Raw genomic sequence first — 288,358 nt, 5'->3', positions numbered from 1 at the left:
CTCACTGATTTGAAGGATCAGTTACAAGGCCTGCATGGTTCATCTATCTTGAACCTTATTGGTGCGTTTGCCGTCATCGTAGGTCAACAGTAAAACCGGTTGGTGCCCTATACTGCGTCTATCACCTTCGCCAACTATGGGCGTGGACGAAATTTAAGCTCACTTAAATGGAGATTTAATCGAAAAGTTTTTATTTCAAATACAGCTCTATTTTTTACAGTCTAATCAGTCGTGGCTTCTAATCCATATTCTAAATTATCTTGCAAACGTCTCATTTGTGGATAAATGTTAACTTCAAAGTTTTTGCTTCCATCATCACGTACTTTCTACCTATGCTGAGTTCTGCGGTTAATTACATTATTTTATAGCCACATCTAGGGTTTCACAGGGAACGCTACAAATATCTATCATCAGATCAGTAACAAATAGTAGCCGTAGATGCCACATATTATCTCTCACACACATATTTTCAATTTAGTCCAAAACACCTCTCTCTAGTACCAGTTGTATGAAACTAAGCTGTGTGAGAATAATTACTGATACATCACGATCATTTCAATAATATCTGCATTTCAGTAACACATGCTATGATCTTCGGAGATCAAAGGCAATGAAGCAGCTAATGATAAGTAAAGATAACATCCAAACAATAATATCTGTATGTAAGATAACAACGTTCAGCATCCCTGCAAAAATACAGGTTTTAGAAGTGTTGAGCTAACGAATGACAGAGGAAACTTGTCTTTGGAGTGACTAGACGCCCTTATTGTGCTGAAAGAAGAAACGCAAGGTAGATAAAATCCGAAGCTACAACCACCACAATTACAAAGAGGTCGGCGGGGCAAATCTGTCTGCAGAAGAGGGAGGAAAGGTACCGATCTTGGCTTTGTGAAATAAACCAGAGAAAAGAATATTAGCGTCGAATAAAAGGTCCAGGATATGGAAATTAATTGGCCATTTCCTTTTCAAAGAGGCAATTCAAGTCTTTGGATTAGGCGATTTAAAGATAAGATGTCTAGTGTCTTAACCAACTGACAGGCTCGTTAGTAGGAACCTATTTGGTATTCGTGGTATATGACACTGCAGAGCCATAGGAAATCAAAAGGCGGGTTATCGGATAAGTATTTGGTCTCAACATCTCCTGGGTGTACCTATACCACAGTGGGAATATGTTTTACGTAATGGAGAATTTTTTTTCAGTATCAGTTTCCACACATTATAACTGAAGTCTTATTCGATACTACATACATTCTTTTCTCTCGTCCGTCGTCTTACCTCATCACTAAATATTTGTAACTGGGATGATTTTTAATCTGTAATACGCCACACACACTATATAAGTTCCATCCGTGCATGGCATTTCAAATGTTTTAGAATTTTTATTGTTTTATTATTAAAGCTAGCTGAGTACCCAAGTTTGCCCAGGTATGTATTTATTATAATTTTCTATTAGTCCATATCCTCTTCCCCCTATCCCTGTCCATCTCCTGTTTCACCCATTTTATGTCCGTCTCCTCCATCCTATCTTGCCTTCCACATCCTGCACCCTCCGCTAGCTTCCTCCTGTCCCCCTCTCTCTGTTCATCATCTCCTACCACATTTCTCTGTCAATCTGCATCTCCCCCTCTGTCGACCAGCTTCTTCCTCCTCTGTCCCTCTCATCCTCCGCCCACTAATTCCACCTCCGCCGCCCCCTCTCTTCATCCATCTCGTTATTCCGCCCTCTGTCCATTTTCTCCTCTCGTTTTCTCTTTCAATCTTCTTCTCTCCCCTCTTCCTGTTGAAGTCCTCCTCTTTCCTTTCTCTGTCCATTTCCTTCTCCCGTCCCCTATCAGGGTGCATATCCCCTTTCTCCTTACCGTCTGTGCATCTCCTCCTCCTCCCACCGTCCATTTCCCTACACATCATCATGCTCACACCAATAGGAGGCTGGTGGTTCTTACCTCCACAGATTCGTTTCCATATTGTGATTAATATATGTACCAAATTTGACTGAAATTTTTCCTGATGTCTATTATGAGCTTCTTATGTTAGGATCTGTTGGCGCTCGCGTGTGTCAAATAAGGTTTCACACACGTTTAACACATTTCACACGCATTTGTACACAAAATTCACCTGCATCTCCATCGAATTTCGCACAGCAGTTTCATTTTTATGCAGCTCTATTTTAAGACGTCGTATCTCGTGATTTATGCCCCATAGAATGATATAATTCTGCCAGAACATCCAGTGGTATGTGTGGCTACAGCCTGCGAAACGTGTTGTGAATAGAGCTAGCAGTAAAGAAGCAATAAAGTAAAACGTCACCCACAGTGTGGCAGGTTTCCTACGTATCTCAGTGTTTGTGGTGTCATATCTTCTGAACTATAGTCGTACAATGATATATTTTTCTATGTACATTAAGCATCATTTGTGGATACTGTCTGCGAAATGTTTTAGAACAGAGTAATTAATAAATAGCTTAAAACTTAAAAGGTCGACGATAATGTGGCGGTTTTTCATGCATCGAAATATTTGACGTCATATCTCGTCAACTACGTCTCGTACAATGATATAACTTTGCCGGTACATTCACAGGTGTACGTGAACATGGTCTGCAAAATGTTTCCTTAGTACAGTTAGTAATAAAGAAGTAATAAATTAAAACGTCATGCTTCATGTGGCAGATTTATTGCATAAACATCGAAAATTAGTACGCAATAACCTCTTTTTCCTTCTTTCGTATTGTTGCGATTGTCAGCGAAAAACAGTTTAATAAAGGCTAAAAATTAGTTGTAAACTTCATTACAAACGTCTAAGTGTTTTCATTCTCAAATATTAGATGACGCAAATACGGACGTTTGTGCGTCGTAGGTTAGAGTGGCTTTTGACCTCCATCCCCATCTCTTCGATAAGTAGATTGCTTTTATCCCCATAGCGATGATTTCCAGACACTAAATGTGTACAAGTTTGGTTGAAATCACTTCAGTAGTTTAGGAGGAGATGTGAAACATATATACATATACATACATACATACGTATATAAGTACATTAATTTTATAATATTTGTGTATTTAACGTTAAACTGTGATTTTCTGTTGTATAGTTTATTATTTCTTCCCTTCTGGCCTACTGATATTTGGATAACGCGACATACTCACGTATACATATATTCTCAGGCTAGTTTGTACGTAAAGCATTTCAACAACGTAGACACATCCTTTTGCTCATCGGAGGACACAAAACATATCTAACGCACGAAATCAGTCTGAATAATCATGCAGCCAGACGCTTGACTGACAACAAAGGGCTGGTACGGTAGCGATATCAGACCATTCTCGCTTACGTTGTCAGAGATGCTTGTATGCAAATGACAAGACCGAACCTTCTCTTCATTCTTGTAGCATGGTATCTTCATAATTTCCCTGTGTTTGAATTCTGACAATAAAAATTAGCAACATGTAACAGGAAATATCGTACGCTTAACAAAGTAGAAACGAAAATTATCCATACTTAAGTCTTCTTTTTGTCCTGGCGTTTATCGTACCTTGACGGTTCGGCATGTCTATCTGGATTTGGGAATGTTAGTGGTAGAGGCTGGCCGTATTCCCTTCGTGTTATCACGAGAACACACTCTCCGCTCTCCCCCAGGTGGTGGAATTGGTATACCTCATCTGTCTGCGTGTAATTTTATCCCATGTGGAAGTGTGTGAGCCTTTTACGAAGTGATTGCGAATAGTGTAACAGGTGGGACGTTGGTACTAACCCGATATCCACGAATTCGTTTGCGGGAAACCGATCGGAAACCACATTCAGGCTGCGTCGTTAATGCGCAGAGGGATTTCGATCCGGGCCCTTGTAACCGCTCCCCTCCCCCCCTTCCCGCCACCGAAACACACACACACGCATACACGCACATTCGGGAAGCGGCGTGGTAGCGCGCGCGGCTGTTTGTGTAGTTACTTCATATCTAATGTCTATACAAAAATGGTTATCTGTTAACTGCTTTAGTGAACGTTTGAATAATGACAATAGAAACTGAAAAAGCTCTCCTGTCGCGACTTTGCAGTTCCTAAGACTGCGCGAAGCAAACCTTTCCTTCCTATAAGAATCCCAACATTTGATTACATATTCAACTCCAAGCACATGGCACGTGCGCTGAAATGGTGAACCTTTCTGTTATCGGATGGATTATTATCATCTTTCGACGATCGTAAGAAAGTACAGAATTCTTTCTCTAATTTTCCACGTCGTTTAACGATTGGTAACTCTCTTTAAATGTGAATAAACGCATAAAGATTCCAACAACAAAGAGATACGAGACAGTAGTACAAGATTACAAGATTAGTGGTGCACATATTGAGCACGTATAAATATTTAGGGGCACTAAGAAGCTGTAGGAAATGGCAGGAACAGGCAAATCATTAAAACGGAAATGTATGATACACTTCAATTTTTTGATAAGGTTCTGCATTAGTGCATAGTGACCGTAAAGGAAATCGAATACAAGACGTTAGTGTTGTTCCAGGGGGCGTAGCCCTTATCAAGTGGACATGATAACAGACGTCGAATGAATTCAGAGATGCTTAACAGATCGAAGTAACCTGTTGGGAAGCATAACGGAGATTGCCCAATGTGTGTCCTTGGAAGAAAAGCTATGTATCTCTCACGGAATCCTCTTCCATAAGTCTACAGAACGGATATTCGAAAAAGACTTTGATTTCATTCTTCTACCACACTGTACATGGGGCATGGTGATCATAAGAGTAATATAAAGGGTATTAGAGAATGTGCACAGACACATATAGAACCATTTTCACCTCGCTCAATACACAACAGGAATAGAACCACATATCAACAATACTGGTACGGAGTACCTTTCTTCGAGGAATATAAAGTGTCTTAGTAGTATATTTGTCGGTGTACCGATTTAGAAGACAACAGCAGTTATGTTTGTTGTGTTGGCAAAAGAGCCAACACCGTGTTACTAGAGGAGGCCGAAATGCACGCGTTTTAGCTCACGCAGGCTGGCGTGAGGAGGGAAGAACTACACTGACGTGAGGTCTGGAACATGACAAGGAATTAGAATTCAGAAAGTGGACGTAATTAGTTTGATACTTAACTTTAATCTATTAATAATGAACGTCGCTCTTGACGGTATATGATTCACAATATTATCTGTTCAGAATACATGCGTAGTTACTTAATATGGCGCCTTGCTAGGTCGTAGCAAATGACGTAGCTGAAGGCTATGCTAAACCGCCGTCTCTGAAAATGAGAGCGTATCTAGACAGTGAACCATCGCTAACAAAATCGGCTGTACAACTGGGGCGAGTGGTAGGGAGTCTCTCTAGACTAGACTTGCCGTGTGGCGGCGCTCGGTCTGCAATCACTGATAGTGGCGACACGCGGGTCTGACGTATACTAACGGACCGCGGCCGATTTAAAGGCTACCACCTAGCAAGTGTGGTGTCTGGCGGTGACGCCACAATGTTACTTCATTTTTAAAGTTTACAAGTATTTTGTTCCGTTTTTTGAAAGTGATAAAGTGAAGCCAAAGGGATATTTCAGGTGCAGTGCTCACATTTGCCATTCATGAAGTTCAAATCATCATCATAATTCTTCATGTACTAGAAGTGAACCAAAGATATTCCTTTAAGAAATAATTGGCAAAGACTGTCAGACAAAACGCATATAATAAGACGACCAACTTCCGTTGTATTCTTACCGGGTGGATTAATGTAGGAAATCACAAAAGACATTATCTTTAAGTGCAATAGATTTCAGTCCTGAAAGGTTTAAAATAAATAATGCACACTAAGAAAAGTTCTCGAGAAAAGTTAGACACTTTCTTCCTTTTTGAACTGCATCGCATTACGAAGCAGAAATAAATGAATTTTTTGTAGCTTTTTATGTAATTGCTGACAGTCTTTGCCAATTATTTCATTTCTGTGGACATTTTAATTCACTGTTGGCACCTGCCTTCGCATAGGCGGAAACTAATTACAGCAGTGCGTTGTGCTAGTTATTGTGCTTCTATTTTCATTATTTATTCTTTACCGATAAATTGAAGTAAATATTTATAGTTTTTTCGGCACCACATTTGAGTCAGTCTCTGAGGAGTCCTGGGGAGTTATAGTTAGGATGAGCGTAGCCTACGAAGAACAATGATATTGGTTCAGATACAGATTCGGCACGCAGTTCATGACACAATGCTAACCACCACGGAAGAAAATCTGATTCATAACTGGAAGAAACAATTGCATACGACAGCTAAATACGATGTGAGGTGTTATTATATGCTATTTTCGAAGTGAGAAAAGTGAACTTTTGCATTGTAGCAACCTTGTATGAAAATAGGAACTATGACGTCATATTCTCGTACTTATGTTTCAAAGATTTTGTTCTTTTAACATATTCGTTAGTACTTCTTTATCTCTCTGCCTTTTTCTATCTTCAGTTCATGCTTTTCCTGAGATGTAGATATTAGTTCTAGATGAGTTGCTATCTGCTGTTTCTGATTTTTTAATACTGTTTCTTTAAAGTTTTCTTAGTTCTGCGGTCCACGAAATCACTAACGTCTTGTTTCAGAAACAAAGGAGTATTTGTTACGTTAGCCCGTCCTCACTGACTCGGTACAATTACCCAAAAAGGATAATTTTTTATTCACAGTTAGCTTCGATATTCATCTACATTTTGGTCACTTATTCATTATTTCTCATTTTACCGCCCTCGTTTGCTTAAGCTGCATCCGTTACTGTTCTAATGATTCATATTTCAAGTACTTCTAATTGATTCAGCTTGTTGTTCAGTTTTACAATTTCGATGGATATCTTTGCTTTACTTCTGTAGTACAGTGTTTTACTCGTAAATTTTTATGCATTTAATGCTTTTCGGTCTGAGATTCTGGAACGTCCCAACATTTGCAGTGAAGGATAAAATTTTAACCTGGAATTTTTTCTCTTTTATGTTTTGATATTTACTTTTGTTTAGGTGTTGAGGCCTAATACTTGGGAACAACGAAAGACGAAACTGTTACATATGGAGCTCAAACTAAAGAGATCTTTAACTTTTTTACTAAAGATTCTTCTTTTGACAGTATTTAATTAATTTGTGCTGCACACGTTATATAGTATACGTAAACTCTTGAACTATCAACTGTACACTGTTGCTGCCAACATATTTCTTGTGCTATGACGTACTTCAAAAAATAAACTGTACATTTATATATACTCCATTAAATGTTATAGATATACATTATCAACTAGTATTGCACCAACTAACAAAAGGTAGCGAAAAGTGCATATGCCCGAAGAATTGAAACATCTATTGTGGTAGAAAATAAATGTTTGCCTCTGGCCTCACTTACAAAGTAGTCTCACTTTTTTTTATCTAAAGTGCTATCAGTGCACAGTGTAAATCGCCTCTGGCAGCTAACTCCAGCAAGGCAGTGAATAAATTAGTTACGGTGTGTACGTCATGGTGCTGATTGATGTATTCATACGGCAAGCACGCTCTGAACCACAAGTGGAGTCATAACTTGTTACCCTGGGGATCTGTTCAGTTGATATGATTATTAATTACCAGGTACCATGGTACTGGTTGTACTAGCAGTACCCAGAATCAGTACAAACAACAACACCGTCGTAAAACGTAACGTCATCCACTTGCGAAACTGATGAGATGATTTACGGCACTGGGAATAAAATACCAGCACCTAGGCATGCGCTTCTTATGCACTCTAAAGAAACATTCACAATGAAATTCATCAGAACCCGTCGAGACATAATTCGTTTTATACAGGACATTATCGTCATGCACGTCACCTACATAGAAACAGACCGCGAAAGATAAACGACTTTTAAAGCGAGGAATAGGTCATTCCAAAACAGACACTGATACGCGACTGGGTAGGGTACTGAATTTCTCTTCAAATTAGACATATTAAAGCATAAAACTCCCGTCCAATTTTGTTAAAAAATAGTCCACATGCGATTATTGTCCCTTGACTAAAAGATATCAGACTGACTAGGCCTCGTACAGAGGCATATAGGCAGTAATTTTTCCCTCGTTCTGTTTGGAAGTGGAACAGGGAGAGAAGATACTCCATTATTTTAGTTTGCGCAGATGATATTGAAATTTTCATCCATATGGGAGTTCATTTTACGTTTTTTGAGCTAAGAATACTCCCAATCCTACAAATAAAGAAGGGTGCGAGTACATGGGCATGGGATGAATCGTTGGGTGTATCGTCTGGAGATCACAACACAGTATGCCCGGAGCATGTGCACATGCGGCGTATCACCATCCTTCGAACTTCGAGAAAGGTCGGACCATCGAAACGTTGAGCATGGGAGCGTTAAATAGACGGATAGCTTAAACAGTTTGCTGTACGCGAAGGAAGAGTAATGGCGAGATTGATGCAGAAACAGATTATTGGAAGATGCATTGAGTTCTTGAGTTTCTATAAGCCGTTTTCCTGACACTTTTACCGCACATACTAATCATTTAATGGTATAATAGTGTAACAGTCGGAGTAAACTGGGACACTGAACGGCAACGATGATTTGCGCTTCACTCTATGACAGCCAGATCGAGTCCAGCGTTTCTGTAGACGACCTTGTCAGAGGAAGCAGTGATTCTCGTGTCTCATACCTCACCAGATCCTTGAATCATAGTATGGAGAGCTATTGGATGTGACAACAGCATTGATTTGGCAATTGTTGAAGGCAGGTAAATGGTCGCCAATATGTGATAACCATGGTAAAGCCTGTTATCACAATCATCGTGACTTAGGTACTAAATACTCTGTTCAAGAAATATAACTCAAAACCCTACGCTGCAGTTCACAGCACAAAAGCCGTGAAGGGATGTCCGGTTTAAACATAGAATAATATAAAACGTAATAATTTTCGAGATAATTGATATAGTTATTGATGATATGTGTCTTCAAATATGGTAACTCAAAATGTTTTTCATACACCTAACACACCTAGATATGCGCACCATTAGTGGCGCGACAGACATGTGATCTGTATTGCACTTCTCTCCAACTTTTATGCAGCATTGCAGGCGCAACATTTGCTACAGCTTCACGAATGCAATGGCGCAGTTCTGGCAGGTCACGAGCCGAAAACTGTTACACCTGTTTCGTGATAAGTCCCCACATTAAAAAATTCGACTAGCGTAGCGTCTGGGCTTCTGGAGGACCAAGCAGTCGATGGACTACCTCTCCCAGTCCCGCGATCTGGGAACTTATGATCCAAAAAATTCCTCACAACGTTCGCAGAAGGCATTATGTGGCGTGCAGTATCTTGTTCAAAGATCTCGTCAAGAGGTAGTTGTGGCGCAGCAAACATCTCCAACATGTCTATGTGCGTTGTCGTGTTAACTAAATGCTCTGCAAAGACGAGTGGGCCTATAACTCTACCCTTCAATAATCCACGCCACACAACTTCCGGAGATCCACGTTCGCACTCGAGCACTACGTGTAGAAATTTAGTGCCCCGTATGAGCCAACTGTGTGCATTTACCGTACCGGAAGCGTGGAATGTTGCCTCGTCCGGGAACATACGAATTCTAGGAATGGGAAATTTTCATCCATTTTTGCCACAACTGTCTCCGCGAATCCCTTCCATCGCGGCCTGTACTCAGGCTTCATTTTGTAACGAAACTGCAGTTTTGCGCCTTTTTAAGAACGACATCGTGTAGTGTCGGAGGTAATTGCAACAGCCTGCTTGCTTGTCGGATTAACTTAAGAGGGATCCGCTGGAAGGACGTACGGATTAATTCAATACAACCTCTGGAATTGCTCGCTTTGCGTGGTGACGCAGTATTGAAAGTAAACTTCTAATCTCCCGAGGCTACTTGTCCCTTTTCTTGATTGTTACGTACGTCAGAACATCATCAGTTGGTTGCAATCCATACTCAGGCAGGAAACGCTGTTGTATCAGAGTACCAGACTTAAGCTGCGCGAGGGAAAGCTCACGGAGCATCATCTGCTGAGGACACCACACGCCTACAAACGCGCGTTTACATGAGCATAGCAATTAAGAGCATATGCACGTGCTATCAACTGCTGCACGCAAACGCAGAAAACTTTCTAGGACACCTTACTTGTAGAAGCAATCATGGCACATGATTCCTTCAAGTAAGATTCGGGGGCTGTGTGCTTCTGTGTCACGATGAACATGATGAGACTGTACTCGCGCATTCGGGGTCAGACCTGATACCGACGGACATCAGATGAAAATTGAATACAGGTTTAATTATTAATAGCTGCTACAGCATGACTATTTGTACAACTTTAAAAAAAATTACTCTAGGCACTATGGGACTTACATCTGAGGTCATCTGTCCCCTGGACTTAGAACTACTTAAACCTAACTAACCTAAGGAAATCACGCACATACATGCCCGAGGCAGGTTTCGAACTTGCGACCGTAGCAGCAGCTTGGTTCCGGACTAAAGCGCCTAGTACCGCTCGGCCATAGCAGCCGGCTACAAAATTTTATAAGACGCAGACTGTTGCTTTGTGGCGCGTTACTCTTCATTTCGATCAGTGTAGCTTAATAAATACTTACATTTTGTAATGCTAGTATAAACATTTAACAAGTTGACTGTTACTTGTGTATGTGGATACACTATACAACATTTGCTAGACACAGATCTTAGATCACACTTGAATGTATGTAGCAGAAGAGGTTTCAGAAAAATTAATGTAGGGAAGGTAAGAACTAGCAGCTAGTAGAAGATTCAGTCTTATTCTAGCAGTCCTTTCCCTCTGTAAGAAACAATGTAATGAGTATCTATAATATCTGAGCAAACAAGTCACTCATATTCGGAATGGCATGCACAAAATTAGTACACTACATAAGCAACTAGGTACTGTTACGCAACAGTTTTCCTCAAAACTATCCTGTAACTCTAATAATTAATTCCCACTGATAATTGACATTGTGTATCAGCGCCAGTGATTGCTAGTACTTCATTAATGTAGACTACATTTTCATAGAGAACTGCACGGTTCTCCTAAATAAGAGGTCACTATGAAGACTTACTGAGCTGGGCTGTAAGCACACGCACGCACAGGTCACGTTAGCTGGACAGGGGTGGTTGCCCCTATTACGATCACAGGATGGTACTTGTTTGTACTCATTGCCTCTCGGTTAGGCTGACCTTTGCTTTGAAGAGCTCCCTTGTGTGCTGCTCACCAGAAGTAACAATACAGGTACGGTCTCCAGTAGTGCAGGGCTACAAGTAGAGTCTGTTTTAACCACCTGAATGTGGAAGGAGGAGCTGTGTCGTTTTTTTGCGAGGCCTAGAAGAATGCTTTTGTGAACTGGATTTAGAAAGAAGACCTTCTTTGAAACACACTAACAGCAGTAGATAAAATCGGAAAGTGAAGAGAGAACTTAGTTGTGAGAACACCTTTGTACGTTTGCGGTATTGTAGAGCTAAGGCGCAGCAAATATCAAACGTATAACACAATCTAAGAAAAGCCACGACTGGCTAAAATGAATAATTTCGAAGAAAAAGAAAACCCCAACAGTGCTGCAGAGGTGTAACCCTCTTGGCCGTAGACAGAGACAGAACGAGAGCAGGGCGCATTTTTTCTGTGCCACGTATTAGTGAGCGTGCTACAGGTCGATCGCAGAAACAAGAGTCAGGAAAGCTAATGTTTCTTTTAAGGCACCTTTCTACTGGGTGGCGTTTTTAATATCCATGGTTCATCCATCCGAAACGATGTGTCAAAGGAACACGCGAAAAGCTGAGTTTTCAGTTTATAAAGCAATCAGTAGAAAATCACTTCTCTGCCAGGGTCCGTCTGCACCAGACTTCTTCTCCGAACCTCATCAGCCCAGCGTCTCTGCAGCCAGTCGCCTCTTCAAGCCGATGAGGAGATCACTTATAAAATTTTCAGGCTCAATTGAACTTATCCACAGACACAAGTAGGTGGTACGAAAATGGATGCCATTTCAGCTTGCACCTTCAGATTAACATGGTGAGACCTAGTCGCGACAGTGAAAAGGTTGGAACGGCTCTGAGCACTATGGGACTTAACATCTGAGGTCATCAGTCCCCTAGAACTTAGAACTACTTAAACCTAACTAACCTAAGAACAACACACACAACCACGTCCGAGGCAGAATTCGAACCTGCGACCGTAGTAGTCGGGCGGTTCCGGACTGAAGCGCCTAGAACCGCTCGGCCACCGCGGCCGGCTCGCGACAGTGAGACGAGGTTTCCTGAGAGCCTACTCAATTTTCCAAATTATGCAATAAATGGCAAAAAACCGTAAAAGTTGCAATATTAATTTTGCTTAGTGATGACTAAGCTCATTATCAGATTATCCACTAAGCTATGCAATACCAATTATTACCACAGCCATATGCTTGTTCGTTTTGGTTAAACACTCGTAAAGTAGTGCAGGACTGGACGTCACACACCTAACAGTTAGCTGAATGAGGTTCACTCCTGCACTACTTTACGTGTGTTTAACTAAAACCGACAAGCATATAACTGTCGTAATGGATGGTGCTGCATAGCGCTGTGGATAATTTGATACCGAGGTTAGGGCTCGAAATCAGTTAGCAGTAAAGAAAATCAGTAGTGCAAGATCGACGGTTTTTTGTAAATTTATTTATTGCATAATTTGTTAAACCATACGGTTGTTTACGTGTTGCCTTCCAGAAGCCTGGAAATTGATAAATCAATTTTCACTTAGTTCCAGCCACTTCAAACTTCACTTTGAAGATTTGGCCACAGATTTTATGATCATTATGGTGTCATTTCGGTCTACATCCGCGTTTTAAAACAACTATTTCGACAATTATGGGAGGACTTAATGAGTATAATTGTTTTGTACTGATATGCATTTATCAGTATGAGATTTGATATGCCTCAAGCAGACTTGCTGAAATATTAGTCTAACTTTCTTAATGTGTGTCGTTTGATTTATCATCCACTTTTAATGTAAGAAATTGAATTAACTGTGAATCTTATTTGATTTTGTAGATAACAACTTCATTATTCTTTGGCTGTGGACAACAACGACGAATTATAACAGATCGACTAGGTCAGTTTGAATACCTGTAGTCAACACACGACGTGTGCACTTACAGTATGTAACACTTGACCACGCTGTTCACTACCGCAGGTAACCGAAGAGCAAAACATAGGTCTAACAGGTGGCTTTCTGTTTTGTGATCTCTAAGATTTCTTTCTTTCTTCGCGCAATAAAAACAGCAATTTAAGTACTACTCAAACTAATACACGAAATGGATAACGTACATGAAACAATCATTTTCCAATTATTCTTCAGAAATGTATAAAAATCATTTTGTTTTTCATTTCACTCAGGGATAATTTCACTCAGTGGGAATACCAATAGGCGTCTATTGTATACTTCAGTATAAACAATAAAGAAAGTTTACTTGCCTCCAGATCGCTCCAATACGTTTTTCAGTACGCAAATTTTTATGTACTGCTTTGATGCTGCCGGAATGTTCTAGTTTTACACTAATAGTAACTAAGGTATGGCCACTATTCAGCTTTACTTTGAGACAAAGGAATTCCATGGGGAGGGGCGGGGGTGGTGTAATAATTCTGCTACTGAACTTTGTTTGCAACCGCTCAGTGGTGTAAATGAAGTTTGCTGTAGCTCTGTTCCAACAGTTAGCAGAAACTGGCGATGCCGCTTGTGACCGCTTAGCGAAGTAATCAGAACTTGTGGCTCCCAGAATTAGCGTTAACGTCCAGCGTTTGGCTTCCACCGGCCGTCAGTCAATTTGGTCGTGCTGGTGGATGCCTTTGGTGGGTTGTTGTATTTCTATGCGGCACTTTGTTTACATGTGCAGTGTGCGGGGGTAGCAGAACTTCGTATTTGGAAAAAAGAAAATCTTCCTTTTGTTGATTAGAATGTGCAGTCTATTTAAGTCTCTAATAAATAATTTTAGTAAAATATATTCGCCTTCAAATTTAGATGTTAGAGAGGATACTGTTCTTTTATTACATACTCGTCCGCCCCCGGTAGCTTAGTGGTCAGCGTGACAGACTATCAATCCTAAGGGGCCGGGTTCGATTCCAAGCCGTGTCGGAGGGATTGGATTTTGTGTTGTCCTAATAATCATCATTTCATCCCCATCGACGCGCAGGTCGCCGAAGTGGCGTCAACTCGAAAGACCTGCACCAGACGAACGGTCTACCCCACGGGAGGCCCTAGCCACACGACATTTATTTTTTGTATTACATACTTGTGACTCACATGTTTCGTATGGTTTTACAACGTAAGATTCTAATATAATTAATACTTCCAACCCAATCTTTACCTTTCACTATCTCAATCCTACTCAAAGCTAGAAGGTACACTTGCCATTTTTCTGGTTCAAATGGTTGAAATGGCTCTGAGCAGTATGGGACTTAACTTCTGAGGTTATCAGTCCCCTAGACTCAGAACTACTTAAACCCAACTAACCTAACGATATCACACACATCCATGCCCGAGGTAGGATTCGAACCTGCGACCGGAGCGGTCACGCGGTTCCATACTGAAGCGCTTGGAACCGCACGGCCACACCGGACGGCCCATTTTTCTGGTTTAAGAGCATGACATAGTTTGGACTTTGATACACCCAGAAGTACCGAATTACATCCTTTTTTTTCCAATTTGTCTATTTGGATTTATGTCGTTAGTAAATTGCAATGTAGCTGCACTCGTGAAGTGATAAAGCGTTTTAACATTATATGTTTCTGTTTCCCATTTTTCTAATGTTTCTGTTCCGCATGTCATCTGGGTTCAAATGGCTCTGAGCACTATGGGACTCAACTTCTGAGGTCATTAGTCCCCTAGAACTTAGAACTAGTTAAACCTAACTAACCTAAGGACATCACAAACATCCATGCCCGAGGCAGGATTCGAACCTGCGACCGTAGCGGTCTTGCGGTTCCAGACTGCAGCGCCTTTAACCGCACGGCCACTTCGGCCGGCTGTCATCTGGGAAACAACTGATTAAACTATAGGCACTGTACATTTCAGAAGAATTTTACTGACACTCGCAGCATGTCAGTATTTAAAGCAGTTACCAGTTTAGGAAATACATGGCCATCTTCAGATATGCGAGACTAAGATACAATACAACTAATTAAAAGTTTTTAGCAATTAATCAAATATCTTTGATATGCTAATGATGAAGCGGTTTGTTAAGCTACCAAATGACAGTTCAGGTTCTAACTTACTGTATCATGCCTCTGATGCTGATAGTGAAGTGATGAAACTAATCACTTGTGCATAAGTACTGTAATTTTCGTGACATCTGATAATCGAGCCATTTTCGTGTATGTCGCGATTTTCGCGGCATATCCAAAGTCCCTCCCTTTTCCGATGGTGGCGCCAAAGCTGCAGCATTTTTCTTGTTGTGGGAGAGAGCATCTACAACTACATCTACATCTACATGGATACTCTGCAAATCACATTTAAGTTTTTAAAAATTTTTTGCAGCGACAGCAACTGAAATTGTATATTTAAGAATATACAGCCTACAGTTGCAGGTTAACTTTATCGTTTACCTAGTTTTCAACGTTATTAATAACGTCTTCTTCAGAACCTGCAACAAGTTAATATTATAATGCGCTAGCAAATAATATTAGATACTTACATATTAGTACTTACATAAATTATTATTGACTTAGGACATGGCCTGTTTTAGGCAAACAATTAAATAATAATTTATGTAAGTACTATACGTTGCATCCTGTAGGATGACCATATCTAATATAATTTGCTAGCGCATTATAATATTAACTTGTTGCAGGTTCTGAAGAAGACGTTATTAATAACGTTGAAACCTAGGTAAACGATAAAGTTAACCTGCAACTGTAGGCTGTATATTCTTATATCACATTTAAGTGTCAGGCAGGGGGCTCATCGAACCACCTTCACAAAAATGGTTCAAATGGCTCTGAGCACTATGGGACTTAACACCTATGGTCATGTCCCCTAGAACTTAGAACTACTTAAACCTAACTATCCTAAGGACATCACACAACACCCAGTCATCACGAGGCAGAGAAAATCGCTGACCCCGCCGGTAATCGAACCCGGGAACCCGGGCGCGGGAAGCGAGAACGCTACCGCACGACCACGAGCTGCGGACTCCAGCTTCACAGTTCTCTATTATTCCAATCTCGTATAGCACGCGGAAAGAATAAACACCTATATCTTTCCGTACGAGCTCTGATTTCCCTTATTTTATCGTGGTAATCGCTCCTCCCTACGTAGGTCGGTGTCAACAAAATATTTTCGCATTCGGAGGAGAAAGTTGGTGATTGGAATTAATGAGAAGATTCCATCTTTTAATGATGTCCACCCCAAATCCTGTATCATTTGTGTCACACTCTCTCCCATATTTCGATATAATACAAAACGTGCTGTCTTTCTTTGTACTTTTTCGATGTACTCCGTCAGTCCTACCGGGTAAGGATCCCACATCGCGCAGCAGTATTCTAAAAGAGGACAGACAAGCGTTGTGTAGGCAGTCTCCTTAGTAGGTCTGTTACTGTTTCTAAGTGTCCTACCAATAAAACGCAGTCTTTGGTTAGTCTTCCCCACATCATTTTCTGTGTGTTCCTTCCAGTTTAAAGTGTTCGTAATTGTAATACCTAGGTATTTAGTGGAATTTACTTGGGGGATCACCTTAGGAGCCCATTGTAAACACTGCTGGTGTCGACGAGTTGGCGACCAGAGCGACTGTGTTCTGTGTTGTACGTTATGGTGATTGCATATTACAGGCTTTGTCTCTGTTATGAAGATATTTCTATAGAAATAGAGATATTTAATATAAGCTAAGTCTGTTTTCTTATTCAGGCCAGATGCATATTTTTAAATATATTAGATGTTTCGATCACTTAGGATCATCTTGAAATCTAAGTAGTTGCGTCAGTAAACGGGTTGATGACGCAGTTACTTACATCTGATGATGATTCTGAGTGATCGAAACTTGTCATGTAAATAAAAAGCAATGCAACTGAGACTGAACTATAAATGATAATTACCTTGAATAATAATATAGTTGATGATTCTCACGAAACAAATATGTCAACTATAGTAGGAAGAGAGCTAATGGTGAATACAAACGGTCATTTAAAATGAAACTACTACCCTGTAACAATCCACCAAGGATTGTGGGTGCATTTTAAGAAAATATCCGAAGAAATATTGCCCAAAAACCTCTGAGTTTTGTTTGTGGAGGTGTTAGATTGGTTATAGTGTCGCAGGTGGGAATTACAATAACAATTTTCAGGTAATTTTTTTGAAGGCTTACTTGCCTACAGAGCTTCGCAGACGAAATTTATTGCCCGCATCTCGTGGTCGTGCGGTAGCGTTCTCGCTTCCCACGCCCGGGTTCCCGGGTTCGATTCCCGGCGGGGTCAGGGATTTTCTCTGCCTCGTGATGGCTGGGTGTTGTGTGATGTCCTTAGGTTAGTTAGGTTTAAGTAGTTCTACGTTCTAGGGGACTGATGACCATAGATGTTAAGTCCCATAGTGCTCAGAGCCATTTGAACCATTTTTTTGAACGAAATTTGTTATTGACCGAGCGAGGTGGCGCAGTGGTTAGACACTGGACTCGCATTTGGAAGGACGACGGTTCAATTCCGCGTCCGGCCATCCTGATTTAGGTTTTCCGTGATTTCCCTAAATCATTCCAGGCAAATGCCGGGATGGTTCCTCTGAAAGGGCACGGCCGACTTCCTTCCCCATCCTTCCCTAATCCGATGAGACCGATGACCACGCTGTCTGGTCTCCTTCCCCAAACAACCAACCAACCAACCAACCAACGAAATTTATTTCAGTAAGATCCTTCTGAGTGTATGATCGCGACTTCATGTGACGACAGCACCGATATTTCTGCTGCTATTGTAGGCAGCCTATATTAGGTCCACCCTGATGAATGCTGCCTGTGAAAGTAGCCGTAGCGTTGGTACCTTTATTACTTCACGGGGTAGTCATGAACCCAGAAGAATTTTTTTGTTCTGAAGCTGTCATGAAGGCAGCGTTTCAGTTGTCATTAATCTTCTGATCTCTTGCAGCCGCAGTTATAAGGGACCAGAAGAAGCCCAACTGGAGGGACCGGAGTGAATTAATCAGTTAATGGTTATCTCGAATGCCTGGCCGAGGCAAGTTTGGTGGATAAATAAATTAGCCGCCTTTGCGAGCTCTTCATTTCACCGCGAAGATGGGGCAAAGTCGGCTAAGTTTCCGCAGATCGGCCCGGAACGTCGTTACGGTGTGGTGAAGTGATTTCGGCGGTGGCGAACATCTGCTCTAAAGACCGTAGCACGCGGGGAGATCCCGGCCGTCGCGGATCCCGCCCAGTAGCCCAGTCGGGCGCGCTTATTAAATTTGCATGCCTCGCTCGCAGTCCCGATTCCATTAAGGCGGACATCCGTTCGTTTCCGTGACACAGAGAAAACTCCTTCAATAATGAAACCTTCCGGCAGAGTTATAAATGATTCTCTCGCCGTTTCCATGTCTATTTTTCGAGCCAAATGAGTTTTGAAGCTTACTTCCAGACTTCGGCTGGCCACTTCTCAACATCCGACACTAGAGTCTCAACATCTGCGGCAAATGAAGACAGAGAATCCAATTTGATACCATCTTCTTGCTATTACGTCTTGACCTAAGGCACCGTTAAAGGACATTAAAACTCTTCTGCTTTCGAGCGAAGAGCTGCGGGAATTCACAATAGTAGTGAAAATATGGAAGAAATTTGTCCAAAGTTCTGCAGACCTAGTAGCAGTGTTGAGTGAAGTAGTAGAATAAAAGTAAATGTTGTTCGAACACTGACCGTAATTCCCTTATCTCATGTGAATTCTCTTATCTCATGTGTCTCTCCTGATGAATTAACAGACACTTGGGTCAGGGTTACTCAAAGCCAACCTTGTTTCCTTTCCGTACCATTTATAATCCGCGCGTCTGTTACGTGGTCTGTCTGTGAGGTTCAGTATTAAGAACCCATAAGCGTTATAAAAATGGGTATGTAAGAGGGGCCTCATGGCCCAAGTCAAATCAAGTTAAATAAAGAAATAAAATCAATATACATCTATGTATGTAAGCCCCACATCTCCTACTCCACTAAACCAATCTCAACCAAACGTGTTACATACATCACCCAGTGCCTCAAAAGGATTGCTGTGGGGTTAAGAACCACCTACCTAACAAATAAGTGAGGTTGGGGTTGAAAAAGCACTGTAGCCCACGAAGCGCGTATATCTGTTCTTCAGTCAATCATTATTTGAGAGTGAGAGCACTTAGTGACTTGTAAAAAACTTTACAAATAATTTCAAACGCTTAAAAAAATTTTCATCGCTGTCAAACCCCACAAAATTATCAAAAGAAAAAGTTTCTCTCTTACTACATTTTCGATGATGATGGTGATGTTTGGTTTGTGGGGTGCTCAACTGCTCGGTCACCAGCGCCCGACATTTCCGTTGTTCACGCATTAAAGCTGCCACATGAAGCGTGACTTTTTAATTTATTACTACTAATTGTACTCTCGACAAATTTTGCACGCAGTATTCCCATACATCACTTCCAGACTTCGGCTGGCCACTTCTCAACATCCGACACTAGAGTCTCAACATCTGCGGCAAATGAAGACAGAGAATCCAATTTGATACCATCTTCTTGCTATTACGTCTTGACCTAAGGCACCGTTAAAGGACATTAAAACTCTTCTGCTTTCGAGCGAAGAGCTGCGGGAATTCACAATAGTAGTGCAAATATAGAAGAAATTTGTCCAAAGTTCTGCAGACCTAGCAGCAAAATTATATCATTGCACGACACATAGTGTAAGAGATAGGGCGTCATAAGCACTGAAACGCGAGAAAAACTGCCGCATCATGACTGTCGTTCTTCTGTATTACTTCTTTACCTCTAACTCTATTGAAAACATATCACCCAGGCAGTAGTCACATATATCACTGGATGTACCGCTAAAAATATATCATTGTACAGCGTGTTCCTCAGTAGATGTCATTCATTTTGGGCTGCGTGAAAATTACATTCGATAACGATACAGATGAAATAATATGTGTACAAAAACGTGTGAGGCACCAATGAGTTATAGGTGTCTGAAAGGTATTTGTCACCTCAGCGTACAGTTACGGCCGCGAGTAAAATGAAAACCCCAAATCTGTTTATCATAATAGCTATGACGTATAGCAATCAAAGTTTACTTCTCTATCGGCGAATTTCCTATCACACAGTTTCATCGGTTCAATTCCGTTCCAGTGGTCTGGGAGGGAACAAATGAGAGCAGACTCAATACAACAGTAACATACTTACACTATGTGTCGTGCAATGATATAATTTTGCTGCTAGGTCTGCAGAACTTTGGAAAAATTTCTTCTATATTTGCACTACTATTGCGAATTCCCGCAGCTCTTCGCTCGAAAGCAGAAGAGTTTTAATGTCCTTTAACAGTGCCTTAGATCAACACGTAATAGCAAGAAGATGGTATCAACAGTAACATGTCCCTATTTAATGTAATATGCTTCTAATATTCCGGCTGCGAGTACCAGCAATGATGCGCTACCGTAAATTGAGACGACAACGCTCTTTGCTGGTACGCAACGCTGATTGTGCTAGTAAAAAGAATCTATGTTTTTTTTGTAATTGTTGAACATAAGAAATACTGATTGGACATCGAGCCTTTTTCAGGTCGGATAAGTTTGCATGTAAAAGTAATTTGAAGTGCAGAAGTCAACTTGTAATCGCAATTATCAAGGACAAAGAATGTAATTTGTGAAAAAGAAGGTAAATATCACTTACGAACTTTTATTCGATGCTGCATCCCCGGAACTTCATAAAAACTATAAATGTGTTTAGCAGTACAGTGCATAGTGATTTTTTGGCGAATTATGGTAACAGTACTGGACGAATCTGCTACTATCACGGTCCCAACGACGCGCAATATTTCGTCGTCAGCTTGTGTGTTCAAGACGTTCCCTAAGCGACCAGTTTGCTAGTCAAAAGATACCACACTGCCACTGTTGTTCAAACTTCTCATTCTGAAAGTGTTTCCAGAAAATCTTACGGCGACGGAGAGTACTTTTGTAGCCCAGAGAGAGACGGAGTCTTCTTCATCGCGAATTTTAGCAGTTTTCTCCGACCTTGCCTGGCGTTCTCAGAACCAGGGGAGCGGAAACCTCCGACCGCCGACTCGTCCTGTACCTAACCTGTTCTCTCCTTACAGCAGCCACAAAGAAAACATATTCATCTATAGTCAAATTTTTTGTCTTCGACAGGTAAATATTTTTAGAATGTATGCATCTAGGGAAAAGAATCAAAAGAGAGTTTAAATCCAGTACCGGACTTATCTGTGTCAAAGTAAAAGGTCAAGTTACTAGGCTAATTATTTTTTGTTTTAGGTCGTAGAAGTGGTCATTTAAACAGAGAGGAGGAGGAGGAGGCCATGGACAGACAAAAGCAAGAGAAGGTGATGTACAAAGTGAGGGGAAAGGAGAGATGGACAGAGAAAGGAAAGAGAAAAAGTGAACATGAAGAGACGGGAGGAGGAGATAGAGGAAGAGTGGTGAAGGAAGAGATGGAATTAGAGAAGGAGCAGATTGCCAGAAGTGTCAGGAGTATAAGGAAAGAGAGAGAATAGAGGAGGAGATGGACAAAGAGGGATAGGAAGAGATGAACCGAGTGTGGAGGGGTATAGAGGAGGCGTTGAAGTAGGAGACACACAGAGATAAGCGGTAAGTCTAGATGGACTAATAGAACGCCAAGCACTCAGCTCAGCTAGTTAATTAAAGTACCGTTACATTCAGAAGAATCGCAGGAGAGCTTCTGTAAAGTTTAGAAGGTAGGAGGCGAGGTACTGGCGGAAGTAAAGCTGTGAGGACGGGGCGTGAGTCGTGCTTGGGTAGCTCAGTTGGTAGAGCACTTGCCCGCGAAACGCAAAGGTCCCGAGTTCGAATCTCGGTCCGGCACACAGTTTTAATCTGCAAGGAAGTTTCATACCGTTACATTGTTTTGCAGATTATAGTAGTACACTACAACTCATCCAGAGATGACCTCAGATTCAGCCTTGGTATCATTTGTGCAATCGCGACCATGACGTTCACACTATTTGACTCCAAGGCAAAGACACTACCTGACAACAGAAAAAGGAAAAAAAAATCAAGGTGAAGACGAAATGAAACGTCAACGATCGAGAGGGTATGTGATGTCATTTCGGTTCAAATGGTTCAAATGGCTCTGAGAACTTAGAACTACTTAAACGTAACTAACCTAAGGACATCACACACACCCATGCCCGAGGCAGGATTCGAACCTGCGACCATAGCAGCCCCGCGGTTCCGGACTGCAGCGCCAGAACCGCACGGCCACCGCGGCCGGCTGTGTCATTTCGGAAAGCACTTGGTCATATGAGTTCACTTACCAGTACATCGTATAATCCCCCCCCCGGTCTGGATGTATGCACTGTATCGCTTGGGAAAGACGTCAAAAGTAGTAACACTATCCTCTGAGGCAAACTGCCCCTCAGTTGTAACTGGTACTGGCACAGAGAGCTGATCCGACACACGTGCTATCGGGAATTCATATAGGCATTTTTCTGGGCAAAACAGTTGCTGAACGTCGGGAAGGTAGTTCATAGCGCCAGTTGAAGCAGTGAATGAGCATTTCCCCGTTGAAAAATTGCCCCATGACACTGCTGCGTGACAGGTAACAAATCAGGAGGCAAGATGACCGTGACTAGTGGTGCTGTAACCTGAAGTCATATCCGACGTCTCCCCAAATCGTGACGGCAGGAAGTATCACTGTTGGGCCTCTCCAAAACACTGTAAGGCGGTACAAGGACCGAACTCTCCGCAGGTCACCCCCATATCCGCCAACGATGGTCATCCGGGGTGGTGCTGAACCGCGATTCATCGCAGGAAGCAGTTCAACGCCTTTCGTTGGCAGTCCATGCGTTCCGGTCATGCACTTAAAATGCAGTCGTTTTTTCTGTGTTGTTAGCACGCATGGGACGATATTTCCCTACTCTTTCTCTTCTTATACACTTCCCTGCTACTACTCTCCAACCACGGTGTGGTACGACACAGAGTTTTGCAGCGAGTCTATTACTTGTTCTCGAACGTCAGGCGCAGATATGAAGGGGTTACGATGTGCTTGGTGCACAATACGGCGATCCCCCACTTTGCTGGACGACCAGAACTTGGACGACGAGTGTGGCTGCCCCGACATTCCTATCCAGTCCGACGTCGGGCGACTGTAAGGTCAGAATGTCCCCCTAAATCTGGATGTTACACAACTCGACCGGCCGGCCACATGGAGACCCACAACGAGGCCACTTTGTAACTCGGTCAGGTGTTGATGACACTGTCTCACGCGGAGACGTGGCATGTCCCTCTCCTGCAGTTTGACCACGTTAAAATCTGACACTGTTCACACCTACTGCATACACTACCTGACCTGATACGTAGCAACACCAAACGCGCACAGCTCTCATACAATATGAGCGACGTTCTACCTGTGACAGAGAACTGCAACGTCACTCATTGCATACTAGCCGGTGGTGTGTACCTGTAGGAAGTTGCACTGACATTTGGTCATATCCTATGAATGCTTAATTTTTTTTCGGGCAGTTACACTTAAGATGGGTTTTTTGATTATGTATGTCATACTTCTGACAGGATAATATATAAGGTGAAGATTACTAACATTTGCTACCAGGTTTCGTGTAGCAATCCAGCTTTACGAGGTTGTTGTTGTTGTGGTCTTCAGTCCAGAAACTGGTTTGATGGAGCTCTCCATGCCACTCTATCCTGTGCAAGCTTCTCCATCTCCCGGTACCTGCTGCAACGTACATCCTTCTGAATCTGCTTAGTGTATTCATCTCTTCGCCTCCCTCTACTATTTTTAACCTCCACACTGTCCTCCAACACTAAATTTGTGATCATTTGATTACTCAGAACATGTCCTATCAACTGATCCCTTCTTCTAGTCAAGTTATGCCACAAATTTCTCTTCTCCCCAATCATTTTCAGTACCTCCTCATTAAATATGTGATCTACAATCTAATCTTCAGCATTATTCTGTAGCACCACATTTCGAAAGCTTCTATTCTCTTCTTCTGTAAACTATTTACCGTCCATGTTTAACTTCCATACATGGCTACAGTCCAGACAAATACTTTCAGAACGACTTCCAGACACTTAAATCTATACTCGATGGTAACAAATTTCTCTTCTTCAGAAATGCTTTCCTTGCCATTACCAGTCTGTATTTTATATCCTCTGTACTTCGACCATCATCAGTTAGTTTGCGCCACAAATTGCAAAACTCATTTACTACTGTAAGTGTCTCATTTTCTTATGTAATTCCCTCAGCATCATACGATTTAATTGGACTACATTCCATTATCCTCGTTTTGCTTTTGTTGATGTTCATCTTATATCCCGTCCATTCCGTTCAAGTGCTGCTCCAGGTCCTTTGGTGTCTGACAGAATTACAACGTCATCGGCGAACCTCGAAGTTTTCATTTCTTCTCCATGAAATTTAATTCCTTATCCGAATTTTTCTTTTGTTTCCTTTACTGCTTGCTCAATATACAGATTGAATAATGTCGGGGCTGGGCTATAACCCTGTCTCACTCCCTTCCCAACCACTGCTTCCCTTTCATGCCCCTCGACTCTTATAACAGCCATCTGATTTCTGTACAAATTGTAAATAGCCTTTCGCTCCCTGTATTTTACCCCTGCCACCTTCAGAATTTGAATGAGAGTATTCCAGTCAACATTGCCAAAAGCTTACTCTAAGTCTACAAATGTTATAAGCGTAGGTTTGCTTTTCCGTAATCTGCCTTCTAAGATAAGTCGTAGAGTCGGTATTGCCTCACGTGTTCCAACATTTCTACGGAATGGAAACTGATCTTCCCAAAGGTAGGCTTCTACCAGTTTTTCTATTCGTCTTTAAGGAATTCGTGTTATTATTTTACAGCCGTGACTTATTAAACTGATAGTTCGGTAATTTTCACGTTTGTCAACAGCTGCTTTCTTTGGAATTGGAATTATTATATTCTTCTTGAAGTCTGAGGGTATTTCGCCTGTCTCATACATCTTCTCACCAGAAGGTAGAGTTTTGTCAGGGCTGGCTCCCCCAAGGCTATCAGTAGTTCTAATGGAATGTTGTCTACTCCCGGAGCCTTGTTTCAGCTTAGGTCTTTCAGTGCTCTGTCAAACTCTTCACGCAGTATCATATCTCCCATTTCATCTTCATCTACATCCTCTTCCATTTCCATAATATTGTCCTCAAGTACATCGTCTTGTGTAGACCCTCTATATACACCTAACTCTAGTTATATATGTCTCTACATCCTTACATTTGTCCTCTAACCGTCCCTGACTGGCCATTTTGCACTTCCTGTCGATCTTATTTTTTAGACGTTTGTATTCCTTTTTGTCTGCTTCATTTACAGCATTTTTATATTTTCTCCTTTCATCAAGTAAGCTCAATGTATCTTCTGTTACACAAGGATTTCTACTAGCCCTCGTATTTTTACCTACTCGTTCCTCTGCTGCCTTAACTATTTCATCTCTCAAAGTTACCCATTCCTCTTCTACTGTATTTCTTTCCCCCATTCTTGTCAATCGTTCCCTAATGCTTTCTCTGAAATTCTCTACAACCTCTGGTTCTGCCAGTTTATCCAGGTCCCATCTCCTTAAATTCCCGCCTTTCCGAGGAGTAATGTTATTTCAGCAACTGAAAATTTAATGTGACAGAGGGTGTTAGTAAAATGTGTTACAAAATTCTATGACCTGTTGAGGAAACTGAGACAAAATATGTTGATTAATAACAACCTTTCAAGCCAGACGTTTAAAATACCCACCTATCCTTGGAGAAAGAACTTTGTGTCAGGTTAAGCGCCAATGTAGTCAAGGTGAAAAGTAACCTACAAGGTAATATGATGTTTCCCTCCGCACTATATCTCTGTTGCAGAGATAAGATTACAGCACGTTTAAGAATTCACGGAGAACCTTGAGTTTTCTGCTGGATTAGATACTTCTTTTTGTCTTCATCTCGGGGTAGCACTTGCAACCTATGTCCTCAATTGTCAGCTGAATGTATTCCAATCTCTGTGTTCCTCTACAGTTTTTGCCGTCTACAGCTCCCTCTAGTAGCATGGAAGCCATTCCCTGATGTCTTAACAGATGTCCTGTCATCCTGTCCCTTCTCCTAGTCACAGCTTTCCACATAATCCTTTCCTATCCGATACTGCGCAGAGCTTCCTCATTCCTTACCTTATCAGTCCATCTAATTTTCAACATTCATCTGTAGCACCACATGTCAAATGTTTTCGATTCTCTTCTGTTTCGATTTTCCCACAGTCCGTGTTTCACTACCATACAATGCTGTACTCCAGTCGTATATTCTCAGAAATTCCTTTGTCAATTAAGGCCTATGTTTGATACTAGTAGACTTCTCTTGGTCAGGAATGCCCTTTTGACCAGTGCTAGTCGCTTTCAATGTCCTCCTAGCCCCGTCCATCATTAGTTATTTTGCTACCTAGGTAGCAGAATTCCTTAACTTCATTGACTTCATGACCGTAAGTCCTAATGTTAAGTTTCTCGCAGTTCTCATTTCTACTACTTCTCATTAGTTTCGTCTTTCTTCAATTTACTCTCAATCCAAATTCTGAACTCAAAAAACAAGTGAAACTAAAAAAGTCGTTAAGGGGAAGTTATTAGATAATCTTTCATCTTGTGACGAAAGAAATGAAAATTTATAGAAAGGAAGTACAAGCGTCCAGGCATAGGCTACACGATCATTTATCAGTTCAGGCTCTTTAATGTATGAAAAGTAGCCGTTATTCAGCAGCAACTAAAGTTGGTGTTAGGTCATTCAATTGGCGATATAAAGAAACTGAGCTGACAATGTATTTAAAATGAACAAAAATGTAATGTTTACTCCAACATGGTGAAAGTATTGCTGACATTGGAAATAAAATTTTAATTCTCGTAATTTTGCAAGTTTGGTCTCTGGGCTATACTTTAGTTTCAGTTTTCATGGTTCCATCTAGTTCAGACGTGCTGGATACTCACATGAGATTTGGAGACCAAGTGTGTCGTGTGCCCAGAGGGTAACAGTATATTTTCGAACTACTGATACGTGCTTGTGCTTCGTGTCTAATGACTCAAACCGAAATAAGCAGGTTGGTAACGGCAGTGATAACACGATACTAGCTATACAGGTTTCGAAAATTCCGGACCCAAACAACTACAAAATTAGAGAAGACTGAGAACACAATATTCTGAAAAGGAAGTGTACGAGTATGACACGGAATGTATCGCTTCCGTTCGACAACCTTTTCAAATTAGGCGTTTAACACATACACTTTTGTTTAAGCAATTTAATTAGGCATTACTTAGTACATCACGTTTCTAACTGCCGAAATTCCTTTCCGTTATTTATGGGGTGAAATAAGAAACAAATAAATATGTCACGGCTAGATTACCGTTCTGGGATATTAAACCAGTGACGTGGCGACCACGATCATCATTATAATCATTGTGCCTACGAACCATACTTCCGAAACCCCTCTCCATCATTCCTGGTGTGTCTTCAATCCCCTCTGCAGCGACTAGAACGCGTGCTAGTGGAATTTCCTCTGCTTCTAAAGAAGTCTTGTAAATTAAATTCTAGATAAGACCCCAGAAAATAAAGTCCGTTGGAGGTTAACCGAGCGATCTTGGCGGACACACACAAACCACCTTATTTAGACAACAGGGATGTAGTGCAGATGGAAACATTAATTTACCTGACAGGATACTTCAATGTTGTCCACCCTGTTGCATAACATAACTTCAATTGCTGAAATAAAATAACCTTGCATGTTCGGACCTTTAATAACTAATAGTTAAATACTAATATTGCTACAGAAATATCAGTGTGGAAATACGGATTATAGACACATCACCTCCTCAGAAGGTAGGATTGATACACAAAACCTAGTAACAAACACAAGAAATCTTCACCTTGAATTTTTTTTATTATCGTGTCAGAGGTAGATCACTGACATCAGTTTACACATTGGTTGACCAAAAATGGCCACGTCGAATGCATTCGGTGTCACCCTCATCAAGTCCCTCGTGGAGAAAGTGGCTGGAGATGAAGAACACTCTAATAGATGGTTGCTGCTCTGCGCAACACTATGGCTGGAAAAAAAAAGAAAACACCTGACTCCACAGAAAGACCGCCACCTCTTCAGGTTGGTTATGCATCTCGTGGTACTAGAATGCTAGAATGTAGTCTGTTGAGAGCCCTCCGTGTTGTCCACTTCTCTGAATGACCAGGAGCATGTTCTTCCCTCAGAACCACCCATTTCTCCCATTGTCGACATTTTCCCAGCCTCTTTGCTCCTTCTCATGTTCTTGTTAGATCTTCAGTAATTGCCAAGAAACACTGTCTTGATATTATCCAAGGATGTGTTGACCGGCGGTCATGTAAAGAATTGGTTTCCGTAGTCATAGACCTGCTTCTCTCCCCTCTAGCAGCTATGTCGCGTCTAATTTCAGGAGGGACTCTTCCTGCAATGTAGTGGTCTACGGATGTGGGTCTTAAGAAAACCTTGATAATGCGAAAGGTCTCATTAAGCGCCATATCTATGTGTCTGACATGACTGAACTTGTATCCTTACGAACTTGCACATTCAGTACTGGAGTAACACAGCGCTGGCACGCTAGTCCTCGCGGTGCGTGGGTGAGCTCCTTGTGTATTATTGTCAACTTCCGCACTGTGTTGTTTCTTCCACACACTTTGTGTTTCATGTTTAGGCAGTGTTTCTTATACGTACGCGTACGGTCCAAAGTCACTCCATGATGCTTCGGGCTTTGAGAGTGTTAAGGAGCAGTATCTTCCCTAATGATTCATTCGACCTTTAAATGATTGTTTGTTCGTTAGGTGGGATACACAGATCTGAGTTTTGGCAGGATTCTGTTTCAGGTGAGTTTCACTGTAGTAGGTGGTAAAGTTTTCCAGGACTTTAGAGAAGATATATCCAACCTTTCGAAAATAGTTCTCTGAACACTGATCGCTCAGTAATTATCATAGACTAAACTCTGGATTCCTTAAGGCAGTGGCTCAGCAGCATAGATGAAACTTTGGGTTACTTCAGTCAGTGGCTGATCGTTAGTTCAGGTAAAATAAACTAAGCAATTAATAACAAGTGGTTGACACTATAACGATGGTGAGAATAATTTTATTTTTCATCGTCAGAAGTCACATCTTGATGAGATCCGAGTCTTTCTGCCAGAGTTCTGACAAAAATTGTTTGTATGCAATCGAAAATACCCACTTTTAGTTTGTTTGAAAAAGCACCTGATCGAAGATTTCTACCACGGGCGTTAAGTACAATTTGTTCTCTTTCCATATATTATGCTGTAAAGGGCACGCAAGTCGTCAGGGAATACGAAACTTCTATCATTACGATTTTATAGAAAACTAACTTCCTCGCGTAAAAATGTGTTCGTAGAAGAGTAACAGGAACACGTTCCAAGTTTGCCTGAGCGACGTGCGCTCTGAAGACGAATGCCACAGCAGCGCAGGGCGCAGCTGATTACCTAGTCGGAGACGGAGCCCTAAAAGGTATAACTTGCCAAACTTGTGCTCGGGGAGAGCAAGCTCGCCCTTGATTTTATGTCGAACATTTCACTCACGTTCCCGCTACACGGAGTCTCCGTACCCGAAGTGCAGGAGAATTTACGATCAGTTGTGTGCGAATCCTAAACCCTGGTCCATAAGAAAACGAGATAACTGCCGGCACAAAGGCGTCGCATATTCGACGGCTGAGCGCAGATTGGTGCAAACTCCCATTAATATGTCCCGTAATGATAGTAGCAATATTAAATAATGAGTATTACAGTAAATGTATCTAGATAACTAGTTGATATAATTTTCGATTAATTAAGGCGGAAGGCGTAGATAACATTCTTCCCGAATTTCTAACTCCATTTGTGGCAGTGGCAAGAAAACGTCTATTCAAGTTGGTTTGTAGAAACTAGAGCATTGCTCAAAAGTATTTATTTGTTGAACTAGTAGGTTGGTAGGAGTGTTTGGCTAAACGCGGGTTCAAGACCAACCGGATGTTCAGACAGAAGACTGCTTCTCGTGATCGCGGTTACATGCATTCATTGGTGAGTGTAGGTAAGCATGAACTTCAGTCGTAAAGATGTTCCCAAGGGGTTCGCGTGTATTTTGTAGAATAGGAAGGCTGCAACACACTTAATTACATAAAGCAATTTAATTCTGCTTTTTTCTTACAGCAACGTGTAAACTGAAGAATATTCAGTAGATTTCACACTAGCTGTCTTAACAGCACTGAATCGAGGCTAAATTTAGCCCTTTGGCGTGAAGATGTTTGGCGTCTGATAACAGCTTGAGAGTGACTGCACCCAGCTTCAGATGAAAAGAGGATCGATACAGAACAATACAAAAAGTGGTCGGTCCCGGAAAACCACGCAAAATGACGATGTGATATCCGAAGGCTCTCTGTGACTCATCCCAAGAAATCAACCCGGGCAATACGTGGCAATATGTTGGTAAAACACGAGCTGAATGTTCATGTTTCGACAGTTAAACGTCACTAATCAGCTCTATATGTGACTGACAGGCGGTCTTCTTCAAAACCTGTGATAAGTGCGAAAAATTGGAAAGCCAGACTAAAGTTTGCTATGAAGTACACGTCGTATACCACTAAAGACAGGTCAAAATTCGATGAAGTGATGGAAACAAATTCAATCTCTTCTCCTCAGACGACATTTTAGACGGCCGAAAAAGAAAAGGAATGACAGAAAGTACCAAGGATCCACCACGAAGCACGGAGGAGGAAGTACCTTGGTGTCGGGCAGTTCCTCGTGAAGTGGTGTAGCTCCTATAGACGAAAATCATGGGGTAATAGGTAGTCCGGACTATGGTGAAATACTAACAGACCATATGACACTTTATGGAAGAATAAATATTACTCATAATTAGATAGCAGTTTCAGCATTACAACGATCCGAAACAACCTTCGGGCCACAGGAAACCGTTATAAATCAGTATAAAGTAAAGGTATTCTAATGGTCAAGCCGAAGTCCAGACTTAAACCCCACAGAACATCTTTGGGGCCAGCTGAATACACGTGTTCGCCAACAAAACTGCACCAACAAGGAGGGTTTCTACAAACAACCTTGTGAGAAATCCTCAGGTGCGATTGGCCAATCAGTTATAAAACACAAATGAATAAATTACATCAGCTCAAATGTACTTTGTTTAAGCTAAACAGAAGAAACGCAATAATGAAGTCTTGATCCATGATGTTCTTGGCTTAATACTTGGCTGTATAGCTCTTCCTTTGTTCTCATATTACTGCAGCTCACCTGAATGGCACAATCCAGGTGTGCTGCAGTAATACACGGTAAGAGCTATACAACCAAATATTAAGCCAGGAACATCATGGATCAAGACTTCATAATTGCTTTTCTTCTGGTAAGTTTGAGCAAAATACGAGGGCTATCCACAAAGTACATTACGTTTTCGTTTGTGTCCGTTAGGGGCGGTGCTAGCGCAGCCATCTTGGTGTCATGGCATTCCGCCGCTCAGTCGGCATCCTGCCGTGCTAGTGAGAGGCTCGAGCTGTACTCCGTTGAGTTACTGTGACAGTTAGAAATGTCAGCGTTAATTGAAAATGCCGCGAAGTGTGAAGTGCGCGCTGTAAAAAGGTTTCTGACTGCAAAAAACTGTACACCGATAGAAATCTATCGGCAGCTTTGTGAAGTGTATGAGGACAACATAATCACTGAAGGTGGAGTGCGTCAATGGGTCATAAAATTTAAAAATGGCCGAACTAACGTTCACGGCGAAGAGCGAAGTGGAAGACCCAGCATAGTGATTGATGAACTTGTCGAAAAAGTCGATGCCGCGATCCGTGAAAACCGTAATTTCACAATAACGGAACTCTCTATGAGTTTTTCACAAATTTCACGAAGTTTGTTGCACGAAATCATTACCGAAAAGTTTGGCTACCACAAGTTTTGTGCAAGATGGATACCAAAAATCTTGACAGAGATTCACAAAAATCAGCGAATGGCTGCAGCGTTAACGTTTTTGGACGCTTACGAGAAAGATGGCGACTCAATACTCGATCGCATCGTTACTGGTGACGAAACATGGGTTAAGCATGTGAACTGCGTCTTCTTTTGTAATACTCCAGGACCGATTTCAAATTGTCTATTTGTTCTGGGCAGCTTCTCCAGGCTCTAAATCCTTCTTGGGATTCCCTAATTCCAGTTCAATTTGACTTTACAAATACTGTGTAGAATGCTTGACATCACTATATGTGGTATTCCAAAAAGGGCAATTCCCTGCAGTTGTCTGTATTGTATTTGTCCACTTTTTTGTATAGTGGGGGTCTTATAACTGTTGTCCTACGTTCTGGTAGTTATTTTTCGTTCCAGATTATACTATGAGTTGGTGTAATCATATCTTCACTGGTTCTGCTGCATAATTCCGAAGTTCCTCTCACGTTTCGTCTTCTCCATTTGATTGGCAGTTTTTTAGGTGTTTCAACGCTTTGTAGATTTCATGGAGTCGGGATGGGTTTAAAATTTTGGTAGTGATACCTGTGAATATCTGAAGTACTTCTCGGGAATCATCACAATCTAGCGATTTGTTAAGTGTTTCTGCCAAAATTTGGGTATTTTTTCTAGTGATATGGGAAACTGATGTTATCCTTTAACTTTTATGTTGGAGGGTCATAAATTTGCAGTTGTCTGGAAAATATTTTGCAGTAATCGCTTGAGTTTGTTTTCCCGCTATTCGTTTCTGTAACCGAAAGTATATCTTTTTGATACTGATGATTAACACTTCTTATTAATTTTTGTGTGATCTCTCTTGGTTCTGCAAGTCGAAATGTGATTCCTGTTTTGTTGCTTTGATACCTTAATGAGGCTTGTTGTCTGTCTACCACTGTTTTATCACACTCATTGTTCCACCAATGATGTTGTTCCGTGGATTTATTGGGGCTACCAGTTCAGGTATCAGCCTTCATTATATAGCCTTCCCCAATATTATTTACGGCCGCAACCGGCATTCCCTTGATAACGGAGCGCTTTGTATATGCACAAGCGCAGAGCGTATAATTTTAATGTAACGATGGATAATGTCTTTCACAGTTAACGATCTCTAATTCGACGTAAAGTTCTATACACGTCATAATATTTTGAGAGCGTATGTTATGTGGATGAGATGTACAGGTGGTGGCTTTAAGCAGTGACACATGATGAGAATTATTTCTAGAAACTTGCGACATATCTGTAGAGCACCCCACCAATGGCTCAAATAGAGTGTGTGTGTGTGGTTTGAGGTTTTCGGGCGCTAAACAGCATGGTCATCAGCGCCCAGGCTCAAATAGATGCAAAACCTGCTGCACTTTTATGTGACATAGCTATTTAAGAATCGTGTGTGACCGTACGTAAGGAGTTACAATACAGACTAATTTACAGAACTTCTTGTAATGAATAGCTGTTATAGAGCCACATTTTCTTGTACTTGTGATATGTTTATGTATTTTGAACCTGAAGAATATGCTTTTGGACTTGTGGAGATAACAAGTTGACTATTCCAAACTGCGAAAAATTTTAAAAATACAGTTAATTCATCAAGGAGAAGACAGTTTAGTCATAACTTACAATAGTCAGTCAAGTCACTGTGACCACGCATGTAAAGTGAATATGTGCACGCTTAAGTAAATGAGAAGCCACGCAATGAGGCAGGGTTGGTGTATTGAAAGCGTCAGGGATATATGGGAATCACGATTGAGCCAGTTGGTCAGAAAACGAATTAGATAAAATGCAGTTTATTTATTATTTGGTAAGTGAAGGTCGCCTTGTAGCAGGCCATCTCTCGACAGAAGCTCTTCCGTTCACTTGGATGTCGCTAGGATATGTGTATATAAAGAAGGTCATAATCTCCATTAGGCTGGTGTTTTAGAAAAGCTACTTTCGAACTTGCACATTAGCACGCGCATATTAGATATAGATACATCACCCCAGTGAGTAGAATACTACAAATTTCAAATGCTATTAATAGTTAAGCTTAGGTGGTTGGTAATGTACCCACCCCAGCATACGTATCGCCTTCATCGCAAATCTGTGATAACTGTGTACCGTTTCGTTGGGGAGTGAGAGAGAGGTGATTTTTGGCGGGAGGGGAGGGGGGGGGGGGGAAGAGGTCATCTCCTTTTCGCTCTTGCAGCAACGTCTTCATCTCAGAAGATTTGTTGAATATGTTCCAGTCTTTGTCTTCCACTACAGTTTTTGTCAACTACAACCCTCACCAGCGCCATGGATGTTATTTCCCGAGATCGTAACACGTGTCACGTTATCTGGCCACATCTTACATAAGGATGTTATTTCCCGAGATCGTGACACGTGTCACGTCATGCGGCCACATCTTACATAACACCAATACAGTCCTGCAAAGTGACTGCCTTCTCAGGTGAGATGGGAATTCGCGGAAAGTCAATTATAAGACAGTTTATGGCTATGATTAACCAGCAATCACTGATGGTTGCTAAGAGTCTCTTATCTCGTTACCAGAGTTGTACGTGTCTGTTATAATCAAGGTAACAGAATTAAGCGGCCTTGGGGGTTGTGGGTGGGGACCTGGAAGGGTGGCAAGGGGGGGTGGGGGGAGGCAGCCCGGCCGCCTAAGCAAAGAATTTTCTTCCTGAGTGCATATTAGACATCTCGTTGAAGTTAGTGGGAGTTACGCCTTAGAAGTATCTTGAGTGTAGGTGAGTGTAATGGATGGGTGTGTGTGTAGTTTTGTGCTGTGTTAAGTGTTGTGTAATGATGAGACAAAAGGGAGAGGATGAAACACTATGCCATGGCATACCCTGTTCGTCTCAATAGATGCAACACGGCCGCCGAGCTTAATGTGCCCGTCAGACAGACTGATCACCATCAACAATGCCACGTATGCTCATATTTTGAGACATTGTAAAGAGGTTTGGAATTTAATTCAGGACACTGGTGTAAAGTCAGGTGAACATGTCGAACATAAACTTTATGCCATCACCTCCCATCCTCTTCCTGGCCAAGTACTGGTGGCCAAAATTTCTTCTAGCTGTAGGATTCCAACCACCTATCTGTGAGTCAAGCACTACCGCCCTTTTGTTCGTTAACGACCAAGAGTACGGAAACAGGTAAGTTCCCGTATTTTTACTTGAGGAACAAGATTTGGGGTTCTTCCTACCTGCACGTGGGAACGAGTAAGCTGTTAACCAGGCTTCAAAGCGTTATGTAACCTTCATCATCATTATAAATTATTTTCCGTTTTATTGGAAAGCTGTCTTTTCCCTCTGTGTCTCTAGTGCGTGTGTGTGTTTTGATCCCCCATTAGCTGGTGACTGACTTTCTCCAAACATTGCTTCTCTTCCGACATACTGAACTGGAAAGACTGTTTCTTCATTTTGGGTCATCATTCATCTGATTTGTTCGGCCCGCCAGTAATTGCTATCCTACGCTAGCTTTTTTATCTTAGAGTAGCACTTGCAACCTTCGTCCCCAATTAGTTTTTGCATATATTCTAATGTTCAGATCTCTGTGCTCCACTACAGCTTTACCCTCTATGACTGCCTCCTTTACAACTGATGTTAAGCCCTGATGTCTTAATACATATCCTATCATCTTGTCCCTTCTTCTAGTCAATGTTTACCACGTGTTCCTCTCCTCTCTGTATTTCTCTAGTCTGGTCTTTACGCCATTACTTTGTTCGTCATGTGTTCTTTTGCCTCCGAGGTAGCAAATTTCCTTCAACCACTTTGGTCCCTTAATATGGTTTTAAGGATATTATCTACATCTACATCTTCGTTCTCTATTATTCCAATCTCGTATTTCTACTGCTTCCCATTACTGTAAATTTCTTTCAGTTTTCTCTCAATCCATTTTCTATACTCATAGCCTGTTCATCTGTTCAACAAATTCTTCTCTTGTTCCTAACTTCCTCTGGAAATATCAACGTCTTCTGTGAACCTTATAGATTCTCTTTCACACTGAATTTTTATCCTACTTTTTAGAGTTTTTTGTACATATGTCAGTACATGTCCGATGTACAGACTGAACAGCGGCGAGAGTACATACGTCTGCCTTATACTCTTCCTATTTCTAGCACTTCCTTCTTGATGTTCCATTCTTAGTTTTCCTTCTTGGTTCCTGTACACATTTTAGGGGACCGTGTTGTATCTTTGTATGCTTCAAAAAAAGTTATTACTGTACCCACTGATCTTCAGTGACGAATCTACTAAGGAATTTCGGCCTCCACCCAAATTAATAAAAGTGATAAACTTAACCCTAAGAAACAGCAAATCTAAAGGAAATTTCAGACGAGAAATATCTGAGCGATTTAGGATTATAACAGGGTTAAGAAAGGGAGATGGTTTACCGCCATTCCTTTTCAGCTACGGTCTGTAGTACGTGATGAGGCAATGGAACAAGGAAAATCCTTGCCTTACTGGCACCAAAAAAGAACAAATAAACTTAAATTCCTCGCGATTCGCTGACAACTTAATGTTACTGGGTAATAGAATTCAATAAGCCAGAAATCAAGTAACGAGCCTGCAGAGTATAACACAAGAAACAGGACTCCACATATCATTCGAAAAGACTCAGACTATGGCAGCAGATCCACTAGTAATCAACCACATAACATTAAATTAAATAAAAGTAAAACAGTGAAAAAATTCAAATACCTGGGAGGAATTATAACATACAACTTGGACGAGAAACTTGCATAGCAAGAAAGAACTAATAAAATGGTAAAAATTCAAAAACGGACTTGGTCTACATACAAATAAGTCTTTCAGTCAAAACTAAACCAAAATATTAAAAGACAGCGGCTCAACCAAAGGTAACATACTGACGGGAAAATTATTAAAGTCACCCAGAAAAACTAAATCGACATAATTACAACTGTTGAGAGAAAAATAACTAGAACATGCATAAATAAGAAATATTAGATAGTGCCTAATGATGTCGTGCGCAGCGAACTGGAGCCAGTTACAGATACAATATATATAAAAAAAGATATCTACTTTTCGTCACATTATGCAGAAAGTTTGGAACACGAAACAACAAGTAAGATGAATAAAGGAAATCGGGGAGGATGTGAAAGAGATAAAATTAACTCTGGACGATTCGCAAAACAAAACAGGAAATTTAAAGAAACTGGAAAAGATAAAAATAAGATTTAAACCAAAAATATACAAACGACAAACACTGAAGAAACATTTAAAGATGAGGAACGACAGAAAAGATCACAACGAATGAAAAGACGTTGGGAACCTAGGAAATAAGACATATTAAAGAAGATAACCAGCATATGATTGACTGAAGTAGTCCAACGATACGGTAAAAACAGTAAAAGACGAAGAAGGTGACGCCAAGTCATTCAGACCAAACTGGCAAGGCAATGTGGGACAGAGATGGGACTAGAACCGACTGCGATTCATATACTCAGTTACAGTACTCCACACACATCAATGAAGCTCAAAGATGAAAACTGTTCAGATAAACATACTTCCGTTCAAGTAGGTACGTTTGTCTATTTAGGAGGTCTGTAGCCTGGCATTTCAGTATTGCTGCGACTGGAATCTGTGAGACTGTAATTCTATGGGACTATCGTTCAGCAGGACCATGATTCTATGGGATTGTCTTTCTTTGTGGTTGTAATTCTAAGAGACCGTAATTCTACGAGAACCTGATTCTACGTCACAATGATTCTGCAAGACGGTGACATTATGACTAGGTAATTTTGCGAGGAATGTGATTCTACGCGACGTGATTCTACATTACTGTGATGCTTCCAGACTGCACTTCGACGAGGCTGTGATTCTAAACCTGAAACTATGACTCTAAGAGACCACGAAACTATGAGACTTTGATCCTAAAACCCTATGATTCAACAGGTCTCTGATCCTATGAGACATTGGTTCTACAAGACTTTGAATCTGTGAGATTAATTGTACGAAGACGAGATTCTACAAGAATGCAGTTCAAAGAGACTGTTCAAGTTTTGGGCTGTGATTTTTCTATGCTGTTACTGGAAAGGACGAGCTTGTGAATTAATGAAGTTATGATCCAACGACACTTTCATTCCGGGAGCGTGTTTGTACAAGACTGTGATTCTGCAAGACCCTGATTCCAGGGGATTGTATAAATGTTAGAGCTGGTACTGCGAGGCCGTGATTCTGTAATACTGTGTTACTATGAGACTTTGTCCGTAGGGAACAGTGTTCATATATAACTTTGCTGATAGAAAACTGGGTCTCTTTGAGACAGTGTCCCTAAGAGAGAGTGATTTTGTGCCACTGTATTACTGACATACTGTGTTCTCATGAAACTGAGTCACCACCTGTTTCTATGAGATGGTTTTTCTGTGCTGTTACATTTCACTTCGGACAGCAGTAAACCTTACATTTTTGTACGGTTCAGTTTACTGTCATCAAGAGCATAAGTTATGTTACTATCTTTCGCTACTCGCACCTATGATAAATCGATGCTTCCAAGTCTTTTTAAGAATCAACGTTGCCGTAATTTAATAGAACCATGCAACTCCCAGACTCGTGGGTCGAAAATGTTAAAAATACAATTATGAAAAGAAGTTCAAAATTAAGATAATATTATTTAGTTTTAACTGGTAACTGTGTAGTTTTTTTAAAACTCAAATTTGATGCAATTTTTATTTTGTTTGGTTTTTTTTAAAATACATAATATTAAATCCAATAAAAAGCATTCCATATTGTTTAACATTTGATTTAGAAACAACATTGTAAACTTTTTACGGTATATTCAATGGAGAATTGTGTAACAAATAAGAAGTTAAAATAGCAACAGCCATGAATCACTTTCAATTTTCAGACGAGGGGCTCCATAAAACTTAAAAGTGAAACTAACGTGTCATAAAAAAAAAGGTTCAACCGTCTGTAAGTTGAATCCTTATGAAAAGTATGATGGTGTTTAATACACGAATAAAATATTTTTAAAAAGTATATTAATTATTTTTACGTTATTGTTAGATACCTCCACCAGCAGCAGACATTCAGCTTCAAAATTAATCTTAGTTCACTCAAATCCGATACAAGTTTCTTCAGATGCACGGCAAACAGATTGGTTCAGATGGTTCAAATGACTCTAAGCGCTATGGGACTTAAAATCCGAGTTCATCAGTCCCCTAGACTAAGAACTACTTAAACCTAGCTAACCTAAGGACATCACACACATCCATGCCCGAGGCAGGATTCGAGCCTGCGACCGCACCAGCACCGCGGTTCCGGACTGAAGCGCCTAGAACCGCTCGGCCACAGTGGCCGGCCGAACAAATTGTTACATTTGGAAAATACCGAACACTTTACCGGATTTTAACTAAAAAAACAGTAAACATCAATTATATGAAAGTTGTCTGAATTCACAGTAACTGACACACATAAAATTTACTAAAGATTTCAAAGAAATGTCATGTCAGTTTCCTCGCTGTTATACGATTTGAAATGGAATAACGCTTTCGTGGGACTTTGTGTATCTGAGGTTACGATTCTACGAAACTGTGATTCTACGAGACTGTTTTGCTATCAGTCTGTGTTACTTTGAAAGAACGGTTGCTTAAGACCATGATTCTACGAGGCTGTAATTCTGCGAGCGGGTGTTTCCCAGGGCCTGTGTTTACATGTGGCTGTGTTTCTACGAGGCTGCCCGTCTAAGAGACCGCGTTTCTGCAAGACCGTAGTTGCATGATGCTGTGGTTATACAATACTGTGTTTCCACTGGCCAGTGTCTCCACGAGAGTGAATCTCTAAAGAGTCGTTACATCCATGATACTGTGCTCTGTATTGTCTTTGTACAAGACTGTGTTCCTATTAGGCTGCTTCTCAGCAAGACCGATTCTCCAGAACTTTGATTCTAACAGAATATATCTCTAAATGCCTGTAACTATTTGGGACATATTTTGACTCTACGAGATATTATGACTACGTGATGTGACTTTGCGTGGTAATAGGTGGTTAATCGTCTGCTTCTGTATAGGTCTTTATCTCTGAAAGTCTGTGAAGCTTCATAACTGCACTACGGTCGCAGGTTCGAATCCTGCCTCGGGCATGGATGTGTGTGATGTCCTTAGGTTAGTTAGGTTCGAGTAGTTTTAAGTTCTAAGGGACTGATGACCTCAGACGTTAAGTCCCATAGTTCTCAGAGCTATTTGAACTTCATATCTGTCGCTCTGTTTGTCTCTGTAAATATCTTCTACAGGTCTGCGGTTATAGACTACTTCTGACTAAGCCTCCGACCACAGTTTTGAGGAGTTTTTTGTCTTTTGCAAGGTAGATGACAGAATTAAGATTAAAAAACAGCCGACCAGTTGCAAAGGATAAAGTAATCTTTACCTAGGTTTCGATAGATTTAAATCTATCTTCTTCAGAAGGCGGCAGTATTACATTAACATGGAGTGATATGTCATTGTCGTTTTTACAAACATCTGCATAGCTCCATTAGTCCAAATAAAATATAGCCCTGAGAGTAGGGTTTGTCAGACAAATAAAAATAAGTACATGGAAGTTGGAGAGCGCACAAGCTTATGCATGGCATTTGCGGTGCACAGAAATATATTAGGCTCAATTAGAGAGGTCTCTTCCATAAATAATCGCCTCATGACCATGCGTATCCAGTGCGCCAACAAGAAAAACACATTTATAAATGTTCATGCACCCACAAACATAGACAACAAAAAACGCCAACTACAAACTGAAAAATTCTGGACTAAACTTGAAGATGTCATGGCCAAAATTCCCCGGGATGATATCAAAATCTTAATGGGAGATTTCAATGCACAAATTGGCAGAGAGAAAGAACACCAAAAAACTGTAGGAAAATATCCAGCACACAGATTCACCAACAGAAACGGACTGAGATTTATTGAACTATGCCAACAAAATAATCTAAAAATAATGTCTACATCTTTGAGAAAAAAACCTAGAAAACAAAAGACCTGGAGGTCCCCCATACAAGAGATCGGCGAATATCAGATTGACCACATTGCCATCTCCTATTTCGTACAGAAAGAGATCCATGATGTCCAAGTCCGCAGAGGGGCGAACATTGACTCAGACCACTACTTAACACGCATTAAAGTGAAATTCACCCCAAAAAAATTCTATCCGAAGAAAACACACATGATGAAATTTGACACACGAACAATCAAAGAAACCAATCTGAAGGAGGAGTGGGAAAAGGAACCAGCTGACTCTTGGGAAAAATTTCGAACAAAAATTACAAAGAAGGCAAAATAACTGATCCCATTGAAAAAGAACACAAAACACCCCTGGTGGGACTCTGGATGTGAAAAAGCGCTGGAAGAAAGAAAGAAAGCCTTTCTGAAGTATAACAGTAAAAAATCCCCAGAAAATCTAGATCACTTCCACAACACCAGAAGACAAGTGGCAAAAACAATCAGACAAGTCAAGAGGAAGTACCTCAAGGAACAGTGTGAGTCTATTGAAGAAAATTTCCGTAACTATAATGTACGAGACTTCTATAAGACCTTTGCTGGGAGAATCAATGGATACGGCTCACGAAATCTATGTTTCAGAAAACCAGATGGAAAACTAGCGCTCACAAATCGGGAAAATTGTGAGGAGCTGGCAAGATACTTTTCCGGACTCCTCAATTGCCCTGAACCTTCTTCAAGATTCCCTCCAGAAACTGCTGTCTACACAAATCCAGAATCCCCACCACCTACACTAGAGGAGATCCAAAGACATATTCATAGACTGAAAAACAACAAGGCATCCGGAGAAGATAATGTCACTGCAGAACTACTTAAAAATCTTGGACCAAATTCCCTCAAAGAACTCACTCAAATCATCACAGACATTTGGCAGACAGAAAAACTACCAGAAGATTGGAAATGCGCCCTAATTCATCCACTGCATAAAAAGGGAGACATGGCAGATATAAACAACTATCGAGGAATCTCCCTTCTCCAAGTCACTTATAAAATCCTCTCAGCCTGTCTTCTTCAACGAACACAAGAACAACTCGAACACAGTATTGGTGAATACCAAGATGGCTTTCGCCCTCACCGATCCTGTGCAGAACAAATTTTCAATTTGAAGACAACACTAAAATACAAAGCAGTCAGAAACAGTCCGATCATTTGTTCCTTTGTTGATTTCTCAAAGACTTATGATTCAATCGATAGGCAATCTCTCTTTATTATCCTTGAGGAGCTAGGACTCGATCCGAAAACCCTAAACCTTATCAAAGAAACGCTCACAAACACAACTTCTAAGATAAAATTCCTGGGTGAAATATCAGAGCCCTTCCTGATCAAAACCGGCGTCAGACAAGGTGACGGCTTGTCTCCACTCCTCTTCAACCTTGTCTTAGACAAAGTCATCCGAGAATGGGAAAAAGAACTGAAGAATCAAAATTACTGGAAGCCTATACAACTAGGAAGATCTAAAGATGGTATTAAAATTTCATGCTTGGCATTTGCAGATGACGTGGCCATTCTAGCAGAAAACGAGACCACAGCAATTAAACAGATAGACATTCTCAAAGAATGCGCCGAAAAAGTTGGGCTACAAATTTCCTTCCAAAAAACCAAATTCATCTGCTCAAAATTTGAAACTCAAAAACTGACTACAAAATATGGACAAATTGAGAGAGTTCCATTCTTTAAATACTTAGGCGAGGTCCTAGAACCCACAGGGGGAGAGAAAACTGCACAAAAAGTTCGACTTCAAAAACTGAAAAGAGCATACTGGAAAACCCACAACATCTACACTAAAAAGTGTCTCTCCATTCACTCAAAAATACGACACTACAATACAGTAATCAAGCCCGAAGCACTATATGCCAGCGAAACACTCACACTCCATAGAAAAGGCGACCTGGAAGGCATCCTGAAAGAGGAACGCAAAATTATCAGAAAGATTCTTGGCCCAAAAGAACTGAAGATGGATACAGGTTACAGTCTCGGAAAACAACAGAAAAATTATCTAACCTCGCCGCAGACATCCGGAAAAGAAGACTAAAATTTTACGGTCATATCCACAGACTCCCAACACCCAGACTCTCCCACAAAATTTTAATATACATTGAAAAATTGAAAACCATACCCTGGATACAAGAAACCAAAACAGATCTAGCAAATGCACAAATAAATTCTTCAGAAGTTATAAACAGAAATGTATACAGGCAAAAAATCAATAGTTGGAAAGTACAACCCGAGAATGAAGTTTGCAAGAGACAGGGGACAAAATGGACAGAGGAAAGAAAGACAATTCATGGGGAAAGAATGAGAGAAGTTTGGAGAATTAAAAAATTGAATCGGAAAAGCTTTGCGTGATCCGTATGGGTCCAATCGCACATAATAATAATAATTTATCTGTTCACCACTGAAAATTAGAAAACGAATTTCAGTACATAAAGAAACAGTTAGAAGAGAATGCTAATGCAGTCACAAACGTGATGGAATACTTTCTAGTATATTACTAAACAAGCAAGCGAAGACAAGGTAGTTTAGTAACTTCTGAAACAGCTCATTGTCAATATGAAAATAAATATATAATTTCTTCTCTGATGGTGCTCAATTTGGTGTTACCAATCCAAACCTATTATCAGATCAACAGTTATAGATGGTAACATAGCTTGGAGATTATCAGCGGTCTGTTACAGATTACCAGTAAAACAGTAAAGATCGCAATAATCATTTATTTAAAAATTTCGGTCTTTGTGATGGCCATCTTCATATCTAACCCGCATGGCTGCAGCCAGCAATGCACTGGAACGGTTGTGGGAAGTCAGTAAACGACTGTGACTTCACTGAGCTATTCAGTGCATCGCTTTGAAGATGGCCAGCGTAAGGGCCGAAACGAGTTATCATTTTATCATTTTTAAATTAATGCTTATTGTAAATGACTGTTTTATTAACTGCTAAGACATAGATGGACCCCAAAAAATAACTATACTCTATTGGAAAATCCTGTAATTAATTGTACATTCTGCTTGGTAAGAAAGTCTTGCGTGTTAACAATACGACAAAGTACTCTCCTCTTTATATGCATCCTGATGTTCTAGAGGCATAATAATTGATCTTTAAATTTTGTAAGTTCAGTTACATAAATCTTTTTTCTTCGTTAACTGTTCATGAGATGTAATCGATATTACTCATTCTCACTGCACTGTTTGCGGATGCCAGCAGGAATTAATGTGCTATACAGAATCCAGTTTCTCTAGAAAACAGATAGACACAGATCTCCAGACAAGCTTCAAGAGAAATTCCATATTTTAGGTAGATTTCGTACCAGAAATGTATACTCTGACATGTACCAGACGTAAACTCATAGCGAAACTTAGAATTTCTTGTGGCGGGTAACCTTTTTCCTAAATACCATTGTAACTATTGAAATGTCTTGGGTATGTGAAGCAAACTCAGAAACACTGTGAAACTATATTTTAATATATTTGACTATTCATATCTGATTAATAGAAGTCGCATGTATTTTTGGCATTACACGAGCATATGGAGCTCTCCATGAATCGTGATTAGTCATTCTGGCCGGCGTGCTATTTAGGCACTCTATGTTTACTGTTTTCAGTAAGACAATTGACTGTTGCATTGGACAAATCTGTGACCAGTGGTCAGGTGAGGTACCTTAGGCTCACGTAAAGGACCCGGAAGAATCGCATGGACGAACGGTCACGGACACATAGTCTCATGGAAACACGGGCTACGCTATTTTTTTTATGGATGCTGCCTGTTATAGACGTCACCGCCGCTGCTGTCTGTGTATCCAGGTTAATACGCATCTTGCGCGAGACAGAGGGAGAATTAATGTTATCTCTTTGGTGATTACATGTCTCCTCTCAGTTTCATTACTGGAGTGAGCCCCACAACGAATTCATGACACTGATGATCAAATTTTTTTGAGTGAGCAATAGACATGAAAATCACCGATTGAGTTTAAGGGTTTAATATTTAAGTCACGACTGGTTTCGGACTAACAACTGTCCGTCCTCAGGGGCTATTAGTCGGCTGATGCGACCCCGTGTATAGCAAGACTCGGTATAGCGAAGGCGACCACGCCACAAGCGACGCAGTATTCTGAACTTGGGAAAGTTTTTTTTATTTAGTCATTGTGGCAGTGGGCTCGAAATCTGGGTTGAATTATTGAAGTTATTCAAAATTATCATATAATACTCTTGTCGCTCACAAGCGCAAACAGTCACTTAAAATCTATGCATCAAAACCATTCATCAAGTTTCAGAGGGTTATATCTTCTACCATAAGTAAGTTAGAAACTTGGGATTAATTTTTAATTACGCTCAGAACAAGTGAGCTTTTTTTAAGAAAAACAAAATATCCAAATTTATAACGGTAATTTTTCTTTTACTTTTACATGCATGCATGCACAACTCTGAAGCACTTTTTACAGTTTTGCTTGTAGAATCAAAATTTCATTCAAGTTCCGTTATTCATCACGCTCACTATCAGTTGCGGCCTTCCGACTTTAAACCCTCTACTGTGCCGCTCCTTCAGTGATGCGGCACCTGTGAGCTGGAACAGGGCGCTGCCTGTCTCTTGAAGAGTAAACAGTGGTATGTCGGCGGGTGGAGCGGCGTGTTTCTTGCCTGTGCAACAACAACCTAGAAGCGGCAAGTTCTCTCTTGCTCCGGGCTGAGTAAGCACCATGACGTAACTGACGACAGCAGTGTGCTATGGTCTGTAGGTGGACGGGCCTGCAGAGAGCGTTCGAGTGGCTCCTTGTCCGCACAGTGCAATCGGCTCGTCGCTTTCGAATTGCCCCAGTGGTTGATTAGAATAACAAAGGCTAGTCGTCATTCGCACAGTGCTGCTACAAGTCATTTTGACCTTTTCTTTTTACCTTGGTTTAATGTGTTACTTTAAGATAATTTCTGGTACCAGTTAATTTTACAGCGGTGTTTTGTTGCTAATCTTACTATTTTGCAGACATTATTGAGTACCATCTGTCAAGTTCGACTGAAAATTTTTTATGGGATCAGTATTAAATGTTTTGTGTTTGTACATAATGTTAAAGTTCTGTTTGGGACATTTGTCGTATAAATAAAGTTGTCTAATGAATGTGCTTCTTTTCGATCGTACTCTGTCTTCCACTCTTAGTCAGTTGGTCTGAATAATGCAGGTAAATATTTTTGTAACCCTGAAGGACTGGTATAATTTATCTTTCACAAATGTTCAATGTGTCTACATCGGACGCACAACACAAAACCCCAACAGTAGTCAGACTCGTCGCATGGGTTTATGGGTCCGTCGTGCGTTACTGCAAATACTACTATTGTCATCCGGCGTAATGGTCACCCTAGTTTATTGAAACGTATGCACATACATGTAGTGTTACACAAACACCCACTACGAAAACCGTATACACACATCAAAAAAAGTTTTACTTCACCCCGGTTCCCTGAACTAATGAAGATAGACGTTCACTGTGGATATTGTATCACAGACACTGTCCCTTTGACTGTTCAGGGATGTCTCTAAACCTGCGCAAAGATGAAAACAACAATGCATGAGCAGCGCCTATTAGACGGAGGGAGTCCGACAGCTGAACAGTTCTAGTCGTTTCACCAGAAAGGAGGTACACGGCTCGTGTTGTCTGTAGTTCAACCATGCCATGACTGTCAATACCGCGGTTTTATCGCATCTGCATTGTTACTTTGTGCTAGGAAGAGCTCTCAACAAGGGAAGTGTCCAGGCGTCTCGGAGTGAACGAAAGCGATGTTGTTCGGACAGGGAGGGGATACAGAGAGACAGGAAATGTTGATGACATGCCTCGCTCAACTGCGCCCAAGGGCTACTATTGAAGTGGTTGACCGCCACCTACGGATTATGGCTCGGAGGATCCCTGACAGCAACGCCACCATGTTGAATAATGCTTTTCGTGCAGCCACAGGTCTTTGTGCTACGACTCAAACTGAGCGCAATATGCTGCATGATGCGTACCTTCACTCCCAACGTCCATGGCGAGGTCCATCTTTGCAACCACGACACCATGAAGCGCGGTACAGGTCGACCCAACAACATGCCGAATGGACCGCTCAGGATTGGCATCACGTTTGCTTTACCGATGAGTGTCACATATGCATGCAGCCAGACAATCGTTGGAGACGTGTTTGGAGGCAACCCGCTCATGCTGATCGCCTTGGACACACCGTCCAGCGAGTGCAGCAAGCATACATTTTCAGTATCACTTTATACGTTTGGTCATTTACTAATCGATAGTTATGAATATTACATTATTTGTGGTAATAAAAATTAGTAGACTGACAAATAACATTGTAAATTTAATAAAAGTTCATCCGATTACACGTACTTTTCCTATTATATCAACTGCAATATAAATAGTAAAGAAAATGACTGTATTGAGATTTAAAAAAAACTGACGAACCGAAATCGATCCAGCGATCCAGCGGCTTGAACACCAAACAATTTTTTTTTTTTTTACATTTTGTTTTGTATTGTTCGCCGAATATGTTCAGGGCGGACGTCCGATGACACCCGTTCAGTTTGATCCTTCATCCGTTCGCCTAGTTTTTTTATTATAAAAGGTAGCTAACGCTCTGACCGAACACGCTGTGCTACCGTGCCGGCACCACTCTGTCGCAGCCGCTTCATGGTTAAAATTGCCACGCACAGATATATATTCGACGACTGAAATTATCCTGCGATTTTCTCAATAACGCTTGAGAAGTACGCGCTACTGCTTACACATTTTGTTGTCCTCATGGAGTGTTACGAGTGTACGAAGTTTGCAGTAAATTCGCGTTCCAAACGTCGTGGCCTCCCCTTGCTAGTGAATTGTTGTGATCTATTAATGTCAGTACATGATTAGTTGAGCACCAGCGTTACAATAGACGTAAATTGACAAAATACACCGTATTAATAGTTTTTTATCTAATATAGCTACTTATTTTTCAATGAATTTAAGTTTTCCTGATGATGGGCTGCAGGTGAGGTATTAACAAGAAGTGGAGTGGACTGTTGTTACGACGGCAAAAGTGCGGCAATAAGGATGTTCTCTGCAGTCAAGTGGATTTTTGCTATCACAAAGGAAAACAGAGCACGAAGTGATGCGCGGCGGACAGCCAGTGCAGCGCCGGCTCACCACGCGGTGTTGCAGAGGTGCGTCAGCGTGAGGTAGCGGACGCCGAGCGCGTAGAGCATGCGCAGCACGGCCAGAGAGTTGCCCAGCGCGTGGCCGCCCTCCACACCCACCAGCGAAGCCACCAGGCCCTCGCGGTGCGCCGCCACCAACCCTGCAGCACAAGAGGGCACCAGCAGCGTCAGTTACGCCGGGCTGTAAGAATAATGACAAAATTTTGATCCGTATATAATTTAGAGACACTCAGGGGAAGATGATGATGATGTTTGGTTTATGGGGCGCTCAACTGCACGGTCATCAGCGCCCGTACAAAGTCCCAATTCTTTACACAGTCCAGTATTTTACACAGTCCAATCTAGTCACTGTCACGGATGATGCTGACGATTAAATGATGAGGACAATACAAACACCCAGTCTCAGTTCAGAGAAAATCCCCAACCCGACCGACAATAGCACCCCGGGCCCTGTGATCCTCCAGGGGTACAGTGGAGAGTATCTCACAGTGGAGTGTAATGCAAAAGAGCTCTTCCTAAAACTCTAGTGATACAGCATCTATCGCAACACTACAGTGAAGACGCCCATTCAAAAAAAAAGAGGCGCAGTTCTTAAAATTGACGTAAAATATCAATTTTCCATTTTGTTTTTAAGTAGCTGCACCGGCCACATTTTCTGTGACTCAATCTATATAAATGGAAAAGAAATAAAAGGAAAAGGACACGTTTGTAACATGTATGAAAACTGGCTATCAGTCATCTTGCCCCCCCCCCCCCCCCCCTGTCTCTGTCCAGCTCCACCACCCCTTTCTTTGTCCGTCTCCTCCTCCAATCCCCTCTCACTGTTCGTCACCTTCTTCTCGTTTGCTATATTCATTTCCTCCCACCCCTCTATCCATCTTCTCTTCTCCCTATCTCTCAAATTGAGCCTTTCCTATTTTTACTGCAAATAAGGGTTTTTTCCTATTTGCGAACTGTATATATATACAGGGTGGTCCATTAATAGTGACCAGACCAAATATCTCACGAAATAAACATCAAACGAAAAAACTACAAAGAACGAAACTCGTCTAGCTTAAAGGGGGAAACTAGATGGTGCTATGGTTGGCCCGCTAGATGGCGCTGCCATAGGTCAAACGGATATCAACTGGGTTTTTTAGTGCGTAAAGAAATATGAATCTTTTACTTGGACCAATTGTGATAGATGGCATTGGTATCACGTAATATTTCGCCAGTGCAGACGGTATTTGCTTCGTGATACATTACCCGTGTTAAAATGGACCATATACCAATTACGGAAAAGGTCGATATCTAGTTGATGTGTGGCTATTGTGATCAAAATGCCCAACAGGCGTGTGCTGTGTTTGCTGCTCGGTATCCTGGACGACATCATCGAAGTGTCCGCACCGTTCGCCGGATAGTTACGTTATTTAAGGTAACAGGAAGTGTTCAGCTACATGTGAAACGTCAGCCAAGACCTGCAACAAATGATGATGCACAAGTAGGTGTTCTAGCTGCTGACGCGGCTAATCCGCACATCAGTAGCAGACAAGTTGCGCGAGAATTGGGAATCTCAAAAACGTCGGTGTTAAGAATACTACATCAACATCTATTGCACCCGTACCATATTTCCATGCACAAGGAAGTGCATGGCGACGACTTTGAACGTCGTGTACAGTTCTGCCAGTGAGCACAAGACAAATTACGGGACTATGACAGATTTTTTGCACGCTTTCTATTTAGCGATGAAGCGTCATTCACCAACAGCGGTAACGTATACCGGCATAATATGCACTATTGGGCAACGGAAATCCCACGATGGCTGCGACAAGTGGAACATCAGCGACCTTGGCGGGTTAATGTATGGTGCGGCATTATGAGAGGAAGGATAATTGGCCCCCATTTTATCGGTGGCAATCTAAATGGTGCAATGTATGCTGATTTCCTATGTAACATTCTACTCAAGTTACTACAAGATGTTTCATTGCATGACAGGATTGGGATGTACTTCCAACATGATGGACGTCCGGCACATAGCTCTCGTGCGGTTGAAGCGGTATTGAATACCATATTTCATGATAGGTGGATCGGTCGTCGAAACACCACACCATGGCCCACACGTTCACCGGATCTGACGTCCCCGGATTTCTTTCTATGGGGAAAGTTGAAGAATATTTGCTATCGTGATCCACCAACAACGCCTGACAATACGCGTCAGTGCATTGTCAGTCCACGTGCGAAAATTACGGAGGGTGAACTACTCGCTGTTGAGAGGAATGTCGTTGCACATATTGCCAAATGCATTGAGGTTGACGGACATCATTTTCAGTATTTATTGCATTAATGTGGTATTTCCAGATAATCACGCTGTAACAGCATGCGTTCTCAGAAATGATAAGTTCACAACGGTACATGTATCACATTGGAACGATCGATATAAAATGTTCAAATGTACCTACGTGCTGTATTTTAATTTAAAAAACCTACCTGTTACTAACTGTTCGTCTAAACTTGTGAGCCACATGTTTGTGACCATTACAACGCCATCTATCACAAAGCCAAAATAGTGGTCAAACTAAAACGTTCATATTTTTTTACGTGCTACACGAATGTTGTTGTTGTGGTCTTCACTCCTGAGACTGGTTTGATACAGCTCTCCATGCTATTTTACCCTGTGCAAGGTTCTTCATCTCACAGTACCTACTGCAACCTTCATCCTTCTGAATCTATCTAGTGTATTCATCTCTCGGTCTCCCTCTGCGATTTTTGTCCTCCACGCTGCCCTCCAATACTAACTTGGTGATTCCTTGATGCCTTAGAATATGCCCTACCAACCGATTCCTCCTTCTAGTCAAGTTGTGCCACAAATTTCTCTTCTCTCCAGTTCTATTCAATACCTCCTCATTAGTTATGTGATCTACCCATCTAATCTTTAGCATTCTTCTGTAGCACCACATTTAAAAAGCTTCTATACTCTTCTTGTCTGACTATATATCGGCCACTTTTCACTTCCAAACATGGCTACAATCCATACAAACACTTTCAGAAACGACTTCCTAAAACTCAAATCTATAGTCGATGTTAACAAACTTCTCTTCTTCAGAAACGCTTTCCTTGCCATTGCCAGTCTACATTTTATATCCTCTCTACTTCGACCATCATCAGTTATTTTGCTCCCCAAATAGCAAAAGACCTTTACTACTTTAAGTGCCTCATTTCCTAATCTAATTCCATCAGCATCAACCGACTTAATTCGACTACATTCCTTTATCCTCGTTTTGCTTTTGTTGATGTTCATCTTACATCCTCCCTTCAAGACACCGCCCATTCCGTTCAACTGCTCTTCCAAGTCCTTTGCTGTCTATGACAGAATTACAATGTCATCGGCAAACCTCAAAGTTTTTATTTCTTCTCCATGGATTTTAATACCTACTCCGAATTTTTCTTTTGTTTCCTTTACTGGTTGCTCAATATACAGATTGAATAACAACGGGAGAGGCTACAACCCTGTCCCACTCCCTTCCCAACCACTGCTTCCCTTTCATGTCCCTCGACTCTTACAACTGCCATCTGGTTTCTGTGCAAACTGTAAATAGCCTTTCGTTCCCTGTATTTTACCCCTGCCACCTTTAGAATTTGAAAGAGAGTATTACAGTCAACATTGTCAAAAGCTTTCTCTAAGTCTACTAATGCTATAAACGTAGGTTTGACTTTCCTTAATCTATTTTCTAAGGTCAGTCGTAGGTTCAGTATTGCCTCACGTGTTCCAACATTTCTACGGAATCCAAACTGATTTTGTTCCGTATATAATTATAGACACCCAGGGGAAGATGATGATGACGTTTGGTTTGTGGGGCGCTAAACTGAGCGGTCATCAGCACCCGTATAATGTCCCAATTCTTTACTCACTCCAGTATTTAACACAGTCCAATCTAGTCACTGTCAGGAATGATACTGATGATGAAATGATGAGGTCAACACAAACACCCAGTCTCCGACAGAGAAAATCCCCAACCCGGCTGACAATAGAACCCGGGACCCTGCGATCCCCCAGGGGTAGAGCGGGGAGTATCTCACAGTAGAGTGTATTGGACAATACCTCTTCCTAAAACTTTAGTTATAATGACAGCATCTGTCGCATTACTACAGTGACGAAGCCCATTTAAATTATTAAGTTTTTAACTAGCTGCACCGGTCACATTTTCTGTGACTCAGTCTACTTAAATGGAAAAGATATGAAAGAAACAGGACATGTTTCTAATATGTATGAGAACCTGGCTATCAGTCATCTTCGACCGCCTGTCTCTGTCCAGCTTCCCCTCCCCTTTCTTTGTCCGCCTCCTCCTCCATCCCCCTCTCACTGTTCGTCACCTTCTTCTCGTTTGCTATGTTCATTTCCTCACACCCATCAATCCATCTTCCCTTCTCCCTCTCTCTTAGCTTGAGCCTTTTCTTTTTTTACTGCAAATAAGGATTTTTTCCTATTTGCTAACTGTATATACAGGGTGATCCATTGATAGTGACCGAGCCATATATCTCACGAAATAAGCATCAAACGAAAAAACTACAAAGAACGAAACTCGTCTAGCTTAAAGGGGGAAACCTGGTGGCGCTATGGTTGGCCCGCTAGATGGCGCTGCCATAGGTCAAACGGATATCACCTGCGTTTTTTTTAATAGACACCACCATTTTTTATTAATATTCGTGTAGTACGTAAAGGAATATAAACGTTTTAGTTGGACCTCTTTTTCGCTTTTTGATAGATGGCACTGTAATAGTCACAAACGTATAATTAGGTGGTATCACGTAACATTCCGCCAGTGCGGATGGTATTTCCTTCGTGATACATTACCCGTGTTAAAATGGACCGTTTACCAATTACGGAAAGGTCGATATCGTGTTGGTGTATGGATATTGTGATCAAAATGCCCAACAGGCGTGTACTATGTATGCTGCTCGGTATCCCGGACGACATCATCCAAGTGTCCGGACCGTCCGCCGGATAGTTTCGTTATTTAAGGAAACAGGAAGTGTTCAGCCACATGTGAAACGTCAGCCACGACCTGCAACAAATGATGATGCCCAAGTAGGTGTTTTACCTGCTGTCGCGCTAATCCGCACACCAGTAGCAGACAAATTGCACGAGAATCGGGAATCTCAAAAACGTCGGTGTTGAGAATGCTACATCAACATCGACTGCACCCGTACCATATTTATATGCACCAGGAATTGCATGGCAATGACTTTGAACGTCGTACACAGTTCTGCCACTGGGCACAAGGGAAATTACGGGACGATGACACATTTTTTGCATGCTTTCTATTTAGCGTCTAAGTGTCATTCACCAACAGCGGCAACGGTTTTTTTTATGGTCATCAGTCTACTGACTGTTTTGATGCGGCCCGCCACGAATTCCTTTCCTGTGCTAACCTCTTCATCTCAGAGTAGCACTTGCAACCTACGTCCTCAATTATTTGCTTGACGTATTCCGATCTCTGTCTTCCTCTACGGTTTTTGCCCTCTACAGCTCCATTTAGTACCAAGGAAGTCATTCCCTCATGTCTTAGCAGATGTCCTATCATCCTGTTCCTTCTCCTTATCAGTGCTTTCCACATATTCCTTTCCTCTCCGATTCTGCGTAGAACCTCCTCATTCCTTACCTCATCAGTCCACCTAATTCTCAACATTCGTCTATAGCACCACATCTCAAATGCTTCGATTCTCTTCTGTTCCGGTTTTCCCACAGTCCATGTTTGACTACCATACAATGCTGTACTCCAGACGTACATCCTCAGAAATTTCTTCCTCAAATTAAGGCCGATATTTGATACTAGTAGACTTCTCTTGGCCAGAATGCCTTTTTTGCCATAGCGAGTCTGCTTTTGATGTCCTCCTTGCTCCTTCCATCATTGGTTATTTTTCTGCTTAGGTAGCAGAATTCCTTAACTTCATTGACTTTGTGACCATCAGTCCTGATGTTAAGTTTCTCGCTGTTCTCATTTCTACTACTTCTCATTACCTTCGTATTTCTCCGATTTACTTTCAAACTATACTCTTTACTCATTAGACTGTTCATTCCGTTCTGCAGCTCATTTTATTCTTCTTCACTTTCACTCAGAATAGCAATGTCATCAGCGAATCGTATCACTGATATCCTTTCAGCTTGTATTTTAATTCCACGCCAGAACCTTTCTTTTATTTCCATCATTGCTTCCTCGATGTACAGATTGAAGATTAGGGGTGAAAGGCTACAAGGCCTTGTCTTACACCCTTCTTAATACGAGCACTTCGTTCTTGATCGTCCACTCTTATTATTCCCTCTTGGTTGTTGTACATATTGCATATGACCCGTCTGTCCCTATAGCTTACCCCTACTTTTTTCAGAATCTCGAACAGCTTGCACCATTTTATATTGTCGAACGCTTTTTCCAGGTCGACAAATTCTATGAACGTGTCTTGATTTTTCTTTAGCCTTGCTTCCATTATTAGCCGTAACGTCAGAATTGCCTCTGTCGTCCCTTTACTTTTCCTAAAGCCAAACTGATCGTCACCTAGCGCATTCTCAATTTTCTTTTCCATTCTTCTGTATATTATTCTTGTAAGCAGCTTCGATACATGAGCTGTTAAGCTGATTGTGCGATAATTCTCGCACTTGTCAGCTCTTGCCGTCTTCGGAATTGTGTGGATGATGCTTTTCCGAAAGTCAGATGGTATATCGACAGACTCATATATTCTACACACCAACGTGAATAGTCGTTTTGTTGCCACTTCCCCCAATGATTTTAGAAATTCTGGTGGAATGTTATCTATCCCTTCTGCCTTATTTGACCGTAAGTCCTCCAAAGCTCTTTTAAATTCCTATTCTAATACTGGATCCCCTATCTCTTCTAAATCGACTCCTGTTTCTTCTTCTATCACATCAGACAAATCTTCCCCCTCATAGAGGCTTTCAATGTCTTCTTTCCACCTATCTGCTGTCTCCTCTGCATTTAACAGTGGAATTCCCGTTGCACTCTTAATGTTACCACCGTTGCTTTTAATGTCACCAAAGATTCTTTTGACTTTCCTGGATGCTGAGTCTGTCCTTCCGACAGTAATATCTTTTTCGATGTCTTCACATTTTTCCTGCTGCCATTTCGTCTTAGCTTCCCTGCACTTCCTATTTATTTCATTCCTCAGCGACTTGTATTTCTGTATTCCTGATTTTCCCGGAACATGTTTGTACTTCCTTCTTTCATCAATCAACTGAAGTATTTCTTCTGTTACCCATGGTTTCTCCGCAGTTACCTTCTTTGTACCTATGTTTTCCTTCCCAACTTCTGTGATGGTCCTTTTTAGAGATGTCCATTCCTCTTCAACTGTACTGCCTACTGCGCTATTCCTTATTGCTGTATCTATAGCTTTAGAGAACTTCAAACGTATCTCGTCATTTCCTAGTACTTCCGTATCCCACTTCTTTGTGTATTGATTCTTCCTGACTAATGTCTTGAACTTCAGCCTACTCTTCATCACTACTATATTGTGATCTGAGTCCATATCTGCTCCTGGGTACGCCTTACAATCCAGTATCTGATTTCGGAATCTCTGTCTGATCATGATGTAATCTAATTGAAATCTTCCCGTATCTCCCGGCCTTTTCCAAGTACACCTCCTCCTCTTGTGATTCTTGAACAGGGTATTCGCTATTACTAGCTGAAACTTGTTACAGAACTCAATTAGTCTTTCTCCTCTTTCATTCCTTGTTCCAAGCCCATATTCTCCTGTAACCTTTTCTTCTACTCCTTCCCCTACAACTGCATTCCAGTCGCCCATGACTATTAGATTTTCGTACCCCTTTACATACTGCATTACCCTTTCAATATCCTCATACACTTTCTCTATCTGTTCATCTTCAGCTTGCGACGTCGGCATGTATACCTGAACTATCGTTGTCGGTGTTGGTCTGCTGTCGATTCTGATTAGAACAACCCGGTCACTGAACTGTTCACAGTAACACACCCTCTGCCCTACCTTCCTATTCATAACGAATCCTACACCTGTTATACCATTTTCTGCTGCTGTTGATATTACCCGATACTCATCTGACCAGAAGTCCTCGTCTTCCTTCCACTTCACTTCACTGACCCCTACTATATCTAGACTGAGCCTTTGCATTTCCCTTTTCAGATTTTTTAGTTTCCCTACCACGTTCAAGCTTCTGACATTGCACGCCCCGACTCGTAGAACGTTATCCTTTCGTTGATTATTCAATCTTTTTCTCATGGTAACCTCCCCCTTGGCAGTCTCCTCCTGGAGATCCGAATGGAGGACTATTCCGGAATCTTTTGCCAATGGAGAGATCATCATGACACTTCTTCAATTACAGGCCACATGTCCTGTGGATACACGTTACGTGTCTTTAATGCAGTGGTTTCCATTGCCTTCTGCATCCTCATGTCGTTGATCATTGCTGATTCTTCCGCCTTTAGGGGCAATTTCCCACCTCTAGGACAAGAGAGTGCCCTGAACCTCTATCCGCTCCTCCGCCCTCTTTGACAAGGCCGTTGGCAGAATGAGGCTGACTTCTTATGCCGGAAGTCTTCGGCCGCCAATGCTGATTATTTATCAAAATTTAGGCAGTGGCGGGGATCGAACCCGGGAGCGAAGACGTTTTGTCAAAGACGCTACCCCTAGACCACGGGTACAGGCATAATATGTACTGTTGGGCAATGGAAAATCCACGATGGCTGCGACAAGTGGAACATCAGCGACCTTGCCGGATTAATGTTTGGTGCGACATTATGGGAGGATGGATAATTGGCCCCCATTTGATCGATGGGAATCTAAATGGTGCATTGCATGCTGATTTCCCTTGTAATGTTCTACCGATGTTACTGCAAGATGTTTCACTGCATGACAGAATGGCTATGTACTACCAACATGATGGATGTCCGGCACATAGCTCGCCATTTGGTTTCCTCCTTCAAGCTAGACAAGTTACATTCTTTGTAGTTTTTTCGTTTGACACTTATGTCGTGAGATATTTGGGCCGCTCACGATCAATGGAACACCCTGTGTGTGTGTGTGTGTGTGTGTGTGTGTGTGTAAGTGTGTGTGCAAACGTTTATTACAATAACGTGTAAAAATCAGCCGGCCGGGGTGGCCGTGAGGTTAAAGGCGCTTCAGTCTGGAACCGCGTGACCGCTACCGTCGCAGGTTTGAATCCTGCTTCGGGCATGGATGTGTGTGATGTCCTTAGGTTAGTTAGGTTTAAGTAGTTCTAAGTTCTAGCGGACTGATGACGACAGAAGTTAAGTCCCATAGTGCTCAGAGCCATTTGAACCTTTTTTTTTTTTTAAAAAAAAAGCCCGCCCGGTTGGCCGTGTGATCTAACGGACGGCTTTCCGGGCGGGAAAGAGCGCCTGGTCCCTGGCACGAATCCGCCCGGCGGATTTGTGTCGAGGACCGGTGACCCGGCCAGTCTGTGGATGGTTTTTAGGCTGTTTCCCATCTGCCTCGGCGAATGCGGGCTGGTTCCCCTTATTCCGCCTCAGTTACACTATGTCGGCGATTGCTACGCGAACTAGTTCTCTACGTACGCATACACCACTCTACCACGCAAACGTAGAGGTTACAGTCGTCTGGTGTGAGACGTTCCCTGGGGGGTCCGTCGGGGGCCGAACCCCAGAATAACCCTGTGTTCGGTGTGGGGCGGCGGAGGGGTAAAGTGGACTGCGGTAGTTGTCGTGGGGCTGTGGACCGCTGCGGTTGCGGCGGGGACGGAGCCTCTCCGTCGTTTCTAGGCCCACGGTTAACATACAATACAATACAACGTGTAAAAATCTGAACTGAATCGGAAAGGTTCTTTTTGAGATCTTTGGTTACAATGTTTTCCCTTCGTATATTACATACAAATATCTATACATTAATTGTGTTAAGATATACATATATTACAGATTTAAGTACATCTACATCTACATCCATACTCCGCAAGCCACCTGACGGTGTGTGGCGGAGGGTACCCTGAGTACCTCTATCGGTTCTCCCTTCTATTCCAGTCTCGTATTGTTCGTGGACAGGAGGATTGTCGGTATGCTTCTGTGTGGGCTCTAATCTCTCTGATTTTATCCTCATGGTCTCTTCGCGAGATATACTTAGGAGGGAGCAATATACTGCTTGACTCTTCGGTGAAGGTATGTTCTCGAAACTTTAACAAAAGCCCGTACCGAGCTACTCAGCGTCTCTCCTGCAGAGTCCTCCACTGGAGTTTATCTATCATCTCCGTAAGTACCCAAAAACACGCCCGTAATAGAAGTCAACGTTATCTCAGACATTCAAAGCAATCGGTCAAGAACTTTAGAAGATTAACGATTTTGAACAAATCAACATTTATATTTGTATAACGTTTCCTTTTTTATTACAAATAATTGGACACATGTCAAATGACGTTCCAATAGGAACTAAAACCAATTGAGTATTCGAATGCGACGTTGCGTCAAAATTTCAAACCCATCCATGGAAAACTTTCGGAGATTAGAGATTTTGAGAAACGAACATCCACGTTTGTACTTATATAGAAAATTTTGATGTTCCTGATCGTAAATCTCCAAAAGTTTTTGACCGGTTGCTTTGAAATTTTAACACGTCGTTCCAGTTCTATATGCGCACGTGTTTATAAATCGATTTCTTAAATACATGTAACACATAAATTTATAATTATCACTATAGGAATATGAGGGTAATGTTGTTACAAAAATCCCAAGAAGATATACATATATTATATATCACACACTAAAGAATTAGGTGTATCAAAACGGGCCTCTATTAGAGTTCAACATTGCGTCAGAAGTTCAAAGCAGTCGGTCAAGACCTATCGCAGATTAACGATTTTGAACGAACAACATTTACATTTTTATAACGTTTCGCTTTTTATTGCAAATACACCAGATGGCATTACAGTACTTGTTTAAAAACACGCGATTATTCGAATGTAATGGTGTGTCAAAATTTCGATGCGATTCATGAAAAACTTTCTGAGAAATTCAAGAAACGGATATCGACGTTTGTACTTACACAGGAACAGTGAATATTCCTAATCGTAAATCTCCGAAATTTTTTGACTGAATGCTTTGAAATTCTAACATATCGTTGTACTGAAATATGCGTGTTTTTTTAAAATAAATGTGACATACAACGTTTATAAATTTAATGAGAGTGAAAAATCTCAGAAAGTTACAAACTCTTAATTTATATTATACATCATGTATCAAAGAAATAGGTACTTAAAACACGCCTGCATTATAATTCAACATTGTGTTAAAAGTTGAAAGTATTCGGCCATGGACTTTCGGAGATGCACCAAGCGAGGTGGACCCGCATTCGGGAGAATACCGCTTCAAACTCGAGTCCGGCCCTCCAGATTTAGGTGTTTTGGGATTTACCTAAATCGCTCCAAGCAAATGCCAGGATGGTTCCTTTGGAAGGCCACAGCCGATTCCCTTCCTCATCTTCGATACAATTCGAGCTCTTGCTCCGTCTCTGATGTTCTCGATGTCGACGGGACGCTAAGCCCGAACGTTCTTCCTGCCTTCCTTCGGAGATACATGATTTTGACCAAAATATCTTTTACTTGTTTATTTGTATGGATATTCATTGACAATGCGTTCTCAAAGCTTCAGTGATGAAATCGCATCTGAAGTGCCTGAAAAGTAATAAAATGTGTGACGCGACCTTCCTACCGCACCCACTTTTTGAAGCAACACTTCAACAACTACAGCTTCACAGTGATAACAACTCATTCACAAGGAGAGGCTTCCAAACTGTATCCTGGAAGTTGTAAAGCCCACCTACTAGTTTGTGGCCGATCCTGGACCTATAAAAAAAGTGTCTTAATGGCAAAACCCAGAATCGAAATGAGTCTCTGAATTCACTCAAATGGAAACGATTCCCTAAAATCATATTTTGATCTGATACAGTTGCCATAACTGCAACTTAGGATGCAGTTGTCGTATTTGGTAAAGGGAACATAGGGACGATGAAGATATTAGGGAAAAGGGGCTTTAAGATAGGAAATTTCACTCAAGACGTCTTGAGAAAAGCAGATTTACAGCGCCTCTCTGCAGCTGCATAGATAGTTGAAGACGTGGTAAAGGAAAGAAGGCAGAAAACAAGAAACCACAACCTTAAAATGAAAGAGAATCGTAAATATAAATCTGGGGCTTTCTGAATAGGTGACAGAAATACAAACATTAGGTTGAACTTTAAAGCATTTCCTGAAAATTATGTTTTTTTAAAGTTCATGGATCTTTCTCTCAGAACCTATGAAGGATAGAATAATGAATTCTCTACACTTATTTCTAAATGCCCAGTAAATTTTGCCTCATGAGTAAATTTGCAAATTCTCTGTGTAAGCTGAGATATGAAATAAGTGCTCGGAATTTTGCATGAATTTTATATTGCCTTACAGAATTATAGTTAAGAAATTATTAAAATCTCCTATTCAATATATTCAAAAACCTCATTAAAGAAGTTTGCTACATGCAAGGAGATTAAGCAAAGAAAAATGGTTCAAATGGCTCTGAGCACTATGGGACTTAACATCTGTGGTCATCAGTCCCCTAGAACTTAGAACTACTTAAACCTAACTAACCTAAGGACATCACAAACATCCACGCCCGAGGCAGGATTCGAACCTGCGACCGTAGCAGTAAGCAGAGAAAATTTTGCAGAAACCTCTTGAGTAGTTTCTGATAAAAGAGTACTTATTGTATTTTTCTAATTTTTTTAATTCCATAAAAAGTTAAATATATAAAATCCAAGGAACATAACAGTAAATATGTTAATTTCATGTAAAGCATTGTACAAAATTTCACTGCCATATCTTCAAAATTGTGGCTTTGATACATTTTTGTAATGTGTGTGTTATTCATGAACGTCCCCGCTTAAACCGTCCCTCCAGAAATTTCCGAGGTCGATTTTATTCGTGGCGTGTAAGCAACTCCAGCGCAATACCTGCGGTGGCAACCTGAAGTAACAAATTTAAGCAACAGATGAGCGCTCGACCAGTCTTTGTGAGCAGGCAGTGTCAAACAGGAGACGTGCGGCCGTGTTGTATCAACGTCAATATAGCACAAATTCGGATAGAACAACATCTCTAAATCAAGCGTTCAAGACATTATGGAGAATGTTTTGAAGAAGAGAAAAATGAGCAATGTTTATACCACACACCATGACCTCCAAACAAAAGTAAAAGTGTGTAAAGGCCTGTTGCGTCTTGACAGAAAATCACAACGTACTGGGGGATCAAAAATTCAGTATACATTTGAAAACTGAATAAATCACGGAATAATGTAGGTAGAGAGGTAAAACTTGACACACATGCTTCGATGACATGGGGTTTTATTAGAACCGAAAAATTCAAAAGTCCAAAAAATGTCCGACAGATGGCGCTTCATCTAATCAGAATAGCAATAATTATCATAACAAAGTAAGACAAAGCAAATGCTCAGTATGTCCACCATCATTCCTCAACAATAGCTGTAGTCGAGGAATAATATTGTGAACAGCACTGTAAAGCATGTCCGGAGTTATGGTGAGGCATTGGCGTCGGATGTTGTCTTTCAACATCCCTAGAGATGTCGGTCGATCACGATACACTTGCGACTTCAGGTAACCAACCCCAAGGCCAATAATCGCACGGACTGAGGTCTGGGGACCTAGGAGGCCAAGCATGACGAGAGTGGCGGCTGAGCACACGATCATCACCAAACGACGCGCGCAAGAGATCTTTCACGCTTCTGGCAACATGGGGTGGAGCACCATCCTGCATAAACATCGTACGTTCCAGCAGGTGTTTATCAGTCAGGCTGGGGATGATGCGATTCTGTAACAGATCGGCGTACCTCTCACCCGTCACGGTAGCGGTTTTGCTGTCCAGCGCCATCCGTCGGACATTTTGTGACCTTTTTTTTGTTCTAATAAAACCCCATGTCATTCCAAGAATGTGTGTCAATTTTTACCTCTCTATCTACATTATTCCGTGGTTTATAACGTTTTCAAATTTATACTGACTTTTTGATCACCCGGTATTTTAAATTTTATCAGGAGAAAATAATCACAGGTGAAGACACTTTGTGTTTTCAATATGCACCTACCACAAAACGACAATGTGCAGAAATTCACATACAGGGTCAACGCTGCGACATGCAGGCCAATGCGACGAGCGAGTTGAAGGACTTTTCTGACACTTTTACACGACTGTACAAATGTCCTGTGTTTTGTACTCACATGGGAGAGACTATCTAGAACATCCGAAGCATTAAAACTACCATCTTAACGTTTCTCTATTTTTTATTACTGCAGTCTCGAAATTTTTCGGACTGAAGGATTATGTGATATTGTTTTAAAACAACTGTGCGTTTTGGAGCGACTACAACTTACCTGATCCTAGCACGAGTGCATGCCGAGAAGCAATGCCGCCGAATTTTTTTATGTGAAAAACTTTTTAAATGAAACAAAAAGTTACTATCATTCTTCATCTTCATTCTTTGTGTTTATATATTTGCAGCCTTCTGTCGCTAGAGGGCTCCGAATCGTAGATTGTAATGTGGCGGTGTCTAGCGTATCGATATCGCTACGTGAGAAACCGTCCATTGTAATCATGTTTCGAATTCGAAGAGTTCGTCCACACATGGAGCAAACTCTCATTCAGTATGACAATGCCACACCTCACACGAGCTCTGCGACATCTGTAATAATCCGACGCCTTGGGATCACTGTCATCGATCGTCCTCCATGGTGTCCTGACTTGCCCCAAACAATTTAAATCGGTCTCCGAAACACCTTCGAGGACTTCCCTTTGACAGCGATGATGTGATGCAAGTAGAGGTGAGGTTGTGGCTCCGTCAAATGGCTCTGAGCTCTATGGGACTTAACATTTCAGGTCATGAGTCCCCTAGAACTTAGAAGTACTTGAAACTAACTAACCTAAGGACATCACACACATCCATGCCCGAGGCAGGATTCGAACCTGCGACCGTAGTAGTCGCGCAGTTCCGGACTGAAGCGCCTAGAACCGCTCGGCCACCGCGGCCGGCAGGCTCCGTCAACAAAGTCAAACATTCTACACTGAAGGTAATAAGAAACTGGTCTCTCGTTGGGAGAAATGTGTTCGTCGCCAGGGTGACTAGGTTGACAAATAGATATGCAGACATGAAGAATAAATGTGTAGAATGTTAATAACATTTGCTTTGTTTAAAAAGCTCTAAGAATTATCACATAAATATTCGGTGGCATTACGTTTCAGCGCGCCTTCGTAAGTTTTCCAGTGGAGGAACTTAACTATGGAGTAAGTGTCTTCTTCGCAAGTACCGTAAGAAATATTTCATGTTTATTATACATTTAGATATATCAGATATTGTTCTCTGTATTGGAGACTATGAAAACAACTATCCCAAATATTAACGATAGGAATGTTAAATTAACACAGCAGTATGACCGGATCATATCGGTCAAAAGAATTTTCCATTGTACCGGGCCAACATGTGGCACAGTCGCACGGAGTGGCCGCGCGGTTTGCGGCGCTGTCACGTACTGCGCGTCCCATCCCGCCGGTGGTTCGAGTGCTCCCTCGGGCATGGGTGTGTGTGTTGTTCTTAGCGTAAGTTCGCTTAAGTTAGTTTAAGTAGTCAGTAAGTCTAGGGACGTAGGGACCGATGACCACAGCAGTTTCGTCCATTAGGAATTCACACACACACACACGCACACACGCACACACACACACACACACACACACACACACACACACACACACACACACACACACACACACAGCCACACACAAGTGGCTTAACAACTTATATTTTAACGATTTTGCTCTTTAACTGATGGAAAAGTCAGCACGCAGATAGAATGAAAACAACATGAAAGAAGCCATGGAAAAATTCAGACTTCTTGAAATTTACAATCAGAGAAGGAAGTGACCCTTGCCGCAGTGGATACAACGGTTCCCGTGAGACCACCGAAGTTAAGCGCTGTCGGGCGTGGTCATCACTTGGATGGGTGACCATCCAGGCCGCCACACACTGTTACCATTTTTCCGGGTGCCTCAGCCTCTTGATGCCAATTGAGGAGCTACTCGCCCGAATAGTAGCGGCTTCGGTCAAGAATACCATCATAACGACCGGGAGAGCGGTGTGTTGACCACACGCCCCTCCCATCCGCATCCTCCACTCAGTATGACACGGCTTTCGGATGGTCCCGGTAGGCCATTCGTGGCCTGAAGACGGAGTGAAGGAAGTGACAAATGTGGGTAATCATAAATTTGAAAGAATCGGTACAGATAAATACCCAATACCAACGAAACAAATGATACAGTGTGTGGATGAAAAATTCTCAACATTTTTGTACAATATTTATAAGTGTGCTGAGTGTCCACCCTTCGTCTCACGACACAGGTTTAGACCGTTAGTCCCATTCCACTGAGACCCGTCGTTGTATGTCACTCGTGACGGTAAGAACAGTTATTGCGATACGGTGTCACAAAGCTTCGAGTTTCTGTTCTGCTAGATGTGGAACATAAAAGCTGTCCTTCATACGCGACACAGCCTATCGAACGAAGTGGCAACGTTTCATTCTCATAGTCTCGTTGGCTGAGGGAAGATGAGGTGTGCACTAGCTCGACAGGTAAGCTTTATGGAACTTCGCAGTATCACGTCCCTCACACGGTCCACTGTCTGTTATTACTAGCCTGGTCAGCCCGAACATTTTATATCACACAACTTAGAATTTCATGTGTCACTTGACAGTGCCCTAGTTAATTGGTGGTATCCTGTAAAACTTGTGAATGGATAGGTCTTTTTGCTTACACTTACGACTGGCAAGTGCCAAATTCTAGAACACAAAATGCTTTCTCTACCTCGATCGGCACCATTTTCTAAAACTACGGTCGGTGGTGCTCCTCTCGACGGCTATTAAAACTAAATTACTGTCACCGCTTTCCTAGAATGTTGTTCATGTACTATACCATCTATTATGTTATGTTTATCCATTTATCTATGATGATTTTTTAAACGTTTCATAGACTTCATAATTTCCTTGTATTCAGTTCCAAGAAATCATTATGTGAAGGACTTAAACCTTTATGGGAAAATAAAGTGATGGACAAGCTACCTGTTTTATTACGTAACACTGGGCTGTCTCACAGTATATTAACATTAGGTTTCGATCACTAATCATCTCCACAGTGGAAATATATTGGGACAACTTCACATGTCATAACGCTATTTCATCAGAAAAGATGCTATAGCTGACTTGCAAACACCAGAGAAAGACACTTCACGCCATAATAGCGGCCCAGTCACAAAGAAAGCATTGAAAATACGAAATCATGTAACGTGCTCAGCTGCTCGACGTGGTTTGGTCTCAACAAGTCGTTGGCGGTCTCTTGCAGACATACTGAGCCATGCTGCCTCTACAGCCGCCCATAACAGCGAAAGTGCTGCAGGCGCAGTACTCTCTGCACAAAGTGACCTCTCGATTACTCCCCATAAATATTCGATGGGTGCCCAAATCATTCGTTCAAATTGTCCAGAATGTTCTCCAAACCAATCACGAACAGCTGCGGCCCGGTGAAATGGCACATTGTCATGCATAAAAATCCCATCATTTGGGAACATGAAGTCTATGAATCACTCCAAATGGTCTCCAAGTAGTCGAACGAAACCAATTCCCTGCATGTCAATCTTTATATACATGCTTGCGGGTCCTCGGCGATTCAGTATAGAATCTCGAATAAAAACATCTTTCAGCGGTCTAAATTTCCAGTTGATATTTTATTTGAGCAACCAGTTTCGGTGATACGTTACGCCATCTTCAGGCCCCTGACCGACGTGTAGGAAGGTTCCCACCTCTGGTCCAGTCAAAATAGAAACCAGCATCCAGTGACTGATATCCATACATTTTTGACACAGCGATTCTTTCGATTATTATTTTATGGCAAGTGATGAGGGATGTCTGTGTCAACAATCTACATACACCAGACCTTAAGTGCTGGCCCCTTCTTCACTGAACCAGAGGTGGCAAACCACCAACAGAAGCAAACATTGACTGGAAAGGATTATAGAATGTCCAATCAAGAAAACCTTTCATACATTCAAAATTCCAATTGTTGTTTTATCTGCACAAACGTTACTCCATCTTCAGGCCCCTTACTGACGTAGGTCAAAGTAGGGGCCAGCTTTCAAAGACTTGTATCTGTAGATTTATGCTTGATACAGCGATCACTTCAACCAGATGATACGACAGTGCAGAATCGATCAGTGGGTCGTACAGATGAGTTTCTACACGTCAAAGGGTAAAACAAAGAAGATTCTGACGAGATCCATTAGACCTTACCAGGTCATCGAAATAACATCTCCAAGTAATCTGAAAATTCAGCTACCAGCAAGGAATTAAACTGTACATGTAGAACCTGTTACGCCACTTAAAGAGTGCTGCAGATACTCTGCCGGAAGTGCTGGCATGATTCAGTTATTTTATTACCCCTCGAACACATGTATCGTAATGGGCTTCACACTGATATATAAGAGCAATCACTATATTAATTACTGTTCACAATGCATGTGCAAATAATTTATCCTATATTAACCTATTGTACAGAATTGTAATCCTTATCGTGAAACCCAATTCTTAGACTACTAGTATCCAAGAATTCTCTTGAACTTCAGAATGAATTGCTTTTTAACCATTTATACAACTTATTTTTAAAGTTATTGGAAGGTGTATTCATTGCAGAATGTGATAGTTTATTAAAAAATTTCAAACAGTTCACTTTGTGAGAGTTGCCGTTTCTGTCAGCCTATGTCTAGAAATGTCAATACGCGTGTTATTTCTAGTGTCATGATAGTGTATGTTCACTCTGGTGTCGAAATCTGCTATGTTGCTGTTTGCATCTGCCAGTGAAGCATAGATATAAGGATTTTATTACTGTTCTTATTTTGTTCTTATCGAATAAAGGGCGGCACTGTTCCCTTCGACGAGTCTTAATCATTATTCATAGAACCTTTTTTTGAATCAATGATACATCATTGACTTGATATTAGTAACCGCATAACAACAGCCCATAGGATATGTGAGATTGAAAAAGTCCAAAGTAAGCAATTCTGAAATATTCCTTTCTTACTATATTGGATAATTTCCATATGAGATAGGACACCCTTGATATCTTTCTGCAGACATAATTAATATGGAGTTGACCCATTATTTTGGATTTCACAAGCTGGGACATTGTCGCGAAAAAACACAGTGACCCGTATATGCAATCAGTTTCCTTTAATTTACGTCTATGGTAACAATCTTTTCTGTTTAACACATTACCGGTTGCGGTCTTTAATGACCACCATCAGATCTGTCTAATAAAATCAAAGTGCAGTGCATTAGGACTTTGATTTTATTAGACAGATCTGATGATGGTCATTAAAGACCGAAACCGGTAATCTGTTAAACAGAAAAGATTGTGACCATAGATGTAAGTTAAAGGAAACTCATTAGTTTGGAATTAATATATATTGCAAGCAGTTTTACAAATTTGGCCTCTATGTCTTTATATAATGCTGCGTTTTATTGCACAGTAATGTATTAGATGTGAAACAGTTTAGTGTTGAGGAAAGGGTGTCCTGTGACTTTTGGCATAACCTTAACCTATCTCGATGTGTGGTGATTAACATTGTGGCGCCCGCGTAGCACAATATAATGTGGAAGATCACTAATTGCAACAATGAAAAAGAACAGTCCAAGGACAGATCCTGACGTACACCAGAAGTGATTTTCTTCACGTAAGAATGCCAACTTCGAGTTGACATAAATTTCCTCGTGTTATTTAGATAATAATTAAGTATTTCTAGTGCTGTATTGTTTTTCCATAATACTGTAGTTTGAAACTTCCTAGCACATTAAAACTGTGTGCCGGACCGAGACTCGAACTCGGGACCTTTGCCTTCCGCGGGCAAGTGCTCTACCATCTGAGCTACCCAAGCACGACTTACGTCCCGTCCTCACAGCTTCACTTCTGCCAGTTCCTCGTCTCCTACCTTCCAAACTTAAAAGAAGCTCTTCTGCGAACCGTGCAGAACTAGCACTCCTGAAAGAAAGGACATTGCGGAGACATGGCTTAGCTACAGCCTGGGGGATGTTCTGAAGGCAGCTACTGTAAAGTTTGGAAGGTAGGAGACGAAGTACTGGCAGAGTGAAGCTGTGAGGATGGCGCGTGAGTCGTGCGTGGGTAGCTCAGATGGCAGAGCACTTGCCCGCAAAAGGCAAATATCCCGAGTTCGAGTCTCGGTCCGGCACACAGTTTTAATCTGCTGTATGCGTAAAATTGCTTCAAAGAATTTGGAAAAAATTGTAACAGTAGCCACTGGCCTGTGGTTCTCAGGGAGATACATTTCCCGCTTTTTGTTTGTAGGTAAAACTTCTGAAATTTTGAGCTGGTCAGGGAAAACTCCAAATTAAAGACATTTATTCATAACAAAAGCTATGGTTTGCAAATAATATGTACCGTTCTTGTTATTGTGTAGTAACATAGCCAGTAGCAGCCCATGTTTCTCGACTGGTTTATTTTAGATTTTAATTCATTTACTATGGTAGTAAAGTATTAATTCAGCTCTTTTGGCTCAAGGTGAACTTCTTTAATTTGGGTGTAAGTGAATTTTACTGTTATAATACCCCAGGAAATGGAAGAGGATGTAGATGAAGATGAAATGGGAGATACGAAACTGCGTGAAGAGTTTGACAGCACTGAAAGACCTGAGTCGAAACAAGGCCCCCGGAGTAGACAACATTCCATTGGAACTACTGACAGCCTTGGGAGAGCCAGTCCTGACAAAACTCTACCATCTGGTGAGCAAGATGTATGAAACAGGCGAAATACCCTCAGACTTCAAGAAGAATATAATAATTCCAACCCCAAAGAAAGCAGGTGTTGACAGATGTGAACATTACCGAACAATCAGTTTAATAAGGCACAGCTGCAAAATACTAACACGAATTCTTTACAGACGAATGGAAAAACTAGTAGGAGCCGACCTCGGGGAAGATTAGTTTGGATTCCGTAGAAATATTGGAACACGTAAGGCAATACTGACCTTACGACTTATCTTAGAAGAAAGATTAAGGAAAGGCAAACCTACGTTTCTAGCATTTGCAGACTTAGAGAAAGCTTTTGACAATGTTGACTGAAACACTCTCTTTCAAATTCTAAAGGTAGCAAGCGTAAAATACAGGGAGCGAAAGGCTATTTACAATTTGTACAGAAACCAGATGGCAGTTATAAGAGTCGAGGGACATGAAAGGGAAGCAGTGGTTGGGAATGGAGTAAAACAGGGTTGTAGCCTCTCCCCGATGTTATTCAATCTACATATTGAGCAAGCAGTAAAGGAAACAAAAGAAAAATTCGGCGTAGGTATTAAAATCCATGGAGAAGAAATAAAAATGTTGAGGTTCGCCGATGACATTGTAATTCTGTCAGAGACAGCAAAGGACTTGGAAGAGCAGTTGAAGGGAGGATATAAGATGAACATCAACAAAAGCAAAACGAGGATAATGGAATGTAGTCGAATTAAGTCGGGTGATGCTGAGGGAATTAGATTAGGAAATGGGACACTTAAAGTAGTAAAGGAGTTTTGCTATTTGGGGAGCAAAATAACTGATGATGTTCGACGTAGAGAGGATATAAAATGTAGACTTGCAATGGCAAGGAAATCGTTTCTGAAGAAGAGAAATTTGTTAACATCGAGTATAGATTTAAGTGTCAGGAAGTCATTTCTGAAAGTATTTGTATGGAGTGTAGCCATGTATGGAAGTGAAACATGGACGATAAATAGTTTGGACAAGAAAAGAATAGAAGCTTTTAAAATGTGATGCTACAGAAGAATGCTGAAGATTAGATGGGTAGATCACATAACTAATGATGAAGTATTGAATAGGATTGGGGAGAAGAGAAGTTTGTGGCACAACTTGACCAGAAGAAGGGATCGGTTGGTAGGACATGTTCTGAGGCATCAAGGGATCACCAATTTAGTATTGGAGGGCAGCGTGGAGGGTAAAAATTGTAGAGGGAGACCAAGAGATGAATACACTAAGCAGATTCAGAAGGATGTAGGTTTTAGTAGGTACTGGGATATGAAGAAGCTTTCACAGGATAGAGTAGCATGGAGAGCTGCATCAAACCAGTCTCAGGACTGAAGACCACAACAACAACAACAACAACAACGCAAGGCAGCTGTATATATGTTTGGAGATCCTGCTATGTTATTTTCATAGGCAACTTGTTTGACAAGCATAAGTTCTGCCTTATAATATTTTTTTACATTTCAGGTAAACTTTATGAAGTATGTCATACTGCTCCATACAATCTTTGCAATTAATTTTACACATCTTGTATAGTGAAAGAATTTTCTCCCTAATACTAGCAACGTCATCAGTGACTATTTAAGCTTTTGACATTTTCGTTTGGTTTAGAACTGTTTCTTTTCGGTGGTGAGCAAGAGTACCATAAATCAATATACATCTTCAAGATTTTATTGAAGAGAGTTTCAACAGACGATTTATCTACATCATCTTCATAAACAAAGTCCCAGTTTGTGTTTCTAAGGCAGTCTGTGAATTACTTAATACATTCCTCTTCCTGACCTCTAACACATGTCATGCTTGGCTTCTTATTTGTAGTCATGTAATCACTATCTGGTTGTTCATAGTGGTATGTGAGGAGTAGTGGAAATGATCTGCAAAATATTCATCTGCTATGTTAACAATGTATAGGTTTCTTGACAAATTAACTACAATATTGTCCAAACATGCATTCCATCATGTTGGGCTGCTGTTAGTCCAACATTGCCTTAATGATCTGAGTAAGTTTAATAATATTTTTGAGTTGGGCTGGTTTGAGCTGAACAACTTCATGTTGAAATCAGCACATACTGCAATATTAGTTTTGAGTTTTTCTCATAATTTGTTCAGATTTCTCAAAAAAGAAACTAACATCACCGTTTGGAGATCTATACAAACTGACAATTGTGATATTCTGTTCTATCACTCTTATTCAACTAAATTCTCAATTTAATTCAGAGTATGAGCTTACAACCATTTTAGAAACTTTTATGTATCGTATGATAATTATTGCAACCCTATTTTCTTTCCCATTCCTGCTCATTATATCTGCCAGAACGTACTCATTAGGTCTGAAAAAATTTCCTTAAGCCACTGTTCTGAGACACAAAATAATCCTATTTTTTATCTTACAAAAACAGTCTATTAATTTATCTATAATACTGCAAATGTTGACTTGCATGAAGGTAAGTAATTTGCATTTGTTTTACTTTCTCTGTAAGCGATTAGGAACCTGCTTCTTACTTGAAATGTTTGTACTCTGTGATGACTGTGGAACTAAACATTTACAGTTTTCTTTAGAAAAGCGGCTGGATCCTCCTCGACTGTATACTTCGTCTAACCCATCTTTTTATTTGTTTCGTGTCTTTTCTCAATTATTCTGTTAACTTGCTCGCACAAAAAGTTTCCCTTTGTAATGCAAATGTAACACATATTTCGCATGCAAATATAGATCAGTATCGCCTATATCTATAACGTCACAATTATCATACTGTGAACAATGTTGTATGATCCCAGGCGTTTGTTTTGTGTACTTCTCTGTTGAAACAATAACTTGAAGCTACATAGTGTCGATGGGGTATTGTAATAACAATTGAATTTTTTGATTTGTTATGTTTCAAGGACCTCTTTATACCCGCAATACAAGCGTCTGCTTATTAGAAGCCACAACGTTGGACCCACTTAAACACACAACATGATTGTTTTCTTGCAGCATTATTTCCTTTTAGCTGACATATTCTAGGACAGCGCTTGTTTCTGTTCCCGGTTTCGCGATTCCAGCAGCTGCGATGACGCTATTTACGTCCTTCAATATACTATACTTCGTTATTAATACTGCAGTCAGTATCTATACTGCTTTTGTGACAACCCATTTGCCGTGACTTTTCGTCGCATGTGGTACATACATCACTCTTGTAGGAGTTCTTGTTTGAAGCACTAGAATCCTTGTTCAGAATAACAAGCTTGTTATTAGTCACTCTAGAGTCATATGAACATGGTACACCAGTTGTTAGTTTACTTCTTCAAATTTATTCATGCAATCTTCATTGCCAGTAGAGTGCATTAAATCTACGGAAGGAAATAAGAAAAGATGAATAAAGTATACGTCAAGTGCTGTATGCACTTACATCGTATCGATGAGTAACAGTGTAAAATGGGCTACACCATAGTTTATGACTAATGGGTGAAGTAGGTCTGACTGTTGGAAAATACTTGGCTTATATTGTTAATTTATTCTGTTGGTGTTAAGAGTTGTTCTGTTTTCTGGGTTTACTATATGACTGCGTGAGATGCGAGGCACTGTTACGAAATATAGATGTACAACCGTAAATAGTGTACGCATGTCTTTTATAAAGGCGAAGGAGAATGAGACAGCGCTTCTGTCTCAAAGAGAGCGATAGTTATATTTAGATTAAAGTTCAGTCTTGATCACGTTATGTCTGTTTTAATGAGTAACCGGTTTCGGTTTTTTCTATAAAACCATCATCAGACCCATTGGCTCCCTTGGGTTGGTAGGTGGAGCTCTCCTTGCTGCTGCTGATCAGTTGACTGCACAGCAGCAAGGAGAGCTCCACCTACCAACCCAAGGGAGCCAATGGGTCTGATGATGGTTTTGTAGAAAAAACCGAAACCGGTTACTCATTAAAACAGACATAACGAGATCAAGACTGAACTTTAATCTAAATATAACAATTAATTGATCACTGTATAGAGCGATAGTTGTTTTTTGCAGGTAGTAGTTCCATCAAGAACGTCCAGAATTGGTGCGATAATTATGGTAATTCTACTTCACTTCACTGGAGAAGTTACGCTTGTGCGAAAAGAGAACGTTATGGAATGTCCAACTAAGATGGTTCAGACTAGTTCACCCATTTTTAGGAGGTGCCGGAACAACCTCGATGTCAGAGGGAAGTTCTGGTGCCTAATTCATGATATCAGAAAGTAGGCATGCACTTCATCTACTCTGTATTTTCTCCAGAGGTGTAAATAGTTGTCATACTGCATGAAGGTCGCCAACGCGAATCGATACCACGTACATTAGCAACGGCTCACGCAGAAATCTGCAACAACCAATTGGAGGCTCTCCAGAAGACTAAGACTCCGTTTCAGCACAGTAGTGTCCTCATGCTGAGGTAAATTTGGTGTCGAGAATGGAAGAGCTCAGCATGGTTCGCGACTCCATCTGAAGGAGTCAACATCATAACGAAGAATCAACGAGTTCCTATCTGGTGAACTACTTTAATGCAGTTGAAGATTGTGCCTGAAGAGGTTTTTTAATTAGTGCATCGGGTAATGCTTTCCTAGGCTATAATAGTTGTAAATTATTCAGTATTCTAGTGACAAAAAAGTGAGTCAAAGGTAAATAAATTTTTCATTCATTAAATTAGTAAATTGAACTAATACTCATGAGTTATAGTTCCCATGTACCTCCTCTCCGAGGAATCAAACAATCCTCTGTTATGGCTGCACGAAAGTTGTTTCGTGTGGTTACAGCAATAGTGACTAACTACGAGCAGGGGAGACCAAACGGAATGTCAAGGCTAGAACCATGAGACAGGAGATTGTTAGTCAATGGTACAGCATGTGACATAGCGTGGGCGACATTTCGCCTTCCTGCTGCTGTCACTGTAGCAACTACTACGAATCTGATGCAGCTTTTGCTGTGTTGGCCAGAGAAACAGGTAGACGTGCCCCCTGCCCAAGCCTAAAGCTTTTTGAACGATGCACTTACCTCGGGCCTCCTTCTTGCATAAGATGAGTTATACTATCACGATAGGGACGGATAACCACTGATAAATGTTCCAGTACATCGGCAGTGTCACGATGAGCAATGTAGCAAATTGTATTACTACAGGTATATAGGTTTCTAGTGCTGTACTGCTTCTGGTTGCGTTTTATGCAACCTACATCTTCCTTATAGAGAAATGTAGACAACGTCATGAACTGCCAGTTCATCTATACCGCTGGACTTGATAACAAATAGTAGGTTGACAGAAGTAGAAGTTACCGGGTAACTGAAGAGTCAGGCACAAAGTACTAATTAATCTTGAGTCATATACGTTAGTAGGAGCCCATGAAAAGCTGTCAAGGTGAAAAGTTTCAGTGGACAGTATAGTAACAACGTAGTTATTTGAAGAAGAAGGGAACGAATACATGCAAGAACTGTTACATTAGCGAACTAATACCTCTAGAAATTACTGATGAATGTAACAAAGATGCGAATCAAAACGAAAACGTAGGTAGTGGATCGAGATGCTTTCATAAACCGCAAGGGGGAAACAATTCTATTGTAGTGCTCAGGAATGGTAACTGGATTACGCTTTCATAATATATGTTAATGGAAAAGAAAACAATCGAGAATAAATGGTGGTATGGCTTGTTGGAGTAAGACAGGGTGTTATATTATCCTGCCTTCTGTTCAATATAGGCTTGGAAAAGGTTGTAACAGATGCAGGTATCGGTACAAGAGTGACTGTCCCATACAAATCACTACGTGCTGGCATATGAATATGATACTAATACAACTGCAAGAAGGCAAAAAGCAATGATAGAAGCATTTACAAGCAGCTAGGAAGACGAATCAACACAAAAATGTAGTGAAAACTAAGTACATGCGCGCAAATAAGAATTAATATCCGATTCTGCGTCTGTATCTACGTATATATTCCGAAAACCACTGTACGGTGGGTGGCGGAGGGTATTTTGTACCAATAGTAGTCATTTTCTCTCCTGTTCCACCTGCAAATAGAGCAATGGAGAAACGAATGGTACGTCTCATTTCGGACATCGTTAAGGAATTTAACATTGCGAGATTAACAGTGTCAAGAGTGTGCCGAGAGTTCCAAATTTCAGACATTACCTTTCACCAAGAACAACGCAGTGGCCGACGGCCTTCACTTAACGACCAACAGTAGGGGCATTTGTTTAGAATTGTTACTGCTAACAGACAACGACATTGCGTAAAATAACTGCATGAATCAACACGACATCAGTCAGCACGACATCAACTGCAGCGTCTCTCCTGGGCTCGTGACCATGTCGGTTGGACCCTAGACGACTGGAAAACCGAGGCTTGGTCGCATGAGCCCCGATTTCTGTTGATAAGAGCTGATGATAGACTGTGGTGTGACCCCATGAAGCTACGGACCCAAGTTGACAACAAGGCACTGGGCAAGCTGGTGGTGGCTCCATAATGGTGTGGGCGTTGTTTACATGGAATTAACTGGGCCTTCTGGTGCAACTGAATCGATCATTGGGTGACTTGGAGACAATCTGCAGCTATTCATAGACTTCATGTTCACAACCAACGATGGAGTCTTTATGGATGACAATGTGCCATGGCACAGGGCCATAATTGTTTGCCTTTGGTCTGAAGTACATTCTGGATAATTAGAGCGAATGATCTGGGTACGTAGATCTCCCGACGTGAATCCCATCGAACATTTATGAACATAAACCAGAGGTCAGTTCGTGCACAGAGTCCTGCACTGGCAACACTTTAGCAAACATGGACGACTTTAGAGGCAACATGGCTCAGTATTTCCTTAGGGATTTCCAAAGACTTGTTGAGTCCGTGACACATCTTGTTTCTGCAATTCGCCGGGCAGAAAAAGGTCCGACACGATGTTAGGAAGTATCCCATGACGTTAGACACATCAGTAAAAAGGTTAATTACGAGAAAATTTTTAAAATGATATTTCTTTTCATAGTGTGACACTCAATGAAATATTATCACCATAATTTTCATCCTCTGTTTCACCCTCTTAGGGGTTGAATTTCGAAAAACACTGAAAGACATATTTTCTTATTTCCAACTCAAGAGTTAAGCTCCACTTTTCGTAGATATAGTTCTAAAAGTGGTTTAGTAGTTCTTTAACAACGATCTGTTTTTAATACACTTTCTCCCACTATTTCATCCACATACGTGCTAAAATTTGAAAAATTCTGAAATATGTATTTTTTCAGTACTGACCGACAAACCAAGTACCAATTTTCGTTGTACTAGTTTAAACATTTCCTTAATAGCGTCACATTTCGTCTTCTATTTCACCCCCTTAAGAGTGGAATTGCGAAAAATTCGTTCTTAAGCTATACCTACAGTACAAGACCAACACCCTTTCTAATTTTCAATGGTCTAGACGATGGTGAGTCAGTCATTGAGGACATTTCATTTTATATATACATACAATGAACCAGGCAATACAAACTGCCTTAAGATTGAAAGGATGAATGGGCAGGACTTGTACTGAGACCTATTGACAGAATGATTAAGAAGATCTTCAGCGATGGGCCTGAGAAAGCAGGATTGTTGGAAGAAAAAAAACTAAGCTGGGAGAAAGGTGTCAGGGAGATCATAAGGACAATTAGAGTTCAGAATTAGCCGACGTCGACCTATATAGGAAAGAATGGAATACTCTTCTACACAAGGCGAAAGCTCACAAATACCTGTCGTACCACTAAAAAAAAAATTGCGTGTTACTATTCCACAGAAGAATAGAAGAATGACAGCACCCAGCCAACACGGTTTGGGTACGTGAACTGCGTTCTGTAGTTTGGCCTTCAAGCATTATCCAGCCTACAGTGCGGAAGCGCACGGATTCTGCCTCATTAGGCACAGGAGTATACAAAAGACCGCAGGCGAGCGTTGCACTTTGCTGTCTCTGCCAGGCTCTTTGAGGGCAAAGTTCAACACCAGTGTACGAGCTTGCACCTTATTTGCCGATACCAGTGAACATGAGCTAAAGTAAAATAAACTACTGTCAATAGGTGGTGTTGGGCGACGCATTTTCACTCTTGCCATCCAATCAAAAATAAAGTGGAAGACGTTCTTGATGAATATACTGCACAAGCCAGAAAAAATTACGTCACATAAGATCTGAAGCCATCACTCGTCAGATATGAAACATACCAGCTTGAACGAACCCGCTAAATTACACATCAGTATCCTTAAATCGGCCTGTTGCAAAACTCTTGTGCATTTTAAATGTTCGAGTATAATAAACGCAGTTCAAACAAAAACATTCAGTACACAAATTGGCACGGATTTCAAAAGCATTCCTCGTGCGAAACACAGCTTGCTCTTTTCCCACACGCGAACAATGGATAAAGTGCCCCACTGTAGACCGGTAACGGAAGTCTGAGCATACGAAATAAATTCTCAGCTGTGAAGATGTCGGCTTCAAACAGGGATTAGGGGGAGAATGGATGAGAAACATATTTTTTGCATGTATTTATTTACTTTACATTCTTATTCAGCTAATTCAAACCTTACAATGTATAGCCTCTTAAAACTTAAACTAACAAACACAATTTCAATATCTGTTCCCATGCAGGAGACGGAGAGGCACTCAAACAGTTTCTGACATTGTATTATTTAGTTTAAGATTACAGAGGCTGCTCCTTGTAAAGTCTGAATTAGCTGAAAAATAAAATAAAAATACTTAAATAGAGGCAGTACTTCTGTTCCTTACATCTTTTTACAATCAACAACTTCATAGCTAAGAACCTATTACGTATGATCGGACCTCCATTAACAGTCTGTAATAAAGCACTGCGTCAAATGTTTACCGGAAATCATGCAAAATTGAATCTGCCCGTAGAACTTGGTCCATGGTTCGCAGAATATTCTATGAAAAAAGTAAAATGATGTCGGTCATGCATGTTAGGATGATAGTTCCACGATAAACCGAGATATGGCAGTTCTATCTCGGATTTCAAATTCTCGCTAATGGGAGCTTTGTCAGGATTTGTGCTAAGGAAATACTTTTCAGGAATGATTTTTACGAATCTGTGGATGATGTGAATAACTACGACTCGGAAAAAGATCGTCAATATATTTCTGAACACAAACGCTCTTCAAAAGTTGTCGCTAATCAGGTAAATGTGAATATCTGTTTAAGGAAGTAAACAATGTTGTGTCTCACCCCACATTTTACGTGAATGTACGTGACAATGTGATGGAAAAAATGTTAAGTGCCATCCTTAACACTGCTTAGTGTTACACTAATGTGTAGCTAAAACTTATCTAATATCTTGTTGAATCATAGATTAGTCGCTGAGATTGTTATGCTTTATTATTGCATAAATTGTTAAAGCCAACTTTAGTACCAAAATTGAAGCTATTCCGACGTTTTAAATTTTTATTTTTAAGATGCTTTGTAGTAAATCTTCGTTAATTTACCCAGCACATAGTGGTAAGTCAATTCCAGCTAATGTTAAATGTACTCATTTTGAAAATGCTCAATCTTAAGTAATTCCTGTGAATTTACCATTTAAAAAATATTTGAGAACAATGAACTATGTGAATAAAAACCACGTTGCATTTAATTGAAAAACGTTATTTATGAGATTTTATTGACACTATACTGTTCAATTTTTCAAGACAACCAAATTGTCCCTTGCCATTACTTACAGTCGGGGTCTTCATGTGGAAGTGGCTCGAAGACTTCTTAAGTAATACAACCCACCACCTATCCATGGAGTGCCCCAGGGAAGTGTGATGGGATCGCTCTTGGTCTCTATGTACGTGAACCATCTGACGGGCTGGGTGTGCAGCAGTTTGCGAATTTTGCTGATGATGTTGTAGTGTTCGGGACTGTCGTCGTTGAGTGATGCAGAATGGCTTAGACGAATTACTATTTGGTGTGATCAATGGTAGCTTACTCTAAATATAGATAACTGTTAGTTAATGCAGATGAGTGTGAAAAACTATCATGTAATGGTCGAATACATTCATGGCGGTGTATTTCTTGATAAAGTCACATTCATTAAACATCGAGGGGTACCGTTGCAAAGTGATATGAAGTGGAATGAACACGTAAAGTTGATAAGCGAAAAGTTGAATGCCCCACATCGGTTTATTGGGAGAATCGCTGCAAAGTGTAGACTTACAAAGGAAAGCCCGTATAGAACACTAGTATGGGCCATTCTTCAGTACTGCTCAAGAATCTGTGATCCTTACCGGGGCTGATTAAATGGAGAAATCAAATGCAATCAGAGCCGGCTTGTTAGATTTGCTACAGGTAGATTTGATCAACACTCGAGTATTACGGAAATGTACGGTGACCTCAAATAGATATGATTGTAGGGAAGACGAAGTTCTGTTGGAGAAACGCTGACAAGAAAATTTAGAGAATAGGCATTAGAAGCAGATTGTAGCACGATTCTAACGACACTAAAGTACATTTCCCATCAGGACGGGGAAGACGAGACAAATTATGGCATGCCCGGAAGCGTATAGACAATCGCTTTATCTCGCTCCATTAGCGAATTGAACAGCAAAGGGGAAGACTGGTAGTGATACAAGGTACCCTCCGCCATGAACCGTATGGTGACTTGCTGAGTATGTATGTAGATGTAGATGTGCATATAGATAAAGATGAAATTGGCCATTTGCAACAGCGGCTGAAACTCTGACCTTTCAAAGAACACAGTGACAGAGTCACTTAAGTGGAAAAGTTTTAATTTATTATTGTAAGATGCACAGAGGTCACTCCTTGGCTTTCTCAGTCTATCTCATCGCTAACCAGTTCATACAATCTTAATTCCCACTCACATTTCACCTTATTTCACAATGTATGCTGAGTAATAATCTGGTGATTGTGGAAATACATTTAGGTATTTGTGTGCAGTACAACCTTCAAAGATACATCCAACAGCAGGTACGTAACGGAGAATTTTTTTTGTTCGTAACCACAGGCTGAATTCATAAACATTCGTTATTAACACCGATAAATTATTCTTTCTCCGGTCACTGCACTCAAATTGTATTTCTCCAGCCCATTTCTCTCCTCCTATACCATCAGCTTGGCTCAGGTTCCACTGCTCCATCATTTCTACCTCACTTTATTTGACATTTTCCAGGGAAATCATTTCATTCCAAAAATCAACAAATTGCACTTTTCAGCCACCCCTACTGCCCAACAGTCGCAAAACAATGCACCACCAGCATCTGCAACCATGCCACAATTGAAGATATATACTGCATGACAAAACAAGTGAAACACCAAGGAGAGGCGGACGAAACGAGACGAAACTGTAATGTTACCTCATGTATTAGGGAATCGAGGCAAATCTAAAGAGGGAAGTATCACGTGGCAAGCATGTGGCCTGAAGGCATCCACTGCTTCTGTTGGAAAAAGTGCCATAGAGTCTCGTACCCTCTCTTGAGACACGCTGACCAACAACACTTTTGTAACTGGTTCTTAGTATCCTACATGTAATAACACTAAGAACTGAGTTGGCGTCTGAACTGGTCCACTCATGTTTTATAGAGAAAACATCAGGACATCCTCCTGGCCCCGTAACTAAGTCAGCTTGAAGTAGGCAGTTCATAAAGACACATGATTTTTGTGTGGACCAGCATTATCCTGTTGAAAAATGGCCCCATAACAGTTTCCCAAGTGAGTTAATACATAAGAAAGCAGGATGTCCGTAGCGTGCCATGTTGCATATCCGAAGGCCAGAAAGTAACATCGCTGTGGCTCTCCAAAACATTGGAAGAATGCGACCTCTCCCTACCTACCCGCCATAGTCTCCGGAGGGGTCATCCAGAACAGTGCAGAGCTCCAATTCATTGTAGAACAAAACGCAGCTCCATTCATCAGTAGTCCATGTTTCCCAGTCACAGTAGCACTGGAAACGGAGACGTTTATGTTGTGGTGTTAACGGCAGTCTATGTTTGGGTCGGTAATTCCCTCGCCTACGTACGCGACTCTCCGACCAATTGTATAGCATCACACATAATGTCGCAGGGAATCCATTACTTGTTATCCGATGGTAGTGGCAGATTTGAGGGGATTTCTACGTGCTCTTGTGGTGGTCAGATATCGACTGGAGCCGGCCCTCGCGTTTCCATGCAGTCCAGTCGACCAGTTGGCCACAAGAGGGCCAACAATGAGACCACTTTCAAACTCTGACAGGTGCAAGTAACGCTGTGACACACGAGTATGCCACATCTCCTTATCGTTCACGTTGTTCACTCAACATCTGACGCTGCTCACGGCTCATACGTACTATACCAGGTCTGGTTAAAACGCTAAGCCGGAACAACACTTATATACTTCAGTGGCTGTTCTGCCTGTCACAGAAAATTCCAAATTTAATCGTTTACGTAATCAGTGATGATGCGTACATGTATGAAGCTACATCGACATCGGACTATGTTTTCTGGGTGCTTCACTGTTTTTCTCAGGAAGTGTATCTTTTTTTTTATACATCTAACAACAAAACATGACTTTCACCTTTGACACAGTTTTTTCTGTTTTTGAATCATCGTTTTTCATATTTTAAAGAGTGGTTGTGTTCTCACAGACAGCTCACTGCCCGCTAATGTGAGGTGAAGAGGATGAAATTGCAGTAAAAACACTCTTTTCCACCACTCTCAGCAGGTAGTTGCCCACCCTGCTGGAACTGTCATTTACACAGAACAACCCTGATAGCCACTGTAGGATCATGCTAGAGCACTGCAGGCGCATGGTCAGTCTGCAAAGTATTCACTTGGTTGCGTCGTGATAAAGGACAATATCCAGCATTTTCACGTGGATGCAGTGCGTAAATGAAATAGTCATAAACTGGGCATAGATTGGTAGAGGTTCCAGAAGATGAGCACTAACACCTCACCAACTTACACACGTGACCCTCACACACAGATGTCCTGGACTGCGTATAGATTGCGAAGTTGCAGAATGCACGTACGTGATACAGTTTTTTTACTCGCCACAACATTTATTTATTTACGTATTTTATATTTTATGTTAGTCTGATATCTGAATGTAAGTACAGGTCCTATGTTGCCTATCCCATAACACACAATATTACAATATTAAATTTCAAACATGTTTCTATCCCACAGTACTATGCTCTTTAAGGAAAAACTTATACAGTATACATAAAATGATTAAAAATAGAAATATTACATATCATTTTTAGTTTAAGAAACCTACATACTACCTTTTGATCATGTAGCGCACAGCATATGCTCATCCGGAACCAAGATACACATGCTACTGCTCCTATTGCTACATCATAATTTTGCAGTTTCTAGTTCTAGCTAACTCTACACTATATAGCACTACAGTACACAACGCTACACTACACTGCAGTACTTGGCGTCAGAACCAAAATAAATATCTTCATTTTGTCGGGACTATTAGTCCGGGGCGCGCCGAGGCACAACTCAGGGTTCACAATGGCTGTGCTGTCAAGCCACCAAAGGTATAGAGATTGGGAAATGGCTGTCAAGGTCTCAGGGAACCGTTCCTGGTCTTCCACGAGGCTCATCTCCTCACTGGACCCAGAAAGTCGTTGTAGTTGCATGTAGTTGCGCGTTTTAGTCATGGTGTAGGTACGCTGAGGTGATATAAGTCATGCAATACCTCTTAATATCGCGTTGGCCCTCCGTTTCCAGGTTTAGTGCAGCAACTGGAAATAACATGGACTCAACAAGGTGTTAAAGGTGCCTTGCAGAAATATTGAGACATGCTGCCTCTGATTGCGATAGTATTGCCAGCGTACGATTTTGTGAACGAACATCCCATAACTGTCCGACGGGATTCATATCGGGTGATTTGGGTGGGCAGAGCATTCGTTCGAATTGTCCAGAATGTTCTCCAAACCATTTGCGAACAATTACGGCCCGGTGAGATGGCGCATGTCCTGCATAAGAATCCCATCGTTGTTTGGGAACATGAAGTACATGAATGGCTGCAGATGGTCTCGAAGTAGCCGATGATAACAATTTACAGTCGATGATCGGTTTAGTTAGACCAGAGAACACAGAACATTCCATTTAAATAACCCCCACACCGTTAAGGAGCCACCACCAGCTTCCGCCGTGCCTTGTTGAACAGTTAGGTCCGTGGCTACGTGGGCTCTGCACCATACTCGAATCTTATCATTAGCTCTTACCGACTGAAATCGGGACTCATCTGACTAGGTCACGGTCTCCCAGTCGTCTGGGGTCCAACCGATATGGTCACGAGCCCAGGACAGGCCCTGCAGGCGATGTACTATTAGCGAAGGCACTCGATTCGATTGTCTGCTACCGTAGCCTACTAACGCCAAATTTCGCAGCACTTTCGCAACGGATACGTATGTCGTGCGTGCCTCGTTGATTTCGTTGGTTATTTCACTCAGTGTTGTTTGCCTGTTCGCGCTGGTAACTCTATGCAAACGCCGCTGTTCTCGGTCGTTAACTGAAGGCCGTTGGGCACTGTGTTATCCGTGGTGAGACGAAATGCCTGAAATTTTGCATTCTCGGCACACTCTTGACAGCATGGAGTCCCGAATATTGAATTACGTAACGATTTCGGAAATGGAATGTCCCATGCGTGTAGCTCGAACTAGTATTCCGCATTGAAATTCTGTTAATTCCCGTCGAGCAGCCATAATCACGTCGGAAACCTGTTCACATGAACCACCTGAGTACAAATGACAGCTCCGCCAATGCATTGCTCTTTTATACGTAGTGAAGTAATACTATACATCTGCATATGAGCATATCGCTATCTTATGACTTTTCTCACATCACTGCATGCCCTCTTCTTGGTTGTCTCTCGGCTTTAGGCTTACGGTTGGTAAGGTGAGTCTTTGGCTGTCAGTAAATTCAGCTAGTGCCACAGTTACTCGTTCCTTATTATGATACGGACTGGTCTATTGTCAAGACTTTTTGTCCACCTTGACAAATGGCCAATCCCAGAGGATTTGGTGCCTGGTGCCGAGTGTTCCACATTCACAAGTGTCTATGATGCGTTGGGGCATTTTGAGTAAGTAAGTAGGATTAAGACCAAGTCCCGACAAGAAGCGCATTGCACTCTTGTTACGAGAGAAGTACGACATTCGTGATTTTTCCTTGATGTTGGGAAACAACTGGTATGTTCGCCTGCCCGTTCGATGTGAATCTTCCGTCCCGTATCTCCTGTGCACTGACATATTCGCTCTTTTTGAACCTATATTGAGCACGTCACTTTCTTACAACTAGGCCCATCAGGAGCGCCTCAGTCGGTGTCGTTCTATATGTGCCTGTCTTCCGCAGATCTGTCTGGATCGCCGAATAACCTGGGCTCTCTTCATCTTTCTCCTCTATAAACCGCAGAGTAGAATAGCAAGTAAGATAGTATTACGTACTTTGGCATTGCGGTTAGACGCAGGGGAAAACTTCTTTGGCCAACTGAGCTTTTTCTTCAGGATTTTAATCTCTGACAATCTCCATGCGTGCATGAAAGTGTTGACTAGCATCGATATTTATTCCATGACACTTACTGTATTTCAGTTACAAAGGCGACTACGTGGGTGGACAAAGTAATGGTTTATTTGAAATGCCAGGCGAAAATTACTTTGGTCGCAATGACGCTGGTATTGTATATATACATATAACTTACGAATCTGACACAGAAGAAACTAATTATTTCTGTGTATAAAACCTACTGTTTGTTTCAGTATATCGTCAAAATTTATGGGTAAATAATGTATCATTTGCATGTTGACGTAAAAATAATTTTTAAAGTTTGGTTATTGCATTTAAACAACGTCATCCTTATTTTTTTCTGGATTTCCCAATTATCCGAAGTTTCGTTAATCCGTCCCACCAAGACCGGGTAACAAATGTTCCAACGTAGCTGAGACAGACTACTGTCAGTGTGGCCACTAAAAAGTGCACTAACGGGCTAAAATCCTCCTTCAACCTTCCTCCAGATTGCGCATTTATAAAAATGATGATGGGTGACAAACGGAGCACCATCGACGGTAGTGAATCGTTTTGAAGGCAGACGAATTAGCCCAGAAATGCTTTCAACCGAATGGAGGCTCATGAAACATAACCTGTGGGATTTAATGCCTCTTCTGCCGTTGGTGGGGAAGCTTGCGTGCCTCAGTGGTACAGATAGCCGTACCGTAGGTGCAACCACAACGGAGGGGTATTTGTTGAGAGGCCAGACAAACGTGTGGTTCCTGAAGAGGGGCAGCAGCCTTTTCAGTAGTTGCAAGGGCATCAGTCTGGATGATTGACTGATCTGGCCTTGTAACACTAACCAAAACGGCCTTCCTGTGCTGGTACTGCGAACGGCTGAAAGCAAGGGGAAACTACAGACGTAATTTTTCCCGAAGAAATGCAGCTTTATTTGAAAATTACCAAACTATCAGTTTAATAAGTCACGGCTGCAAAATACTTACGCGAATTCCTTACAGACGAATGTAAAACCTGGTAGAAGCCGACCTCGGGGAAGATCATTTTGGCTTCCGTAGAAATATTGGAACACGTGAGGCAATACTGACCCTACGACTTATCTTAGAAGCTAGATTAAGAAAAGGCAAACTTACGTTTCTAGCATTTACAGACTTAGAGAAAGCTTTCGACAATGTTGACTGGAATACTCTATTTCAAATTCGGAAGGTGGCAGGAGTAAAATACAGGGAGCGAAAGGCTATTTACTACTTGTACAGAAACCAGATGGCAGTTGTAAGACTAGAGGGACATGAAAGGGAAGCAGCAGTTGGGAAGGGAGAGAGACAGGGTTGTAGCCTCTCCCCGATGTTATTCAATCTGTTTATTGAGCAAGCAGTAAAGGAAACAAAAGAAAAATTCGGAGTAGGTATTAAAATCCATGGAGAAGAAATAAAAACTGTAAGGTTCGCCGATAACGTTGTAATTCTGTCCGAGACAGCAAAGGACTAGGAGGAGCAGTTGAACAGAATGGACAGTGTCTTGAAAGGAGGATATAAGATGAACATCAACAAAAGTGAAACGAAGATAATGGAATGTAGTCGAATTAAGTCGGGTGATGCTGAGGGAATTAGATTAGGAAATGAGACACTTAAAGTAATAAAGGAGTTTTGATATTTGGGGAGCAAAATAACTGATGATGGTCGAAGTAGAGAAGATATAAAATGTAGACCGGCAATGGCAAGGAAAGCGTTTCTGAAGAAGAGAAATTTGTTAACATCGAATATAGATTTAAGTGTTAGGAAGTCGTTTCTGTAAGTATTTGTATGGGTGTAGCCATGTATGGAAGTGAAACATGGACGATAAATAGTTTGGACAAGAAGAGAATAGAAGCTTTCGAAATGTGGTGCTACAGTAGAATGCTGAAGATTAGATGGGTAGATCACATAACTAATGAGGTGGTATTGACTAGAATTGGGGGGAGAGGAGTTTATGGCACAACTTGACTAGAAGAAGGGATCGGTTGGTAGGACATATTCTGAGGTATCAAGGGATCACCAGTTTAGCATTGGAGGGCACCGTGGAGGGTAAAAATCGTAGAGGGAGACCAAGAGATGAATACACTAAGCAGATTCAGAAGGATGTAGGCTACTGTACGTACTGGGAGATGAAGCAACTTGCACAGGATAAAGTAGCATGGAGAGCTGCATGAAACCAGTCTCAGGAGTGAAGACCACATCAACACTAACTGCAAATAGGTGGTGGTTGACTGAATAACCAGAGAAACGATAACAGTGTCGCTGCTGAAACCTGATGTCTCCTGATAGGTCCCAGTGGACATTAATGATCCTCTTGGGCGTCAGGATAGTCATATTGCCGCAGGAGTGTCAAATTTAGTTTTCCGAAACTCTGTGTTGGCAGCCGCTCAGTTATGATGAAAGGAAGAAAGATTGTGGTTCAATGTAACTTAAGTAAGGAGCTCACCAGAAACGGAGCGACGGCTGGGGTACGGAAAACATGAGGAACTAAAATGGTTGTGTCCTCTCTCAAATACTCATCTCGTCATTCGCCTCAAGCAACTTACGCAATTCGAAACTTTGGCAGCGCAGTTTTCATATGTCAGATTTTTGTGTATGGATTTAGCCCCCATACAAAAAATATGGCGTACATAACAGAGCAGCCAAAGTTGCCCTTCCTACTATATTGGACAAACTAGGAGAAGCATTGAGACTCGATTCAAAGAGCATATAGATGCTATGCGTTTGAACAACGCATCAAATCCACAGCTGCCATGCACACAACCACTTACAGTCACGGAATAAAGAGCACTGAAGACCACGTACACGTATTGCACCATGCTGTGAAATATAGCTTCATGGATTTGCTTGAATAGATTGAAATCTACGTACATAAAAGGAAATCTCCACAAAATCTCCTCAATGAACTGACCGAGTTGGTCAATGCAGCCTTCCTTAAAATTGCATTCACCTGCCCTCCCGTGTAAACACTTCTCCCTTTCTCTTTAACAAAAACAAAATGCAGACACTAACCGAACATGAAACAGTGAATAATATATAAAAGCTTGCTCTGTCATACATTAAATTCAATTAGCAATATCTAAAAAACACACAACTGTATCACTATGTAACACGCTGGCTGCTTTATTTGTTTATCTTAAGTCAGTTTGTTTTAATATAAATAGTAAGTAATGGAACATAATTTGAAAATTCCTACTGTCACATATATGTCTGTTTCTAAATATCGCTGAGAGTGGAAGTTATGGTTGCGATATCGCCATCTTCCATGTGGTGAAACTTTTTGGCGTGTGAGTGGTGCTTCAGGTAATGTGTATAGATATACATTAAAAAAGTGCATCACACAGTCTTCGTGGCTGCATGACCACAAGCAGTCAGTACTGGAACGTAATGGGGCGGTTTTTTGAACGAAAGTAACCAAAACAGTTCCGTCAGAATAATTCTTTTACATAATTTAAAATGGCAGTGAGGCACAATTACATTTAAAAAGACATTGTATCACATCTTTTTTTGGTTGTGGGACATCACCACTCCAAGGTAGTTTCACCGTTTGCGAAAAACAGCGAAAGCTAATATGAAATCTATCTTAACGCGAACTAGCCGCCTGAAGATGAGCCTTTTGGTTCGAAACCGGTTACGGCGCTATTTAAATACATAAATAGCCTCGTAAGAAGTGACTTGTTGCTGTTGTCTTCTCTGTAAGAGTCAACTTACATGATCTTCATTTCCTCGCCTGCAAGACTGAAATTGTCCTTTACCTATAGGAGTAGGACTATGGGACCAAATCTCAATATTTTGCCAGACACTTCTAGAACAGATACCATCGGTGACCATGCAGCTCGTTAGAATGAAATTACAATGAAATGAATACCCCTAGCTGCATACAAGCGTTGATATTAGTCAACGGGGAAGGTGAAAATGTGTGCCCCGACCGGGACTCAACCCACGATCTTCTGCTTACATGGCAGACGCTCTACCCATCTTTTTTGTTGTTGTTGTTGTGTTTGGAACTTGCGGACGTCACATGACATCCGTTCAAGTTCGTTTGTTGATTCTTCCACTCAATTTTTTCTATTACAGAGGCCCACCAGCTCTCTGACCGAACACGCTGACCTACCGTGCCGGCTATCCATCTGAGCCACCACGGACACAGAGGATAGTGCGACTGCAGGGAATTCTCTGTGGTAAGCCTCCCGTGAGACCCACATTCCCAACTTATTGTCCCGCACTATATTCATAGTGCCCCTGCCCATTATACTCATTACTCGCGGCTTTTTGCCGATTCCCGCAAGAGTTCGGGCACTGTTTGTGCATCCGCACAGAAGAAGATGGTCAAAATATGAAGAGCTTCATCAAACCAGTCTCTGGACTGAAGAACACAACAACAACAACAACATCACAGCACTAGCCTACACTGGTGTTTTAAGCACCTTCTGGCTTCCCACTGTTAAAGAGCAATTCGGCGATGGCGATTGCAGCTTTCAACACGATCGAGCACCTGTTCATAACGCACGGCCTACGACGGAGTGGTTAGACGACAGTAAAATCCCTGTAATAGACTGGCCTGCACAGAGTCCTAACATGAATCCTATAGAACACCTTTGGGACGTTTTCGAACGTCGACTTCGTGCCAGGCCTCACCGACCGACATCGATAGCTCTCTACAATGCAGCACTACGTGGAGAAGGGGCTGCCATTCCCCAAGAAACCTTCCAGCACCTGATTGAACGTATGCCTGCGATAGTGGAAGCTGTCATCAAGGCTAAGGGTGTGCCAAAGCCATATTGAATTCCAGCATTACCGATGGATGGCGTCACGAACTTGTAAGTAATTTTCGGCCAGGTATCGGGATGCTTTTGATCACGTAGTGTAACCTTTCAACGGCTATATTCTATGAGACCGCAGGAGATAAGAAGCGTTGATACAGCTAGGGACGGAATTAACAATAAAAATGAGTTCCTAACGAAGAAAGTAACTAGTCGAAGGAATGACGTGAGACTTCGCAGATAGCTATAGTTGAATAGATGGTGAAATGAAAAATCGCCGAGGGGGGAAGGAGCAGGTAGTAGGTTTCAATGTAGCTAACACTTCATTTGGCTTTAAAAGTTTTAAGTTCTGATATGATGGTGTCAGGAGCCAGGACCCCTTAATAAATAAATATTTGTTTCGTATGTGTGACAATGTCCAGCACTGCCAGTTTCTCAGCAAATAAATAAATGGCTTCCATAAAGTTACGAGGTTCTGGAGTTAAAGTTTCCCATGTGTCGGTAATAAGTTGACGCAACACTGCTGGAATTGTTCTCTTCTTAGTATTGAGGTTCCAGTGGCCACATAAAGTGGGATGCAATGACTGCTGTGTCTCTAGGACCGCTGTTATTTCTCATCGAAACGCTGGCTGTGTGTTTGCAGAAAATTCTGAAACTCGTTATTTGATGTTCGTTGCGTTACGCTGTAGTGCTGTCACATCAGCTGACAGATTTGCATCATCTGCCTTAGACAACAGGGAGCGAGCTGTCAAGAGCAGCGGAACCCTTTGCTCGCTGCAGCCTGCGGCAGATAAGTTGGCTCGATATTGGATTGACCGTACACATTAGGGCTGTAGCACATCGAGTTTTATTTACTGGGTAATAGGTATTCCACGGGAGTCGAAGTACCATTTCCTTACTGCCTCAAACGTCTAATTACTCACATGTTTTCTTCCCCATATGCAGATTGTGCCCAGAGTGGACGTAGTTGGTAGCTTTCGTAGATATTTACATGTAGGGTGCTATTCAGACATGTCCGAAATACCAGACACCAGTCGTCTGATTCAGCTGCCGTGTGTATAAATGGAAGACAAATTTTCAGAGCTCAGCTGCATATGGGCATTGCATTAAACGCGACACTGACATGTCATAATTTAGTGCTGGGACTCGAACTCAGACTGTCCGCTTCTCTAGATTGGTGTCCTTAGTCAACTCAGCCATCCGTGCACGCACCTCGTCCAGCCTAAATTCCTACCTACCGCATAATACAGATGAAGTGTCCTCCATCCAGTATACTCTATTTGACAGCAAAATTATATATGTAGGATGATTGATCCGCTCCGATAGCTGCGTTTTATGCAACCTGTAATGCCTTCAAATAGATACCCCGAGCAAGATTTGGATATTCTCTCATTCGCTATGAGCAAAATGTTAGTCCTACAGAAAAAATAAACAGGATCTTTTTGTAGAAATTTAATTTTTTTGTTGGACTAATAGTTACCGCTTAGCGAGCGATGGAATACGAAAAATTTTAACCTGTTATTTGAAGGTTTTGTGGGCTGCACAAAATCTAGCGGTAGGGGCATATATATATATATGTCTTTTTGTGCGTGTGTCACTGTGCCCAGCGCTACCAGCAAGTAAATGAGTGACTTGCAAATCTAATGAGCCAGAATTTCATGACTACAAGATTTCGAAGGTACATTTCCCCACGTGTCGGGGAGAAGAAGACGAGTCAGCACTGGAATGGTTCTCCTCCAAGCAAATGCATTCGAGGGGCCGCTAAATGGCGAAAGACGTCCTCCAATACAATGGCTCTTGCGTACTTAGGATCACAGCCATTTCTTATACAAAGGCTCATTAGTGCGAAACTCATTATTTGACATCTGCCATGTTACGCTACAGCGTTGTCACACCGGCTGTCAGATTTGCGTCAGCTGGCTCGGACAACTGGGAGCGGGCTGTCAACAGCGACAGAATACTTCGCTCGCTGCAGCTACCAACAGAGCGGTACGGCCTCTGATAGCGGATATCCTGTGTACACTATGGCTGTTGCTTATCATGTATACTCGCTATTTTTTATTGTTTTTTATTTATTTGGCCGCCATGTTGTAATCGTTTCTGAGTAACGAATATTCCAGAAGACTCGAAGTAATTACTGCCTGAAACGTTTCAGTACTTGCACATTTTCTTCCCCGTAGGCAGTTCGTACACGACTCCGGCGTAATAGGCAGTTTTCATGTTTCTCAAACTCGTTCTTCTCAGCGGTCTCGGTGTAACGGAAGCGTTTCATTTCTCGTCCGTCTTCTTACCTGCGTGATCGTGTTGACTCTGCAGTTTTCATATTATTCCAGTTTCTCATTCCGAGTTGAGTAAACAGTTATTAACACGAAGTATCTAATAAATTGTGTCCCTAGCCACACCTTCTTTCTCCTCGCGCAATTCATTTCCGACTCGGGAAGAATCTGTAGTACGGAAACATACTTTTTTCATACACTAAGGCTACTGCTGTACGGCAGATAGCTGGTTTTTCGATAGTCCACGCCGATCGAAAAGGATGTTTCGCATAGTACTGTCGGTGCGCCAGATAGGATTTGTCCCTCATCCACTCAGTGACGGCAGGGGTATTAACTAGAGCTTTAAAAATACCATATGCTACCGTACATTATCACATGTAAGCGTAGACTGGTAGTTTTCGTAGTAGCCTTGGTCAGTTAACATCGTACCTGCATTACCTGTACGTTAAGTGTGTTGCATTTCTAGTAGGCATTATCTCAGATCGATCGCTTGATTTTCGTTTGCGTTCAGTGTCTTACTAGATTTCCCTGGACCCCGGAAGTGATGATCCTTCCAAAAACTGAGTGAGGATGTGCCTAATGCAGCATAACCGACGGAACATATTTGTTCAGTATAATTACCTTCGGTTTGTTACTTAAAAATAAACAGTATTTCTGGAAAAACTGAAATTGTCAATGATTAATTCAACGTCTTATTTGAGAATTGTTGATTTGTAACGTGAAACACAGGGATGTTGCAGTGAAAATTAAAAAAAAGAATAAATGTTTTATCATATAGCAATAGAAAACACTTTTTCCTCAAAGGTAAGGTACAATAAAATGGCACGGAACAAAAATATATCAAAAACCTCTTCAGTACTTCGTCGAGCTCTTATAAAAATGTTTCTGTTATTTATAAACAACTTTCGCATTTATGAATAACAACAGGAAACACGGACAACGTTCTATCGATTGCAAAATAACTATAATTATATAGATTTTTATGTTATGGATGTAAACTGTACTTCGGTTATATAAAATCGCCGAAGTTACGCGATCCACTAACATTTATCCCTTATAAAATGCAATTTGTGTTCTGTAAGGATATAAGACACAAGATGGACCAACAGTGAATGATGTGCATTTATAGCTTTGTGAAAAACGGACAACGAAACAAACAAGGAGAAGCTGTCCGGTCCCAGTTTCTCTCTTACACACTCATTTATGTTTATTTCCCTACCATCACTACCAGTACTACCGGTAATTCTGTCATTTATGTGCTGTACCAAAACTACCAAACTGCAGTTTTGAGCCGGCCGCGGTGGTCTCGCGGTTCTAGGCGCGCAGTCCGGAACCGTGCGACTGCTACGGTCGCAGGTTCGAATCCTGCCTCGGGCATGGATGTTTGTGATGTCCTTAGGTTAGTTAGGTTTAAGTAGTTCTAAGTTCTAGGGGACTAATGACCACAGCAGTTGAGTCCCATAGTGCTCAGAGCCATTTGAACCATTTTGCAGTTTTGATAAAGCGCAACTATAGTACTTGTTAATTTGATTGGTGGCAAAACGATCTTCCTGTCGCCAACCCGTTAACACCCTTCCCCTTAAACCTGTGCTGAATGGGTTCACCACGTCTGCCTTTGTGTAGTGTGACTGATGTGAAAGTGTGCAAAACTTTTGCAAATATTTAAAATCGCGTAACTGAGGCGATACTTGGCTATTAGCCCAGTATTCACTTAGTTTGATGTGGGAAACCGTCTGAAAACCACACCCAGGCTTGGCTCCACGCCAGCCCTTGTCACCAATCCGCTGTGCAGATTCGTACCGAGGCTGGAGCACATCCCAGTCTGTGAAGAGGCTATTTAACACGCACGGCTACCTGGACGTAATCAAGCATGCGTGTGTGGAACAGCCACAGCAAACAACCTACAGGGCAGTGGAGATAGTTTAACGTACAACAGCTAAGTTACAGTGAACTGTACGAAGAGAATTCAATATTCAGGGTGTAACGGTTATAAGCGTGTTGGTTGTTTCTTCTCTGCTTCGAACAGTCCCCCCATAAACACGTCATTATCTTTACATCCAATGTTCTCTGCATGGTGTTAATTGCACCACTAAGTTGACTATGCCTACCAGTACAAGCTAACAGTTTTGAAATCATTTCTGCGCACTTCAGCACCTGAACTGTTGCCCAGGTGAAAGTAAGCATCATTGGACTGCCGTTGCCACGCACAGTAGGAGGTACATACTAAACTAAAAAAAATGGGTTCAAGTGGCTCTGAGCACTATGGGACTTAACATCTGTGGTCATCAGTCCCCTAGAACTTAGAACTACTTCAACCTAACTAACCTAAGGACATCACACACATCCATGCCCGAGGCAGGATTCGAACCTGCGACCGTAGCAGTCATACTAACCTAAAAACGTACAACTTGTAATAGCTATAATATTGTTAGTCTGCAAATGATGTATACACTGATTTAATGTCATTCAGTATACCATTCTCAGCTACCAATAGAAATATCTGCACTTATACCTGTTACACCCTGGACTGCTTCTTGCTACACGTACTGCACGAAAAGACTGTTGTTGTTGTTGTGGTCTTCAGTCCTGAGACTGGTTTGATGCAGCTCTCCACGCTACTCTATCCTGTGCAAACTTCTTCATCTCCCAGTGCGTACTGCAGCCTACAACCTTCTGAATCTGCTTAGTGTATTCATCTCTTGGTCTCCCTCTACGATTTTTACCCTCCACGCTGCCCTCCAGTAGTAAATTGGTGATCCCTTGATGCCTCAGAACATGTCCTACCAAACAATCCCTTCTTCTAGTCAAGTTGTGCCACAAACTCCTCTTCTCCCCAATCCTATTTTGTACCTCCTCATTAGTTACGTGATCTACGCATTTAAATTTCAGCATTCTTCTGTAGCACCACATTTCTAAAGCTTCTATTCTCATCTTGTCCAAACTAGTTATCGTCCATGCCTCACTTCCATACATGGCTACACTTCATACATATACTTTCAGAAACGGCTTCCTGACACTTAAATCTATACTCGATGTTAACAAATTTCTCTTCTTCAGAAACGCTTTCCTTGCCATTGCCAGTCTACATTTTATATCCTCTGTACTTCGACCATCATCAGTTACTTTGCTCCCCAAATAGCAAAACTCCTTTACTACTTTAAGTTTCTCATTTCCTAATCTAATTCCCTCAGCATCACCCGACTTAATTCGACTACATTCCATTATCCTCGTTTTGCTTTTGTTGATGTTCATCTTATATCCTCCTTTCAAGACACTGTCCATTCCGTTCAACTGCTCTTCCAAGTCCTTTGCTTTCTCTGACAGAATTACAATGTCAGCGGCGAACCTCAAAGTTATTATTTCCTCTCCATGGATTTTAATACCTACTCCGAATTTTTCTTTTGTTTCCTTTACTGCTTGCTCAATATACGGATTGAACAACATCGGGGAGAGGCTACAACCACTGTTTCCCTTGCATGTCCCTCGTCTCTTATAACTGCCATCAGGTTTCTGTACAAACTGTAAATAGCCTTTCGCTCCCTGTATTTTACCCCTGTCATCTTCATAATTTGAAAGAAAGTATTCCAGTCAACATTGTCAAAAGCTTTCTCTAAATCTACAAATTCTAAAAAAGACTATCGAGTTAAAATGAGAGAGTTTGAGCTGAGGTGGAAGCTTACCAGCAATCGTTCTTTGCCAGAATCATACACGATTGGAACAGGAAAAGAGGGTGTGAGTTCGGCACATAAGGCACCATCCGCCAAATACCGTAAGGCGACTTGCGGAGAACATATGTAGATGTAGATGTGGATTTGCGCAGGACACAGCTACAGCCGTACGGTGACATTGGTACTGCAGAGAGAAACCACTGTATGAGAGAACTGCGGTGTCTGACTTAAGAAGCCTGTATGGAGTCATCAAGTTTGGAAATACTTTGGCATGACCAGGAGTCCACCTGCAGCAACTACAGGTGTGGTGACAGTAAATCAGTATGCAGAAGAGAAAAACCTGTTCAGCGTAGGATCATACCCAAACTGCGCCTTCAAGTGTACAGTTATGCCCCGAAACTTTACAGTCTGGCAAAAAAGTATAACTGTGTAATGGCTACATCAGCAATTTGACGTTCAGTAACCGAAGTAACGAGCAAGAAATATGTTAATTGAAGCTGGAAGGGGAGAAAGGAAAGGAAAGCAAAGGGACTATTGATGTTAGCTGCGTTGGGACTTAAAGCAGATTGAGCGGCGACGAGTAAAAATTTGTGCCGGACTTGATTTTGAACTCAGCTTCTCCTGCTTACTACGCAGTTGCGTTAACCACTGCTCCACCCGGACACAGTTCTCATTGCAACTACCCGGACATTTTCGGCACGCTTCCCGGCGGGCCCACATTCCCACTCAGCGCCACCTATGCGCCGTCGCTGTCCATATCCTCCAGGATCGCTACTTTTCAGATCCCCACAGGACGTCAGACAGAATTGTCCATTCTCATTCTAATTTAAGAAGGTGGACTCACTGCCCATCGGGGCGAATCAGTTATATGAGTACCTAGTCTCCCTTCTTTTGGACATTTCTGTAAGAATAGACACCACACACTCATATAATGAGTAACAAATACTTTTTAGTGGCGATGTTCCTCGACAGATTTTGTAACGGCTATGTTTCATGGGAATTCCACACATACACTGTACAAAAATGTACTTGTTCCTTCACAGCGCTAACGTGCAGCAGAATTCTACAAATTCGCAGACTGAGTGGTACGTATTCGTGCTACATTGGCTGCAGTGGACAGTTCACATGTGACATAGAGAGCAAGGCGCTTCTTAGCTCCTAACACCCAATTTTAATCGGATTGCGGGCATCCAGTTACAGGTGTAAGACAAATTAAGCGACGCATGATGTGTTGATGAGTGCGAAGCCCACTCACCGTCGGCAGAGGTGACGAAGGTGAGGTGGCCCGGGTAGAGCGCTGTCATGCGGCGCACCAGGTCCACCTGCTCGAGCGCCAGCTGCACCGCGTCCAGGTGCTGCGCGCCGCACGGCACGTACGCCGACCAGAACTGCAACAGCGGCAGCCACCAAGCAAGCGTCAGTCGTCCAGTGGCGGTACGAGAGCGCTTTCCTGCGTCTTACTGCCTTAATCACTGCGTCAGGTGTCATAATACTAGGTGAAATTGTAATTGTTAAATTTGCACCAGTGTGCTGAATACACGGTAAAATGATACACCTGACAATGAAAAAAGGTGCAACGATATTAAGACCACATAGTAACTTATACTAGACGACAAAAGTACATCGCAGGAACTGAAAGCATGTACAGGTTGTAACGGGTACAAGTGCAGGTGTTTCTGCTGGTGGCTCAGGACGGCCTACTGAACAATATTACGTAAGTATTTTCGTCCTCTGCAAGCTAGTGATTATATCTACTATGAGTCGTTTGTATTTAGGATGGGTAGTAACTCCAAGTACATGTGGCAAGAGCAAATCATTAATGCTTATTTTATCCTGGGCAGCATGTCAGATGATGAAGTGGGAATGCATGGACGCAAAATAGTGGTCTACCCTGACAGGGGTAGTCTATACTTAGCGGCGCAGTTACGACTGTTCAGAAAACTGCAGGTAGTAAAATATCTGAAGTGTTTGCAGCGCCAAAGAAAAAAAAAACAGTCTTTGCGCTGATGTGTGTACATGTTAAGGTACCAAATACAAAAAGAACAGCATTTATACCAGTTATATGCTGCGCAGCACAATTAAAAGGCCACTTTTTGGAAACCCCGCAATTATTTCCCATTGCGACGTATAAGTTTGAAATTCGGCTCAAAGGTACCTACAATCACCGTCTGTATTGGTGCAAAAGCCTGGTGCTGTGCGACGTCACTCTCGGGCTCGCAGACGTTTCAAACAGGAAGGTGTCGACATACGCGAAAAATAGGCCAGGGCTCAGAGTTTCATGTGAGGTGTAAGGCGGGTTAATGTCGTCACATTGGCGCCACATTTTACCAAAACTGCGCCCAACGACACCTCGAACGTGTCACACCACTGAAAGGGCGTTACAGCCCCTCTTACCAATATTTCACCCCTCCTTTTGCCGCCTCCGCTATGGAGATTAGGGTCGAGAAGCCCAGCATTGAACTCACACGGTTTTCTCACGTGTGGCTGAGATAAACATTTCAGACACACAGACGCTCAGAATCGACGCAAAAACGCATCACGGGTTGGCATAAATGGCGTTAATGTAGCCATCCCATCCCCTGAGGCTCTGATTTCCACACATCTTGAAAAATGACATTTCGCACTGCGATGAGCAACAGGGTGACTTTGTTGACACTGCTGACATCCTATGGACGCTTCAAAACTTCTCTAGAGACGTCGTGGGCCAGCAACCACACTGTAAATGATCACACCCCTATGAACTATAGTGTTGTGGTGTATAGTGTGGAACCACTAGCGACCATCCAAAACGTTTCGACGGAATTCTAATGCGATCGGAAACAGCAAAGGGCGCACATGCGTTTACAGCGCTCCTTCCACGTGATCAACGAGTAGTGCGACATTGACACACGCGTGAATAAAACTGAAAGTGTCCCTCGCCAAAACTGTCAGTGCCACCCGCCGACATTTGTTGAGCACATTAAAAATATACCTGCTCACAGAAAGCGTGTGACATAGTCTTCAGCACCTACTAGTAAGAATGCACGACCGGAGAAGTGTACAGGGATTGCCTACCCGCATGTGTCCAGGATTCGCGTCACGAATTTTCTATGAATGTATCACCCACATCCTGTTGTTTGAAGCATCAAAGAGCCCAGGAGTTATGTCGCAGACCACCAAGCTTTTGCACTCTTACAAAAGAAGGTCGTAATCACCTTTGAGAGCAATTTCAAGCTTATATGTAATAATGGGAAATAATTACGGGGTTTCGAAAAAGTGATACTTTAATTGTGTTGCACAGAGTATCTCTCTTACAATTCTCAGGCTTTGTGATGAGACTTTCCTGGTGAGTTTATTAATTTTTTTCTTTCTTTTCCTTCGATTAACATGATATGTTACCTGAAACATCTGAGCTTCTATATATGGAGCTGTTGTACATATAAACACACTGTTCACAAAGTTGACAAACAAGCTAGGTAACTTAAAAACTACAGCGTCGAGATCAATGAAATTGCGGAAAAATGTCGCTAGAGCTCTCTCAGTCATGTAAAGATATTTGGAAGTCACGTGGCGTGAGGTTAGCAACACCATAGTTCCTTGTGGGATTGGCCCAACTTCACGAAATAAGTGAAGGAACTGGAAAAGTCAGTACGCTTCAATCAGCGAGCAGTTAATATGCATTTTGGTGGTGTTTTTTTATTAAAACATGGCCCGGTGGCAATGTTTGATGACCTCATAACGGGAAGGCCCGACGGGAAACTGGAATAAGGACGATGTGTGACCAGTGTCTATCATGCTCATAGTATAGTTGACAGTGAGGGAGAAAGGGGGTTTTTCCGCTTCTCAGAATAATCACGTTTCTCGTTGCAACATGTCAATGGTTGTGACTGGATGTTGCGTCATCTAGGCGAACGGTAGCACCAAGTCGATGGTGGTGGCCAGAGAGTCTGTCATCCAGGTGAATGGCTTTCCAAAGCATGGAATGTGTCAAGGACAGAGGCCAGTGGGAGCAGTACAATAGTGTAGGGACTATAACTTGGGCTTCCAATGGACCTGTGTTAGTAATCGAAGGCACTATGACAGTTGTGGACTACATGAACGCTACAGCAGACCATTTGCAGACCTTCGTTTTTGCTGTGTTGCCCAACGGTGACGGCGTTTACCAGCAGGATAACAGTCTGTGAGGTATGGCCATTATCATGCTACGATGGTTTGAAAAGCATGAAAGTAAACTTATATTCATGTCTTGGCCACCGAATTCAACCGATGATTTACGGAAATTGTGCTGCCTGTGGGTAGACATCCGATCTACTATCTCTAGATACTTTCCAAGGGCTTGCTGAATCCACGCCACACAAATAAACTGATGTATAGCGTTCCAAAGGTGGACCAACGCTGTATTAGGCAGTCGGTCATAGTGTTTCAGCTCATCAACGTATCTGCCAAAGAAATCAGAGTTCTCCAGGTGCATACCGTGCTCACACAGTAAGAAAAACACACTCCACACGATTTGTGGGTTGGGTTGTTCTGGGGGAGGAGACCAGACAACGGGGTCATCGGGCTTAAAGGATTAGGGAAGGATGGGGAAGGAAGTCGGCCGTGCCCTTTCAAAGAAACCTTATCGGCATGTGGCTGAAGCGATTTAGGGAGATCACGGAAAGCCGAATTCAGGATGGCCGGACGCGGGATTGAGCCGTCGTCCTCCCGAATGCGAGTCCAGTGTGCTAATCACTGCGCCACCTCGCTCGGTCACAGTTTTTGTTCCTGCTTTCGTGACCCAGCTACAAAGTGAATAGTGTGCCGTGCTATGTAATTCGTGGCTAGTCTAGCTTCCTAACCAGACCAGCTGGTTGTGTTAGCACTGCTTTATCGGTAGCGTGTCGATAGGAGGCATGGTCGACAGCATATGCGGGAGCGCTGGCATTGCTCCAGGCCTTGGTGAGACAATGCACAACCAGAGTGTGGCAGTCCCTTGCTCCGCTTCGAACGTGATACATCTCCTGGACGCTATTGAAGTCGCCTTGGCTGGGTACCCAGCGGTTGGCCAGCTAGTGAAGATCGGCAGTGAAGTTGGTCTTTTGGGGTAAGCCGGCCGCTGTGACCGAGCGGTTCTAGGCGCTTCAGTGTGGAACCGCGTGACCGCTACGGTTGCAGGATCGAATCCTGCCTCGGGCATGGATGTGTCTTAGGTTAGTTATGTTTACGTAGTTCTAAGTTCTAGGGAACTGATGACCTCAGATGTTAAGTCCCATGGTGCTCAGAGCCATTTGCACCATTTTCTTGGGGTAACCAGCACGAGAGCTGCAAAGGAGTAGGTATGGTGCAGTAGGTCTTTGCTGCATGAGGAGGAATGAGCGAGTTCGGAGCAGAGTCAAGAGATAGAGCATTGACAAGCTTGTGTACTATGGTTCGGTCAAGGGGACGTCACGAACAGTCAGCATAGTTTGTGGCCGCTGCGTGGAAACAGCAGCCTGGAAGAGTAGTTGGTGTCTTTTGCCAGCCGAAAGGACAGCAATTCCAGTGGAGTTGGTGGAAGGGGCTCCTCATATCAAGAGGAGCACTATGTAAGTGCTTTAGCAGCTGATGATTGGACCCTGTTGGTTTAATGTTTGATATAGTGCACTCTGTTGTGCACTCTGTGGTGCAATGTGTGTGTTGGCTAGCAACCAAACTTCACATGCAAGTTAGTAGTCGTTGTGTGACAAACTGTGGTTGCTGATTGAAAACAAATCGGAATTATTTATTTGTTGGCACAGCTTGTACTAAGAATTCCCAAGTTATTACCCTTGTGCACCAGCAATCTATTTGAACATGTGAATGTATGAGCATTATTGAGACATATGGGCAGGCAGTTTTGTAGAGTGTTGTGGGCAGCTTGTTGTGATAAGTGTCTACTGAAAGCAGCAGTAGTAATAGAACAATATATAGTTATGTACTATTTTAATGAGCCAAGCTAATTCTAAAACTTGTTGTGGCATCCTATGGCTAGTTGCAGAAGTTTTGCCCACTGTAATTACTCTTTACGGCCGAGGGCCATACATCGTGATTAATAATGTTGCCGCTCATACAATATGTACCCTAGGGCAAAGGTTGAATTTTAATTTTGATTATTGTATGAAAGATATTTCTCTTGTATTTAATGCTTGCACACTGATTAACGATCCTTACGAGCTATAAAAAGATATATTATTTTACAGTGATTGTATGATTATTCTAAGTTTGTAGCTGCAAACTGCTGAGATGAACCGTGTGAGTCCATGTATTGTGACAAATTCATTTTAACCGGGAAACTTTTTTCATTATCTGACACCCTCTGCATCTCGGCTTTAGATATTTGTCTGGGAGCGGCTGTTCTTCAGCACAGGAGTGACTTAAGGACTGTTAGGGAAGCGAGAAATCATTGTCACCCCTCTTTTGTGTATATATATATATATATATATATATATATATATATATATATATATATATATATATATATATATATGACATTTCTGTAACACAGTTTACGGCATTCGGCTATGCGGATGACTGGGCAGTAGCTAGCCAACACAAAACCTACGAAAGAACTCAAGAAATCCTAATGTTTGATCTAGACATTTTAAGCCAATATTTCCATGAACAGAGGCTACGAGCTACCTCAGATAAACCAGGAAATGATAATTTTCATCTCCACAATAGAATGACTCACAGAGTTCTTGATACCTATTTCGAGCGAAACAAACTTCAAATAACATGCATCCAAAATACCTTGGGATCCCTTTAGAAAGAACACATTCGTTTAAGAAGCGCTTGACACTCACATCTGCTGAGATCAAAGGCAGATATAACATTCTCCACAAAATCTATGGCACTAGCTGGGTATCGCCGGTAGACACTCTTACAAACATAGGTCACCATACTTTCAGGAGGGAAATGCACACTTGCGAGGTACCAGCCCCAGAAATGGATCACTCGAAAATCTGAGCTGTAATTCTGATAGTACATATATATGACTTCCTGAAAGTACAGATTTTAAACATGGGCGCCTACCGGTTGTCAGTCGCTCTGCTGCAGTGCCACCACTTGAAGACTGAGCTCGAAGTACTGTTTAGGAGAGTAAAAAGTTTATCAAACACTGTTTTTAGTTCACTACATCAAAGTGCGCGATTTCCAACCTGTTACTGATCCCGGAAATATTTTATTTTGAGCACTTTGATGTTACAGTCCTCAAATTCAGTGTAAATGAATGAAACGAATGGGTGTGTTTATTAAAGAAATAGCGTCGCGCTACATATTATCAACAATGCTGTAGTGCGCTATTTTCTTTGAATTTTAAAGCTGGTTCTGGTAAAGGAAAGTACATTTCCAGGAGATCCGCTATTCTTCAACGTGAATGGCACGATAATAGGTGTTCAGTTGCATAGATTTATTTATTTTGATTTTGAGGCGTATATATAGCTGCAGAATAAGAGTATCAGAATATTGTCAAAACTAATAATGTACATATATAAGCGTGAGGTTGACATCTTACTTATTCATAGTATTCACTATTTTTCGGTTGGCATAACATGAGTTCTGGAACAAGATGTCAAAACGAGTTGGTGAATATATCCACATCCCTCCTCCTCTTCCGTCGCCTTCAACATTCAGGGAATAGGACAGCTCCGGTTGTCGCCTCGCTGTACAGTAGTTCGAGCTCGGGCATTAGGCTTCCTCAGTGGGAAGGAGAGAGTGACAACCTGCCGGTGCTCGCCAAAGTTTTGAGACTGTATTATCAGAATGTCATAACTGTGTACTATCAGAATTATGTCCCAGATTTTCGAGCGAAATCGATTGCTGGCGCTCATATCTAGCGCGCGTGCTGTATTCTCATTAAAACAAGATGTCAAGTTGGTAATGTTTCCTTGTTAGAGTATCAGCACTCTCATTGGTGTTCTCAGCAGCAGAGTACTGTGGGTTTGTCTCGCTTAATAGCTCATGTGTGAAAAAAAAGTTTGTACAACTTAACGAAGCAATGCACATTGTTAGTAGGTCAATGCGATATACTCCTACATACTGGTTATCTGCCTTGACTCACATTCCACCTCCTGCTATCATATGGAAGAGTGCGCCACTCTGTGAATACCAGAAGACTGTTCATGATGCAAATTCCAATACTGAATGATAAACTCCCTGTGGAGGGAAAAAGAAAACATCAAGATGTCTCACTCTTATCGTAGCCATGATTCTTACGGGAAGTCCGCATGCTTAGCTGAATGCCGGCACGGTAGCTCAGCGTGTTCGATAAGAGACATGGCTAGTATCTGTAACAAGAAACTGACTGAAAGGACCAACAACTAACATCAACGGATGCCTTGTGACGTCCGCTACGACCAAATACGACGAAGAATGACGAACAAGGTGTAAAACAAAGGAAACGGTAACGTGTTTGCGGCGGCCCCGTGCGCGATGGAGATTTTCTCCACTCTTGGACTGGGTGTTCTGTTGCCCTCATAATCCTTTCATCATCAGCGACGAGCAAGTCGCCCAGTGTGGCGTCACCTGAAATAAGACTTGCAACTCGGTGGCCGAAGTTCTCCGGATGGGGCCTTCCGGCCATCAATACCACACGATCATTCTACTTTTTTTCTTTACTGGAAATGAATTTAGTGCCACCAATGAATGGATAGGCTGTTGGCACCAAAACTTTCTTCCAAAATGACTGCAGCTGCCATATATCCAGGAGAGAGACCTCGGATTTGAGCAGCCTCGGGCAATTTGGACTACCCTGAACCGCATCCGAACGGCCCACGGAATATGTGCAGACACTGTCCACGAGTGGGGAAAAATCTTGTGATGTGGGGCGGTATGACAGACGGTTGTACATGTTGTAAGATCATGTCCCGAAAGTATCTACATGGGTCTTTTCGAAGATTGCTTGTCTGTAACGAGTAGTGAAACGCACTGGTATTCGCCTGTAGATGTTGCCATTTGTGTTACATTATGCTTCAGATCTGTGTTGAAATCGTGATATGTAGTATCTGCATAGTTGTTCTTGTGATTTAAAAGCTCATAATGCATGTCATGTGATAATTAAAATATTTATTATTCTGTAGTCCAGATGTATTTTCGTTCTCGTTCTTTCTCATTCTTCGTTATGCCTACTTAGAGAGCGTGTGTGAGCTTGTTAGCTGGGTCTGAAAGCTTTATTTTCTTGTTCTCTCCCCAGACTCTCTTTATGGATTCGTTGTGTTTCTTCTTGCGTTCCTCTGTCCACTTTTTCCAGTGTGTGTTTCAGCTTACTCTGCGAATATTTGCAACTAGGAATCCGAAGACTTTGGATTAACTGATGGTATCTCCTGTGGCTTTTATTTCTCGTAAGTCCTGATGAACTTCTTCTAACCAAGTAAGTTGTAACTTTCTTGAATTTATTATATTAAGTAGATTTTTTCTGTTAAGCTAGTACTCATTCTGTAGATGTTACCATCGATTTTCAAGCGTCTTCTATGTACTGTATCAGTGAACTTGTCTAATGCAGTGTATAGGTCCGTAGCTTTTCTTGAAATCCATATGATAATTGTAATAATGGGACCATACATTTTTCTTATAGTTATTCGGCCTCTTCATGCAATTTGAATGGCCCCCTGAGGATGTTTATGATGCATATAGTGCTCCAGGTAAGGCAACTGTCTTGTAATGCCAAATTTTCGCGTTACGAGATATCACTCGCTACGAGACATCACTCGTATATTGTAGTAATTTCGTGTTATTCTCTACGCTTTCTGGAGTTTGGTGGCTATTTCTAAATGTAGTCGATATGGTACTGTGATTTCTCCGACATATTCAAAAGAAGACACATGTAAATTTCTCCCATATTTCTTTTATAGTGGAGATCTTCTAATTCTTTTCACGTAAATTTTCAATCAAGTGAGTCTTCTCATTTGATATGAAAATACGCGCACTATCTCGACATGCTCCCCGACCGACCCACATTCCCGCCTAGCGCCACATATACACTTACTGTCCATGTCCTCCAGGCCCACTAATTTTAGATTCCCGCCGGAGGTCGAAAGTAAATGTGCTTCCGTAATGAAGATTGTGAATTCATAGTCCATCGAGATGAATCAATTGTATGAATGCTTGGTGTCTCTTCTTTCGGAGATGTCATATAAGTGCTACGCACTTGTCTTTCAAAAATGGTTCAAATTGCTCTGAGCGCTATGGGACTCAACGGCTGAGGTCATCAGTCCCCTAGAACTTAGAACTACGTGAACCTAACTAACCTAAGTACATCACACACATCCATGCCCGAGGCCGAATTCGAGCCTGAGACCGTAGCGGTCGCGCGGTTTCAGACTGTAGTGCCTAGAACCGCTCGGCTACACAGGCCGGCACTTGTCTTTTAGTTTCTGTCCAGAGGTCCCGATGTTTTAGCCTCGACTTCTTTCCCTCATTGTCTGATGAATTACTCTAATACAGTGTTAAACAGAAGCCGGGAGAGGTCATCCCCTTATCGAACGCATGTACATACTGCAAAAGCATCAGACATATCACCGAGAAACTTAACCTGTGACGCTGTGTCTGTGAGTTACTGGCATATTAGTTCTTTAAACTTCCTGTTTACCGTGAGCTATTATAAAGTGTTTAAAACGGTTCGCCTGTCGACAGAGTTGTACGTCTTCTTGAGATCCACAAGGGTGATGTATGTGTTGGTACTTTGACGTCTCCTTAATATGGATTTCAAACAGCAAATCTGCTCAGCACTCGATCTGTTTTTCCTAATTCTGCTTATTGCTAACCATTATTTTGGGTTTAATAAATTAATTGTTAAATTGGACCCCGCGCCTGCCCAGCCCCTGGCCAGAGCCCCAATCCACCTGCCCTGCGCCACATCAGAGACGAAGACGTCTTGTCTGAATGCCGTCCCGAGTGGTACTTTTAACGAAACTCGCATCTTGCTGCAGAAGCCGGTATTAGTGGACTTAGTGACGCGCGACCCGCGGCCGTTGTTTCAGCACACTGGCAGAGACGTGCGGCGGTGAGCGGTAGGCAGCCCGCGGTACAGACCTGTGCGCCGACGAGCCCGCGCCGCAGCCGGGACAGGTCGGTGTGCGACCAGGCGCTGCTGGCCCACGGCTCGACGCGGCGCAGGTCCTCCGTCAGGTTGACGGCCGACAGCAGGCCGCGGCAGTAGAGGCGCACGTTCCACGCCAGGTCGTTGTGCCTGCACACGCGAGGAAGTGGGTACTCAGATGGGCTGAGCTGCAGCATGCGTTAATACGCTACACAAAACAGCAGGCAGCGGCAGCAGGCGGCGCTGCTGTTACAGCAACAACCGAGAATCCCACAAACGAAATATGAAAAAAAAAACCATTGCCTCAATCGTATTAATGGATAACATATAACTGAATATTAATTTCTAAATCCGCAGGAATTTCCGGTTAATACGCAATATGGATCTGAGCGTAAAGCTCCATCGTCAGTTGACATCAAATACACTCCTGGATATTGAAATAAGAACACCGTGAATTCATTGTCCCAGGAAGGGTAAACTTTATTGACACATTCCTGGGGTCAGATACATCACATGATCACACTGACAGAACCACAGACACATAGACACAGACAACAGAGCATGCACAATGTCAGCACTAGTACAGTGTATATCCACCTTTCGCAGCAATGCAGGCTGCTATTCTCCCATGGAGACGATCGTAGAGATGCTGGATGTAGTCCTGTGGAACGGCTTGCCATGCCATTTCCACCTGGCGCCTCAGTCGGACCAGCGTTCGTGCTGGACGTGCAGACCGCGTGAGACGACGCTTCATCCAGTCCCAAACATGCTCAATGGGGGACAGATCAGGAGATCTTGCTGGCCAGGGTAGTTGACTTACACCTTCTAGAGCACGTTGGGTGGCACGGGATACATGCGGACGTGCATTGTCCTGTTGGAACAGCAAGTTCCCTTGCCGGTCTAGGAATGATAGAATGATGGGTTCGATGACGGTTTGGATGTACCGTGCACTATTCAGTGTCCCCTCGACGATCACCAGTGGTGTACGGCCAGTGTAGGAGATCGCTCCCCACACCATGATGCCGGGTGTTGGCCCTGTGTGCCTCGGTCGTATGCAGTCCTGATTGTGGCGCTCACCTGCACGGAGCCAAACACGCATACGACCATCATTGGCACCAAGGCAGAAGCGACTCTCATCGCTAAAGACGACACGTCTCCATTCGTCCCTCCATTCACGCCTGTCGCGACACCACTGGAGGCGGGCTGCACGATGTTGGGGCGTGAGCGGAAGACGGCCTAACGGTGTGCGGGACCGTAGCCCAGCTTCATGGAGACGGTTGCGAATGGTCCTCGCCGATACCCCAGGAGCAACAGTGTCCCTAATTTGCTGGGAAGTGGCGGTGCGGTCCCCTACGGCACTGCGTAGGATCCTACGGTCTTGGCGTGCATCCGTGCGTCGCTGCGGTCCGGTCCCAGGTCGACGGGCACGTGCACCTTCCGCCGACCACTGGCGACAACATCGATGTACTGTGGAGACCTCACGCCCCACGTGTTGAGCAATTCGGCGGTACGTCCACCCGGCCTCCCGCATGCCCACTATACGCCCTCGCTCAAAGTCCGTCAACTGCACATACGGTTCACGTCCACGCTGTCGCGGCATGCTACCAGTGTTAAAGACTGCGATGGAGCTCCGTATGCCACGGTAAACTGGTTGACACTGACGGCGGCGGTGCACAAATGCTGCGCACCTAGCGCCATTCGACGGCCAACACGCGGTTCCTGGTGTGTCCGCTGTGCCGTGCGTGTGATCATTGCTTGTACAGCCCTCTCGCAGTGTCCGGAGCAAGTATGGTGGGTCTGACACACCGGTGTCAATGTGTTCTTTTTTCCATTTCCAGGATTGTAGTTATGGAAACTAACAATAAGGAGACAAAAGTCGCAACTCGTCATGGCATGGACTCAAGTAGTTCAAATGGCTCTAAGTACTATAGGACTTCTGAGATCATCAGTCCCCTAGACTTAGAACCACTTAAACCTGACTAACCTAAGGACACCACACACATCCATGCCCGACGCAGGATTCGAACCTGCGACCGCAGCGGTCGCTCGGGTTCCAGACTGTAGCGCCTATTATCGCACGTCCACTCCGGCCGGTTAAGTCCACGAATGGCTACGTATGGCTTCCAAGTAGCCGAACATAATAATTTCCAGTCAATGACCGGTTCTGTGGTACCAGAGGACGCAGTCCATCCCTTGTAAACGCAGTCCATACTATTGTGGAGGCACCACCTGCTTGCACAGTGCCCTGTTCACAACTTTAGTTTGTTGGTCTGCGCCACACTCGAGCCCTACCATCAGCTCTTACCAACAGAAATTGACACTCATATAACCACTGTTTGCCAGTCATGTAGGGTCCAGCAGATATGGTCACGATCCGAGGACCGGTGCTGCAGACGATGTCACTCTGTTAGCAGACTCTCGCGTCGGTTGTCTGCTGCCATAGCCCATTACGCCAAATTTTACCGCAATATCTCGACGGATACGTTCGTCCTACGTCCCTCGTTGATTTCAGCGGTTATTTCGCGCAGTGTTGCCTGTCTCTTAGGACTGACACTTTTAAGCAAACGCCACTGCTTTCAGTCGTTAAGGCCGCCAGCCACTGCGATGCCAGTGGTGAGAGGTAATCACTGAAATTTGGTTTTCTCGGCACACCCTTCACACTGTTGATATAGGAATACTGAATGCCCTAACGATTTACAAAATGAGTCTTCCCATTCGTCTAGCTCCAAGTGCCATTACGCCTTCAAAAACCATTTCACGTGAATCATCTGAGTACAAACGACAGCTCCGCAAATACACTACCCTTTTAGACGTCGTGTACGCGATACCACCGAAACCTTTATATGTGTGTACCAATATCCCATTACTTGTCACCTCGCTGTAAACGTCTGATGCTCCTGCCAGTCAGTCATGGCGTTCACACCCACGTAAAACAAACGCATAGAAGCACACGACCAGCAAACACGTCTCCTGCCTGCCCGACCATCACACATTTACGTTTCCATAATGATTTAGTGGCAACTGAAGATGAAGTTATGTTCTTCAAAACCAGTCGTATAACAAACAAAAGTTAGTGGCAACTGAAGCGTATTTTTTAAAATTCCGGATGTTCGCCTGATTAAAAATGTTTGTCTGTATAAGTGTCTTATTCTATTGTGATCTCATTTTATCGCATGGCATATTGTCTATGTCGACGTAAAAGTGGGAACAAACTATAATAATGTGTTTAATTTATGGTCTCTATTCGTGTAAATTTCTGTTCTGAATGAGTGCAACGTATGATGAAAAAACTTAATTCTAACTTCGTTTGAAGAAAAAGAGATGATGTAGCTAGAAGGATAACGTGTAAGTGAAGCGGAATGCGCTAATTTTGTAAACTTTCATCCGTTTTATACGAAATAGTGAAATGGCATGGAAAGGGAAAGGTCTGGTAGGAAACTGGTGACTTGTAGCGCCACGGGGCACCGTGGAAATGCAGTGGTGAAGGTTGAAAACACGTATTTACCGCTTCCCACGAATGATTTCCTTAACCGTTTCTTCTTCTTCTCCTTTTTGTTCACATTGTTCGTCATTCTTTGTCGACTTTGGTTTGGGCGTACATCAGATGACACGCCTTGAAGTTCATCGTTGAATACTTCCCTCGATTTCTTTTATTACAGAAGTCAGCGGGCCCTCTGACCTTACACACAGAGCTAGCGCGCCTGCGTTTCGACCATGCGGACAAGGTCCCCGACCGATGCTAATTTCCAGCTTATCGCCCGGTGCAGTGCAACGTCCCTCGTCCATTAACGGCCTAGTCGCAAATTATTCATTCCTGTGGGAGTTCGGAGAATATTAGTTCATCAACAGTGTGGCAAACATCATGGATCTGTCACGGTAACACAGAAAAGTAGACATATACGAGTGATGTCTGTTCTGTAAACAAACACACAAACACACAAACACACACACACACACACACACACACACACACACACATATACATACACATTTCATGTGGTTGTGCAAGAGTTAGGAGTGAAGAGTTAATTTTAACCTTGGATTATCGTGAGAGAAATTTCAGGGTGTCGACCATTAGAATCTGCAATTGCAGTCTTGGACTTTAGGAGACGAAGAGGATTAACGAGCAGAAGAACGATTACAGGGAAAGTGTGAACGGCGTTATAACAATACCGCAAGATGTTCTACGGCAAAAGAGCTTTTTTCAAATCTGGGCGAAAAGCACTTACAGTGTCAGCTGCTCTTCTGCTGCGTGCTGCTGTCGGCAGTTCGTTTCCGTTGATGGTAGTCAGCCGGGTGGAAATATACACCAGTCGCTCAGAACCACCGAATCTAATGACTTGTTTCGGCGTAATATTCGAATTGACTGTTTTTGTTTTCTTCATAGAAAGCGCAGCACTGGCGATTACTGATCTGGCTGTTATTGATTACAAAGTTGCTCACTGGCTGTCGTATGTTGTTTTCTTTGTATTGTTTGCTTCTCGGAATCAACAAAGTAAGAGCATATGGACTATCAGACCAATTGTGTGATTGGATTGAAGAGTTCCTAGATAACAGAACGCAGCATGTCATTCTGAATGGAGAGAAGTCATCCGAAGTAAGAGTGATTTCAGGTGTGCCGCAGGGGGGTGTCGTAGGACCGTTGCTATTCACAATATACATAAGTGACCTTGTGGTTGACATCGGAAGTTCACTGAGGCTTTTTGCGGATGATGCTGTGGTATATCGAGGGGTTGTAACAATGGAAAATTGTACTTAAATGCAGGAGGATCTGCAGCGGATTGACGCATGGTGCAGGGAATGGCAATGGGATCTCAATGTAGACAAGTGTAATGTGCTGCGAGTACATAGAAAGAATGATTCCATATCATTTAGCTACAATATAGCAGGTCAGCAACTGGAAGCAGTTAATTCCATAAATTATCTGGGAGTACGCATTAGGAGTGATTTAAAACGGAATGATCATATAAAGTTGATCGTCGGTAAAGCAGATGCCAGACTGAGATTCATTGGAAGAATCCTAAGGAAATGCAATCCGAAAACAAAGGAAGTAGGTTACAGTACGCTTGTTCGCCCACTACTTGAATACTGCTCAGCAGTGTGGGATCCGTACCAGATAGGGTGGATAGAGGAGATTTGAGAAGATCCAACTGAGAGCAGCGCGCTTCGCTACAGGATCACTTAGTAATCGCGAAAGGGTTACGGAGATGACAGATAAACTCCATTGGAAGACTCTGCAGGAGATACGCTCAGTAGCTCGGTACGGGCTTTTGTTGAAGTTTCGAGAACATACCTTCATCCAAGTGTCAAGCAGTGTAATGCTCCCTCCTACGTATATCTGTAACCTCATCCTCACTTATGGACCTTAATGAAAGTGAAAAATTAAACCGCGTGTACCTAACGGAAATTTGGGAAAAGCAATCGTCACCGAAGTTAATCTGTCGGTAAACAGGGAGGAAAGGGTTACATCTAAATGAAAGGAAAAATGCAGATGAAACTGGTGGAAATTAATTTTGAAAACGGGTAAAGTTAATAAAGAAAGTAAATGTGCGGCTGTTACGTTAACAATTAACTAGCGGTAATTAGATATTTGAGATTTGGGGAAATTTACAGTCGCCAGTCCTATGGACAATTACTATAGTTACTGAAAAAGAAAGGTTATTACACATATAACTAGCACTAGAAGCGTGACAACTGAAGGTTGACACGTGTAGTGCGAAAACTGAAACTTAGTCAGATGTAATAAATTTCGCTACACTCTGACTTAATTTAGCAAAGGAATGAATAAAACCGGAAAATTGAAAGTTAATTTAGTGACTGAAATTAATAGTGAGCTTTGTTTCTGAAGCACATCGAAATTCAGTAAAATACGGTTAGCCTTGGGCTACCTCAACAATCATTTCAAAAGCTACTTGAATCTACGCATTTTAGAAATAAGATATTTAACTATGAACTAAGATATTTAACTATGAACTTAAATGATTCTGAACAATTAACAATAGTAAAATTTAGTGCATACCAAGCTGGGCTGCAGTCACAGGTAAGCTAAAATACGGTAACAAAACTCGCACTCTTAATTTGTGCTTGTGTAAACTAAATATTGTAGCCAGCTATGAATACCTTAACTGAACTTTGAAATTAAAGCAGTGAAATCGAATGATATTACTTTAATGCTGACGTTTGAATTTCAACCACACTCGGGTTCATTCCGGAAAAGGAAGGGACCCTGCTAGGTTATGCAATTGGGACAATGAGCAACGAAGGTTCATGCTACGTTGCTGTAATTTAGTGAGAAAAATTTAACAGTTTGAAAAGCTGAGGTCTGCCATACAGTTCTAAAACTTTACGTGCTACCAGTCTTCCTTGTTGGTTGATTGAAGGTTTGAAGTCATCGATCGAGGAGGTGGCGACAGTCACTCATTGTCGGCCGTCGCTGTTGCAGAAGCTGGATTTTGGCGCACATTCTTCTCGACACGGTCTCCAGCCGAAACGCGGCAACTCGCTGGAGCGTCACACAACACACCTGCTCCACTGCCCTCCTCCAGCCAGACTCTGCTCTGCCCGCGCTCCACGCGGAAGAGTTAACACTACCAAAGATCCTATACACTTTGATTCTCCACACGACCTATCGATGTATTCGTTCGGTAGCACAGTTTTCCCTAGGCAACACCCAGCGTAAAAATAAAAATAATATTTACAAAACAAACCAATTGTACATCGACATATATATATATATATATATATATATATATATATATATATATATATATATATATATATATAGTAAAACAATTACAATATATAAAGACACAGAAACGTCATATCTTCAGGTAACAAAATAAGGAAAAAAATTTATAGTACAATAGATGGGAATAGGAGGATATGCATTTCCGGCGTTACATGTGCCCCACATTGTCTGAGGACGTTCGTGTAACGTAAACAGACTCAGAAAATGTCCCCAAAAAAAAAAAAGAAAACAGCGGAAATGCTAATGCTCAAAACATCAAGAAATTTTAGAATTAGGCTGATTAACCATAAACCAATTTTTAGACCATATAATTTTGTGGAGACACTCCTAATCTTATTCCACTCTGTCATCTTACACAAAAGAAAACAGGTCGACAGCATATTAAATTTAATAGAAAACATAGAAAACAGTTTAGCTATTCTAAAATCATCAAAATTCCTAACAGTATCAAGAAATGGAATTCTATTTACAAAATTCACCAGAGTACATGGTCATAAAAAAGCAGGGATATCAAAATACGCAAATTAATAATTAATTACATAGAATACACATTTTATATAACCTTTTCATAATTAATATTCTCGTCATGAGAGTCCACTTAACGCTAAACAAGAAAATAATATACAGCAGATCGACAAGAACATAAATATTGACAACTGCATTCTTTCACATACGCTGTCCGGGAAGAAAAACAACTCCGTCCTCCGTACCCGCAAGTAAAAAGAATGCCGACAGCGGCACAAGACGCGACAGCGGCACAAGAGCCGACAGCGGCTCCACCTCGCCAGTGTTGTTGCGCCCGCCTGTGCGGCACGCTTGATCTCACTCGCCCTTGTAACGGCATTTCCAGAACGTCCGTTTCACTGAATTCTTTCGGAAAAACTCACTCCAGAGTAATCTCAAGAAGTCCATTAATACTATCACAGTGGATAACACAACACTGTCCATCATCACACGCATGCACTAGCCTGAAACTTAAAACAGCGTCTAAGTACATCGGCAATGACTAGTAAATCACAGATTTATGAAATCTTACAGTTAGTTCCAAAACATATTTACATTCCTTAATCTACTGTGACTCAGCTGAAAACTTAAACTAGTAGCTTGGATTTTTCAATTGGTTACTAATCAGTTACTCTTAAATCATTTAATCAAAATTAATTACTTATTAATGACAACTTCTTTAACGGCCTCTAGGTCAGGCAAAAGCATGGCAACATGGCACATCCTTAAATCATACACTCTATATTTACATACTGTACTAATTACCCTTTCTGTGGTATTAATCAATCCTTGGTTGGTACAATTTCAGGTCTACAATGTTCCGTATACCTAATAGCTTTCCAGAGCTTGGATACTCTAAGCAATAAGCATTTGTGTGAGGTATACCAACGACTTTATATGGTTCATTATAAACAAACTTAAATTTAGAGATTTCACTGTCTATCTCGCTCGATTTCTCATGAGCTTTTACAAGTACTAAGTCTCCGATTGCAAACTTAGCAAAACGCGCTTTAGCGTCATGACGACGTATGGGAGCATCGGCTTTTAGCTACATTATTTCTCGCAAACGATCTTTTTTCACATCAATACTAATGTCAATCCGTGGAGGGATTTGATTATCTCTTCCACTAAACTTTTACTTCTGTCATCTAACAGGATTTCCTCTGGAGGAAATCCCGTAGACTCATGTCTCAAGGTATTCACAATTCTCTCAAATTCTGCTACATATTTGCCCCCTGCTCTATGGTTGTGGTGGCAATAGGTACGGCAAAGTCGGCCTAGCTCGCGCATATACCTCTCAGCGGGATTTACAGCCGGACAGTAAGCTGAAATATGGATCACTTCGACCCCATTACTTGCCATGCCTTCATTCCACAACTTAGAAGTAAATTGTTCCCCATTGTCTCATAGAATCGCCATGGGTTTACCAATATGAACAAAATAATCGTTCACAAGCTTGCTATAAACCGCTTTGGCTGTATCTTTCCTAATCGGGCACAGTTTGATGAACTTGGAAAAAGCTTCTAGCACTACTAAAATGTAGGCAAAGTTTCCTGATGATTTGGGCAGAGGTCCGTACAAGTCCACACACAGTAATTCAAAGGTGTCGTTAGGCCTTATACTTTGCATAGGACCACGACTCGTACAGTTGGTAACCTTCACCTTCTGACATAAATCGCAAGTTTTCACTCTGTCAGTAACGCGTTTTAACATGTTAAAATGCACTACTTCACTAAGCTTTTCCGTACATTTCTTTGGTCCACAGTGACCATACGCCAAATGGTAGTAGTCTATTATTTCCGTGACGTATTTGGTGGGCCAGCATACCCACCAAATATTACTAACTACACCCTTACGTATGTACAAGATATGATCGTATATCTTGTAATACTTTCTTAATTTCTCTCCTTCTGGACTCCTTTCGTAATATCGGGTTTTCACCATATTGAAACAACCGTCCTCGTTCTGATGACGACGTAGATTCTTACAGATGTTCACTACTAATTTACGTCCCTGAACTTCTTTAAAATAGTATAATTTGACCACTCCATCTGACTCATCTTTCAATACATCTTGATTAGACTCGTGCAACCGCGACAGTGCATCCGCTACGCAATTGTCGGTCCCTTTTACGTAACAGATGTCACAGTTGAATTGCTGTAAATACAGCGACCACCTAGTCAGTCTTTCGTGAAGTAGTTTACAATCCTTCAGATAAGTGAGCGCCTTATGGTCCGTATGAATAATCACCTTACGGTCCCATAGGTAACCCTTGAACTTCCTGAATCCCCACACGATAGCGAGACACTCCTTCTCATAAATCGTGTAGTTTCGCTCACTTTTTGATAAAGTTCGACTCGCGAACGCTATCGTCCGGTGTTCTTTATCCTCTCCTTTACCAACTTCTTGGAACAGTTCTACCCCCACCCCGTAATTCGACGAATCCGTTCCCAGATGGAAGGGTAGCGATAAATCAGGATGAAATGGTATGTTAGATCTTAAAAACTCGTCTTTTAATCTCTCGAAAGCGGCCTGACATCCGTCAGTCCACACAAACGGAAAACTTTTGCGTAAGAGGTTATTCAAATATTCATCATTAAACACTTGTCCTTTTACAAATTTACGGTAAAATCCTGTGAGCCCTAGAAAACTTTTTAACTGTGTATGGCCTAGATTCTTCTTCGAGTTCTATTTGCCAGTAACTAGCCGTCAGATCGAGGCTAGTCATGAACTTAACGTCATGAAAACGTTGCAAAATCTCCTCCATACTCTCTGATCTGTCTGTTTCGCGTTGAACGACCCTATTCAGCGTGCGTGTGTCAATCACAATACGCACACTACCATCCCGTTTTGCTACAATGACCAAACCGTTATTGTATGGACTCGTACTTCTTTCAATCACTCCCCATTCGATCATCTTATCTATCTCCCGTTGCACTGCTTCCTTTTTGGACAGCGGTATAGCATACGGTCTCACGAAGAATGGTTCGTGCGGAATTACATGCAACTTGCATTTATATCCTTCCACAAGTCCCGGTTTGTCTGAAAACACACTCTTATTCCTCATTATTGCTTCATACAGGCCTCTTCTTTGTTCGTGTGTTACGTTTGACACACCGTCTACAATACTTTCCAATTCACTTTCTACACTATTACCAATGCCGAGATTCCTCACGTTACAGTAGTTCAAATTCATACCTACGTCAATGGCATCCGGCCAATTAACAACGTGTATAAGCTGCTACTGCCTATGCACACCATCTCCTGCCTCGTCAAAACTAGCTACTATTGTTTTATCTTGTGACGTACATATCAAAGTTTTGCTTTCGCAATTAATCACTGCACGGTACTTTAATAGGCAATCTAACCCGATAATTACTTCCGTAGTTAAGTCTGGCACGACGACAAACTCTTGTTCAAATCGTGCCCCACATATCTCGAAGTTGACAAAAATCTGTTGTGTGACCAGTTTACTGGCCTTCCCAGTAGCACCGATAATTTTCACTCCTATTATTAGCTTAACTACGATACCAGGTCTGTCTTTCAGTAACTCAAATATTTTCCCTGATACAGCACTCAATTCTGCACCGGTGTCAATCAACACGTTTAGTTGTAGGCCGTGCATATTAACAGACACTGCTATCTGTCTACACTTATCCTCGACTGTTTCTTTATTTTCCCACAGTAAATCCTCGTCTATATTCAGGTAATTCCAGAAAAAAACATCCGGCTTTGATCCTAAATCCGGTTTATCTGGCGGCTTTTTCAGCCTCTGTTCACATACAGTCTTAATTTCAACACATTTGTCCTGAGGCTTAGTCTGTAGCTTCGCCTCCAATACCGAAACCTTTTCCTGTAACTCGTCAACTAGTGAGTGTTGCTTTGCTATCAATTCACTAATTGTCACCTTCGTTGATTCCTCTTTGGTCAGATTGATCTCATCTGCCAATCTAGCTGGAGGAATGTGCCTAGTAGTATCTGCAGTTACTTCCTCTGGATCTGCGCAACCCAAACTGCTATCGTCCGACCGTATAACGTCAGCTCTAACCTCATACACGCTGTAATCTGCGTGGTTTTCTACCAATCGTGTCCGGCTATCACTAAAATTCTCACAATCTTTCTCCATAATACTTTCGCAATGTTTAAACTGGAGTTTTGCGTCGGATGGGTCGGCTACATCTAGCACTATAATTTTCGGTAAGGTGTGCCGGTTAGGGCCAGAACTTTCCGTTACTACTTCAACATCCAACTCCTGCGGGACGAAACACGGCGAATCTTGCTCGTGCTCCCCATTAACATCAATTATTTCTGGTAAAGTCTGCCGGTTAGGGCCAGAACTTTCTCTCACTTCACAAACACTATCTTCCTGCGGGACGAAACGTGGCAAATCCTGCCCGCGCACCCCATAAACACTTCTCCCATACAGGTCCCTAGAATCTCTTAGTTCGTCGTATAAGCGACCGAACTGCCTTAACCAGACCTCATCCCTCTCTGCATCCCCTCGCTCGATGACGGACGTTTTATCCGACATCTGATCTTCTCTCAACACTTGCGAATCATTCTTAAACTCAATCTCCAGTTCCGCTGTTGGTGTTACAGCTGCCACTTTATAATCGATTTCCGGAAGACTGCTTAAATTGTTCTCACTGACAGTGAATATATTTTCTGCTGCCGTGTCTACAGCTGATCTACTGCTTGTGGGCGCACTCCTTTCTCCTGACACTGGCACACTCTCCCGCCGTTGATTGTTCCATACGGAATTTTCATAACGACGACACCTGGGTTTTCTCCTGTTATTGGGCCGCCAAAATTTCTCCACGCCCGGTCGGCCCCTCACCGGCGCTGCTAATGGTTTCCTTGTCTCGTCCCAGCAGATACGTTCCCCGGATGCTGCTGAGGCGGCTGATCACACCCTCTGGCGTTATTACTATTCTGAGAAGCCCATATCTCGCTAGTATGATACTGGTTTCCGTCATTCCTGTTATTATTTGCATTGTACCGATTGTCATTACGGCCCGAACCACTATTGTTATTGCTGCCAAGATTGCGGTATCCCTTATTCCCATAGTTATCATTGTTGTGGTTGCTGTGGTACCCGCTGTTATTACCACGGCCTCTACAACTGTCGCGATAATTGCGCCAATTGTCCTCGTCCTCAACTCTTTCCAGGAAATCATTGATTGTCCTGTAATTGCTTCCCACATAGCGTTTTGTATCATCTGGAAGCTTCTTGTAGAGTTCCCAGACTATTTCGGATTCTGTGCGGCGATCGCGCAAATATTCCAACTTGCGGACCAAGCCCTCACAAAACTCCTTCATAGAGCAGCTCGAATTCGCATCGAAAGGCCTCGCTACTACAAATTCGCGCCAGACTCTTTGTTGTTTTTGCTCTGACCAGTATCCAGCCAGAAACAAATTTTTAAACTCGTCAAAATTCAGATTCGTGATGTTGAGGTTTAAGGCCCAAAGCTTGGCATCACCAGCCAACACGTCAATAACGGCATTAATTTTTCTCTCATTAGTCCATGACCTGGGTAAAACTCTTTCACAATTTTTAATGAAATCCGTCGCGTGTATACCGCCTTTTTTCAAGGGTCGAACCGCTCCTCTTTCATCAACAATTCAGAACTATGTGCACAGATTGGCACATAGCTCTGTTGTTCGTCAAGTTTCTTTTCTAATTCCGACACTCTCGTAATTACTTGGCAAGTGGTTGTCGCAAGCGTTTCCACTTCCCTCTTTTTCTCTTCGCAGGTACTAGCCTGCTTCCTCACTTTGGTATCTACTTCGGATACTAAAGCCTTTAAAGTTTTCCCCTTCTGTTGATCCTCTTTCTTCACTAATTGAATTTGTTCCGTCACCTTATCCTCGATGATCGGAGCAACTGCTTCTCCTACACTTTCCTCGCTTCTGCTAATTTCGGAATCAAAACGAGTATTTATGCTTGCAATTTTTGCCTGAACCCATACCATTTCCTATTTAAGATTACAGATTTCGGTATTAATCATAACAATATGTTCATTGATTTTATCAAATTTTGTGTTAACAACGCCAACATTGTTGCTAACAACATTAATAGCTTTGTTCTGGTTGTCTAGCTTCCTGTCAATTTTTTTCAGATTGACTCTTGATTTCGTTAATCAAAACATTCAATGTTGTTGTTGTTGTCTTCAGTCCTGAGACTTGTTTGATGCAGCTCTCCATGCTACTCTATCCTGTGCAAGCCTCTTCATCCCCCAGTACCTACCGCAACCTACATCCTTCTGAATCTGCTTAGTGTATTCATCTCTTGGTCTCCCTCTACGATTTTTACCCTCCACGCTGCCTAAATTGGTGATCCCTTGACGCCTCAGAACATGTCCTACCAACCGGTCCCTTCTTCTAGTCAAGTTGTGCAACAAACTCCTCTTCTCCCCAATCCTATTCAATACTTCCTCATTACTTACGTGATCTACCCATCTAATCTTCAGCATTCTTCTGTAGCACCACATTTCGAAAGCTTCTATTCTCTTGTTGTCCAAACTATTTATCGTCCATGTTTCACTTCCATACATGGCTACACTCCATGCAAATACTTTCAGAAACGACTTCCTGACACTTAAATCTATACTCGATGTTAACAAATTTCTCTTCTTCAGAAACGCTTTCCTTGCCATTGCCAGTCTACATTTTATATCCTCTCTACTTCGACCATGATCAGTTATTTTTCTCCCCAAATAGCAAAACTCCTTGACTACTTTAAGTGTCTCATTTCCTAATCTAATTCCCTCAGTATCACCCGACTAAATTCGACTACATTCCATTATCCTCGTTTTGCTTTTGTTGATGTTCATCTTATATCCTCCTTTGAAGACAATGTCTATTCCGTTCAACTGCTCTTCCAAGTCCTTTGCTGTCTCTGACAGACTTACAATGTCATCGGCGACCCTCAAAGTTTTTATTTCTTCTCGATGGATTTGAATACCTACTCCGAATTTTTCTTTTGTTTCCTTTACTACTTGCTCAATATACAGATTGAATAACATTTTGGAGAGGCTACAACCCTGTCTCACTCCCTTCCCAACCACTGCTTCCCTTTCATGTCCCTCGACTCTTATAACTGCCATCTGGTTTCTGTACAAATTGTAAATTGTAATAAATCAGTTAAATTCCCGGAAACTACCGGTTTTACTTTCGTAGCGGCTTCCTCTTTAATTGTTCCCTCGTATTCGTCATCAAGGGGTAGAGATTGGATTTTCGCTTCTGATTCCGAAACATTTTCTAAAGTTTGGAATTCAATTTCTGCTCTTTGTTGCGTTTCGACGGTCGCGTCTTTCATGCTAGCCGCCTGCCCCTGAACAATGGGTTGCGCGGTGCGTGTTTCCCACTGTTCGATCTACTGTTCCGTAACCAAGTCTACCAAATTTTGCTAATTGTTGCCTTCACTCATTTTAATAATTTTCAATATTAATGCCAAATCTCTAATATAATTAGGATTACTCCCACTACTTATTCTCGCTGACGTAACGGCCTCTTCGTAACCAGTACTCTGTTACGAGATTTTCATAATGCAAAATTCGTGTGCAGAACAACCTCAGATTTGAAGATTGTCCTGTCACCAGGTCGCCACGTGTAACCTCCTCCTCACTTATCGACCTTAATGACTGAAAAATTAAATCGCATGTACCTAATGGGAATTTGGGAAAAGCAATCGTCACCGAAGTTAATCTGTCGGTAAACAGGGAGGAAAGGGTTACATCTAAATGAAAGGAAAAATGCAAATGAAACTGGTGGAAATTAATTTTGAAAACGGGTAAAGTTAACAAAGAAAGTAAATGTGCGGCTGTTACGTTAACAATTAACTAGCGGTAATTAGATATTTGAGATTTGGGGGAAATTACGGTCGCCAGTCCTATGGACAATTGCTATAGTTACTGAAAAAGAAAGGTTATTACACACATAACTCGCACTAAAAGCGTGGCAACTGAAGGTTGACACGTGTAGTGTGAAAACTGAAACTTTGTCAGAAGTAATAAATTTCGCTACACTCTGACTTAATTTAGCAAAAGAATTAATAAAACCGGAAAATTGAAAGTTAATTTAGTGACTGAAATTAATAGTGAGCTTTGTTTCTGAAGCACATCGAAATTCAGTAAAATACGGTTAGTCTTGGGCTGCCTCAACAATCATTTCAAAAGCTACTTGAATCTACGCAATTTAGAAATAAGAGATTTAACTTTGAACTTGAATTAAATGATTCTGAACAACTAACAATAGTAAAATTTGGTACGTACCAAGCTGAGCTGCACTCACAGGTAAGCTAAAATACGGTAACAAAACTCGCACTCTTAATTTGTGCTTGTGTAATCTAAATATTGTAGCCAGCTATGAATACCTTAACTGAACTTTGAAATTAAAGCAGTGAAATCGAATGATATTACTTCAATGCTGACGTTTGAATTTCAACCACACTCGGGTTCATTCCGGAAAAGGAAGGGACCTCGCTTGGTAATGCAATTCGGACAATGAGCAACGAAGGTTCATGCTACGTTGCTGTAATTTTGTGAGAAAAATTTAACAGTTTGAAAATCTGAGGTCTGCCATACAGTTCTAAAACCTTACGTGCTACCAGTCTTCCTTGTTGGTTGATTGAAGGTTTGAAGACGTCGATCGAGGAGGTGACGACAGTCACTCATTGTCGGCCGTCGCTGTTGCAGAAACTGGATGTTGGCGCATCTTCTTATCGACACGGTCTCCAGCCGAAACGGGCTCTTGATGTGTGCCAGCTAACGCTTCCCGTCCGCGACACCATGTAAGAAACTAACATAGCAAGTCGAACGCAATTACATGATGCCAAACCCCGAAAGCGCGGCAACTCGTGGGAGCAACACACAACACACCTGCTCCACTGCCCTCCTCCAGCCAGACTCCGCTCTACCCGCGCTCCACGCGGCAGAGTTAACACTACCAAAGATCATAAACACTTTGGTTCTCCACACGACCTATCGATGTATTCGTTCGGTAGCATAGTTTTCCCTAGGCAAGACACAGCGTAAAAATACAAATAATGTTTACAAAACAAACCAATTATACATCGACATAAATGCATATGTATATACACACACCCACACACACACAGACACACACACACACACACACAGACACACACACACACACACACACACACACACACACACACACACACACACACACACACACACACATATATATATATATATATATATATATATATATATATATATATATATATAGCAAAACAATTACAATATATGAAGACACAGAAACGTCATATCTTCAGGTAACAAAATAAGGAAAAAAAATTATAGTACAATAGATGGAAATAGGAGGATATGCATTTCCGGCGTTACAATTCTCGCGAAGAGACCATGAGGATAAAATCACAGAGAGATTAGAGACCACACCGAGGCATACCGGCAATCCACCTTTCCACGAACAGTACGAGACTGGAATAGAAGTGAGAACCGATAGAGGTACTCAAGGTACCCTCCACCACACACCGTCAGGTGGCTGCGGAGTATGGATGTAGATGTAGATTTCTTGGCACATTTTTATGGTTTGGTTATGAGTTGACGAAGACAACGAATGCGACTGGAAAAAAAGGTGTGCCAACGCACTGCTCTGTAGCGTAGCCCTTGCCCTAGTTCCTCCTAAAATGTTAATTAGGTTGTGAAAAAATTAAAGTGACTGGAAGAAAAATATCTGCAATAATGGACTGATCTGTAGGGTAACCCAATTATCGTTTCGCAGACTTTGTGGGGTATTTTCGAAATGTCATTTTCGAGCCTGATGTTACGCAGGAATCTAAGGGTTCGGTTTAAATTTTACGACATAAACTGTTTTAAATGATATTACTCTGCACAGTACATTCAATTATATCGTCACTTAACTTCGTACACTCCGTATCATAAAGACGGTTATCGAACACTATTTTCTCAATGTGTCCGCCATCTTTGCTATCATCTGTCTTATCATTCGTCGTATCCAACATAAATCATTCAGCGCGCTTACAGTTATCAACAACTAATGCACTTTCAGCGAAGACTGAACGTTAGAACGAAAACTTAACTAGATTATTCATTACGTGCGCAGCAGCGGGGGATTAGCATTACGGTATCAGTAAATTGAAAGGGCCATTCGCTAGTCTTACATACTGATGATTTAAAACTGGAATAAACGGGCACGCTCCGAAATTATAAACTTGAAGTTGAGGTATACAATGTGCTCAGATATGCAGTGTTTCTCCTGACCTTCAAAACTAAGAATCCCTTTCTGGTAATTTCCGTGGCTACAGCAATCTTGAATATATTGGAAGGAGAATCAGTATCACCTTTACAACACTGATCTATATAAAATTGATTTTTTGAAAAATGTTCGAATGTAGGTGAATTCCTAAGGAACCAAACTGCTTAGGTCATCGGACCCTGAACTTATACACCACTTAAACTAACTTAAATTAACCTATGCTAAGAACAACACACATACCTATGCCCGAGCGAGGACTCGAACCTTCGGCGGGAGGGATTTTTTTAAGTAATGTAATTTGAAGTAATATTATACAGCAAGATTGAGTACACCTTTGGTCGACCTTAGTTTTTCTCGGTCCTGCACAAGACGCAAATATTGTTATGGAGCGTTAGCGAGCAGTTATTGGGCACAGTGTGAAGGTATGTGCCTGGAGCTTCGTCACTTCCGTGGAAACAGTGGTGACAAAAAAACTAACATTGCAGGATTAGCCAGTTCTACGAACTTTATCAGCTTTCAAACTGAGGCTAACAGCTAGTGAACTTAATACAATTCAAGAATTAATAAAAATATCCTCATTCGCTCAAATTGCTGCTATCTTTAGTTAATTAGAAGAATTTTTTTAAGCTAAGCACCGTAAATTAATTTAACTTCACTGTACCACGTCTTGCAACCACAATAAGCACATTGCTTCAATCCTTCAATACTATTTGAGAGTGTTCAATGAAACATTCCTTCATGTAACTAAATAACTGATTCCTTTAGTCTTATTAGGTGATATACTAGGGTTGGAACTTTTATAGTAGCAATTATTTATATAGAGCTCGTACAAAATAGATACGTGTTTCAAAGTTTTACTGACCTTCAAAGCAGCCAGCAGCATTGTGTGCCCGCCGCTGTGGCCGAGCGGTTCTAGCAGCTTCAGTCTGGAACCGCGCGACCGCTACAGTAGCAGGTTCGAATCGTGCCTCGGGCATGGATGTGTGTGACGTCCTTAGGTTAGTTAGGTTTAAGTAGTTCTAAGTTCTAGGGGACTGATGACCTTAGATGTTAAGTCCCATAGTGCTCAGAGCCATTTGAACCAGGACTGTGTAAAGCCCGTTGCCAGGGATATGGATATCGTAGTATAATCTTAGCAGTGCCAGTTGTGTTGACAGTTCGAGTTAAGCGGTCTATTGCCCGACGAATTTGTAGCAGTTCTGAAGCGAATGCCGTGAAGTGTTTCCTTCAATTTTGGAATCGAGATGAACTCATGAGGGCTTACGCCAGGGCAGTGCAGTAGGTGGTATAGCACTTAGCAGTCCCATGAGTCAAACAAATCAGTATGAGCTTGTGCTCTACGTGCTTGAGCATTTTCCTGCAAAATGATGGTCAGGTCCTCCAGAAAGTGTCATCATTTCGGTCTCTAAGCTGGTAGTGGGTTGTGTTCCAAAACTGGACAGCATAGATACAGAAGTGATGACACTTTCTGCAGGACCTGATCGTCATTTTGCAGGACAATGCTCAAGCACGTACAGCCCAAGCTATTACTGATTTGTTTGACTAATGGGGCTGCTACGTGCTATACCACCTATTGCACTCCCCTGACTTAAGCCCTCGTAAGTTCAACTCGATTTCTAAACTGAAGGAAACACTTCACGGCATTCGCTTTAGAACTGCTACATATTCGTCGGGCAATAGACCGCGCCACTCGAACTGTCAACACAATTGGCACTGCTAAGAGTATCCTACGACTTCCACATCGCTGGCAACGGGTTATACACAATGCTGGCGACTACCCTTAAGGTCAGTAAAACTTTGAAACACGTATCTATTTTGTACGAGCTGTAAATAAATAGTTGCCACTATTAAAGGTCCAACCCTCGTATATAAGTTGAATCACATAATATCTTGTACCGAAAGTATCACCGATTGGTATTGAGGTGATCGGCAAATTTTGTGTGAATAGAAAGTGCTGTCTGTTAATATATGGTTCTCACTGAATTGATTGCTGTTGATGTACGGCTTTCACAGAAATTAGCCAATCAACAGCTTGTGATAGTACTCAGAAAGTGTATTTTTTGTGCAGACATACACTTTTTCAAATGGAACGGTGTCTATTGATATTAACAAACTAAACGTAGGATAAATTACGTAGTGGCGTATGTTGCAAGATTCTAGTGCGAGTCGTTTCCGAGAGATCGTATTTTGAAGTGTTCCCATACCGACACATGCACGATACCTGTGGTACCACACAGTAGTTATCTGGATTCTCACCCACAGTGAGACAATACTTCCGGCAGCGGCAATGCACGCTTCCAATATGGTATGGTACGTACTACAATTTCAGCGGAGATATAAGAATAGTTTACAATAGTACGTCGTTGCATATCATTGGGTGTAGTTGGTACATCCTTGTAGACAGCGTCTTTCAGCTTTCCCCACAGAAAAAAGTCTACAAGCGTCAAATCCGGGGAACAGGCCAGCCAAGGTATAGACAGGTCCTCTGCGTCCAATCCAACGATTTGGGCAAAACCCGTGAAGACATGCTGTAGTACATCGTGCTCTTTGTGTGCTTCGACTCTGTAAGCGCAGAACAGGGAATCAGTGATCACAAGGCCGTTGCAGCATCCCTGAATGTGGAATTAAATAGGAATATGAAAAAAGGGCGGAAGGTTTATATGTTTATCAAGAGTAATAGGAGGCAGATTTCAGACTACCTAACAGAGCAAAACGAAAATTTCTGTTCCGACGCTGACATTGTTGAGTGTTTATGGAAAAAGTTCACGGCAATCGTAAAATGCGTGTTAGACAGGTACGTGCCGAGTAAAACTGTGAGGGACGGGAAAAACCGACCGTGGTTCAACAACAAAGTTAGGAAACTACTGCGAAAGCAAAGAGAGCTTCACTGCAAATTAAAACGCAGCCAAAATCATTCAGACAAACAGAAGCTAAACGAGGTCGAAGTTGGCGTGAGGATGGCAATGCGTGAAGCGTTCAGTGAATTCGAAAGTAAAATTTTCTGTACCGATTTGAGAGAAAATCCTAGGAAGTTCTGGTCTTACGTTAAATCAGTAAGTGGATCGAAACAGCATATCGAGACACTCTGGGATGATGGCACTGAAACAAATGATGACACGCGCAAAGCTGAAATACTAAACACCTTTTCCCAAAGCTGTTTCAGAGAGGAAGACCGCACTGCAGTTCCTTCTCTAAATCTTTGCACGAACGAAAAAATGGCTGACATCGAATTAAGTGTCCAAGGAATAGAAAAGCAACTGAAATCACTCAACAAAGGAAAGTCCACTGGGCCTGACGGGATACCAATTCGATTCTACACAGAGTACGCGAAAGAACTTTCCCCCCTTCTAACAGCCGTGTACTTTAAGTCTCTAAAGGAACGGAAGGTTCCAAATGATTGGAAAAGAACACAGGTAGTTCCAGTTTTCAAGAAAGATCGTCGAGCAGATGCGCAAAACTATATCTCAGACATCTATCTGTTGTAGAATTTTAGAACATGTTTTTTGCTCGCGTATCATGTCATTTCCGGAAACCCAGAATCTACTCTGTGGGAATCAACATGGATTCCGGAAACAGCGATCGTGTGAGACCCAAATCGCTTTATTTGTTCATGAGACCCAGAAATTATTAAATACAGGCCCAGGTATATGCTATTTTCCTTGACTTCCGGAAGACGTTCGTTACAGTTCCGCATTGTCGCCTGATAAACAAAGTGAGAGCCTACGGAATATCAGACCAGCTGTGTGGCTGGATTGAAGAATTTTTAGCAAAATGAACACAGCATGTTGTTCTCAATGGAGAGACGTCTACAGACGTTAAAGTAACCTCTGACGTGCCACAGGTGAGTGTTATGGGACCATGTCTTTTCACAATATATATAAACGACCTAGTAGATAGTATCGGAAGTTCCATGCGGCTTTTCGCGGAGGATGCTGTAGTATACAGAGAAGTTGCAGCATTAGAAAATTGCAGCGAAATTCAGGAAGATCTGCAGCGGATAGACACTTGGTGCAGGGAGTGGCAACTGACCCTTAACATAGACAAATGTAATGTATTGTGAATACATAGAAAGAAGGATCCTTTATTGTATGATTATATGATAGCGGAACAAACAATGGGAGCAGTTACTTCTGTAAAATATCTGGGAATATGCGTAAGGAACGATCTGAAGTGGAATGAGCATATAAAATAAATTGTTGGTAAGGCTGGTGATCGGTTGAGATTCATTGGGAGAGTCCTTAGAAAATGTAGTCCATCAGCAAAGGAGGTGGCTTACAAAACACTCGTTCGACCTATACTTGAGTATTGATCATCAGTGTGGGATCCGTACCAGGTCAGGTTGACAGAGAAGAATCAAAGAAGAGCGGCGCGTTTCGTCACAGGGTTATTTGGTAAGCGTGATAGCGCTGCAGAGATGTTTAGCAAACTCAAGTGGCAGACTCTGCAAGAGAGCCGCTCTGCATCGTGGTGTAGCTTGCTGTCCAGGTTTCGAGAGGGTGCGTTTCTGGATGAGGTATCGAACATGTTGCTTCCCCCTGCTTATACCTCGCGAGGAGATGACGAATGTAAAATTAGAGAGATTCTGTAAGTATGCTGTTTATGTTTTCTTATTGGCAACGTTACGTAGCGCTCTGTATGAGAATCACTGGCTGTGCTGTGTGCAGTCTGTGGCTAGTTTGCATTGTTGTCTGCTATTGTAGTGTTGGGCAGCGGCAGCTGGATGTGAACAGGGCGTAGCGTTGCGCAGTTGGAGGTGAGCCGCCAGCAGTGGTGGATGTGAGGAGAGTGATGGCTGAGTTTTGAAATTTGTAACACTGGATGTCATGAACTACTATCTACATTATGACTTTTGAACACTATTGAGGTAAATACATTGTTTGTTCTCTATCAAAGTCTTTCATTTGCTAACTATGCCTATTAGTAGTTAGTGCCTTCAGTAGTTTGAATCTTTTATTTAGCTGGCAGTAGTGGCGCTCGCTGTATTGCAGTTGTTCGAGTAACGAAGATTTTTGGTGAGGTAAGTGATTTGTGAAAGGTATAGGTTAATGTTAGTAAGGGCCATTCTTTTGTAGGGATTTTTGAAAGTCAGATTGCGTTGCGCTTAAAAATATTGTGTGTCGGTTTAAGCCCAGTCACGTATATAATTGTTCTAAGGGGACGTTTCATATGTCGACCCTTAGCCTAGGATACCTCACTGGAATCTTCTGATTTTTTCTTGTAGTTTGTGTAATTAGTGTAGCTTTTGTTTATTGCTAGCGCGTAATTATAGAGAGAATTTCCTTTTTAGTTGTAGATTTTCATTGTTGTACAGCAAAACAGTTGTGGCATGCATGTAGATTTGCAGCAAGTATTTCGCAGCTGCGCTTGGAATTAACGAGATATTACACTCCTGGAAATTGAAATAAGAACACCGTGCATTCATTGCCCCAGGAAGGGGAAACTTTATTGACACATTCCTGGGGTCAGATACATCACATGATCACACTGACAGAACCACAGGCACATAAGCAACAGAGCATGCACAATGTCGGCACTAGTACAGTGTATATCCACCTTTCGCAGCAATACAGGCTGCTCTTCTCCCATGGAGACGATCGTAGAGATGCTGGATGTAGTCCTGTGGAACGGCTTGCCATGCCATTTCCACCTGGCGCCTCAGTTGGACCAGCGTTCGTGCTGGACGTGCAGACCGCGTGAGACGACGCTTCATCCAGTCCCAAACATGCTCAATGGGGGACAGATCCGGAGATCTTGCTGGCCAGGGTAGTTGACTTACACCTTCTAGAGCACGTTGGGTGGCACGGGATACATGCGGACGTGCATTGTCCTGTTGGAACAGCAAGTCCCCTTGCCGGTCTAGGAATGGTAGAACGATGGGTTCGATGACGGTTTGGATGTACCGTGCACTATTCAGTGTCCCCTCGACGATCACCAGTGGTGTACGGCCAGTGTAGGAGATCGCTCCCCACACCATAATGCCGGGTGTTGGCACTGTGTGCCTCGGTCGTATGCAGTCCTGATTGTGGCGCTCACCTGCACGGCGCCAAACACGCATACGACCATCATTGGCACCAAGGCAGAAGCGACTCTCATCGCTGAAGACGACACGTCTCCATTCGTCCCTCCATTCACGCCTGTCGCGACACCACTGGAGGCGGGCTGCACGATGTTGGGGCGTGAGCGGAAGACGGCCTAACGGTGTGCGGGACCGTAGCCCAGCTTCATGGAGACGGTTGCGAATGGTCCTCGCCGATACCCCAGGAGCAACAGTGTCCCTAATTTGCTGGGAAGTGGCGGTGCGGTCCCCTACGGCACTGCGTAGGATCCTACGGTCTTGGCGTGCATCCGTGCGTCGCTGCGGTCCGGTCCCAGGTCGACGGGCACGTGCACCTTCCGCCGACCACTGGCGACAACATCGATGTACTGTGGAGACCTCACGCCCCACGTGTTGAGCAATTCGGCGGTACGTCCACCCGGCCTCCCGCATGCCCACTATACGCCCTCGCTCAAAGTCCGTCAACTGCACATACGGTTCACGTCCACGCTGTCGCGGCATGCTACCAGTGTTAAAGACTGCGATGGAGCTCCGTATGCCACGGTAAACTGGCTGACACTGACGGCGGCGGTGCACAAATGCTGCGCAGCTAGCGCCATTCGACGGCCAACACCGCGGTTCCTGGTGTGTCCGCTGTGCCGTGCGTGTGATCATTGCTTGTACAGCTCTCTCGCAGTGTCCGGAGCAAGTATGGTGGGTCTGACACACCGGTGTCAATGTGTTCTTTTTTCCATTTCCAGGAGGGTATTTTCAGTGCTACGTTAATGTGTTCTCTTATTTTTGCTCTTCAAATTGTGCTTTTCTGTTTTATCGTGTGAAATATTGTGACAATAATGGCGTGTGAAAAACGTAATACTAGGCTCCAAAGTAAACTGAGAAATGACAGTGAAGACGAAAGCAGTCAGTTAGCGCCATCGAGTAATGAATTAACTAATGTTCAAAGTAGTAATTTGGTAATTGTGCATAGGGAAATGGAGCGGGCTGCAAACAATGGTGTAGACAGTGAAACAATTAGTGAACAGGGGAAGCATTATCGACCGATCGGTCGGCAACAGCTTGCCTCAGAAATCCGAAATGACAGAACACAATCTTGCAAATTCTGCAGATTCACGTTTTGCGTCCTCACTGTTTTCTCAAATAAGTCGACACATTTTCTGCTTTTCAGACTGCGAATATTGCCGGTTCAAATGCATTGCCGAATAGCACTGAGGAACATGTTATTACAATTAATGCAACAAGTGGGACAAAATCTTCAAAAGTTAGACACAATGGAACAAAATCTTCAAACGTTAGACACAATGGATCAAAATCAGAGACAAACACAGCAAAAGCTTCAAAAGTTAGACACCACACTTGAACAAACACGTGAAGATTTAACTACTGAGTTGCATAACATTGAATCTAAATGTCAAAAAGTCTCTAATGACGTAAAAACACAGATTTGTGAGCGTTTTCAACCTATTTTTTCGCGGCATGAAAATGCATTGCAGATTCACGAAGCAGCCATAAAAGAACTGCAAACTATTGTTCATGAAAATCATGAGACCTTGTAAGCTAAAATTGACTCAGTTGCATCTACCGATTCGGTTACGCAACTTGCAAAGACTCAAGAAAACTTAAAAGGACACAGTAGATACTCTGAAAACTGGTTCAGAAAGACACATGGAGGAAGTTAGTTCATTATCAGAGAAAGTAGTTGACTTTCGGATCAGCTAAATAATTTATCTACGAAGGTAGATGATAATCTGAATGACACAAAACCCGTAGTCTTTAATGACATAGAAGAGTGCGAACAAATTAGGAAATTCAAACAAAATCAGAATCAAATTAATACGCAACACCAAAGAGAAATCAGAGACAAACACAGCAAAAGCTTCAAAAGTTAGACACCACACTTGAACAAACACGTGAAGATTTAACTACTGAGTTGCATAACATTGAATCTAAATGTCAAAAAGTCTCTAATGACGTAAAAACACAGATTTGTGAGCGTTTTCAACCTATTTTTTCGCGGCATGAAAATGCATTGCAGATTCACGAAGCAGCCATAAAAGAACTGCAAACTATTGTTCATGAAAATCATGAGACCTTGTAAGCTAAAATTGACTCAGTTGCATCTACCGATTCGGTTACGCAACTTGCAAAGACTCAAGAAAACTTAAAGGACACAGTAGATACTCTGAAAATTGGTTCAGAAAGACACATGGAGGAAGTTAGTTCATTATCAGAGAAAGTAGTTGACTTTCGGATCAGCTAAATAATTTATCTACGAAGGTAGATGATAATCTGAATGACACAAAACCCGTAGTCTTTAATGACATAGAAGAGTGCGAACAAATTAGGAAATTCAAACAAAATCAGAATCAAATTAATACGCAACACCAAAGAGAAATCCAGGAAGTACAAGATCAGCTGACACAGGTAATATATGAATTACGTATTTCAGAAGACATTCGCGCTCCAATACGGGAAGAGGGACTTAGAAATACGGAAAAGCCGCAAAATAATAACAGGGCATTTCGGAAATTGTGAAATAAATTTGCAAGGTGCACCGAATTTTGAGATGGAACCGCCGACACGACGTAACAATGACCGATATGCTACTCGCCGACACAATGATTTTGACTATAAGCTGTTCATTACTGCACCTAAATTCAAAACATTTAAGAATTCTGGCAACGACATTCATCCACAAGCGTGGCTCCATCAATTCTCTCATTGTTTCTCCCCCAACTGGTCATTAGAGCACAGATTAAAATTTATGTGTGGCTACTTAGAGAATGAACCAGCTGTAAGAATGCGATCGGTCATTCACGATTGCCACAGTGAAGGAGAATTTTATCGTGCCTTCCTCTCAGTATATTGGTCTCAAGCTACACAAAACCGAGTAAAACATAGCATCATGGTGATGAAACACCTTTGAAGACATGTTGCATAAGAATCAATATCTTTCAAATCCATACAGCCCTCCAGAACTCATCTGCATTTGCTTAATGAAATTGCCTGAACATTTAAGAAATATTATTTTGGCAGGACGTTTCAAAGACAACATTGAAGCTTTTCATGGACTCTTACAAGAATTAGAAATTGACTCAGACAGTCACAGGAAAACAATCACTACAAGTCACAACCGTCACAATTCCGTGACGACAGAAACAATAACTGGACACGACAAGTCTATTCTTACAACGCAAATCGTGAACAAAACAAACACCACCCATATGACAACCACTGGCAGAATTATAGTTACAGAGAAAGATCGCATTTCTGTAGTAATGAACATGACAGAAATAACCATAGAAACAGACAATATGGAAACGAAAATAATTATTATCAAGGGAGACAGAATAACTTCAGACACAACGGTCCACCACGCAGTTACGATTCAGGGAGAAATTCTCCACCATGTGACCGGCAAGAAAGAAACTATGGAATCTGCCGACATGACGACAGACGATATAATCATAACGGCTGACCTGAATTTCATCAGAACTGGCGGGATTCAAACAGGGGAGTGCCCTCTTGACACGGTGAATTTGTAGAAGTTAGACCTCCAAATCCCAATAACAACGCGCGCCAACAAAGAGGCAGACAATGACCTGCACCGCAGGCAGCCGCGTGCGCCGGCTGGCTCAGGGAAAAATTACATAGACGCTAACCTTGATAAAAATTCCAGTATTCTTTACCGACGTATACCACATGATAATTGCGTCGAAGTTGAAACACTGAGTACTAGGAAGAGTAAAGGTTTACACGAAATTTCACATGTAAAACCGTTTATTGAAAGATAATCTGCTTTTTAACTTTGCCTTTGCCATAAAACTTTTCACTTCAAATTTCTTGTATGCTCTGTCAGACTTAAGAAACTGTTAACATGCAACAATGTTTGTAGTTAAATATCCAGTCTAGAACCTAGGGAACATTTTTAAACAGAAACTACGAATGCATTGTTATAGTGAACAGACGACACAGGGTTGTATTTGTACATTCTTGCTTGTTAGTTGCACGATTACATAACGACTATCAGGCTTACATACTTAGGACATATACTGGTACTGCTAATGAGATTATAATGCAACATTTTGGTTTACTTGAAGATACATTCTGGATTTAAAGTACTTTCTGTGAGATACCAGATGACACAGTGGTTAGTTTATGTGACAGCTACACGATTATATCACGACGTCACTAATGAGTGACAATTTACAATGTTGCTTTTGCGGTGTATCTGTTTTATATCTGCACAGTTTTTCTGAATTATTCTGAAAAGTAAAACATGTTTTAGTAGTAACTTTTGTGGTATAGCTACAAGGAGACAGCCTTTTCTGTAGCACAACAATACGTTACAGCACAGTACTTTCTTCATCACAATAATAAGCGTAATAACTAAGATATCTATACGCAAAGCATTTCACTTTTTTTTATCATGAGGTAAATACATTGACTTCTGCAGAACTTAGCTTTCGGAGGGCGATAACTACGAGACTTCCACAGAGATTATCTTACAACATGACGCACAGTTTAGCGCTATAGTACACATATTTGAGTGATTAATTTTGTACTTGAAACATTTATTTTTAAAGATATGTGAAGTACAATGTTACAAAGGTTTTCCGTGATACATTTCATTCCATTGCTGTAATCTGTAACACCTGAGGGTATAATTACATTAATCCTCAGGGGGGTACACACCTACTTTGTGTACCATGTGTTTGGCAAGCACAAGTAGCCCTAGCTAATATGGTATTTGCTTATACAACTTTACACATCGGTACCATATTTCTCTAACACTGAGTTACACAGCTATCTGATTATTTAACAGAGAAACAAACATTTTTTTTACTACATCAGTGACACATATTTACGCAATTACACCGTTGGATAACTTCACACTTACGAAATTATATTTTGTCTGTACTTTGTGAACTGTTCATATTTTTTCGGACCCATTGTGATATTAGGAGAGCTTTGAATGATGTATTTGGTATGGGATCATGATTTTTAAAGTACGTTTGAGGTAGATGACACTACTGAAATGAGCAGAGAATTTTTTTTGGTTTTGAAATTATTGGAGGAAGCTACGACGGTTTTGAGATTTGAATGAGGTGTTATGATGTTATTTTTACGACAACGATGTGTATTATGCTGTTGAGGTATGTTTATGATCAATAAGCTGATGCTACATGAGTTATTTGATTATGCTACGTATCTGTTATGATGAAATATTGAAGAAATGTCGACGAATAAGGTAAGGAATAATGAGTAGTGGTTAGGGACTCTGGTTTGTGAAAAAGGTTGTTGGAAACCAAGAATCGTACTTTAAGAGTTATGAAATGTATGTAAATGCATGAATGTATTACAATGCCGATGAAAATTTTATATCAGTTTTATATCAATAGGATTTTGTTTCTACAGATTTGTAACGCAAATTCTTGACCTGTGAAATATTTTTATATGAGACTTTCACTGTAGCGAAAACTGCTGTTGTAAATATTTCGGTAAGAGTGTTAGGTGACCACCTTCACGTAATGCGTCGTGGGCATCCAGCTGCGCAACAGATGCCTGGAAAAAAGTCATTAATGTGTGCCTTTCAGAGGCACAGTTGGAGAAGAAAAAAGAGGGGGCCATTATCCTCGCTATTGACATTCCTTTGTAGAAAGCATCGTCAATTTGACGCCCTCAATCTTGGAAACATGATTACACTGTAGAGTTCTTAATGTATGTTATTTACTGAAATGAAATGATGAGAAACATTTCATGTCTATTGTCTTGCTAGTTGAAAGATTGTGTACTGCATTATGAAATGCCATATGGCTAGTGAATGACGTTTCACGCCTTGTTTTGCCTATTGTGTTTAATATCTATTTCCTAGCTACACTGCAGCATTGGTTAAAATAAAATGTTATAGATGTACTAATATAAATATTTTATGCCTACAGATCCAGTAAAAAATAACTTTATGATGGATGTACTCCTAAAAAAATGAGGGAGCACAAAAAGACATTTCCACTTCACAGGAATTGCATACATAATTTTTGTCAGCGACTTGGTAACTTGTCTGCTAGAGCAAGTTACAGTGATGCATCACTCTAGTGTTAAGATGTGACATAGGTATTAAACATGGCCATTTTTACTGTAATATTTTTTCTGCTTGAGCTTTCTCATGTTTACATGTAAGTTATTGCATTTGCTGCGGCTGTTTGCCTGGCATAGTGCTACTAAATTTCACTTTGTATTACTCTGTTAAGCTAGTTTTACTACTGATTTATTTTTCTTGTTGCTGCACATTGGCTCATATTAGTTATAATGTTGCATTGCTTGGTAATTTAGATTTACTGTAGCTTGCTTTGCAAATTTCCATTTTTTTTGTCATTGCTGTTTGTGTTAATTATTTTGTGCTGCTGCGTTGCCTCGTCCCTTAGTTTTGCATCTGATCTCAGTAGATTTAAGTTAGCTTAAGAGGGGGTAGACTATATAAGAGAATGAGTTATGATGAATTGGAAGAAGTGCATTGAGAAGCTATAAGAAAATGGTTTGGCCAAAAAAGTAGTGTACAGTGGAGAAAAACTATTTTTGAAAGAGGATGTGAACAGAATACAGAAAGCAGGCTTGGATAGAATTTTTTTGGTGGAAACAAATGTTGAAATAAGAGGAAAGATATATGGAATGAAGTTTTGGGGTGGACTGCAGTACCAAATGTCACACTGAAAACAAACCCTGTTCTGTATTTTTGTGTTATTACACTATGTGAATTTGTGTTTTTCCTATCTTAATGTGTATAGCTAATAAGAGTTATGTTGTAGAATTTTTCTGATAATATGTTATTTACTTTGTAAAGATGTTAGACATTATTAATTCTGTTCTGTTTTAATGCTCATGCGTGAAGTTGATGTTTCAACAATTATTCTGATCTTTTATGTATGTACTCATGTCATAATTCTTGTAACACTGATGTATATCTTTATTTCTATTCTTTTGTAAAGCCTGTAATACAAATGTTATCTGTATTGTTATGTTCTTTAATGATGTATATTGTACCTTTGTAATTGTATTCTTATGTTATAAAATTGTAATTGACACCAGTTCATCATATTAGTAACTTGTAAGTTACATTTCACTGCACACGTTTCTATTGGTCATAGTATATGGACAATATGTGAGAAGTAGGGACTGTTATTGTCTGGACGTGTGTTGATAATTCAGCAAGGGACTGGTTAACAGCATTGCTGGTTCTCAGGACAATTCAAAAACTTTGTGAGTGCACAAGTGGTGGTTTATGGACTTGCTATATTCTCCACAAGACTCTTCGATGGTGCACAGTCGCAACAGATCGCTGTTGGCCGTCTCTACAAGGACTACAGTGGGTCTGCATCTTTGATGACCCACCAATACCATCATTTCTACAAGGACTACAGTGGGTCTACACCTTTGCTGACTCACCAGTACCATTATTTCTACAAGGACTGCAGTGGGTCTGCACCTCTGGTGGCCCACCAATACCACAATCTCTACCAGGACTACAGTGGGTCTGCACCTCTGGTGGCCCACCAATACCGTAATCTCTACCAGGACTACAGTGTGTCTACTCTGTGATGACCTACCTACCAATATTCTTCAAAACTTCGAATGACTCTGCTGTGGGTTTGCTCTGTTGTGGCCCATTACCTGTCTGCATGTCGAGAGTCAGCACTGTCTTTCCGTTGGAAGGACAACACTACTTTTTCAAGACTGCATGGAAATCCACTACTTCCGTGTGCATTTTCATTTACTGCTCAGACTTTGAGAAAAACACTGCAATGTTACTGTGATGAACGATCAGGAATGTCTTTATGGACTGTGAGAGAATTTTAGGTTTTGACCAACATTGTATCAATAAGTGTGTGCATTTGAATTCTTTGTTATTAGAATTGTGAAAAAATTTTAACAAATATGTATTGGCCAGTGCCCAAAACAATTTGTAAAATTTTTTGTGGGGTGCGTTGGGGCTATGTAAGTAGGCTGTTTATGTTTTCTTATTGGCAACGTTTCGTAGCGCTCTGTATGAAAATCACTGGCTGTGCTGTGTGCAGTCTGTGGCTAGTTTGCATTGTTGTCTGCCATTGTAGTGTTGGGCAGCGGCAGGTGGATGTGAACAGCGCGTAGCGTTGCGCAGTTGAAGGTGAGCTGCCAGGAGTGGTGGATGTGGAGAGAAAGATGGCGGAGTTTTGAAATTTGTAACACTGGATGTCATGAACTACTATCTACATTATGACTTTTGAACACTATTGAGGTAAATACATTGTTTGTTCTCTATCAAAGTCTTTCATTTGCTAACTATGCCTATTAGTAGTTAGTGCCTTCAGTAGTTTGAATCTTTTATTTAGCTGGCAGTAGTGGCGCTCGCTGTATTGCAGTAGTTCGAGTAACGAAGATTTTTGGTGAGGTAAGTGATTTGTGAAAGGTATAGGTTAATGTTAGAAAGGGCCAATCTTTTGTAGGGATTTTTGAAAGTCAGATTGCGTTGCGCTGAAAAATATTGTGTGTCAGTTTAAGCCCAGTCACGTATATAATTGTTCTAAGGGGACGTTTCAATTTGAGCGCGCACGGAGGCTTTCCGACAGTCGTTCTTTCCGTGAACCATACGCGACTGGAACAGGAAAGTGAGGTAATGACAGTGGTTCGTAAAGTGCCCTCCGCCACACACCGTTGGGTGGCTGGCGGAGTATAAACGTAGATGTAGATATAGATGTAGAACATCCATCATGTTGGTGTCATCGGTTCCTCCTTGTCTGCTGAGTGATGTCTTCAAACATCCGTGGAAGATGATCTGTTGGAGGTTGCGACATCAGTGCGTGTTCAGTGTACCATCTATGGGAAACGGCGATATGAGCTGCAAGCTCACTATCCAACACCACATGTGTACACCAGATGGACGCTTACTTTCCACCTGATGCCAACGGGGATTGTCAACAGACCAATAGTGCATGTTTCGGAGGTTTACCTGGACATGATTGACAAATATGGCTTTATCACTAAACAAGTTACAGTATATATCTGGATTATTCTGTCTTAATGGCCGTGTACAGAAGTTGACACTATTCTCATAATCGTTTCCATGCAGCTCTTGATGCAGGGAGATGTGGTAGGGATGGAACCTACGTCGATGGAGAATGCGGAGGACATTTGCCTGACTCATGCCTCTTCCTCGTGCGATTGCGCGGGAGATAATGTGCGCATCAACTGTAACAGCAGTAAGAACGTTAATTTCCCCCTCTTATGTCGACAATTGTTTCCTTCTGTTGCTTCGTCTGGATGTTACACTACCATATTCTCGTAAGTGGTTGAAGATGTTGATAAATAATCGTCGAGATTGTTGATGTCTATTGGGATATCTTGCCGGATATATCGTACAAGAACAAACTGCATTCTTTGTACACTCTCCACACACCACGAGCTTGTCGGCTTTTTCTGCGTTGGTAAATCCCATCGTCCACTTACGCTCTGCTGCTTGGTCACACATGAACTGCCTATCAAGTCGCAATGCACTCAAGGAATACACAAGCACACTGTACGCAAACACGACAACATCGTACATAGAAACTACGCAGGGTGACCGGCACAAACAAGTGTCGGTGTTGGAGCTTTTCAGAATGCGATATCTCGTAAATGATTCGCACTAGAATCCTGCAGCATACACCATTGACATAAATTACCCTACGTTTGCTTTGTAATGTCAATAGGTACCGTTTCATTTAAAAACGTACATGTTTGCACAAAAAATACACTTTATAAACATTGTGACAATCTTTTATTGACTAACAATACGAGACCGAGAGTACCAACCCATTCTGTGAAATCTGCACATCAATAGCACTTCACACAATTTTTATGATGCAAGTTTTAGGTGATTCACCCCGTATACAGAAAGAGTGCAATTACACATGTCACACATACATAACCTTTCCGACCGAGCTATTCGGTAGGTTACCCGCAGGTTGTAAAGCACACGCCGGAACTGGTACGCCCCTCCCATTTATCCAAATTAGGATCCTCCATCTGCCACAATTTCATCACGTCTGATAACTGCCTGATTACAACCGCCACTCGTTAATGAGCCGAATTCAGAAAAGCCCATTCCACTCTTGGAGGTGATACTCTACAGCCAGCACCCGCGCCTCACCTAGTGCATACGCAAATCCATTCGGCAATTAGCATGAGCACCTCACGGCTGTTTTTGAAGCGCCAATGTCCAGTATGGTCGTGTGGTTAGAAACAGCAGGCAGCAAAACAGTTGTCTTAGGTTCCTCACTAACCACACCCTCGGATTTAACGACATATTCGGAAATAAACATCCATATATTTGCGACAAGCGAAGAATTACAAATGCCATTGCTGCTTGTTCCCACGCAGCGATTTAAGCTGTAATCCTAGGTTCATTCCTAATCACACCCTCAGAAATCGCTATATTGTGGTGTGCGTACTGTAAGACCTTCGGTACACACGCCATCAGATTATTTGACTTGTCGCTGTAACGAAGTAGGCTAGTGTCAGCAATATGTCTCGTGGCGTGTTTATCTTCTGCCGTTAGGTCAGACGATAGAAATGCCACTTGCACACTTAGAGGAGCAGATTGACGGTGACCAACTTTAAAAAGAACTTGATTAATTTTCACACACAGTTATTAAAATAATAAAAAGCATAGACATTAAGTAACTTGGTTCTCGATGCTGTTTACAATTGACAATCTGAAGTTCCTTTGGTCTTGGTACGTTAATCTTATTCTGACATATCTCTGATACTTGACAAAGTGTCTATACATTTATCTTTATGCCTATGTACAGGTATCTGATACTCTTATTAGGCGCAGACTGAAACTTGACTACAGACTAATGCAGACAAATGCAGACTGGTGCAGACAAATGCAGACTGACTAATTGGAGGTCTGTACACTCGTTATAATACCTCGCGCATTCAGGTATCACTGTACGAGTGTGATCCGTGAGGAGAAAAGGTTCTACATTAGCAGCAATCTCATTGGCTACGTTACATATTAATTCGCGGATCGGCGGAAGCAGAATTTGGTCTGTCTCTAAGGCAGCGCCATCTCGTAGTGCGGAGATGGACGAGCGCTGCGTCTGTGCTGTTGTGCTTAGCGGGGCGCGCTCTAGTGGGATAGTTGTGTACGCGCTGACTACGTGGAACTATGTACACAACACATATATTAGGAAAAAATATCTGTGGCAAGTAAGAATACAGGTGACATTGCTGAGCCACCCCAGCACGACTCACGACCCGTCCTCAGAGTTTCAGTTCTGCCAGTACCTCGTCTCTTACCTTCCAAACTTCGCAGGAGCTCTTCTGCGAACCTTTCAGAATTAGCACTCCTGGAGGAAAGGAGACATGGCTTAGCCACAGCTTGGAGGATGTTTCCAGAATGAGATTTTGTGAATGGTAGGAGGCGAGGTAGCAGCAGAATTGAAGCTGTGAGCACGGGGGCGTGAGTCGTGCTTGGGTAGCTGCGGTGGCAGTCTGCATTCGGTGGGACAGCAGTGCGGACCGCGCTAGGCCGTCCACGCCGCTGCGCGTGTGGAGTGTTTGTTTACTTCCCCGTCATCGCGCTTCTCAAAAATGGCTCTGAGCACTATGCGACTTAACTTCTGAGGTCATCAGTCAGCCTAGAACTTAGAACAAATAAAACCTAACTAACCTAAGGATACCACACACATCCATGCCCGAGGCAGGATTCGAACCTGCGACCGGAGCGGTCGCTCGGCTCCAGACTGTAGCGCCTAGAACCATACGGCCACTCCGGCCGGTACCGCGCTTCTCACTCGAACAAGCTATAATGGCCAACTCTTACAGGAAGAATACTCTTAAATTCACCTTTCCAAATGAATACGCACGAACCAAAGCACTTGCTTCCGAACGCGTCCTACGTGAAGATCCCCCGCGACGATCTCATCGGCGTACACCTATCGATAATTAGCAACGTCGTTTGTGTTAAGATGACTTACGGCGCTGCCTGCAACGAGATTATTCAACGGACGCGACATGGACTAAAATTTCGACTCTCCGACAGTAACGTCGGGTCTGTGGATGTCGACCATGCAGGATTTGACCATCGAACGATTCGTGTATTCGAACAGCCTTTCGAGGTGAATGAATATGAAGCCATCGCGGCGCTAAGCCCGTACGGAAGAGTCCAGAGCCACGAAGCCGAGACATGGGCACGGTTTACGGCTTAATGGTGTGAGGCAAGTCAGAATAGATCTCAAACGGCACGTCCTGTCGTACATTTCTATCGGCGGCTGCCATGCTGTGGTCATTTACGACGGACAACCTCGAACATGTTCCGGCTGTGTCAAAGGCCACGTCCGTAATGAATGGCTGCAACTCCGCATCACACAGCTACGGCACGACGATACGAACACCAACCGAGTCACAACCGCCCTTCCAGTCACTTATGCGGCAACACTGCACATCCAGCCATCACAAGACGTAGTTCATGAGCGCCTCTCTGGACCGATACACCGGAGACGTCCCAGCACCTTGCCATCGGCCATGCCGCCCGCGAACATGACTTACAGCCGGGCACACCCACGCTAGAACATCACAAGCATACCAGCGAGAGCTTTATGGAGACTGAAGACCACCCGCGGCTTTTGTACCGGAACGACGCGAATATCTTCCTTCCTCAGACACCGAAACACAATGCCGGAGGCAAAAGTCGCCCAAACGACGAAAAATATGCCCTAAGTCATCAGAATCGACCACTGATCCCCCTCCGCAAGACGTAGAAATGGAGCATAAATTTGACGGAGTACACTGTAACTCCTTTTCCTCTGCCACGGAGACGCGTCATCCACAACACGGTGAGCCGTCCATCAGAGATCGTGAGCAAGCCCCGCGCCCAGAAGCCTTAGAACCTAGCACGCCGTTCGTCACCAACGCAACTGAGCCGACTCGGCCAGCGCTGCCACCTCTCATTAATGTTGAAACTGATGAACATTTTTCATGGGGGGATGACGTGGATTTACCACCTCCACCCGATACATAAATGATATCTGTTCCTCTGTTAGACTAACACTAAAATATGGGACATTTCTACAACGACTCCTGCTACTACTGTGGACTTTCACAATACACCACGACAATCTTCACTAGCTACGAACCTATCGATAGCACGGATCCCCCATCAGGTATACCGATTTCTACCATCAACACCAATAACATCGGCTCCCACGTTAAACTTCAAAGGCTCCGCGACACGCTAAGAGCAGCGGACATCGACATCACCTGCTACAGGAACTGAGGACAGCGACTTGGCCCGGTTGTTATGGATACGAGACGTACGCTGCCCCGGCGGAGCCATTCTCCCCCGAGAAGGGATTGCAATTTCCGATGTCGCATATCTCCCAACGGCGCGTGGGGTGGCCATAACAGTTGAAGGAATCAAAACTTAAATCTCTACGCCCCATCGGGCACTGAGAAAAGGAGGAATCGCTCCCAGTTCTACGCAGGAGATATCACGCCTTTATTCCTCGGCAGAGACGATCATCTCATCGTAAATGGAGATACTCTATCCTGTGCAAGCTTCTTCATCTCCAAGTACCTATTGCAACATACAGTCTTCCGAATCTGCTTAGTGTATTCATCTCGTGGTGTCCCTGTACGATTTTTACCCACCACGTTGCCCTACGATACTAAATTGGTGAGCTCTTGATGCCTCAGAACATCTACTATCAACCGATCCCTTCTTCTAGTCAAAATTGTGCACAATTTTCTCTTCTCCCCAATTCTATTCATTACCTCCACAATAGTTACTTGATCTACCCAACTAATCTTCAACATTCGTCTGTAGCACCAAATTTCGAAAGATTCTATTCTCTTCTTCTCTAAACTATTTCTTATCCATGTTTCACTTCCATATAGGGCTACGCTTCATACAAATTCTTTCAGAAATGACTTACTGACAGTTAAATCTACACTTGATTTTAACAAATTTCTCTTCTTGAGAAAGGTTTTCCTTGCCATTGCAAATCTACATTTTATATCCTCTCTACTTCAACCATCGTCAATTATTTTGCTCTCAAATAGCAAAACTCATCTACAACTTTAAGTGTCATATTTCCTAAACTAATTCCCATAGCGTCACCTGATTTATTTCGACTACATTCTATTATCGTCCTTTTGCTTTTCTTGATGTTCATCCTATATCCACCGTACAAGACACTGTCCATTCCGTTCTACTGCTCTTCCAGGTCTTTTTCTGTCTCTGATAGAATTACAATGTCATCAGCAAACCTCAAAGTTTTTATTTCTTCCCCATGGATTTTAATTCGTATTCCAAATTTTTCTCTTGTTTCCTTTACTGCTTGCTCAATATACAGATTTAATAACATCGGGGATAGGCTACAACTCTGTCACACTCCCTTCCCAACCACTGCTTCTCTTTCATGGCCCTCGACTCGATTGATGGTCCTTAATCTATCTTCTAAGATAAGTCGCAGGGTCAGTATTGCCTTACGTGTTTCACCATTTCTACGGAATCCAAAGTGATCACCCTTGAGATCGTCTTCTACCAGTTTTTCCAATCCGTTTGTAAGGAATTCGTGTAGAATTTTGCAGCCGTGGCTTATTAAACTGATAGTTCGGTAATTTTCACACCTGCTTTCTTTCGGGTTGGGATTATTATATTCTTTTTGAAGTCTGAAGGTATGCTGTGATAGTTCCACCGCATCCGAATGTTGCTCTTGCCACTGCACAAGCTGGCAGATGACGTTCACCGGGCATTCGCCATACCCACACCCTGCCATCGAATCGCCACATTGTGTACCGTAATTCGTCACACCACACAACGCGTTTCCACTGTTCAGTCGTTCAATGTTTACGCTGCTTACTCGAAGTGAAGCGTCGTTTGGCGTGATTTGTGGCTTATGTGCAGCCGCTCGACCACGAAATCCAAGTTTTCTCATCCCCACCTAACTTTCATAATACTTGCAGTGGATCCTGATGCAGTCTGGAATTCCTGTGTGTTGGTCTGGATAGATGTTTGCCTATTACACATTTCTATCCTCTTCAACTATCGGCGGTCTTTGTCACTCAAAAGACGAGGTCGGCCTGCACGCTTTTGTGCTGTACGTGTCCCTTTACGTTTCCACTTCAGTATCACATCGGAAACAGTGGATCTAGGGATTAAATGAAACAACAAGTTTACTGTTACCAGTCACCGTTTAATGAACTCGGTGTACTGTTTGACTTTTTTGGTTATGGGATCATATTGTAATCTTTGAAGCAACTTTCCCAACTGTAATTCTGCATTATAAAGCTGTGTATTGAACATTTGTTTTTTAATATAAAGTTCTTTCAGTTTTCGTGTATTTTCCAATGTTTACTTTGCAGTTGGCGTGTTTGTTTTAATGCCAATCTTGACATAATTCGGAATGACGTTATGTTTGAGACAATTCCTATTGAAGTGAATATGTTGTGTCGTCATTACGACCTTTTCTGCGTCGTTTTTGTACTCGAAAATAGCCTTTATTGCCTGACAGATCAGATTAACTTTAAATCCGAACATTTTAGTTTAGGCTTTACCGTGACTGATGGTTAAACGGTGACTGGTAACAGTAAACTGGTTGTTTCATTTAATGTCAAAAACAGTCATGGTAAAGCCTAACCTAAAATCTTCGCATTTAAAGGACCTAGGGATGTTTATTAGTGTGGAAATCTCGCGTACAGACGTATGACAGAAGTGACAACCAATCACCTGATCATGTTCGAAGTCCGTGAGTTACGCGGAGCGCCCCAGTCTCTCTCTCGCGATGTCAAATGACTACTGAGGTCGCTGATGTGGAGTTCTTGGCAGTAAGTGGCAGCAAAATGCACCTAATATGAAAAACGTATGTTTCTCGAGGTGTCCTGATCCTTCTGATCACACAGTGTACGTCTTCCGGGACGACATCGTGGATCCAGCGGACTTCTGGACACGCCTCCAAGTACATCACCCCACCCTTCGCCGACATTGACAATATCGGGCCACTTTCGCGGACTATTTACAGAGCATTATAGCGAACCCGCCTCGAAGCTGGAATCTCAACGAAACGTGCCAGCCAGGACTGGATGATCCCACGTTCTACATCTACATCTACATTTATACTCCGCAAGCCACCCAACGGTGTGTGGCGGAGGGCACTTTACGTGCCACTGTCATTACCTCCCTTTCCTGTTCCAGTCGCGTATGGTTCGCGGGAAGAACGACTGTCTGAAAGCCTCCGTGCGCGCTCTAATCTCTCTAATTTTACATTCGTGATCTCCTCGGGAGGTATAAGTAGGGGGAAGCTGCTCAATGGTAGAATGGACGTTGTTCTGATGGCGTGGCAAAGTGGAGCATGGCGCAGCAAGTATTCCTAATTTCTTTCAGTTCTCTTTTCTCTTCATCTTCTAATATTTTTCCTTACATATGTTTATCCTATTCACGCATAACTCTGTATCTGCATCCTATTTCTTTTCTTTCTCATGTGCTCCCCCATAAAAAAATTGTGTTGCTGCTGATGTTGAGACTGTATATCTATTTACGTTTAGAAAGAAAAACGAAGAATAGTTCAAATGGTTCAAATGGCTCTGAGCACTATGGGAATTAACATCTGAGGTCATCAGTCCCCTAGAACTTAGAACTACTTAAACCTAACTAACGTAAGGACATCACACACATCCATGCCCGAGGCAGGATTCGAACCTGCGACCGTAGTGGTCACGCGGTTCCAGACTGTAGCCCCTAGAACCGCTCGGCCTCGCCGGCCGGCCATGAAGACAATTTGTAACAATTTAGCTTGACATGACAAAGGAGGGGAAATATTTTGCACAAAAAGGAAATCGCTAAATCACTCCTGGCAATTACGACAGAATACTGTAATTTAAGAAACGTTTAACGAATACAATCCACTAGATGTACTATAATGTAATCCTGCTCGATCTTTAAATTCTGAGACCGTGAACTAAGAGGTGTGACATCATTAGACGAAAACTCAGGCTAACCGTAAGCTTACCGTCACAGCTCCGGCGTACCAAGACGATGAAAATGGTTTACAAAATATCGATATTCGCACAATAAAAGACTTGTTGATTTATATGTGGGTAAAGGACTTATGGAAGCATATAGTGTTTGTCTCATCTGCGCAGACGCCCTACATAGGGGCAGGTGCTGGGCTGGTTAGGCTATTGAAGCATCTGAGTCAAGATGACGATCCTAGCCCTGCGTACATCGTGGACACAGTCAGCTTTACCTATACCGCCGCTAATCGTTTTCTTCATCATGAAATATTGTCCACAGCAGCGTAGTGGGAGTGTTGTTGACAACTGACACACAGATTGCTTCATGCTGACCGCGTCCAGCCTCTACTTATTCAATGGCTCGCCACTCTCAGTACCATCTCAAAGTGTTTTCTTTGTCGCCCTGCTTCCTTGTGGTTTGAACAATGTGCGCGAACTGCACACAACGCTCACGTGAAACAATTATACTCAAAACACGAACTGTTGCACATATACTAACTGATCGCGCACTGAAGTTCTTGAACGCCATGTTTCTTTTTCTTGTCCAACAACAGTGTAATCAACATATCGTTTTCATGATGTAAAGGTTTTCCTCGATCTCGAAGATCAATTGTAACGATGCTAGGTGTCAACTGCTTAGCAGAGTATAACAACACAAGGAACATGTTTGTGGAAAAAAAACTCTAATGCGTTTATGTAACACTCTTGTAGTAATAATAAAATTCAACAACTGTGCTCTCCTAAAAATTATATGATTTTTTTCTGTTGTTGTGGAGGCAAGTGTTACTCAGCTATAATTGTGTATTCTGTGTTAAACCTTTACTTTAGCTTGAGTCTTACAAGGTATGAATATGCTGCAACGATTAAAATGCATTTAATCCGGATTCCAGCGGGGAGGGGGTGGGGGGGGGGGGTGGGGCGGGAACTGGAGCAGAGAGAGGGACGGGGGTAGCAATGAGTCCTCTAGCCCGCACCGTCTCCCAATGCAAACCTCTGGATGTAGCCTGATAAATTTGTTGTTTGTGAGCAGAAAACAACAATATATTGTGAATCCCACATTAGTCCACGTGTCCACGATTCAGTTTCTTGCAGATATTCTCTTCCAAAATAGATCCTGGAGGGACACTTCTGACGTTTATCATATAATTTTAATTGGTAGCTATATGACTTGATCGCCACAGCCCTGAAATAAACTTCGATATCATGCAATGTCTGGCGGTAGATGCCAGGAAGAATTTTTTTGTGTGCAAATGTGTTTAACTCGTTGTCTGCATACGTAACTTCTTCCTTCGTTTCTACATTTGATTGCACTGAATATTCTCTATGTCGATATAAAACTGGCAACGGGCTGTAATAATTACATATCTTATGTCGTCTGTGTTCTTGTAAATTTCTGCTATAACTACCTAACGTACGATGGAAAAAATCTGTTCTGCGTGTAATGTAACTTGCTGGATCGTTCAAGCATAGAAAAGGGGCTTCCTAAAGCGGAAGATTACTTTGTTAACTCAGGAGACTGTGGGTATTCGTGCTTGATAGTGAAACAGTAGCCCGCCAATTTCGGAAACTTTAATCTGACTCTTCGATAATTTGAAGTCAAGGTTCAATAGGAGCCAGGAGCTATTAGGTTGGTGTATAAGTTCGTAGAGTTTTTGTTTTGCATTTTGGCATCGGTAGCTACGAATTTATTAACCGACTGTTATTTTCATCTGTAGCTCACTGTTGCTATTTGCATATTGACGTTCGGCCATCTGAGGATTAGAGCTGCGAGCTCTCGAAAATGGAGTAACAAGTGGAGCAATCGGAACATTTCCGACATATTCCGCGGGTGGCCGTATATACATCTCTTCTTGCTCGTCATCAATTGGTTCGTGAATTGAAAAGGGCTGTTTATGGACGACGTGACTCACCAACCACTCTGAGGATCTACGCCGAATCGCAGTTGAGGAGCGGGACAATTTGGACCAACAGTGCCTTGATGAACTGGTGGATAGTATGTCACGACAAATACAAGCATGCATCAAAGCAAGAAGACGTGCCACTGGGTATTAGAGGTACCGGTATGTGCAGCAATCTGGACCACCACCTCTGAAGGTCTCGCTGTATGGTGGTGCAACATGCAACGTGTGGTTTTCATAAGCAATAAAAAGGGCGGAAATGGTGTTAATGTTGATCCCTATTCCAATTTTCTGTACAGGTTCCGGAACTCTCGGAACCGAAGTAGTGCAAAACTTTTTTTATGTGTGTATTATTGATACTTAGGTCTCCGTTACGTGTGTCTGTTGTGCTTTTTGTGTTTATTTATCTTGTGGGGAAACGCTACGAACTTATGCACCAACTTTATATTTTGAATGACATGGAAGAGAAGATTTGGGAAGTGTTGTGGTGAATTGCGTCAAATTTGGTTCAGTGTGACGTATCTTTCAGCAAATGGCAGACGGTGCCGTTATTAAAGAGGGTCAACATTGGTAATTTCAGTTGTGGATTAGAACTGAGCAACAGGAAGACACCCAGTTACTAGAAGGATGAAAGTGTGGACTGTGATATTGCTGCACTAAACAGTGTTCGACTATAAACTGTGACTTTTGGAACTGTGGTATATGGGAACGGACGACGCAATCAGTTAATGATTACTAGCAAAGTAGCAGTAGCTCAACATTAAAAATAATCATAAGCAAAGTTTTACATGTTACTGACGGAAAAATTGAATAATCATGCGCCCCTGAAATAGTTCTACTCGAAGTGAGCACCAGTATGTACATTGTACTCAGATATAAAGCGTTTCTCTTAACTTTCAAACCTAAAAATCCCGTTGTGACAGTCCCGTAACCACAGAAACCTTAAATATATTTGGAGGAGAACCAGCATCAGTTTTACACCACTAAGTTACCGCGAACAACTTTTTTACAGGTAATGAAATTTAATTCACCAAGAGGGTGCCCTCCAATGTAGTCGACCGCCTTATTATTTCGCCCAGCAGGAGGCGGAGATACTACACATCATCAGCGAGCAGACGTTCAGCATAATTGTAGTGTGAAGGTATGTCTTTTCAGTTACTAGCAGTGTCAGCAAAAGCAGAAAATACCAAGGGCTAGCGACTTTTACGAAGCCTATGCTTCAAAAGCTAGGAAACGACCTTTGAACCAAGCTTTAATTAAAAGATCCTCATTCAACTAGGAGACTGTATTCTTTTGCGTAGCGGAGAATTTTTTTAATAACTGAACATAGGAAATTAGCTTAACTACAAGACGTCACGTTGTGAAAGAGCAATATGTACAATTCTTTAAAGTTTGAGCAGTTGCTATCATTTCCGAATGATAATACATTAAATTAACGAAATTAACTGATATTTCACTGTCTTTTATTCTCATCATACAAACTGTAGTTAAATAACGCCACAACAGAGAGTTGAACATCTTAGGGCGTAAATGTTTCTTAAAAATAGATAACTGCTTCATTTACATCAGAAACAGATAATTTATCTTCCTGATCATAAAACAATAGGCGCTGATATTATGCAATCGCTTTCCTCCTCTGATATATTATTATTTTGTAACTATCAATTTTCATGTTTTTTCGACTGAAGGAATAGATGTTTATGTGTGTATGTGTGTGTGTGTGTGTTGTGTGTGTTGTGTGTGTGTGTGTGTGTGTGTGTGTGTGTGCGCGCGCGTGTGCTCCATGTTTTCTTCCTATGCCTGTGTCAATATTTAAAAATTAAATATCGACAGAGAAATTCGCAGTAGTACAGGTGTTTGGTTTGTGGAACAAAATTATATGAGATATCATTGGTGCTCAGGAACAGACATAGATTAATATTGAAATTATCACGTTTTACCAATCTGCTAACAAAATGTGTGCTGTGTACGCCTTTCAACTTCTTAATAGAGGTAGTTGATACATAGAATAGACAGATGAGGTTTAGTCTGTTCTCATCTGCACCCATTTTTCCCAGCGAGAAGACAAACACAGTACCCTGGCAAATGTAGATTCATATTATCACTGAAAACATCTTACCCGAATAACAGTGCTACCAGAAACCTCATAATTTTACGTTTTAACATAATCATTCTGATTAGCAAAGATTGTCTTTGGCTGTAATTCTGTCTGAGAATGTCTGCTACTTCTGATGAACCAATAACACGTTATGTAGTAACACACACATGAAATCGGTTGCTTGGTACACCAAACGTGCATTAGCGTCAGCAAGTGGCACACTCTTTTCTCGCTCTGTGACGAGCACTGGAGTCGGATATCACACACAATGAATGAGAACAGCACCACATTGTGCTGTCCTGGACACTGGTAAATACTCCCCAAGCAGTAGCCTCCTATCGCATTTCACGTTCATCGCAGGAATCTGAATTTGCTGTTAGCCTGGACATGCAAGGTGCCTTACATTTGGCCAGTGGAACATACGTCCCTAATAACATCTCTATTTGTGGACTCACTGATTACTTAAAGTTGTAAAACAAAAATTTAATCAAATAAATAAAACCCTAGTATTAAATGCATTTAGCAAATGAAATCTAGAGCTGGAGAAATAACATAATGGTTGATTTAGCCAAAGGATAAGAAATGAAGGGAAATAAGGAAAAGAAAGACAACGTGGTGTGTTCGAAGTAATTATGAACTGAGGATGAATTTACATATAAGCTGCTGAGTCATCTGAGTACAATAAAAAAAGCGTTGCTGCACTAACAAAATAAACCAAATGGCAAGCTCTTAACATCCTTTGATATAGTAAGACCTCCTATACAAACTCGACCTACGAAAGTGATAGAACAAATTCGTCAGAACTAGGAACTTAGAGTTTGTCTCAAAAGGAGCAGCGAATTAGACATTAAGGCCATATTTTTTTGTTTATTCGCCTTTCCCTGTTCTAGTAGAAGTCTTTCTTAGTAAAATAAACTAAGAACGGGACAAGTTATCTAATATTATTCTATAAGAAATTCGATGCTACGAACTGAAATACTGAACATGATTAGTTTGTTTATATTAATCTACGAACTGAGTAAATATTTTAAGAAATGTTTGTTTGTCCGATACAGAAGAAAAAGTAACTTGCTTCCAGAAAAAAAAACTGTTCTGGCTATTGCGTCATATTAGAAGAGGGGCTCTCAAATAATTGTTTCACTATTCTCATGTGGCACTTCTATAAACAGCAATTTGCGGTCCAATGTAACAAAGCAAATCTCTATTTATTTATGATAAGGACATCCTAGCTTATTACAGAATGAATAAAAAAGGAAGCCAAAACTTCGATATGAATGTTCACGGCCATACAAAATGAGGAGGAATGGTGGTCTGACATAGAAAAATTGTATCGATAGTGACATTACCATCAAATCAATAGAGAAGTCGTTATGGAGTTTTAATTTCATACGTTTTATCCACCCTTCTTTTCTGAATGATGAAGACAATGGACGTGCTACCAAGATTAGAGAATTATCTCGAAAGCCTACACATGATAGCAAACAAATTGTACATATTTCAGGAAGCGAATAATTGCACAAGTCAGCAATCTAAACAGTGTTTTAGGGACGTAATGAGTTCTATCAAACGTAGAAGCGCCCCAAAGAAAGTAAATCTGACAGCTTACATTCGTTGGTCATGCAGTACGCTTATCAGCGCTCTGTTCAGTGGTTAAGGTACACACGATCACAAGTAAAAAGCTTTTTACAGTAGAGAATGCAAAAATACTTCCTTATTTCCGACAACCGGTTTCGACAAACCTTGCTGTCATCTTCTGGTCTTCAAAAAGTTTTGTTGCAAAACGTGTTCTCTGTGAGTTGTAACTTCATGCCAAGTTGTCATGTTAGTGGATTAAATGCCACAGTTGCACCATACACACAGTCTGAGTTGGATCAGCAATGGATGAGACATGTCACGCTAACGTAAACAGTGTGCTAATGTACATTTTAGTGTGTATTGTGCCTTTTAAGACTCAACAGTCATTGTGAGCGCTAGATGTACGGACGTGGCCATGTACACGAGGTGCTTTCGAACTGTAAATGTCTTATTTCTGACAAATATTTGTATATGCGCTACACTTTATCCACTAATATGACAATTTGGGATACATTTCCAATTCACAATCAACACGTTTTGTAACAAGAATTTTTAAAAACCAGTAGAGGAAAGCGAATTTCGTTGAAACAGTTTGTTGCAAATAAAGAAGTATTTCCCCGATATCGACTATAGATAGCTTTTTACCAAGTGAAACAGATGGCGCCTGCTCATTCCGCAACACGTGAAAATTGAGTCACCATTACAGTTCATCGAACATTGCAAAGGCAATATGCTGCTCCCCGACCCCTTAACCACGCCCACCACAGCTCTGTGAATCAACATAGGTCATGCCCACAGTATCAGAAAACGCCCGACTTGCAGTTGGTACACGACTTAGATTTATTGTAGTACCTCGTTGACCAATGCCCCAGTCGAAACCAATGACGGTGTCTGAGGTGCATAAATTGGAACTACTTTCATTTCTAAGAGCATTTCTTGTGGAGAACAACGGTCCGGCAAACAGTACTTCAAAACTAGACACAGAAATTCTCGACCACAAAAACCTTTAGTTTGATGGTAAACGGTTTTCGTCAGTTTCTGACCATCCTCATAACCTCAGACCTTAATGATAGGCGGTAGCGGTGAATGGAGCGTGTGTTGTAACTGCACGGACGTCAACTGATCAACGTTGACGTTTGTCGAGGTGCAACAACCGCTCCATTCACATCCACCACCTATCATCATGATATGAGGGTCTGGGGATGGTCAGAAACTGACCGAAATCGGTTACCATAAAAAATAAGCGTTTTTGCGGTCGAGAATATCTGTGTCAATTTTGAAAATTACCTTTCCCTGATCGTTGTACGCCCATTTTTCAGAAAGATTTTTACCATGCATATCTTAATGCATGTCAGCTCCGTGTCATGGAAATCCGAAGGAATTTTATCCCGAACAAGAGTATTTAGGCCTAGTCTTAACGTTGATTTTCCATTTCACTTATTTTTCAGAACAAACTAAGACCTTCCTTCGGGTCTCGTCTCGAAGCTTCTGAGGGGTCGCGTGGACTGCCACTCTTACCGATTGCTGACATAAAGTATCGCGCGACGTATTGATGTAATAATTGGCTTAGAACCGGTTACTGGCGGTCCCGGATGAATCTCTGCACCGAAACGTGACTAAAACTATCGAAAAAGGTTCACCAGCCTCTCTTTTAACCCGAGAGATCGTATTCCGGCTGTCAGTACTGCAAAAGCACTTATAAATACGATCTACTTTCAGATAGATTCCGACATACGACCGTTGGATTGGAAAACGTATGTCATTGAAAATTCACATGTTGTCTCAATCTGGCTGCTAGCACGTTTCACCGATAATTTCATCAAGCGACAAAGTAGGATAACAGTTAATATTTAGTAGGGAAATAATGAGACAAGAACACTACGTGTTTCTACAGCGGTAATTTATTGCCTTTATTCAGATCTCTTATCAAAAATGGCCATCAGCTAGGTACTGCATCGTAGTTCTTACGTGGATCCTTGTCTACCGAATATGAGCGCGCTCACCAGACGGTATCACTCGCCGGTACAACTGGGAAATGATTGATAAGAAGTCACGGCTCTCGCGAAACAACGTACTTGCGAACTCTTCTAAGTTTTCCCTATTGGCAAACTATGAAGAACTTCCAACAATTAAAGTGGCAAACTGAAGTAGAAATGAAACCGTTCGTAGGATGAGCTTTGGATTTTCGTTACTTTAGGTTCACATCACTGGGGTGAGCTGAGAACAGCAAACGGATAAAATTGTTATCTTTATAATCTCAGTATCGCATTTAATGATGATGTGGCCGCTTGAAATTTCCGCATCAGTTGAACAATGTTTAGTGATAATCTGTTTTTAATTTTTTATTTTTATGTGTAGTTTTATTTATTTATTTATTTTGAACGTAGAAAACCAGCTAAAATGTTTCCTCGAATGGCTTTACGTTACGGTGAAAGTTGTATGAACCGTGGATTTTTTATAAGTGGGTATAACAGGTTATAAGATGATCGAACCTCGGTGTCTGACGACCAGCGTCCTGGCCAGAAAGTTGAAGAGACAACTCCTTCGCTTGAAATCCGAATTCATAACATTATTCGTGAAGACCGACGTATTACTGTTAAATATGTAGCAAAAATAGTTGCAGTAATTGTTGCCATAGTTCATAACGTTATCTCTAACAAGCTCTAGTACAGCAAAACAAGTGCAAGAGGGGTCCCGAAAGGGTTAACGCAACAACACAAGGACACAAGACTGAAACTGTGTACAAACTTAAAGGAGGCTATAAAGGGGAATGTGTTTCTTCCAGAAACAACGTTTCAACGTGTGATGAAACTTGCGTGTCTAAAAGCCAAAGTATGGAATGGAAAAGCTTGTGGAAAAGTGGCTCAAACCAAAAGACACACACTTGTTTGCTTCAGGTGCAAACAAACTAATTCATCGTTGGGACAGGTGTATTAATATTGGAGTGGATTATGTAGAGTTGTAAAAGTCTCAGTTTGTAAAAATATACAATTTTTCCTCCATGAATTTGTGTCCTTAATTATTGAAAATCGCTTGTAGTTTTATGGATCACTCATCCTGATTTCAAATTCGAAATTCTTTTTCACTTCCACACTGAAGGGCAAACGGCACCACTCCTATTTCCAAGAAGATTGCCGGTCAACTTCTGATTTCTGAGAGCTCATAATCACTCCGCAAACTTCTTATAACGTTCAGCCTTTCCAACCAGACTACACCAGGAGCAGATGTACAGGAATGGCATTGATCAGTTACTCCTACCCGCAAGGGAAATTCCTCCGAGGGTCCTGCTTCCTATGAAGACTCATCAAAAGCTTATATCCAGTATGTGCTGGAAGATACTTTCCTCCATCAGAAACTCGCTAGCTCTTTAGATAGCCCAGTAGTCCTCGACCACAAGATCAATGGAAAAGCCTGGCCATCATCTCCAGGCTGGACGAAGTTCCCAGGATAATATAAAATAGCTGTTTGGTCCACAGTAGCCAATAGGATGAGTGAACGATAACGACCAGGAATTTTCACCAGTGTTAATCTTCGACGGTGCCCAGATACCGAATTTCCTAAATCGGCAGAGGCAAGAATTGTAAAAATATATGTCTCTGTAATCAAATATTAGAATAAGGTAATCGCTGGGAGTGGAAAGCCATTGACGTCAATCAGTTTTATCCTGTTGATATGTGTGAGACTACTCGACAAGCCTATAGTTTTCCTTACGCAGCTTTCTGACGTATTCCGCGTGTCATTCCTTCAACTGGATAAATTACTGTACGTCCTACTTTTATTATTGCTTCACACAAGAAAAATTCGTCAACAGTAAGTGAAAGTTTTCCATAGTACCTTATACAATTAATTTCCAAGAGAAAAGAAATATGCGTCTATATTCAAACAATTTGCACTTCTCTTCAAGGTGATTTCAGAGAAAAGAGCGTGATGCGTATTTATTTATTCATTTCATCTGTGGGCATATCTTGGCGAGTGTTTCCAGTAATACGAAACGATTTTTTTACTGGTTATCTTGCAAATACAGTGCAAGCCTTCTGTATTTAATGAAGAAGCGAAATTAGGAGAGGATGTCTGCATTGCAAAAGAATTTTAAAAAATAGCAATCACCTTTCTTTAGGACATTACAGTTTCTCCCACAGATAGTTTCACAACTAGGGAATTGAGAGATTTGCAAGAATCGTCTTAATCACCAGACTACCCCACATCTGCCTTTTATGTATCCCAGCATCTGAAGAACTCCATAGGTGGAAAAATATTTTCTACATCCAAATAATTAGTTGCTATAATAACAAATGAGTATTTTTAGAACTTCCTGGATATCGCTTCAAGGACATATTCTACCAACAGCCGAATACTGCGACGGTTCCTTTGAAAAGTACGCCTGATTTCCTTCCCCATACTTCCCCAATCCGAGCTTGTGCTCCATCTGTAATACCGTCTTTGTCGATGGACTTTAGGATGTACTCTTCCGTCTTCCTTAATACCAACAGGGTTCTGGTTTTAGTTTTGTTTTGCCAAAAGCGTGTACCTCACATTGAATTTTCGTTGCCCTGAAACGAGAATACATTGAAATGGAAGTGTATTTTGTGATCCAAAATCAATCATTTTTCACTGGCACTCTAGGAACATTTCACTTTGCTCAAGTAAACGCGCAACAATGAAAGTGTAAACAGCAAGAAACTAGCTAGTTATTATTGACTCCATAGTGCCCATACTGAAAGTCACGAATAAAATTAAAATTTAGCTATGATTTTTGTTTTCCATTGGTTTTAACCACATATGAAAAAGAAAGAATTTGTTTCCAGCTTTTGTAGAAATATTGGATATGACAGAAATGAAACATTAAATATAACTGCACACATTATTCAGCGCTAGGTCCTACCAGTCTAGTACCTTACTTGAGTAAACAATGAAAACCTTTGCTAACAAAATCCATCACGAAGGTGAAGATTATAAGCACCTGAGAGAAAAATTACGATGACTGAATGAATGATAAGTGAAAGAGAGTATCTTCGCTGGCCCACAAACTCTAGAGTTTCTAAGAGACAACCAGTTTGATGGAATGTTACATGATGATGAGAAAGGTGCGAGGGAAAGTTTTAAAACTATTTGTTCCAGTTTCCTATGAAGGAAGTTGTAAGGAACTTGTGGATGAACTGTTGTCTCGATATAAAAAGCTTTGTTCTAATAGGTCACACCAGTCACTTCCTCCACGCGCATCCCGATTTCTTCCCTGAAAATTGGGGAGCAGTTTCTGACGAACATGACGAGCGATATCTTCATTATATGCAGTCATGGTAAAGAGGCGTTCAGGGAAGTGTTACCCGTTATCCTAGTAGACTGCTGCTGTACCAATACAAGGGATGCTCCAAATGCCTTTCCATACGTACGCAAGAAATCAAACGGAAACATGTATCAAAATGTCAGGTCAGAACATTGATAGTGATGAAAGCGTTTATAGTACAGAAGTTTATATATTTTGGTGGAACGTAGTGTTAATGTTTCTATTTTTTTATTAATGAAGTATTTATAAGTGTTTGATTGTTTCTATGGGAAAGTGTAACAAAACATAGAAAGTTCTTCAGTGGCTTTCGGTTTCATTTAGTTATTTTGTGAGTTTACGTTCACTCAGTTTCATCAGTGCAAGTGTTTAATATTATTCCCGTCAGGTATCCACAGTTATTTTCAAATTTCCTTTACCAAATATTTATGGGATATATACAGGGTGTTTCAAAAATGACCGGTATATTTGAAACGGCAATAAAAACTAAACGAGCATCGATAGAAATACACCGTTTGTTGCAATATGCTTGGGACAACAGTACATTTTCAGGCAGGCAAACTTTCGAAATTACAGTAGTTACAATTTTCAACAACAGATGGCGCTGCGGTCTGGGAAACTCTATAGTACGATATTTTCCACATATCCACCATGCGTAGCAATAATATGGCGTAGTCTCTGAATGAAATTACCCGAAACCTTTGACAACGTGTCTGGCGGAATGGCTTCACATGCAGATGAGATGTACTGCTTCAGCTGTTCAATTGTTTCTGGATTCTGGCGGTACACCTGCTCTTTCAAGTGTCCCCACAGAAAGAAGTCACAGGGGTTCATGTCTGGCGAATAGGGAGGCCAATCCACGCCGCCTCCTGTATGTTTCGGATAGCCCAAAGCAATCACACGATCATCGAAATATTCATTCAGGAAATTAAAGACGTCGGCCGTGAGATGTGGCCGGGCACCATCTTGCATAAACCACGAGGTGTTCGCAGTGTCGTCTAAGGCAGTTTGTACCGCCACAAATTCACGAAGAATGTCCAGATAGCGTGATGCAGTAATCGTTTCGGATCTGAAAAATGGGCCAATGATTCCTTTGGAAGAAATGGCGGCCCAGACCAGTACTTTTTGAGGATGCAGGGACGATGGGACTGCAACATGGGGCTTTTCGGTTCCCCATATGCGCCAGTTCTGTTTATTGACGAAGCCGTCCAGGTAAAAATAAGCTTCGTCAGTAAACCAAATGCTGCCCACATGCATATCGCCGTCATCAATCCTGTGCACTATATCGTTAGCGAATGTCTCTCGTGCAGCAATGGTAGCGGCGCTGAGGGGTTGCCGCGTTTGAATTTTGTATGGATAGAGGTGTAAACTCTGGCGCATGAGACGATACGTGGACGTTGGCGTCATTTGGACCGCAGCTGCAACACGGCGAACGGAAACCCGAGGCCGCTGTTGGATCACCTGCTGCGCTAGCTGCGCGTTGCCCTCTGTGGTTGCCGTGCGCGGTCGCCCTACCTTTCCAGCACGTTCATCCGTCACGTTCCCAGTCCGTTGAAATTTTTCAAACAGATCCTTTATTGTATCGCTTTTCGGTCCTTTGGTTACATTAAACCTCCGTTGAAAACTTCGTCGTGTTGCAACAACACTGTGTTCTAGGCGGTGGAATTCCAACACCAGAAAAATCCTCTGTTCTAAGGAATAAACCATGTTGTCTACAGCACACTTGCACGTTGTGAACAGCACACGCTTACAGCAGAAAGACGACGTACAGAATGGCGCACCCACAGACTCCGTTGTCTTCTATATCGTTCACATCACCTGCAGCGCCATCTGTTGTTGAACATTGTAACTACTGTAATTTCGAAAGTTTGTCCGCCTGAAAATGTACTGTTGTCCCAAGCATATTGCAACAAACAGTGTATTTCTATCGCTGCTCGTTTAGTTTTTATTGCCGTTTCAAATATACCGGTCATTTTTTAAACACCCTGTAGCTACATAAACAGAAATGAATTTTGATGGTACAAATGAGTAATTTGGGCTATTTGTGCAGCTGGCTGTACTCCTAGTAATGAAATTTTATCATAATATACTATCGAAATACATGTGCTTTGCTTTACTTGCTTTCCTTTATGCTTGGCAAGGGCCTTACAGAGCGTACGCCTACTCTATGAGCCTCTTACGTTTGTTTCTGTTGACTGCACTGTCCGTCCACTTGGGGCTGATGAAATATCTTCATGAAAAACACCATCTCACAAAGGAGAGAAAACTACAGCTAATGTGTTGCAGTATGTAGATAGCTCTAAACACAGCTACACAAATTATGTAGCTTTATCAATGACAGACAGACTAGAAAACAAGGTGCGCATATGTCTCCTAGAGGCAGAAGGCACTGCTCAAAATTTCAAGGAAACTTAAAACAACGTGTACACAAAACATGCATGTGGAGGCAGTTAAAAGTGGAAAAATAACTACCGAACACGTGAAATATTTTCTCACTTCAGTCCTTGATGGACATGTAACAAGTGAAACGAGCCTATTGCTGTGTGTTTCCTGGTCAGGTCATACATCTACATCTACATCTACATCTACATGGATACTCTGCAAATCACATTTAAGTCCCTGGCAGAGGGTTCATCGAACCACCTTCACAATTCTCTATCATTCCAACCTCGTGTAGCGCTTAAAGAATGAACACCTATATCTTTCCGTACGAGCTCTGATTTCCCTTATTTTATCGGGGTGATCGTTCCGCCCTATGTAGGTCGGCGTCAACAAAATATTTTCGCATTCGGAGGAGGAAGTCGGTGATTGGAATTTCGTGAGAAAATTCCGTGGCAACGAAAAACGCTTTCCTTAATGATGTCCATCCCAAATCCTGTATCATTTCTGTGACACTCTCTCCCATTTTTCTTGATAATACAAAACGTGCTGCCTTTCTTTGAACTTTTTCGATGTACTCCATCAGTCCTACCAGGTAAGGATCCTACACCGCGCAGCAGTATTCTAAAAGACGACGGACAAGTGAAGTGTAGGCAGTCTCCTTAGTATGTCTGTTACATTTTCTAAGTGTCCTGCCAATAAAACGCAGCCTTTGGTCGGCCTTCCCCACAACATTTTCTGTGTGTTCTTTCCAATTTAAGTTGTTCGTAATTGTAATACTTAGGTATTTAGTTGAATTTACGGCTTTTAGATTAGACTGATTTATCATGTAGCCGAGGTTTAACGAGTTCCTTTTAGCACTCATGTGGATGACCTCACACTTTTCGTTATTCAGGGTCAACTGCCACTTTTCGCACTATTCAGATATTTTTTAAAATAGTTTTACAGTTTGTTTTTATCTTCTGATGACTTTAATAGTCGATAAACGACAGCGTCATCTGCAAACAACTGAAGACGACTGCTCAGATTGTCTCCCAAATCGTTTATATAGATAAGGAACAGCAGAGGGCCTATAACACTACCTTGGGGAACGCATGAAATCACTTCTGTTTTACTCGATGACTTTCCGTCAATTACTACCAACTGTGACCTCTCTGATAGAAAATCGCGAATCCAGTCACATAACTGAGACGATATTCCATAAGCATGCAATTTTACTACGAGCCGCTTCTGTGGTACAGTGTCAAAAGCCTTCCGGAAATCCAGGAATACGGAATCGATCTGAAATCCCTTGTCAACAGCACCCAACACTTCATGTGAATAAAGAACTAGTTGTGTTTCACAGGAACGATGTTTTCGAAACCCATGTTGACTGTGTAACAATAGACCGTTTCCATCAAGGTAATTCATAATGTTCGAACGCAATAAACGTTCTAAAGTCCTGCTGCATATCGACCTTAACGATATGGGGCTGTAATTTAGTGGATTACTCCTCCTACCTATTTTGAATATTGGTGCGACCTATGAAACTATCCAGTCTTTGGGTACAGATCTTTCGTATGAAAGATGATTGTTAAGTATGGAGCTAATGCATCAGCATTCTCCGAAAGGAACCTAATTGGTATACAGTCTGGACCAGAAGACTTGCTTTTATTAAGTGATTTGAGTTGCTTCGCCGGACACGGTGGCCGAGTGGTTCCAGGCGCTTCAGTCTGGAACCGCGCGACTGCTACGGTCAAAGGTTCGAATCGTGCCTCGGTCATGGATGAGTTTGATGTCCTTAGGTTTGTTAGGTTTAAGTAGTTCTAAGTTCTAGGGGACTGATGACCTCAGCTGTTAAGTCCCATAGTGCTCAGAGCTATTTTTGAGTTGCTTCACTACTCTGAGGATATTTACTTCTATGTTACTCATGTTGGCAGCTGTTCTCGATTCTAATTCTGGAACATTTACTTCATCTTCTTTTTTGAAGGCATTTCGGTAGGCTGTGTTGAGTAAATCTGCTTTGGAATCACTGTCTTCGATAGTATCTCCATTGTTATCGCGCAGAGAAGGCATTGATTGTTTCTTGCCGCTGACATACTTCACATACGACAAGAATCTCTTTGGAATTTCAGCCAGGTTTCGAGACAAAGTTTCGTTGTGGTAGCTGTTATAGGCGTCTCGCATTGAACTCGGCGCTAATCATGAGGATTTTGGGTCTGTTTGAATTTGGCATGTTCGTTTCGTTGTTTCTGCAATAGTGTTCTAACCCGTTTTGTGTGCCAATGAGGATCAGCACCGTCGTTTGTTAGTATTTGGTATAAACGTCTCAATTGCTGCCGATATTATTTCTTTGAATTCAAACCACATCTGGTCTACAATTATATTGCTAATGTGGAAGGAGTAGAGATTGTCTCTCAGGAAGCCGTCAAATGAATTTTTACCTGGTTTTTTGAATAGGTATATTTTTCGCTTATTTTTCGAGGATTTGGGGATTAAAATATTCAGTCTCGCTACGACAACCATTTGAACACTAATCCCTATATCGGTTATAATGCTCGTTATTAACTCAGGATTATTTATTGCTAAGAGGTCAAGTGCGTTTCCACAACCGTTTACTATTCGCGTGGCCATATGAAGTAACTGCTCGAAACAATTTTCAGAGAATGCCTTTAGCAAAATTTCGTATTGTATTTTATACGTACTTCCGGAATTAAACATGTATTTTCGCCAACATATCGAGGGTAAATTAAAGTCACCACCAACTATTATAGTATGAGTCGGGTACGTGTTTGAAATTAAACTCAAGTTTTCTTTGAACCTTTCAGCAACTGTATCATCTGAACTAGGAGGTCGGTAAAAGGATCCAATTATTATTTTATTCCGGTTGCCAACAATGACCTCTGCGCATACTAACTCACAGGAAGTATCTATTTAAATTTCGCGACAAGTTAAACTACTTCTAACAGCAACAAACAAGCCACTGCCATCCGTGTTTCACCTAACTTTTCGGAACACCGTTAGGTTCTTCGCAAAAATTTCGTCTGAGCTTATATCCAACTTTAGCCAGCTTTCAGTGCCTACAGCGATTTGAGCATCAGTGCCTATAATTCTATTAGCGCTTGGAGCTCTGGTACTGTCCCAACACTGCTACGACAATTTACAACTGTTATATCAATGGTTCCTGTATCTATGTTCTTCCTGTGTTCGGCCTGCACCCTTTGTGACTGAAGCCCATCTTGTGTTTTCCCGAGACCCTCTAACCTAAAAAACCGCCGAGTCCGCGCCACACAGCCCCTGCTCCCCGTGTAGCCGCCTGCTGCATATAGTGGACACCTGACATATTCAGCGGAACCCAAATACCAACCACCCTTTGGTACAAGTCGAGGAATCTGCAGCCAACACGGTCGCAGAACCATCAAAGCCTCTGATTCAGATCCCCCACTCGGCTCTGTATCAGAGGTCCGCAATCGGTCGTGTCGACTATGGTGCAAATGGTCAGCTCTGCTTTCATCTTGCAAGCAAGACTGGCAGCCTTTACCACTTCTGTTAGCCGCTCGAAACCAGAGAAAATCTCTTCTGCTCCAAAGCGACACACATCACTGGTGCCGACATGAGCTACCACCTGCACCCTGTGCTCTTCATGGCATCCGGGAGGACACTTTCCACATCTGGAATGACTCCATCCGGTATGCACACTGAGTGCACATTGGTTTTCTTACCCTCCTTGTCAGCCAAGCCCTAAGGGGCTACATAACGCGCCTAACGTTGGAGCTCCCAACTACCAATAGTCCCACCCTAAGCGATTGCCCGGATCTTGCAGGCTGAGTGGTTTACTCTGAAACAGGATAGGCGACAGAATCTGGCTCAGCGACAGTGTCAGCCACAGACAGCACTTGGAACCTGTCTGTCAGACAAATCAGGGAGGCCTTACGAGCTGCCGCTTGGGAAGTCTTTCGCCGCCTGCTTCGCCCCGGGGCGACCTTCCACTCGACCACAGGTGAGTGATAGCAATAACTGGGCAGGCCACCGGTGAGGACCGATTGGAGGACTCTGACGCGCTGGACGTCCGTTGGATCCCCACGACCGGCCCACAACAGTGGTGCCCATCCACTGCAGCCTCAAGCTGTGTAACCGAAGCTATCACAGCCTGAAGCCTAGAGCGAAGTGTCACCAACTTGGCTCGCATCCACATACAACAATCGCAGTCCTTGTCTATACCAAAGACTGTTGGAACCTAAACTATTCAGATAACGGACTATCGGCACGTGCTGCGCAACTCTAATGTAGACCCTGACGAATACGCACGAACTTTGTCTAGTAATACGCAGATATTCAAGAACTTAATACCGAAGCACTCAGGTGAAACTAAATAATTTTCCCCTGATAAGGAACTTGTAATATATCACAAAATCGCTTTACTTTCTGACGCAAACGAAAACGCGAGAACTGTGGCTATTAGATTTTAAATTTACACGAAGAAACTCAAGAATCTAATCTATTAAAGCATACAGATGATATAATAAAATTCGCTCCTGGTCAGGAACTCGTAAAAGTCACAAAAGCGGTTTACTTATCTGTTGCTGCGTCTTTAGCCGTCGGCTAGTACTGCCTACTACATACAGATCGTATGCTTCTACATCTACATCGCCATCTACATGGATATTCTTCAAATCACATTTAAGTGTTTGGCAGAGAGTTCATCGAACTACCTTCACATTTCTCGATTATTCCAATCTCGTACAGTGCGCGGGAAAACGAACACCTATGTCTTTCCGTAGGAGCTCTGATTTCCCTTATTTTATAGTGGTGATCGTTTCTCCCTATGTAGGTTGATGTCAACAAAATGTTTTCCAATTAGGAGGAGAAAGTTGGTGACTGGAATTTCGTGAGAAGATTCCGTCGCAACGAAAAACGCCTTTCTGTTAATGATGTCCAGCCCAAATCCTGTTTAATTTCGGTGACACTCTCTCGCATATTTCGCAATAATACGAAACGTGCTGCTTCCCACACCACCCAGCAGTATTCTACATGAGCACAGACAAGCATAGTGTAGGAAGTCTCCTTGGTAGATCTGTTACATTTTGTAGACAGGTATCTATTCCTACATCCATTATATTGTTGTTACTGAAAAGTCTTCTTGAGTATTGAGGCAGTCATCTGTCTTGAAAGGGAATCCGTCTACGTCCAAAGATGCATCAGGTCTGATTTTCTTACTTATGACCTCCTATTCTGTCTTTTCGTCATTAAAACGTGCACCTGTTTTCTCAGAGATTTTGTAACAGTTTCGCATCATTTTCATTACTTCTGTTTAGGAGGTACTTATTAATGCTACATCATCTGTTTAAGCAAGTCTAGTAATCTTCACCCTGCATTTGGAAACTATGTGGATTAGGTTCAAAAAATTCTCCATCAATATTGTCATAAACTTAATTCTACACACATTTTAAATAACCTGATTTACTTTGAGGGTATTCATAATTCCCTCATTATGTTCAGGAGTGTCTGCCAATGTATGCTATTATAGGCCTTTGGCAGTCCAGAAATAATACTTGGACGTATACGTTGAATTCCCAAACGTTCTCAGTTATACGACTTAGAGTGAATAAATGATCTAATGTGGATATATTGACTTACGTCTATATGAAGATATACATAATTACTCCGCAATTCACACTTCAATGCTTGGCAGAGGCGGAAAACGCATTATTAGTCAGCAATTCATTCATTAGTTGTTTGGATTAGCATGTTTAATGGGCAAACTGATAGGATTATAGACGACATCTAGTAAAGCCCTTCCTCTGTTGTCATCAAACATAAGGGATCACTCCTCTTAAATAAGGGTCATACAATTGCGGATTTATAGTCTGCAGGTAGGGTTTCTGTCTTTCAAATTGTTACTGTTAAGGACTGTAGTTCTAATCCTTGTTGCGGTCATTCAATTCTTAATAATTTGGGTTATATTTGGCCTTAATTTCTATATTGCTTGCTGCATTTCGTGAAGACTTTTACGTCAACAATGTCAGGTTCTTCAAATTTAAGTAGAATTTAAGTTATTGCACTTGAGTAGGAAAAAATTAAATAAATCTAAATAGTAGTAGATACACGTATAAATCCTAAACGTAAGCAATTTACAAATTTTCCAAGAAAATTTGTTGCACCGTATAATGATGCAGATGCATGGTGATACCAAACCTACAGCTGCAGAGTATAAACAGAGCATTAACATTTTACAGCCTCACTGGAAGAGGCCAAAGAATGCCATCTACATTCTTCGAATTCTCATATTATTTTTGTTCAGAGTTGCAAGTTGGAGCCTATATCCTGGTACAGCGCAAATGCTTAGCGCTTGTTCCGGAGAAACAAATTTCCGCTCGCAAGAGGAAGTAATGCGTTCTCAAAGCAACATCGTCTTCCCTATAGCCAGAGTGCCCGTATCGACGCTGCTAAAAGCTACGAAACAGACTCCGAGATTAAGACTGAATTATTCACACTCGAAAGCAGAGATCCGTACAGCTTTCAGACCATGATAAACCCTCTTTCTATTAACATTTCATTCCTTCCTCTAATTCTCTCTTCTCAAGTATTGCAAAGAATATTCCGAAAGTTAGGAAAACAGCCAATTATTAGCAAATATTTTATATTACCAGTATTACCGAATGCAACTATTTCTTCCTGTGTTCCTTGGCATTATTATTCTAAATACACCTTACTTTCTGGAATACGGTTTTTCCCTTTTTGTATTGTATTTTCTACATTAATCGCACACATACTGTTTTATATTCTAGTCCCAGTGACCGAAAAGTACGATGCAAAAGACTGCGAAGACTACAGAACCACCAGTTTTATCATTCACTTTGCGAAGGGTCTAACGAGGGTCATAGTAAGAACTGAAAAGAGAACTGAAAAGATTACTTGCGAAAATAAGTTAGGGTTTACAAAGATTAAAGAAAAAAGAGATGGTATAAGTTGTCTCAAGGTGAATGGAATATTAATTACAGAAATTAGCACAAAAGTGTATATTTGTATTATCTACTGGGAGAAGTGTTTCGATAAAGTCAAGTGGATTATACAGCTGAGAATTTTAAGTGGAGTCGTGTCACCCTATCTTGACCGAGTTAAATTGGCTATAAAAATGCCTCCATTTACTCAGGAACTGCTTTTTGAGTGTACAAATATGAGATCTTTACATGTTTTCTCATGTTTTAACAATGTACTGCCCCAAAATCACTTTAAAATACCAGTTAGGAAAAAAATAAAAGTGTTTGATCTAAATTTTAACAATTTTAATTTCATGAAATTTAATTATCAGAGTGCAACCAAAGTAGACCTGCAACATCACGGTATTACCTACGGTATGTGGTAAATAATTCATCGATGTAGAAGTTTCTGAAAAATATGGACATTTATACTGAAAAATGTCATTTTGAGAAAACTGCGTTTAAAGAAAATATTTAATACACAGTCAACTAATACATACAAACTATGTTACAATCTTCCTAGCTGGTAGTCCTCATCTCTTTCTTCATCTTCTTCACCCTATGCTGCCTTCATTTCCTTGGATCTGGCTTCTTTTGACATAGTATTTACTGCAATATCTGTCTTCATGATGTGCCGTTGGTCCAAGTCCATCACATTTTTGGTGATTCTTTAACTTTCATGAATTCCAGGATGGCCCAAAATTTGTTGTCTCCCGGAAGAGCCATCATTAAAAGTAAGAACAGCTTCAAAAACACCAGGTAAGAAGACAGACCTACCAATAAAAAAAATGTTTTTGGTAACCTTGACCATACAACATTGTTAAAAGATTTGTACGCATTTTGCGTTTTGCCTTCAAGATGTTTTTTCAACAGCCGTTCATGGAGAAGAACCTTAAACACAGGTTTCAGGGCAAGCACAACTGCATTTGGTATAATGATTTTAAGTGAGTAACTATCTAATTTACCTTCCTCTTTGCTACCTTTAAGTATTGGAACTGATAAATGGAACACAGGTTGTGGGTTGATTCAGAGTCTGTAGACAGCGTTTGGAAATAAATTCCCCAAATAGCTCTCTTCACACCATCTAAATTATCGCTGTTACTTCTAACAGCCATACCATAATACTATGTAATTTGATCAATTTGTTTATGTTAGTCGACGCCTTATATTTAGATCCTCTGATAACCTAGTACTTTCCATTTCCTGTTTTGGTCTATACAGTCTCGTGCTCAACCTATTCTGCACATGATTAACGCACTCTAGTTTTGAAGTTCACAAGTTTCCACCAATGACGCAAAACAAACTTCTCAAAAACGTCAGTGCAATTTTCAAATATTTATTTATAGTAGTAAATATTCGAATATATCAATAAAACAAACACCAAATTAAGCATAAATATCAATATTTTCATCATCTGCACAAAAGTAAAAATGTCAAATTTTGTCATTTTGGGTGGCACAACTCCCCTTAAAAGAAGTGGGTATATACTGAAAAGAAGGAAATTTAATAAAGGTGATGTATACAAAGCAAAAATATGCTGAAAAAGTGGGAAATGAGGAGACTGAAGAGATGAGCAAGGAATGAAACGCAAGGGTGCTCACTGTCACTAAACAACTGATAGGTAAGGCCGTCGAGGATGCAAGATGTATTATTACTCGAGGAGAAAGGATAAACTCTATAAAATATGCAGATAATCAAACAGTACTGGCGGAATGAGAATAGGAGCTACAGAACACGTTCAAGAAGATAAAAGGAGTATATAATGAAGAAAAACGTACGAAAGATAAAAGTGATACGAATAAGCAAGAGGGAAGCACCAGATAACACATTCTTAGACGGAATAAAGATAAAACAAGTAAAAATCCTTTCTGTTCCTGTGAAGTTTAATTATATGGATGCTGTACAGACGAAATAAAGAGGAGCATATCAATGTGAAAGAGACCATATGAAAGAGTGAAGTAATAATTACCATTTTGAAAAATTCCGATTAAGCTGAGGAAAATATTTGCTGAATATTACGTCTGGAGTGTAGTGTTATACAGCAGCAGTGAATATGGAACGTTAACAAGAAAGAAGAAAGACCGTTAGGAATTTTTAAAGTGTGGCCATGGAGAAGAATTCCTAAGATGAAGTGGACTGACGGACTTAAAAATGAAGAAATATGAAGAAAATGGCAGAAGAAAGAATATTACAGATTATTAGAAGTAATTAGGAAGGGGCGAAAAATCTTGGCTGGGACATAAACTGTGAAGAAATTGTCTGCATCAAATAATAATAGAGGGAAAAGTGAAAGGACTGCGAAGAAGAAATATAAAGAGAATTGGAGTGGCAGATGATATTAGAAAAGAACTAACGTACAAACAGATGAAGTAAGATGCTGAGAACAGGACATGAAGGAAAGCCCTTACTTGAAACATATCATAAGACACCAAAGAAGAAGACTATTATACGATGTGAGACCATAGTACGCAATGTGAGAAAAGCAATTATTATTCCAAAAGTGTGCGGTGTGTGACAAAAGGGGAAGATCAGGACGCCAGCGCCTGCGGCATAATTTTGTTACCGAGGACCAGAAACGAGACGCTATGTACTGGTACCATCAGTGGTGATTGTTAAGGTGCTTACCCTCGAGGAGACGAATGTGAATGAAATACGAGGAACGTTCAATGAGTATGACACATTTTTTCGGGCATTTTCGGTTGAAAAAATGCGGAATTTGTTGTGGGACATGGTGGAATATTCACGTTTCAGCCTGTATAGTTTCATGAATTTTCGATAGGTGGCGGCGCTATGCATGACTTCCAAAATGACGTCAGTAAAGGAGGTGCGTTCCAAGCATAGTGCTGTCATTGAGTATCTTTAAGCGGGAAACCAAAGCATTTCAGATATTCATAGGCGCTTTCAGAATGTCTATGGAAACCTGGCAGTCGAAATCTCAGTGACTCGTTGGCAAGGCGTCTGTCATCGCAACAAGGAGCCGCAAAACCTGTCCGATCTCCCGATTGACGGCCGACAACACACAGCGTTGACACCACCAATGATGGAACGTGCGGATTCCAATACATCGTATTATCTCAAACTCGTTCAAAAAATGGTTCAAATGGCTCTGAACACTATGGGACTTTACATCAGATGTCATCAGTCCCCTAGAACTTAGAACTACTTAACTAACCTAAGGACATCACGCACATCCATGCCCGAGACAGTATTCGAACCTACTACCGTAGCGGTCAGGCGGTTCCAGACAGGAGCGCCTAGAACCGCTCGGCCCCACCAGCCTGAATTATCTCCAACTCTTGTGGCTACAAGACCTTGTTTCTCAATATAATTTCCATTCAGTGCCTTTCGTCACTTTACTGGGAGGGCTTCAATGCCCGCATGGCACCACTCCACTGATCGACGTCGAAGCCAACGACTTGCTTCATCAATAACCTACCCATTAAGTAGGTACTGCTTCCAGCGGAGGGCATCCTTCAATGGGCCAAACACATGGAAGTTGGAAGGTGCGGGATCCGGACTGTAGGGTTGATGAGGAAGTTTGGTGAGCTCCTCTCGGGTGTGCAGATTTATATGAGGCCCAGCGTTGTAATAAAGAGGAGACTTTCGTTTGCATGTCTATGGAAACGAACAGGCTGTATTTAATTCTTCAACATCCTGAGCTTACCACAATACACTTCCGACGTGATCACTGCATCATGAGGGAGGGCATCAAACGGAATAAGCCCTTTATAGTCCCAGAAGACTGTAGCCATGAGACCGTAGCCGCGACTTTATCTGCTGCCGGTACGGCTTTGAATTTGTCTTCACAGGTAAGACGGTTTGGCATCACTCCACGAATTGTCGCTTGAAACGATATTTCATCACTTGTGTCGATGTTCGAAGAAAAATTGTCACGAGTTTCCTCGTAACGTGCAAATAGTCCGCACGGACGACCATTCGTTGTTCTTAATGGTCTTTTTGGCTGCAAGAAACCCAGCGGGCGTACATCTATGAGTACCTCAAATGGTAGAGGAGTGTGTCAGCACTACCAACAGAGACATCCAGTTGTGCAGCGAGGTGTCTCATTGTGATACGTCGATCACCTCGAATGATCGTATTCGCTCGTTCCAACGTTGGTGGAGTCACAGCTGTGTTGAAGCCAACCTCCATTTTTTTTTGAACAAATGTGTCGCATTACTAATTGAATGTCCCTCATATTTAAAAGCGCTGAGGTAAAATCTGTAGTCAAACTCTGATCCGTTTTGTTTCTTTCTAACTTACATCCTCACATTCATACTGAAGTCCTGAAGCTATAAAAACCACTATAAAAACATTCCATGAGATTTCGCTATTGAAATATACGATATTTCAAAAATATTCATTTTATTTCTCAAAAATATCTTTACTGTACCAATGTAGATAGATACTTTGGTTAAATTTTAACATACACAAATTAACCATCCGATTTTACAACCGAATAAAAATTCTTCCAATCCATCTGTGTGCCATGAGTCAGAAAACCAATGTTTATCAGCCTGAAGATGCCTAAATAAGGTGAAACGGGTAGTTGATAAATAAAAATCAGCCTGAAGATGCCCAAATAAGATGAAACACATAATTGATAAATAAAAAAACTAAAATTGCAACCAAGACTTTTTTCAACTAATACAATCAAATAACTTTTGCACGCATACACATATAAGCTTGAGGTACTTTTTACAACTATGATTAGAATCAAATTTTTTATTCGCCTTTCACAAACGTTAGCGTTTCCTTCACTTGATGCACAAGAGACCGACAAACCTAATCAAACGGTAATGAGACTCGATTCATACCTTCGCGAGCATGTATGGAGTTAGTTGCATGCGCTGTTGTGCTGCACTGCATTGCAGTTCACTTGTTGGGAAGAGAGGCAACTGGGTGGTGTCTTGTGCAAACATACACAGAAAAGGAACAATACACTGCGACACTGGGTTACTGTGGGCACACTTTAACCAAAGTGCTCCAATGCAAGACCACCTCAGTGGCTGATCTGTCGTCCAGGAGTAACGATGTGCACTCACGAGGAATATCACGCCTCACACTTGTGAATAAATTGTGTCTTTTGAAACAGAACGCAAAGCGCTGTTAGTTCCTGTTTTGTCCGCCATCTCCTCTCTCCGCACATAGGGCAGTGAACGAGCGCGCGAGTAAGCGAGTCAGACCCCTACCGACCACGTGAACCGACTACTTAACACTGGGATAACTTTTAGTTTAGTTACGCAAGTTAAAATTTACACCATGTTTCTTATTTTCATTCAAGTATATGATGTAATCTTGTGCTCTCGGATGAATTCCTTTGAGACACCCCAATACAACAAAACTACAGTTCGGTAGTTAAAATGCTGCAACTGTACTGTGGCAGGGCTTATTACCGCTAAGACTAAACGAACGGTAAAATATAACAACCTCAATATAAGAGATACTCTGTCCAGTCACACTGAGTGGACAAGTCATGTGATAGCGATATGCTCATATGCAGATGGCGGTCGTATCGCGTACACAAGGTATAAAAGAGCAGTGCATTGGCGGATCTGTCATTTGTACACAAGTGATTCATATGAATAGGTTTCTAACGCGGTTATGACCGCACCACGGAAGTTAATCCACTTTGAACGTGGAACTGTAGTTGAACCTCAACACATGGAACATTCCATTTCGGAAATATTTAGGGACTTCAATATTCCGCGATCCACAGTGCCAAGACCGTGACGACAATAACACATTTCTGGCGTTAACTCTCACCACGGGCTAAGCAGTGACCGACGGTCTCCGGTTAACGACCGAGAGCAGCAGTATTTACCTATAGTTGTAAGTGGTAACAGACAAGCAAGATACCCCAAAACAACCGTAGAAATCAATGTGGGACCTACGACGAACTTGTCCATTAGGACAGTTTGGGAAATTTGCTGTTAATAGGCAACGGCACCAGACGACCGAAACGAGTGCCTTTGCTAACAGCACGGCATCTTTTGCCGGCCTCTCCTGGGCAGGTGACAATGTCGGCTGGACCCTAGACAACTGGAAAATCGTGACCTGGACACATCAGTTCTGATTTCAGTTCGTAATACCTAATAGTAGGGTCCTAATGTAACGTATACCTCACGAAGCCATGGAACCAAGTTGTTAACAAAGCACTGTGCAAGCTGGTGATGGTTCCATAATGGTGAAAGATGTGTTCACATGGAATGGACTGAGTCCTTTGCCCCGACTGAGCCGATCATTGGCTATAAATGGTGGTTTCCAGCTACTTGGAGACCAAGTGCACCCATTCATCGACTTCAGGTTGCCAAACAGCAATGGAATGTTTATGGCTGACAATGCACCATGTCACCAGGCCACAGTTATTCGCGATTAGTTTTAACAACATTTTGGACATTTACGCGGAATATTTTGGCCACCCAGATTGCCCGACATGAATCCCATCAAACATATAGGGACATAATCGGGAGGTCAATTGGTGCACAAAATTCCATATCAGCAACACTTTTTTGCTATTACGCACAGCTATAGAGTTACCATGCTTCCATATTTCCGCAGCTGACTTCCAACGATTAGATGAGTTGCCGCCATACTGTAAATATGAGCATCTGTCAAAAGCATAAAAAAACACTTTTACAGCGCTGACCCCAGTGAGCCTTGCAGTAAAAGAGTCAGTGAGGTTCGGGAAAGTACCAACGGAGATGCGGAGCCTCACCGACTCCGCTGCCGTGTCCAGCTCCACTAGAGTTCTCGGCTCAGGTACCATGGCGCAAACAGACCGATCTAGAGGGTTTTAATCCGTGGTGTTTGTTTGGCAAGGGAGTTAAGTAAACTCGTGCTGGTTCTCTTTGAAACGCGCACGTACACTGCGTGCTATGTGATACGTTGCATTGTCCTGACGGTAGATGCCATCGTGCCAACTGCATGTAGGGGTGCACATGGTCCAAACAATAGATGCACACGTATGGTGACCCATTGTCCCTTCCAGAATGATGAGGTCTTCCAGCGAACGCTACGAAAACATTCCACTCTTTGGACGTCCAGTTCCAGTACTGACGTGTAAATGCCAACCTTCGTCGCCAATGAAGAGTCGTTCAAGAACCAGGCATCTGCTGCGGATGTCCATAAGCACTGTCATTCGCTTCCCTTAACGCTCGTCGAGGAGAACTGTTGGTAGCCTCTTGGTTCATCCGAGCGGTCAGCTGCTCTACAGTTGCACGTTTATTTGCCCGTACACATCTCTGCAGCCGTAGTTCACCTCGTGTTGCATCACAGCTGCCTCGCGCGACGCACCGTATAGTTTAACCACGGCGGCAGACTAAAAGTACATAGACTTAGCTGTTTCGGAAATGCTTCCACCTTGGTCCAAAAACAAATCACCACGGCATTTTGAACGTCACAAAAAACGCTCAGTTTCCGTGTTACAACTACCATACCGGTTTTCGCGTTCCCCGACATGCTATACGTAGCTTCCACTGTTAGTGTCATCTGTATGTGGTTACTGCACGTTGACTCCGAACATATGCGATTGTCGTATTAATGTGACTTGACCATGTGTAACACAATATGCTGCATCGAGTATTTGAAATTCGTATTACCGCCGATTAAAGCAGGCGGAATATTAATTGGCAAATCGATTGTTGTCCTCATGTAACAATATAAAATGAATTACATCAAAACGCGGTGCTTAAATATCTGTACAGCTATACCATCACTGAATGTTATTCTCTCCCACTAGAGGTGAAAGCCACAATTCATAAGCGCATACAGACCTGTATCTCGCTGCAACACTGCGCCAAAATACATCAAGGACTCTGTCATCACCACCTGGATGACACGTTACAGTTTCACAGTTCATCAAACACGAATGGTATGAGACAAACGAATATTTCCTCAAGTCGTTCATAGTTGATAAACGCTATGTCCTTTTAGCCACCGTCCAGCAAGTTTGCGAAAATCATTTCACCCGCGGTACTGGTATTTCCCGAAGACCAGGACAAGTATTTAACACCCTTTCTTTGTGAAGCTTGAACTGGAACTCGACAGACCAACAAACTTTCTGATTCAGTGTCGCGCTGTCGTCTGTGACAACAATTAACTTCCGACTCCTATTGCACCATTGCTGTAACAGTCCTTCTGTACAGATGTCATTAAAATTAAACAGCTTTAAAGAAAACGAGACTTCTTAGAAACTACAGTCATATGTGACAGGAAATCTCTATGCGTTTACTACTGATTTCAAAACCCTTCATAAGATGAGCGATGTAATATTGTATTGCCACTTGATTAAACTAGAGTTCAGCCATGAACTTAATATTTGGGGTAATCGAGTGAGATGAGGTCGCGATTCGGGGCTGATATATCTCTTCCTGTAGTTTCTCTAGTAAAACGTAATAGCTAGTTGCTGGAAGCAGCCACTTTACTACTAGATTTGTCCGTAAATTAATAATCACCACATTCTTACGTCATTGCTCGTCTGAAAATAGAACTGCAATTCATAAATTTTTTTGTACTCAACAGCTAATTAATGATAGCTTCCAGGCTATAAGAGTAAAGAGCTTGCGGTGGAAGACATTTGTTTCACAGTATCGACGACGAAAAAGTATTCATACTTCAGGGCCTTTGATATCCCATGTTTACTATATTTGAAGTTATTGACTATCAGTTCTATTAAACCTAAATTCTTTCTAGATTTATAGACGAGCTTCCATACTTTAGTGTTATCGTCTTTATAATAGCATCATTGCCTCTCCCATTGGTGACACTATAAGAAAAGCGGGTCAGTTTGTAATTGGTTCAAATGGTTCAAATGGCTCTGAGCACTATGGGACTCAACTGCTGTGGTCATAAGTCCCCTAGAACTTAGAACTACTTAAACCTAACTAACCTAAGGACATCACACACATCCATGCCCGAGGCAGGATTCGAACCTGCGACCGTAGCGGTCGTGCGGTTCCAGACTGTAGCGCCTTTAACCGCTCGGCCACTTCGGCCGGCAGTTTGTAATTGCCTGACAGTGTTGTTAGTACAACATTAAAACATTGTTTGCCGTTATTACTGATAAAGTTTGCATAGTTTTCTCAACATATATTGGGGAAACGGAAGTCACCACCTAGTATGATTTATGTTGATGGAATTCGCGTATAACTGACTTTTGGCTCTCTTCGAGTGACAGTATGGCCAGCGGGTCTGAATCTGGTATCGGCAGGAAAGGACGACTATTAATGCAAGTCAATCAACCCTGTTTACTCTCGTCCCATTGAGTTGACAATCACATTTATTTGGTACGTCGCTAGATTTCATGCTGTTTTTCCTTTGTCCCTATAAACACTCTACCTCTTAAAGAGTGTGTTTCTCTCCAATAAAAGCCCTAAGTTTTGTGTAACATGTAATAAATTTCCAGACTGTGGATCCAAAGTTGTCGACTTTGATCCTCGGGTATTTAGTAAAACCAAACTTCCGTGCCCTGTCCCTCTCGGGCCATTTATTAGGTAACGACCAGCGTCTCGTACTCTGTTAATGTAGATGCGATATGGAGCGGCGTTATATCAACACATCACTCTCCCGGAGGTCTTCCTCTTCTCAGATCTTGGAACAGCTACTTCTCAATTAGCTCCGTCCACCCTTTACAGTCCTCCCATGTCCACCTCCCTAGCGCAGCAGTAGCTTTAACGTCTACCACGCAAGGGGGCCCGGGTTCGATTCCCGGCAGCGGACTGGGTGTTATATGTCCATAATCATCATTTTCATCATCATTGACAAGCAAGTCGCCGAAGTGGCGCCAACTAAAAGGACTTGCAATACGGCGGCCGAACCCCGAAGGGGATATACCGGCCAATAAATACCATACGATCATCTCTCAGTCCTTCCATCGTAGAAAAATCCCTGATAGTACTGGGAAACGAATTCGTATCCTCCACGCAACAGTCGCACATATTGATCACTGAGATACGGAGGTGTAAAACCCTAGGTAAGTCCTGGATTTTAATCTGTAACTTTTGAATTTTTTCTCCTCTGACAATCTTTGTTAATGTGAAAAATGCGGTGTTTCGAAGTGTGGTGTCACCGCCAGACACCACACTTGCTAGGTGGTAGCCTTTAAATCGGCCGCGGTCCGTTAGTATACGTCGGACCCGCGTGTCGCCACTATCAGTGATTGCAGACCGAGCGCCGCCACACGGCAGGTCTAGAGAGACTTCCTAGCACTCGCCCCAGTTGTACAGCCGACTTTGCTAGCGATGGTTCACTGGCAAAATACGATCTCATTTGCCGAGACGATAGTTAGCATAGCCTTCAGCTACGTCATTTGCTACGACCTATCAAGGCGCCATTACCAGTTACTATTGATGCTGTAAAACATGTACCGTCAAGAGCGATGTTCACCAATTATGGATTAAAGTTAAGTATTCCAGCAGCTACGTACGTTTTTTGTTAGTCTCATTTCCTTGACCTGTTCCAGACCTCACGCCAGCCTGCGTGAGCTAAAACGCGTGCCTTTCGGCTTCCTCTCATAGTGGGTTGGCTGTCTTGCCAATCCACAATACGAAGTCCACATAAAAAGTAGCTCCCCCTGTAACTGGTTGTGTGAGTCAGTTCAGCGTTTCTAGGAAAACATCCTGTAATAGGACCTTGCCTACTGTAAGGAACAGTCAAATGAAAACCAGAATGGTGATGTAACAAGCGTTGCACGGACGTTCATAAGGCAGGTAAGTGTGTGTGAAGATGTGCCCTCTGTTGGGAATCAGAAAGGAACAGCGCGAACTTCCACCTCCTGTACAATTTGACTGTTAGACGTGTTCGACATGTGTTCAGCGATTCGTGTGTGCATCCGAACTTTGCTATGGAGGCTAGGAAAGAGGGATGTCGAGCTGTAGTGCGGTTTTTGACTAGGAGAGGAATGTCGGAAACAGAATTTGTAGTCGAATGTTTGCTGTGTATGGTCACGTGTGCGTGTGTTTACGTGGAATAAACGGTTTTTAAAAATTCGAGTCTCAATGAAAGACAGCAGTCAGCCAGGAAAGTCTCATATCGTGTTATTGCCACTTCTGTCATTACTGCGCTGGTAACAAACGTCACAAATGTCGATGGCAGCCGGTAAAAGGCATTCGGCTCGTGTTGAGCATCAGTCCGGTACCGCTCACACCATCACGACAGAGCTTCTGAAGTTCAGGAATGTCTATCTCCAGTGGGTTCCACACAGCGTGGAGAAGGAGCAGAAACTGCAAAAAATGTCGACATTACTGCAGCACCTGGAACGACATCACGACGAAGAATATCGTTTCCCTCCCGTATTATTGTGGATGATGAAACATGCTATCATCATTTTGATGTGGAGAGCAAGAGTCAGAACCAAAAATGGAGGCATATGGACCGACTCCTCCAAAAAAACATCCAAAGCCGTGCGTGTAAGCGCTGGGAAAGTCGTGATGATCATTTTGGTTGACTGCAAGGATCTAATGCTTATCGACTGTCTGGAGCGCGGTGCTGCACTTAATGCACAATGGTACGTGGACATTTTGGAAAAATTGCAGGTTCTCATCAAGTCCCAACGCCCAGGAATGTTAACTGCCGATATTGTTCTGTTCAAGGAATGCCCGCCCATATGTTGCCAAGGTAGCCTCGACTACGCTTCAGAATTTTCGCTGGGAGGTTATTGTACATCCTCCACACAGTCACGGACCTTCCCTAAGGGATTTCCCCATTTTTGGAGCTCTGAAGAAAGAGGTTCGCGGTCTTCCATTTCTTCCGGATGAAGAGGTGCTCTGGGTACATTAATGGTTCCACGGGTAACCGCAAACTTATTTTTTACAATTCTTTTTTTTTCTCTGCTCATATGAGTGCAATTTATTCCCATAATGAAGCAACATGCTGTGCACGAAAGCGACGTAGACAGCTACCAGTATGACTTAAAATACTTGGTGACTGTAAACCCGTAGATCACCACCCAACAGCCTATATTTTAGTTCAGTTTCTAGCTGCAAGACAACGATTGTTGCTAAAAAATTATACTGGTCCAGCAAGTACGAACAATAATTCACAGCTGTTTCCGTGTATCTCTGAGTCCATAGGGCTGACATGCCGCAAATTATTCGATAGCGCTGTCGTCGTTTCTAGCACGCACCAATAAGTGTTCCACGCAATTTGTCAAGTGAATACTATGTGATCAAAAGTATCCGACACGTGGCTGAAAATGACTTACAAGTTCATGGCGCCCTCCATCGGTAATGCTGGAATTCAATATGGTGTTGGCCCAACCTTAGCTTTGATGACAGCTTCCACTCCCGAAGGAATACGTTCAATCAGGCGCTGGAAGGTTTCTTGGGGAATGGCAGGGCATTGTTAACGGAGTGCTGCACTGAGGAGCGGTAACGATGTCGGTCCTCGAGGCCCGGCACGAAGTCGGCGTTCCAAACATCCCAAAGGTGTTCTACAGAATTCATGTCAGAACTCTGTGCAGGCCAGTCCATTACAGGGATATCATTGTCGGGTAACCACTCGGCCACAAGCCGTGCATTATGAGCAGGTGCTCGATCGTGTTGAAAGATGCAATCACCATCCCCGAATTGATCTTCAACAGTTGGACGCAAGAAGATGCTTAAAACATCAGTGTAGGCCTGAGCTGTGATAGTGCCACGCAAAACAACAAGGGGTGCAAGCCCTCTGCGCGAAAAACACTACCACACCATAACACCACCGCTTCCGAATTTTACCGTCGGCACTACACACGCCGGCAGATGAAGATCAACGTGCATTCGCTATACCCACACCTTGCCATCGGATCGCCACATTGTGTACCGTAATTCACCACACCACACAACATCTTTCCACTGTTCAATCGTCCAATGTTTACGCTCCTTACTCCAAGCGAGGCGTCGTCTGGCATTTACCGGCGTGATGTATGGCTTACGAGCAGCCGCTCTCCACGAAATAAAAGTTTCCTCACCTCCCGCCTAACTGTCATAGTACTTGCAGTGAATTCTGATGCGATTTCGAATTCCTGTGAGATGGTCTGGATAGAAGTCTGCCTATTACAAATTACGACCTTCTTCAACTGTCGGCGGTCTCTGTCGGTCAACAGACGAGGTCGGCCTGTACGCGTTTGTCTGTACGTGTCCCTTCACTTTTCAACTTCACTATCACATCGGAAACAGTGGACCTATGGATGTTTAGGAGTGTGGAAATCTCGCGTACAGACGTATGACACAAGTGACACCCAATCACCTGACCACGTTTGAAGTCTGTGAGTTCCGCGGAACGCCCCATTCCGCTCTGGTTGGCTCTGAGCACTATGGGACTCAACTGCTGTGGTCATCAGTCCCCTAGAACTTAGAACTACTTAAACCTAACTAACCTAAGGACATCACACACATCCATGCCCGAGGCAGGATTCGAACCTGCGACCGTAGCAGTCGCGCGGTTCATTCCGCTCTCTTACGATGTCTAATGACTACTGATGTGGAGTTCTTGGCAGTAGGTGACAGCAAAATGCACCTAATATGAAAAACGTATGTTTCTACGTGTGCCCGGATACTCTCATCACAGAGTATAATTTGCCGGTCATTACGGATGACCCTCCTCTACGTAACGGATAGTGGTTACAAACTCTGTTTGTTGTATTGCATCCCACCGCTTAAATGTCTACGGGTTCAAATCGTCGTCTACGTACGGCTGTCTAATGTGTTTATCATCGTAGCATCTTTCTCGACACAGAGGAACATTCGATAAAACTACATTTGCTTAAGAAACACCAAAAAAAAAAAAAAAAAAAAAAGATTATTCTACATTGACACACTACCTCTCTGTTTCTATAGAGCGCAGAAGAACTAAAGAAGTAAGAAAAGTGAGTGAAGCTTGACTATCTCGTTCATATAAACATCAGAAAACATAAAAAAGGAGCATCATATACACAAACACTCTTCCATACGCAAACACTTCGGCAAGGCTGTCTTCCGCACATCGCGGGGTACTTTATCCTATTGTTAGTCATTCCCTCTCTTGTTCCACTACTAAAAAGAGCGGGGGAAAATGTTTGCCTGTATGATCTTTAAGAGCCATAAACAGCTTATATTGTCCTAATGGTTGCTACACGTATTGAACGTTGGAGGGAGTACAACAGTCCTACAGTATATCGGAAATGCTGCATTTTTTTTAATCTTCTTCAATAGCGTTTCGGAATAAATTCAAACAAGGCTCACGGAGAATTTTCGTATAGCTTAATTCTCTTACTGATCCAACAGACCAGTAACAGAACTAATTGTATTCCTCTATATTTTTTTCTTTATTTTTTTATTATTTTTTGCATTTTCTGCGATTCCCGGCGGGGTCAGGGATTTTCTCTGCCTCGTGATGACTGGGTGTTGTATGATGTCCTTAGGTTAGTTAGGTTTAAGTAGTTCTACGTTCCAGGGGACTGATGACCATAGATGTTAAGTCCCATAGTGCTCAGAGCCATTTGAGTCATTTTCTGTTATTGGAGTGGTGTAAGCGTCAATTTTTATTTCAGTTAAAACAGTGAGGCTAAGCTGCCATTTAACTGAAGCTCTGACCTTTCTAATGAAATTCTTTTATAATTGAGACACCCGGGCGGTAATACCAGTAATTAAGTATATATCACTGCGTGAATTACTTCGTAAACATTGTCATTTATTACGCTCGGAGTCAAATTGGGAGGTCGCGAATACTAAAAATTTGTGTAGTTTAGGCATTCTAACCGTTTTGTCGGCCTGGCTGCCGATGTTTCGGTGCTTTTGATTGAAGTTTCTCCATAAATCTACCAGGACATCTCACTTCATGTGTGATGTGCACCAGTTTCTTCCCTTGCAGGCTATAAAAAGTCTCTTCGTAGCATATGTTGCTGAGTAACGTTCGTGGTTTCATCTATTATCCTACAGGCAGCCTGTTGACGTTTGTAGTGCATTTATAGATAAGATTTTGGGCAGTAACCTTGTTGATTTTAGAAGTGTATTAGTGAAGGAGTCGCTGTCACCAGTTGTTTGTTTCGGGCACCGTTGATAAATGTAGGCAAATGAGTGTCGACTTGGAAACCACTGTTTCGTAGTGACTCCGCATTGTTGATAAGCGCTGACACAAGTCAGGGTGAAATTTGGAACCTACGTCTACATCTACGTCTACATAAACATTCCGCGTATCACCATGCTGTGCATGGGGGAGGGTACATTATATCTAAGTCATTCCACTTCCTCTTCCACTCGGAAATGCAGCGAGGGAAAAACGACAGTCTCTTTGCTTCCGTACGAGCTCCGATTTCTCTTATTTTGTCCTCGCTGTGCTGGCGGAAGATATTCATTGGTGGTAACAGAATCGTTCTGCAGTCTGTCGCAAATGCCGGTTCTCTGAACTTTGTCGACAGCTTTCCGCGGAAAGATCGTCGTGTTCCCTCCAAGAAGTCCCACTTGCGTTCAGAGAGCATGTGCCTGCTACTCGCACATTGATCGAATGCATCTGTAACAAATATAGCAGTTCGCCTCTTTTTGTAAGTCGACTTTAAGGGGGATCACGAACACTCGAGCACTACTCAAGAATATGTCGCACAAGTGTTCTGCACGCCATTTTCTTTGCTGATGTGCTTACATTCTTAGAATTCTCAAAATAAAGTGACGTCGACCATTCGCCTTTCCTACAACAGAACTTACCCGCTCGTTCCATTTCAGCCTGTATTGCAAGGTTACGCGTAGATATTTAGTCGATGCGACCGTGTCGAGCAGTACACTACTAATACCGTATTCCAATCTTAATTGATTGTTTTTCCTACTCACCTGCACTAACATTTCTTCAGTTTTAGATCAATATTTCGTTAATCACACGAAACAGAAAATCTGTCCAAGTCATCCTGTATCTTCCTACAGTCACTCAACGGCGACAATTTCCATTAAACTGTAGTGTTTGCAGAAAACAACCTCAGATAGTCCTGTGTTTGTCAGGGATAAGATTAGATCGAATTTAATTAGATTTTGTATAGCGTTTACAAAAGACCGTTTTTTTTACTTCTGTCACGGGGTAGATTAAAGTAATATTGTTAACGGAACAGCCGATGAAGTTGATGGCGTAAGAGAACGAAACGATATAGAAAGATCGCTTGGCTTGCATGCGCCATAGCTTAGGTGGCTCTTATACTTTTTATAGGCCAGTTTGAGGTTGTTCACCAGCTTGATGCCCCACAAGTCTCATACATCAAACTGCTCCTTTTTATTATTATTATTATTTCTTTCCTTCCTCAGACGATATGTCTGGTTAAAAATGGAAAGTGACGCGGACCTTTATCAGGCGTCACTTCCTTTTAACTGTACGGTATATGTTACATTGTAATTAGGAGTTTTCGGGTAATTGAACATGTATCAATAGTTACAGATTTCTGTAGTTGTATATATACGTTTGGATGTAGCTGTATTGCGTTGATGTACTGGTGGATATTGTGTGGTATGACTCCTGTAGTTGATAGTGTAATTGCTATAATGTCAACGTTATCCTGATGCCACATGTCCTTGCCTTCCTCAGCCAGTTGGATGTATTTTTCTATTTTTTCTCCTGTTTTCTTCTGTATATTTGTTTTATTGGGTATGGATATTTCGATTAGTTCTGTTAATTTCTTCTTTTTATTGGTGAGTATGATGTCAGGTTTGGTATGAGGTGTTGTTTTATCTGTTATAATGGTTCTGTTCCAGTGTTCCAGTGTTATTCTCCAGTGCATTTTGTGGTGCATACTTGTATGTGGGATCATGTTGTTTTATTAGTTTATATTGTATGGCAAGTTGTTGAAGTATTATTTTTGCTATATTCTCATGTGTTCTGGTGTATTCTGTATTTGCTAGTATTGTACATCCACTTGTGATGTGATCTACTGTTTCTATTTGTTGTTTGCAAAGCCTGCATTTATCTGTTGTGGTATTTGGATCTTTAATAATATGCTTGGTGTAATATCTGGTGTTTATTGTTTGATCCTGTATTGCAATTATGAATACTTCCGTCTCACTGTATATATTGCCTTTTCTTAGCCATGTGTTGGATGCGTCTTGATCGATGTGTGGCTGTGTTAGATGATACGGGTGCTTGCCATGTAGTGTTTTCTTTTTCCAATTTACTCTCTTCATATCTGTTAATGTTATGTGATCTAAAGGGTTTTAGAAGTGGTTATGAAATGGCAATGGTGTAGCCGATGTATTTATATGAGTGATTGCTTTGTGTATTTTGCTAGTTTCTGCTCGTTCTATAAAGAATGTTCTTAAATTGTCTACCTGTCCATAATGTAGGTTTCTTATGTGGACAAATCCCCTTCCTCCTTCCTTTCTGCTTAATGTGAATCTTTTTGTTGCTAAATGTATGTGATGTATTCTATATTTGTGGCATTGTGATCGTGTAGGTGTATTGAGTGCTTCTAGGTCTGTGTTACTCCATTTCACTACTCCAAATGAGTAGGTCAATGTTTGTATAGCATAAGTATTTATAGCTTTTGTCTTGTTTCTTGCTGTCAATTCTGTTTTCAGTATTTTTGTTAGTCTTTGTCTATATTTTTCTTTTAGGTCTTCTTTAATATTTGTATTATCTATTCCTATTTTTTGTCTGTATCCTAGATATTTATAGGCATCTGTTTTTTCCATCGCTTCTATGCAGTCGCTAAGGTTATCCAATATGTAATTTTATTGTTTAGTGTGTTTTCCCTTGACTATGCTATTTTTCTTACTGTTGTTTGTTCCAAAAGCCATATTTATATCATTGCTGATTACTTCTGTTATCTTTAGTAATTGTTTGAGTTGTTGATTTGTTGCTGTCAGTAATTTTAGATCATCCATATATAGCAAATGTGTGATTTTGTGTCAGTATGTTCCAGTAATATTATATCCATAATTTGTATTATTTAGCATGTTGGGTGGTGAGTTCAGAGCAAGGCAGAACCAAAAAGGACTTAATGAGTCTCCTTGGTATGTTCCACGCTTAATCTGTATTGGCTGTGATGTGATATTATTTGAATTTCTTTTGATATTAAGTGTGGTTTTCCAATTTTTCATTACTGTGTTAAGGAACTGCATCAATTTAGGATCTACTTTGTATATTTCCAAAGTAGATCCTAAACTGATACAGTTCCTAAACATAGTAATGAAAAATTGGAGAACCACACTTAATATCCAAACATTATTATTATCATTATTACTATTATTATTATTATTATTATTATTACTAGATTGACTTAGTACGTTAATGAACATTCAGACGACCATAGTTGAACCATCATCTAATACGAGTTGCAGATTGAGAAAAGATAATTGTTAGTAATAAAAGAGAAAAAGATTGCTCAGGGGACACCGCTTTAATGAAGCACTCCCCGTGCGGGCGCGGAGGTTTGTGTGCTCTGGATCCGGAGGGCTATGCCGACGGTAGCTTAGCTACCAGAAGGGTCACCCAAGCTGGACCGGCCGAAGGGGAGGAGCCAGACAAAGTGTGTCTCACAACGTCTATGTATCCCCATTTTCCTATCATGTCCTTGCCTTGTCCTTTTTCCTGCCACCCCTTGTCATAAGTGAAGGGTGGGGTACACAGGGCTCCTTAGCCATAGTGAAGGCACTCTGTCTAGGGGTGACAACCCCGAAAATAATCCTCTCAAGTTAACAACTGACATAGTATCTTGGACAGTGGCTTGCCACTGTCCCACAAAGAATAATCTTCAAATGAGCTTGGAGGAAAATTTCGCTGCATGCACTACCCCAGGTGGTAACCAGTGCACCCTAGTTGGCGTTAGAGGACCTTCTGATTCTGGGGAGTCCACATCAACTTGCTTTAAGGATGAGTCGAAGCATCCTGAAATCATCGTACGTAAACTCAGACCAAGACAGCAAAGGTTCTTCGCAACATTTAATGCTAATTCACTGCTCAAAATGGGTAAATTGAAACATCTGACCGATTCACTTACACAGCACAACATAGTACTGACAGCAGTACAGGAAACCAGAGTCACACATGATTGTACCTTTGAGTTCCAAGTATACAGAATCCTCAAAGGAAAAGTGGGTCAGTGGGTAATGAAGAATGTACCCCATTTGGGTACAGGATTTATAATCAGGCATAAGATACTGGATTCAGTCATTGAATTCACCTTCCGAAGCAGTCCTGTATCCATCCTGTCCCTCAAATGTGCTAACAATGTCTATAGTGTAGTCAATGTACATGCCTCAACCAACCAGCACAACAGACGCAATCCAGACGGAACGGAGAAATTCTGGGAATACTTAGAAGATATTCTCTCTAAAATTCCAGAGACACACACCGTCATACTGCTTGGTGACTACAATGCCAAATTCGGAAGAGAGAAAAAGTACACAAATATAGAGGGCTACTATCCAGCACATATGAGACCTAACCGCAGTGGGGAACGATTGGTGAATTTGTGTAGGACTTTTGGGTTGGTCATGAAGTCTACAGCCTTCAAACACCTGCCAAGGAAACAGAAGACTTGGATTTCACCCAACACCAACTTGGATGAATTCCAGATAGATCACGCGGCCATTTCAAGAAAATTTCAAAAGGGAATACAAAACGTGAATGTATTGAGAAGTGACAATCTGGGCTCAAAGATCAAAATGAGACTCCAGCCTAGAAACACTAGCGTACAAAAAACCCTCAAGATCGCGAGATTTGACGTAGAGCGACTTAAGAACATTCAAGAATTAAGTCAGAGACCGAACAGTACATATTTGAACAGCTGGGACCAACTGAAGGAGACTCTTGTGAAGACGGCCAACGAACTCGCCCCCCTCACCAGAAGAGGGAAGCATCCGTGGTGGAATGGAGACTGTGACAATGCAATAGCCCAAAGGCAGACTCTCTGGGAGAATTGGAATTGAAGAAAACAAATATAAATTGGGAAAACTCTTTGGAACAATGAAGGCTAACAGCTAAGATAATTCGAGGAACCAAACGGACCTTCACACCAAACCAACTAACCCAAATCGAAGAGAACTTTGCTAGGAATTAATCCAGAGATTTCTATAGAACCTTCAAGCAGATACTCAAAAAATACAATGCACCAAGCCTCCACTTCAGAAACTCACAGGGCAAACTGGTTTTTAAAGACAAGGACAACTGCCACCTCTTAGCTTAGTACTTTAAAAACCTGATCAGCTGTTCTCCACCTAGTGAAGACTTCAGCTACAAACAAACCACACCAATCCCGGACTCACTGCCTCCTTCATTGGAAGAAGTTCGACAAATCATTCAAATTCTCAAGAATAATAAGACATCTGGAGGGTACTCTTGTAACACTTCTGACACTAACTGTAACTGGGTTTTCTCTTTTGATGCTAGTCAGTTGTCAGGATGAGCATTACTGCAAAGGGCATTTGATTCTAAAGCATTATGTCAGGGTGAAAATACTAAATAAATTAATTTTTCTCTCTTAACATCATGTGGGCAAGGTGGGTTCTTCTTTGGCTCGGGTATGAGGTAGAATGAAACAGCATTTTTACATAAGATAACTTTTATTGAAAGTTTTGTTCAACTGTTTCCTTACTGGATGTTCTGGCTCGGAGAGCGGCAGCTGTGTCGTTTGCGAAGCCTTCTGCTGCGGCAGCGGCGGCGTCTGATTACGTGTGGCGGTGTGTATCTCGTGTCGCCGTCTTGCCCAGTTGACTGGAGACGCGCATCGTGCTGTGGCCCGTTTAATTCTTGAGAACGAAGTCGTGAATCGGATGGTGATACCTTGGATGTGGCGTCCCAGTGTTTCTCTTCTATAAGCGGCCGCGTGTGTCAGTGTTGTGCGTTGGCCAGCGGAGCGGCGCGGTGCGGGAAGGCCAGTGTCCCGAACTCGAACAACGGCCTCCCGCTTGCCAGTCTTCGGTTGTCAGATCTTCATCCCAGCTCACAGGTGACTGCTGATGTGAGGCCGTCTCCTTCCCGTCCTCACGAGTCACCCGGGTACGTAAAAATCAGTCTTCAAATACCTTCTAAGTTCTGTCTTCTGGCGGCGAGGCTGCGGCTTGCTATTCCATCACAGCGGCGGACTTGGTGCTTCTGTGTACGGTGTAGTCTCTTCCTGCATGACGGTCTTCAGCACCGACTGAACTATACTGGAACTGAACTCGAACCGAAACTGACTGAAAACTACTGCTACTCTCGTCGGGTCCACTGCGTTTCGCATATTTATTCACTTCAGTTCACTGGAGGTGAACGACTTCACGGTCATTGCCTCTTCTGTCACGTTGAAAAGCTTCTCGAAGAATCTTCTTAACATCGGTCACTGGCTCTTGGAATGTAGACGAGGGCCTTTGATCACATGTGCAATTGAGAAACACGTGAGCCAGTCGGGCGATGCCCTGACGGCTGAATCGACAACTTCCGCTTATGTGGGGAGGGTGATGGCTTCTCCTGAAGGTGCTATGCTGGCTTGCAAGCTCCGGCCGTTGCCACTGCTGCTTTGTCCTCTGTTTCCCAGTGTGTAATTCTTCTAAACTAAACTAAGTTTTTCATTTTTTAAAATTTCTACTTCACTTCACATTGCTTTCACTAATTTATTTACCTATCTTAAGTACCACTCAACACTCTCCCATTGCTGAACTCTAGAAACGCGCTCCCGATTAACTGTCACTGTATGATCATCTGGATAGATGTCTGCCTGTTACACATTACGACCCTCTTCAACTGTCGGCGGTCTCTGTCAGTCAACAGACGAGGTCTGCCTGTACGCTTTTGTGCTGTACGTGTCCCTTCACGTTTCCACTTCACTATGACATCGGAAACAGTGGAAATAGGGATGTTTAGGAGTGCGGAAATCTCGCGTACAGACGTATGACACAAGTGACACCCAATCACCTGACCACGTTAGAATTCCGTGAGTTTCGCGGACCGCCCCATTCTGCTCTCTCACGATGTCTAATGACTCCTGAGGTCGCTGATATGGAGTACCTGGCAGTAGGCGGCAGCACAATGTACCTAATATGAAAAACGTATGTTTTTGAGTGTGTCCGGATACTTTCGATCACATAGTGTATATGTGTTCTCAAAATAATGAACATATGAGAGACAGCTCACTCTGTTCATTCACGAGACGTAGTAGGCACTAAATACCGGCGCCCAGGTAGACACAAGTTCCTTCATTTCATCATGGCATTCGATACATTCCGTCACTCTCGCCTACTGAACAAAGTACGAGCGTCCGGAATAACAGACTAAGTTTGTGATTGGATTCAAGAGTTTCTAGCAAAAAGAACACAGCATTAATTCTCAATGGGGACAATTATTTAGACGTAAAGGCCGCCCGGCTAGCCGTGCGGTCTAAGGCGCTGCTACCCGAGCGGGAAGGCGTGCCAGTTACCGGCACAAATCCGCCGGTGGATTAGTGTCGAGGTCCGGTGTGCCGGCCATCCTGTGGATGGTTTTTAAGGCGGTTTTCCATCTGCCTCTATGAATGCGGGCTACTTCCCCTTTTTCCGCCTCAGTTACACTATGTCGGTGATTGCTGCGCAAACACTGTCTCCACGTACGTATGCACCATAATTACCCTACCACGCAAACATTGGGGCTACACTCGTCTGGAATGAGACGTTCCAGAAGGGGAGGGGGGGGGGATCTATTGGGGGCCCAATACCACAATAACCCAGGGTTCGCTGTGGGCCGGCGGTGGGGTGAGTGGACTTCTGTATCTTGTGGGGTTGTGTACCACCGTGGGCTATGTGGGGGACGAGGCCTCTCCGTCGTTTCTAGGCCCCCAGTTCATTACATACATACATTCATATACAGACGTAAAAGTAGCTCTGGGCATGCCCCAAGGGACTGTTATAGCCCCGTTACTTCGAGCAGCATACCTATAAATGACGTACTATACAACATCGGAAATTCCATGAGACTTTTCACGGATGACGCTGTTTTATATTGAGAAGTCGCAACGTTAGAAAATTTCAGCGAAAAGCAACAGAACCTGGAGGGCATCGAAGACTGGCGCAGGGAGTGGAAACTGATCCCCATCATAAACTAATGTTCCTTAGGGGTTGTTGCCTGTACATAGAGAGGAAGACCCATTGCTGTGCGATTACACGATTGCAGAATATTCACTGGAAGCAATTGATTCAATAAAATACCTAGGACTATGCATACGGAGCAATATAAAGCGCGACGACCGCATTAAACAAACCGAAGGTAAGGTAGACGCCAGACTGAGATTCATTTGGAATTCTCAGAAAATGTAGTCCATGAAAAAAAGGGGAAATTTATATAACACGCGTTCGACGAATACCTGAATATCGCTAGTGAACGTGGGATCCGTACGACACTGGCTTCATAGAAGAACTAGAAAATATCCAAAGAAGAGCAGCCCATTTCTTTACAGATTAATTTCGTAAGCGTTAAAGCGTCACCTGTCAACTAACTGCAGTGGAAGTCGCTGCAAGAGAGGCGTTCTGCATCATGTTGTGATTCACTTTCAAAGTTCTCAGAAGGGTCAACAAATATATTACTTCCTACTATGTATATCTCGTCGCGGAAAGATGATGAAAATAAAGTCAGAGAGGCAAAAGCCCACACGGAACCATTAGCGACTGGAACAAGAAAGGGGAGAAATGACAGTAGTACACAAAGTACCCACCACCGTACACCACAAGGTGACTTGCAAGATCTAAGAACTATGAGCTATGAGCTTTTGTTAATCTTCGGTACTATGAACCAAATCTCTTGTCTCTAACTCTTGGTTTTCCATATCTGGGTGCAAGGGGGGGGGGGGGGGGGAATCTTATGGAACAGAACAGACGAAGAAAAAATTACCGGTAAACACGGGCTCTGAAATACATACCTTAAGAGCTGTGAGCACTTCTTTAGTAGAAGAAATGTTTTGACAGTACGAAGATGAACAAATGCTCATACCTCTAAAGGCATGTACTTTTGATCCCATGCTTACTAGACATCTTATGCTTGTTCTGGTTCATTCTACCATCTTTCAATCCATGTAAACCAGAGACCTCGAACAAATTTATGTCACGATAGCGAAGAGGAACAAGTGCTCGTAGTTATTAAGGTATGCCTTTTAGAACCTTTCCTTACTAGACATTTTTTTCTTGTTTTAGTCCTATTACCACTTCCTAAGGTCTGTCGATGGAATTCCTGTTCACCCTGTGTAGAGAACAAATGAAGTGCAGCGTGGCAGGCGCGACAGGCGTTGACTCACCCGTCGACGAGCGGCACCTCGGCGAGCAGGCGGCGCACGACGTCGAGGCGGCTCTGCGGCCAGGGCAGCCAACCCATGGCCAGCGGCAGCCCGACGCCGACGCCCGCCGCCAGCGCCGAGCCCAGCACGCACACCACCAGCGCCACGCACCACGTGCGGCACGCGCCGCGCCGAGCCCGCGAGCCGTCACCTGCGGCAGACACGCGGCACGTCTTCACAGGGGAAGTAGGCGCTTCCTCTGCGACGGAGGAGGGCCGTTAGTATGTCTCACTGACGTCTTTTGATACCATTCCTCACAAGCGACCATTAATCAAAGTGCGTGCATATGGAGTATCGTCTCAGTTGTGTGACTGGATTCGTGATTTCCTCTCAGAGACGTCACAGTTCGTAGTAATAGACGGTAAATCATCGAGTAGAATAGAAGTGATATCTGGCGTTCAGCAAGGTACTGTCATAGGCCCCCTGCTGTTCCTGATTTACATAAATGATCTCGGTGACAATCTGAACAGCCCCCTTAGATTGTTTGCAGATGACGCTGTAATTTACCGTCTAGTAAAATCATCAGACGTTCAATTCCAATTACAAAATGATCTAGAGAGAATTTCTGTATGGCGAGAAAAGTGGCAATTGGCACTAAACAAAGAAATGTGCGAGGTCGTCCACATGGGTACTAAAAGAAATCCTATAAATTTTGGGTATACGATGAATCGCACAATTCTAAGGGCTGTCAATTCCACTAAATACCTAGGAATTACAATTACGAGCAAATTAAATTGTAAAGACCACATAGATAATATTGTGGGGAAGGCGAAACAAAGACTGCGATTTGTTGGCAGAACACCTGGAAGATGCTACAAGCCCACTAAAGAGACAGCCTACATTACACTTGTCCGTCCTCTGCTGGAATACTTCTGAGCTGTAAGGGATCCTTACCAGGTAGGATTGACGGAGCACATTGAAAAAGTGCAAAGAAGGGCAGCTCGTTTCGTGTTACCGCGCAGTATCAGTGAGAGTGTCGCTGATATGATACACGAGTTGGGGTGGCAGCCACTGAAACAAAGGCAGTCGTCTTTGCGGCGACATCTATTTACGAAATTTCAATCACCAACTTACTTCTGAATGCGAAAATATTTTGTTGACACCCACCTACGTAGGGAGAAATGATCATCATAATAAAATAAGAGAAATCATAGCTCGAACGGAAAGATGTAGGTGTTCCTTTTCCTTCCCGCCATTCGAGAGTGGAATGGTAGAGAGGTAGTATGAAAATGGTTCGATGAACTCTCTGCCAGGCACTTAAGTGTGAATTCCAGAGTAACCATGTGGATGTGGATGTAGATGTAGACATGTGGTTACCCGACACTGAGGGCGTCGTTCCTCTTTCTCCACATAATACCTAACTGCACTTATTAACAATCTCCAAAATAAAATTCTCACCCTTCGGAATAATTCTCAAATTCCTTTGATATTCGATAGAAAGTATCACCTTAGGCAGTCCAATTAAACAGGAATAGACACATCTAAAAAGAGCAAATCCAGAAGTTGAACAGACAAATATGTAAGAGACGATCAAAAATTTTCCGTCTCATGGCGTTGCTGCAGCGTATAGAAACGTAGCGCGACTCCGACGCGCGTATATAAGGACGGACATGTAAGCAATGGAGCACTGTGACATACTTGTTTTACCTTGTGCGTCCGGTAACTGACGAAACGTCAACTATGGCGTCGTTATTACCAAATAAATCCAAAAAGAACCAACATATTCTCATTCTTTTCTTGGCTGCCGAAGGGCAAACACCGCTAGACATCCATTAGAGAGTGAAAAATATGTATGAAGCCGCTTGTCTATCGAAACCCACCGTTGTAGGATTTTGTGCCAAGTTCCGTGCGGTAGCGGTCCGACACAAGTCGCCCGTCTATCTGGGAGGCCAGCCTCATCCATTATGGGCAAGTGGGGGACACTCGACCACCTGCCCTGTAGTCTTCGTCTCTCTCCATGAGATTAACACGACTGAGGTCCTTTATAAAAGATCGTAAAGGGACGACAATTCCTCCAGTGCAATTCACTGCAAGATAGTAGTACAACATGGGGAGGTTTGCTGTTCAAATATCCTAGGAGGTAGTTCGGGAAAATGTATTACATCCTCGCAAGATAATGTTGTGAAACGACCATGACAAGAAAATAGAGCTAACATGAAAGTTTACCGCGAATCGTTCTTTCCATCCATCATTCGCGAACAGAACAAAGCTGTGAGATATGATATGGACATGGTTTATACAAAATATCATAAGGTGACATGCAGGTGGCACGCATTTGACATTCGGTATATTCCTCATACATACACCTGGATCGTTTGGGAAAGATGTACGGAGTTTGTAATGTTATACTGTACACATTAGTTTAGTTCCTAACTGCCGCAAGTTATATAAGTGGTGGATAACAAGAATTCGTTCAAAGACCGTACAGTCAACAGTCGGCACCTCAACCAGGCAAAATCCCCGTGCGCAATGCCGTAGTGTACATCCCAATGACACACTTGGTTGAAAATACTCATATCGTAAAGCACCGTGTACTGCTGCATGAATAATTCCGTAGCTGCGTACTGTACATTCTCGGCCGACAGGAACAGTCGACCATTCAAGGCCTTTTTTAAGAGACCTAAGGAGTGAAAATCGTCTGCGGTGGGGTGGGGGTGGGGGGGGTGTAGCGGAGATCACGACAACAGGACGATGCTCGAGTGCCTCCCACTAGAGGCGGCATAACTTATGCATTACGACATTTGTAATATCGGGACGTGAGTTATCATGCGTTATCAATTGATGCACCACTCAAAGTGGTTTTCGACAGACGTGCTGCGCCATACACAGTACTCATTCTCCAGTGAATGTCTACCAGTGTTTGTCCTTTAATAGCCCAGAAACACATTAATCCTGATCTGACGCATTTCTTAATAACCTAGCCATAGTAACGTTTCCACATTTACTGCACCCCCGTCGGAAAGATACAAATGCCTACATGTTGCGGCTTATAGGCCCGTATTGGCGTTATGTTGCATTCACGCTGTAGCAATGCCCACGACCGGAAACGTTTTGAACCCAGCCTCTCCTTCCCCTTATGTTAGAATTTTCGTATGTTTTCTAAGCTTCAGTTACACCTAATTTGTAAGCATTCCTTTCGTTCCATGTCCTACAAAAAGGATATGTTTTGTAATGAGATTTTCTCACAGGCCCCTGTGGATCCTTGTAGAAGGAGATATGCACTACCCAAACCGAAATCTGTTATCAAAGGCAGTGGTGTCGACCATTCGACTATTCCACTCACAAAGAGCACGTGGGAAAAACGAACAATGCGTATATTAAACACCGAAATCAGTCTATATATTCGAAGTATCTGTACATTGTGTGTTACCACGTCGCAGAAACATACTACTGTACGAAGTACTGTCGGTTTTCAGATGCTAAACTAAGCATAGTATAACGAAAGGTGTAGAAGCAAGGCCTACATGATTGTTGCTCTATTCATCTGCATTTCCTTATAATCTCACTATTAACAAACGTTCCATGAAAAACTGTAATCTTCCAGATGTACAACTTGTGCATGCCCAATTTTGGTCTTTATGAAAATGAAACGCAATCTGCTTATTTTCACCTACAATTCGTTTTTAACTTCTTTTTTTGAATGCGCTACATCACAATCTTGGAATCGTTCAACAGTGTACCAATCCTGTATTATTTCTATAGTGGTAAACTCTTTCCAAAATTACAAAACTGCATGGCTCCTGGGAATTGGCTACAGCTTCTGCGTGATAATGGCAGCATTTTATTTTGAGGTAAGACCAATGTGCTGTTTCTGAATTGCATAGCAAAATTATGTTTCAAGATAAAGTAATTTGCTAACTCATCCATCATCTCGCACTTACATGAATATTACAGTTAGTGCTTATATCATATTTATTAGTGTAATACTAAGTAAAATGATATTGTAATAAACCTTAAGTCTTAATGACAAAATACTTTGCTGTCACTGTCTGCTGCAGACCTTTGCTTCCTAATTATCATTACCTGTCTCAGTAATAACTGGACATGTAGTTTATAACACCAGCTGTTTTAGTAACATTGTCAGGAGAATAATTACCGCGTAACAGTCCCGATTTTGAGATCACTTCCCTAAACTGGTAATTAAAATAGAGCAGTACAAGGTAGACATAATGAGGAAGTTTTATAGTGTGTTTTCACAGCTAAATTTTGTGCTGCCGTGTCGTGGTTTGATGTTATACGTCGTACATAATGGGATGGACAGAGAAGTTCCGAGGGTGTATGCGAGTTAAGTCTTACCTGCTCCTCTGGCTTGCAAGGGAAGCGACTAATTTGCCTTCTCAGGTGCGCTTGCGGCAGGTGGCGGCTGGTAAGGAAGATGGCATCAGAGTTGTTAATAGCCTCTTATCACAGTAGCGGAGGGGAGAAGTCCGCCTGTCGTGCTGTTGTGGACTGTTTCGTTACAGCTACTCCATACTGAACCTTCGACTCAGACAAATTTATCTGCGGGCAGCATGTTTTAGTTGGCCAAGCAGAGCTTGCTGCAGTCTGGCCCTGTGCAATGTGTCGACTGAACTGCTGCACAGTGTCATGTTGTAGTGGGTACGGTTATGGTGGAGCTGGAGCTAACTTTGGGTCGACTCTACATTTTGCTTGTTTTAAATAAATCCGTAAGTGTTCCGTTCCTTCCATAATACATGGGATAGTACATTGGGACCACAAAGAGGGGTCTGTGGTAATTGTTAAATATTTGATCAGTGTCCGTCACTGTAATTTCTTTGTGCACCTAGTGTAAATGTTACAGAGTGGGAGTGTAATTTCCTTTAAAAGACTAAACCAATGTAATTGTAAATAATACGTTTCGGTTTCGTGGTTGACATCACTACAAAGTTAGGCTACATCCATATTTGTTAACTGTCACAACGCTTTATGCTTGGAACTGTACTGGTTATGCCTGTAGCACTGTGTGTGGAACTTAAATCAACTACTTTTTTCTAGTGGGAGGCAATGGTGCGGGAAACATCACTGTTTCGATTATGATAGCTTTCTTTGGTCATAAATTATAGTAATTAATATAAGATGGACATTTCGTGTCATTAATTACAGCTTTTATAATAAGGGTGATGAAGATATAGAGGAAGATATATTTTGGTAGTGGTGGCCATATTGTGTAATAAATTATGCTGATTAAGAGAAGGTGCGTCTTAAATTGTAACCATTAAAATAACTGTGTAGTGAATTAGGCATAAAGATACGAGGAAATCTTGTAATCATGCAGGCATACTATTACATCTCAGGAAATCGGATAGCGTTTCATCCCCACTTTTTAATTTCCAGCTGTTTATATCTCACCCAATTTTCCTACAACGGTTGTGGAGAAAGGAGAGGGGGGGGGGGAGGAGAGTCAGGCAAAAATATAGACTCTGTACTCTCCGAGAAACGAAACTGACAACATACGTGCGCTCCGACAGTAAATACTCGTTACTCGGACAGAACTCGCGCAGTATAAACACTACTAGTTAGTTCCGATATTCAATAAACTAACACAGGCTCCGACAAATCGCTAAAGCTTTTGCTACACTATGCTCACCATCGTGGACGGTGACTATTAGAGCTTCCCTGCAACGCAAGCTTCTCAAAACCAGCCGCTCAGTCACGCAATGGATATTGATGCACTTCATGCACCCATGGTTGAAGTGATTGGCGACGCAGTCATCGCGTCCCACAACGCAGTTGCACGCCAGCATATTCCACCTGTCGAGGCACCTTCAACAAGAGACCTACAGCCCTCGCAGCAACCTCGACAGGACTGTATGGAGGTGGAAGAACACTACGACCAACGAGACAAAATGGAGGAAGTTTAGGTGTCGAAGCCAACCGAGAAGGAATCATCACCCAACAACATATAAGCTGCACTGCTAACTCATGCACAACTATTTACAAAAGGTCTTTTATCTTCTTTTTGAAAGTACAGACGAGAACGTAGGTAGACTCCACCTCATGGCACTAGACAATCTTATTAGACGGGAATGTGAGTCATTATTGAAGCGCATAATCAATAATACGGTTGCAGGGCTAGGCCGTGTGAAAATTTACACTGTTTCAGGATTAACTGTAAATGCCATTCTTTCCTAGACAAAGCAAATTTGGTGCTATACCGAAATCCTTTACCACTAAACAAGGCATTAACAATAAAATTGAGACAGCCCTTAAGGTGGACAAATAGCTAACAGAAATGACGTGCTGCAGCGAAGTTACTGCCATCATGCGATTTAGTAACAACTGCAAACATGAAACGGGAAGGGGCAGCAAAGTTATAACCAGTTTGTGTTTTGACACTTAGATCATAGCGACTCCCACAGTCGTTTGTACTCATGGAGTTCACTGTCATGTGGACGTGTAAGCACCGTTCGTCTTGCAGCGCTATATTTATTGCAGCTTGAACACGCCAGCAAGCAGTGCAAAAGTACACAATATGTCATTGCTGTGCAGGCCCACAATAAAGTGATACCTGTGGGAGAGCAAGTCAACCAATTTGTACCGGTGGTTACAGTGTCCTGCCTCAAACCTTCCCAATGTATCTGAAACACAAAGAAATTAGCAAAATTACATCTCTCAACAATGTTACCCTCCGAGGTGCAGCAGCTGTGTTTGAAAACAGGCCCCCAAAAATTACGAGGCGGTATACAGAATTCCTGTCCTTGCCAACTTAACAGTGACCCAAAGCAAATTTCAGTAACTCCACTTCTAGTCCGCAGTGGCCAACCTGTGCCACGACGATAACGCTGCAGCCAGTGACGGTGGCTCCAGTAGATTCACCGCCGATATCGCCGCATCCTCCTCTCATGCAGCATACTCAACTACACCATCAGCAATGTGTGTAATCTGTGAGTCATAAGGAATTCCACCAAAGCATGGTTCCCTGGGACCAATTCTACCAACCAGAACTCTGTCTCCTCTGGCTCCAATGACTCCTCACCCTTTTCCACCACAGTATCAAAGACTCAACCAAAAGAGTGGATGTTAGGAACTATCTCGTTAGTGATTAAGTGTAATTATGGCTGTGATGACTGATATATCGTACTAACAGTAACCTAATGGGCCTACTCAAGTACCACAAACGCATTCGATCTGCATGTTAATCCAAAATATGTTGAGCCCACTCTTTACACCCCAAAATTACCTATAAAACCCTCCAGCGGAATGCAACATCGCTAAAGGCAAACGAAGGTAGACCTTGACATTTTCTGCTCGCAGCTGAAGCCAGCATTTGTGCCATCACCGAAACGTGGTTAAAACACAACGAACAGTTCGCATTCCGTGGCTGTCATTAGAAAAGATAGAGATGATAGCCATATGGTGGGGCAGCGCTGGCTGTTGGTGAGACAGGATGTCCACTTTTCCGTCATCAGTCCTTGCTCAAAATGGTTCAAATGTCTCTGAGCACTACGGGACAACATCTGAGGTCACCAGTCCACAGACTTAGAACTTCTTAAAATTAACTAACCTAAGGACATCACACACATCCATGCCCGAGGCAGAATTTGAAACTGCGGTCGTAGCAGGAGCGCGGATCCGGACTGCTGCGCCTACAACCGCTAGCTCGCAGCGGCCGGCTCAGTCCTTGCACTTGGCATGATTCATTGCAAATGGTGAGTGTCCGCCTGTGGTTTAAGGACCTCCATCTGGATTTGATCTTATCATATGAAGTACCTAATGACAAACATTATTTAACAGCAAATCCCTTCTGATATTAAATGACTTTAAAGGCCACCACGCACTGTGGGATGCAGGATTGCCAACGCAACAGGAAAAATGCTATTGGATGAACTACAGCTTGAAAACCCTGTAGTACTAAATAATGGCTCACCCACATGAACAGTCCAAGCAAATGAAACCGCGATGGCAATCGATTTGAGCACAGTATCCCCTGCACTGTGTAATATATTGATTATTCCTTGCTACTGTAGTGTTATCTTGAAGCAGTGAGAAAGGAGGACAGGCGTTCCAAGGCGCGGAAGCAGAGACGATGCTGAGGGCAGACGAAACTAGGAGAGATTTGGTTACATGAAGTAAACCGTAAGGGGAGAGCCTTGCGAAAATGCAGACGCCCCCAGGCGCGGTCCCAGGGCGTTAGTTACTCTTGAAGGAATTAACATGTAACTTCATGTGCAGTCTAGACGCTGTGGTAGGTTGCCACCGTAGAATTTTGTAACCATCAGGCACGTAGTAGCGTATAAATCCAGCATGATACCAGCCCTGAAAACAGCAACGTCAGTAGACTCACAACAGTTAGAAAGAGAGTGAAAACGCCAACACCTGTTGACCTAGGAGTCCCTACTCCAAGGAGCCCGAGGGGCGGGGCTAAATGGCGTATAACAACAATGTTGCAAGCCTAATTTGGCAGAGCAGTTACGTTTAGCTTTCACCTGAACAATGTTGATACCAAATACGGACTTAGTTAGTGCAACTGCATTAACATCCCCGCCTTAGGAGCAGTAGAGGGGACCTAACTAAACCGTGATTGGCAGGCACCTGCAAGGGATCTACGGGATTGGCTGGGTGGCTATAAGTGGGAAAAACAGTGCCCCCAAGCGACTCTTTAAAACCCCCTAGATTCCGCATTTTGGCGGAGATCTCAATCACACGATCTGGGCGCCGAATCCGCGTCCGTCGACTCCAGCCTCGGTACAGCTCACGCATAAGTCTGCTCTCTCACTTGGAGTGCCTCAGTGAACAGTGTCACATTCAGTATGTTTTGCTTTGGAACTAAGTTGCTAGTGTATGCTACTGTGGTCAGCATCCACCCCTGAGACTTCTGCACTGATTTCTGTCGTAACAGCGTTATTCATGCTTTTTATAACCCTAGAACTAGCCTCCAGTGTATTAGTTAGTCCTGTCTGGAATAAACAACTATTTCAAAACCCTGTTTGTCCAAGAGTCTCCACAACGAGTTCCCTACCGAGTCTCACCACCTGCATTTCTAGTAAATGCCTGTACCAGTGTTGGCTCAGATAGAAGAAAACAATCAAATGCCTTCACTGTGAATTGTCCTTCTGCCTTCTGCTCTGTACCGCTCGGGAGCGCAACTCTTACCAGCAACCCCTTTTTCCCTCTCCCACCTATGTCAAAACACGACAACTGACTACCAGAACAACATGGGAAGGATACTGGAAACTTTACGAGTAGGTTCGAATTATTTGCTGAGTTTGAAATTAGGGTACAGCATAAAGAGACTGTCAGACGGCCAATCAACCTCAAATAAAACACAAAGATATCCAATTGGAACCTATACGAAACGCTGCTAGAAGAAAAACTGGAGTCGATCATCGAAACCAAGCCTTCTGAAAGGGACTATGTAGTCTTTGCATCACTTATCAATGAAGCAGCGGAAGTCTCAGTACCTAAAAAATGACACAAGAGGACTACTCATAGGCCCCCAACCTGTTGGTGGAGGCCAGAATGTGACACAGGCCTCAAGGAACGAAGGAAAACATTAAGAAAATACAAAACTTCCTCTAATGGTGCAAACTTGAAATATAGATAACAAAAGTCATGGCATAACGATGTGCACAGATACAAATGGCGGTAGGTTACCTACACAAAGTATAAAAGGGCAGCGTGTTGGCGGAGCTGCCATTGGTACACACGTGATTCACGTGCACAGTTATCGGACGTGATTGTGGCCGCTTGTCTGGCATTGACAGGCTTTGATCGTGAAATGGTTGTTGGAGTTAAATACATAGTAAATTCCATTCCAGAAACTGTTAGAGAATTCAATATTCCGAAATCAAATGGCTCTGAGCACTATGGGACTTAAGATCTGAGGTCATCAGTCCCCTAGAACTTAGAACTACTTCAACCTAACTAACCTAAGGACATCACACACATCCATGCCCGATACAGGACTCGAACCTGCAACCGTAGCGGTCGCGCGGGTCCAGACTTTAGCGCCTAGAACCGCACGGCCACATTCCGAAATCCACAGTGTCAAGAGAGTGCCGAGATTACCAAAGGTCAGGAATTACCTCTCACCGCGGACGAACCAGTGGCCAGCAGCCTTCACTTAACGACCGATAGCATCGTTTTTTTGCGTAGCGTTGTCCGTGGTAACAGGCACACAACACTGCGTGAAATAACCGCAGAAATCAATGTGGTACGTACGACGAATATTTTCGTTAGGGCAATGTGACGAAATTTGGCGTTGATTGGCTATAGCAGTGCCAACCTCTTCATCTCAGAGTAGCACTCTCAACGTACGTACTCCTCAACGATATGCTGGATGTATTTCAACCACGGTCTACAGTTTTTACCCTCCACAGACCCTTCCACTACAATGGAAGTTATTCCGCAGTGTCTTAACAGATGTCCTACCACCCTGTCCGTTCTTCTGATCAGTATTTTCCGTGTATTCCTTTCCTCGCCGATTCTGCGGACAACCTCCTCATTACATACCTCATCAGTTCACCTAATTTTCAACATTCTTCTGTAGCACCATCACAAATGCTTCGATTTTTTTTTCTTTTCCGGTTTTCCCATAGTCCATGTTTCACTAGCATACAGTGCTGTGTTCCCATCGCACATTCTCAGAAATCTCCTCCTCAGATAAAGGCCTATGTTTGATGCTAGTAGACTTCTGTTGGTCAGGAATGTCATTTTTGCTAATGCTAGTCTCCTTTTATGTCTTTCTTCTTTCGACCGTCATGGGTTATTTTGCTACCTAGGTAGCAGAATTCGTTTACTTCACCTACTTCGTGATCACCAGCCCAGGTGCCAATTTTCTCAATGTTCTCATTTCTGCTACTTCTCATTACTTTCGAATTTTTTCTATTTACTCTTAATCCGCATTTTGAACAAATTAGACAGTTCATGCCGTTCAGAACATCTTGTAATTTTTCTTGAGTTTCACTGAGGATAGCACTATCACCAGCGAATCTTATCATAGATAACTTTACACCATCAGTTTTAGTTCCATTCTTGAACCTTACCTTTATTTCCGATGTTCAGATTGAACAGAAGTGGCGAAAGATTACATTCCTGTCTTACTGCCATCCACCCTTTTTTTATCGATGAACTAAATTCTTGGTCTTTCAGATTTGTTGTTCCCTCTTGCTTCTTGTACATATTGTACATTACCCGTCTTTACTATAACTTGCCCCTATTTTTCTCAGAATTTCGAAATTCTTGCACCATTTGACTGTGTCGATGCTTTCTCCAGGTCGACAAATCTTATGAACGTGTCTTGATTTTTCCATAGTCTTGCCTTCATTATCAACCGCAACGCCAGAATTGCCTCTCTGGTGCCTCCCCCCCCCCCCCCCCCCTAGATCTTCATCTAACACATACTCAGTTTTCTTTTCCATTCGTCTGTATATTATTATTGTGAACAACTTGGATGCATGAGCTGTTAAGTGAATGTACGATAATTCTCGCATTTGTGAGCTCTTGCAATCTTCGAAATTATGTGAATGATGTTATTCCGAAAATCAGATGGTGTATCGACAGAGTCCTACACTGTACACACCAACGTGATTAATCGTTTTGTAGCCACTTCCCCCAATGATTTTAAAAACTGTGGTGGAATTTTATCTATCCCTTATGCCTTATTTGACCTACAGTCTTCGAAAGTGCTTTTAAATCCTAATACAGGATCCCCAATCGCCTCTATATCGTGTCTTGTTTCTTCTTTTGTCACGTCATCTGACAAGTCTTCCTCCTCATAGAGTCCTTCGCTGTAATCTCTCCACCTGTCCGTCCGCTGCTCTGAATAACAATAGAATTCCGGTTGCACTCTTAATATCATCACCCTTACTTTTAATTTCATCCAAGGTTATTTTGATTTTTCTATCTGCTGAGTCAGTCCTTCCGACGATCATTTCTTCTTCGATTTTTTTTTTTTTTACATTTTTCATGCAGCCATTTCCCCTTAGCTTATCCGCACTTTCTATTTATTTCACTCCTACCTGACTTGTGTTTCTGTAATCATGAATTTTCATGAATGTTTTTGTACTTCCTTCTGTCACCCATCAACTGAAGTATATCTTCTGTCACGCATGATTTTTTCACATTTACCTTCTTCGTACTAATGTTTTTCTTCACAACTTGTTTGATTATCCTTTTGGAGATGTCCATTCCTTTTCAAATAAATTATCTACACAGCTATTCCTTATAGCAGATTCATAACCTCAGAGAACTTCAAGCGTTTTTTTTTTTTTTTTTTTTTTTTTTTTTACCTTAGTACTTCTATATCCCACTCCTCTGCACAATGATGTTTCCTGACTGGTGTCGTAAGCTTCAGCCGACTCCTCGTTACTGCTAAACTGTGATCTGAGCCTACACCTGCTCCTGGGTACGTCTCAAAATGCTGTATCTGATTTCGCAATATCTGCCTGACCATGATGTAATGTAACTGAAATCTTTCCACATCCCCCGGCTTTTACCATGTATACCTCCTCCTCTCGTGATTCTTGAACAGAGTATTCGCTATTACTAGCTGAAATTTATTGCACAACCTTATTAGTATTTCTCCTCTTTCATTCCTAGTACCAAGCTAAAATTCTCCTGTAACCTTTTTTTTTTTTTCTACTGCTTCCCCTGCAACCGCAATTCAGTTCCCCATGACTATTCGATTTTCCTCTCCATTTACTGACTGATTTTCCGGTTCAGGATCCTAATAAACTTTTTCTATCTATTCATCTCCAACATGCAACGTCAGCATGTATACCTGAACTGTCACGGTCGGTGGGGGTTTGCTGTCGCTTCTCAGGAGAACAACCCTGCAACCCTATCACTGAACTGTTCGCAGCAACTCACTCTCGGCCCTACCTTCCTGTGAATAATGAATCCCACTCCAATTATATTATTTTCTATTGCAGTTGATATTACTCTATACACATCTGAACAAAATTCAATATCTTCTCCCCATTTCATTTCACATACCTCCACTATATCTAGAATGTGCAGTAGCGTTTTCCGTTTCAGATATTCTAGCTTTCCTGCCACGTTAAAACTTCTGACATTCCCCGGCCCGACTCGTAGAACATTATTCCTTCATTGGTTATTCAGTCTTTTTCTCCTGGTCACCTCCCCCTTTCCGGTGACCACAAGAAAAAGATTGCCACGCAACGAAAGATTAACGTTTTACCCTAGACGCCTGGAAAACTTCGGCGTGGTCAGATGAGTCCCAATTTCAGTTGGTGCAGGCCCCATAAAGCCATGGAGCAGAGTTGTCAAGAACGCACTGTGCAAACTAGTGGTGGCCCCATAATCGTTTGGGCTGTGTTTACACAAGGCGGACTAAGTACTCTCGTCCATTTACTGGCCATGGTTATGTTCGGCTGCTTGGAGACCATTTGGCGCAATTCACGGTTTTAGTGTTCGCAAACAACGATGGAATTTTTATGGATGACAATCCACCATGTTACCATTGCTGGGCCACAATTTTTCATGATTGGTTTGAAGAGCATTCTAGACAATTCGAGGGTATGATTTAGCCACCCAGATCACCCTACATAAAATATATCAAGCGTTTCGTCAGTTCATGCTTAAAATCCTAGACCGGCAAAATTTTTAAATAATAGGCAACTCTAGAGGCAGTATGGGTCTATACTTCTTCAGGAGACTACCAATAATTTGTTGAGTCAATGCCATGTCGAGGTGTTTCACTATGCTAGGAAACAATGGTCCAAATCGATGTTAGGAATTATCCCATGACTTCTGTCACCACAGTAAAGTGGTCTTAAGAAAGCACAAGCTGCAGCCAAGGAAATATACAAGTATAGAGAAAGAAAATCGTGGCAAAATTTCTGCACTGCAGTCTGCAAAGGAACACCATTAACCACGATCTGGTATTTAATAAGAACATAAGAAACAATCAGATAGTGGACGTGCACAGACCTCTACCATACGACAAAATAGCACAATCATTCTTGTATGTAACATTATGGACAAGGGAGATGAGGCGCAATGTGGAGAGGAATGTAGTATAATTACACGAACATTTTCGCTGGAAGAACTCCACATTTCGCTCTCCCAAGGGACGGCGCTGCGCCTGGCCCGGATTACACTGATTACCCAGTGCTAAGACACACCCCACACAAAGGGAAGCGGCAGCTACTTAAAATTTACAATAGTTTATGGACTCAAAACATCAAAATCGACTCGCTGAAAACATGTCGATTCGTCCTCCTCCACAAATCGGGAAAAAGGTGTGACTATCATTATACTACTTTGTTTGGCGAAGATATTGGAAACAACTACTAAGTGGTACTAAGAATGGTGGTGTGAAAACAAGAAAATGTTACCGTCAAAACAACGTGGGTTTCCGAAAGAAAAAGCGACAGCTGATATACTTCCATTGTTAGGTGTCAGCATACAGTTAAATTTTGACTCAGATAATTGAAGTATCTGAGGGTTGCGTTTATAGGCGAGACTAAAGCATACGACAATGTCGTCTTGTCATTCTTAGCGAAAAAACTGAAGAACCTTCAGATCTAAAAAGAACATAATCGTCATATTACAAGCTTTCTGAGCAACAGGCAACCAATCATTTTGGAATACGGAACTACACTGGGGCATGAAGAAACTAGCAGGACACTCTCGCAGGTATCACTATTGGCTCCCTTATTAACCAATTTCTATATTTCAGACCTTAATGACCTGTTTGACTGACATCCAAATATTCCAATACACGGACGAAGTCTGCAGCTGTGCTGAAGACAGTACTCTTCAGTCGTCTCATCTGAAAATATGCAGAGAAAAAAAATGGTTCAAATGGCTCTGAGCACTATGGGACTTAACATCTGTGGTCATCAGCCCCCTAAAACTTAGAACTACGTAAACCTAACTAACCTAAGGACATCACACAACACCCAGTCATCACGAGGCAGAGAAAATCCCTGACCCCGCCGGGAATCGAAACAGGGAACCCGGGCGCGGGAAGCGAGAACTATGCAGAGAAAGTGCCTCTAAATCTCTGATAGCAAATCTACTCTTATGAGCTTTACTCATAACGGGACTCCACTTCCCCAAACAATACAACTGGGATGTATTTTTCCTGTAGCGAAATTAACACAATATCTTGGGATTATGGCGATGATACACTAGGCTGGGCTCCTCATATCCGACACATCATTACCAGATGTGAAAAAGCTTGCATTCTCATCAGAGCTACGACTGGTATATGGTGGGGCACAAATCGGCAGACAGTGACGACATTATACCGGTCCGTATAAGGACAAACGTTGACTGCGGACACATGTGCTACGGATTAGCATCAGACAGCACCTTCCGGACACTCGACACTCTGCAGTATGGAGCCTTGCGTCCGGTTACAGGAGCGTTCATGTCAACCGCAACCAACGAGAATGAACCACTGTTAAATTTGCGATGAATGTACTTCTTCAAGAAATTCTTCTTGCAGCTCTGTTTCGACGAATGCAAGCTCCTTGACGAAAAAATCCAAGAATTAACATACTACTTCGAGCGGGAGAGATACAGGCTGAATAAACAACCTCCACTCGTCGCGGGATCCAGAACGTCTATTGTAACTCACCACTGTATCCCTCGAACCATTCCATCACACTCATGGCCTTGTGACATGGCGCATTATCTAGTTGAAAAATTCCACTGCCGTCGGGAAACAGCGTCATGAAGGGGTGTACGTGGTCTGCAACCTGTGTACGATACTCCTTGGCCGTCATGGTGACTTCCACGAGCTCCACTAGACCCATGGACGCCCACGTGAATGTTCCCCAGAGCATAACGGGGCCGCCGCCAACTAGTCTCCGTCCCGCAGTGCAGCTGTCAAGGAGCTGTTGGCCTGGAAGACGGCGAATTCGCGCCCTCCCAACGGCATGGTGAAGAAGGTATAGGGATTCATCAAACCATGCAACGCTCTGTCATTGTGCCTACGTCCAGTGTCGATGGTGAAGCGCCCATTTCAGTTGAAGTTGCCGATGTCGTGGAGTTAACATTGGCACATGCATGGGTCGTCAGCTGCGAGATCCCATCTTTAGGAGCGTTCGGTGCACTGTGTGTTCAGACACACGTATACTCAGCCAATCATTACAGTCTGATGTTAGTTCCGCAACAGTTCACCGCCTTTCCTAGTTTGCCATTCTGCCAGCCTACGACGTCCGACATATGTAATGAGGGGTGGCCGCCAACCTCACGGCGTCTCGACGTGGTTTCATCTTGACTTTTCCATGTGTTGAAGAAACTCGCCACACCACTGGTCGAACACCCGACAAGTCGTGCAGTTTCCGAAACGCTCGTGCCTAGCCTCCGGGCCACCCCAATCAACCCTCGGTGAAACTCACATCAATCGCGCGTCTTCCCCGTTCTACACACGGACAGCACGCTCACCGTCATTCCTTACCTGTTGACGCTGCTATCGCCTGGACGGATCTATACCGATAGTAGGTCTGTGTTCATGATGTTCGGGCTGATCTGTGTACTTGCCTGAATACTTGTGTAACTATACTTATGGCTGTAACACCCAGATATGTTTGTTGTATACTGTTCTCATGTTCCTTCTGGATAGTACTCTTGGAGTGCAGAAATATTCAAAGCCCTATCTGCAGCATTTGAAACAATTATTACAGGTCTCAGAGAAGAACATTTTATTGTTAATTTAGATGTGTAGTCATTAATACAAATTGAATCGGGAATATCACAAATGTATATTAAAGGTGACTGGTCATTTCTTACTGTGATACTACCAGTATGTTTATAGCATGCTACCTATGAGTATCCTGTGTTTATTCGTTTTAGTGTACTATGAATGAAAATTTGTTTTATGTCGGAGTCTATCCTTTGTTAAGCCTAGCAACTTCGTAGTAGGGTACGATATTTCCAGCATTGAGATGGTTGTGTGTGCACGTTCCGAAATAATAATAAAAAATAAGAAAGAAAAAGAATATGGGCTGAGCTTGTAGCCGCTCTGTACCCATGCTCAGCATTGCACTGAAGTGAATCATGGATTGTACGAAAATGGGAAGAGAAGAGAACAGAAGTGTTTGAGACGTGGTGTTATAGATGGTTGTTCACAAATGGTTGGACTGATAATTAGCAAATATTGCTGGGAGATGTAGAGTTTTTGCGCATGAGAGCATGCTATGGCAGGCTGCATCAAACCACACATAATAAGACTTTCTTCAAGAGATACGTACTTGTAATCTCATGCTGAAAAGTATCCGAACGACTTGAATTACTTTTCGCCTGATTTACCTACATCCCACATATCTTAAATCTAATCTCGTTTTGGTACAGTCATTTGACTATGCAAAATGGTTACCACAAGTGACCAGTAGAAAACACTGCTGTGTATGGCGATAACTCCAGATACATTTACAAAATTAATACCTCGATTACAAATATCAGGGAGTATCTGAGACTGTCCTTAAAGATAGTAAACTCAAATTTATTACAAGTAGCGTCATTTCTAACGTGTTACCACTATCATTGGTAACTCTAATACATTAATCATTCTTGAATTCTTCTACTCTAAAAGATTTTTCCGTTGTTGTTTCCGTTCGGGCGCTAAAGACTACACTGTTGAGCGCCCATAACACCATATCCATCCATCCATCTAAAAGATTTTCTACCCATCTATCAACTGTCGTTCACTAAGCGAGTGCTTTTGCTTAAACTGAATAAAGAACTAAGTTGCCATAAAAAAACGGATTAACGGCGTCAAGTGTTATATAGAAACCTCACCACGAACAACGTACCACTAGTAATTTCACTGTCTTCATGATGGTACATCGATACATGTGTGGTTCGAAAACCACCTATAGTACTTGTTATTTAACAAACAATGACATTGAAAAAGTAAGTCAGTCATATGCTTTGAGGCTCCACCATAACACTAATCATCATAGCTGACTAACCATAAGGAGGCTTGATATAATACATTTTAGCCAGTATCCACAAGTTTGAAATTTAAATTACATGACAAAAATTTTTGTACTGGATCGGAAAAACTATCGAGAAACTGTTGTCCCAGTTAACTAATCACCTAATGTGTTGCATATGGTTTTATTCCCAGGTAACAAACCTGAAATGACGTGATGTATGTGCTGGATGGCGGTTCGAACCCAGCACCCAGAATGATTGTTACGTAAGAACTGTCAAATTTAGGTATCGAATTTTCTCGCTAGTAGCGAGATGTTTTGAACCGGAGTGACGAAACAATTAATAATACCTGCCTTCCCGGGATTCGAGCACGGTACCTATCGTCGTTGTTTTCTAGACACGAAAATACATTATGTACAGGTTTCTTTCGCCATGAGCGAGACGTGCGCATGTGAAACTATAAGTGACATGACGAAGAATACAATGATGACTGGGAATCTAACTCCGTACATATCGTTATTGACGACACAATAAGACCCGTAAACAATAGAATTCTTTTTCACCAGTGGCTATGAAAGGTAAGTTTGAACTTGAAATGATGTGAGAAAAGATCTTTAGGTGTGCTAATGCTAAAGCTTATAAGTATATCATATAGAACAACGAACTGGCAGAACGTCTTCACGAAGGGACCAAATCACGTGAAACCAGAACCTATGTATTCAACATCTCAAGCTGAAATAAAAGATAGACTAAGTGCCTTGACCTTACATGGCGTCTGATTCTTTAACTAAAACAAAAATACTAACGTTACTTGTTACTGGTGACAGAGTTTCTGTGTAGTGTCACTTAAGTCTCTGGCATGGCCAACCTACTGTGTGATATATTGCGAAGGGAAATCACGTAACTTACTATTTGGGCAGAATTTACTCCTAAAAAAGGAAATTTGTGCACAGGTTTGTTGCAATTCTGGATCTGACAGAAAGGGGAAGGCAGAAAGTTTGAACGTCTGTGCTTTCTACGAGGAGTGTGTTACTGGACAAATGATGTCGAATAACAGCTTTCTCGTGTCATAAACGATGATTTTAACGTGAGTTATTTGCCACATTAAGCAAGCCTCTGCCACATAAGAATTAAAACATTAGTTCTCTGTGAACACAGAATGTAGAACCACAGCAACTTCGTCCTTTTTTGGAGGCGTCGTTTCCACTGACCTAGCGATGTACGACAGCACTTACTGCTCCCTCATCATGCTAGTGACGGCTGGGAGAGATAATTCGAAATGAGGACGAAATTAGTTGTAGTTTCTGCTTGTGACCTTCCTGGAATAAGAGCGCACATTTGATCGCTAGATGACAGACCATAAGTGACAATCGGTGAGAATATTTAATTGAAGTACGTAGACAGTATCAAGCTAGAGCGGAGAGTGCACTGATGTTAAACTTCCTGGCAGATTAAAAGTGTGTGCCGGACCGAGACTCGAACTCGGGACCTTTGCCTTTCGCGAGCAAGTGCTCTACCAACTGAGCTAACGAAGCACGACTCACGCCCCGTTCTCGCAGCTTTACTTCTGCCAGTACCTCGTCTCCTAACTTCCAAACTTTACAGAAGGACTCCTGCGAACCTTGCAGAACTAGCACTCTTGAAAGAAAGGATATTGCGGAGACATGGCTTAGCCACAGCCTAGGGGACGTTTCCAGAATGAGATTTTCACTCTGCAGCAGAGTGTGCGCTGATATTAAACTTTCTGGCAGATTAAAACTGTGTGCCGGACCGAGCCTCGAACTCGGGACCTTTGCCTTTAGCGGGCAAGTGCTCTACCAACTGAGCTACCCAAGCACGACTCACTCCCCCTCCTCGCAGCTTTACTTCTGCCAGTACCTCGTCTCCTACCTTCCAAACATTACTGTGCTTTCTACGAGGAGTGTGTTACTGGACAAATGATGTCGAATAACAGCTTTCTCGTGTCATAAACGATGATTTTAACGTGAGTTATTTGCCACATTAAGCAAGCCTCTGCCACATAAGAATTAAAAGCTCTCCTGCGAACCTTGCAGAACTAGCACTTGCCCGCGAAAGGCAACGGTCTCGAGTTCGAGTCTCGGTCCGGCACACAGTTTTAATCTGCCAGGAAGTTTTAGTATCAAGCTAATCTAACAGGATAATTCTGTATCACTCGAAGAAGTATCTCGACTGTCACAGGGTTGCCATATTTAATCTACGATGCTGTCAAGAGGCAATCATCCTCGCAACAGGAAGGAATACGTTTCCACAGCCGATGAGTTTCTTGAGCAGGCTAGATATTCAGAGTAATTATTAAAGGTTTTATAGGAAATAATTGGAGTCCTTTGTGATGAAGGGCTCAATGACAGCAATTCCCTAAATAAAAAGAAATTAAATAATTAGCCACGAGTGGTGCTTACAATCAGCGACCCATAGGAACATCTGGAGATACGATGCTCAGACGGTGTCAGATTGTGCACAGTCTATTCAGAAGCTATACTTTAATGATGTTAAAGTACTAGGATTCATTTACGGTGTTTATTGTGAACCAGGTTTTTACTCAGACTTCCTCAACAATGAGTGAACGACTTCGGTACACCACATTCTCATGATAGTAGTTAATTCTGAGCACGTCTTTTTGCGCTACTTTATTCGGCAGAGCATGAGACCGGTCTACTTAATGTTAATTTTTTTTTGTTTATGCGTTTCGGGCGTAGCGGATCATCGTAACAGAATATGAAAGGACTTCGTGCATGGTTTTTGTTTTGATGACGGCAGTAGCCGAAAACAGATAAAGAATTATAATATATATGAGGATCATTCAATAATAAAAGAGAGAAATGTAAAAGTTTGCAGGTGCTTTTTACTTTCATGACTTCCGGTGAACAACGTTCAGTCATCCGTTATTTTGCTTTCTGAAGGTTAAAAACTGACTAAAATCTATTCTCAAATGCCTTTATACTTTGGTAAAAGATGTACGAACCGCGAAAATTATTGTGAGTAGGCAGAACAGCTCACAAACGGTCGAACCTCAGGGACTGACCAACAGCGTCCTGGCGGACCAGTGGATCTATTAACTCCTTCGCTTGAAATCCGCATTGAGGACATTATTCATGAAGACCGACGTCTTACAGTTCAGCATATAGCAAAAAGAGCTTCAAAAGGTGTTGCCATACTCGTGGTCGTGCGGTAGCGTTCTCGCTTCCCACGCCCGGGTTCCCGGGTTCGATTCCTGGCGGGGTCAGGGATTTTCTTTGCCTCGTGATGACTGGGTGCTGTGATGTCTTAGGTTAGTTAGGTTTAAGTTGTTCTAAGTTCTAGGGGACTGATAACCATAGATGTTAAGTCTCATAGTGCTCAGAGCCATTTGAACCATTTTTTTGTTGCCATACTCCATAACGTTATCAGTAACAAGCTCAAATACAGCCAAAGATTTGCAAGACGGGCCTGGAGAGAATTAATGCAACAACACAAGAAATAAATCCTTTGGTAAAGTGGCTCAAACAACAAGAAAAAGACTTTTTTGAATCGGGTATATAAAATCTAGATTATTTTGGGAAAAGTGTATTAGTATTGGTGGGGTTATGTTGAGAAGCACTAAAAGTCTCTTTGTGTAAGAATGCTCATTTATTTCCTACAACAATATGTCTCCTCACTTATTGAATGTCCTTCGTATTAAACTATCAAGACGGTTTTAATCGCAAACTATAGGTTCATGTCAAGCAATTTCAATTTTAATTGAGTACCAATGTGAAGACTGAAATCAGGCACTGTGTAGTCCTTCGATATGACGTTCTGATGATGGAATATGCTCGAAACGCTTAAAGAAATACATTTTTGACAACTGGACTGTCGTTGCTAACGACCGAATAAAGTCGTGAGAAGCTACTTTCCAGTATATAAATACTGGTTGCTGAGTTCCTGTCTGACTTCATGTCGCAACCGATACTTGTTAATCACAGCAGTATGCAGTATGCTTGCCCCTTTCTATACACGATTTAATATTAAAGTTCTGTAATGCAAATATGTTTCCCCGTATTAACGTTGGTAAAGAATTTTTTTAAAGAACGCTTGTCACTGGAAGATAAACAAAATTGTTCGACGGCAGCCCGTTAAGTGTTAGACATGTCCATAACTAGTTTAACAAATCTGCTGATATTACTGATCGGCTCAATTTTTACTGTAAAAAATATTGGGTCGCATAAATAGAGAAAAATTAGAACGATAAACAGACATGCCATTAATGTTCTCACATCTGCTTGGTTTCTTTTGAAGACGAAGTTTTGGTGTGTACGCGGTCCCACTGCTACAAAGACAGGATAGTGCCAGGTGCTGCCTGTTATTGTTGCCAAACTATTTAACAGTAGTGCACATTGATAGGTCTTAGCTACTCTTCAGTTTGAATGAAGTAGGTACTCTACTGTATCTTATAATATGCTACACAGCGTGCATTGAGACAACCTGTACCTTACGAGTATGGCTTTTCATATAAATAATGATTCTTTAAGCGCTTTATGCCATAAACAATAATGTTACATAATGAACAACATAATTTAATGGTTCAAATGGTTCAAATGGCTCTGAACACTATGGGACTCAACTGCTGAGGTCATTAGTCCCCTAGAACTTAGAACTAGTTAAACCTAACTAACCTAAGGACATCACAAACATCCATGCCCGAGGCAGGATTCGAACCTGCGACCGTAGCGGTCTTGCGGTTCCAGACTGCAGCGCCTTTAACCGCACGGCCACTTCGGCCGGCAACATAATTTAATATTGTTCACACTAGACTTAAGTCTTTTGCCGCTGTTTGCAAAATACCGCAAAAGACGAATTTCAAAGGACGTCTCTTTAAGGTGGCATCATACTTAATAATCTGACTTAACAAACGCAAATCTTAATTATTGTGCTGTAAATGCGATTAAAATTACAGAACGCATTTTTGTGTATGTATGTTAAATCTAATGTTGTTGTCTTCTTTACGATAACTTTTTATTTGCAAATATGCCAAGGTGGAATATATCGATTTCCAGTTTCAACCAGTAAAATGACCATCTTCAGATCAAATAATAGAAACCACTATATACCTCGATTACTGAAACTCGACGCTTTGTCACAATCATATTTACAGTTTCAAACTCGAAAATTCAGAACTACAATTTCTGACTCTGAAATTCGAAACACAATTTTTGGCAAAAAAAAAAAATTCTCACAAGAAAGACTGCAACCCTGCTTTTAATATGGCTTCCTACAACACTGACAATGTCAGGAAATTTTAATAAGTTAAATCTGAAGATATTTGCTAAACAAATTATACCGTCAGCTATCAATTGAAATAAGAGTCAATCTTTATGTTCTGTGTGTTAACGATAAGTCTAATAATCAGTTCATCCCAACTTTTTTCGCTGTTGTGTATTTTACTGATCAGTAGTTACTTAAATGAACAACCAGTTCACTGCAATTCTTTTTCACTGCTTTGAATTTTACTGACCAGTAGTCTGAATGAATAGGTGTTCACTTTGATTCCTTTCATTGTTATGTGGGGTAACAACGACTGAAGATACGATGTCCTATCACACAGACGTGAAAACTAACGTTCGCAAATCACTTATACTGTCTTAAATGAGAAAAAAATTAAGCCACTTGGTGGATTACAGCTCTAGCAGTTTTTTACAAAAATAAAAAAGACAACTTACATCGGATACTGTACTGTCTCAAAAACCGATAACATCGTGACATTTGCCGGATTACAAGTCCATTCGGTTTTGATAAAATGAGGAACATTTATCTTGTAAGTAGGCTGTTTAGGTTTTTATATTGGTAACGCCACGTAGCGCTCTGTATGAAAATCACTGGCTGTGCAGCGTCCAGTCTGTGGCTGGTTTGGATTGTTGTTGGCCATTGTAGTGTTGGGCAGCTGGATGTGAACAGCGTATAGCGTTGAGCAGTTGGAGGTGAGCCGCCTACGGTGGTGGATGTGGGGAGAGAAATGGCGGAGTTTGGAAATCTGTAAGACTGGATGTCATGAACTGCTATCTATATTATGATTTTTCAACACTATTAAGGTAAATACATTGTTTGTTCTCTATTAAAATCTTTCATTTGCTACCTATGCCTATCAGTAGTTAGTGCCTTCCGTAGTTTGAAACTTTTATTTAGCTGGCAGTGGTGGCGCTCGCTGTATTGCAGTAGTTCGAATAACGAAGGTTTTTGTGAGGTAAGTGATTTGTGAAAGGTATAGGTTAATGTTAGTCACGGCCATTCTTTTGTAGGGATTATTGAAAGTCAGATTGCGTTGCGTTAACAAATATTTTGTGTCAGTTTAAGCACAGTCATGTATAATTGTTCAAAGGGGACGTTTCAATCTGAATTTTCCAGTCTTATGAAATATTTTGAAGACATGTTGCATAAGAATCAGTATCTTTCAAACCCATACAGCCCCTCAGAACTCATCCGCATTTGCTTAATCAAATTGCCTGAACATTTACGACATAATATTTTAGCAGGACGTTGCTAAGACGACATTGAAGCTTTTCAGGGACTGTTACAAGAACTGGGAATTGACACTGACAATTGCGGAACGCGAAAACAGGAACACAACAATTACATGTCACACCCGTCGCAATTCCGCGATGAAAGAAATAATAACTGGACACGACAAGGCTATTCTCATAACACAAATCGTGACCAAAACAGACACCACACTTATGACAACAGTTGGCAGAATAATAGGTACAGAGAAAGATGGCACTTCCATAGTAATGAATATGACAGAGATAACCATAGAAACAGACAATATGGGAACCAAAATAATTATTATCAAGGGAGACAGAATAACTTTAGACACAATGGTCCAGCGCGCAGTTGCGATTCAGGGAGAAATTCTCCACCACGTGACGGATAAGAAAGAAACTATGGAATCTACCGACATGACGACAGACTATATGATCGTAACGACAGACCTGAATTGCATCAGAACTGGCGGGATTCAAACACGGCAGGGCCTTCTCGACAAGGTGAATTTATAGAAGTTAGGTCTCCTAATCCTAATAACGATGCGCGCCAACAAAGAAACAGACAATGACTGGCACCGGCAGGCAGCCACGTGCGCCGGCTGGGCTTGAGAAAAATAACATAAGCTAACCTTGAGATAAATTCCAGTGTTCCTTACCGACGTAACCTCATGATAATTGCGTTGAAACTGAAACTCTACGTACTAGGAAAGGTAAAAGACTGCACCACATTTCACATGTAAAACCGTTTATTGAGAGGTAATCTGCTTTTCAACTTAGTCTTTGCTATAAAATGATTCACTTTACATTACCAGTATGCTTTGTCAGACTTAGAATCTGTTGACATGCAACAATGTTTGAAGTTAAATATCCATGTGTTTGTTAAATATCCAGTCAAGAACCAAGAGAACATACTTAAACAGAAATTACGAATGCATTTTTATTGTGAGCAGACGACACAGTGTTATTGTGTGTGTACAGTCTTGCATGTTAGTTGCACGATTACGTAACGACTATAAGGCTCACATACTTAGAACATTTACCACTACTGCTAATGAGATATTAATGCAACATTTTGGCTTACTTGAAAATATATTCTGGATTTAAAGTACTTTCTGTGAGATACCAGATGACACAGTGGTTAGTTTATGTGACAGCTACACGATTTTATCACGACGCTACTAATGAGTGACAAATTACAATGTTGCTTTTTCAGTGTTTCTGTTTTATATCTGCACAGTTTTTCTGTATTATTCTGGAACGTAAAACATGTTTTAGTAGTAACTTTTGTGTTATAGCTACAAGGAGACAGCCTTTTCCGTAGCACAACAATACGTTACATTATAGTACTTTCTTGATCACAGTAAGGCACGTAATAACTACGATATCTATATGCAAAGAATTTCACTTTCGTTTATGATGAGGTAAGTACATTGACTTCTGCAGAACTTAGCTTTTCGGGACGATAACTACGATACTTCCACAGAGATTATCTTACAACCAGACGCACAGTTTAGCGCTACAGTACACGGATTTGAGGGATTATTTTTGTACTTAAAACATTTATTTTCAAAATATTTTAGGAGTACAATGATACAAAGTTTTTCCATTATACATTTCATTCCATTGCAATAATCTGTAACACCTGAGGGTATAATTACATTAATCCTCAGGTGGGTACACGCTTACTTTGTGTACCATGTGTCTGGCAAACAGAAGGAGCCCTAGCTAATATGGTATTTGCTTATACAACTTTACACATCGGTACCATATTTCTCTGACACATAAATTACACAGCTATCTGATCATTTAACTGAGAGAGACAAACAGTTTTCTTACTACGTCAGTGACAGATGTTTACGCAATTACACAGATGGATAATTTCACACTTATGAAATTGTATTTCGTCTGTACTTTGTGAACTGTTCACATTTTTTCAGAACCATTGTGATACTATGAGAGCTTTGAATGATGTATTTAGTATTCGATCATAATTTTTAAAGTACATTTGAGGTAGATGACCCTATTGAAATGAGCAGAGAATTTGTTTTATGTTTTGAAATTATTGGAGGAAGCTATGACGATTTTGAGAATTGACTGAGATGTTATGATATTATTACGACGACGATGTGTATTATGCTGTTGAGGTATGTTTATGATCAATAAGCTGATGCTATATGAGGAATCTGATTATGCTAGGTATTTATTATGATGAAATATTGAAGTGTCGACACAAGATTGTCGTGTCGACGAATATGTATATGTGTAATAAGTTAAGGAAAAAGGAGTAGTGGTTAGGGACTCTGACTTGTGAAAAAGGATGATGGAAACCAAGAATCGTACTTTAAGAGTTATGAAATGTATGTACATGTGTGAATGTATCACAATGCCGGCGAAAATTTTTTGGACACTGTTATATTTATGGGATTTTGTTTCTACACATTTGTAACGCAAATTCTAACGTGTGAAAATTTTTTATACGAGACTGTCACTGTAGCGGAAACTGCTGTCATAAATATTTCAGTAAGAAAGATAAGTGACCTTGACTTAATGCGTTTTGGGCGCCCAGTTGAGAGGTAGTCATCTGACAAAACAAAGCCATTAGGTGCAAAAAAAAAGAAAAAGAGGCCATTATCCTCGCTATTGACATTTCTTTGTCGAAATCATTGCAAATACGACACGCTCAAACTTGAAAACATTTATTACACTGTGGAGCTCTTAATTTATGATATTTACTAAAATGCCTAATGAAATGATGAGAAACATTTTACATCTATTGTCTTTCTAGTTGAGAGATATCTCATTTTGTTTTTATATCTAGTTTCCAGCTGTGTTGCAGCATTGGTTTTATAAAATAAAATAAAATGCATTTGCTAATGTGAACGCTTTCTGTCAACAGATCTATTAAATAATAATTTTGCGATCCATATTCTTCGAAAAAGGAGCACTTGGAATGAAAAGAACAATAAGAAGGGATTAATAACAGTAACTGCATACATAATTTTCTTTTCAACCATTTGGTAATTTTTTTGGTAGAGTAAGTTATCGTGATGCATCACTCTAGTATTAAGATGTGACATAGGTATTAAACATGGCAATTTTTACTGTAAAATTTTTTCTGCTTGAGCTATGTCATGTTTAGGTATAAGTTATTGCATTTGCTGCTGCTGTTTGCCAGGCATAGTCCTACTGAATTTTACATTGTATTAAGCTAGTTTTACTACTGATTTATTTTTCTTGTTTGCTGCACATTGCCTTATATTAGTTGTAATATTGCATTTGCTTTGCTAATTTATGCTGCTCGCTTTGCCAATTTGAATTTTTGTCATTGCTGTTTGTGTTAATTTGTTATGTGCTGCTGCATTGCCTCGTCCCTTGGTATATATATCTGAGCTCAGTAGATTTAAGTTAGCTTGAGAGGGGGTAGACTATATAAGAAACTGACTATGATGAATTGGAAGAAATGCATTGAGAAGCCATAAGAAAATGGTTTGGCCAAAAAAAAGTAGTGTACAGTGGAGAAAACGAATTTTTAAAAGAGGATGTGAACAGATTACAGAAAGCAGGCTTAGATAGGACTTTTGGGATTAATGATGAACGAAGGGATATCTACATGCAAAATAATGCAGTAAAACCAACCCTGTCCTTTCCTTTTGTGTCATCCCTCTATGTGTTTGTGTATCCTTGTGTATTTGTGTTTTTCCTGTCTTTATGTGTTTAGCTGATGAGAGCTATGTTGTAGAATTTTTCTAATACTATGTTATTTAATTTGTAAAGATGTTTAGACATTATTTATTCTGTTTTGTTGCTCATATGTGAAGGTGATGTTTCAAAAGTTATTCTGATCTTTATGTGTGTATGTATGTCATTATTTTTGTAACACTGATGTATATGTTTATTTCTATTCTTTGGTAAAGCCTGTATTACTACAAATGTTATCTTTTTGATATGTTCTTTAATGATGTATTTTGTACCTTTGTTATTGTATTTTTATGTTATCAAATTGTAATTGTTACCAGTTCTTCAAATTAAGTATCATTTCCCTGCACACTTTTCTGTTGGTCATAATATATGCACAGTATGTGAGAAGTTGGGACTGTTAGTTCTTGCATGTGTGTTGATAATTCAGAAAGGGACTGGATAACAGCGTTGCTGGTTCTAAGGACAATTAAAAAACTTTGTAAGTGCACAAGTGGTGGTTTATGGACTTCCTATATTGTCCGCAAGACTCTTCGATGGTGATTGTGCACCTGCACAGTCGCAACAGATGGTTGCTGGCCGTCTCTACAAGGACTACAGTGGGTCTACACCTTTGATGATTCACCAACACCATTATTTCTACAAGGACTGCAGTGGGTCTGCACCTCTGGTGGCCCACCAATACCGTAATCTCTAACAAGACTATAGTGGTCTGCTCTGTGATAACCTACCTACCAATATTCTTCAAAACTTCGACTGACTCTGCTGTGGGTTTGCTCTGTTGTGGCCCATTACCTGTCTGCATGTCGAGAGTCAGCATTGTCTTTCCGTAGGAAGGACACCGCTACCTCTTCAAGACTGCATGGAAATCCACTACTTCCATGTGCATTTTCTTTTACTGCTGAGACTTTGAGAAAAACACTGCAATTTTACTGTGATGAACGATCAGGACTGTCTTTATGGACTTTGACCAACATTGTGTCAATAAGTGTGTGCATTTTCTTTGTTATTGTAATTATGACAAATTTTTTGAAATCTGTATTGGCCACTGCCCAAAACAATTTGTAAAATTTATTGTGGGAAGCATGGGGGCTATGTAAGTAGGCTGTTTAGGTTTTCTTATTGGTAACGCCACGTAACGCTCTGTATGAAAATCACTGGTTGTACTGTGGGCAGTCTGTGGCTAGTTTGCATTGTTGTCTGCCATTGTAGCGTTGGGCAGTTGGCTGTTAACAGCGCAAAGCGTTGCACAGTTAGAGGTGAGCCGCCAGCAGTGGTGGATGTGGGAAGAGAACCACCACTGCTGGCGGCTCACCTCCAACTGCGCAGCGCTACGCGCTGTTCGCATCCAGCTGCCCAACACTACAATGACAGACAACAATGCAAACTGCACACAGCACAGCCAGTGATTTTTATACAGAGCGCTATGTGGCGTTACCAATATAAAAATCTAAACAGCCTACTTACAAAGCCCCCATGCTCCCCACAAAAAAGTATAATTTGTTTTGGGCAGTGGCTAATACAGATTTGAAAAAATTTTTAATAATTACAATAACAAAGAAATCAAATGCACACACTTATTGATACGATGTTGGTCAAAAGCTAAAATTTCCTCTCATTCCATAAAGACAGTCCTGGTCATTCATCAGAGTAAAATTGCAGTGTTTTTTTTTTCTCAGTGTCTGAGCAGTAAAAGAGAATGCACACGTAAGTAGTGGATTTCCATGCAGACTTGAAGAAGTAGTGTTGTCCTTCCAACGGAAAGACAGTGCTGACTCTTAACATGCAGACAGGTAATGGGCCACAACAGAGCAAACCAACTGCAGAGTCAGTCGAAGTTTTGAAGAATATTGGTAGGTAGGTCATCAAAGAGCAGACCCACAGTAGTCCTGGTAGACATTACGGTATTGGTGGGCCACCAGAGGTGCAGACCCACTGCAGTCCTTGTTGAAATAATGGTATTGGTGAATCATCAAAGATGCAGACCCACTGTAGTCCTCCTAGAGACGGCCAGCAGCCATCTGTTTCCACTGTGCAGGTGCACAATCACCATCCAAGAGTCTTGCGGAAAATGTAGCAAGTCCATAAAGCACCACTTGTGCATGAACAAAGTTTTTGGAATTGTCCTTAGGAGTCTTGCAGACAATATAGCAAGTTCATAAACCACCACTTGTGCACTCACAAAATTTTTGGATTTGTCCTTAGAACCAACAATGCTGTTAACCAGTCCCTTGCTGAATTATTAACACACGTGCAAACACTAACAGCCCCTACTACTCACATATTGTCCATATACTATGACCAACAGAAACGTGTACAGTGAAATGGAACTTACAAGTTAATAATATGATAAACTGGTGTTAATTGCAATTTTATAACATAAGTATACAATAACAAAGGTACAAAATACATCATTAAAGAACATAACAATACAGATAACATTTGTAGTACAGGCTTTACAAAAGAATCGAAATAACATATACATCAGTTTTACAGGAATTATGACATGAGTACATACATAAAAGATCAGAATAACTTCGGAACATCAACTTCACACATGAGCATTAAAGCAGAATGGAATATATAATATCTAAACATCTTTACAAAGAAAATAACATATTATCAGAAAAATTCTACAACATAACTCTTATTAGCTAAACACATTAAGACAGGAAAAACACAAATTCACATAGTGTAATAACACAAATGTACAGGACAGGGTTTGTTTTCAGTGTCACATTTGGTACTGCAGTGCACCCCAAAACTTCATTCCATATATCTTTCCTCTTATTTCAACATTTGTTTGCACCAAAAAAATTCTATCCCAGCATGCTTTCTGTATTTATATGTTCACACATTTATTACCTCATTATTTATTTTCCATTAACTTACCTCATCATTTATTTCCAAGAAAATCCTACCTAAACCTGTTGTCCCTAAATCCTACTTTTTTGGTTCATATCCTCTTTCAAAATGCTCTTTTGGCCAAACCATTTTCTTATAGCTTCTCAATGCATTTCTTCAATTCATCACAACTTGTTCTCTTATTTTGCATACCCCATCTTAAGCTAACTTAAATCTACTGAGCTCAGATGCTAAACTAAGGGACGAGGCAATGCAGCAGCACAAAACAATTAACACAAACAGCAATGACAAAAAAATTAAAATCGGCAAAGCAAGCAGCACTAAAATAAATTAGCAGAGTAATTGCAATATTACAACTAATATAAGGCATTGTGCAGCAAACAATAAAAATAAATCAGTAGTAAAACTGGCTTAACAGAGTAATACAAAGTCAAATTCAGTAACACTATGCCTGGCAAACAGCAGCAGCAAATGCAATAACTTATACCTAAACATGACAAAGCTCAAGCAGAAAAAATATTACAGTAGAAATGGCCATTTTTAATACCTATGTCACAACTTAACACTAGAGTGATGCATCACAAGAACTTACACTAGCAGATATGTTACCAACTCGTAAAAAAAATATTTATGCAAATCCTGTGAAGGGAAATGTCTATTTATGCACCCTCGTTTTCTTGGAAGTACATCATAAATTTCTTATTCACTGAATCTGTAGGCATAAAATAACTATATTAGTACATCTATTAAATTTTATTTTAACCAATGCTGCAGTGCAGCTAGAAAATAGATATTAAACAAAATGAGTAAATAAATACATTAAGCAAGCCATATGGCATTTCTCTCAACTAGCAAGACAATAGCCGTGAAATGTTTCTCATCGTTTCATTGGGCATTTTAGTAAATATCATAAATTAAGAGCTCCACAGTATAATCATGTTTCCAAATTTGAGCCTGTCGTATTTGCGATACTTTCTACAAAGGAATGTCAATAGTGAGGATAGTGGCCTCCCTTTTTTTTCACCTGTGCCTCTGAAAGGCTCACACTAATGGCTTTTTTCCAGGTGACTGTCGCGCAGCTGGGTGCTCACGACACATTACGTGAAGGTGGTCACTTAACTTTCTTACCGAAATATTTACGACAACAGCTTGCACTACAGTGACAGTCTCATATAAAAATTTCACAGCAGGAGAATTTGCGTTACAAATGTGTAGAAACAAAAACCTGTAAATATAACAGTGTTCAAAAAATTTTCGCCGGCATTGTGATACATTCACGCATATACACACATTCCATAATTCTTAAAGTACGATTCTTGGTTTCCAACATCCTTTTGCACAAATCTGAGTCCCTAACCACTATTCATTATTCCTTACCTTGTTGTACATATACATATTCGTCGACACTTCTTCAATATTTCATCATAAGAAATATGTAGCATAATCAAATTCCTCATATACGGTAGCATCATCTTATTGATCATAAACATATCTCAACAGCATAATACACATCGTCTTCATAATAATATCATAACATCTCAGTCAATTCTCAAAATCGTCGTAACTTCCTCCAATAATTTCAAAACCTAAAAAAATTCTCTGCTCATTTCAATAGTGTCATCTACCTCAAACATACTTTAAAAATCATGATCCCATACCAAATACATCATTCAAAGCTCTCATAGTATCACAATGGTTCCGAAAAAATATAAACATTTCACAAAGTACAGACGAAATACAATTTCATAAGTGTGAAATTATCCATCTGTGTAATTGCGTAAACATCTGTCACTGACATAGTAAGAAAACTGTTTGTCTCTCTCAGTTAAATGATCAGATAGCTGTGTAATTTATGTGTCAGAGAAATATGGTACCGATGTGTAAAGTTGTATAAGCAAATACCATATTAGCTAGGGCTCCTTCTGTTTGCCAGACACATGGTACACAAAGTAAGCGTGTACCCACCTGAGGATTAATGTAATTATACCCTCAGGTGTTACAGATTATTGCAATGGAATGAAATGTATAATGGAAAAACTTTGTATCATTGTACTCCTAAAATATTTTGAAAATAAATGTTTTAAGTACAAAAATAATCCCTCAAATCCGTGTACTGTAGCGCTAAACTGTGCGTCTGGTTGTAAGATAATCTCTGTGGAAGTATCGTAGTTATCGTCCCGAAAAGCTAAGTTCTGCAGAAGTCAATGTACTTACCTCATCATAAACGAAAGTGAAATTCTTTGCATATAGATATCGTAGTTGTTACGTACCTTACCGTGATCAAGAAAGTACTATAATGTAACGTATTGTTGTGCTACGGAAAAGGCTGTCTCCTTGTAGGTATACCACAAAAGTTACTACTAAAACATGTTTTACTTTCCAGAAGAATTCAGAAGAACTGTACAGATATAAAAAAGATACACCGCAAAAGCAACATTGTAAATTGTCACTCATTAGTAGCGTCGTGATAAAATCGTGTAGCTATCACATAAACCAAACACTGTGTCATCTGGTATCTCACAGAAAGTACTTTAAATGCAGAATGTATTTTCAAGTAAACCAAAATGTCGCATTAAAATCTCATTAGCAGTACTGGTAAATGTTCTAAGTATGTGACCCTTATAGACGTTACGTAATCGTGCAACTAACAAGCAAGAATGTACACACACAATAACACTTTGTCGTCTGTTCACAATAACAATGCATTTGTAATTTCTGTTTAAATAAGTTGTCTTGGTTCTTGATTGGATATTTAACTTCAAACATTGTTGCATGTTAACAGATTCTTAAGTCTGACAAAGCATACTAGTAATGTAAAGTGAAAAGTTGTATGGCAAAGTTAATAAGCAGATTATCTTTCAATAAACGGTTTTACATGTGAAATGTGGTGTAAACCTTTACTCTTCCTAGTACGCAGAGTTTCAACTTCAACGCAATTATCATGTGGTATACGTCGGATTCTGTAAGGTCCATTGTAAGCTAGAAAGAATTTGTGGCTCAAGTGTTTCTTCTTATGTGACAATGAATGTGCTTCAATGAGAACTTACTGACCAATATATAATTTCTTTGCATTTGATTTACCGTGTAGTTTTCTCCTTTTGTCTGCTGCAGGTTTTATATTTTTAATAGCCAAATCAATTATGTCTTTGTGTCGAAGTTAATGTGTATTCGGGAAAGGTACAAGCTCTCTGATTCTGTTCGGTGGTTCTTCATTCTTCAGTACAAGAGTAGGTGGTAAAGCAGTGGAGTCAGGAGGCATTTCATTTAGCACGTTTTCAAATAAGTGTAAATATCTGTCCCAATGCTGATGCTTTCTGTGACAATAAAGTCTGCAAAGCTTATTGATTTCTTTCATAATCCGTTCGGAGGGGTTATAATGTGGTGAGTACAATGAAATAAAAACAGGTTTGATTTTATGATTCCGAAGTATGCGTGACCAAACAGCAGATCTGAATTGCGGTCCATTATCTGAAATGACTTTACTAACTTGTCCTACTTCACTTAAGAAATTTTTAGCAAAGGCGTTGGATACAGACCGTCCAGTGGCTTTACGTAACGGCGTGAAAGGAAAAGATTCTGAAGTAAGTTCAACAGCCACTGGAACGTTCTGACAAGCGGTCCCAAGAGATCAACAGCAGCAAATTCTTTTTATTTAGAAGGAATGATAGGAAACAGCGGAGCGCGATGGGAGATAGTAGATGGTTTCGCCTTTTGACAAAGTTTACAAATAGACAAGACTCTTCGAATTCTCTTTTCCATATTGTTAAAATAACAAGTCGTTCGAAGAATATGATAACATTTTCGTGGGCCAAAATGTGCATAGCTGAAATGAATGTACCAAATGAGCTTATTAACAAAATCGTCAGGAATGCAAAGTACCCATAGCTTGTCATCAACAGTGCAGCGTTTGAACAATATCTTGTGTCTAACCAGATAATAATGCCGAATCTGTGTCTGTGTCTTTTCATGCCATTTGCTTTTGATGTCTTTCCAAATCGGATCTTTATCTTGTTCATGAGCAATGTCCTTTAAAGATGTGGTGATGAAGTTTTCAAAGGCGACTTTCTGAATGTAAAGAATACTGATATTTTTCTGGAGGTTTCCTTCTGTGTTACTTCTCTCAAGCCCAGCCGGTGCGCGTGACAGTGCATCCGCAACAATGTTCTCCTTGCCGGGAATGTAGACTATTGTGAAGTGGAATTCTTGCAGGAACAATGTCATGATTTAATTTTGAAGACATAAGAAATTGTAATGCACGATAATCACTGTATACTTTTACGTGCTTACCAGAAAGAAAGAAACGGAATTTGTTAAATGCCCAAACGATAGCTAAAGCTTCTAATTCAGTAACGGAATAATTTTTTTCAGATTTGGTTAGCACTCTGCTAGCAAAATCAATGGTTTTCTGAACAGCAGTGTCATTTTCTATGGCTTCTTGAAATAAATGGGCACCAAGACCGACTTTAGAAGAATCCGTGCTAAGGCAGAAATCTTGTGACAGATCTGGATGAGCTAGTATTGGCGCGTTAAGTAGCGATTCTTTCAAAACATTGAATTCCAACTGTGCGTGTTCGTCCCAGTTCCAAATAGCATTTTTTCCAGTGACAGAACAAAGTTTTGGTATAACTAGAATTTGCATATTCAGAAAACGACGGTAAAAATTTACGAGACCTAGATAACTGCGAACTGGTTTTTTTGTGGATAGAACTGGAATGGCTCTGATTGCTTCTAACTTTTCAGGATCTGGCTGAATGCCTTCAGAAGAAGTAATATGTCCCAAAAACTTCACCTTTGACCTAGAAAATTCAGACTTTTCCAAGTTAACTGTAATTCCAGATTCTGCAAAAATACGTAACAACTGTTGAGGATGCGATTATGTTGTTCCCATGAAGCTTCTGCTATTAGAATATCGTCCACATATAAGGTGATGTGACGTTTTAAGAACTCAGGTTATATGGAATTTAGCCTGCGAATGAATGCTGCCGAAGAAATGTTCAAGCCAAAAGGAAGTTTCCGAAACTAATAACAAACGCCGAAACAAAGGAAAGCTGTATATTTTCTACACGCTGTATGAAGTTCGATCTGATAAAAGCTGGATCTGAGATCAATAGAAGACAACACCATTAAAATTTTGAAGAAGTTCTTCCAACGTTTGCGGACTGTCTGTTTCAGGAATGATGATAGTATTGATTTGCTTCGAATCTAAGACAAGCCTGATCGATCCATTTTTCTTCTCAACAACATGTAATGGATTGTTTTATGAGCTTACTCCAGGCTCAATAATACCCTCGTCAAGCATAGATTGTATTTCTGTTCTAACACGGTCCCTATAATGCGCCGGAATTACGTATGGTCTAACACAAAATTTAGTATGCTCACGAACACGAAATTGGTATTGAAATCCCTCGATTGTTTCTGTTTTGTGAGTAAAAACTGTGGAATGTGTTTGTAAAATCTCAAAAAGGTCTTTCCTATTAGTGTCATTACAATTCTCAATTGTTTGAATTTTATTCAGAATTAACTCATTAGTATCAAATGCGCCGTCGATATCATCCCTGTCAATACTTGCAGAGTGATTGTTAGTGTCAAGTTACGTCGAAAATTCCGAACTGTTGTCTAACAGGAGGTAAAGCCGATTAATTTCTTCGTCATGGTTTGAGAGCCAATCTTCAAATTTCAAACCTATTGACTTACCTTCTTTCTCTAAACTTATTTCAGCATCGTGAAAGTTTAAGATTGCTTTGTGTTCATTCAAAAAGTCTACTCCCAATATAATTTCCGTCGACAATAATGGAACAATAAGAAAGTTCATAGAGAAACTGTGGCTTTGACAAAAGAATTCTAAGTTGGTTTGTTGGCGTACATCTACGCTTTTTCCAACGATTGCACCTTGTAATTTAATCTTACGAACGGAAGGGTGGGCAATCGTTCGATTTGTTGCATTTGCTAAAAGCTGATTCACTAATTACTGAAATGGGACTGCCACAGTCAAGTATTGCCGTAAATTTTACGTCATTTACTGTAATGTGAATCACAGGATATGCAATGTTGTTATCATTTACGTCGTGTTCCTGGAGTAAGATGTCTGTAATGTCTTCCATTTTTACGTAATTACTAGGTACGGCAGCTGCGTATTTTAGAATTTTGAAATGTATATAAATGCGTGAATGTATTACAATGTCGACGAAAATTTTTTGGATACTGTTATATCGATAGGATTTTGTTTCTACAGATTTTTAACGCAAATTCATCCTCAAGGGGGTACACGCTTACTTTGTGTACCATGTGTTTGGCAAGCACAAGGAGCCCTAGCTAATATGGTATTTGCTTATACAACTTTACACATTGGTACCATATTCCTCCAAAACAAAATACACTACTACCTGATTATTTAACAGAAAAACAAACTTTTTTTTCTACGTCAGTGACAGATGTTTACGCAATTACACAGGTGGATAACTTCACACTATCAAAACTGTATTTTGTCTGTACTGTGTGAACTGTTCATATTTTCTCGGAACCATTGTGATACTATGAGAGCTTTGAATGATGTATTTGGTAAGGGATCATGATTTTAAAGTACAAAAATGGTTCAAATGGCTCTGAGCACTATGGGACTCAACAGCGTAGGTCATTAGTCCCCTAGAACTTAGAACTAGTTAAACCTAACTAACCTAAGGACATCACAAACATCCATGCCCAAGGCAGGATTCGAACCTGCGACCGTAGCGTTCCTGCAGTTCCAGACTGCAGCGCCTTTAACCACACGGCCACTTCGGCTGGCTTTTAAAGTACATTTGAGGTAGATGACACTATTGAAATGAGCAGAGAATTTTTTTTTTAGGTTTTGAAATTATTGGAGGAAGCTACGACGATTTTGAGATTTGACTGAGATGTTATGATGTTATTATTACGATGACTATGTGTATTATGCTGTTGAGGTGTGTTTATGAACAAAAAGCTGATGCTATACGAGAAATTTGATTATGCTACATATTTATTATGATGAAATATTGGTGTCGACGAATATGTACATGTGTAATAAGGTAAGGAATAATGAGTAGTGGTTAGGGACTCTGACTTGTGAAAAAAGGATGTTGAAACCAAGAATCGTACTTCAAGAGCTATGAGACGTATGTAAATGCGTGAATGTATTACAATGCGAATGAAAATTTTTTGGACACTGTTATATCAATAGGATTTTATTTCTACAGATTTGTAACGCAAATTCTTGACCTGTGAAATTTTTTATATGAGACTGCCACTGTAGTGGAAACTGCTGTCGTAAATATTGCAGTAAGAAACGTAAGTGACCTTGACGTAATGGTTTTGGGCACCCAGCTGAGAGGTAGTCGTCTGACAAAAGAAAGCCATTAGGTGGAGAGAAAAAAAAAGGACCATTATCCTCGCTATTGACATTCCTTTGTAGAAAGCATCGCAAATACGACACGTTCATTACATGGAAACATATCGTACTTTCTGATAGGTACTGAAATGCTCAATTAAATTACGAGAAATAGTTTATGTCTACACACTTGATTATGACTACTGTCTTTCTAGATGTGAGATTTTTTTACTACTTATGAAATGCCACATGGCTATTGAATGATTTTTTTATGCTTTGCTTTGTACATAGTTGCTTATTTCATTTGATATCTGGTTTCCAGCTGTGTTGCAGCATTGGTTTTGTAGAATAAAATTAAATGCATTTGCTATTGTGAACACTTTCTGTGAACAGATCTATTAAATAATTATTTTATGATCCACATTCTTCAAAAAAGGAGCTCTTGGAATGGAAAGAACAATAAGAAGGGACTAATAACAGTAACTGCATATATAATTTTCTTTTCAAGTACTCGGTAATTTCTTTTGTAGAAATAGTTGTGGTGCACCACTGTAATTACATAGACATTAACACGTGAATAGACATTTCCCTTATCTGCATTGTTATCTTTAGTGTAATATTTTTTTCTGCTTGAGGTATGTCATGTTTAGACATAAGTTATTGCAATTTCTGCTGCTGTTTGCCAGGCATAGTGCTACTAAATTTCACTTTGTATTACTCTGTTAAGCTAGTTTTACTACTGATTTATTTTTCTTGCTGCTGCACATTGGCTCATATTAGTTGTAATGTTGCATGACTTGGTAATTTAGATTTACTGTAGCTTGCTTTGACAATTTCCATTTTTTTTCATTGCTGTTTGTATTAATAGTTTTATGCTGCCGCATTGCCTCGTCCCTTAGTTTAGCACCTGAGCTCAGTAGATTTAAGTTAGCTTAAGAGGGGGATACTATATAAGAAAGTAACTATGAAGAATAGGGAAAGAATGCATTGAGAAGTTATATGAAACAGATTTGGCAAAAATGAGTATTGTGCACTGAGAAATAATTATTTTGAAAGCAGTTATAGATAGGACTTTTTGGGAATAATGATGAATGAAGGGAGATCTCCAAGAAGTAAAGAAAGTTTTGTTTGCAAAATACTGCAGTAAAACGAACCCTGCCCTTTCCTTTTGTATTATTATGCTATGTTATTTCTATCCTTTTGTAAAGCCCATATTACTACAAATGTCATCTGTATTGTTATGTTCTTTAATGATGTATTTTGTACCATTGTTATTGTATTCTCGTGTTATAAAATTGCAATTGACACCAGTTCATCAAATTAAGTAACTTGTAAGTTCCATTTCACTGCACACGTTTCTGTTGGTCATAGTATATGCACAATATATGAGAAGTGTTTGCCCGTGTGTTGATAATTCAGCAAGGGACTGGTTAACAGCATTTCTGGTTCTAAGGACAATTCCAAAAACTTTGTGAGTGCACAAGTGGTGGTTTATGGACTTGCTATATTGTCCGCAAGACTCTTCGATGGTGATTGTGCACCTGCACAGTCGCAACAGATGGCTGCTGGCCATCTCTGCATGGACTACAGTGGGTCTGCATCTTTGATGGCCCACCAATACCATTATTTCTACAAGGACCGCAGTGAGTCTGCACCTTTGATGGCACATTAATACCACAATCTCTACCAGGACTACAGTGGGTCTGCTCTGTGATGACCTACCTAACAATATTCTTCAAAACTTCGACTGACTCTACTGTGGGTTTACTCTGTTGTGGCCCATTACCTGTCTGCATGTCAAGAGTCAGCACTGTCTTTCCGTTGGAAGGACAACACTACTTCTTCAAGACTGCATGGAATTCCACTACTTCTGTGTGCATTCTCTTTTACTGCTCAGACTTTGAGAAAAAAAAAAAACACTGCAATTTTACTGTGATGAATGATCAGGACTGTCTTTATGGACTGTGAGAAAATTTTAGCTTTTGACCAACATTGTATCAATAAGTTTGTGCATTTGAATTCATTGTTATTGTAATTATGAAAAATTTTATCAAATCATTATTGGCCACTGTCCAAAACAATTTGTAAAATTTTTTGTGGGGAGCATGGGGGCTATGTAAGTAGGCTGTTTATGTTTTCTTATTGGCAACGTTACGTAGCGCTCTGTATGAAAATCACTGGCTGTGCTGTGTGCAGTCTGTGGCTAGGTTGCATCGTTGTCTGCCATTGTAGTGTTGGGCAGCTGGATGCGAACAGCTCTTAGCGTTGCGCTGTTGGAGGTGACCCGTCAGCAGTGGTGGATGTGGGGAGAGAAATGGCGGAGTTTTGAAATTTGTAAGACTGGATGTCATGAACTGCTATATATATTATGACCTTTGTACACTATTAAGGTAAATACATTGTTTGTTCTCTATCAAAGTCTTTCATTTGCTAACTATGCCTATCAGTGGTTAGTGCCTTCAGTAGTTTGAATCTTTTATTTAGCTGGCAGTAGTGGCGCTCGCTGTATTGCAGTAGTTCGAGTAACGAAGATTTTTGTGAGGTAAGTGATTTGCGAAAGGTATAGGTTAATGTTAGTCAGGGCCATTCTTTTGTAGGGATTTTTGAAAGTCAGATTGCGTTGCGCTAAGAATACTGTGTGTCAGTTTAAGCACAGTCTTGTATAATTGTTCTAAGTGGACGTTTCAAAGTTCGTAACAGTCCGATTAAGGCTTTTACGGAAATAAAAATTGGAAAAGTTGCCCAGAACGTTGGGATACTAGGAAAAACCTGTAACTGATGTTCTATAGAACTTTTGTATGAACTCAAGACCATAGATTACTATTGAGACGGTGGATGTACGTCATTTCTTTATTCATCAGGAACGAAATTAGTGATAATTGCAAAGGAAAGTCAGAAAATTCGGACAAATTGCATAAATCATAGTTCTTATGTGCACGCTCTATCGTAAACGATGCTGGGATGAGAAGTTTGGTTGTCTCCTTTTTCTGTTTCGTTCGTTATGCCCCCGGAACACAAATAGCTCATTGAATGTTCTCAATTGAAAAAAAGCAAATTAGGAGGATGCGGAGAAAATTCTGGAAAACGCATTCCAGCCTAAATTAAAATAAAACTGCATTTGATTTTACTTTGTCTTATTTCGACATCTCTCCAGCTAATGTAATAACATTATTTCCAAGCCAACTCCCATTTATTTGGTTACTGCGTGCTTAAAAGTCGTTTTGGCAACTGATTGTCAAATTACGAATCAAAGCAGCCGGTTAACGAGTGAAGAAAAATTGATTAAGTTATTTATTTTCAGTTGAACTGTGACCGTGTTGTAAGTTCATCGCAATCTTCCCTTGAAATGAATTAGGGTTTGTCGTTGTATCTCAAACAAATTTACAGATTCATCTACGGAATAATGTGAGTTTTGAAGTGACCATCTATCATGCATTAACAATAAAGTAAATCAGTTGTCTGTTTTTAGTAGAATCGTGATTTTTCGAATCCCACATTGTGTCACAATCGACACGGTGAAACTGAACTACATATTTTAATCGCATTACAATGCCGCCAGTAAGACAGAGCAGTTTAGATGAGTTTTGAAGTGACCATCGATTATACTGTAACAATAAAGAAAACTGTTGTCTGTTTTTAGTAGAATCGTGATTATTCGAATCACACGTTGTGTCACAATCGACACGCTGAAACTGAACTACATATTTTAATCGTATTACAATGCCGACCGTAAGACGGAGCAGTTTAGCTCGCACACTGGTTCCCGTCAGATCACCGAAGTTAATCACTGTCGGGAAGGAAGTTCAAATGTCTGTGAAATCTTATGGGATTTAACTGCTGAGGTCATCAGTCCCTAAGCTTACACACTACTTAACCTAAATTATCCTAAGGACAAACACACACACCCATGCCAGACGGAGGACTCGAACCACTGCCGGGACCAGCCGCACTGTCCATGACTCCAGCGCCCTAAACCGCTCGGCTAATCCCGCGAGGCATCACTGTCGGGCTGGGCTAGCACAAGGATGGGTGACCATCTGGTCTATCGAGCGCTGTTGGCAAGCGGCGTGCACGCAGCCCTTGCGAGGCAAACTGCGGATGTACGTGATTGATAAGTAGCTACTCCGGTCTCGAAAACCAACATACGGCCAGGCGAGCGGTGTGCTGATTACATGTCCCTCCATACCCACATCCAGTGACGCCTGTGGGATGAGGATGACACGGCGAACGTCGGTACCGTTGGCCTTTATGGCCTATTCGGGCAGCTTTTAGTTTAGATTTAGTTCAGTCACAGAACATAACAGAACTTAACAGAACTTAACTGAATGCAGAGCAAGGAATAGAGAGAAATGAATTTTAACAGTATTGATGATCATAAACACTTTCAGCACGTATACAAGAAAAAAGAGAAAATTCAAATGAAGACGGTCAGCAGAGTGCAACTGCGTGACAATGAAATTTAGTACACTACTGGCCATTAAAATTGCTACACCACGAAGATGACGTGCTACAGACGCGAAATTTAACCGACAGGAAGAAGATACTGTGATATGCAGATGATTAGTTTTTCAGAGCATTCACACAAGGCTGGCGCCGGTGGCGACACCTACAACGTGATGACATGAGGAACGTTTCCAACCGATATCTCATTCACAAACAACTATTGACCGGCGTTGCCTGGTGAAACGTTGTTGTGATGCCTCGTGTAAGGAGACATGCATACCATCTCGTTTCCGACTTTGATAAAGGTCGGATTGTACCCTATCGCGATTGCGGTTTAACGTATCGCGAAGATGCTGCTCGCGTTGGTCGAGATCCAATGACTGTTAGAAGAATATGGAAGCGGTGGGTTCAGGAGGGTAATACGGAACGCCGTGCTGGATCCCAACGCCCTCGTATCATTAGCAGTTGAGATAACAGGCATCTTATCCGCATGGCTGTAACGGATCGTGGAGCCACGTCTCGATCCCTGAGTCAACAGATGGGTACGTTTTCAAGACAATAACCATCTGCACGAACAGTTCGACGACGTTTACAGCAGCATTGACTATCAGCTCGGAGACCATGGCTGCGGTTACCCTTGACGCTGCATCACAGACAGGAGCGCCTGCGATGGTGTACACAACGACGAACCTGGGTACACGAATGGCAAAACGTAATTTTTTCGGATGAATCCAGGTTCTGTTTACAGCATCATGATGGTCGCATCCGTGTTTGGCGACATCGCGTCGAACGCACATTGGAAGCGTGTATTAGTGAACGCCATACTGGCGTATCACCCGGCGTGATGGTATTCGGTGCCATTGGTTACACGTCTCGGTCACCTCTTGTTCACATTGACGGCACCTTGAACAGTGGACGTTACATTTCAGACGTGTTACGACCCGTGGCTCAACCCTTCATTCGATCCCTGCGAAACCCTACATTTCGGCAGGATAATGCACGACCGCACGTTGCAGGTACGGCCCTTTCTGGATACAGAAAATGTTCGACTTCTGCCCTGGCCAGCACGTTCTCCAGATCTCTCACCAACTGTAAACGTCTGGTCAATGGTGGCCGAGCTACTGGCTCGTCACAATACGCCAGTCACTGCTCTTGATGAACTGTGTATCGTCTTGAAGCTGCATGGGCAGCTGTACCTGTACACGCCATCCAAGCTCTGTTTGACTCAATGCCCAGGCGTATCAACGCCGGTATTACGGCCAGAGGTGTTTGTTCTGGGTATTGATTTCTCAGGATCTATGCACCCAAATTGCGTGAAAATGTAATCACATGTCATTTCTAGTATAATATATTTGTCCAATGAATACCCGTTTATCATCTGCATTTCTTCTTTGTGTAGCAATTTTAATGGCGAGTAGTGTAAAATGTGAATACACATAGAGCTGAATGCCGTTACAACGTGACATTTGATTACAGTGCAGACCAATCCGTTGTTCTGGATCGACGATCATTGCGTGCACGAATTGCAAGGCATTGGAAGACATGAAACCCCTGGACTGTGTTGCGCTAGTGGCAATGTCAAACTGACGCCACTGTTCCCGCCACCAGAGCCATTGAGCTCATTAGTTTCCGGAACTGGAACAGATTCCCAACACAAATCCGTAAATACAACAGTGGCTTCAAAATGACTTTATCTGGCGCAACAAATGTGTGAGAATTCACCTCGCATGTAAAATTTCCCATTTGTCTCTTCCTGAAAGTATGCCTCCTCAAATTATGTATCCGTGGCCACAATCGTTGATAGATAAAATAATCACCCAAAAACCTGTTTCTTCTCATTTTTGTTTTGTTTACACATTTATAATACTTTTTATAAAAATAAAAAACGATCTCAGACATATTTATTGAAATTTGAACACGACGATGTCTGTCGCGTCAGCTAGCTATTAATAAAATTGCACCTTCCAGTACCACAAGCCTATTATCTTCCTACATTGATGTTCCTGCAGTGCAACTTATCATCTTATCAAATTAACATCATTGCGACACTTTCCGTTGAGTTGATTCAGCAGTCATGCATTACCCAGAAAACATGACAAAAATTCCGTCTAATGTAACCACCCGTGGAGAGGAACAGAATGTTTGTCCAGCTTCAGTTAATCAGCAAAACTTTTATCTTCAGATAATTTAATTAGTAACTGAGTTCTTTGAAACAACGTGTATTAGCTGCAACAGTTTAGTTTAAGTGTAGATGCGCCGCACACTCTTCGCTGATTGACTGTCGTTGTACGTCCGTAGTTCCACAACGGAGCTTTTCCGTTCTGCAGTTATTTTGAAAGTTAGCTTGATTAGAATCCCATCCTGATTTAGGTTTTCCGATTTCCTTCCCCATCCTTCCCTAACCCGAGCTTGCGCTCCGTCTCTAATGACCTCGTTGTCGATGGGACGTTAAAACACTAATCTCCTCCTCCTCCTCTTGATTAGAATCCCCCTATCCTGGTCCGACTTTATTGTCAGGTTATGTCTCTCCATCCTGTATACAGCCAACTGCAGCAGATAGTTTTAAGGCAGTTACCCCAACGTTTCTACCGGATGGTTATAATTAAATTACAGCTACTCACAGAGATCCAATGTGGCCTGCAATTATCGTATGGCAGCGAAACTTGGCTGATTTTCTGCTGTGTTAATGCAGAACCGACTTACTTTAGAAGAAAATTAACTCCAGTTTCGCAACCAGGTGCAAATCTGTTGCTGTGAATGCAAGAAACAGGTGTAGAGATGTTTCCACATGTAATGGATTAGGAATAAGACGAGAGCAAAAAAGGTGAAACAAGTGAGAAAGGCATAATTTTGATGTTATTATTAAACGTCGCTTATACAGTTGGTTTAATATGAACACTTGAGATGTTGATGAGATGCTACACAGCGCCAGATTTGCAACTGGTGGCAAAAATGGGATCTAATATTCTTCCTGCGTAAATCGGCTCCGCATTAACGCATGAGTATATCTATCAAGTTTTGCTGCCGTACGATAATTGCAGCTGTAGCTGACTATCTGTGTAATTAAACGCAATTGGTAGTAAGCCGGCAGACATACCTCGCAGATCTCGAGAGTGTGCTTGTCCACGGCCGCAACAGTGAGAGGACATCGGCGCATGCTGTTTCTCGCTGGGCAGACGCAATACAGAGCTGGGTCAGCGCTATGCATTTCAGTTGAAGTTCAGTTCTGATGTGTCAGATGATTACCTGCATTGCCAGAGGTCTGTTCGGTAATTACAGGTATGGCACTGAGTCGGAATGCAGCTATTTACATTCACAGCGTCCTCTATGCCGTTCCCCTCCCATCCTCAGCGGTCATTAACGTGCCTCCAATAGCACATTCAACACTGCAAATGAGCATTTGAATGGCAGTATTCTCACGTATGTACATCGCCTCCCAATGCAAGCTGCAGATAAACAGAGGGGGCATCATAAACAAGGCAAGCAATCACTAATCACAAACTTTTATGCCTAATCTGTAAATCTAATTCTCTAGGGCAATTAAAAATCCAAACAGAACTTCATGAAACAATGACTCTGCTCGAAGTTACGTTAGCATAATTTTCCTCTGATTGTATACACTAGAACTCGACAATGTTCAACAGCCAGGCAGTTTATTTTTACACCTCCTAGTACACTACTGGCCATTAAAATTGCTACACCAAGAAGAAATACAGATGATAAACGGGTATTCATTGGACAAATATATTATCCTAGAACTGACATGCGATAACATTTTCAAGCAATTTGGGTGCATAGATCCTGAGAAATCAGTACCCAGAACAAACACCTCTGGCCGTAATAACGGCCTTGATACGCCTGGGCATTGAGTCAAACAGAGCTTGGATGGCGTGTACAGGTACAGTTGCCCATGCAGCTTCAACACAATACCACAGTTCATCAAGAGTAGTGACTGGCGTATTGTGACGAACCAGTAGCTCGGCAACCATTGACCAGACGTTTTCAAATGGTGAGACATCTGGAGAACGTGCTGGCCAGGGCAGCAGTCGAACATTTTCTGTATCCAGAAAGGCCCGTAAAGGACCTGCAACATGCGGTCGTGCATTATCCTGCTGAAATATAGGGTTTCGAATAGATCAAATGAAGGGTAGAGCCACGGGTCGTAACACATCTGAAATGTAACGTCCACTGTTCAAAGTGTCGTCAATGCGAACAAGAGACGTGTAATCAATGGCACCCGATACCATCACGCCGGGTGATACGCCAGTATGGCGATGACGAATACACGCTTCCAATGTGCGTTCACCGCGATGTCGCACAACACGGATGCGACCTTCATGATGCTGTAAACAGAACCTGGATTCATCCGAAAAAATTTCGTTTTGCCATTTATGCACCCAGTTTCGTCTTTGAGTACACCATCGCAGGCTCTCCTGTCTGTGATGCAGCGTCAAGGGTAACCACAGCCATGGTCTCCGAGCTGATAGTCCATGCTGCTGTAAACGTCGTCGAACTGTTCGTGTATATGGTTGTTGTCTTTCAAACGTCCCCATCTGTTGACTCAGGGATCGAGACGTAGCCGCACGATCCGTTACAGCCATGCGGATAAGATGCCTGTCATCTCGACTGCTAGTGATACGAGGCCGTTGGGATCCAGCATGGTGTTCCGTATTACCCTAATGAACCCACAGCTTCCATATTCTGCTAACAGTCATTGGATCTCGACCAACGCGAGCAGCAATGACGCGATACGATAAACCGCAATCGCGATAGGCTACAATCCGACCTTTATCAAAGTCGGAAACATGATGGTACGCATTTCTCCTCCTTACACGAGGCATCACAATAACGTTTCACCAGGCAACGCCGGTCAACTGCTGTTTGTGTATGAGAAATCGGTTGGAAACTTTCCTCATGTCAGCTCGTTGTAGGTGTCGCCACCGGCGCCAACCTTGTGTTAATGCTTTGAAAAGCTAATCATTTGCATATCACAGCATCTTCTTCTTGTCGCTTAAATTTCGCGTCTGTAGCACGTCATCTTCGTGGTGTAGCAATCTTAATGGCCAGTAGAATATGATAAAACAACTGTAAAGCAATTTACCATTATTTTTTCAAAGCAAATTACAAAAAATTCAATGGAAGTTACCGGTTTTCCACTGTCATTGTCCATGTTCACAGTATACATTGAATCGGCACACCATTTATCAGAATTATTGACGGAACTAAAGACAAAGAACATCATTGTAAGGAATGTGAATCTTTGTGAAAGAGTTATGTGGCGAGACGTAACTCGAACCAGAACGGCTGTTTTTTCTCCCCATTACTGTTAGTTGAGCAAACTAAGCTGACCTGATAGAACGATTCAGTTTGGCAACTAATTTAAGGTTACGAGCGAAACATTACCGTGTCTTCAGAGAACTTTGGATTATGTTTAGTGTGTTGAAGCTAGCGTATGGAGTGGAGTAACGTATTGTTGTTTGATGTGAGGTAAGTAGCTTGACTGCTAAGTAAATGAGAAGTAGGAAAGCAGATGTGCCTAGAAGAAAGTGTTATAGTGAAAGAAAAAGTTTTGATTTAAATTCTGTCTTCTGTATGTGATCAACACACACTTTGGCGAAGAAGAAGGCGTGGGAGAACAACTGAAATCGTAATGTTTAAAGGTGATGGTGAAGGGACTAGCCGTACGTGCCGACAAAGGAGTCAAGAATAGGCGAGACTATACACACTGTTGAACAAGGAGTAGTAATTAGAGTATCGAACAGCGCGGCCGATCCGAGGCGTTCAATGAAATGTGAAGAGAAAGAGGGAATAGATGTGCATAGTGCCAACTACAGCAATCGCAGGATCGCCCGGTACCTACTAACGTCACCAAAGTCTGGAAGACTGTAACGGAACTACGTGAGAAATGTGTTGAGCTCTATAACCAAATGGAAACTTCTAGAAATGAAATCTCCAAGATCAATAAAATATAGAGGAAGCCGTACAGGAATGCATTAAAAAGGGATTACAGGCGAAGTCGCAAAGCCTACTCAACGCAAGGATACTCGTAGAGTGTCACGGTTCTCTGTTAAACGCCACAAAAAAAGATTATCCGAAAGGCTCGAGAAATCCTGTCGAAGTTTTGACCGACTCCAAAGGAAGCTGGTCTACCAGGTGGATTGAAAAGCAAAACATCAGTCCTGTATGAAGGAAGCACGTGGGTATAATTAGGAAAGATGGTGATAAAGAGACTGTTGTACGTTGCTTTGAGGCCGGCACCGTCGTGTTAGATGTCCAAAATGTTAGGAGACCACTCTTTACAATTGCTTCTTGTTCTTAATGTTTGTTTTATGCACGCAACAGTTGTAAACAGAAAGTGTTACACTCTTTAGTGAATAACACAACGTCATGAAGGCATTTTCTGTGTTTTCCTGGTCTTAAACAAAGTGCTTCTTCAAAAATCACTAATACAAGCAATCTAGCAAGTCTTGTAGCATTCATTGAAGGGAATACATCTCATTTTATTCGTTTCGGTGATTAAGTTACGTATCTCTCTTTAATCGTCATGAAGGCTTTTTCTGAACTATTCTGTTGTTAAATGCGCATTTGCTTCGGAAATGAGGCAAGTTTCGAATAACCAAGAAGAGAATCATGGGATGTAAAAAAGGCTGCTTTCGTAGTCCAGCCTTTCGCTTCATAAGGACTGAGAAAACTGATGTTCGCTCTATCTTCTCTTTCTGACAATGCTGAGAATATATTTTGCTATCTTTGGTCGGTTTCTAATCTATACTTTCCAAAGCGGTCACGCAGAGAGATTTTCGAGTAAGATCGATGGGAAATATTAAGTCAAATGAAAGAAGCAAGACCATTACAGTAAAAGTAACAAGCGCAGTCAAACTTCATGTATGTAAAATAGGATATCGCCTGAAGGAATCCACTTACGAATGAAATTTGATTGCTTTAGAATTTGGACTTTAATCGGGATGACTAGTACACCTGTAATTCAAGCAAACCAGCATTTTTGGTGAAAACACTTCCACCAGAACAAAATATTCGGTCCAACAAACTTGGTGTATGTTAACTTCAGGTTTATGACATCATGACAGCTCCCCTTATTGTACGACCTTGCAATGAGGCTAACGGAAAGCACAGTCGTATGGCGCATCCATGGGGGAGTGACAGTAAAATGCTAGACAGATTTTGAGGTGGCATTCTGAGAAGAGTATTGGTCGGAAGTGAGACAGATTGAAATACGTCTGACCTTAGTAAGTGGACCAAAATACCGGAGAGAGAATTTAGGTGACGAAAGAAGGATAAAAACAAAAACAAATTGGGATATCAGGACCAAAATACCGAAGAGAGATTGTAGGCGACGAAAGAAAGATAAAAACGAGAAGAAAATGAGAAATCAGGACAAAACAAAAAGATCCACGACTCTCTTAAGAACATCAAATGTATACTGAAGAAGAAAATACGCAACGTAGTCAACGGAGCGAAAAGGAACGGAAGGAAGAAGAAAAGGACGAACCGCGAGTCTCGCGATGCAGAGGTAACAGCACAAACGTAGCATTGTTTGATAGAAAAAAGAAACATTTTTAAGGGCGAGAGTGAGTATATTAATGTTCAGAGCGATGTTTGGAATGAAAAGGAATTAAGAATGTAGCAATGGTAGCTAAAAGAATTGCATTGCGTGAGAGGAAATGCAGTTCTTCAGGCGCAGAGCATGGCTTTCCCTTGTCTAAAGTAGCGAGCTGAGCCACGGCCGGATGTCTCCCCTGCGCGGATAAGTTTGCTTCTCACCCTTGTAGCTGTTGTGGCACACCCGAGGAGGTTGGGTGGGTAAGCTTACGAGCTCTTTATCTATTGAGTACTGCTTATTTCGAGGCAGCTGCAGTCGACAGTGCTGTTAATGAGTTGACAGAATGCAACATCGAACTGTGTGTTTAATGAGCATGATTACGCTGAAGTGAAAATATTCCTGCTCAGGCTGCAGAAATTGAGGGTAACCCGCAGAAACTCCTAATTAATTTCTTGATGAGCTCTACTCGAGTATAATTAAGAACTACGACCTTCAAAAAATGCAGCATCCATTAAGCCAAAACGGTGCCGTAGTATTTTCGATTTTAAACCAATGTAACCAGAAAGGCCGTGTCTATAAAAACGGAAAAGTAACGCTATTCAAAGTCCGTCTTTTAATAAGCTCTCCTATAAAATCGATGTCGTTTGGTAAAGAAACACACGTGGTGGAAGTGGAACACTTAAAACAACAGAGAAAAACATCCAAACAATGTATAGTGCAATGCGCTGTATTTCACGAGATCTTCGTTGACCTCTACCAGAAGATAGTGTGTTTTAATGCCAGAAATGATGTAATGATGACTGCTTCAACTGTAAAAGAAGAAAAGATGTGCTTGATTTTTATTAATGAAAAACGCGGATCCAGAGTTATTAATTTTCAGCAGAATGAACATTTCATTAAATAATATTCAATAAGAAATACACAGAAAAATAAACTTGTAAAATTTGCAAAATAACGCAAATTACAAAACTAAATGCACTGCAATAAAAGGCGATATTGTTATTCAATGAAAATAAAAGCAAACCATCTCCCAGTTACCCAGGCCTACCATATGCGATTGTGATATACGGTCCAGTTACATAAATGTGGTCACCGGGGCAATAACCACTCACATACGGCATGTTGCACTACTAGTAGTGGAGGATGTATAAAGTGTGTCGGGGGGGGGGGGGGGGGGGACACGGGAAAAAGCACAGTCATTGCTGTAATGTGGAAACGGTATGATTCATCTGGTGGTGACCAGAAAGGCTGGATCATTAGCTACGGGTTAATATAGCTAAGTTTGTAAACTTATAAAAACTTCCTGGTATGCAGCCGGATCCCGTCGACATTCTGCCACGATATTTCGGCCCATAGACGTCCGGCTATCAGGTGAGTACACAACTACTGAAGAGCCCAGGTGCAGTCGCGGTATTTATGCCGAATCTCGCGCATGCGAAATGTACTGGCATCCTACAGCGCATGCCTTTCTCACTTGCTTCACTTTTTTTTGCTCACATGTTATTCCTAATCCATTACATAAGGAAACATTTATACCCGTGTTTCTTGCATTCGCAGCAGCAGATTTGCACCTGGTTGCCAAAATTTTAGTTAATTTTCTTCTAACGTCAATCTGTTCTGCATTAACACAGCAGAAAATCTGCCAAGCTTCGCTGCCATATGACAATTGCTGCCCACATTGGTCCTCTATGAGTAGTAATTATAACCATTCATTAGAAACGTAGTGATAACTGCATTAAAACTGTATTTCATTCGGACAGTCAATGAAATACAATGGAACTAAAATTTTAGCTCCGGTTTCCGTATTTTGGGATTCCGTAATCAAAGCATCAGTGGAAACACGTCTTGCCGATAATCTTATAAATCGTGACAATGGCTTTCAGCTGCACAAAAATGGGAATCCTGTTATTAAAATTATCCAATCACAGCGGAATCGAAAGCGTCATTCGATACTCAATGCCAACTACGGTGCACCAAGGGCAATAGATGACACGGGTGAATGAAAGCTGTGGAGATGTGTACTGGAGCATAGACGTTCAACTGTTGAGCAACTGACCGCCCAGATGAACCAAGGGGCTACTAACAGTATAAGCTCAACAACCGTTGAGCGAACGTTGTTGCGTGTAGGCTTTTGCAGTAGGTGCCTAGTTGATACACCAACGCTGACTGCTGTTCATCCCCAACGAAGGCTGGAATTTGCAGGGAAATATCGTAAATGGACGTCCACTGAGTGGCGACAGGTGGCCTTTTAGGATTAGTTACGTTTCATGCTCGATAGGCCAGATGGTTGTCGGCAGGTACGGCGTGAAACATCCGAAAGGAGACAGCCGGCAAACAATTGTTGGTGTGTCCAGGTCAGAGAGAGGAGCATTGTGGTCTAGGGATTGTCTTCGTGGAATTCACTGGGTGATCTCGTCAGTCTGGAAGGGAAAAGGGATAAACACAAGTATTCCTCTATCCGTGGGGACCATGTCCACCCAAAAATGCAGTCTATGTTTTTCTCGGCACGATATCTAACCTGCTACAAAATGATCGGACAGTGCACCGAAGTAAGCACCCCGGAGTGAGCAATCCATAGCATTGGGTTACTTGAGTGGAATATGCGACAACGTCTAGCGGCAGACCGAGCCCGGTAGACGCATTTATTCGGTGACAGGTCTCTTAGAATGGGACTTGGCACCAAAATCGGAATAAATTACAATGAAATGAACACCCTTAGCTGCATACAGGTGTTCACATACGTCAACGGGGACAGATGAAAATGTATGCCCGACCGCGACTCGAGCCCGGGATCTCCTGCTTACATGGCAGATGCTCTACGAAAATGGAACTAAGGAAACTAAGTGCTACCGCCACTTTTCATCCTGTAACAAAAAAATTTGGTCCACTTCAGGCGTTGGCTCCTGACTAAACCTACCCCAGAGAGCTGCCTATATACCAGGGGAAGTATGACAATTAAAGGTTAGGGCTATCCTTATAAACAAAACAAAATCTTCCTTTCTCTGATTTTGTTGTTGTTGTTGTTGTTGTGTAATTGATCAGAGGCCTTCTGCGCCCCGCTGCTAATATGTTGAGTCCTGGCATCTGAGCCACCGAGGACACAGAGGATAGCGCGACAGTAGGGATTTATCTCTGGCACGCCTCCCGCAAAACCCACATTCTCAACGTATTGTCTCGCGCTACATTCGTAGTGCCCCCGCCCATTATACTCATTACTCGCGGCGCGTTGCCGATTCCCGTAAGAGTTCGGGCACTGTTTGTACATTCGCACAGAAGAAGAAGATGGTCAAGTGGCCGGTGAGCCTTAACTATATATACCAAGACGTTATCTGTTCTTTCGGACATGTCCGAAAGAACAGATACCATCTTAGTATATAAAATCGGAATACTTAGGTGTTAAAAGTGGAATGTCAGATCACTTAATCGGGTAGGTAGGTTACAAAATTTAAAAAGGGAAATGGATAGGTTAAAGTTAGATATAGTGGGAATTAGTGAAGTTCGGTGGCAGGAGGAACAAGACTTTTGGTCAGATGATTACAGGGTTATAAATACAAAATCAAATAGGGGTAATGCAGGATTAGGTTTAATAATGAATAAAAAAAATAGGAGTGCGGTTTAGCTACTACAAACAGCATAGTGAACGCATTATTGTGGCCAAGGTAGACACAAAGCACATGCCTACTACAGTAGTACAAGTTTATATGCCAACTAGCTCTGCAGATGATGAAGAAATAGATGAAATGTATGACGAGATAAAAGAAATTATTCAGGTAGTGAAGCGAGAGGAAAATTTAATAGTCATTGGTGACTGGAATTCGTCAGTAGGAAAAGGGAGAGAAGGAAACATAGTAGGTGAATATGGATTGGGGGGAAGGAATGAGAGAGGAAGCCGCCTTGTAGAATTTTGCACAGAGCGTAACTTAATCATAGCTAACACTTGGTTCAAGAATCATAAAAGAAGGTTGTATACCTGGAAGAATCCTGGGGATACTAAAAAGTATCAGATAGATTATATAATGGTAAGACAGAGATTTAGGAACCAGGTTTTAAATTGTAAGACATTTCCTGGGGCAGATGTGGATTCTGACCACAATCTATTGGTTATGAACTGCAGATTGAAACTGAAGAAACGGCAAAAAGGTGGGAATTTAAGGAGATGGGACCTGGATAAACTGAAAGAACCAGAGGTTGTAGAGAGTTTCAGTGAGAGCATAAGGGAACAATTGACAGGAATGGGGGAAAGAAATACAGTAGAAGAAGAATGGGTAGCTCTGAGGGATGAAGTAGTGAAGGCAGCAGACGATCAAGTAGGTAAAATCCTTGGGTAACAGAAGAAATATTGAATTTAATTGATGAAAGGAGAAAATATAAAAATGCAGTAAATGAAGCAGGCAAAAAGGAATACAAACGTCTCAAAAATGGTATCGACAGGAAGTGCAAAATGGCTAAGCAGGGATGGCTAGAGGACAAGTGTAAGGTAGTAGAGGCTTGTCTCACTAGGGGTAAGATAGATACTGCCTACAGGAAAATTAAAGAGACCTTTGGAGAGAAGAGAACCACTTGTATGAATATCAAGAGCTCAGATGGCAACCCAGTTCTAAGCAAAGAAGGGAAGGCAGAAAGGTGGAAGGAGTATATAGATGGTTTATACAAGGGCGATGTACTTGAGGACAATATTATGGAAATGGAAGAGGATGTAGATGAAGATGAAATGGGAGATACGATACTGCGTGAAGACTTTGACAGAGCACTGAAAGACCTGAGTCGAAACAAGGCCCCAGGAGTAGACAACATTCCATTAGAACTACTGATGGCCTCGGGAGAGCCAGACATGACAAAACTCTACCATCTGGTGAGCACGATGTATGAGACAGGCGAAATACCCTCAGACTTCAAGAAGAATATAATAATTCCAATCCCAAAGAAAGCAGATGTTGACAGATGTGAAAATTACCGAACTATCAATTTAATAAGTCACAGCTGCAACATACTAACGCGAGTTCTTTACAGACGAATGGAAAACTGATAGAAGCCGACCTCGGAGAAGATCAGTTTGGATTCCGTAGAAATGTTGGAACACGTGAGGCAATACTGACCTTACGACTTATCTTAGAAGAAAGATTAATAAAAGACAAACCTACGTTTCTAGCATTTGTAGACTTAGAGAAAGCTTTTGACAATGTTGACTGGAATACTCTCTTTCAAATTCTGAAGGTGGCAGGGGTAAAATACAGGGAGCGAAAGGCTATTTACAATTTGTACAGAAACCAGATGGCAGTTATAAGAGTCGAGGGGCATGAAAGGGATGCAGTGGTTGGGAAAGGAGTCAGACAGGGTTGTAGCCTCTCCCCGATGTTATTCAATCTGTATATTGAGCAAGCAGTAAAGGAAACAAAAGAAAAATTCGGAGTAGGTATTAAAATTCATGGAGAAGAAGTAAAAACTTTGAGGTTCGCCGATGACATTGTAATTCTGTCAGAGACAGCAAAGGACTTGGAAGATCAGTTGAACGGAATGGACAGTGTCTTGAAAGGAGGATATAAGATGAACATCAACAAAAGCAAAACGAGAATAATGGAATGTAGTCAAGTTAAGTCGGGTGATGCTGAGGGAATTAGATTAGGAAATGAGACACTTAAAGTAGTAAAGGAGTTTTACTATTTAGGGAGTAAAATAACCGATGATGGTCGAAGTAGAGAGGATATAAAATGTAGACTGGCAATGGCAAGGAAAGCGTTTCTCAAGAAGACAAATTTGTTAACATCGAGTATAGATTTAAGTGTCAGGAAGTCGTTTCTGAAAGTATTTGTATGGATTGTAGCCATGTATGGAAGTGAAACATGGACGATAACTAGTTTGGACAAGAAGAGAATAGAAGCTTTCGAAATGTGGTGCTACAGAAGAATGCTGAAGATAAGGTGGGTAGATCACGTAACTAATGAGGAGGTATTGAATAGGATTGGGTAGAAGAGAAGTTTGTGGCACAACTTGACTAGAAGAAGGGATCGGTTGGTAGGACATGTTTTGAGGCATCGAGGGATCACAAATTTAGCATTGGAGGGCACCGTGGAGGGTAAAAATCGTAGAGGGAGACCAAGAGATGAATACACTAAGCAGATTCAGAAGTATGTAGGTTGCAGTAGGTACTGGGAGATGAAGAAGCTTGCACAGGATAGAGTAGCATGGAGAGCTGCATCAAACCAGTCTCAGGACTGAAGACTACAACAACAACAGGTGTTAAAAATAAAGAATATCTTGAACTGCCATTTAAGATGGATTGAAACAACGTCGAACCCTGCTTACTAGTGCTCATGAATTTTATACGTAAGAACGAACACTGCTAACATATACTGACGAACTTTATGTTCTAGGCCACATGAGTGGTCACCTTACCTTTCGCCTCGGTAACGGAGCTGGCCCCCTTGCTGCTGGAGCTGGAGGTGGAGTCGGCCTTGTGCAGCGACGCGGCGTGGCAGCCGCCCCCGCCGCCGCCCCCGCCACCCCCGCCGCCGCCGCCGCCCCCGCCGCCAGGGCCGGGCCCCGTGGGCGGCGGATGCAGGACGGGCAGCAGGTCGAGCGCGGGCGCCACGTCCGGCAGCTCGGACAGGCACGTCGTCGCCTGCCAACACAGCACACAGCGCTCTGCTCACCACGCTGCCTGCTTCTCTGCCAAGCCATTCCAGAAACGCTCTCCAAACCTTTACAAGAATCACGATCTGGCGTAATCGATGGAAGTCACTTTAACAGAACTACTATTTTCAGATACATAACAGATCGCGCTAAGGAAACAAATGGCATTAATTACGAGAGATGCATCTAATCATAAAACATATTTGGCCAGATGAGCATCTGCAACTGAGGAACATATTTATAGAACAAAAAAAAAGACTCAGTTACTAGTAATTTTCTAAATTTATTTCACGACAGGTTTCTAAGCGTAGAGCCTTATCTTCAGGCGCCACCAAATACACAGAATAGCCAAAGATATTGGTACACCTGCTTAATATCGTGTAGAGCCCCGCGAGCACGCAGAAGTGCCGCAACACGACTTGGCATGGACTCCACCAATGTCTGAAGTAGTGCTGGAGGGAAATGACACCGTGAATCCAGCAGGGCTATCAATAAATACGTAAGAGTACAAGGGGGTGAAGATCTGCTCTGAACAGCACGTTTCAAGGCATCCCGGATATGCTCAGTTATGTTCATTTCTGGGGACTCTGGTGGACAGCGGAGGTGTCTACATCCACAAGAGTGTTCCTGGAGCCACTCTGTAGCAATTCTGAACGTTTGGGGTGTCCTAATGTCCTGCTGGAACTGTCCAAGTCTGTCGGAATGCCCAATGGTCATGAATGGATGCAAGGAGATCAGAAAGGATGCTTACGTACTTGTCACCTGCCAGAGTCGAATACAGACGTCTCAGTGGTCCCATATTCCAACAGCACAAGCCCCACGCCACTATAGAGCCTTTACCAGCTTGAACAATCTCCTGTTGACGGCAGGTTCCATGGATTCCTGAGGTTGTCTCCACAACCCGTACACGTCCATCCACTAGAAACAATTTGAAACGAGATTCATCCGACCAGACAACATGTTTCCAGTCATCAACAGTCCAATGTCGTCGACGGACCCAGGCGAGGCGTAAAGCTTTGTGTGTTGTGCAGTCATAATGGGTACACGAGTGGGATTCTGTTCCGAAAGTCCATATCAATGATGTTTTCGTTGAATGGTTCACACGCTGACACCTGTTGATGGTCCAGCATTCAAATCTGCAGCAATTTGCGGAAGGTTGCACTTCCGTCACGTTCAACGATTCTCTTCAGTCGTCGATGGTCCCGTTCTTGCAGACTCTTTTTCCGGCCGCAACGATGTTGGTGATTTGATGTTTTACCGGATTCCTTATATTCACGGCACACTCGTGAAATGGTCGTGCGGGAAAATCCCCATTTCATCGCTACCCCGGAGATGCTGTGTCCCACCGCTCGAGCGCCGGCTATAACACCACGTTCAAACTCACTTAAATCTTGATAACCTGCCATTGTAGCAGCAGTAACAGATTTAACAATTGCACTAGACACTTGTCGCCTTATATAGGCGTTGCCGACCGTAGCACCGTATTCTGGATGTTTACGCATATCTGTATTTGAATACGCATTCTTATACCAGTTTCTTTGGCGCTTCGGTATAATTGTGAAAGCATACATTTGTGGCGGATCTTCCGTGTCACGCTGTCCATCCGGCTGCTGTAGCTGGTGGTCCTACGTTCCCATCCGTTTCTTTTTTTTGACGTGGGTCTAATCCCACATGACCGACTGACCTGACCGCTAAGCGTTTACACGTTTATGGTTTCATAAATATTTGGCGACACTTGAAGATAAAGCTTTAAGCTTCGAAATCCGTCTTGGAAAAAATTTGGGAAATTACTAGCAACTAAAGCAGATCTTTATTCTATAAGGATCTTATCATGCTCAATTTTTGTAGACCATTACAACAGTATGTGCAGCCTCAGAGAACTTTAAATGCGCGTCATCGTTCCTCAGCTTTAGTCTTCCATTTTTCTTCACCCAGGCTCTTACGCACGATTTTCTTAAACCCGTACCTATTCTTCATAGTTATTAAATTGTCATCCCAGTTTGCCTCTGCTTCTGGGTATGCCTTACAATACAATGTTTGATTTCAGAATGTCTGTCTGACCGCCATGTTATCCAGCTATAGTCCTCCAGCATCTACAGGACTTTTTCATGTATACCTCCTCCTCTTCTGATTTTTGAACAGAATATTCGCTATCACAAGCTGAGTTTCATTGCAAAACTCAATTATTCTTTTTTCTCTCTCTTACTCTCCGTAACTATGCTTCTTGTTCCTTCGTCCTGTTACTCCACTGCAACCCAAATGCTTAGATTACTGTCTCTATTTACGTACTGCGTTACCCGTTCAGTATTCTCGTACACATTCTCCCTCACTTCATTTTCTGCTTTTGATGTCGGCATATAAACCTGAACTACAGCTATTGTTGTTGTTTGTTTGCTGTTGATTCTGATGAGAATATTCGTATCTCTGCCCCACTTATCTATTCATAACGAGTCCTGCTCCCGTTATACTGTTTTCAGCTGCTGTTAATAGTGACCTATAATCAGCTTACTGGAATGAATACCACAGTAAGCAGCTCAGTTGAAGAGGAATAGACATCTCTAAAAAGCGCAATCACGGAAGTTAGCTTGGACACACATATATGCAAAACTTTAACTGCCTAAAAGCCTTGGGTGATAGAAGAAACATATCAGTTGGTCGAAGAAAGAAGGGAGAGTATATAAATATTCGGGGGAAGACATCAAAACAGATATGTTAGCCACGTACATCAAAGTAGCCGTTTACTTAGGGGCTCTATAAACAAACTCTCATACTCATGGAAGGAGTGTAGGGCAGCAGATGCTGAAATACTGCATCACAGTTCTAGGCGAGATTCAAGGAGGTACTTTGCCATAGCCTTCCTCAAACTTGTTATGAGGTGCCCAGCGTGTACATGTGTCATCTTTATGATTGTGATGAGTCCGTCTACAGCGTAGTATTTGGATTGTCTTGTTATACATGAGGGGAAGGGAGATTGTGAAATCTGATTACGACATATAGCCTACACATCTCGAACAAGGGAACCACCATGCACCACGTACACATCCAAAAACAACAATTTCAAATTTCCTCACTTCATGAGACACTACGGAGAGGTTTTTAATTTAAACTAGGACACTGATGCAAGGACTGGTGATAGGAACTTCAACCGGTGATAAGGAACTTCACGGAACACCCCTCTTCTCCTTACCAGCCAAATACACGCTGTGAAAATTTTCCACCACAAGGACTTTAACCGGCTTACCTCAGAGACAAGCATCTTCGTACAGTCATGAGTTATGCAGGAGAGGAAGTCGTGAAGTTATTAAATGTACAGCAACCGAGAGGAAGCCGAAGTGATATGACTGCAGGAAAAATGTGAAGGTATCGTAAACGGTACAGTTGTCGGTAGGATTGATTTAGCATTCAGAGAAGAAAATACAGTCAGGGAAGTTAACATTAAAACTACAATGGCAATTCCACTGTATAACGTAGAAGAGAGAGCGGGTAAGTGGAAAGAGTACACTTACAGCCTCTAAGCGGAGAAGGACCGTTCTGATGACGTATTGGAACAAGAAATAATATTCGAGTTGGAGACTTAGTGGATCCAGTATTAGAGTCAGTGTTTAACCTAACTCTGGAAGGCCTGCCTCCAAATAAGGCAGAAGGTATATGCAACATTCCTTCAGAATTTCTAAAACCATTGGGGGAAGCGACGAACAAAGTATTATTCAAGTTTGTGTGCAGAATATTTCAGACTGGACACATACCAACAGACCTTCAGGAAAATATCGTCTGCATAATTTCGAAGATAGCAAGGGCACTTCAGTGCGAGAGCTATGACACAGCTACTTTAATATCTTATGGAGCCGTGTTGTTGAAACTAGTAATATAATACAGAAGAATAATAAAATATAGAAGAGTGGAAAACAATATGAAAGATGTGTGTTAGATAACAGTTTGAATTTTGGAAGGGGAAAAGCACCGAAGAGACAGCCCTTACGTGGCACATGATAATGAAAGCAAAACTAAAGAAAAAAATCGAGTCAATTTCATAGGATTTGTCAAACTAGCAAAATGCAGCAATTAGAACGACAGATAAAGAACAAAGTCTAGGATTAAAAACTATGTAAGACAGAGTCTTCGCCACTATCGTCTAGTCCATACGTTGAAGATGCAGTGCCGAAAAAAAGGTTCAAGAATGGGATTAAAGTTAAGGGTAACGAATACCAAAACAGGATTACGTTGTTGTTGTTCTAATTAGTATAAAATAGAGATGGAGAGTAAAGATGTGAAAGACGAAAGTAGCGAGAAGTACGAGAATTAAAATTAGCGATAAATTAAACGTCAAAATTGGTGACCACTAAGCAGCCGAAGTGATGAATGCAGCTGCATTGGAAGCAAAACAACACCTGACTGACAAAGCAAAGAAGGCATAAAAACCAAATTCGCACAGGCAAAGAGTGCATTCCTGGCCAGGAGAGGTCTCGTTGTATAGAATTTAGACCTCTTACGGGACAGAATAGAAAGGGTTTGATAAATTAGAACATTTTATTAAAAATTATTCACCTTGCTACAACTAAAGTGCGGCCACGCCAGAAGCAGAGACAGAATGACGAAATGAGCGGTATGTTGCAAGCGGGTCAGGCTTTGGCACATTACAACAATGCGCCAAGGGAGAGAGAGAGACAGAGAGAGAGAGAGAGAGAGAGACAGAGACAGAGACAGAGAGAGAGCGGACGAGCACGGGACATAAAACAAGGGAAACGCGACATGCATATTCGTTAGCTGGTAAGAGATGTCGAAGGGACCTGTATTTGTTTCAGGTCAGAAAACCTACGCAGCAGTTAGGAGCCTGTTAAGCGAATATAGCAAACTAAAAAGGACTCGGTTGGTCATTACGATCCAAACATCACATCATAGACTCACGTTAGCTCCCTTTAAATACTCGAGGTCTACGGCTCTAAAAGAGTTGATCATTGGAATCGATAGCGTTCGCAGTAATAGCACTCGATTCCAAGATTACGATATTTTAGCGAATCTATGTTCTAGATACTCCAGAACAGTCTACGAACCAGCCTAAAATATACCTTAAATGACGGTCTTCGCCTGATGAGCTTCATACCGTTCGCCGTCTTCCGTTGCTGATAGAGAAGCTGACTGTCTTCCGTCAACACCACATCGCGGAGTGCTGACAGTACCGAAGCTCAACGTGGAAACCGGCATCAGGGCCACGTGGGTTCACGTTCCTGTTCAACACTTAGGCGCCTCGACGTGCTGAAACCAACCTGGCCAGAAGGTAAGAGATCGACCGACCATACGACGTCCGACAATGCTACATCGTGGATGGGTAATCAAGGGTCAACATAGGATTTCGAGTGGGATCGAACACACTCTAGCAGCTGCTACGAGAGACCGTTTTTGCCGGATCATAGCTGCGCCGGCAGCGCACCGCGGCTCGAGGTCACTCACTCTTCGCCTAGGCCTACAACCGAGGAGCTGACTCGGCAGACGTCAGTGGGGAATCCAGTACGCAGCTGAATGAGGCATCGGCAACCAGGTCGGTGTGGAACATGACGACTATAAACATGTTTAGTAAATAATTGAACTTTGACAATGTTTTCAGAGACGCTTCACAGGTACCTAATTCCTATCCTGACTTCATGCAAAGGTAACTCCGCTCTGCCCCTCTGTAGACCTTAATTTGAGGAAAAAATTTCTCGGAAGGTACGTTTGGAGAGCAGTATTGTCTGCAAGTGAACCACTGACTGTGACAAGATTGGAAACAGAGATTCGAAGTGTCTGAAACGTGGGGCTGTTGATGCATGTTCAACTGAGAAGATAAAAAAAAAACAAGAGCTTCTCTGCAGAAATATTGAGGAGAGAACATCTGAAGAACACTGAGAAGAGGAAGAGACATCATGGCAGGATGTGTGTTGAAACATCAGTGAATAGCTTCTATGTTTCTAGAGGGAATTGTAGAGATTAAAAACTGCAGGGTAAAGAACAGATTGAAATACATCTATATCTAAATCTAACTATACCTTCTATACTAATAATAAATCTGAAAAATCGGTCTGTTTAAACATGCTACTCCCGAAAACTACTGGACGGAATTTCATGGGGTTTCTGTATATAACTTGAGGATAGCTTAGGGCAAAACATAAGCTTTACTTCATCAAAACAGGAACGAGAATAAATATCGTAATTTGAATTTTCATCCAAATCGTCTGCTAAGCTTGGCAGTTTGGATGTTTGATCACCATGGTATGTTACATCAAATTGTTAATTTGGTAGTACGCTGAACAAACATTAGATTGCATTGTTATAGTATTTTTAACTCAGTAATGGATGGTTTTTTTTCGGAATTTACACCACGAAGAGCATCAACCGCCGCAGCCTTATTTTTACGAATACAAACTAACAGTGAATTTGCTTGGCTAGGATACACGGATTACGGATTTCACTTTGAGTAGTAAAAACTTAATGACACTGCTTTGCTTCTTTCGATAGATTTTACTTGTATTCTTTGCTAGGAATAAGAGATTTATTAAGCTTGCTCTGTGATTTGGGTGCCTACTTGTTACACTTTAATTCGTCTTATTTCGAATAAAAGTGCCTAGAAAATGGTCGTGTATTTCTGAATATACCAGAACAGCTAAATGACTATACGGTATTAATGATTCCAATGTAGATCATGAGGCGAGGCTTGTTGTGATTTGAGAGCATTAGACTTAAACTCACTATTTGGAAACTCAGTCTGAAAGCAGGGTGCGACGTAACTCTTATGGAATATGTCATGCGGTATCTCGCTCCTCTGAACCTTTCACTCACAGCAGGTTAAAAGTTACTTCTCTCGAACATAACAACATCGAAGCGCAAATTTTGATTGCAAATGGCGTTTCCAAGCGAGTTTCTACACCCCAATTCCTGATTATCCCTAAAAATTGACCATTTCAACTTAAAAGTGTATGATTCCCAAATAGCTTCTGTTTCGCCATGACCATACACAGAGCACATTGACAGAAGGTGCGTTTTGCAATAATGGACCTTAGTGTTAGCGCCCTTTCACACGGCCAATCCCACATGGCCCCCTCCCACATGTTAGAGACCAAGAAACCAAGCTCTTCATTCATGTCCCCCATTATACTACTTCAACTTAGCTTAATACGCCAAAAACAAATTCCACACGTACGATGTCTCGGGCACAGCTATAAATAGCTACCAGGGAAGAGCCGTATTTCTCAACTAGTTCAACAAATAGTTGAGGACGTAAAGTTGTGAGGGCTACATTGAAATTAAGATTTGGCCGAATGGGACGGATATCTGTAGGTGTCATCTATCACAATTTCAGAAAAATTGGATGATTTATTCAAGAGAAAGAGTTTCACAAACTGAGGATGACAATATCGCGTTGGTGCACCTCTGGTTCTTATGCAAGTAGTTATTCGGCATGGCACTGATTGATGGAGTCTGTGGTTGTCCTCCAAACGGATATCGGGTCAAATTCTATCTAGTTGGCTAGTTAGATCCTCATACATCCCGGGATGGCTGAAGGAGCTTGTCCATAATGCTCCAAACGTTCTCAATTGGCGAGAGATCCAGCGACTTTTCTGGCCAAGATATGGTTTGTCAAGCACGAAGACAAGATGTAGAAACTATGTCCGTGTGCGGCGGGTGCATTACCTTTCTGACATTGAAGCCCAGGATTTCTTGCTATGACGGGGAACAAAACGGCTCGTAGAATACCGTGACGTGCCGCTGTGCTGTAGGAGTGCATCGGATAATAACCAGGTGGTTTTTGCTATAAAATGAAATGGCACCCCAGACCTTTACTCATAGCTGTCGACCGTATGGAGCGCGACATTAGATTGGTAACCCACAGGTGTTCGGGGCAACTCCAGACACGCTTTTGCTGGTCATCGGGGCTCATTTCGAAGCATACAACTTTACTCCATTCAGTGAGGTTCCAGAAAGGATCCATAACTTTTTTGGCGATAAGGGTACATTTGCAGTCACTACAGCCGGTCGCAATTAAAATGTAGAAAACGAAATACCTGCTTTCGTCCAATTTTTCTTTCTCCATTTAGAGGTGGGGCAGTGCATATGTTAGGGTCCGCATTCCTACGTTCTATCTTTCCCCGAAACGTATTTTATCTTATCCATTTCTTTATTGTAAGCATGAAAATTGACGTTGTGAAAGAAGATATCTAAATACTTAACTATAAATTACGGTTTCTTTTAATATACATTTACTATGTGCCACAAATATTGTTAAAACTTTTACGGTGAATATTGAGATCCCACAGGTTGCCAAAGGAGTAAAGAAACACACTCGCCCGGAGTAGATTTAGCAATTCCTAGTCGCCTACTGAACTCAGTGCGTCCCACGAAGACGCTGCCCTCACAGACTCATTGTAAACGGTTAGAGCGGTACGCTTCTTGCCATAGTTTCAAATGGTTCAAATGGCTCTGAGCACTACGGGACTTAACAACTGAGGTCATCAGTCCTCTAGAACTTAGAACTTCTTAAACCTAACTAATCTAAGGACATCACACACATCCATGCCCGAGGCAGGATTCGCACCTGCGACCGTAGCAGTCACGCATTTCCGGACTGAAGCATCAAGAACCGCTCGTCCACAGCGGCCGGCTACCATAGATTACCAGTCTTTAAGTGTATTAGTTATTAATTAAATAAAACGAAATTGGACATAGGCATACAGAATAGTCAGGTACTGTGCTTCATTATGTGAAGTTTACAAGTTAGTGTGTTCTACGTGCCTGCCTTGTAGATCGCACGTGTATAAGACAAAAATAATTTATTTTTTCAGATGCATGTTATTCTGTGTTCAGATAGCAACAACAAAATTCAATGAACTGACTATAATCCCGATGCAGACACGGCACACATCTTGACAGTCGAGGCTTTGCCTTATCTTGCTCCAATGCAACTGCAAGCACGCGTCTAGATCAGTCAGAAGAGACAGAAATAACAGCAGGAAAGGGCTACAATGTAATCTCAGCGTTCAGAGGCAGACAAGAGAATATATAGAACGGCTGTCGCAATAACCAACACACAATTTAACTAGGCTAAAAGATGAACATTGATGCGCTGCCTGATCTAGATGCACTGAAAGAGTGTACGAGTATTCCATTGAGGAAGTCCATCCAGAGACACTGAAGACTGTACCAACATGGTCAAAGCCAGAAATAGTCTCCCCGCTTAACGCTGCAAATTGCATTACACATCATGTTCACGTGTGGGATATCTCAGTACTCGTAAAGCCCTAAATCCTCATCTGATTTACAGTATTTTCACAATCCATCCACCTTGATCCAGTAGTCTCAGACTGTAGTCTAGAAGGCGATATTATTTATTATCTCCGTAATACTTGTTGTGCTGTTCGTAATGAATGCAGCCATTTATTGCAGTTTTATTGCTGTTGAGGCGCTAGTAAATTTTTCATCCTATTTGATACCACACTCCGCAGATGCTGATTAATAAAATCTGCATATCCTCCACTACCACGCTTTCAAAGGTAATTAGCCCTCAGGATAAAATATTTCATCGAACCCAAGTGTTGAATATCTAGTCAAATATGTGGACATACTGATGTTACAGAGAAGTACTACTTCTCAAATAGATATCTCTATTGTTACCGGTTTGATTTAGGTGGTGTTGGTGACCAAAACAGGCTAAATTTTACAAGAAGCACTGTTATATTTGTGCTCTACATAGAAAATTTGCTGCAAAAGACCTTTCACAAATGTTCATCCCAGCATGTACTCCCATAAAGAGTTCAAGAACGTAATTTCTGTAGCATACCTGACGCTCTCTTGAGGTCTGATCGCCATCGTATGCTTTCTGCAAATAATTTCACTAGAAAACTCAGTAACACCCGTTCAGTTATATTTTAAAATTCATGTAAATTATTTATCAGATTATGGTTTCACGCTATAGTAAACAAATGTAACAGGTACTTCTCATTGCAGACAGGTTTTTTACAACCGCTGTTAACCGTCGGAACCCAAATATTAAAAAGTGAAATTTCAAGTGTGACGCAATTTTATTTTATCTGTTAAGGGATGCTGTAAAGCCAGAACTCATTTACTGAGGAGGCGACTACTGTTCATACATAAGACAAAAAATTATTTTACGTTCAAACAGTGATGACAAAGTATATGTGACTTGTTCGTGAGACTGCAGTAACCAAAACCAGCACATACCTTAAAACTGTAAGAGGTTCAAACCTTTTTCTTCACTGAATGAGCATGCATTCCGTTATTTGCTTCTCTTTCTTAAGTTTGCTGTAACTTACTGCTTTGAAATTTTCCTGCTTTCTTTTGATGAAGTGCAATTTCTCTTTAATGAAAAGCAACTCAATCTGACAAGCTGAAAAGCGGTTCACAATTCATTTTAAGGAAATCGCGTTTGGTCTTACGTCCTTGAAGTAATATGTATGACAATGAGAGTATTCGTTGAAATTCGTAACCCGGAATGTAATATGAAATGTGCGTACGTGCTATTTTACGCTATAACAATAAAACAGATCTAACAGTTAAAGCTATTTAATGTTTTATGTGCATCCAATCTGTTATTTAACACTGAACATTCAGAGCACATTAATAATTCGTAATGGCTCTGAAACGTAATTAAATTATTCATTTCCTGTTCTGTATCTCGTTGTAGTTCACGAAGCTCTTGTTAATCAAAGTAACTTGAGTAAATAAAATTATCTCCTTAAAGTAAAGAGTTACGTTTTTCAAGAAGAAGATTTTTTTTTTAAGTCCATAGAAGGCAGCACCCCTGTATAAAATGCAGTGTGAGAACCAACCATGTTGTATTTCTGTGGGAGAAAGTAGACGTGAAACGATGATTTATGTTGTCGAGAATATTCAGTTGCTCTTCAATGGCTTTTATGGGACGTAAATTAGTGTATCATACTGTACTTTCAACGATAACTATGTTGTATTATTGTGAGTAGCTTGCATTGGTTCAAGTTTCAATAAAACCAAACTGTCTCAAATGTCACATGCGTATCTACATTCACCTTCTTTGTTGATACCGGCTTCATTTTCCGATACTGTACAGCGTTAATAAGGAAAACTGATGTAATTTCTTGCACTTTGTGATGTTATTAAATGATCCATAAATTCCCCAAAAGTTTTAATTACGAAATTCTTGCTGCTTTACGGCGAACACTCGGTAGCACTCGTCGACACCGGTGCTGCCGTTACATAAAACTTAACTGCGCTAATTTCTGCTGCAGTCCTGCCAAGGAAATTTTCACTTGTTTTCCTTTGTTGCATAAACGTTTTAAAATGTCACTTCATCTGATATAAAATGTTGATAGATAAATTTTTCAATTTCTTCAAATAAATATGCAGTGCGGACGACGACTCATCTTTACAAACTTCGCAAAAACATCATATGATTTTACTACTCTTGTTAAAAGTTGTCCATGTTGTAGATTCACACAATAACAACATAAACTGTATATTTTTCACTGATTTCACTAATGTGAATATGAAGACAATTAAATGTTCTGGCGGATGTTAACCAGGGTTTTGCTTATTTACGATTGTTGCTTAACTCATACGTCTTAGAACCATCAAGGAAAGCGGAAAGAAATGTCACGGAGAATAAATTGCGCCACGACATCAGGGGTCAAATGTTACTGATGGTCGGTTCCAACTCTCCGAAAGGCAATAACTTTGGATACTACAAGGTTGTCATCATTTCGTAGCTAAGTGGTTTAAATAAAGGTGTTCGACACCACACGTTACTCTTCATTTTAGCCGTAATTACACACATCAAAAAAGTTTTGCATCACCTCGGTTCCGAGAGTTCCGGAACCTGTGCAGAACATTGGAATAGAGATCAACATGAACATAATATCCTCCCTTCTTATTGCTCATGAAAACAACACATTGCATGTTGTGCCACCATACAGCGAGACCTTCAGAGGTGGTGTACCAGATTGCTGTACACACCGGTACCTCTACTATCCAGTGGCTCGTCCTCTTGCATTGATGCATGTCCTATTCTTCGTGGCATACTATCCAAAAGTTCATCAAGGCACTGTTGGTCCAGAATGTCCCACTCCTCAATGGCGATTCGGCGTATATTCCTCAGAGTGGTTGGTGAGTCACGTCGTCCATAAACAGCCCTTTTCAATCTATCCCAGACATGTTCGATAAAGTTCATGTCTGGAGAACATGCTGGCCACTCTAGTCGAGCGATGTCGTTATCCTGAAGGAAGTCACTCACAAGATGTGCACGATGGAAGCGTGAATTGTCGTCCATGAAGACGAATGCTTACCAATATGCTGCCCATATGGTTGCGCTATTGGTCGGAGGATGGCATTCTCGGATCGTACAGCCGTTACGGCGCCTTCCATGACCACCAGCGGCATACGTCGGCCCCATATAATGCCACCCCAAAACAGCAGTAGTAGCCCGTGGGCGACCTGGGCAAGACATGTCATCTTCAGTTCCTGTCTCTCTGTATCTCTTCGATGTCCGAACAATATAGCTTTGGTTCACTCCGAGACGCCTGGACACTTCCCTTGTTGAGTGCCGTCCCTGGCACAACGTAACAATTCAGACGCGATAGAACCGCGGTATTGACCGTCTAGTCATGACTGAACTACAGACGACACGCGCAGTGTACCTCCTTCCTGGTGGAATGACTGAAACTGATCGGCTGTCAGACTCCCTCCGTCCAATAGGCGCTGCTCTTGCATGGTTGTTTACATCTTTGGGCGGGTTTTAGTGACACCTCAGTACAGTAAAAGGAACTATGTCTGTGATACAATATCCGCAGTCAACGTCTGTCTTCAGGAGTTCTGGTAACAGGGGTGATGCAGAACGTTTTTTTATGTGGTATTAAATTTATTTAAAGGCACAATACTTATGTAAGGATTTGTATTAGCACAAACACAACAGACGTCCAGAAAAGGTAAAATATTTCCTATAAACTTGAAAAATGGAGATATGTGCCGCAGTGGAAATTTATATCCTACATTTACTGTATAATGGTAAGTAGTTTACCAGTTATTTACTGCTGACTTCTAGATACACAATTACATTGTCCATGGTAGACAAAGTGGCACTACTACTATACATTAATGCCGTGACAATATTTTCATCTAAATTATACACTGATAATGGCTTAACAAAGGAACTTGATTGTAGTTTATCATCTATTATGCACTGTTCTCTTACCTCAGGCGGTCGCATCTCCATTGGGGTAAGGCAATACTGTTGGTAATCCCTCTTAAAGTCAATGAAGTTATTAAGTGCTTGTTAAGACTAACATCCCTCTGGTAAAACTGTATTTATTTACAAAATGCGACTTCCTCCACTTATTTTTCTGTTTAAGGTATTGTGTTGATTACGGAATATTTACAGCCATCCAGTATTAAGCCTGAAGTATGTTTTGCCTAATTTACCTCCCAATATTTCCGCAGCGGCCAACAATTCGCTTCTTTTGCAGGAACTCCTGCCGATGGTTTCTGTTTATACCCGGTGTACACAGTGTGATGAATGGTGATTAGTTTTTGTCTTCGTGTCTATTTTCGTTTTCCGTTTAGTTCCTTCCATTTTAGCACGCAGTACGAAATATTACTACGATTTTTCTTAACGCCGTAAAAAGTGGCACTATCAATGCCGAACACTCTGTAAATACTCTGCGCAGAGAGGCAGCGGTTTGGAGTTTATCAAGTACTATTAAGATATATTTTAAACTCTGCGTTTAAGTATTTACTCCCAACTTCTATTACGAGGTGCATTCAGGCTCTAAGGCCTCCGATTTTTTTTTTTCTAATTAACTACTCACCCGAAATCGATGAAACTGGCGTTACTTCTCGACGTATTCGCCCTGCAGACGTACACATTTTTCACAACGCTGACGCCATGATTACATGGCAGCAGCGAAGGCTTCTTTAGGAGTCTGTTTTGACCACTGGAAATTCGCTGAGGCAATAGCAGCATGGCTGGTGAATGTGCGGCCACAGAGAGTGTCTTTCATTGTTGGAAAAAGCCAAAAGTCACTAGGAGGCAGGTCAGGTGAGTAGGGAGCATGAGGAATCACTTCAAAGTTGTTATCACGAAGAAACTGTTGCGTAACGTTAGCTCGATGTGCGGGTGCGTTATCTTGGTGAAACAGCACACGCGCAACCCTTCCCGGACGGTTTTGTTGCAGTGCAGGAAGGAATTTGTTCTTCAAAACATTTTCGTAGGATGCACCTGTTACCGTAGTGCCCTTTGGAATGCAATGGGTAAGGATTACGCCCTCGCTGTCCCAGAACGTGGACACCATCATTTTTTCAGCACTGGCGGTTACCCGAAATTTTTTTGGTGGCGGTGAATCTGTGTGCTTCCATTGAGCTGACTGGCGCTTTGTTTCTGGATTGAAAAATGGCATCCACGTCTCATCCATTGTCACAACCGACGAAAAGAAAGTCCCATTCATGCTGTTGTTGCGCGTCAACATTGCTTGGCAACATGCCACACCGGCAGCCATGTGGTCGTCTGTCAGCATTCGTGGCACCCACCTGGATGACACTTTTCGCATTTTCAGGTCGCCATGCAGGATTGTGTGCACAGAACCCACAGAAATGCCAACCCTGGAGGCGATCTGTTCAACAGTCATTCAGCGATCCCCCAAAACAATTCTCTCAACTTTCTCGATCATGTCGTAAGACCGGGTTGTGCGAGCCCGAGGTTGTTTCAGTTAGTTGTCACACGATGTTCTGCCTTCATTAAACTGTCACACCCACGAACGCACTTTCGACACATCCATAACTCCATCACCACATGTCTCCTTCAACTGTCGATGAATTTCAAATGGTTTCACACCACGCAAATTCAGAAAACGAATGATTGCACGCTGTTCAAGTAAGGAAAACGTCGCCATTTTAAGTAATTAAAACAGTTCTCAGTCTCGCCGCTGGCGGTAAAATTCCATCTGCCGTACGGTGTTGCCATCTATGGGACATATTGACAATGAACGTGGCCTCATTTTAAAACAATGCGCATGTTTCTATCTCTCTCCAGTCCGGAGAAAAAAAAATCGGAGGCCTTAGAACTTGAATGCACCTCGTGCTTTAGAAGGTGGTACGCAACGCTGCCTAGGTATATGCTGTGTTCTTTGACTTCCGTAAGGCATTCGATACAGTTCTGCACTAAATTATTGGTCGGTACGACTCATTAGATATATAGATAGTTAGCAAAGGGGTCCAAACGGGAGATCCTCTTCATAAAGGTTGAACAAAACCACTTTTTGGAGCATTTTTGATGCCTCGGACCATATATTTCAATGGCACTTAAAACTCCTAAGGCGTGCTAATTTGAACCAAGGCTGCAAGTGATTGTCACGTGTCGTTTGACTGTTAGCCATCTGACTCAGGGCCAGCCCTCTGACAAACGTACAGCAAAATCAAGCAGATTCGTGCTAATCTACCCTGCTCCTTCATGACACGCGGTTGTGCCAAATCAGTTTATTAAATCTTGGAATATTGCCTTTTTAGTAAATAAGATAAGTCGATGCGATTTACTGGCACGTTAGTAATCCATGCAGGTGCCACCTAATGGACGAAATTCGAGCTTATGAAATATCAGTCCAACAACGTGACTGGATTCGAGGTTTCTAGCAAGAATGCTGCATATAATTGTGAACGGAGAGAAGTCCTCAAGTTCCAGTTCCCAAATACTGTAGAAACAGAACAACTTCTTACGGCGTCAAATTTGAGCAGCATTTTATTGACTCATGGGAAACCTCATAGAACTAAAAATAATTACGAAAATTTGACCAATGAATAGTGCTGTAAACGCCAGAATACACCAACAAACGCGCGGCACGCGGCTGTTCCTCAGTTTGGGTCTGAGACGCCCAATATGACTATCTCCATGATCGATGGCAGGCACATTGCTGGTAAATCTCTTTTTCAAGAATGGTGACCGTGAGCTAGTAGCCCTGGAGAAGTTCCGGACACACAAAAGTATGAAAAAAACTGTTTGTCCGATGTCTTCTAAGAGTCTGAAGAAACTGATTACAGCATTCGAAAAGGCAGGTTCTTTTGAAGAGTAATGCGGCAAAGTAGGAAACCACTTGATCTGACGTCTGTCGAAGATGTGGCCACAGGCTTGAGGAGGTGCGGTGATTTGCAAACGTGCAGTACACGGGGAATTGCCCGAATGCTGGACATGCCTGCGAGCATGGTGCATAAAATCTTATGAAACATCGTACACAGAATCACTGGTGTTAAGAAGTAGCTTCCTGCTGACCTGCCAGGAAGACAAATTTCACTCTGGAATTTCTTTCTCGCATGGGAATGCAGAATAAATTGCCAATGAACAGTCTGTGGACAGACGAAGCCCATTTCAAAGGACATGACAATACGAGGATTTGCAGAATATGGATAGTGGAAAATCTGCACTTACATGAACCGGTATCACTTCATTCTGCAAAGGTGAGTGTGAGTGACACATTGACGTCATCGTTTAGCGTAGGGCCGTATTTTTTTTTTATTATTATTATCGGAGATGAGTGCTACGGTCGCTGTAACCTGTACCGTCACTAATAAAAGCTATGAGAGTCTTTTGCGCACCAACGTCATTCCAACCCTTCACCAGCATGGGTGCGTGGGTAGAATCATTTTTATGCAAGGTGGCGCTCCTGTGCACATTGTACAGCCAGTGAAGCGGCTGCTGCAGAGGCGTTTCGGAAATGCTAGAATCATCAGCCGTTATTGTCTACAGACCGGCCATCCGCGTCACCAGATGAGCGTGACTTCTGGCTGTGGGGTTATCAGGAAGATGTTGTGTTCAGTGCTTCAATTACGAACGTAGGCGAATTGAAGGCACGCAGTGAGCAACGCATTTTGAACGTGTCCTCCGAGACACTGCGATCTGTTGTAGAACATACTGTCTCTCGATTTCAATTTGCGGCAGAAAACGGTGGACAGCATACTCAACCTTGTCATTCACCGGTATCACGATGATTAGAAACCGATGTCATTTTGCTTTTTAAGCGATTTTTGGTCACAGGGCAGTTGAAAACCGGGATCATTTGGATTTTTATGCCGTTTTTGGCCACAGTACTACTGATAACCGATGTCATTTTGCTTTTTATGAGGTTATTGAGCCCAGAACATTTTTTCCAATCAGTGTGGTAGTGCGTTACCTAACAGTGTCACAACTGCTGAAAACCGAACATATGCGGTCTTGCACTTCCGGCGTAAGAAGTCGCTCTCATTTCTGCCAATGGCCTTGTCAAAGCGGGCGGAAGATTACAGATTGCGTAATGTGCAACTCAAACCATAGCCGTCATATTGCGAGTTATCTGTATTTTGTAGATGATTCCATTTAAACTAAGACGCTTACAGCGCCATATATTGGCAAAATTTTCCTTTTCTCCCATGGCGTTTCCCCTGTGTAAATATTATAATAATAAGCTGTTCAAATTTTACGCCACTGTGAGCAGTGGTACTCACTCTACATCGTTTTGAAACTGGATCTTTAATTATGGACACCAGGAACGTAACGTCTGAAGTTACACGTGGCTTGGGAGTGGTTGTTGTAGTGAAACGTAAGAAGACTTGCAGAGGACCGGGGCGAGAGCGGATCCTTGTAAAATGAAGTTGTTTTGAGCCCTCTGTCTGTGTACAGCTGTAGCTGGAACAGGGGCGTCCCAGTTCGGAATAATAGCTTCTCTCACGGCACGTTATACACTCCTGGAAATGGAAAAAAGAACACATTGACACCGGTGTGTCAGACCCACCACACTTGCTCCGGACACTGCGAGAGGGCTGTACAAGCGATGATCACACGCACGGCACAGCGGACACACCAGGAACCGCGGTGTTGGCCGTCGAATGGCGCTAGCTGCGCAGCATTTGTGCACCGCCGCCGTCAGTGTCAGCCAGTTTGCCGTGGCATACGGAGCTCCATCGCAGTCTTTAACACTGGTAGCATGCCGCGACAGCGTGGACGTGAACCGTATGTGCAGTTGACGGACTTTGCGCGAGGGCGTATAGTGGGCATGCGGGAGGCCGGGTGGACGTACCGCCGAATTGCTCAACACGTGGGGCGTGAGGTCTCCACAGTACATCGATGTTGTCGCCAGTGGTCGGCGGAAGGTGCACGTGCCCGTCGACCTGGGACCGGACCGCAGCGACGCACGGATGCACGCCAAGACCGTAGGATCCTACGCTGTGCCGTAGGGGACCGCACCGCCACTTCCCAGCAAATTAGGGACACTGTTGCTCCTGGGGTATCGGCGAGGACCATTCGCAACCGTCTCCATGAAGCTGGGCTACGGTCCCGCACACCGTTAGGCCGTCTTGCGCTCACGCCCCAACATCGTGCAGCCCGCCTCCAGTGGTGTCGCGACAGGCGTGAATGGAGGGACGAATGGAGACGTGTCGTCTTCAGCGATGAGAGTCGCTTCTGCCTTGGTGCCAATGATGGTCGTATGCGTGTTTGGCGCCGTGCAGGTGAGCGCCACAATCAGGACTGCATACAACCGAGGCACACAGGGCCAACACCCGGCATCATGGTGTGGGGAGCGATCTCCTACACTGGCCGTACACCACTGGTGATCGTCGAGGGGACACTGAATAGTGCACGGTACATCCAAACCGTCATCGAACCCATCGTTCTACCATTCCTAGACCGGCAAGGGAACTTGCTGTTCCAACAGGACAATGCACGTCCGCATGTATCCCGTGCCACCCAACGTGCTCTAGAAGGTGTAAGTCAACTACCCTGGCCAGCAAGATCTCCGGATCTGTCCCCCATTGAGCATGTTTGGGACTGGATGAAGCGTCGTCTCACGCGGTCTGCACGTCCAGCACGAACGCTGGTCCAACTGAGGCGCCAGGTGGAAATGGCATGGCAAGCCGTTCCACAGGACTACATCCAGCATCTCTACGATCGTCTCCATGGGAGAATAGCAGCCTGCATTGCTGCGAAAGGTGGATATACACTGTACTAGTACCGACATTGTGCATGCTCTGTTGCCTGTGTCTATGTGCCTGTGGTTCTGTCAGTGTGATCATGTGATGTATCTGACCCCAGGAATGTGTCAATAAAGTTTCCCCTTCCTGGGACAATGAATTCACGGTGTTCTTATTTCAATTTCCAGGAGTGTATTTGAACTTGCAAAACAACGCAGTCGCGGCAACAGTAGCCGCACCTGAAACCGTGTGGAACGTCTTTTCTTAGGCGTCAGTGGTTGGTGTATTCTACGGTACACTTTTTGCATCAGTGTGGGTTATGACCCCACGCATTAGTGCTTTGAACTTTTCGCGGTGAAGGTATACCGTATAACTAATAATTTTATGTACTTCTGTGAGCCTTTAGGCATTTAATTCATGACCATCGATAGATAATAATATAATAAACGTATAAAATTTCAATAAAATAATTTTTTGTGAATAAAATATATGAACTAGTAGTTTTTTTCTGCGACCATTAGGAAGTTACGGTGAGGCGTTTGCGATAAGTACACCCCTGCTCTGCCTAAACAAATCTAACGTATTGGGTATACATAGACAGAAAGACCCATTACCGTTTGGTTACAGGATTGCAGAACGCTCTCTGGAAGCAATTACTTTCACAAACAGGCTAGGAGTAAACGTGCGAAGCGATTTAAAGTCGAAAGACTGCATAAAACTAACTTCAGGAATGGCGGATGCCACACTGAGATTCACTGGAGAATCCGCAGCAAATGAAGTCCGTTAACAAAGGAGATAGTTTCTAAATCCCTTGTGCAAACAGTATCTGAATGTTTCTCATCAGTATGGGATCCTTACGAAATAGGGCTGAGAGAGGAAACAGAGAAGCTCCAAAGAAGAACAGAGTGTTCCACTGCAGGTTTAGTAAGCACGAAAGCGTAACGGATGTGATGAACCAACTCCAGCGGCAGACGTTGCCAGACAGCCGTCCTGCAGCACGGTGTGGTTTACTGTTGAAGTGCCGAAAGCGTACGTTCCTAGAGAAGTCGACAAATACATTGCTTCCTCCTACGTATATTTCGAGAAAAGAGCATGAAGATAAAATTAGACGGATTCGAGCATACGCAGGCTTCCCGGAAATCGTTACTGATACAAACCATTCGCAACTGATAGATGGAAGGTGACAGTAGTACACACAGCATCCTCCGGCACAAACCGCAAGGTGGCGTGCATAGTGCAGAATGGATGTGCTGTACTGTGCGACACTTTGATGCACTTTTAGACAATCGTTAAGATGGGATCTAGTACAGCGTGTAATCTGGGCTTCAGTAAACGAATTAAACACGGTTTCAATTTGGTGCGTGCTTGTTACACAGGAAGATACAAACGTTACGCACTACCTCCGACCCGCGGTATTAACCGCCGTTAAACATTTATTTAAAAAGGAGTGCCGGGATATGTATTCATTCCAATCCTCTATTAGTTCATCTCCTCGCTGCCCGCTCTCTGGTCATGTTCTCCTTCACCATCCCCTCTTTCCACTTCCTCCACTCCTTCTCTCTGTCCACCTTCTCCACACTCCTCTCTCCGTCCATCTCCTCCTTCACCCCTCTGTCCAATGTCTTATCCCCCTCTCTTTGTCCCTCTCTTCCTTCCTCTTCTCCACGTCCATCTCCTCCTATCTCCTCTCTCTGTCGATCTTCTCTTTCCTTTTTCTGTCCATCTCCTCCTCTCCCGTCTCTCTCTCCATTTCGTCCTCTTCCGTTTCTCTAGCCATTTCTTTATCCCCTTTTATCTGCCCATCTGCACCTCCCCCTTCTCTCTTTCCATCTCCTCTTACCCTGTGTATGTGTTCATCTCCTAAGTCCCCCTCTCTGTATGTCCATCTCCATCCCCCCTCCCCCCGCCTCCTCTCTTCATATTACAACACCCATCCAAATGTGAGGCTGTTGGTTGTCGGACCCCATAGTACTTCTTTCCAGATCGTAACCAATATATGTATCAAATTTGGGTGAAACCGTTCCAATGGTTTTTTATGACCTTATACTTGCGGCTTTGGCCGCGTACGCACATGTCAAATATTTTTCGCATCTATTTAACATATTTCACAGGTACTTGTATACATAATTCACCTCCTTCTCTAGCGGATTTCGTCCTGTACTTACATTTTCTTGCTGCTCAATGTTTAGGACATCGAATCTCTTGAATTATAAGTCGTACAACGATATGATTTTGCAGATATATCCAGTCGTATATGTGGTACTGTCTGCGACATTTTCTCAGAATAGAGTGAGTAGTAAAGAAGTAACAAAGTAAAACGTCAAGCTGCATGGCAGATTGAAACTGTGTGCCGGATCGAGACTTGAACTCGGAACCTTTGCCTTTCGCGGGTAAAGTTCGCAGGAGCGCTTCTGCGAAGTTTGGAAGGTAGGAGACGAGGTACCAACAGAGTTAGAGCTGTGAGGACGGCGCGTGAGTCGTGCTTGGGTAGCTCAGTAATGTCGCCGGCACGGTAGCTCAGCGTGTTCGGTCAGAGGGTTTAACTACCCTCTGTAATAAAAAAACTGAGTAAACGGATCAGCGAACAACCTGAACGAGTGTCATCGGACGTCCGCCACGAACAATATAGAACAAAATGAGATTAAAAAAAAAGGTGGTAGAGCAGTTGCCCGTGAAAGGCAAAGGTCCAGAGTTCAAGTCTCGGTCAGGCACATAGTTTTAATCTGCCAGGAAGTTTCATATCAGAGCACACTCCGTTGGAGAGTGAAAAATCTCATTCTCCATGTGGCAGTTTTACTGCATGCACAGTGAAAATCAGGAAAACGGTAAACATTTTTTTTTTCATTTATCATTTTGTTGGGGCTGTCAATGAGAAAAAGTTTTCAGATTTCATCCAAATAGTTTCAGCGTGAAGCCGGCCGGTGTGGCCGAGCGGTTCTAGGCACTTCAGTCTGGAACCGCGTGACCGCTACGGTCGCAGGTTCGAATCCTGCCTCGGGCATGGATGTGTGTGATGTCCTCAGGTTAGTTATGTTTAAGTAGTTTTAAGTTGTACGGGAATTGATGAACTCTGAAGTTAAGTCCCATAATGCTCAGATCCATTTCAGGTTGAAGGAGTAACAAACATACAGACCCTCTCTCCCTGCACCCTGCCCCCCTCCCTCTCTCTCTCGCTCTCTCTCATACACACAAACACACATGCAACACAGACACACAAGTTTATAGGCTACAGGTGACGCAAAGGGAATGGGAGCAGATTCTGGGACATATGGTTGTGAACTGTCGTGGCATAATATACCGCCGAGGAAGTGGGGAAGTTCAGGACACGTTGTCCCAATTACCATTCTGAAGGAACGCAGCTAACGACATAGCCGAAATGCAGGACACTTCACATGCTACGTCAAAGTGTGGCAAGGGACGTGTAACTGCCTGTCGGCGCAACATTGCACCAACTAAGTGTGTATTCCTTCTACGGCAGTCCGCCAAACAAGCAGTCACGAGGGCTTTATCGACGCGCGCCAGTCTAGCCATAAAGCGGAGATTCGGCCGGCTAGCGGAACCAGCGGCCGCTGTGCTACCGGATCGCTACGGCGTCCGCAGGATAGCCGTCGGCGTCATCAACCTGACACTTGTAACCTGAGGACCTGAGGTTGGCCGGTCGTGCTGCCTCGTCTGTAGGCCGCCCATCGGTGCGGGCAACGCCGACCAGCGCCAACCGCTGCCGGGAAGGTCTTGATCGCCACCTGCCACCTCAGCACCCGGCGTGCCGAGCCGCCACGCTGCCGCCCGGACAATCCACAGCATAGCAAAGTCGCTTCGCCGCGGGCCGCGCGATCGACACCTTGATCGCGCCTGTGCCACACGAGCTCAGCGGATGGACGGCGAGCCAACGGACATGCGAGAGCGCCTGTAACTGCTGTAACTTGTCGGAATAATAAGGAAAGGGTTTTCATGCACGTCGACTGCCAAGTTGCAGCCACCGGCCCCTTCCAACGAACTCTCGTAGCCCTCGCCAACCCTATGAATCCACAACGACCAGAACGGGGAGCTGAACGCCCATCATTACAACTACAAGAACGACTCTTCCACGCCTCCATAGTAGTCATTGCACACCTGACGTGCTGTGGCACTGACGCCTTCGGAAGCTGTAACATACGTCTCAGTGTTTCTATTGGCCTAATGAGCCCGTTCCCGTAGTTGGAAACGTGTCAATTCTCGTAATGATAATCACTTGCCGTCGCAGGTTAGTATCTTGCATTCGCATTGAGATCGTCGAAATTCCCAGCTAGCTGTGGATGAATAAAGTCATTTATTAAACACGAGTAGTTATGAAATTTTAAAGAGTGTTTCAGAACGATAGTTATCTTCTCACGGGTCTTCGTTTCGAATCGGAAATAATTTCGGAAATATTTAATATTTTCTAAAAATTCGATTTTTTTACTTCTCCTTACAATCCACATGGGGTGGGCAATAATATGGAAATACTATATAACACCGTGCAAAATATGATATAGCCGGCCGTGGTGGCCGAGCGGTTCTAGGCGCTTCAGTCTGGAATCGCGCGACCGCTACGGTCACAGGTTCGAATCCTGCCTAGGGCATGGATGTGTGTGATGTCATTAGGTTAGTTCGGTTTAAGTAGTTCTAAGTTCTAGGGGACTGATGACCTCAGCAGTTAAGTCCCAAAGTGCTCAGAGCCATTTGAACCATAATAGGATATAAGAAAAGCGTTGGAACTGAAAACAGCATTCAGTAGTTTCAAAGTGAACAGATAAATGTAAAGGTCCTGTACGGTTTTCTAGGGGATATTATACTATTCTTCAAGTTCAAGTAACGATGATGCAAGTGGCTAGTCATCACCCACCCTTCGCTCCAAAGCAAATCACAAAACCTCGATAATAATGAAATCTGGTGACTGTCGTGGCCAAGGGAAATGAGACAGTTCATCCTCGTGTTCGCAAACCCATTCCTGGACGATGCGAGCACTGTGAACAGCGGGCCTATGGCCTTGGAACACAGCTTCACCACTGAGGAATAAACGCTGTACATGAGATGGGCCGGATCAGTTAAAATGGTCACATAATACGCTAGGAAGGAATTTCCGAAAATGTACGTTTGGAGCACGGCATAGCATTGTATGGTAGTGAAATATGGACTGTGGAAACACAGGAACGGAAGACAATCGAAGCATTTGAGATATGGTGCTACAGACGAATGTTGAAAATTCGGCGAACTGAAATAGTAAAGAATAAGGAGGTTTTCTACAGAATCGCAGTGGAAAGGAAGACGTGGAAACCACTGACAAGAAGAAGGGGCTGAATGAAATGATATCTGTTAAGTCACCAGGGGTTAAAAAGTATAGAGGAAGACAGAGACTGGAACACATCCGGCGAATAATTGAAGACTCAGAATTGCTGATGACTCAAACAAATAAATAAATTAATTGATTAAAGAATGAAAAACCTTTCCAGTACTACGACCTTTCAGAATAGCCTTAGGGTCTATGGAAAACCACCATATGGCTGCATGAACCATCGTTGAATCCCGCCCTGTTGCACACTTGAGGTGCAAAATCGCCCAGAAGTATTTGCGTAAAACAGCGAGACTCATCCGACCAAATTGCTTGCTTCAATTGTTCCATAGTCCAAGTTGTATGACTTCGGCACTACGTTTCCTGTTAAGAGCATTTGCATTATTGAAATGTGGTTTTGGAATTCAAGCTCGCCCTGCAATTAAGTGCTTACGGAGCTCCTTTGGTGTTGTTTTGGCCCTCGTAGCGTTCGCAGCTGCCACATTTATTCGACAATGATTCTTCAGCTATTGTCCTCCCATTGTCCGTTACAGTCATCTTCAATGACCTTCCGACACCTGCAATCAACACCAAACTTCGTCCGTGTTCTGACTTAGCGGACAACGTATTTCCTCTTCCCCTGTATGTAGTATAAATCGTCGAAGTGGTACCTCTCGAAGGACCAGACACATCGGCTACTTTGATCACTGAAGCACCCACCATACGAACTTCAACATTTTGCCCGTGTTCTAATTAACTTAGCTCCGACGTAAAGCACTCACTGCTACACAGAACGCTGTTCTGACAACGACTGACACTTGCAACGTACTCAGTACATTGCACTGGAGCAGTCTGTGGTCAAATACAACAGTGCAACCGGTAGAATTGGCTTCCATCTGGACTTATGTTCAAGCATGCATTTGTCGCGGTATTTGCATACTTTTGAAAATGTTCAAACGTGTGTGACGTCCTAAGGGACCAAACTTCTGAGGTCATCGGACCCTAGACTTACACGCTACTTGAATTAACTTAAACTAACTTATGCTAACAACAACACACACATCCATGCCCGAGGGAGGACTTGAACCTCCGGCGGGTGGGCCCGCACAATCCGTGACATGACGTCTCAAACTACGCGGCCACTCCGCGCGGCTGCATATTTTTGCCCAACCCCTGTATTTTTTGTACATGCCTCAGAGGATAACTTGAACTGAATCCTTAACCACCAAAATTTTTGTGAACACTTAAGTACCAAAACTTTTAATTCAACAATATATTGCTAAACAGTATAACTTACTGTGCGTAATTATTCTGTACTTGAAAGGCAATAACTTTTTCAATCTTTTACATTATTTTCGTCTGTTAGATTGTCAGAGTTAGTATGGAGGTGAATTCACGTGTATGTGATATGTGAATACAGAAATTTATTATAATTTAAAATGAATGAGAATTTCATTCGCGTTGTGTAACCGAGCAGTGAGTTATACACATACTGTGCTGTGTTTAATGTAAAGTGGTCAATGTAAGCATTAGAGGTAAAATCTTTATTTCGGTCCTTAAGACAAGTACAGACAAGACTGTTTTCAGTTTTATACTTTATGGGAAGTACAGATTCGGGGAACTGTTTTACGTAAATTCAGAACTGCTATTGGTCAAAGAGGGAAATTACCGTGTTATCCGCCAAAAGCAATATATTTAATTGGGTACAATATGTTTCAGCTATTCAGAAGACAGAATATTCGTGCTTTGTAAAGGAGGCAGAATTATGCATCTGCTCATATCGAGGAGTCTGAAGTCAGCTGCCGCGGCGCATGGTATTAAGTTCACACGCGCCAGTAAAAGCAGAGCAGATCGTTCAAAGTAGAGTGGTTCACACAATTAATTATATCTGTAGTAAATAACGTTTCCATAAATTTTGAGAATTTTATGAATTTCCTCTGATGGACTTAAAATTCCCGCGCGGTGTGCTATGCAATCGTAATTCCGGATTACTGCATGTTTGTAAACTGTGCTCAATGAAAGTGCTTACCAAAACTGACAACCATCGTCGAACTCCCGAAGTATATATCGACTATTTTCAGTCGAATAATTTCCTGTATCTCATCGTATAGTTTTTCGATCTCTTCACACAGTTATAACTTTCGGCCATTAAGGTCTTTGTCAACATTAGACTCACATACACACACGCGCACGTACACTCACGCAAACGCAAATTGCACACAAGTCTGCAGCTTCAGGCAACTGAAATCACACAGTTGTCTGAGACTGCTGACGTGTGTACAAGTTGCATTTGCGTGAGTGTGTGTGAGCGTGTGCGTCTGTGTATGTGTGTCTGTTGTTGATCAAGGCCTTAATGGCCGTAAGCTATAACTGTGTGAATCTTTTTGCTGTGCCTATCGCGACTCAGCATCTCCGCTATATGGTGAGTAGCAACTTTCGTTCTCTAATACTGTTACATTCCATCCTGGATTTGCTATTTTGGGATTATCGATCTCTTCATCATTTGTTGAAATAGTAGGCATATATACATGTACTACTACGCTGAGTCTTGGCTTTGTGCCTAGTTAGGCTATCGCGTGTTCAGTATTTAGTCTTGCTACTGATGGGAAAATTTGGCTGTGCCAGCTGTGAGGATGACTTGTATATTTATTGGGACTAGGTAGCAATAAACGTATGAGTTAAATGGGAATGCAGTATAACAATTTTATATCAGAGCCTGTTTGATCAAGTACCTTCAGTTTAATGTATGACAAAGAATCTCTTTGCAATAGGAAACAGCTGCATCGCTTCAGGACGTGGTTTTAAGGAAACTGGGGGAGGTAAGTGACATTGTTAAAATACCCACACAAACTGTCACCGTTATATATAACATAACGTCCCTAGTGCCCTCCTTCGCACACTAAAATTAGGTGTTCTCTTTACTTCCGGATTAACGAGAGTATAGTCGCGTCTGTGAGGCAGCGCGACCTCGCCGCGTGCAATTTCGCACTCACGAACCGAAAAATGGTTCAAATGGCTTTGAGCACTATGAGACTTAACTTCTGAGGTCAACAGTCCCCTAGAAGCTAGAACTACTTAAATCTAACCAACCTAAGGACATCACACACATCCATGGCCGAGGCAGGATTCGAACCTGCGACCGTAGTGGTCGCGCGGTTCCAGACTGTAGCGCCTAGAACCGCTCGGCCACACCGGCCGGCCTCACGAACCGAGACAGACGTTAACATGTTGAAAACTATGCTACTTAACCTTTTGTCTTTGACCATTACTTGACCTCGTGTTTACCTGAATGAATTTTGATTAGACTATCGAACTTCTTCTGAAGCGTTTAGTAGAAAACATGTTGTGTCGTTGTAGATAACAACAAAGTATTCACTGCACTTCATTGCTTACCCTGAATAGTCGTTCTGATAATTCCTTTTCTGCACTAAACTTAGTGACTTCGTTCGTCACTGAAATAGGAACTGTGACCGTGAAAACTTCACCCCTGAAATTTAACTAGACTCCTTGTTATTTTGGTAACCATTTATTGAAGGAACGAATTTTGAGAATATAAATCTGTTCATTCAGATCCAAACAGTAATTTAAATTATGTTTTAATAACACTTAAGCTTGCATTTTAGATAACGAACGAGGCAAGAAATTTATCAACTTCATGTCGTTTCAGCGAAACATAAAAATTAATAGTTTCAGTGGAATGGAGATACTTTGTCTTGAAACTTTAAGTAAATGATTTTTTATGCAAATACATTTAGTGCAAACAAAGTTAATCCAACCACTGCAACAAAGCGATCCACCATAAACGTGTAGTAATTTTTATCATTCAGTTGAACCACAGCATTCCAATCACTCTTTTTGCTGTTATACACATTAATGAACAGTAAGATGGTAATTAAGTAAAATGAAATAGGTATATGAAATTAAGCAGTACAAACTTTAGATATAAATGCGACTATATTGACCAAAACGAACACTTCCTCACAGTACGTGTTGAATTAAGCCTCACTCTTCTTTTGTAAGAATAACAAATAAAAAGTCTGCTTGCCTTGTCAGGCGGAGTTAAGCTGAAAATGTGGTACCAAAAACATTTCTGCAGATTCTTCACGACTCTGCTTAAAACGATTGCACAAAGGCGCCGTAATAACACTTGCAATCATGGCTAACGGTTACCAGAGACGACTTCTTAATGCAAAAGATATTCTTCCAGTATTACGTGCACATGTTAGCGCAAATTAGTAATGTCTTGCATAAATCACCTCTCACTATCACTGCTGACTGGCTGCTCTCGATTGCTCAGTCTGCCTGCAGAAAACTGTTTTTCATGTAAAAGGAGTTCACCAGAAGGAACAAGAAAGGCAAAAGCTTTGCCTTTCTATGGCTCAATGCCTTCATTCTTTCTTTGGCAGAGTTTTATGCTTTTCGTAACCATATATAACATCAAGTTCAGGATGAGGTGAGTATACACAGAAATGATTTGTTTTATATTCTCAGTTATAGAACAATAAAATAATTGTATTTTTCCCACTCTAATTACACTAATCTACAACTACATCACATTACGCAAAGCCACCTAATGGAGTGTGGAGGGGGAGAGTACTTCTGGTGCCACTAACTGATCCCCGGCGACCGCTGTGCCAGAGAGCTTCTAGGCACTTCAGTCCGGAACCGCGCTGCTGCTACGGTCACAGGTTCGAAACCTGCCTCGGGCATGGATGTGAGTGATGTCCTTATGTTAGTTAGGTTTAAGCAATTCTAAGTCTTGGGGACTGATGACTCACAGTCCCATAGTGCCTAGAGCCATTTGAACCATTTAACTGATCCCCCCTTCCCTGTACCATTATCGAATGGCGCTTGGGAAGAACGATTGTCGGTAAGGCTTCTGTATTGGATCTAATTTCTCGAATTTTCTCCTAGTGGTTACTTTGTGAAATGTATGTGGGAGGAAGCAACATGTTGCCCGAGTCTTCCCGAGATGTGCACGCTCGAAATTTCAACAGTAAACCTCTCCGTAATGCACAATGCCTCTCTCGTAACGTCTTGCACTGGAATTTTGAAAAATTTGGAAATTGGTGGTAAGGACTGTGGGACCAAACTGCTGAGGTCATCGGTCCATAGGCTTACGCAATAATTAATCTAACTTAAACTAACTTAAGGACAACATACACACCCATGCCCGAGGGAAGCCGCGCGAACCATGACAAGACGCCCAAGACCGCACGGCTACCTCGTGCGGCTGCACTGGACTTTGATGACCATCTTTGTAACTCTCTTGCACCGGCTAAATGATCCCGTCTCGAAAGAACGTCGCTCTTCGTTGGGTCTTCTCTATCTCTTCTATCAGTTCTACTTCGAAAAGAACCCATATTGATGAGCAATCCTCAAGAATCGTCGAACGAGCGCCTTGTAAGCCACTTCCTTCGTGGATGAGTTGCCTTTCCATAAGTTTCTTTCCAAGAATTTCGGTCTGTCATCTGCTTTTCCTACCATTTGTTTTATGTCGTATCTCCACTAAAGGTCAGCATCGATGATGGTGGATTTCTTTTCCTATATGTATCGCGTACTGTGTTCGATTTCTTTATTTTCAGGATCAAATGCCAGAGCCTGAACCAGTCATCAATACTCTGCAGCTCATTCTGCACATCGGTACTGCGTTGTAGGCAACCGCATCATCTCCGAACAGTGTTAAACAGTTTTCGACGCTTTCTATTAGGTCATTTATGTACATTGTAAACAGTAACGCTCCTATCACAGTCGCTTGGGATACTCCGCCGGCCGTGGTGGCCGAGCGGTTCTAGGCGCTTCAGTCCGGAACCGCGCGACTGCTACGGTCGCAGGTTCGAATCCTGCCTCGGGCATGGATGTGTGTGATGTCCTTAGGTTAGTTAGGTTTAACTAGATCTAAGTTCTAGGGGACTGATGACCTAAGATGTTAAGTCCCATAGTGCTCAGAGCCATTTGAACCATTTTTTTGGGATACTCCGGAAATCACCATTACACCAGTTGATTTTGTTCCGTTAAGAATAACTGGTTGAATTATATCAGCAAGTAGGTCTTGAATTCCGTCGAAAATCCGGTCCGACACGCTGTAAGGTCGTATTTTTGTTCTTTTATTTTTTTTCACTAAACGGCTGTGTGGGACGTTGTCAAATGTCTTCCTGAAGTCAAGGAACACTACATCAAAATGGGAACTCGGCATCAACCTGAGCGTCGTTCTCTACAGCCCTTTGGCTGTCATAGGGATACAGAGGGAGCTGAATTTCGCAAGGTCTACGTTTGCAGTATCCGTGTTCATTTTTATAGGGGGATATTTTCAATCTCTAATAACGTCGTCATTCTTGAGCACAAAACATGTTCCCTCATTCTATAACAATGTGTTGTCAGCGGCATAGGCCTATAATTGCGTGCTGACTCGAAATTCCAATAGTAAATCTCTCACTGATGAATGACGCCTCTCTTGCAGCGTCTTGCACTGGACATTGTTGAACATCTCTGTAACGCTTTCCCACCGACTAAACGATGCTTTCTCGAAAGCGCTCCCTCCTTGAAAGCTGGAATGACCTACGCTTTGTCCCAGTTACTATGTGTCCTTCATAGCTTCCGCTATCTACGATAAACTGTTGTTAGAAGGCGAGCAAGCTATTTCGTATAATCTTTGTAGAATCTGGTATGTATCTCACCTGGTCCATATGTCTTTTCACAAATAAGGGATTGTAGTTGCTGGTCTAATCCACGGTAGGTTATCTCAGTATCGGGAAATTCGACGTTCGTACAGCGACTGAAAGTAGGGAATGTATCACGATATGCCGCGGTGAAAGTACAGGGTTATTACAAATGATTGAAGCGATTTCACAGCTCTACAATAACTTTATTATTTGAGATATTTTCAAAATGCTTTGCACACACATACAAAAACTCAAAAAGTTTTTTTCAGGCATTCACAAATGTTCGATATGTGCCCCTTTAGTGATTCGGCAGACATCAAGCCGATAATCAAGTTCCTCCCACACTCGGCGCAGCATGTCCCCATTAATGAGTTCGAAAGCATCGTTGATGCGAGCTCGCAGTTCTGGCACGTTTCTTCGTAGAGGAGGTTTAAACACTGAATCTTTCACATAACCCCACAGAAAGAAATCGCATGGGGTTAAGTTGGGAGAGCGTGGAGGCCATGACATGAATTGCTGATCATGATCTCCACCACGGCCGATCCATCGGTTTTCCGATCTCCTGTTTAAGAAATGCCGAACATCATGGTGGAAGTGCGGTGGAGCACCATCTTGTTGAAAGATGAAGTCGGCGCTGTCGGTCTCCAGTTGTGGCATGAGCCAATTTTCCGCGGGCTACGCGTGAAACTTGCCCGCACGCGTTCAACCGTTTCTTCGCTCACTGCAGGCCGACCCGTTGATTTCCCCCTACAGAGGCATCCAGAAGCTTTAAACTGCGCATACCATCGCCGAATGGAGTTAGCAGTTGGTGGATCTTTGTTGAACTTCGTCCTGAAGTGTCGCTGCACTGTTATGACTGACTGATGTGAGTGTATTCAAGCACGACATACGCTTTCTCGGCTCCTGTCGCCATTTTGTCTCACTGCGCTCTCGAGCGCTCTGACGGCAGAAACCTGAAGTGCGGCTTCAGCCGAACAAAACTTTATGAGTTTTTCTACGTATCTGTAGTGTGTCGTGACCATATGTCAATGAATGGAGCTACAGTGAATTTATGAAATCGCTTCAATCATTTGTAATAGCCCTGTATTTCGGAAGGCCGAATTCAGTATTTCGGCCTTCTCTTTGTTTTCTGGTGACTGGGTGAATGAATAGAGGGTTTCGAACCGCTTACAGATTTTAAGTAAGACCGAAATCTCTTTGGGTTTTCTCTGAGATCCGTTAACATAAGTTTACTTTAACAAGGCATTGAGTGCTTCTCTCATTGCTCTTATTGCTTTCACAGACTCAATAAATAAACAGATCATATCTTGATAACAGACTACATGCTCGTAAATTAACACTCTACTGTTATAATGTGCTCAGTATTTCGCAATTAAAAGGCCTGGCGCAAATGATATGCGGTACAGTGAGGGGACGTGTTACTTTGTGTGCAACAGAAAGCAGTCCAAATTATTGCGAATTCCGAATCAGTGAAGGTCGAATTAGTGAGGGTAGTGTACTGTGCGAGGTCAATCGTTTCACCGAATCGGCATCCTATCCCCGAGAGCATTTCAGCTTCTCACTTGGCCGGGAGGTCACAAGGACGGTACACACGGGACCGCGTCTGCCCCTGAGCGCCGGGTGTACACTCTCAGAGCCCGAGGGACCTCACCGTGCCACGCCACGCCATGCCATGCCATACCGCGCCAGGCCAAGCACTGCGCTGCGCTGCTCTGTGTGGCGGTGTACCTCCGGCCCGCGCTCACGGCAGCTCTCATTACCATATAGATGCAGGCAGCTCCGGCAGCGGCTCGCAATAGCACCTCGTCTTGTTTCACTCTCGCTTCAACACGGCGCATAACTTTTTTGCTTTGTGAAACGGGCGTGGAAATCTAGTTAAAATCTACAGGGATCTCCAAAGGACGCTATTTTATATTGCACGCATGGTCTGCAGTCGCTTATGGCCTGAGAAAAACTTTATCGACGTTTTGTACCTACTAAACTGATTTTCCGTGAAGCCATTCGAGACACCGCTCCAGACTCAAGACCAACATGTAATGCGTTGCCTGTTACAGGGGAACATACAAAATCAGAAAGTAACATTTAATGATATCTCTCTCAGTTACAACCAAAGCCCTTATTTCTATTTCTGCTACACCTTGTAAGAGGTCCGTGACTAAGGAATTTATTGCTAGCGCACTCGATCAGATGTAACTTCGATGGATTGCTTACGCGCTGCCTGCGATATGTAAGCTACAACAGAATCGCAGACCAGAGAGCAGTGTTGGCAGCAGTAGTAGTAGTAGTAGCTCGAAGTCGGGCGGTTGGGTGAGGTCGCTCTTAGAGAGCAGTTGTCGAGTTGTATAGCTCACAGAGAGCACTTGTGTCCTGTATGGAATTACCAAGGCCGGTCGTGGAGAACTATGGCGCTGCCTGATCGATGTAATATAACGTAAAAGCAAAAATTAATATTATTTATTGCCGCGCGCTTATGTAATTTGCAACAACTGATTTTGTACTGTTCTTATATCAACTTACATGTAAATGTTTTTAAAAATATTTCAATAATAACCTTTATTTTAAAGACAACTTTTGACAGTCATTCATTTGAGTTTAAATTTTTTACTAATTTCTCCTATCCATAGTCATGCCAGTTACCGTAAATAAAATCGGTTGTTATTCATAAATAACAAAATCTAGTGGCCAGCATTGCACTGGGCTGTGCCACAAAAATTTCTTATAGGAGCAGATATATACGCGTTATCCGGCGACTTCATTGAGGTAGGAAATTTCAGTTTATTCAGAATGACTTTTGAGGGCCATGACGCAGCATTGCTGACGTCTAGATTTACCAGTTTCCATTCACAATCAGTTAATCATTGAAAGGTTATATATGAGTCACATTTTTATTGAAAGGTTTGGCAGATTTTTATTTTCGCGAGGTTATGGAAATAAACTGTTGGAAGGTTACAACCTTATTCGTCCTACTTTAGATAAGGGTTTCAATTTTTTTTCTTTTTTTACATAATCAGTCTTCTGCCTCGTTTGATGTGACCCGCCAGGAATTCCTCTTCCGTAACAATAACTTTGTCTTAAGATTGGCACTTGTACCCTACACCCTCAATTATTTGTTGGGTATATTACAATGTCTGTCCTCCACTGCAGTTTTTACTATGTACCTCCAGTACTATGGAAGTTATTATCCGACATCTTAACACATGTCTTCTCAAACTGTCACTTCTTCTTCTTTCATTCTTCACCGATTCTGCGGAGAACCTCCTCATTCCTTATCTTATCAGTCCGTCTTATTTTCAGTGCTCTCCTGTAGTCCATTATTCACTACCATACAATGCTGTGTTGCTTTCCTCAAATTAAGACCAATTTATGATACCAGTAGCCTTCTCTTTGTCAGGAATGCCCTCTTCGCTCGCACTGCTTTCCTTTTTATGTCCTACTTGCTTCGTCTGTCGTGGTTATTTTGCTTCCAATGTTGCAGAACTGCTTACCAATTTCGATCAAAAGTTTCTCGCTTTTCTCACTTCTGCAACCTCTATTGTTTTCGCTTTTTGTGGTTTACTCTCAATCCAGAGTCTGTACTCATTAGACCGTTCGTTCCATTCAACAGATACTGTAATACTTCTTCACTTTAACTTAGGATAGCAGTGTCATCAGCACTGATATCCTTTCACCCTGAATTTTAATCCCACTCTTGAACCATTTTTGTTTATTTCCATCATTTCTCCATTGATGTATACAGGGTGAGTCATCTAACGTTACCGCTGGATATATTTCGTAAACCACATCAAATACTGACGAATCGATTCCACAGACCGAACGTGAGGAGAGGGACTAGTGTAACTGGTTAATACAAACCTTAAAAAAATGCACGGAAATATGTTTTTTAACACAAACCTACGTTTTTTTAAATGGAACCCCGTTAGTTTTGTTTGCACATCTGAACATATAAACAAATACGTAATCAGTGCCGTTTGTTGCATTGTAAAATGTTAATTACATCCGGAGATATTGTAACCTAAAGTTGACGCTTGAGTACCACTCCTCCGCTGTTCGATCGTGTGTATCGGAGAGTACCGAATTACGTAGGGATCCAAAGGGAACGGTGATGGACCTTAGGTACAGAAGAGACTGGAACAGCACATTACGTCCACATGCTAACACCTTTTTATTGGTCTTTTTCACTGACGCACATGTACATTACCATGAGGGATGAGGTACACGTACACACGTGGTTTCCGTTTTCAATTACGGAGTGGAATAGAGTGTGTCCCGACATGTCAGGCCTATAGATGTTCAATGTCGTGGCCATCATTTGCTGCACACATTTGCAATCTCTGGCGTAATGAATGTCGTACACGCCGCAGTGCATCTGGTGTAATGTCGCCGCAGGCTGCCACAATACGTTGTTTCATATCCTCTGGGGTTGTAGGCACATCACGGTACACATGAAGAGAGGTCCAGAGGTGTAAGATCAGGAGAACGGGCTGGCCAATTTATGCATCCTCCACGTCCTATGAAAAGCCCGTCGAACGTGTACCTCACCCCTCATGGTAATGTACATGTGCATCAGTGAAAAAGACCAATAAAAAGGTGTTAGCATGTGGACGTAATGTGCTGTTCCAGTCTCTTCTGTACCTAAGGTCTGTGGACGTAATGTGCTGTTCCAGTCTCTTCTGTACCTAAGGTCCATCACCGTTCCCTTTGGATCCCTACGTAATTCGGTGCTCTCCGATACACACGATCGAACAGCGGAGGAGTGGTACTCAAGCGTCAACTTTAAGTTACAATATCTCCGGATGTAATTAACATTTTACAATGCAACAAACGGCACTGATTACGTATTTGTTTATATGTTCAGATGTGCAAACAAAACTAACGGGGTTCTATTTAAAAAAAACGTAGGTTTGTGTCAAAAAACATACTTCCGTGCAATTTTTTATGGTTTATATTAACCAGTTAAACTAGCCCCTCTCCTCACGTTCGGTCTGTGGAATCGATTCGTCAGTATTTGTTGTGGTTTACGAAATATATCCAGCGGTAATGTTAGGTGACTCACCCTGTATATTGAATAGTAGGAGTGAAAGACTGTATACCTGTTATACACCGATACATTTTTAATCGTAACCCTACGTTCCCCTTTGATGTATATACCGAATAGTACGCGTGAAAGACTGCATTCCTGTTATATACCTTTTTAATCGGAATACTACGTTCCTCTTTGATGCACTGGTGTATACTGAATAGTAGGCGTGAAATACTGCATCCCTGTTATATACCTTTTTAAAGGGCTACTACGTTTATGTACCTACTGTCTTATGCTATTCAATCTGTATATTGAGCAAGCAGTAAAGGAAACTAATGAAAAGTTCGGAGTAGGTATTAAAATCCATAGAGAAGAAATAAAAACTTTGAGGTTCGCCGATGACATTGTAATTCTGTCAGAGATAGCATAGGACTAGGAAGAGCAGAGAACGGAATGGACAGTGTCTTGAAAGGAGGGTATAAGATGAACATCAACAAAAGCAAAACGAGAATAATGGAATGTAATCGAATTAAGTCGGGTGATGCTGAGGGAATTAGATTAGGAAATGAGACACTTGAAGTAGTAAAGGAGTTTTGCTATTTGGGGAGCAAAATAACTGATGGTGGAAGTAGAGAGGATATAAAATGTAGACTGGCAATGGCAAGGAAAGCGTTTCTGAAGAAGAGAAATTTGTTAACATCGAGTATTGATTTAAGTGTCAGGAAGTCGTTTCTGAAAGTATTTGTATGGAGTGTGGCCACGTATGGAAGTGAAACATGGTTGATAAATAGTTTAGACAAGAAGAGAATAAAAGCTTTCGATCTGTGGTGCTACAGAAGAATGCTGAAGATTAGATGGGTATATCACATAAGTAATGAGGAGGTATTGAATAGAATTGGGGAGAAGAGGAGTTTGTGGCACAACTTGACTAGAAGAAGGGATCGGTTGGTAGGACATGTTCTGAGGCATCAAGGGATCACCAATTTAGTACTGGAAGGCAGCATGGAGGGTAAAACTCGTAGAGGGAGACGAAGAGATGAATACACTAAGCAGATTCAGAAGTATATAGGCTGCAGTAGGTACTGGGAGATGAAGAAGCTTGCACAGGATAGAGTAGCATGGAGAGCTGCATCAAACCAGTCTCAGGAATGAAGACCACAACAACAATAATGTCTTATTGTACCTACTGTCTTAGTTCTCGTATATATTGTATATTGTATACTACCCGTCTTTCCCTATAGCATACCCACATTTTTCTCAGAATTTAGGACATCTTACACTGTTTCACAATTTCGAACCCATTTTATACGTCGACAAGACCTGTGAATGTGTCTCAAATTTTCTGCTGTCTCGTTTATATTGTAAGTGCAACGTCAGAACTGCCTCTCTGGTGCCACTAATAGATCCTCAATTTTTTTTCCATTCTTCTGTACATTATTCTTTCACATGTCGGAAACAACAGACACTACGCATTCATACAACTAATTCTTCTGGATGTGGGAATTCCTGCTGGAATCTCACAGTAGGGAATGTGGAGGAAATGGACAGGGACTGCGGACCGGACGCGCTAGGTGGGAATGTGGGTCGGCTGTGAGCCGTGCCGAAATAGTCTGCCCAGTTGCGGATAACACTGGGTCCCGGACGGCGCAGTGGTTAACGCACGTGTCTAGTAGTTTTGCTTTTAAGAGGGCAGCAGTGCGGACGTGCTGTTAGCGTCCTCGCCGTGGAGTGAGCCCTTGTGTTTGTTTGCTGAATTCTCGGCCGTTTCGCGTGAGCCGTCTTAATCATATGCAGGGTATTTCCGTAAGAGCGTGCAAAAATTTAACAGGACATAGAGGATGCTTCACTGAACAATTTGAGGTAGGAACCTAGGGTCAGAGAAGGCAGCTTAAGGAAATAATTGGATTAAAATCTCATTACTCTGTATTTTTATTTACATCATTTACAGTTAACTGCAAGTACTATCACTGACATAACGAATGTACGATTTGTACTGTATCTTACAAAATGTGCTGAAACTGACAGCCATTAACCTCAATGCAAATCTGATATCGGTGAACGACGTTCTGGCACATTCTGACAACCATTCCAATCACATCACAGGCAGTTGCAATTCTGGCATCTCCGTATCCACTGCAATCTCATGCATAAGTGACCTCAGATATCCTCATAGAAAGTAATCAAGGGGATTCAGGTCAGGTGACCGCAGGCCATGGAGTAGGACCTTCCCTTCCTGTCCAGCGGCCAGGAAATACAGCAGTGAGACGGTTGCGGACATCCCCACTGAAATGAGGCGGTGCACCGTCATGTTGTATCCACATCCTCTCACGAGTAGCCAACAGCACGTGCTCCAACAACTCAGGCAGAACTCTTTGCATGAATAGCAAGTACAGGTGGCTATTCAGACGGCTGGATAGAAAAATGGCCCAATGAGATTGTAGCCTACAAAGCCGGCCCACATAGTCACAGCAAAACGTACTTGATTGTGTGACTACCACAGCGTGAGGGTTTTCCTGATCCTGCTGTTCGATATACCATCACAATGAAACGAGGGTTTGTCTGTAAACAGCCCGACCTGGAGGAAATGTGGTCGATCCATTGTTGGAGCAACCTCTGACACAATTCGACCCCCGGTGCAAAGTCAGTCAGAAACATCGCATGGACTCGTTGTGGGTGATGTGGATGTAATTGTGGTTCGTGGAGTATTCGCCACACGCTAGTATGTGGAGCACGCATGTCACGTGCTGTACGACGAGTACTTGTAGAGCGGTCCGCAGCACCTCCTCTTCAAAATTGGGTGCGAGAATGGTCTTCCTGTTGCCAGGGCTGGTCGCTGTGGCCGTGCGGTTCTAGGCGCTCCAGTCCGGAGCCGCGCTGCTGCTCCGGTCGCAGGTTCGAATCCTGCCTCGGGCATGGATGTGTGTGATGTCCTTAGTTAGGTTTAAGTAGTTCTAAGTTCTAGGGGACTGATGACCAAAGCAGTTGAGTCCCATAGTGCTCAGAGCCATTTGAACCTGTTGCCAGGTCCCTCCTTTCTTCTTTCCAATGAGCCAGTCTCCAGCATTTGTCGATCGAGAGAAATAAACACTCGTCGTGACGCCTTTCAACATCGAGAGCATTGCAACGAACTTCCCCATACACAAGGTGCATGTCAGTGAGTTCTGAGAATCTCTACCGGTACTGCTCCATCGTACTGTACAGTACGTCTCTGAATAGCACTGAATAATGAATGGGTCTGTCATTGATTCATAGCACTTTATGGCATGGGACAGTGTAATTACCATACAACGGAGCCAGCTTATGGACAAGTAAAGTAAACAAAACCCGCGTCATTACTTCCTAATAATCAGCCTCGTTCTCCTTGTTTCCTTGCAGGAAATAAAGAATATGCATGTAAATAAACAGCACAGTATGTGTGAAATTGTACCAATGTTATTTGTAAATGAGCCGGAAAACCGTAATGCTAGACAAAGCAGTAGACAAATTTGCTTCAATGTCTCCTTAAGCCAGCTTCTCCGACCCCAGGTTTCCTACCTTAAATTGTTCAGTATAGCATTCTCTATGTCCTGTTTCATATTAGCCCGCTCTTACGAAAACATCCAGTAGGTCAGAACGTCGATCCAATACACAAAATCGAGGCTCAAATTTACTTTCCAAAACGAATTTGCATGACCAAAAGCACTCGAAGTCGATTTTTACGAGAGAAGTGAAAAGCCAGCCGGCCGACATCGCAAAATGAAGAGTCTCAGTCCCCCGAATGAGCTAATTTTTCTTAATGACAAACCCATCCAAATGAAGTGGGCATCCTCGCTGCACCAAACCATAATGAGAATACTAATTCCCATCATACCCCGCGGCCAATCGTGAAATTTGAATTTCCCAAAGCAAACCGTTCAGAAGTTACGAAAAATATTATTTCATATAGTTCAATAATTTTCACCCTGTACCACGGCTGCGCCACACACGTTGTTGCTGGAGGTCGGGGAGGGACGTCAGACGTAGTTCTTGCAATGCAGTGAAGTCAACATCCAACGGACGAACCATCTCTCCCAGCAGATGGATCTTCACTATCGTTCCAATCATACTGGGGCTAACTGTGGCGGTACGATAAATTTTTTGTCAGCCAAGTTATTCATTAGGTCGAAAATGTCTGTCGAATGTCAAGCTGTAGCGCCACCAATGGTCTCACCAAACATCTCGGCCAGAACCGTTCCTAAATTTCCACCGGCGCAGTCCCTGTCAGGTTAACTTGCGTAGGGTCATCGTCCTCGCCACACG

General features: G+C 42.0%; 1 pseudogene; it reads right to left on the bottom strand.

The window, feature by feature from the left end:
• Positions 1-48,106: 48,106 nt before the first annotated feature.
• LOC126229636 (dipeptidase 1-like) lies at positions 48,107-191,299 on the bottom strand (annotated as a pseudogene).
• Between the last annotated feature and the right edge of the window lie 97,059 nt (positions 191,300-288,358).

This window comes from Schistocerca nitens, unplaced genomic scaffold (assembly GCF_023898315.1).
Source record: "Schistocerca nitens isolate TAMUIC-IGC-003100 unplaced genomic scaffold, iqSchNite1.1 HiC_scaffold_376, whole genome shotgun sequence".
Classification (NCBI taxonomy): Eukaryota; Metazoa; Arthropoda; class Insecta; order Orthoptera; family Acrididae; genus Schistocerca; species Schistocerca nitens.
This window is presented reverse-complemented; position numbering and strand designations above follow the sequence as displayed.